The following is a 276814-nucleotide window of genomic DNA, read 5'->3' as shown; positions in this document are numbered from 1 at the left end:
ACACCTGGAGGGTCCAAGTTTTCCTATGCTTGAGCTACAAAGAATTAATTCGTTTTAACATCACTGTATCTGCCATAGTACAATGTGATGGCACCATGGGGGTTGTAGTTTGGTGAGGTAGAGAAGAGATAAAAAAAGAAGCACAATTAAAACCTGGCTGTTGTCGGAGGTTTTCATGGCTGGAATTACTGGGTTGCTGTGAATTTTCCGGGCTGTATGGCCATGTTCCAGAAGCATTCTCTCCTGACGTTTTGCCCACATCTGTGGCAGGCACCCTGAGAGGTTGTGAGGTCTGTTGGAAAATTGGCAAGTGGGGTTTATATATCTGTGGAATTAGGGAAATTCCAGACATGGAACAATCAGGACCAGCTAAAACTTCCCAACAAAGGATTCCCCCAGGCAGGAAGCAGCCAGGCTTTGAAGCTGCAAGCCTATTCAGTGCTAATCAAGATGGCCATTGGCAACATTCACACTTGCCTCAAACAGACAAGAGTTCTTTCTCCCACTCTGTACCTCTTCTCATCCCTGTTACTCTTCTTCAAATCTACTCCAACTTCTTAAAATGAAAGGAGTTCTTTCTCCCACCCTGGACATTACACAGATATATAAACCCCACCTGCCTAGTTTCCAACAGATCTCACAAGCTCTGAGGATGCCTGCCATAGATGTGGGGGAAAGGTCAGGAGAGAATGCTTCTGGAACATGACCATATAGCCCGGAAAACTCATAGTAACCCAGAAGGGTTTGTTATGTGCTTTCAAGTTACCTTTTAATGTATGTTGATCTCATTAATTGCACAGTATTTTCTTGGGCAAAGAATCTCCATAGAAGGTTTTGCAGTTCCTTCCTCTGAATTATTAACTATCACTTACAGCACTTGGGATTCATTGGTGGTTTCTCATCCAAGGGCTAACCAGAACTGATCCTGCTTAGCTTCCAAAGTCAGGATAGGGCATTCAACACTGGCCTGAAATACTAAACACAGAATATCAGACAGTATACCTGTAGTTAAGAGATCCATTGGCAGAATAATGTTGCTTCCCTTCTTCTGAATGAGCTGTTTCTCCCATATCTCCACAGGGATCTGGCAGGTTTGATATTTGCACTTTCTTTTATCTCACAGGCACCATCAACAAACACCCGCCTCCAAGGTGTTTCAGAGATTTATTTACCATACTGGTTTCATAAAGACAGCAGAGCTTTGCAAGGGAGAGCTCTGGACAACTTCCAGCCATGCTGGATCACATATTCATTTAATCAAAAAGTCAAAAGGGGCATTGAAGGTCATCAAGTCCATCCCTGCCCAGTGCAGCAAATCTAGCCAGAGCATCCCCGGCAGGTAGCCGTCAAGCCTCTTTTTGAATATGTCAAGAGAAATAAATGCCATCACCTCTGTAGGCAATTGGTTCCATTGAGCAACTTCTCTTACTGTCAAGAAGTTCCTTTTAATATTCAATTGAAAGATACTCTCCTATAACATCAAACCATTAGACCTGGACCTGGTCCTACCCTCTGGGGCAGCAGGGAACAAACTGCCATCTCCTCTCTCTGGCTGTCCTTTAGATACGGAAAGGGTATAATCATGTCACCTCTCAGTTTTCTTTCCATCAAACTGAACATATTCAACCCTTTGTTCTCTGTACCTCTTCTCATCCCTGTTACTCTTCTTTAAATCTACTCCAACTTCTTAAAATGAAGCACTGGTACTGAATACAGTATTCCTGACAAGGTCTGACTAATGCAGAATATAGTGAATTATCACTACTTTATTAATGGAGGTTAAAATATTAGTTGCCATCTTTGCTGCAGCATCACACTGCTGGGCTATGTTCAATTTATGATCAACAATAATCTCAAGGTCCTTTTCACATGTACTACTGTTGCTATACCAAATATCTCTTATGCTATAACTGTGCATTTGTTTTTTGTGTCCTAACCCGTCTCAAACCTCGAGGAGGGGTGGGTAAGAGTTATTATAATTACAGTAGAGTCTCACTTATCCAACATAAACGGGTCGGCAAAACGTTGGATAAGCAAATATGTTGGATAATAAGGAGAGATTAAGGAAAAGCCTATTAAACATCAAATTAGGTTATGATTTTACAAATTAAGCAGCAAAACATGTTATACAACAAATTTGACAGAAAAAGTAGTTCATTACACATTAATGCTATGTAGTAATTACTGTATTTACGAATTTAGCACCAAAATATCATGATATATTGAAAACATTGACTACAAAAATACGTTGGATAATCCAGAACGTTGGATAAGTGACACTGCACACATGCACATTAGGTCCAAGTGCCTGGGATTTATCTCTGAATATCAAGTTCTTCCCAAGGGCCTAGGAAATGAGACGTATTTTCGTAGAATGTGAGCGGTTCCAAGAAGTGCTGCCTTCTGCAGCATGTGGATTGATGTTCTGCCTATTATTATTATATTGGAGTTGGACGAGATAGCAAGGACCACCCAGTCCAACATCATCTGGTCATGCAGGAAACAGCAAAGCATTTCTGACAGATGGCTATCTGGCCTCTTGTTTAAGAATTTCCAGAAAAAGACTCCAGATTCCTAGGTAGCATATTTCATCAGGAAGTTCTTCCCAATGTTTAGGTGGAATCTCTTTTCCTGTAGTTTGAATCAATTGTTCCATTGTGTCCTAGTCTCTGGAGCAGCATCTCCTCAATGGAGCATCTTTGGGAATGCAGTTTAATTTATGATCAACAATAATCTCAAGGTCCTTTTCACATGTACTACTGTTGCTATACCAAATATCTCTTATGCTATAACTGTGCATTTGTTTTTTGTGTCCTAACCCGTCTCAAACCTCGAGGAGGGGTGGGTAAGAGTTATTATAATTACAGTAGAATCTCACTTATCCAACATAAACGGGCCGGCAGATCGTTGGATAAGCGAATATGTTGGATAATAAGGAGGGATTAAGGAAAAGCCTATTAAACATCAAGTTAGATTAGGATTTTACAAATAAAGCACCAAAACATCATGTTAGACAACAAATTTGACAGAAAAAATAGTTCAATACGCAGTAATGCTATGTAGTAATTACTGTATTTACGAATTTAGCACCAAAATATCACGATATATTGAAAACATTGACTACAAAAATGCGTTGGATAATCCAGAACGTTGGATAAGTGAATGTTGGATAAGTGAGACTCTACTGTATTTAAATATGGCTCTCATGTCCCCTTCTCCCAGGCCCCTTCTACACAGGCATATAAAATTCAAATTATCTGCTTTAATTTAATTTAATTGTCTGGCAGTGTAGGTGGAGCTTCGACTTCCTTTCTCCAAGCTAAGCATACCCAGCTCCCCAAGGTGCTACTCATTGGGCTTGTCCTCCAGACCTTGGATCATTTTGATCGTCCTTCTCACTCCAACTTCTCCATATCCTTCTTGAATTGTGCTGCCCAGAACTAGATGCAATATTCCAGGTGAGGTCTAACCAAAGCAGAACACAGCTGAACTGTTACTTCCAGATTGCTTTCATGTGGACCGTTTTCAAGCTAAGTGTCACCCATCCTACATCTCTGCATTTCATTTTTTTCTGCCTAAGCACCATAGGTTGAAATTCTTTTTTTTTTTTTTGACCCAGCTCTCTAGTCTGTTTTGGTCATTTTGAATTCTGATCCTGTCTTGTGGGGAATTGGCTACTCCTCCTAATTTGGTGTCATCTGTAAATCTGATAAGCGTGTCCTCTATTCCATTGTCCAAGTCATTGATAAAGATGTTGAATAGCACTGGGCCCAAGACAGAACTCCTTGGCACCCCACTAGTTGCTTCCTTCCAGGATCCGACATTTACAGGCTGAATCCAAGGCCAGTCTTCAGATAGGCCAAGACAAGCCCCCTGAATCTGGATCCCAGCTACCAATTTCAAATTTCCAATTGAGTTTTCAGAAACAGGGTTTAGGCATCCAATAAAAAGGACAGGCAAAGATACTGAAATATGAGCAAATATGAGTCCGCAAAATGGACAATTTTCAATATCTTGCTCTTTGCAATTTTGGGATTAGAGGAAATGTTCACAGAGGTTGGCAGAATGCTTATTTCCAAAGCAATGCCTCTACCCACTAGCTACACCTCATGTTATTTACCAATTTAATACAGTGTCTTCCACCCATCCCACCTTCTTTGCGCTTACCTATTTTGCTGCAGAAGAAGTACACTTCATTCTATGCCTGTGGGAGTTTTTGCTTTTCATTCTTGCAGAAGTCTTAAATTCTCTCTCTAAGGAGTTTCTGCTTCCCATTAACTGCTTTTTCTCTTGTTCTACTCTCGTTACTGCGAACAACATGTATTTATGTATTTCATAATACATGAATGGCTAAGGGTGCCTCCTTGATGATTCTCTGGTCAACTAATTCTGTCCAAAGGACTAAAGTGATTTCTCTTGAGTCCATGCACTTTCTGTTCAATGCCGAGTCCCCGGAGACGTCTGGAGCCGAGAGGTCTCTGAAGTGAATTTGATGTCACTGATCTAATGTAACCCCTGCCGTGAGAGAGACTCTTTGGGAGGTCAAGCAGATATACAGGTCAAGCAGGGGGGAAATCTGGAGTGCTACCAGAGTGTGCAGAATCTACACACCTCAATGCAACCGAACTGCCCTCTGTCACCCAGTCAGATCTTCACACCCACCTCCTTGTTCTCATCGTGCTTTTCTCCCTCTCCTAAGCCTCTCACGTAGTCCTTGGTTGCCAAAAGTTGGGGGTACGCTGCTGGGGGACTCGGCGTCCCAGCAGAAAAGGCAGTGGAGGGTGACAGTTGCTGACAGAACAGCATCTCATTTAGGTAAGAGAGAGGAGGGAGTAAGAATTTGGAACAGATTCAGTTCAACACGCTCCTTGCACTAGACAGCACTGTCCCCACTGTAGGCAACGTCTAACAGAAGTTGTTGTATTCCCATTTTGCAACGATGGGACTATCTCTGCCAATAAATGGTAGACGCTATGATGAGTAAACTAAGCAATATTTATTATGAGCTCAGATGCATGCAGCAAAAGCATATTTGATGTGGCTGGCAGTATAATTCCAGCTGCCAGTTTGTTCTCAGATTGTCCTAAAGCAGCTTCCCAGGAGCCCAGACATAAAAGTCGATTACAGCCTCCACCGAAAAGGGATTTCTTGTCGCTTCTGTCTTTTGTGCAGCACCACGGGCACGGCTTGAACAAAACATTTATTATTTGTTCATCTGGATTGCCACTCAGACCTTGACCCTGTAGCTCAGTAAGGACAAGTCACAACTGACATATCATAATGGCACAATCAAAAATAAGTCTTCCTGAGTACAATGTACTTTATAACCAGAGCTGTAGGTACAACATCGCAATCTGATTCCATCCTGCACCAACCCCCCCCCCCCCTGGTTCCTATGAAATTTCAGGTTTAGATATGGGAATATTTTTGATGCAAGAGGATTTTTTTAGAACCACCCTCTGGGAAATGTCCTTTTTAAGGACACAAATATGGAGCTGTGTCTATTTGATGCAACTAGGCCAACCTGTCAACATGATCTTAAATTTAACGAGACCTCCCCCTTGCCCCAATGTGATGCTGCAGCAAAGAAAGCAAAGAATATTTAAGCCTTTGTGAACAGAAGCATAGTTTTTCAAGTAAAAGAAAGCAGTAGTCCCAGTATATTCTGCCCTAGTCAGTCCTCATCTAGGGTACTGTGTTCAGTTCCAGAAGAATGTAAACCACCTGAAAAGGGTTCAAAGCAGAGGATGAGAAGAGATCTACTGAGAAGAAAATACATGAGGGAAGACCAAGGGAGCTGCGTGCATTCAACACGGTAAAGAGGAGACTGAGAGCTGGCAGGATTATACTCTTTAGATATCCAAAAGGCTGTCAGAAAGGATAGTACAGGTTTGTTCTCTGCTACTCTGGAGGGTAGAACCAGGTCTAATGGCTTGAAGTTACAGAAGAGTATATTTCAACTGAACATCAGAAGCACCCTGTTTGTATTCAGCAAAAGGGTGATGTAGAGCAACCAGCATGTAACTTGATTTATGCGATACAAGCACAAGGTAGGAACTCAGCTAATGAAATTTACTTATCCGAGTAAGTGTGCAGCCTCTGTGCATGCCTCTCAGCTGCCTTGAGATTGGAAAAAAAGAAAGCAGGGAACTGGAGGCAAAAACAGATCCAAACTTGTCCACTAACAAAGACTTATCCAAAGGTCATCTGCTCTTCCTACCAGTTCCCCATCTTCTGTCCCATTAATCATGTTTCTTACCTTCTCCACTACCCCCCCCCCCCCATCCTGTTTGATTCTCCTCCCAATATACAACCCACCCCCTGTATATTTAAGTCCTGTGCTCCACTTTCCCCACTTCATTCTTCCTAAATGGCTCTCCGGGATGTAGTAGGTGTGAGGAGCCAACCTTCACAGGCTTCCGGTTGGCCTTTGCCACCACCAATGGAGATGGTGGTACCCGCACCCTTCTTGCTGTCCCACGGCACCACCACACTGGCCTTCCGTTGCAGCCATGGGGTGGTCGTGGCCGCTGACACCCGCTCCTCTTGCGGCAGCCTTATATCTGACCCATCCTCCCGCAAGGTCATCACTCTCCACCGTCACCTCCTGGCAACCACATCCGGGACGTCGGCCGACTGTGCCACCTGGCTTCGTCTCCTGCGTTGTTCCTTACGCCTGAGACATCTGAACGAGGGACAACAGCCCAGCGTTGCCGGGGCAGCCAAGTTGCTGGCTTTCCTCTTGCGTGGATGCCACAGTAAAGACCTCTGTGTGGCAACCCTGCTGTGTGGTTGGGACCACAACGGGCCTGGGCTGTATTACGTCTACAGCGACGGCACATGTCTTTCCGGGGATGTTTTTTCCGTTGGCTCCGGGTCCCCCTATGCATACGGTGTGATGGATGGTGGCTACTCCTACGACTTGCCACACGATGAGGCCTTCCTATTAGCCCGCCAAGCCGTGGGTCATGCTGCCCACCGCGATTCCTATTCAGGGGGCAATGTGGATCTGTACCACGTCCGGTCAAGCGGTTGGGTCTGCATCTCACGGGAAGATCTGACTGATGTTTATCGAGGCTTAGGGCCGACTGTTGAAGAAATCCGGGATGACAAAGACCACCTGCAAGAGGAGACCAAGGTGGAGTAATATGGGACAAAAGCAAGAATTGTCCACATATACAGGAAGGGGCCAAAAGTCACCAAGGAGTTTCAGTACTGAATCACTCCTTTGTTTTTTAATTTGCAATACCATAGAATCAAATACAGTATGGGAAATAAATTTACATTACGTGTGCCAAATCAAACCTTGTAAGTGGCGTTCATTTTCTGCTTTGCACAAACATGCCCTTCCTAAGATGTTTTCCATGATATCTCTTAGTTTTTCAGGTTCCAGTGCTCTGATTTCGGTCTGAATATTGTTCTTCAACTGTAGGAGCTTTTGAGGCTTAACATAAACCTTTTCTTTGGAAATAGCCCCATAGGAAGAAATCAGGAGCTGTCAGATCTGGAGAATGTGTTGGCAACTGCAGGAAATTATTCTTCCCTAAAAGATTTGCCTGAATGTTTGGATTGTGGCCCTTGCTGTCACTCCATCCTGTCGGAAACACATGTCATGTTTACCTTGAACTGCTGCTATTTATCCACTGTATGTCAACATCCATTTATCCATGGTTTCCCAATGTAATCTCCATAAAAGTAAGGTCTACCCACTTCTTCCAATGTCACCCCACATTAAATTGCATACTTGAGGTGGTATAGTTCCCTTTGGCAAATTTCCTAGGATTTTCCGAACCCTAAATACTGCAGTTTTGTTTATAAATGAAGCCATTTATTAACAATGTGTTTTGTTTGACATCATCAGCTTGTGGGTAAATCTCCCCTTGGGAATTATTGAAATCTGACTGCATATTGTAATCTGTGGGCATAATTTGTGTTAGTCATTCGGTCGTGAATTTTGGCACAGTTAATCTTGTAGATCTTCTTTTGAAAATCTATTTAAAAAATAAAGAACAAACAATTAGACCCTTTCGTGATTTTGGCCCACTCTATGTTTTGAAAATATGTATGACAGCCAATCAAGAGAGTGCAAGGTATTGGTTTCAGACTCTAGTAGCAGTGTGTTGAGCATGGAAGTGGGAGGGAGACATAAAACTGAATGAGTCAAAACATACCATAATTCAACAGTATGGGGGAAAATAATGAACATGGTTTATAAGAAACCAGCTTGAGCCAACGTAAAGCAGCATGGGACAGATTATGAGCAGATGGCAATGCAGCACACAACGACAGCAAGGGTAGACCTTCCTTGTTGTTGTTGTTGTTGTTGTTGTTGCTGTTGTTGTTGGTATTGTTGTTGTTGTTTGCTTTCAAGTCCTCCCCAACCTATAGTGACCCTACCAAGGGGCTTTTTTGGCAGGATTTGTTCAGAAGAGGTCTGTCATCGCCTTCCCGAGGCTGTGAGAGTGTGACTTGCCCAATGTCGGCTCATGGCAGGGATTCGAACCCTGGTCTCCAGAGTCCTAAACTGCATCTACACAGTAGGATTAATATGGTTTGGTCCCACTCTAACTGGCATGGCTCAGTACTAGGGTAGCTGTAGTTTTATGAGGCACCATCACTCTTTGGCTGGATCGACACCTCCATTTCATCCAGTTTCTGAATCCAGATGATCTGCTTTGAACTAGATTGCATGAGTCTACATTGTCATCTTAAAGCAGATCATCTGGATTCAGAAACTGGATGATATGGCAGTGTAAATGGAGCCTTTGACAGAGAAGGCTAAGGACCTTGCAAAACCATAACTTCCAGGGATCTATAGCACTGAACCATTGTCGTTAAGGTGGTGTCAAACTGCATTAACTGTACCCATAGTTCAACGCCCAAACCATTAACACCTCAGTCACCCCTGAACCAGTATAAACCAGTATGGAAGAGGCACCACGAGTTTGGCATCTAAGGCTCCTTCTACACTGCCATATAATACAGATTATCAAAGCAGATAATCCATATTATCTGTTTTGAGCTGGATTATATGAGTCTACACTGCCAAATAATCCAATTCAAAGCAGATAATCTGAATTTTATATAGAAGTGCAGAAGGGGCCTCGGCTATATCGATGAGGATCAAGGAAGCAAAATAGAAATCCTTTGGACAAATACAGATCCCATTTATAGGATGGGATGGTCTCAGGGTGCATCTACACTGTAGATTTAATGCAGTTTGGCACTACTTTGAGTCGCCATCCACACTGCCATACAATCCAGTTACTGAATCCAGATGTATATGCTTTGAGCCAGGTTTTGGGCCCTTCCACACAGCCATATGACTCAGAATATCAAGGCAGATAATCCACAATGTCTGCTTTGAACTGGGTTATCTGGGTCCACACTGCCATATATTCCAGTTCAATGTGGATATTATACAGCTGCGTAGAAGGGGACTGAGACATGTACACACATCCGAGCATGGGAATGTCTCTCTCCTTCATGTCATGATGGCTAATAAGCCGATAAAGAGGCTGTCGTTTATCTCTCTTCCCCATCGCCGCCTGGCTATTATCTCGCAGCTCCATCTTCGCTCGCTTCTCTCCCTCCCTCCCGCCGCCATTGTTTGGACAAAGAGAAAGAGACAGAAGATAAAAGGGACAAAGTGTCCCTCCGAAATGGAGGAGCCGCCGCCTCAGTCGCCGCCATGAATATGGCGGCGACTGAGGCGGCGGCTCCTCCATTTCAGAGGGACGTGCCCGCCGCCATTGTCCGACACTGTTATCTTAATTGGCATCTCTTTCTCTCTCTTCGCTTGCGCCTTCGTTTTATTTTTCCTTCTTTAACCCAATTTGGGTTCCCAGAATGTCATTGAATGACGACTCCCATTGCTTTGGATTATTTAGGACCACGCAAACTGGGGGATAATGGGGACTGCAACCCAACAGTGTGGCTCTGAAGTTGACAAAAGGCCATTTTGAACGCCAGGCCCCTTCCACGCACTGCATAAAATCCCACATTATCTGCTTTGAACCAGATTGTATGGTAGTGTGGACTCAGATAGCACGGTGCAAAGCAAATATTGTGGATTATCTGCCTAGATATTCTGGGTTATATGGCTGTGTGGAAGGGCCCCCAGGCATCCTTTCCACAAGCCTTGTTTCTCAATCCAACCCAAACTATCTTGGCACAAGGCCCTGAGGTTGAGTGTGACTCCCCGCCGGGTCAAATTATTCTAAAATTTACTTGAAGCTGCAGCGGAAAGAGCCATGAAAAATGCAAACCTGCTGATCCACGGGAATTGGTCTTGCAAATGATTCAAGGTCTGGAGGAACCCAGAAACAGCTACCAGTGATCCTTCTTGCAACAATAAGGTAAAGGTAAAGGTTTCCCCTGATGTTAAGTCCAGTCATGTCTGACTCTGGGGGTTGGTGCTCATCTCCATTTCTAAGCCGAAGAGCCGGCGTTGTCCATAGACACCTCCAAGGTCACGTGGCCATTGGCGTGACTGCATAGAGCACCGTTACCTTCCTGCCGGAGAAATACCTATTGATCTACTCACATTGGCATGTTTTCAAACTGCTAGGTTGGCAGAAGCTGGAGCTAACAGCTGGCGCTGACTCCACTCCCGGGATTTGAACCTGCGACCTTTTGGTCTGCAAGTTCAGCAGCTCAGTGCTTTAACACACTTCGCCACTGGGGCTAAAAATTTACTAAAGTTTTCTAAAATTTACTTGAAGCTGCAGTGGAAAGAGCCACAAAAAGTGAGAACCTGCTGATCCGCGGGAATCAGTCTTGCAAATGATTCAAGGTCTGGAGAAACCCAGAAACAGCTACCAGTGATCCTTCTTGCAACAATATTTCCCTTTTTAATCATCAGTTTATTACATTCTAACCTTTTAGTAAACATGCACCTGGGTGAGTTACCCTCTTTATCTTCTTCTATGTATCTTTTTGACTCTTTTGGATTTTCTCTTCCCTCTTGCCTCTGGCATCTGGCCCCAATAACCACATGGCCTTCACAGTGGGGCTTCCTCCCTCCCTTTATTCCTTCCTTCGCCCCATATCTGATCCTTTTCACCCCTTTTCACCTTTGTAGATACCCAGGCCTCCAAAGTCGACAGATCCCCTCGGTATCCCCGGATTCCCTGTGCATCTGCACCCATGCCTTGCGGATACCAGGCCTCTGGAGTCATCGGGTCGCCTTCAGTATCCGCGGGCCCCTCATGTGTGTATATGTTTAATATGTTATATCTTATGTCTTAATATAAAACTTTGGAGAATGAAGTCACTCAGAATGACCTTGGTGACTTTTCATCAGTACTCCATGACCCAGGAGTTCCCTCCAGCAATCTTCCTGGACATCATCTCAACTATAAAGGACTCAATCACCCATCATCTCCGGGGCCAATCCATCTCTATTGGCCCCATAGTCCCAGCTGTGCAAAGGACAACAGGAGCCTGGGTTCGGACCGCCTTGTTGTATTCCAGAGCTGGAACCCCTCTGTCCTTAAAACACCACACCAGTTCAGTATTATTAGCAAGCAGTTTATTGAAGAAAAAATAAAAGCCAAGCCATAAAAATGATATCTTCAAAATCTCACCATTAGTCAAAAACTTTCAAGGTACAAGGATAAAACACAAGGTACAAGGTTGCAAAAATCCAACAGCATAAGGCGGCGTAAAATTCCAATAGTCAAAAAATGAACTTAGCAAAACTGGAACCATGGAACGAAAAACCACTTGAAATCAAAGAATAGGAACTTGGCAAGACAGGAATCATGAAACTAGAACTCCACTTGGAAACTTGGCACAACTAGCATGAATAACCAACCTTGACCACACTGAGGCAAAAGGCTTTTCCCTTTCTCTTAAAAACCCTTTCCTGACTCCTGCAGTGAGAAAAACACATTCCGTTTCACTTTCCCACCAGTCTACCTTCTGTCATTTCTTGAAGGTGAGCTGACTTTCGAAGAACCTGTGAACTCTCTCTTTGTTTACAAAAGGCTTGTCATCTCTCCTCAAGCTCATTAACTTCTACACCTGCATCTGACAAATCTTCCTCAGAAAACCGATTCCCAGGGAAAACCTGCGGAAGGCCTCTCTCAGGAATGTGGCTTTGAAACTCCTCTCTGTTCTGCAGAAACCTCAGGCTCGAAGCCAGGCCTGACAATAAACCCATCATCCCCATTGCGATCAGACACATGGTCCAGAACCCTCACTGACATCAGACACATCAGACACTATCGCAGGCTGGACTACAACATGTCTGTCCTTTGTGCAGCTACTTGGACATTACAAAAGACATGCATCACTTGGCATGGCTATCTCAACACCGGGAAGGTCATGTCCTGTTTTCCGAAGTGACATTTCCCCCTTTCCCATGACTGGATTAGATAATCCCATCATCTTGGACAATGATCTGCATGGACACAATGGACATGGGCACCATGGGAGCCTGACCCATGCTAATGTGTCACTCATCAACACAACATAACATAACATGCATGGGACCTGATGGCCCCTCATTGTTTTGGTGGGACAGCAGGGCCGGCCGGAGATATTTTTAAATGTTAAGCGGGGGTGCTAAAAAGCGCCCCCGCCACCGGCCCCGCCTCCCATGCCCTGGCCCCGCCCAGCGTGCCCTGGCCCCGCCTCCCACGCTGTGTGGGAGGCGGGGCCAGGGCGAATAGTGCGGGGGGCGGGGCCAGAGTTGGCCCCGCCCCCCCGCCCAGCGTGCCCTGGCCGCGACCAGGAAGTAAGGCCCGAATGGCCTAGCTGTGCTGTGCGCGTGCGCACAGCACAGCTAGGCCATTTTGCCCTTAGTCAACAAACTAAGGGCAAAAATGGCCTATCTGGCAGTGCGCATGCGCACAGCCAGATAAGCCATTTTTGCCCTTAGTTTGTTGACTAAGGGAAAAATGGCCTAGCTGTGCTGTGCGCACGCGCACAGCACAGCTAGGCCATTCGGGCCTTACTTCCTGGTCGCGGCCGCCGATCGCCCGGGCGGCCGGCGGCCGCGACCAGGAAGGGCCAAATGGGCTATCTGCGCTGTGCCCGTGCGCACAGCGCAGATAGCCCATTTGGGCCTTACTTCCTGGTCGCGGCCGCCGGCCGCCCGGGCGATCGGCGGCCGCGACCAGGAAGTAAGGCCATTTTGCCCTTAGTCAACAAACTAAGGGCAAAAATGGCCTATCTGGCAGTGCGCATGCGCACAGCCAGATAAGCCATTTTTGCCCTTAGTTTGTTGACTAAGGGCAAAATGGCCTAGGTGTGCTGTGCGCACGCGCACAGCACAGCTAGGCCATTCGGGCCTTACTTCCTGGTCGCGGCCGTCGATCGCCCGGGCGGCCGGCGGCCGCGACCAGGAAGGGCCAAATGGGCTATCTGCGCTGTGCCCGTGCGCACAGCGCAGATAGCCCATTTGGGCCTTACTTCCTGGTCGCGGCCGCCGGCCGCCCGGGCGATCGGCGGCCGCGACCAGGAAGTAAGGCCATTTTGCCCTTAGTCAACAAACTAAGGGCAAAAATGGCCTATCTGGCAGTGCGCATGCGCACAGCCAGATAAGCCATTTTTGCCCTTAGTTTGTTGACTAAGGGCAAAATGGCCTAGGTGTGCTGTGCGCACGCGCACAGCACAGCTAGGCCATTCGGGCCTTACTTCCTGGTCGCGGCCGGCGATCGCCCGGGCGGCCGGCGGCCGCGACCAGGAAGGGCCAAATGGGCTATCTGCGCTGTGCCCGTGCGCACAGCGCAGATAGCCCATTTGGGCCTTACTTCCTGGTCGCGGCCGCCGGCCGCCCGGGCGATCGCCGGCCGCGACCAGGAAGTAAGGCCATTTTGCCCTTAGTCAACAAACTAAGGGCAAAAATTGCCCTTAGTTTGTTGACTAAGGGCAAAATGGCCTAGGTGTGCTGTGCGCACGCGCACAGCACGGCCATTTGGGCCTTACTTCCTGGTCGCGGCCGGCGATCGCCCGGGCGATCGCCGGCCGCGACCAGGAAGTAAGGCCCAAATGGGCTATCTGCGCTGTGCCCGTGCGCACAGCGCAGATAGCCCATTCGGGCCTTACTTCCTGGTCGCGGCCGGCGATCGCCCGGGCGATCGCCGGCCACGACCAGGAAGTAAGGCCCGAATGCGCACAGCACAGATAGGCCATTTTTGCCCTTAGTTTGTTGACTAAGGGCAAAATGGCCTAGCTGCTTGTCGCGGTTTGGCGTGGGCGCGGGGATTGAAGCCCCGCGGGCCCGCGCCAACACCGGAGGCGTCGGTGGCGCTACGGGTCGCTGTCGACGCCTCGACAGCGCCCCTAGTGGCCAGCGCCCGAGGCGGCCGCGTCAGCGGCCTCGTAGTAACAACCGGCCCTGTGGGACAGTAATGATTCATTCAAAGTACGTTGTCCTCCTTTCTCTCCTGAACCAGCCTGCCCCCATCAGCTACTGGAGAGCAGAAATCTGCATCGGAAGCGGGGAATGTTCTTCTATTGGCCAGCAGGTACCACAATCCCACCTCTTCATGGAGTCTTCCCTAGCTGGCCATGATATCAATGGAGCACAGTCAATCACGAGCCAGGTCCAGCTAGGGTGGAAGCAGGAAATTCAAAGGATTTCTGTCTATATGTTTTGCAATCTATGGGATCTCAGTTTCCTTCTGCAGCTTATCGCTAGCGGGAATCCAAATCAGCTGACTTGAATAAATACCCCAGTGGTTTCTTCTTCAACTTGGTGAGATTTCTTGATTGGGGGACATTGGGTTAGCTTCTTCACCTCACCGGGTGCATGGATCCACAGGTGGCCCGCTGCTGGTACTGGCCACCTGCTTAACAGGACTCGGTATCCGCACTCTGGGGTTCTGCTATCCATGGTCTAGATCTCACTATCCACAACCCTTTAAATTTGCTCGATAACAGCCCTTACACACAGCCATATAACCCAGAATATCAAGGCAGATAATCCACAATATCTGCTTTGAAATGGATTATCTGAGTCCACACTGCCAGATGATCCAGTTCAATGTGGATTTCATACAGCTGTGTGGAAGAGGCCTATGGTACCAGATCCCATGTGATCTTAAGAAGCTACACAACTGTTTTCTAATATAAAAAGGAATGAGACATCCATCTATATGAAATGCATGGGTTTGCCATATGTCAAGAGGCAACTTCAAGCCGCAGAGGCTTTTCATTGAAGGTTTTATCACATACACAGTACAAAGAGATGGCAAGTTATGCAAAAACGTACAGAAATAAAGAAGACAAAAGAGCCATAGACAACGGAAAGGAGGGGACCTAACGACTAGAAAGTTTCTTTCTCAGGGATTATAGAACTTAAGTAGTAGCATGTTACTTCTCTTGATCTTACACACAATTCGTACACTTCTTTAGATAATATAATCCTACTTGTCATCAAAACCTACAGTTAGCATTGTCTTTTTTTCTGGAAAAAAGGCTGTCTGATAATAGTCTGGTTGCACAACTGCTTTCCATTCACTTTTCTTTTTCCCATTGAATCAGTGGCTTGGATCTTACGTTCATCTTCTTATGTATTTAATTCTTCCTCCATGAGTCAACAGTGTGTTGCTGCAGCTAAAAACGCCAATATGATTTTAGGCTGCATCAATAGCAATTTAGTGTTTATACCAGGCCTGGGCAAACTTGATCCCTCTGAGTGTTTTGGACTTCAGCTCCCACAACTCCTAACAGCCTACAATTTCAACAAAAAGGAGGAAAATATGAAAAAGAACAAAATCTGGTTACTAATATTAACCCCCCCCCCCCCCACCAGAATCAAGACAGTAAATAAATAACACCACTCTGAAACAGATTTATTCCAGACAGCCAACAATCAAGTGCCTGTTAACACCTCCCAAACAAAGGATGCTGCAGGCAGCAACAACCAGGCTTTGCAACTTCTTTTAAAGGTATTTCATTGTTTTAAAATGTTGTTAATTATGTTGTAAGGAGCCCCGGGAGCGAAGTGTGTTAAAGCACTGAGCTGCTGAACTTGCAGACCGAAAGGTCCCAGGTTCAAACCCCAGGAGCGGCGTGAGCGGCTGCTGTTAGCTCCAGCTTCTGCCAACCTAGCAGTTCGAAAACATGCCAATGTGAGTAGACCAATAGGTACCGCTCTGGCGGAAAGGTAATGGCGCTCCATGCAGTCATGTTGGCCACATGACCTTGGAGGTGTCTACGGACAACGCCGGCTCTTCGGCTTTGAAATGGAGATGAGTACCAACCCCCAGAATCAGACATGACTGGACTTAACGTCAGGGGAAACCTTTACCTTTACTAATTATGTTTTGTTAATGGTTGTTATATTGGTTTTTGTATTTTGTATGATATATATGTATTAAATGTTTTACTATGTGTAAACCGCTCTATGGGAGATAGAGCAGTATATAAAAAAAGTTGTTGCTGTTGTTTGCAGCTGCAAGGCCACTCAATGCTTATCAAAATGACTAATTGCAACATTCACACTTGCTTTCTCCCACCCTGGACACTCCATACACACACACACACACACACACACACACATTCCACTTGCCTCGTTCCCACAGATACCTGCCATACATGCAGGTGAAACGTAAGGAGAGAATGCTACTGGAATATGGCCATACAGCCTGGAAAACCTATGATAGTCTTGTCTCGATATTTGAAAGAATGTCATACTGAGGAGGGGGGCCAAACTTGTTTTCTAGGACACAATGGAGCCATTGATTCAAATTGCAGGAAAAGAGATTGCACCTAAACATTAGGAAGAACTAGTGGAATATGCTGCCGCCTCAGAGAGTGGTATGGAGCCCCTGGTGGCACAGTGCGTTAGAGCGCTGAGCTGCTGAACTTGCGGACCAAAAGGTCCCAGGTTCCAATCTCGGGAGCAGAATGAGCACCCACTGTTAGCCCCAGCTCCTGCCAACCTAGCAGTTTGAAAACATGCAAATGTGGGTAGCTCAATAGGTACCGCTCCGGCGGGAAGGTAACGGCGCTCCATGCAGTCATGCCGGCCACATGACCTGGAGATATCTATGGACAACGGCAGCTCTTCGGCTTAGAAATGGAGATGAGCACCAACCCCCAGAGTTGGTCACGACTGGACTTAACGTTAGGGGAAACCTTTACCTTTTACCTTTCAGAGAGTGGTGGAGTCTCCTTCTCTGAAGGCTTTTAAGCAACGGCTGGATGGCCTTCTGTCAGGAGTGTTTTGATTGTATAACCCTGCATGGTAAGGGGTTGGACTAGGTGGCCCTTGAGGTCTGTTCTGAGTCTACAAACAGCGTGGGGCTGCTACCTCCCAAGTCCCTGCTGCCTGAGGCCTTCATCCCAGCCTGCTCTTGCTTCCTTCCTTCCTTCCTTCCTCTTCCACCTTGCTTTGCTTTCTCCTCTCTTTGTCCTTCCCTTTGTCATCCCCTGTCCCTCTCTGCATGGCACCCTTTGCCAAGGGGGGTACCAGGGCCTGTCTATCATGGCTCCGGCACCATGGGTGTCAGTCCATTAGCAGGCTCCGCAGGGGAGGGGGACGCCAATTATCAGCACTTTAGCTGTTTCACGCTCGGGTGGAGCCCGCACCTTGAGGCGGAGAGAGAGGGAGGGAAGGAGGGAGAGAAAGAGCGCAAGGATGAAAAAGTGGCCGTGAAGGAGTGCAGATGGCAAGTGAGGTAAAGGACTGGAAGCAGGTGGCCGTGCAAGGAGAAGCTAAGTGGGTAGGAAGGAAGCGGATGACTACGAGGTTTTCGAAAAGGCTTTTGAAAAGGGCAAAGAGCAAGGAAGGAAGAGTCTGAAATGAGCGCAGAAAGAATGCAAAGGGAGAAGGAATATGCTGGACAGTGCAGAACAAGGCAAGCAGAAGAATGAATGGGGAATAGCACAATCAAAGTGGGAAAGCAGGTGAACATGAAGAAGTTCAGAGGACAAGAAGAAAGTGGATGACTTTCAGCAATGCTTCCTTTTCATCCTGGAAAGAAGTGACGAGTGGAGTGCCACAAGCAGGCTTCCGTCCTGGGCCTGGTTCTGTTCAACATCTTTATTAATGTCGCTAGAAGGCACAATCAACAAGTTTGCAGACAGGACCATATTGGGAGGGAGAGCCAATACTCCAGAAGACAGGAGCAGAATTCAAAACGATCTTAACAGATTAGAGAGATGATTGGTTAAAACGAACACAATGAAATTCAGCAGGGACAAATGCAAGAGGCTCCACTTAGGCAGAAAAAAATGAAATGTAAAGAGACAGAATGGGGGTGATGTCAATGGGATTTTGTCTTGATCAGGCATTGGCAAACTTCGTCCCTCCAGGTGTTTTGGACTTCAACTCCCACCATTCCTGGCCTCAGGCCCCTTCCTTTTGCCCCTCAGCCGCTTAAGCGGCTGAGGGGCAAAAGGAAAGGGCCTGAGGCCAGGAATGGTGGGAGTTGAAGTCCAAAACACCTGGAGGGACAAATTTTGCCCATGCCTTGTCTAGATCCAGGGACGTCATGCTCCTCCTCTATTCTGCCTTGGTCAGACCACACCTGGAATCCCACTGTGTCCAATTCCGGGCACTGCAATTGAAGAGAGATGTTGACAAGCTGGAATGTGTCCAGAGGAGGGTGACTAAAGTAATCAAGGCTCTGGAGAACAAGCCCTATGAGGAGCGGCTTAAAGAGCTGGACATGTTTAGCCTGCAGAAGAGAAGCCAGAGAGGAGAGATGATAGCCATGTATAAATATGTGAGGGGAAGTCATAGGGAGGAGGGAGCAAGCTTGTTTTCTGCTGCCCTGGAGAGTAGGACATGGAACAATGGCTTCAAACTACAGTAAAAGAAGGAGTTTCCACCTGAACATTAGGAAGGGTTTCGTAACTGTGAAAGCTGTTCAGCAGTGGAACTCTCTGCCCCGGAGTGTGGTAGAGGCTCCTTCTTTGGAGGCTTTTCAGCAGAGTCTGGATGGCCATCTGTCGGGGGTGCTTTGAATGAGATTTCCTGCTTCTTGGCAGGGGGTTGGACTAGATGGCCCATGAGGTCATCATGAGATATTATTATTATTATTATTATTATTATTATATTATTTGAAACACAACACAGCAGACACTCTGTTGGCTGTTGTATTGAATCACACGTTGCACACTTCCCAAGTGTCTAGGACTGTGTGATGTATCGGCGAATAATGTATGCAGATCCCAGTAAGGTGGCCTTCTGCAGCTGACAGATGGTAATTTTGTCAGCGCTGATTGTGTTTAAGTGCAGGCCAAGGCTTTTAGGCACTGCACCCAGTGTGCCGATCACCACTGGGACCACCTTGACTGGCTTGTGCCAGAGTCTTTGCAGTTCAATCTTTAAATCCTCATATCGTGTCTGTTTTTATAGTTGTTTCTCTTCAATCCTGTTGTCACCTGGGACTGCAACATTGACAATCCATACTTTGTTTTTTAACACGATCGTGAGGTCAGGAGTGTTCCAAAACCCTGTCTGTCTGAATTCAGAGGTCCCAGAGTAGCTTGACATATTATTATTATTATTATTATTATTATTATTATTATTATTATTATTATTATTATTGTATTATGTGGAGCCTTCGGTGGCCTAGGGGATAAAAGCCTTGTGACTTGAAGGTTAGGTTGCTGACCTGAAGGCTGCCAGGTTCGAATCCCACCCAGGGAGAGCGCTGATGAGCTCCCTCTATCAGCTCCAGCTCCATGAGGGAACATGAGAGAAGCCTCCCACAAGGATGGTAAAACATCAAAACATCTGGGCATCCCCTGGGCAATGTCCTTGCAGACTGCCAATTCTCTCTCACTCTAGAAGCAATTTTTACTGTATTATTAATATTATTATTATTATTACTATTATTATTATCAATGCAAAGCCTCGATTGGGTGAAAGAATAGTAGGAGGTGAGTGCAGAACAAGGCAGGCAGAAAGAATGAGAAATAGCAAAATGAAAGTGGAGAAGGGAGAATCAGCGAGGGAATGAGAAAGGATGAGAAGAGATCACTAGAGAAAAGTGCAAGAGGAAGGATGCCCAGAATAATGGAGATGATTGGTGTTATTTAGCCGGGAAGTCCAGAAGGAAGGCACGAAAAGGCAGGAGAGGGGGAGAGAGAGAGATAGAAAGAGAGAGATTGGTCCCTGAACAAAAGGACTGGCAGGGTGAGAAAGCAGAGGCCAAAGGGGTCGGAGGCCCAGGAGTGGCTGGCTGGATGAGAAGCATGTTGTGAACTTAACACAAAGAGGGGTGAGAAGAGGGGAGGCAATGTGGAGGAAGGTAATGAGAAGGGACAGTGGATGCGTGTAGGAAGCGTGAGATCAAGGGAAAGAGATGAAGAGATTAATATGAGAACAAGAGGATGATCAAAGGAACGGGGGAGAGAAGGAAAAAAAAGGGTGGTGGGTGGATGTAATGAGGAGGAGAAGGATGCAGGCCGGAGAAAGGGAGCATGCGGAGGAGTGAGCGCCAGCCAGGCCAAAGGGAAGAAGAAGACGAAGAAGAAGAAGAAGATGGGGAAGAGAGCCCACCCTGGAGATACTGGGGGATGATAGGAAGGAGGAGCATGTGTGTTCGCAATGCGTTGCTCCACGCGCCTCTCCAAAAGTAATTAATATTCGTGTGGTGCTGGGCACAGAGGGGGCAGACCCGCCCTCCTCATTTGCATATAAATTAAACGACTGACAAAGACACTGCAGCCTGCAAAAGCAATCACAGCTACGCTTCCCACCAGCCAGGCCCACGCTGCCTGCCACCCCCTCCAGGCCTGCCGCCCGAGACAAAAGCCATTGGTTTGCGTAGAATGGGGGCGATGCCTTCTCATAAATGCAGTGGCATGGAGCCACATCCATCACCCTGGCATCTGCACCCAAATTCTGCCAAGATGTGCCAGTCTGAGAACTCAATTAACCATTTCTCTCAACTTTTTCGGTGTCGCCCTAGTTCAGGTGTACCGAAACCTGCAGAATCTTTTCCAGCCCCAAACTCTATTAAGATAGGGTTGTTGTATGTCTTTCGGGCTGTGTGGCCATGTTCCAGAAGTATTCTCTCCTGACGTTTTGTCCACATCTATGGCAGGCATCCTCAGAGGTTGTGAGGCATGGATAAACTAGGCAAGGAAAGTAAATATATATCTGTGGAGAGTCCAGGGTGTGACAAGAGTCCTTTGTCAGTTGGAAGCCAGTGTTAATGTTGCAATTAATCACCCTAATTAGCATTGGAAAGGTTTGTCTCTTGCCTGGGGGGCATCCTTTGTTCAGAGTCATTAGCTGTCCTTGGGGCTCCTCTGCCCTCAGAGTGTTGCTTCCCATCTACTGTTCTGATTTCTGAGTTTTTTAATACTGGTAGCCAGATTTTGTTCATTTTCATGGTTTCCTCTTTTCTGTTGAAGTTGTCCACATGCTTGTGGATTTTAATGGCTTCTCTGTGTAGTCTGACATAATAGTTGTTGGAGTGGTCAAGCATTTCTGTGTTCTCAAATAATATACTGTGTCCAGGTTGGTTCATCAATGAAATCCACAAGCAGGTGGACATTTTCAACAGAAAGGAGGAAACCATGAAAATGAACAAAATCTGTCTACCAGTATTTTTTTTAAAAAAATCCTAAATTTAGGACAGTAAATAAAGAAGAACACTAAAAAAACAGACGACTTCCAGTCATGAATCAATCAGGGCTAGTGAACACCTCCCAACAAAGGATTCCCCAGCCAGTAAGCAGCCAGACCTTGAAGCTGCAAGGCTATTCAATGTTAATCAAGGTGGCTAACTGAAACATTCACACCTGCCTCAAACTGACAAAAGTTCTTTCTCCCACCCTGGACATCATTCCACCGATATAAACCCAACTTGACTAGTTTCCAACAGATCTCATTACTTCTGAGGATACCTGCCATAGATGCAGGTGAAATGTCTGGAATATGGCCTTACAGCCCGGAAAACTCACAGCAACCCAGTGATTCCAGCCATGAAAGCCTTTGACAAAACAATCTCACCTCTTGGTTTGCTTTTGTGCCACCTGCTGCCATAAAGTTAATTGAATGACTGTAGCACCAGGAATGGCAAAATGTGCCTACGCTTATTCCCACTTCTCTTTCAATAAAAAGGTGAATGGTTACTCTTGGAAGGGCTCAGAAATGGCCATTCACCTTTTAGATAGATCACAAGAAGGCAGGGGGCAAAATGTGGAAGGCATTGCTCCCCAAATATGAAGCTTTCCCCATATTAATCTTTTCCCCAATCCCTCGATTTGTAGCATTGCAGAGTGAGACGTTGAAAATGGTTCACACATAGGACCCTTATATTTTGCTCACCTCTCTTTGGTAACTTTGCCTTCCTCTTTCCTTTGGCTGACTAAACTAAAAGTTGGTGGTAAGTTTTAAGTAATTTTAATACATTTGGAGACCAATGAAAAAATTGACAGGGGTGGGAGTGATTCTTTATTATATCTGTATACCCTTGTAAATACTGCTAATATGAAGGAATGCCACTCAAAGGGCTGGTCACTAGAAAGATGCTAATTCCTGCACTATAGGCTGACATTTCCTGAGAGGTTTCGAGGAGAGAAAGAAGCAACTGTCTGCTGGTCTTTGGGATATTGGAAACCAATAATTGCCCTTTTCCCACATGAGACAGCTAAGAGCTGTGCATATGTACTCCCTAATGGTGATTTTCCTAAGCATAAATGCACCAGATCTTTTGCAGGACTTGACCTCTTACATATCAAATGTATATAGCAATGGTATCTTCCCACCTGCAGTTTTGCTCTCTTTGTCCTCTTTGAAAAGAGAACTAGATATCCTGACTATAGAATGCAGCGCTTATAAAATATTCTCCCCGAGAGCCATGGTAGCTCAGACCAAAGTTAAGTCTAGTCCAGGCTTCTGCTGTTGCCAGCGGTGCCCAGGAAGGCATTAAAAGGGCATGAAAGCCACGCTCTTCCCTTGCTGCTGTTCCTCAGCCTCTGATGTTCAGTGGTAGGCCGGCTCTCTCTGCAGAAATGTTTCATAGACTGCAGCCATTCCTTCCTCACATATCTAGCTCGAGTGGTGAGTGCCAGCAGCATTAAGAGCCCTAAAGGAAAACCTCAGAAACATGAATTCAAAGCCGCAGCCGTGTTCGTCTGGAATATCAGCATGCTACAGGATCTCGGAGCACCTTTGAGACTGACTGAGAGAACAGAGTTGGCAGCATAAGCTTTCGTGGAATAAGTCTACTGCCTCAGATGCATCTCAGCAACATGACTAAGGTATCAGCATGTTCAGGAAGCCCCATTAAAACCCCTTTTAAAGACAGGGCCTGTCTAAAAACCAGCTGAAAACACGCAGTGAAGATGGAGCAGGTTAACGATTCTAAAGACCAGTTTTAGCTTTCTCTTAACAATCATCTAACAGCGGTTGTTCAATCAAGCTTTTGAGGCGTTTCTATCCTGCTTAGTGCTGAATTTACACACAAAATACTTAAGGTGCAATTAGGGTGCACAAGTCATGCCAGACTAATCTGATCTCTTTTTTCGATAGAGTTACGAGTTGGGTCGATACAGGGAATGCTGTGGATGTAGCGTACCTGGATTTCAGTAAGGCCTTCGACAAAGTCCCCCACGACCTTCTGGCAAACAAACTAGTAAAATGTGGGCTAGACAAAACTACGGTTAGGTGGATCTGTAATTGGCTAAGCGAACGAACCCAAAGGGTGCTCACCAATGCGTCGTCTTCATCATGGAAAGAAGTGACAAGTGAAGTGCGGCAGGGCTCCGTCCTGGGCCCGGTTCTGTTCAACATCTTTATTAACGACTTAGACGAAGGGTTAGAAGGCACAATCATCAAGTTTGCAGACGACACAAAACTGGGAGGGATAGCTAACACTCCAGAAGACAGGAGCAGAATTCAAAACGATCTTGACAGACTAGAGAGATGGGCCAAAACTAACAAAATGAAGTTCAACAGGGACAAATGCAAGATACTTCACTTCGGCAGAAAAAATGGAAATCAAAGATACAGAATGGGGGACGCCTGGCTTGACAGCAGTGTGTGCGAAAAAGACCTTGGAGTCCTTGTGGACAACAAGTTAAACATGAGCCAACAATGTGATGCGGCTGCTAAAAAAGCCAATGGGATTCTGGCCTGCATCAATAGGGGAATAGTGTCTAGATCCAGGGAAGTTATGCTCCCCCTCTATTCTGCCTTGGTCAGACCACACCTGGAATACTGTGTCCAATTCTGGGCACCACAGTTGAAGGGAGATGTTGACAAGCTGGAAAGCGTCCAGAGGAGGGCGACTAAAATGATTAAGGGTCTGGAGAACAAGCCCTATGAGGAGCGGCTTAAAGAGCTGGGCATGTTTAGCCTGCAGAAGAGAAGGCTGAGAGGAGACATGATAGCCATGTACAAATATGTGAAGGGAAGTCATAGAGAAGAGGGAGCAAGATTGTTTTCTGCTGCCCTGCAGACTAGGACACGGAACAATGGCTTCAAACTACAGGAAAGGAGATTCCATTTGAACATCAGGAAGAACTTCCTCACTGTGAGAGCTGTTCGACAGTGGAACTCTCTCCCCGGGGCCGTGGTGGAGGCTCCTTCCTTGGAGGCTTTTAAGCAGAGGCTGGATGGCCATCTGTCGGGGGTGCTTTGAATGCGATTTCCTGCTTCTTAGCAGGGGGTTGGACTAGATGGCCCATGTGGTCTCTTCCAACTCTACTATTCTATGATTCTATGATTCTATGATTCTAGGGTGATGTGGGGGGCATATAACTTGCCAACACCAATGGACTGCAAGTCCCAACAGTCCTATTCCAGCTTTGACATTTGTGAGGAACTCTGGGATTCCATCAACATGAAACCTAGCCCTGGATTACCATATACAGTAGAGTCCCACTTATCCAACATAAAAGGGCCAGCAGAACGTTGGATAAGCGAAAATGTTGGATAAGAAGGAGGGATTAAGGAAAAGCCTATTAAACATCAAATTATGGTATGATTTTACAAATTAAGTACCAAAACATCATGTTTTATAACAAATCGACAGAAAAAGCAGTTCAATACACGGTAATGTTATGTAGTAATTACTGTACTTAACAATTTAGCACCAAAACATCGCAATGTATTGAAAACATAGAATCATAGAATCGTAGAGTTGGAAGAGACCTCACAGGCCATCCAGTCCAACCCCCTGCAAGAAGCAAGAAGACTACAAAAACATTGGCTACTAACAAATTGACTACAAATAAAGATAGAATTGCATAAAATGAACTTACAGTAACAACACTGTTACAACACTTACAGTAACAACACTGTCAGAAATTAAATCTATAAAAAGTTAAGTCCTTGCTGCCTAGAGAAACAGCTGTGGATCTGAGCAGGTGGCAGACTGGGTGGATAATCCAGAATGTTGGCTAAGCGAATGTTGGATAAGTGAGACTCTACTGTAGTTGTAAGGATGCTCTAAATAAGTGGTTCCTCAACTTTGGCATTTCAGTTGTAACGGTGGTGTAACTGGTTGAGGCTTCTGGGAATTGAAGTCCAAAGCACTTGGATGACCAAAGTTTGTGAACTACTGCTCTAAATCGATGCTTCTCCAGGTATTTTGGACTCCATCTCCCAGAATCCTTAACCATTGGCCAAACTGGCTGGAGTTTCTGGAAATGGACATCCCAAACATAGGGATGGCTAGTGTTTGAGAACCATTGCTCCAAATAATTTTTAAAGGACAGATGTGTCTTAGAATTGACACATCTCATGTCTTAAATCCCGCCTTGATCTCAGCCGCTTATTACAAGAGGGCTAAATTTAGAGTCGACGCCTGGGTTTCTTCCCCTCTCTTTCCTGTCCTCTTTCCTTGTGTGTCATGCCTTTTTGGTGTGTCTTGCCTTCTTGTTTGTAAGCCTGAGGACAGGAGCTGTCCTACTGCTGATACTTGTAAGCTTTTTACACGGAAACTTTGTTGGCTAAATAGTATGGCTGGCGATGGGGAGGCAGGGAGGGAGTGCTTTATATAAATAAATAAGTGGCTTAATCTCCTTTTAAAGCTACTTAAGCTGGCCCTGCCAGCAAGTTCCATAAATTAATTCTGCGTTCTGTGAAGAGATATTTTATTTTGTCTCTCTTGAGTCGACTGCCAATCACTGGCTGACCCTAAGGTTAAACATTAGGCGAGAGGAAGGGAAAAATCCGTTTCATTCAGCCATCTAGAATATTATAAATTGCTGTCATGTTTGCTGTCTCCCGCTTCCCCTGAAGTCTTTGTTTTCCCTTTTGCACAAAGCACCTTTTTTTTTTGGAAGAGAATCATAATTACTCCCATTTTACAGAGGATAATAGAAAGAAAAATGGCAAGAAACCCAAGAGTAATGAATTTGGGAGATAAGTGAACCCAGATATCCTAGTTAAGTTGTATCCAATGAATTTTATCTCATGGATCTTCACACATTTTTGCTGAAACAGATCAACTTATCCTTCAGACCGGTTTGAATGGAAACCTCCATCATTCACAGCCAGCATGATGGGAGTTGTAATTGAACATACCTGGGAGGCTCTGCTCCTTTTGTGAATATGGTGCAGCATTACAAAGAGAAGCACAAAATCCCACCTGACATCCATCCCCTTCCCTTGGGTGCTTTTAAAAGCCCAAACGTACCCACTCATTTGTTCTTTTCTGTTTTGCTTTGCTGGCCAGACGGAGGCATCCAGATGCATTGATTATGGGGCTTAGAGGGTGAATACCTATTTACAGCCCGTGCGCGTGTTTTCAATTTCTATCTCGCTTCAATAATATCACAAGCTGTTTCTGGGGGAAATGACACATCGCTTGTCTTCTCTGCTCCTTCGAAGTTGACCTGCAGGGCTTTATGCATTAAAAGAGATTTCTAAAGAAACCGCACTTTCTAATATTTTTGAAAGACTTGCTCTGCTCCCAATGATGCCTAGGACAGGGGGTAATCTCACCCATTTGGGGTCCTCTCCATGCCAATTTAGGCTGCAAACACGCTCCCCTCCTAAACAAGAACAACACTTCTAGGAAGAACAAAAACCTCTTCTAGACATAAAATGGTCAGGGGAAGGCAGTAATAATACAATTTGCATACCTTCCAATATTTCTGTTGGTTTCCATATACAAGTTGGAGTATCAAGGTCTGGTCTCGAAAGTCATAGTGCAACACCCAAACCACTACAACAGTCTAACTCTCTAATATTTCACAGATGAAAACCAGTATGGATGTGGCCAAGCACTGAGAGTAGTAAAGATGGCAAAAGTAAGGAATGAGGAAGTACACACAAGTCAGGAGAGGCTGAAGCAGTTTACTTTTGATTGAAACTACTGGGAAGGGCAAAATTCTGCATCCTCTTTCTGCATGGAATACATTTGTTGTTTATTCGTTCAGTCACTTCTGACTCTTTGTGACCTCATGGACCAGTCCATGCCAGAGCTCCCTGTCAGCCATGGCCACCTCCAGCTACTTCAAGGTCAAGCCAGTCACTTCGAGGACACCATCAATCCATCTTGCCCTTGGTCGGTCCCTCTTCCTTTTTCCTTCCTTTTTCCCCAGCATCATTCTCTTCTCCAAGCTTTCCTGTCTTCTCATAATGTGGCCAAAGTACTTCATCTTTGTCTCTCATCTCCTTCCCTTCAGTGAGCAGCCATTGGGCATTATTTCCTGGAGGATGGACTGGTTGGATCTTCTTGCCAAGGTCCAAGGCACTCTCAGGATTTTCCGCCAGCACCAAAGTTCAAAAGCATCTCTCTTCCTTCGCTCAGCCTTCCTTATGGTCCAGCTCTTGCATCCATAGATTACTGCAGGGAAATCCATTGCTTTAACTATACAGACCCTTGTTGCCAGTGTGATGTCTCTACTCTTGACTGTTTTGCTGAGACTGGTCATAGCTCTCCTCCCAAGAAGTAAACGTCTCCTGATTTCCTGGCTGCAGTCTGCGTCTGCAGCAATCTTTGCACCTAGAAATACAAAATCTGTCACTGCCGCCATGTTTTCTCCCTCTGTTTGCCAGTTATCAATCCGTCTGGTTCCTTAATTTTGGTTTTCTTGATGTTTAACTGTGCAACCCAGCTTTTGCACTTTCTTCTTTCCTCTTGGTGATAAGGATCCTCAGCTTGCTTTCAGCCATCAGAGTGGTATCATCTGCATACCTAAGGTTGTTAATGTTTCTTCCAGCAATTTTAACTCCAGCCTTGGATTCATCAAGCCCCGCACGTCGCGTGATATGTTCTGCATACAAGTTGAATAGGGAGGGTGAGAGTATGCAGCCCTGTCGTACTCCTTTCCCAATCTTGAACCAGTCTGTTCTTCTGTGGTCTGTTCTTACTGTTGCTACGTGGTCGTTATACAGATTTTTTGGGAGACAGAGAAGGTGACTTGAAATACATAATACTTTTATACTTTGAATTCAGCTTGAAATATGACTCATATGTTGAGGACAAAAGAGTAAAGTGGAGAAGGAAAACTGGGCCATTTCAAAAGCAGAGGAAAAAGTGGGACAGCAAAGGATTAAGCAGGACTGTCCCTGCCAACTGGGAAAGTATATACTAGGGGAAATTTGGGGACAAAAATTAATCTACTGGATGTTTCCCACCAGCCACATTTTGTCCATCTCTATGCTTGCAGAATACATGTGTTTCTCTGCTTCTGAATGGATCCAGAATTTTTTGCAATACCTGGTCAACAGCTACACCGATTCAGAAATAAATTTGCATGAGAAGAGGACACAACAGTGAGGATCAAGGACAGAATCAGGGAAAAGGAGAGATGAAAGCTGTAGGAAGTTGCACTGACTTCAATGCAAGGCTAGAATCTATTGTGTGTGAGCATTCACTTAATATTAAGGAAGGCATGAGCCCAACAAGAAGCGACTCCGCATCATTTGCAAACCTTTTCCCCCTAGCCACTGAGATCCCATCATTTGGGAATGAGCCATTTCTATTGACAAAAGGCAGGTGCTGTGGCTCCACAGCCTTCTGTACTAAAACTGGAGGCCTTGGCATGCCCAGGAATCCTTCAGATCTTTTTTCAGCGCGTGCCCTCCTGCCGGGTAGGAGTTAACAGCATTCAGGTAACTAGCGGCATTATCTTAGAGATCGCCATCTCTCCCGACATCAGAGACCGCACCAATATTAACAGCCTGTGAACCAGCCTTGAACAAAAGATGAAAAACAGGTAGCAGAAAGCCCCTGTGGTCTCCCTTTCCTTGATAGGATTGCCAATCAACTGGGTTGAGCCGCAGCGGGAGGAGGCTGGGCTGGGATTTTTCCGCTTTCAGGACAGTTGCCAGGGAAAACAAAGGAGCCAAGATGTCCCTTGATAATGCACCGCCTTTTTGCCCCCCAACCAAGATGGAGAGATGATATTATACTGAGCAAACCCAAACTGAAAGGTTTTGCTTCGAATCTCCTCTCTATTTTCTGCTCTCTCTTGTCGTCCCTCCTGAATTAAGGCTTGTCTCCTTGATAGGGGACAACAATCTGTATTTTCTGGTATATATGGAGAGTTGAAACATCCCCATTGTTAAAATCACACAGTGATTTGCTACCCTTGCCCTCCTTCAAAGCAGCCAGGCATCATAGAGCCATCATCTCTAAGGCTGAGAGATGCAAAGCTGTCCTTTCATGGTAAGGAATTGGCGTGTTATACGTCTCTTTCCATCTGGATAATGTCAAAAGGTTTCCCGCTCTCTAACTGTGCGCTCAACCTAGGTACCAGGATTTCAGAAAGCAATGTATGGATGCCTATCTTTTCAATATCTTAAGGGCTGTTGTTGGGGCGAGTGTGCTTATTAACAAAAGACCCTCACCATAAACCAGGGGTCCCCAAACTAAGGCCTGGGGGCCGGATGTGGCCCTCCAAGGCAATTGATCTGGCCCCCGCTCTCAGTTTTAGACTTAGGCTCACCCAAAGTCTGAAATGACTTGAAGGCACAACAACAACAATTCTACTTGATGATTTCTTTGGCCAGAAGCAGGCCCACACTTCCCACTGAAATCCTAATAAGTTTACAGTATGTTGGTTAAAATTATTTTTAAATATTGTATTGTTTTTTCATTTACCAATATTGTAAATGAAATATTGTAAATGAATGATACGGTAATAATATAATATATTGTGTATACATATAATATTGCTAATAAACATTATAATGTAGTACAATATAATATTTATTTATTTATTTATTACAGTATTTCTACCCCGCCCTTCTCACCCAATAGGGGACTCAGGGTGGCTAATAATAATAATAATAATAATAATAATAATAATAATAATAATAATAATAATACAATAAAATGATATTGTATAATATAATAATATTAATTATATATTATACATTAAATGTAATATTACTAATAATATTATGGTATAATGGTATAGTACAATATAGTAATATATAATGCTAATATTGTGCTATGCTAATAATATAATATATTGTATGTACATACAACTTGTAAGCCGTTCCCCCTCGGGGTGAGAGAGGGTGGGGTATAAATGCAGCAAATAAGTAAATAAATAATTGATTGTTGTTGGTGGGTTTTTTTGCACTACAAATAAGACATGTGCATAGGAATTTTGTTTGTTTTTCTTCCAAATGATAATTTGGCCCCTCAACCATCTGAGGCCCATGAATCGGCCCTCCACTTAAAAAGTTTGAGGACCCCTGCCATAAACGTATAGCAGAGCAACTTATTAGCAGCGGCGTGACCCAGCACCAGTAACCAAAAGTGATAAAAAGAACAAAAAACACACAGACCAATGGTATCTTTGCCTTGGGAGGCTTTCCTTTGTAGCAAAATAATATGGTTGCACTATTTACAAGAACAAGGTTTCCATAAGACAAATAAAGTTCTTTAAGCTTTCTTCTTTGCTTCCACGCTGGGTTTCTCTCTCATGCAGATAAATTGCTTCGCTCTCACAGAGCCTCCTCTCACACCGAACCGACACAATAGCTTTACACACAGCAGCCTTCCCACTGGAGATTTACACATGAGCTTTACACACAAGATCTTCAACCTGAGGCTTCTCTCGAAGCTTCTCACATCAGGCCTTCTCATACTGAGGCATAGCTCACACTCCTCAGGAGGAAACTAGCTTATTTAACCCTTTCAGTGTTTGACTCACATTTTTGTCATTAAAATACCTAGTTCATTTTTAATATTTCTGACAGTTCTCTCTTTCTTTTCCCCTTTCCATTCAAAACAGTCCTTTTGAGACCACTGAATGCCATAATTCTTGGGGCAGAATTCAGATTTTGCTACCCAAATTCAGACTGTTTGGACCAGTTTCCTCTTTTCTGTATGTCTTTTGGCTGTCTCTTTCCCATAGATGCATACTTCATATATTTCCTTTAAAAAGTTACTTTATAATTGCAGAATTACAGAACTAAAAGGTACCTCACGGGTACTCTAGTCCAACCCCTCCTTATAATCAACGCAGAAGTTAGGTTTGCCAGGCGAAATACAGAACTGGGATTTTAATAGTGGCTTGGAAAATGGCATTTTCCAACAGGTGTTGCAATAATACCTGCTAAAATTCTCTCTTCTGCACAGCCATTAAAGGCACAAAATGCCTCTCCTGTGTTTCACCTGGCAAACCGAGCAGAAATTCACAGCTAAAGTATCTTTCCAAATTCTGCTCCAAAATTTCTAGCAAAGAAAACCTTTGGAGCCAGCCTGTTTCATTGTCGAACAGCTCAGTGTACAAGATGCTTTTCCTAATGTTTATTTGGCGTCTCCTTTATGATAATTTCAATCCATTGGTTCCAGTCCTATTCTCTGGAGCAGCAGCAAACAAGCTTGCTCCATTTTCCACATGACAGTCCTTCAAAGATATTCAAAGGCGGCTAGCATCACATCGTCATTCTGTTTTCTCTTCTTCAGGCTAAACATGCCCAGCTCCTTCAATCATTTCTCATAGGATTTGGTTTCTAGACCCTTTACCATCTTGTTTGACCCTCCCTCGAATACTCCCCAGCATCTCAATTTCCTGCCTAAACTGTGCTGGATAAATATTAATGCACCAAGGAAGGGGATGAGAGAGGCTTGCTTGCCCCCCAGATGGGAAACTGTTGTGTTGTGGAAGCCTCAGTTCCCTGCGTATAATTTCAAGAAGACTGAATGTTTAAGGAGAGGAATTATTGGTGCTCATCTCTATTTCTAAGACGAATAGCCGGCGTTGTCCATAGACACCTTCTAGGTCATGTGGCCAGCATGACTGCATGGAGTGGCGTTACCTTCCCGCTGTAGTGGTACCTATTGATCTACTCACATTTGCATGTTTTCGAACTGTTAGGTTGGCAGAAGCTGGGGCTAACAGTGGGAGCTCACTCCACTCATTGGATTTGAACTGACGACTTTATGGTCAGCAAGCTCACCAGTTTAACCCGCTGCCCATCCGGGGTTGCTTATCTACATATTATGTACATATATACAAATATAGATATTCCAAAATCCCAAATGTCTCAAGCACTTGGGATAAGGAATATTTATAGCTCTAGATCACATCCATTATAGTCATTAAAGTTACACACAACTTTGGGTGTATCTACACTGTCAAATTAATGCAGTTTGACACCATTTTAACTGCCGTAGATCAATGCTATGGAGTCTTGAGGGTTGGCTGTTCTTTTAAAAGCTTTTTGCCTTTCTCTACCAAAGAATGCTGGTGCCTTGCAAAATGGCACCTCCCAGGATTCCATAGCATCGAGCCATGGCTGATAAAAGTGGTGTCAAACTACATCAATTCTACAGTGTAGATGCACCCTTTGTTTTTCTTCCAGAGATTTGCTGGTAATAGCTCCTATAAACTCACAAGCTCCTAAAGATAAAGGGAAAAGTTTTCCCGATACTAAGTCTAGTTGTGTCTGACTGTGGGAGTTGGTGCTCATCTCTATTTCTAAGCCGGCATTGTCCATAGTCACCTCCTAGATCATGTAGCCAGCATGACTGCATGGAGCGTCTTTACCTTCCTGCCAGAGCAGTACCTATTGATCTACTCACATTCACATGTTTCTGGTAGGTTGGCAGAAGCTGGGACTAACAGCGGTAGTTCACCCCGCTCCCTGGATTCGAACTGCTGACCTTTTGATCAGCAAGTTCATCAGCTCAGCAGTTTAATGAAAAACTCCTTGTTTTGTTTTTTTTTAGAAAATAAATTGTTTATTACGAAATTATAACATGGATGTCCCGACCTGACACCGATTATGCCTCAGCTCCCTAGAATAAAATTGTCCCGGATGTGTCAAGTCCCGCTGTGGCATCAGAAGAGGAGAGCGTTGTCCAGAGGGCAAAGTCCAGGTCCAAACGTCCACCGCGCTGCCGCCTCTGCGAAGATCCTGGGATCGGTTCCACTGTCAGGGCTTGGGGTGGTCTGCAAGTCGAATGAGAGGTAAATCCATGCTGGCAAGACTGAATTGTTAGGGTCCGGGGAGGCAGGGAGTTTGGTACCAAAGGATTTGGGGAAAGAATGAATGCATAGCGTATTTTATACAGGGAGAGGGGGAAAGGGAGGAAACCGAAACGTAATAAAGCACAGCACAGATACTGCAAGAAAGAAACAAGAACTCAAGCTATGAAAACAGACGTTACGAATGACCCGAGAGAGTGAAAGGGGAAAAAGCGCCGTTAAAAAAAAGATAAACAAAGGTCCAGAGATGCAGAGGTAGTATTACAGAAAAAAAATCAGGAATGGAAGGAAGTAAAACTGGGAGAGAGGTGAGGATACGCAGGAGACAAAGAGGCTGAAATAAAAGGGAAGAAAAGGAAGCAAAATGTAACTGAAACAATTTAAAGGCCAACCGGGAGAAATTAGTTTGACTGAAAAAATATATAGCAAAGCAACAATAGCCAGGTACACAGGAAGGTGTTTGGAGAGAATGAGTTGAGAAGCACGCTAAAAGGACACATTCTAACTGAGAACAAGTAAGTCAGTTAACTGAAAAGGAAGAAAAGAAGAACAAACAAACTGGAACTCTGGGGGAAGAATCTTTTTTTTGGATCACAACATCCAGAACCTCCTCGCCAGCAGTGACCATGCTGGTTTGGGGATTCTGGGAGTTGCAGTCCTCCGAGAAACTTTTCCCAAGCTCCGCAAGCAACACATAAAGGACCAACAGGAATCAGAAGGCTACACTCTTCCATGGATGTCCCCTCCCCGCGTCACGTCCCTCAGGTGGGAGGAGGCGGCCCTTCCGGGGCACCGTAGAGCTCGGCCAGTGTTCGGAAGAGCGGGCCCCATTCTTCCAGGTATTCGTATCCACCTGCGTCGCTGTCTCCGGCGCACGAGGAGCCGGGGGAACTGAGCGAGCCCGCGGAGGAGCCCTGCCCCTCGTAGCCGTACACCTGGATGGAGTCATATGGCGGGACGGAAGGGTCGGAATCCACCTCGCACAAGCGGGCCGCCAAAAAGCTGGCCACGTCGTGGGGCTGGGGGGGCACCCGGGTAGACAGGGAGGCCGTGAAGTGCGGACGGGGCAGGACGTCCCGCCGGAGGAGGCGCCGGTGCTGCGGCGGAGGGGGGGCGGCGTCCGGGTTCTGGAGGGCGGCCATGTCGAAGGCCTCCGTGTCCTCTTCGCCACCACCCTCGTCGTCGTAGGTGATGATGTTCTCTCGGACGTCCTCTTCCTCAAAGGGGAGCAGGGTGGTCTGCTTCTGCCTCCGGAGAGCGACAAAGAGCAACACCAGGGCTGGACAGGGGCAGGCAGGGAAGAAAGAATGGAGGAAATGGATGGAGAAAGAAAAAGCTTAACAGGATAGAACCACCTCCATGTACTCATCAGACACATCCTGTGTTATCTCTTGGATGTTTCTTGGAGAAGCCAGCACTGGTGAGACAGTCCCCAAAGATTGAACCCGTCTCACTCTAAGTCATGACAGCCTCTTCAATGACAAACCTGACCATCAAGCCTCTTTGCCTTCCCCTATTTGTAGACGTTCTGAGCTTATGACCTAGAATAGGGTGGACAACTCCATGAGCATATGGAAGAGCCAAGACTTGCTTTTGAGATTTTTGGCATCACAAGTGAATTTGCTGTTCCTCTGTGAAATGTCAGTGGCCTAGCAGAAGCAATTATTTCATATTTTAAAGTTAAAACGTTTGAATGTTTGCACACAGTTCAAAACCAAATAATTTTGATGTAGGTAAAGGTAAAGGTTTTCCTCTGACATTAAGTCTAGTCATGACTGACTCTGGGGTTGGTGCTCATCTCCACTTTTAAGCCAAAGAGCCGGCATTGTCTGTAGACACCTCCAAGGTCATGTGGCTGGCATGACTGCAAGGAGCGCTGTTACCTTCCCATCAGAGCAGTACCTATTGATCTACTCACATTTGCATGTTTTCGAACTGCTAGGTTGGCAGAAGCTGGGGCTAACAGCAGGAGCTCACACTGCTCTCCAGATTCGAACTGCCGACCTTTTGGTCAGCAAGTTCAGCAGCTCAATGGTTTAGCCTGCTGCACCACTGGAGGCTCCAATTTTGATGTAAAACACTGCTTTTGTTTGCTATTACAGCATCACATGTCAGTAATCCAACAGCAAATGCATTGGTGCAAAAACAGCCTCATTTAGAGGGGGGAACAAATGGGCAACCCCATACCAGATATTGCACATCCTGACCAAGAAAACTCAATACGGCAGGAATTCCCACAGCAGTGCAAGAGATCCACACTTTATGGCTGTCACCCTAAAAACTCTCAGTTTCTCATAATGTCTCTTGATAGTTCGAAGGTGTTGGTGGAGGTCCATCAAAGAGTGAGCCACCCTCCTCTTCTACGGTTGCTGATCCTTGTCCACTAGCAGACTTTCCCATCATTCTCCAAACCTTTCCTAACCTCTCATGCCTCAGATATACAGCCCCTTTGAGTCCTTTCTTACCAAGCAGGGTGCCCACGCAGGCCAGGATGGCAAGGAGGGCTCCGGTGCTGAGGCCGGCGGGCGATCCCTGGGCCTCGGGCCCACACGAGTGCATGGCTCCGTCTCGGCGACACCGGCAGATGCTCACGGTCAGCGTTGGGGAACCCGTGCGGGTGGGGGAACCGCCGTCCACTAGCTCCAGGGGCACCAGCAGGGATGTCCCCTGCGCAGGCAGACGGCCGGCCCGGAGGAGCAAAGAGGCAGAGTTATCTGGAAAGGAGATGATTTTTTAAAAACCGTTTCAGAAGCAACTTGAGAACATACTGCAAGTCACAACTGGTGTGAGAGAATTGGTTGTGTTGTCGAAGGCTTTCATGGCTGGGATCAAAGGGTTGTTGTATGTTTTCCGGGCTGTATGGCCATGTTCCAGAAATATTCTCTCCTGACGTTTCGCCCACATCTATGGCAGGCAGCCTCAGAGGTTGTGAGGTATGGAGAAACTAAGCAAGGAAGGTTTATATATATCTGTGGAAAGTGTGAAAAGAACTCTTTGTCAGTTGTGTAGTCTGACATGATAGAGAAATCAGCCATCCTGGACACAGTATATTATTTGAGAACACAGAAATGCTTGACCACTCCAACAACTATTATGTCAGACTACACAGAGAAGCCATTGAAATTCACAAGCATGTGGACAACTTCAACAGAAAAGAGGAAACCATGAAAATGAACAAAAACTGGCTACCAGTATTAAAAAACTCAAAAATCAGAACAGTAAATAAGAAGCAGCACTCTGAAAACAGAAGAGTTCCAAGGGCAGCTAATGACTCTGAACAAAGGATGCCCCCAGGCAGAAATAGCCAGGAGATGAACCTTTCCAATGCTAATTAAGGTGATTAACTGCAACATTCACACTGGCTTTCCAACTGACAAAGAGTTCTTCTCACACCCTGGACTTTCCACAGATATATATAAACCTTCCTTGCTTAGTTTCTCCATACCTCACAACCTCTGAGGATGCCTGCCATAGGTGTGGGTGAAACGTCAGGAGAGAATACTTCTGGAACATGGCCAGACAGCCCGGAAAACATACAACAACCCAGAGGATTGGTTGTCTACAGAGATGTTGCCCAGGGGACGCTTGGATGAGTTCCATCCTTGTGGGAGGCTTCTCTCCTGTCCCTGCAAGCTAGAGCTAACAGACAGGAGCTCGCCCATCCCTGAATTCGAACTGTCAACCTTCAGGTCAGCAACCTAACCTTCAAGTCAGCAGTTCAGCCGACACAAGGGTTTAACCCATTGCGCCACTGCCATGAAAAGGCTGACTTTGGGTTTTAACAAAATGCTCTTAGAGAGCAAGTATGAAAAAATGTATCATCACCATTCAAACATTTTTACCAGTTCACATGCATCCAAGAATGTATGTGCCACCATGTTCATTTTGACATTGATAGAAGTGAGAGGATTGCCACAGAGATGTTGGCTCTGTATATCTTATACAGTTCTTGGTACAGATTTCAGCATCTCTCAAATTCCTAGTCCATATGGAACTGTAGAGATCAAGCTCACGACCAAAGCTCTAGAAAAAGACATTCAAACCCCTCACCCTTGTTGTCTCTCACAGTGACATTGGGTTCCCTTATCCCATGCGGGGAGCGGATGATGATGCGGCTCGTGTTGCCATCTTCATCTCGATCCACCGCCCGGATCAGCTGCACCAACTGGCCGAGGAGAAGAAAACAAGCGATGAACAAGAGCACCTTTGGTCCACCTCCCTGCAGAGCACGGCCTTCCCAGAACTAAAGTCCCAGGGTGACTGACCTGGCCGGGGACACTATTGTCACAGATGAAGGGCTCGTAGCTGTGCTCCAGTTGGGGCGGATTGTCATTCACATCCAGGATCTGGATGGCTACTTGGACATGAGAGGCCTGCGTAGGGCTGTCTGAGAGCAAGAGCAGGAGTGGGGGAGTGACATGGAGCCCCCGCGGCCAACAAGGGCAAAGCCGGTGAGTGACGGTGCCACAATCCCGGAAGGGAAATGATATGCAAACAAAACACAGTCAGCGCAAGGTTGGAGGCGATGTGTGGAGGACACAGAGAAGCGGCGCATGATTAACCCAGATCCAGAGGGAGAATGAAATCCATCCACGTAGGAGAGCCGTACAGGTCACACACCACAGATCATGCATTTCCATGTGACAAACATACAAAATCCCATTGCATAGATTTACATAAGACGGTGAGAGAGATAAAAGAGGGAGAGGCAGAGGAATAGCACACAGGCAGGCAACGGTTGCAGTCAAGAGATGGCACAGAAACAAAAACAAAGGGGATAAAGAAGTTTTAGCCATTCAAAGATTCAAAGCACACGTGCATATATGTGTACACAGCCCCAAAGTTTCAAGACAATAGTATGACAAATGAACATGTCCAGCACACAGTGTAGTGACCAGCCACCCAACAGATAACCATCCGGCACAAGCAAAATGCAAAAGCCGTAACGAAACATGTTAATCGCCCCACCGCACATTCCCACCATGCATGTTCATAACAAGTATGGAATGGTGGTGGCGCATAAGGCAAACACGGGTTTAGGATGCAAAGGAGTCAGCCCAAAGCCATGAGACCGAAACAAGCCAAGCATGGAGGATTACACAGAGATGCATCAAGGAGAGGTGGGAGGGCAGGGAGAGAAAAAAGAGAGAAAGAATGAATACATATTTGCCTATAGGGGAAATTGTATGCTTTGTTGTTCAATACATATTTATGGGGAAGACCGACTTGTTTAGAATCATGAAAAGATAGAGTTGGAAGAACCACAAGGACCATCCAGTCCAACACGCTGGCAATACAGGAGTCCAGAGACTTCCAACAGATAGTGTCCAGATAGTAGTGCCCAACTACAACATATAGCCATCCAGGCTCTGTTTGAAAACCTTCAGAGATGGGGAATTCACCATACAAATACCCCACACTTCCCCCTTGCCACTTCCCAGCCGTTCCACAGAACCAAACCCACCTGTCCCTTACCAAGTTCAGTGGCCACCACCGTCATGTTATGCCAGGGCAACACCTCCCGGTCCAGGGGCACCGAGGTGAGAATCGTCCCATCCTGGGGATTGATGCTAAAATACCGTTCAGGGTCCGTGGGCAGCAGGATGGAGTATCTAGAAGATGGGGGGGAACCTGGGGTATCAGGTTGTCGTGGCAACCAGGTATAAACGGAGTAACTGTAACTTCACACACACCACACACCAAAAGGAGAAGCCCCCCGGCCCTCCAGCTACAGCATTCCCGCCCCGCTCCTGTGGTGCCCACTGCCATTACCGAATGACGCTGCTGGGGGAATCGAGGTCCACGGCCGCCACCTTGCCCACAAGGGTCCCCGGGGGGCTGTTCTCGTAAACGGCGAGGTGGTACTCGGAGCGGGAGAAGGATGGAGGTTCGTCAGCGTCCTCCACCGTGATCCGGACAGTGGCGATGTCCTTGAAGGGGCCTTTGCGAATGTACTGGGGATCGATGAGGGTGTTGGTGGCTTCCACGCGGAAAGTATAAGAGCGGCGGGATTCAAAATCCAGAGGCTATGGGTGGCCGCCCGGTTAAGAGGAAGGAGGGGAGAATGGAGGACATAATTAAGAAAAGAGCAATACCTGGATATGGCAGAGGCATGTGTCATTCTGAATCTTGGGAGGATGTCAAAATGATAGCAAATAATAAGACAATATCTGGAGGCATCTCATTGTCCATGGAAAAGAGAGTCTTGAGAGGTCATATTTAAAGTCTGGGACTGAAAGGGTTGTATGTCAAGCCTCCATATTCCCTGCGGTAGGGGCAAAGAACCCCCATGAAAGTGAAAAACTGTAGATTAAAAATTTACTATTTTACCTAGCAATTTCTATGTCCTCCACAAGGATTTTATGGTCAACTTCCACTGGACGTTGACCATGGAATTGCACCAGAAAACCTAGAGAATTCTCAGAGAAGTTTCCTTCTCGGAATGTCCAGGATCTCCAGCATAGCTGTACGGTCAACATCTGGAGGACATCGGTCATAGAATCCAACTGGAGGACCAAAGAGTCACACTGGAGGACTTCGAGATTCCAAGAGAGAACATTTTAAACCAAATCTGTGAATAACCAAATCTCAACAGTCAAACCTAAATTTGTGGAGATCTTACGGGACTTAGAACACACTGATTGCCCCCTCCCCTCCCCCAGTCTTTGGTTGCTGATAGGCTTCCAAACTTTATGACTGGTTGGAAGCCCTATATAATCTGAGAAGGTTCCGTATTCCAAATCCTAAGCATTTCTCTAGGGACCAATGCTGTGCACCCAAAGTTACCTCACTGCTTTTGCTTGGTTCATTTCCATCAGCCTCCGCTCCCAACATCTGTTGTCCTTGGGGAGATGGAGAGAACTGAGCAAGATGGTGACGTGAAGGCATTTCCCTTAGTAAGCTCCCGAGGGGGAAGCAACCACCTGCAGAGATCCCTAATTCTGTGGCATCTTTGGACTGGTGGAAATACCCACCTGGATTGGAGGGCTCAGAGGCTTTTATAAAGTCCACTTTCTGCTTCTGATGCCCTGCTCAGGCACTTGTCCTGACCCACCTTTTTGACTGTGATGATCCCATCCTGTCCCAGCGAATCCGTGTGGATGGCAAAGGCCTCAGCTCCATCTCCTCCATCCAAGATGCTATAAGCCAGCAAGGCATTCTCCCCTTCATCGGGGTCATGTGCCCGTAACCGTCCTACCACCGAGCCTGGAGGGGCCGTCTCCACCACGGAAAACTGGTAGGAGCCTAATGGGTTGGCAATGAGAGGCATAAAAAGCATGCATGCACATATAAAGGGATGACAGTATGGCAGTTTGACACTTGTGCTGCATTCACACCTGTACATGCTATGTTATGGTGACTTCTGATTTAAGAAGCATCTCCTGCCACCAGCTCTTGTCCTTAGTAATTGTTATTAGACTATGTGGTATGGAGACTAACAAATTTACTCATTTGGATGTTGATGTTTAGCCATGGGGCAACAGAAGCTGAACATCAACATCCAAAAGAGTACTTGTTACTCTGGATCCCATGATAACAAAGGGTGCATCTCTACACTGTAGAATTAATGCAGTTTGACACTACTTGAACTGCCATGGCTCAGTGCTATGGAATCCTGGCAGCTGGAAGCACTAGAACTCTTTGACAGAGAAAGCTGATGTTTCTGTTAATTTGTATCAGAGGCAAAAGACTTCCCAAGATTCCAGAGAGATGACTGCAACCAGCAAAATCTCCTTTCGGTCTGAATTAAAGCTCTTGTATAAGGTCTGGTGGATGAATGACATAAGCACTTTGCATTGTTTTAAAATTTGTATAGTGTATTTTATGACTGTTTTAACTGTTTTAACGTTTTTGTTCATTGTATAATGGTGTAATGGCATCAATTGCCACTTGTAAGCCACCCTGAGTCCCCTCAGGTGAGAAGTGCGGGGTATAAATAATTGCAATAAATAAATAAATAAATAAATATTGTTTTAAGCTATTTTACAATAGTTCCGGGTGGAGTTAGCCCTTTGTTCTTCCTGTCTTCAATAAACTCATTTTGGTTAACTTTCATCTTGCCTAAAGTGCCTCTGTATGTTAAGGGTCTTGATCTTATCAGAAGGTACCCCCCAACCCCCCGAATAAAGCCAGACACTATAGTTTCCCCAAAGGCTCAGGCGTGCCATCACACAAACTGCATCAGTTCTACAGTGTAGTCAAAATCAAAGTTCTTGGCTCTTTGCTTGCCCTTCATTCAGGATTTAGATAAATGTTCAGCATCCTTGATTTGAAATGCTTCGAATTTTGGAGCATTTCAAAATTTGGAATTATTGTAAAAAAAACTAAGGCTCTTCAAAATGAGGCCTGAAGTTGTAGTATTTGTGGTTCCCATTCTCTGTTTGCTTTTCAATAGCCAAATGATGTGGCTGGCTTCCATGTCTTAGGCCCCTTCGAGACTGCCTTATATCCCAGGATCTGATCTCAGATTATCTGCTTATATGAGTTTCCACTGCCAGATAATCTGTGATAAGAAGATAATTCTGGGATCAGATTCTGAGATATAGTGGCAGTGCGGAAGGGGCCTTAATCCAGTCCCATCACTGTTATTTTGCAAACCGTGAAACTGAAAATAAGAACAATATAAAAGCGCAAATGGGAAAATATGGGCATCCAAATAATTTATAGACTGCAACACCCATAATATCTCATGACTGGGGTTGATGTGTTGATATATATATATGTGTGTGTGTGTGTGTGTGTGTGTGTGTGTATGTATATATATACACAGTAGAGTCTCACTTATCCAACACTCGCTTATCCAATGTTCTGGATTATCCAACACATTTTTGTATTCAATGTTTTCAATACATAGTGATATTTTGGTTCTAAATTCGTAAATACAGTAATTACTACTTAGCATTACTGTGTATTGAACTACTTTTTCTGTCAAATTTGTTGTTAAACATGATGTTTTGGTGCTTAATTTGTAAAATCATAAGCTAATTTGATGTGTAATAGGCTTTTCCTTAATCCCTCCTTATTATTCAACATATTCGCTTATCCAACATTCTGCTGGCCCGTTTATGTTGGATAAGTGTGACTCTACTGTATATGTATATGTGTGTGTGTATATATGTATATATGTCTGTGTGTGTGTGTGTGAAAGGCCACAGTTACCAAATTCTGCAATGGAAGAGTTGGGTAACATTTTGCATGAATTCCGAACCAACATTTCTAAAACACTTACAGGGCAGCAATGCTTACATAACGTTTCGGAACGGACATTAATTCTTCTAAGATCTTTTCACTGTTGGCTTAAGATCTTAAAGTATTTGATTTGGACGCTTATTTGTGGGTATTTGTTTGCCCGCGGTAATATATTGGCTAAGAAGGGGGAACATCAATACTGTCAGGATACTTGCACACTGTCTATTTATGAGCTTTGTGATCGGGTATATAAAATTAAATTTAAAATGTTTCATAATGCCGAGCTCGACAGCGGAACGATAAATCGAGAAATTAGATTAGGAGGTAGAATCTGTGCTCTGCGCTCGCTTTGTCTCTCCCTCTTGCTTAGGGAAAGCATTTCTTTAAAAAAAACCAATTAAAGCGACTGCCATTTCCCTAAATGTAAATCCTATTGACTGCAATGAGGCTTACTTTTGAGTAGACTTTATAAGAAAGCCTCAGGCCCTTTCCTTTTCTCCCTCAGCCGCTTAAGCGGCTGAGGGAGAAAAGGAAGGGGCCTGAGGCTGTTAGGAATTATGGGAGTTGGAGTCCAAAACACCTCGCGGAACAAAGTTTGCCCATCGCTAGCTAATTTTTCATACTTACTTTGTGGAAAGCGGGGTGGGTTGTCATTGACGTCGCTCAATGTGACGGTCACCGTTGTGCTTCCCGAAAGACCCCCGGCATGGCCCCCCATGTCCTTGGCTTGCACCACCACCAGAAACTCCTGTTGCGTTTCCCGGTCCATGTTGGGCGTTGCAGTCCGGATGACACCTAATCATTGCAAAAAGAGCATCAGAAAGGGAGAAGCAGAATGGAAAAAGGTCTAGTAGACAAATAGGAGGGGACGTGCTATCGTCTTCTGAATGGCCGAGAAAGTGTGATTCGCCATGTCGTTTTATGCTGGACTACAACTCCTGTATTCTTTAACATTAGACATAATGACTAAAGTTGATGGAAGTTGTGATACAGTAACATCTGGAAAGCTACTGTTTGTTCTGTTTAGTCAGGATAATGAGGTTTGAATTGAGAGACAAGGCTTGTGGATATGATGCCTGACTTTCCAATGTCCTTTAGCCTTTCTCCAACCTTTGAGCCACAAGTGCTGCTGGGTTGCAATTGCCATTATCCCCAGTCCACATGGCGGAGAATTAAAAGGGATGGGAGTTGTCTTTCAATAACCTCTGGGCATCTAGACTGGTAAAAACTAAAGAAAACGGACCACCATGTATGTATGTACATATGTATGTATGTGTATGGAGCCTCTGGTGGCTCAGTGTGTTAAAGTGCTGAACTGCTGAACTTGCAGACTGAAAGGTCCTAGGTTCAAATCCGGGGAGCAGAGTGAGCGCCCGTTGTTAGTTCCAGCTTCTGCCAACCTAGCAGTTCGAAAACATGCAAATGTGAGTAGATCAATAGGTACCGCTCCGGCGGGAAGGTAACAGCGTTTCATGCAGTCATGACGTTGGAGGTGTCTACGGAGAGTGCCGACTCTTCCGCTTAGAAATGGAGATGAGCACCAACCCCCAGAGTCGGACACGACTGGACTTAACGTCAGGGGAAAACCTTTACCTTTACTATGTATGTGTATGGAGAGAGAGAGAGAGAGAGAGAGAGAGAGAGAGAGAGAGAGAGAGAGAGATAGATAGATAGATAGATAGATAGAGATATAGTTGAATGTGTTGTCAAAGGCTTCCATGACCAGAATCATGTGAGTTTTGTGAGTTTTCCGGGCTGTATAGCTATGTTCCAGAAGCATTCTGTCCTGACGTTTCACCTATATCTATGGCAGGCATCCTCAGAGGTTGTGAAATCTGTTGGAAGCTAAGCAAGTGGGGTTTATATATCTGTGGAATAATGTCCAGGGTGGAAGAAAAAGCTCTTGTCTGTTTGAGGCAAGTGTGAATGTTGCAATTGGCCACCTTGATTAGCATTGAATGGCCTTGCAGCTTCAAAGCCTCACTGCTTCCTGCCTGGAATGTCTGCTTCCTGCCTCTTTCTTGAGTGTTGTTCTTTATTTACTATCCCGATTAACTCAGAAAACAGGGGAATTCTGGGCAGGAAATAATTAGGGTCAGCTAACACCTCCCAACAAAGGATTCCCCCCAAGTAGGAAGCAGCCAGGCTTTGAACCTGCAAGGCTATTCAATGCTAATCAAGGTGGCCAGTCGCAACATTCACACTTGCCTCAAACAGACAAAAGTTATTTCTCCCACCCTGGATATTATTCCACAGATATATGAACCCCACGTGCCTGGTTTCCAACAGACCTCACAAAGAATGCCTGACATAGATGTGGGTGAATGCTACTAGAACGTGGCCATACAGCCCAGAAAACTCACAGCAGTTTATATGTAGTTGGCAGTCTGTATTCTCCATCCATGGATTCAATGGGCCTTTGTAGGCAACCATAAGGCTGATGTGGCCCTCGATGAAAATGAGCTTGACATCCCTGAGCTACACTGTGAAATGAATCCAGTTTGGCACCACTTTGTGTGATATGGCTCAATGCTATGGAATCCTGGGAGCTGATGTTTCACAATGTCTTTAGCCTTCTCAGACCACTTCTACACTGCCATATAATCTAGATTATCAAAGCAGATAATCCTCATTATCTGCTTTTAACTGGGCCCGGGCCATGGCGCAGGCTGTTGAGCAACCAGCTGCAATCAGCTGCAATGAATCACTCTGACCAGGAGGTCATGAGTTCGAGGCCCGCTCGGAGCCTGTGTTTGTCTTGTCTTTGTTCTATGTTAAAAGGCATTGAATATTTGCCTATATGTGTAATGTGATCCGCCCTGAGTCCCCTTCGGGGTGAGAAGGGCGGAATATAAATGCTGTAAATAAATAATACTAAATAAATTATGTGAGTCTACACTGCCATATATATCAGTTCAAAGCAGGCAATATGGCTTTTATATGGCAGTGTAAAAGGGGCATCCGCCAAATAATGCTGGTGCCTCACCAAACTACAACTCCCCTGCATCTATAGCATTGAGCTATGGCAGTTAAAGTGGTGTCAAACTGCATTAAGTTGCTACACCTCTGGTCCGAAACACAAATCACTATACAATGATGACTCAACTCTCTTGCAAACACACAGAGTTGTCTTGCACTGTTGTTTTGCAACTGATCACTTTAGCTGGACGAAAAGGCTGCATATGAAATTCTAGTTATTCCTCCAAGGAGACAAGTATTGACTATGCAGATAAATAGACTAACAAATGAATGCACCGTTCAGCTTGTTTCTATTTCACAACATCCCTCGCTTGGCAATCAGTCACCAGTTCTAATGCATCCTTTAGTTAAATAAAATGTTCACCCGCTTAGACCGAATCATTTTTTCTCAACTTGAAATATAAGTGATAGAGATGGTGGTGTAGAGAGGAATTGAATAAAAGTGAAGTTTATTTATTTATGGATGCATCTACACTGTAGAATCGATGCAGTTTAACACTACTTTAACTCCCACAGCTCAATGCTGTGGAATGCTGGGAGTTGGAGTTTGGTGAGGTGCCAGCTCCATTTGGCAGAGAAGCCTCAAGACTGGGTTGCTGTGAATTTTCTGGGCTGTATGGCCATGTTCTTGAAGCATTCTCTCCTGACGTTTTGCCCACATATATAGCAGGCATCCTCAGAGGTTGTGAGATCTGTTGGAAACTAGGCAAGTGGGGTTTATATGTCTGTGGAATAATGTCCAGGATGGAAGAAAGAAAACTTGTCTGTTGGAGGCAAGTGTGAATGTTGCAATTGGCTACTGTGATTAGCATTGAATGGCTTTACAGCTTCAAAGTCTGGCCATTTCCTGTCTGGGGGAATCCTTTGTTGGGTGGTGTTAGCTGGCTCTGATTGATTGATGACTGGAATTCCTTTGTTTTTGGAGTCATATTCTTTATTTGCTCTCCTGATTTTAGTTTTTTTAAAAAAATACTGGTAGCCAGGATTACCACCGAATGGCTGCAAGGCCATTCAATGCTAATCATTGAAACAATCAGGGCCAGCTAACACCTCTCAACAAAGAATTCCCCCAGGCAGGAAGCAACCAGGCTTTGAAGCTGCAAGGCCATTAAATGCTAATCAAGGTGGCCAGTTGCAACATTCACACTTGCCTCAAGCAGACAAGTGTTCTCTCTCCCACCCTGGACATCATTCAACAGATATATAAACCCCACTTGCCTAGTTTCCCACAGACCTCACAACCTCTGAGGATGCCTGCCATAGATGTGGGTGAAACGTCAGGAGAGAATGCTTCTGGAACATGGCCATACAGCTCGGAAACTGACAGAAATCCAGTGATTCCGGCCGTCAAAGCCTTCAACAACACAAGGCTCAAGACCTTGGAAAACTAGAACTCCCATAATTTCATAGACTTGAGCCATGGTAGTTAAAAGGGTGTCAAATTGCATTAACTAGATGCACCCAATATCTCAGGCTGGATCTACACTGCCCTATAATCCATATTATCAAAACAGATAATCCTCATTATCTCCTGTGAACTGGATTATATGACTCTACACTGCCATATAATCCAGTTCAAAGAAGATCATCTGGATTTTATATGGCAGTGTATCAAGGGCGTTTGCAAAAGCAATTCAAACGCTTGATATATCAAAGGTTCAGAGATGTTATTTTAGGTTTAGTCATTTTTGGGTTTAAATATAAGGAAAGTACAGGCTATTCTTATAATATCCTTACAATATTCTAACGAAATAACATCCATATAAAACTTCTAATGTCCTTGAACATAACATTAAAGCCAAATGTACTAGATCAGACAGACCGGTTCTACTGTTTTCCCAGCAAATCCCCATTACTGGATCCAGCCGCGCCTACGGTCCAAAGGCTCACAACACGGCCGTAAAAATGAATAAACGGGCAGAGGTGGAGGTTTGACTTAATAGGATTAGCCAATGATGGGTGAATCGGTCGGAGGGAAGCCGGGAAGGGCAAGTGATTCCAAGGATGGATGAGCTTCTCCAGCCACTTTTAAACTTCCTCCACTGTACTCTCGCCTGTACGCTCGGGTAGTGCTTATTAATTTAAGATTTTCTTAAAGGCTGTTAGCTTGCCCATTGAACATCCTCAAGTTCATCAGAGCTCGGTTGGCAATATAAGTCGCTCTCAAATGCAAGCAGGAAGGGCTCCTCTTCGGCTGGAGAAAAGGACACTGCAAATCCACTTCATTGTGGGTGGGGGAGACTTTTTGTTGTAAATCATCAGCTCATTTGCAGGTGTAATTCAATATACTGGTTTTGACCTATAAAGCCTTTTGTGTCTTAGCTCCAGGTTATTTGGATAATTGTCTCTCTATCTCTCTCTTTATGAGCCTATGGATGCATCTGCACTGGCTGGATCTGCACTGCCATATAATCCAGTTTCAAAATTCAGATTAACTTCATTGAATTTGATTATATGGCAGTGTAGACTCATATAGGCCAGTTTGATGCATTTAACCTGGATTGTATGGTAGTGTAGATCCAGCTACTGTAGCATTATATGGTAGTGTAGACTCATATAACCCAGGCTGATGCATTTAACCTGTATTATATTGCAGTGTAGATCCAGCCACTGTAGCATTAATGCAGATTGATACCACTTGAACTCAATTTTGTGAAATCCCGAGAGCTATAGTTTTACAGGGCTTTCAGCTTCCTCTGCCAAAGAGTGCTGGGGCCTCACCAAACTGCTATTCCCAGGATTCATTACCTTGAAGCGGGAAAGTTAAAGTGATATCAAACTGCATTCATTCTATAGTGTACACACATCCTAAAACACAGTGATCACCTGGAGAAGACCTTCTCTGTAGTCCCTTCTACATATAAAATCTACATATAAAATCCAGATTATCTGCTTTGAACTGGATTATACAGCCACCACCATCTCAAGCTTCTTTATGGGAACAAGGTCTTTCTGGGGTCTATTCACAGACTTTGGAAATCCCTCCTTAGAGAGGCCCATCCCTGCTCACCTTTTGTTGTCTGATTAAAACATTTCTTTGCTGGCATTTATAAACTGATGAATGTTGGTGATGTGATTGGGATTTTAAGGCGGGGATGAGGCATCTTAATTTTAATGGTTTTAACATCAACAATGGTTGTGTCTCTGTGTGTGTGTAAAAGGTAAAGGTTTCCCCTGACATTAAGTCTAGTTGTCTCCAACTCTGGGGGTTGGTGCTCATCTCCATTTCTAAGCCAAAGAGCTGGCATTGTCTGTAGGCACCTCCAAGGTCATGTAGCCAGCATGGCAGCATGGAGCACCATTGCCTTCCCACCAGAGCGGTACCTATTGATCTACTCACATTTGCATGTTTTCAAACTGCTAGGTTGGCAGAAGCTGGGGCTAATAGTGGGAATTCACTCTGCTCCTCAGAATCAAACCACCAGCCTTTCGGTCTGCAAGTTCAGCAGCTCAGTGGTTTAATCCGCTGCGCCACCGGTGGCCAAATATATATATATTTCTACGCATCGCAGGGAGTTGGACCGGGTGGTCCATAGTGTCTATTCTAACTATATGATTCTATATTTTAATGAACTGACATTGTTTTAAATAGCATTGTTTTATATTTATTGGGTCCCTATATTGAAAGACGGGTGAGATAAAAATAAATAAACAGAATAAAACAATTGCCATCACATCAGCTTTGACTTTTGGCAACCTTACAAAAGAGAGACATCGGAGAGGCCCAGCCATCCACAGTCCTGCTCCAGTCCTGCAAACTCAGGGCCGTGCCTTCCGTCATTGAGTCTCTCTGCCTGGAATTTGTTTCTCCTTCTTTCCCTGCTGTTTCTCATTTCACTGAGTGCCGTTGTCGTCTTTTCCAATTAATTGGGTTGCCTAATGATAAGGCCAACCTTTCCGTGGTGCTGGGATGGTGCGCTCCTGAGAGGCCAGAGGCGATGTCGCTGTTAGGTCCTTGCGTCAGACAGGCTTTTGTTGAGGAGCCAAAACTAGATGTGCCAAATGCTACTAGGCAGCTGTAGTTGTGTGTTTGTGTGTGTTCAGGGATTGACACTGGCAGAGGCTTTTTCTGAGACATCAGCAATGGCACTGTATCTAACTCTTGTTAGTACTGCGCAGCAGTCTGTGGTTGTGTTTCCAACATTTCCAACTGATGGCAATCCTATCACTGGATTTTCTGGGGCTGTGAGTGTGTGAAGGTAATGGCGCTCCATGCAGTCATGCCGGCCACATGACCTGGGGATGTCTATGGACAATGCCGGCTCTTCGGCTTAGAAATGGAGATGAGCACCAACCCCCAGAGTCGATCACAACTGGACTTAACGTCAGGGGAAACCTTTACCTCTTTTTTGGGTGTTTGACTTCCTCAAGGTGGGCTTTCATGGCCAAGCAAGGATTGCTAGTTTCCAAAGGGATCAAGATTTGCACTCTGGTCTTCAGAGTCATCGGGTGCATCTACAATGCAGAATTAATGCAGCTTGATACCACTTTAACAGCCATGGCTCAAGGCTATGGGATTCTGCGGGTTGGAGTTTGATAAGGCACTGCTCCTCTTTGGCAGTGAAGAGTCCTTGCAATACTACAACATCCAGGAATCTATAGCATTGAACCATGGCAGTTAAAGTGGTACAAATCTGCATTCATTCTATAGTGTAGATACATCCCTGTTCTGTATGGGATGTTGAGTCTCTAAAAACATCTATCTGCCTGCCAGACCACAATCCTGCCATCATTTCCCTTGATGGACAACAAGAAAGCATGTGATAATTGCCTTCCATCCCGGCCATTCCTTTTCTCCACAATGGGGTCCTATACCATTGCCCCCACCCCACCCATGTCACCTCCCCCATAGTATGTACCCGTTTGGGGGTCAACGGAGAAGAACGGCAATCCTTCAAGGACTGTGTAGACCAGCCTGGCGCTGTTCCCATAGAGCGGGTCATCTGCATCTTGGGCTGTCACCTGGATCACGGACGTACCTGAAAGATTGGAGCAGACTGAAACAAATCACCATCATCATTGCTATTTAACACATTAGCAGGGATGCCAAGCTATACAAATGAGGAGGAAGAGCTCATATAACAAATCAGAGGCAGAGGGTGTCTTCTAATTCACACCATGTTTAAAGGGGTATCTACGCTGTAGAATGAATTCAATTTGATGTCACTTTAACTGCTATAGCTCAGTGCTACGGAGTCCTGGGTGCTGTAGTTTTATAAGATACTAGCTGTGCCCGGCCACGCATTGCTGTGGCGTAGTCCTAAGTGGGGTTTCCTTTGTGGCATTTAAGGTGGCCTAGAGAGGATTTCCCAGGTATGAAGCAGCCAGGCTTTGAAGCTGCAATGCTATTCAATGGTATTTAAGTTGGGTAACAATAGAATCCCCTAGGTATGAAGCAGCCAGGCTTTGAAGCTGTAAGGTCACTCTTTGGAAAGTGATGAGTACTGTGGCCAAATTTGGTGTGATTTGGTCCAGTGGTTTTGTTGTTAACTTGGTCCTAATTATGCACATTACATTTATATATAAAGGAAAACCCCAAAGTCTTCTGTCCCTAGTCTCTGAATGTTTCTCTATTTTGAAGAGCAATTTTAGAACCTAGTTTCAGCTCAAAGTTTCTTCTACTCATCTTAAGAGATGCCAGGTGAGGCATCAGCGTTCTTTGACAGAGAAGGTGAAAGACCTTGTGAAACTACAACTCCCAGGATTCCATAGCATTGAGCCATGGCAGGTAAATAGTGTTGGACTGCATTAATTCCACAGTGTAGATCCGCCCAAGGAGAAGTATCTCGTGGGTCGGAAAAGGACTGTCTTTTTTCAGCCATAAACCACTAGACTCACCCACGTTGCTCATCTCAGGCACAGTGGCATGGTAGGGACCATGCAAGAAAACCGGAGGGTTGTCATTGATATCTTGGACTTTGATGATGAATTCGGAGGGCGGCTCCAAGGGCCGGTTGGAAGCCCGATCCACCGCCTGGGCCAGCAACGTGTACTGGGCTTTCTCCTCTCTGTCCAGCGTTTTGGTGACATGGATGTTGCCCGTCTTTTCATCGATGACAAAGACGGTGCCGGCCCCTTCGCCAGTCAGGACATACTTGATGCGGCCCTCGCCCCTGTCCACATCTGTGTGCAGCTGAACCAGAATAGAAAGGGAATACAGAGTAGGGTTGGTAAGGCAGAAGGAAAAGAGGAAGACTGCAGAGCAAATGAACAGAGTCAATCAAGAAATCTTCATTTGTAAGACATGTTACAATTCTACATTTGTAAGACCTGTTAATAGCATGGCCTGGAGGTCTTTCATAAAGGGTGTCCTATGCAGAAACTAAACCGATGGCAATTAATCATGCACAGAATGTAGCCAAATATATATGTGTAGGTTGAGTGTGTCATGGTTTGCAAAGGCACTGTGTTGTCTGTGTTAACTGGAAAATGAAGTGCATGAAGCCGATTGGCTGAGCCTGCAAAGACCTGGGGATTGATTTGACACTGTTTCTGTTCTGCTGCTGCAGAACCAGTTTGGACAAGTCTTTCAGTGCTGACTGAGTCCTGCTGGTGAAGAGAGCAGTGCACTCAGAGAAGCCTTGCTATTTTGAGGCCTGTTTGCTGCCAAGAAAAGAGGATGAAGAACCAAGACTGTATTCTTTTCTGAAGCAGATTTGTGGACTGAGAAAGGACTGTTTATGACTGTGGACTTCTATAAGTGATCAGAGGGACCATTGTAAATACTATTGTTTTTTTGATCTCCTGTAATCAGTAAAGTTCCTATATTTTTGTCCTGCAAACCTGAGTGGCATGTTATTGCTCTGAGGGTAACTCTGGATTGTGGGCACACGTAAGAGCTTCCATTTATCATCATCAATCTGTTATAGAGTATCCCTTATCCAAAATATTTGGGACCCGAAATGTTTTGGATTTTGGAATACAGGTCAAGATCTCTTACTACCAACCATTTCCTAAGCCAAAGTACTCCAAAATCCAGACTTGTCTCCACGAAAGGCTGAGGTAGTGATTCTTTTACTTTCTGATGGTTCGATGTACACAAACTTTGTTTCATGTCCAAGATTATTAAAAAATATTGTGTATTATAGGGTTGTTGTATGTTTTCCGGGCTGTATGGCCATGTTCCAGAAGTATTCTCTCCTGACGTTTCGCCCACATCTATGGCAGGCAACCTCTGAGGATGCCTGCCATAGATGTGGGCGAAACGTCAGGAGAGAATACTTCTGGAACATGGCCACACAGCCTGGAAAACATACAACAACCCTGTGATCCTGGCCATGAAAACCTTCGACAACACATTGTGTATTATGTTTATGCTATGTCTCTATCATGAATGAAATCCATGTTTAGACTCAAGTTCCATCTCCAAGGTATCTCATGATGCACATATATGCACGATTCATATGTTATTTGAATTATTATATTGTTTCTGTTTATGTGATTGTTTTAGTCAATTGTTATGTTTGTTTTTTTATAATAATTTGTATTAGAGATTTTCAAACTACTTGTACATCGAAAGAGTGGGAACAATATTTATAGAAAAGTTTAGAAAAAGAAGAGAAGAGCCAAAGAGAAATGAAAATAATAAAAAAGAAGAAAAAAAATCTTTTTAAAAAACTTCCGTTCAGCCCTTTTTCCTGTTCAAGTTTCTTTTATTCTGCTTCTTTTATTTCTCTCCCATTTACCTTAAAAGAAAATCTTTTTACCTATTCTTCAAGGATTGTGCTTTAAATTCATATACTCTTCAAATACAGACCAGTCAGTCTTCTTTACAACCTTGCCAGTGTTTTTTTTTTCCAAATAGTATGTTAGCTGGTACATATCTTTTATCTCCCATACTTTTTTTAACCAGTCTTCTCTGTCTGGTATCTTCTCCAACTTCCACATCTTTGCAAAGACCATCCTTGCTGCCGTTGACAAAAATATAATTAATTTTTCTTTATTAATATCCTGAAAAAAGTCTTTGTCCAGAATTGTTATGTTTTTCTTTCTTTCTTTCTTTTTATTCTTATAGAGTTTTATAGTGTTTCAGTGTTTTATTGTACAATGTTTTATGCTGATTTTATATTGGAAACCGCCCTGAGTCCCTTTTGGGAGAGAGGGCGGTATACAAATAAACTTTTACTTACTTACTTACTTACTTACTTATGTATAGATAGTCCAAAACACAAAATCCAAAACTGCTGATACCAAGCATTTCGGGATAAGAGATACTCAACCTGTGCTTGTATTTGCATATATAGTAGAGTCTCACTTATCCAAGCCTCGCTTATCCAAGTTTCTGGATAATCCAAGCCATTTTTGTAGTCAATTTTTTCAATATATCGTGATATTTTGGTGCCAAATTCATAAATACAGTAATTACAACATAACATTCCTGCGTATTGAACTGCTTTTTCTGTCAAATTTGTTGTAAAACATGATCTTAATTCTTAATTTGTAAAATCATAACCTAATTTGATGTTTAATAGGCTTTTCCTTAATCCCTCCTTATTGTCCAAGATATTTGCTTATCCAAGCTTCTGCCAGCCCGTTTAGCTTGGATAAGTGAGAGTCTACTGTATGTACATAATGAGGTATCTTGGAGATGAGATCCAAGTCTAAGCATTCCCCTATTTGTAAGTCATCCAGCATGATTCTATGGTCTGGCAAAAGTCTTTCGGATGGACTCCTGAGGTCTCTTGGGGATCTTCCTGTTCTGGAGACTGGCGATCCTGTCGATGTCCTGGCTGATCGCTATAATAGTGAGCTGACAAGGGCACTGGACACGATCGCTCCCGAACGTCCCCTCTCGCTGCGTAGAGTCACGTCGACTCCTTGGTTCACTGAAGAGCTGGCCGTGATGAAGCGTGCGAGGAGGGGACTAGAGTGCATCTGGAGGAAATCTCAGGATGTGTCCGACCAAGCACGGGCTAAAGCCGCTATTAAGGCTTACTCCGTGGCTCTGCGAGCAGCCAGGAAAGCTTTCACGACTGCCCGCATAGCGTCTGCGGCCAATAGGCCATCGGAGTTGTTCCGAGTTGTAGGGGAGCTCCTGCGCCCCCCCGAGACCCAGGAGCTTCCCGATGGCTTGGCAACTCGGTGCAGCGAGTTCGCGCACCATTTCGCAGGCAAAGTTGCTCAGATACGTCGTGAGCTGGACTCCAGCTTAACTGTGGTCTCAGCGGAGGTAACCGAGGCACCTGTCTGTTCGATCTTGTGGGATTCTTTCCGGCTTGTTCTTCCTGATGACGTGGAGGGGATTCTTGGGTCTGTGAGGGCGACCACTTGCGCTCTGGATCCTTGTCCCTCTTGGCTGGTTAAGCTGGCCAAAGATGGGTTGTTGGAGTGGTTTGTGGCTATAATAAATGCCTCCTTGGGTCAGGGGTCATTTCCATCCTGTTTTAAGCAAGCGGTGGTAAAACCCCTACTAAAAAAGACTTTGTTGGACCCATCGGTTTGTGACAATTACAGACCAATCTCCAACCTCCCATTTCTGGGCAAGGTCCTGGAGCGGGTGGTTGCCACGCAGCTCCAGGGGTTTCTCGATGACACCGATTTTCTGGACTGCTCGCAGTCTGGCTTCAGGCCTGGGCACAGTACCGAGACGGCTCTGGTCGCCTTGGTGGATGACCTCCGCAGGGAACTGGATAGGGGGAGTGTGACCCTGCTGGTTCTCCTGGATATCACAGCGGCTTTCGATACCATTGACCATGGTATCCTTCTGGGGCGGCTCTCTGGGATGGGGCTTGGTGGCACGGTTTTGCAGTGGCTCCAGTCCTTCCTGGAGGGCCGCTCCCAGATGGTGAAGCTGGGGGACACCTGCTCGGACCCCTGGCCATTGACCTGTGGGGTTCCGCAGGGGTCTATCCTATCCGCCATGCTATTTAACATCTACATGAAACCACTGGGAGAGGTCATCCGGAGTTTTGGAGGGCGTTGCCATCTCTACGCAGATGACACGCAAATCCACTACTCGTTTCCATCTGATTCCAAGGAAGCCCCTTGGATGCTGAACCAGTGCCTGGCCGCTGTGGCGGACTGGATGAGGAGGAACAAGCTGAGAATCAATCCCGACAAGACAGAGGCCCTCCTGGTCAGTCGCTCGTCGGATTGGGGTATTGGGTGGCAACCTGTGTTGGACGGGGTTGCACTCCCCCTAAAATCACAGGTCCGCAGTTTGGGGGTCCTCCTGGACTCAGCGCTGACGCTTGAAGCACAGGTGTCGGCGGTGGCCGGGAGGGCCTTTGCACAACTCAAACTTGTGCGCCAACTGCGACCATACCTCGTGAAGTCTGACTTGATCACGGTGGTCCATGCTTTAGTTACCTCTAGACTGCACTACTGTAATGCGCTCTACGTGGGTCTTCCCTTGAAGACGGCCCAGAAATTACAATTGGTCCAACGCTCGGCTGCCAGATTAATAACGGGGGCAAGTTACAGGGAGAGATCCACTCCCTTGTTTAAGGAGCTCCACTGGCTGCCATTCATCTTCCGGTCCCAATTCAAGGTGCAGACCATCATCTATAAAGCCCTAAACGGTTTGGGACCCACCTACCTCCGTGACCATATCTCCTACCATAAACCTGCCCGATCTCTGCGATCATCCGGGGAGGCCCTTTTATCACCACTGTCTATATCCCAGGCCCGCCTGGTGAGTACAAGGGAGAGGGCCTTTTCCGCTGTGGCCCCCCGACTATGGAATTCACTACCTACTGAGATCAGGCAAGCTCCCACTCTGTTAGCTTTTAGGAAAGATTTGAAAATATGGCTCTTCCGCTGTGCTTTCGGTGAGTAATTTCTGTTATATATTTCTGTGTTACTCCCCCCTCAGCATCTATCCTCTAGACTGCCCTACTTTCATGTGTCCTTGTCCACAGTAGAGTACCCCCCTGTCCCTCTCACTCCAAGTTTTATCCTTGTGTCCATGCGGCCTGCCCTTGTTTTACTGTTTTTTTGTTTTTTTTATTTCTTGATGTAATGTCTATTATCATCTATTGTATTGCTTTTAATTGTGTTATGATATGTTGTTTTTATATGTTATTATATTGTATTGCTCTGGGCGTGGCCCCATGTTAGCCGCCCCGAGTCCCCGTTGGGGAGATGGTGGCGGGGTATAAATAAAGTTTTATTATTATTATTATTATTATTATTATTATTATTATTATTATTATTTCTTAACATTCTTATCCCCAGAGAATGTGGAGAGCCGGCTGCTTTCCTTTGAGGCCCCTATGTGACCATATGGGGCACCCATCCAAGGATTCTTTGGCTCACCCTCCCAATGAGAACGGGTTCCGGTCCAGCGTATTCCTCGATGACAAAGAACTGGTTCCAGACCCAGCTGCGTCGGGACCGCAGGAGGGGCTTCTCCCAGCGCTGAGACATGTTTCCCCGGAAGGTGCTGGCCTTGGTTCCCTGGACGAGAGGCACCAGGCGCCCCACGCAGCCGCAGCCTCCCAACCAGGCCAGTAATAGTTGCAGAAAACTGGCCATGGCTCAGCCCCAACGGTCAGTCCTCCTCCTCCTCCTCCTGCTGCCGCTGCTGCGGGGGCTGCCACTCATCCGTGTCGCCCATAGGGATCGGCTACCCCATCGGGATGGGTCTGGAAAGGAGAAGAGAGACCGGAGATTAGTGGCAAGCCCATTGACTTTATCTACCTCATCAATTACCTGTTCCTCCAAGTCCCCTTTGCATGTCTTCCAGCATTCGGCACATGGAAACTGGGGCCTCTTCCACACAGCTGGATAAAATCCCACATTATTTGCTTTGAACTGGAATATATGCTAGCGTGGACTCAGATAACCCAGTTCAAAGCAGATATTGTGGATTTTCTGCCTCGATATTGTGGGTTATATGGCTAAGTGGAAGGGCCCTGGGACACATGTGGCCAAGCAACATCTGAGTTTGGTCAACACGGCCAAAGATATTAACGAGGAAGAAGACGTAATCTAGGAGAAGCTGCAGTGCTTTGCTTTTTCCTGATCAAGGTTATATACTTTTTGGGATCTGTTGTCAAAGACTTTCATGGCTGGAATCACATGGTTGTTGTGTGTTTTCCAGGCTGTATGGCCATGTTCCGGAAGCATTCTTTCCTGACATTTTGCCCACATCTATGGCAGGTACCTCACAACCTCTGAGGATGCCTGCCATAAATATGGGCAAAACGTCCGGAGAGAATGCTTCTGGAACATGGCCATACAGCCCGGAAAACACACAACAACTCCAAGATTGTACCCTTTTCTTTTCTCTTCTCCTCTCCTTTCCCTGAGGGTACATCAACACTGCAAAATTAATGCAGTTTGATACCACTTTAACTAGGAGCCCCGGGTGGCGCAATGGGTTAAACCCTAGTGCCGGCAGGACTGCTGACTTGAAGGCTGAGTTGCTGACCTGAAGGTTGCTAATTCGAATGTGGGGAGAGTGTGGATGAGCTCCCCCTGTCAGCTCCAGCTCCCCATACAGGGACATTACAGAAGCCTCCCACAAGGATGGTAAAAACAAAAAACAAAACATCTGGGCAACGTCTGAGTAGAAGAATATTTATATTTCTTCTTTCTTTTCCACATGGTGCATCTACACTAGGCATGGGCAAACTACTGGCTGTTAGGAATTGTGGGAGTTGAAGTCCAAAACACCTGGAGGGCCAAAGTTTGCCCATGCCTGATCTACACTGTAGAATGAATACTGTTTGACACCACTTCAAGTGCCATGGCTCAATGCTGTACAATCCTGGGAGTTGTAGTTTTACAAGGTCTTTTGCCTGTCTCTGCCCTAGAGTGTTGGTTCTTCACCACATTACAGCTCCCAAGATGCCATCGCATTGAACCATGACAATTAAAGTGGACTCAAACTGCATTATTTCTACTGTGTAGATGCACTGTGGGCTAACTGAGTACAAATTGTTTTGGTATTTATTTATTTTTGCATTGAACCCATGCGCCTTCCACACAGTTGTATAAAATCCACATCGAACTGGATTATATGGCAGTGTGGACTCAGATAACCCAGCTCAAAGCAGATATTGTGGATTATCTGCCTTGATATTCTGAGTTGTATGGCAGTGTCGAAGGGCCCTCAGTTGGCAGCAACTGAAAACCAGCTAAGAACAAAAGGGTAAAGTAGGAGGGAGAGAAGGGGACATTTCGGAAGTAGAGATGGCAAAGGAATAATTAAGATTGTCCCTCCCAAATGGCAAGGATATGCTTCTGTCTGTATGCAGTCAATGGCTGAATCTAGCAGGAAATGTTCCTGTTGAAAAGGCAATCCTCTGCCGGTGCTTCCGAAACAGATTTGTAAATGTTATTCATTGTAGTGGAAATTACACTATTGATTTGCTACATTAATCATGAGTGATGTATTATTAAGCACGAATGGTGTTTTAAAGAGCGAGCCAGGGGGTGCCGCATTGTTTTTAACTGGATGGTTTTTTAACAGCTCTTTATATGTTTGACTGTATTCCAACTTAATTACTTTAATAATTGTGTTGAGTTTAATTCCATTTTAATATCCAGCCTTTGTGTTGCTTTCTAAAGCATGTGCGGCTTCACGGCTCGGGATCCCGATCCTGGGCCAAAGGGGACGATGCATCGTCAGCAGCAAAATCAGAAGTCACTAAGTTATGCCAAACGTATGCGAAAACAATGACTTAAAATATAACAAATACTCCTTGTTACCCAACTCAAAGCTTGGCTGCTTCCTGCCAGAGGGAATCCTTTGTTGGGCTCGGGCTGTGGCACAGGCTGGAGAGCAGCTGCAATCAATCACTGCAATGAATCACTCTGACCAGGAGGTCATGAGTTCGAGGCCTGGCTCGGAGCCTATGTTTGTTTGTCTTTGTTCTATGTTAAAAGGCATTGAATGTTTGCCTATATGTGTAATGTGATCCTCCCTGAGTCCCCTTCGGGGTGAGAAGGGCGGAATATAAATGCTGTAAATAAAATCAGGGCCAGTTAATCACCTCTCAACAAAAGATTCCCCCAGGCAGGAACTAGCCAAGTTTTGAAGCTGCAAGGCTATTGTGTTGTTGAAGGCTTTCATGGCCGGGATCACAGGGTTGTTGTATGTTTTCCGGGCTGTATGGCCATGTTCCAGAACAGCCCGAAAAACGTACAACAACCCTGCAAGGCTATTCTATGCTAATCAAGGCGGCCAATTGCAACATTCATACTTGCCTCAAACAGACAAGAGTTCTTTCTTTCTGGACATTATTCCACAGATACATAAACCCCACTTTCCTAGATTCCAACAGAGCTTACAACCTTTGAGGCTGCCTGCCATAGATGTGGGCGAAATGTCAGGAGAGAGTGCTTCTGGAACATGGCTATACTGCCTGGAAAACTCACAGCGACCCAGTGGTTCCAAATAAAAGCCTTTGACAACACATCAATTCTGCCTGCCAGAAAAATGAAGTTTCTGGAGTATAACAACTACTTTCAAAGTAAGTACTGCATAATTAAACAGGAAATAACGCTTTCAAACCAGGAACAGAGTATTTTTCATATTTTGTTACATAGTGTTATTCCCAAACTCGGATCATACGGAATCATCTGCGTGTATCAAAAGCCACCTCCGATTGTCTGACTTCCCGCAATCTGCCTCTCATCTGGCAGGAGCCGAGTTCCAGAAGCAGCAGGCAGAGATACAACAGGAGCAGCCATCAGACGGCGTTGGTTCGCACCTGCATGCCCTTTGGGGCCTCGGTCTGGGCTGCCGAGGCCAGGAGTGAGTCCAAATGCTCTCTTTGAGCTCATACCCTGCGGCTGATGGAGACAGCACCAAATGCAATCTGACGAGAATGGGGTTCCAGTGCCATCTCCCTTAACATCACAGGGAAATCTGTCTGTCTGTGTATATGCACCAAGGCTCAATTTGTTGGGTTCTTACATCATTGCACAAGCAAAGTTCAGCTTATCTTGGAAAAAACAACACAGATGGTTTCGATGGGAAAGATTTAAACTACTGGAGGTACCCAACATCTGGGTAAATTGGTCCTATTGGAGGTTACACGATTTCTGCACTGCAGTTTGACACCAGTTTGACAGTCATGGCTATGGATCCACAGGCATTGTTTATGAGGTCTTTTGTTTTCTGTCCCAAAATTACAGTGTCTATGTCTATAACCCCAGACATCGCATACCATTGAGCCATGGTACTTCATGTGGTATCAAACTGCATTAATTCTACAGTGTAGATCAGACATGGGCAAACTTGGGCCCTCCAGGTGTTTTGGACTTCAACTCCCAAAATTCCTAACAGCCCCAGGCCCCTTCCTTTCCTCCCTCAGTCACTATAAGATATATCTATGGCAAGTTGCGTTGTTGAAGGCTTTCATGGCCGGAATTACTGGGTTGCTGTGAGTTTTCCGTGTCCCAGAGGCATTCTCTCCTGACGTTTCACCCATATCTATGGCAGTGGGGTTTATATATCTGTGGAATCAGGGAAATTCCAGACATGGAACAACCAGGACCAGCTAAAACCTCCCAACAAAGGATTCCCCCAGGCAGGAAGCAGGAAAGCTTTGAAACTGCAAGGCTATTCAGTGCTAATCAAGATGGCCATTGGCAACAGTCACACTTGCCTCAATCAGACAAGAGTTCTTTCTCCCACCCTTGAAATTCTATAGATAAATAACCCCCACTTGACTAGTTTCCAACAGACTTCACAACCTCTAAGGATGTGTGACATAGATGTGGGTGAAATGTCAGGAGAGAATGCTTCTGGAACATGGCCAGACAACCCAGAAAACTTACAGCAACCCTATGGGGAGTTGGTCTTAAGTTAGTCTCCTTCCTTACAGTAGTTGCAATTACAAGGGTGGTTAAGTTCAGGATCAGAGCCTCTTCATCTTGCTCAAGATGAGCTAAACTGGAGTGACTCCTCATTTTTTAAGGTGTCAATCCAGTGGTGTTTGTTCCAGCTCAGGAGATGGAAAAAGAGGCATTAATGGGGCGGAACATTTTTTGGATTGTTGCAGAGAGAGCTGCCTGGAATTTGATGGCTTGGTGTCATTTGAGGACCTGTGCTATCAATATGCTTGATACAACACCCTTGCGATGACTTGCTCGGCATGGGCATTTTTAAAAGAACTACATTGTCATTCGAGAGCCAGCGGGGTTTGAGTGTTTGGCTCCAACTCTGGAGACCAGGATTGGAATCGCCGTATTTCTCTTTGATGGATAACCCTTTCGAGTTGTATCTATGGAAGGTAGAAATAGAAAGGGTCACCAGAGTTAAAACTGGAAAGATCTCCTGTACTTTAAAAGTTGTGTAGAAGAAAGAACAAGAGTAGTGGAATGGTTCATGCCAGAGCTTTCCAAATTATGTGTCGCGACGTATTAGTGTGATGCCTACATTGTGTAAGTGTGTCGCACAAAACCTCTGCATCTATGTGAAATAGAGAATAAATCATATCTGTTGTCAAAGATTTTCATGGCCGGAATCACTGGGTTGCTGTGAGTTTTCCAGGCTGTCTGGCCATGTCCCAGAAGCATTCTCTCCTGATGTTTTGCCCACATCTATGGCAGGCATCATCAGAGGTTGCAAGGTCCATTGGAAACTAGGAAAGTGGGGTTTATATACCTGTGGAATAATGTCCAAAGTGGAAGAAAGAACGCTAGTCCGCTTGAGGCAAGTGTAAATGTTGCAATTGGCCAACTTGATTAGCATTTAATGGCTTTGCAGATTCAAAGTCTGGCTGGTTCCTGCCTGGGAGAATATTTTGTTGAGAGGTGTTAGCTGTCTCTGATTGATTCATGTCTGGATTTCCCATTTTCTGAGTGTTGTTCTTTATTTACTGCCCTGAATTTAGAGGGTTTTTTTAATACTGGTAGCCACATTTTTTTCATTTTCATGGTTTTCTAATTCCTGTTGAAATTGTCCACATGCTTGTGGATTTCAATGGCTTCTAAAATCTTAAATCTAAAACTCTAAAATCAGGACAGTAAATAAAGAACAACACTCAGAAAACAGAGGAATTCCAGACATGAAACAATCAGGGCCAGCTAACACCTTTCAACAAAGGATTCCACCAGGCAGGAACCAGCCAAGCTTTGAAGCTGCATGGCTATTCTATGCTAATTCAAGGCGGCCAATTGCAACATTCACACTTGCCTCAAACAGACAAGAGTTCTTTCTTTCTGGACATTATTCCACAGATATATAAATCCCACTTGCCTAGTTTGCAACAGAGCTTACAACCTCTGAGGATGCCTGCCATAGATGTGGGCAAGACGTCAGAAGAGAATGTTTCTGGAGCATGGCCAGATAACCCGGAAAACTCTCAGCAACCCAATAAACCATACATTTTAAAATATATAAATGAAAAGTTTTCCTGAGATATGTTTTGTCTCCATATATTTCGTTATAAGAATTGATGCCTTGTGTCTGTATCTCTTCTAACGGTGGTTTGGTTTAACACCCGGTTTGCTAGGAAATCTGAATGACTGTGTCGCGAAAAGCTGCACATGGAAAAAGGTGCGTCGCCGACATGACATGTTTGGAAAGCTCTGGTTTTAGCATTGGACTATGATTCTGGTGATGCAGAGCTCTTGCGAACCTATGGGATGACCTTGGGCAAGTCACACTCTCTCAGCCTCAGAGAAGCCGAACAAATTTTGCATAGACTTGCCTTAGTGTCCCTGAATCTGCAACAGCAGAGCAAGGCTATGGGTGGTAGGATGACTTCGTAGGCCTCTCATCCACAAGTGAATATTGACCAAGGGTTGCCATAAGTCAGAAATGACTTGCAGGCATGCAATGAAAACCACGGATCATCACATAGGTACAAATAGGGTTTGTGTCACTCTCTCGCCTTCCACCTGGAAACCTTTAGCACCACCTTCTCCCCAGTTTGCACCTTGGATGCAAGTGCTATGCAACTGCGAGCCCTCTTGGTGCATCTCTACATTCCTACAGCGCAGATGATGACCCCCAATGTTCCTTCATGATGAAGCCCGCTGCTCTCCCCGCTCCCTTTCCGCATCCTCCTGGCCGCACGCATCATCCCTTTTAAACCATCCATCCGTCTCCTTAAACACCCACTCGGTACCCATCCATCCGTCCAGAGAAATCTTCAATATGCCCGTCGTCCTCCCTGCCACCTGCCTATCACCAACCTGTCCGCAGACGGCGCTTAACCATTCATCTAAGCCATCTGCCCATCCGTCCGTCCATCCGTGCAGATTATTTATCTACCCGTTCAGCAGTTCCTCCCTCCCTCGCTCCCTCCTTCCTTGCATCCTGCATCCCTCCCTTTGCCGCTCTCACTTTCTCATCTCTCTGTCTCTGCCTCTCTGTTCTGCATTCCCCTCAGGTCTGGCTCTTCAGCCGGCCCTGGAGACAAGAGAAGAAAAGATGATGGATGGAGCACGGAATGGACAGGCGGGCAGAGATGGGCGCAGTCGCCAAAAAAAAGGAACGGCCCAAAAAAAACACAGGCACAGACACAGACCACATTTGCGGTGATGCTGCCTTTCCAAAGATATGTGGGCTTTGGTTTCTGCAATTGTTCTTTGGTACCCAAACTAAGAACAGAACGAACACCGGGCCAAGAAAGACACGAAGCAAATGCTCAAGCGGACTAGCGTTCTTTCTTCCACCTTGGACATTATTCCACAGGTATATAAGCCCCACTTTTCTAGCTTCCGATGGACCTCACAACCTCTGAAGATGCCTGCCATAGATGTGGGCAAAACATCAGGAGAGAATGCTTCTGGAACATGGCCAGATAGCCTGGAAAACTCACAGCAACCCAGTGATTCCAGACATGAAAATCTTTGACAACAAATATGATTTATTGTCTATTTCACATAGATGCAGAGGTTTTGTGTGACATATTCATCTGTTTTGAGTCTCGTTTGCAGAAAGAAAAGGCAGGGTATAAACATAATATACAGTAGAGTCTCACTTATCCAAGCTAAACGGGCCGGCAGAAGCTTGGATAAGCGAATATCTTGGATAATAAGGAGGGATTAAGGAAAAGCCTATTAAACATCAAATTAGGTTATGATTTTACAAATTAAGCACCAAAACATCATGTTATACAACAAATTTGACAGAAAAAGTAGTTCAATACGCAGTAATGTTATGTTGTAATTACTGTATTTACGAATTTAGCACCAAGATATCACGATATATTGAAAACATTGACTACAAAAATGGCTTGGATAATCCAGAAGTTTGGATAAGCGAGGCTTGGATAAGTGAGACTCTACCGTAATACTACTACTACTACTACTAATAATAATACTTTATTCTTGTATCCCGCCACCATCTCCCCGAAGGGACTCGGGGCGGCTTACAACAGGGACGTACCCAGCATAACAACATCACATCGTAAAAACAGTGATTTAAAACAGTAGTTAACACAATGCAACAATAAAATATGCACATAAATAAATACCTTAAATAATAATAATAATAATACACCCCATACTATACCATTAATTTTGTATTGACTTGATATTAATACTGAAATACAATTATTAAAAAAAAGACAAATAGACAACTCCCACAGATGTATTGCAAAAATAGCTTTGGGTTGCTGTGAGTTTTCCTGGCTGTATGGCCATGTTCCAGAAGCATTCTCTCCTGATGTTTTGCCCACATCTGTGGTAGACATCCTCGGAGGTTGTGAGGTCTGTTGGAAATTAGTCAAATTATATATCTGTGGAATATTCAGGGTGGGAGTAAGAACTCTTGTCTGCCTGAGGCAGGTGTGAATGTTTCAATTGGCCTCCTTGATTAGCATTGAATAGCCTTGTAGGTTCAAGGTCTGGCAGCTTACTGCCTGGGGGAATCCTTTGTTGCAGCCCATGCAGCTGTGGACAAGTCTACATAGGAATCACCCAACACAGCAGGAACATGAAAGACACTGCAGACTAATCCGACCAGAGAAGTCAGCCATAGTAGAGCACGTGATGAACCAACCTGGACGGAGCATATTATTTGAGAACACAGAAATGCTGGACCACTCTGACAACCACCACGTCAGACTACACAGAGAAGCCACTGATATCCACAAGTATGTGCACAATTTCAACAGAGAAGAGGAAACCATGAAAATGACCAAAATCTGGCTACCAGTATTTTAAAAAACTCTGAAATCAGGATAGTAAATAAAGAACAACACTCAGAAAACAGGAGAATTCCAGACATGAATCAGGGCCACTTCCCAACAAACACTTCCCAACAAAGGATTCCCTCAGACAGTAAACTGCTAGACCTTCAAACAGACAAGAGTTCTTTCTCTCACCCTGGACATCATTCCACAGATATCTAAACCCCACTTGCCTAGTTTCCAACAGACCTCTCAACCTTTGAGGATGCCTGCCACAGATGTAGGTGAAACGTCAGGAGAGAATACTTTTGGAATATGACCATACAGCCCAGAAAACTCACAGCAACTCAGTGATTCCGCCCATGAAAGCCTTCGACAACACAAAAAAAATCTTTGTGATTTTATTTCAATTTTTATTTAAAGCATTCTTTTTTGCCAGTTGCTTGCATTCTGGTTAACTGAGAGTCTATTGTATATGTCAGTAAAAGACAACCGCATACATTTCTGTGCTCAAGCCAGAACTCCTGTTGATATAGATCTGGAGGAACCCCCCCCCCCCCCGAGTCCCATCATCCTCTGTCTTCTAGGACCCTTGACCGCTCCACTCGCTTAAATAGCTTTCTGCTTGGAGTGCCCTCTTATCCTTCACTTGTAACTACAAAATATTCCGCCTCTGAGCGCTTTGTTTCAAGAAAAATCTAATGCCAGGGCTCTGAAATCTATCGGGGAAAACACTCACTCTGATCCGGAATCTGTTACCTGAAGGCAGGTCACTCACTCGGGGGAAAAAGCTTGGGAAAGTTACTTTTTTTTTGGACTGCAACATCCCCCCTTTCAATCCCAGACAGCATTTCCAAAAAGCAATTTTCCAGAATCCACCAGGGAACATATGCCTCAAAATTTCACACACAAAAGCCAGGACATGAGTGGGCAGGCAGTACTGGAAAGTAGCCATGACGGAATAGATATGTAAATGTATATTAATTACAAGGAAGGCTACACGAAATAGGATAGATTGCAGTGGGAAAGTCTTATTGGGAAAGGCAATTGAGTTGCTCGAGTGCAATTTTGTGCTTTGAGCTTAGTTTGGAGCAATGGAAGGGGGAAAGTGGGAGGCAGAGAGAGAAACTGGGACATATTAAAAGCAGGTGAGCAAGTAGAACGGCAGAGGAGCAACATCAGGAACATCACCATCAAATAGAAAATAATGCAGGCTGAATAGGGCATTGTGGGAAGCTATATCAAGTAAAGGACTTTTTCAACATTCTGGTCAAAGGCAAAAAGAAAACACTACACTTGGTTCTTTTCTTTTCTACAACTCTCTTTGGGAGTTGTATTTGCTGGGATTTATAGTTCACCTACAATCAAAAAGCATTTTGAACTCCACCAGCAATGGAATTGAACCAAACTTGGGACACAGAACTCCAATGACCAACAGAAAACACTGGAAGGGTTTGGTGGGCAACTGGGCATTGATCTTGAGTTTTGGAGTTGTAGTTCACCTACATCCAGAGAGCACTGTGGACTCAAATAATGATGGATCTGGACCAAACTTGGCACAAATACTCAATATGCCCAAATTTGAACACTGGAACATTGGGTAAAATAGACCTTGACATTTGGGAGTTGTAGTTGCTGGGATTTATAGTTCACCTACCATCAGAGAGTCTCTTGAACCCCACCAACGACAGAATTGGGCAAAACTTCCCACTTGACCAAAAGAAAATATTAGAGGGAATTGGGAGGAATTGACAGAGATTTAGGGGAGATGTAGTTCACCTCCATCTGGAGAGTACTGTGAACTCAAATGACTATGAGAGGATTTGCCATCTCTTTCCAAAAAGTAAGAGAAGGACAGGCAGAGAGATCTTCAGCATTTCTAAAACCATCAGAAATATGTATTTTTGAGGGTCTTTGGTGACCCCTCTGACACTCCCCTCATGACTCCCCCAGGGGTCCCGACCCCCAGGTTGAAAAATGCTGCTCTGAAGGCCTTGTAAAACTATAAAGTTAAAGGTTTCCCCTGATATTAATTAAGTCCAGTTGTGTCCGACACTGGGGGTTGGTGCTCATCTCCATTTCTAAGCCGAAGAGCCGGCGTTGTCTGTAGACACCTCCAAGGGCATGTGGCCGGCATGACTGCATGGAGCGCTGTTACCTTCCCACCGGAGCAGTACCTATTGATCTACTCACATTTGCATGTTTTCAAACTGCTAGGTTGGCAGAAGCTAGGGCTAACTGCGGGTACTCACTCAACTCCCTGGATTCGAACCTGCAACCTTTCAATCCGCAAGTTCAGCAGCTCAGGGCTTTTGTTACTAGTTTTATTTTTCATTGTTGGATTGTATGTTATTCTGTTATTGATGTTTTAAAAATGTTTTTAAGATGTTTTAAGATGTTTTTAAATTGTTAGATTTTAGCCTGTTCTTGTAACCCGCGCCGAGCCCTAGGGGAGTGGCAGCATATAAGTTTGAATAATAAATAAATAAATAAATAAATAAATAAATAAATAAATGTTGTGTATTTATTTATTTTATTTTATTACTTGTATTATTTTTAAATTGTTGTATGGTTCTGTTTTTATTATGTGTATTGTATTGTATTGTATTGTAGTGTAGTGTAGTGTAGTGTATTGTTTTTATCATGTTGGAAACTGCTCTGAGTCCCCTGAGGAGATAGGGCAGTATATAAATAAAGTATTATTATTATTATTATTATTATTATTATTATTATTATTATTGACACAACGACATAGTCTGACACAGCAAACAAGATAGATATGCTGGATTTCGTATCACAAAATCACAAGTCGAACACTTCCCAAGCGTTTAGGACTGTGTGATGTATTTTCGGATGATGCGTGCAGATCCCAGTCGGGTGGCCTTTTGCAGTTGGCAGATCGTAATTTTGTCAATGTCTATTGTTTCCAAATGCCGGCTGAGATCTTTTGGCACAGCACCCAATGTGCTGATCACCACCGGGACTATTATTATTATTATTATTATTATTATTATTATTATTATTATTAACACACTGCGCCATAGGGGGGCCTGGTGTAAAACTATAGCTCATAGGATTCCATAGCCTTGAGCCATCCATGGCAGTTTTCGTGGTGTCAAATAGAATCCATTCTACAGCTTGGGATGTCATTATGTGCAAGGCATCAAGTACAGATAGCATTGCGCCGTGGCCATTCAAGTGGTGTCAAATTGCATTCGTGCTGCAATGTAGATGCACCTCTAGTTCCCCATCCTCATGAAAAGCCTGGCGCCGGTCCAAATGCTCTCTTCTTCTTCCAACATTATTGCAAGCATTATCTTCCGCCTTGCTCTCCCTTGCCCTCTTTGTATTTATGTGGTTCTGCCAGGGTCTATATATTCATCGCTACTCTCTCTCCGTTTTTCTCTCCCGTTTTTTTTCCTTGTTAACGATTTCCCTCTGAGGCCGCCGTTCAACCCAATTAACCTGCAGGGCAGCCAGGCCCAACCGCGGCCTGACCCGCCGGCACCTTTGGAGCCGGATCCAGAAAAGGCAGTCAATGAAACCTTTGCCCCCCCCCCTATTTGCCTTCCCCATTTGCCCCCTTTTGCTCAATGGCACCCTCTATGGAAAGGGCCGGGAAGAGCGGATACCCCAAATCCCCCCTTTCATGTCTCGGGGACCGACCCAAACAGGGGAATGAGGCGTAATCGCCCTAATTCATTCCGAGCGACAACTGCTTCAGTCACTTGGCTTCTCCTTATTGATCGGAAATGAAGATAAACAGGGAGGAAATGAGCAAAAAAGGCGGAGGGATGGAGAGAGGGAAGAAAAGGAGGTTAAGAACCACTGGCTGCAGCAGGTGCACCCCCCTCCCTCCTTCCAGCCCTGGATTTAATCTGAGATTACCGTAGGACAGGAATATAGAGCTTTCTATATACGGCGGACTCTCAGTTAACTGGCACTCGGGTAAATGCAGATAGTAGACACCAGAGAAAGGGAAGTTCTGGTTACTTGAGCATTACTATGAAAAATAGGCCTAATATTATACACCATGTGTACCATACACCAGGCATGGACAAACCTGGGTCCTCCAGGTGTTTTGGACTTCAGCTCCCACAATCCCTAACAGCCCCAGGCCCCTTCCTTTCCCCCCTCAGCCTTTGAGAAATTACTTGGACTACAAGTCCCATCATTCCCATTGAAGGGTCCATAATTAATGGAACCTATTTGCATTTGCTGCAGGAGGCCGATGCATAGAGCAGCAAAGCCTCTTAGAAATGACTTACTTGGACTACAAGTCCCATCATTCCCATTGAAGGGTCCATAATTAATGGAACCTATTTGCATTTGCTGCAGGAGGCCGATGCATAGAGCAGCAAAGCCTCTGAGAAATGACTTACTTGGACTACAAGTCCCATCATTCCCATTGAAGGGTCCATAATTAATGGAACCTATTTGCATTTGCTGCAAGAGGCCGATGCATAGAGCAGCAAAGCCTCTTAGAAATGACTTACTTGGACTACAAGTCCCATCATTCCCATTGAAGGGTCCGTAATTAATGGAACCTATTTGCATTGTTGCAAGAGGCTGATGAATAGAGCAGCAAAGCCTCTGAGAAATGACTTACTTGGACTACAAGTCCCATCATTCCCATTGAAGGGTCTGTAATTAATGGAACCTATTTGCATTGCTGCAAGAGGCCGATGCATAGAGCAACAAAGACTCTGAGAAATGACTTACTTGGACTACAAGTCCCATCATTCCCATTGAAGGGTCCATAATTAATGGAACCTATTTGCATTTGCTGCAAGAGGCCGATGCATAGAGCGGCAAAGCCTCTTAGAAATGACTTACTTGGACTACAAGTCCCATCATTCCCATTGAAGGGTCCGTAATTAATGGAACCTATTTGCATTGCTGCAAGAGGCTGATGAATAGAGCAGCAAAGCCTCTGAGAAATGACTTACTTGGACTACAAGTCCCATCATTCCCATTGAAGGGTCTGTAATTAATGGAACCTATTTGCATTGCTGCAAGAGGCCGATGCATAGAGCAACAAAGACTCTGAGAAATGACTTACTTGGACTACAAGTCCCATCATTCCCATTGATGGGTCCTTAATTAATGGAACCTATTTGCATTTGCTGCAAGAGGCTGATGCATAGAGCAACAAAGCCTCTGAGAAATGACTTACTTGGACTATAAGTCCCATCATTCCCATTGAAGGGTCAGTAATTAATGGAACCTATTTGCATTGCTGCAAGAGGCCAATGCATAGAGCAGCAAAGCCTCTGAGAAATGACTTACTTGGACTACAAGTCCTATTACCCACAACTATGGTGTCACTAACGGGACCTGTTTACTGGGCTGTAAGAAGCCAATGCACAGAGCAAAAACTCTTGAAAAATTATTTACTTGAACTACAAGTTTCATCACCCTCATGGGAAGGGTCAGTAATTAATGGAATCCATTTGCATTGCTGCAAGAGGCCAATGCAAAGAGCAGGGCCCTTGGGAAATTATTTACTTGGACTACAAGTCTTATCATCCCCGGGGGAGTCAATGCTGCGGATGATGGGACTTAGACTGTTATTTCTGGGGGACTCAAAGCAGGCATTCCATGCAGTCATGCCGGCCACATGACCTTGGAGGTGTCTACGGACAACGCCGGCTCTTCGGCTTAGAAATGGAGATGAGCAACAACCCCTAGAGTCGGACACGACTGGACTTAACGTCAGGGGAAACCTTTACCTTTACAAAGCAGACAGAGAAGAAAGTCTATCAGTGTTTTCCCCAAACTTAATTTTGACTTCATCTCCCAGAGCTAGAGGAAGAAATGATGGGACGTGGGTTTGAAAAGCCAGAAAGACTTGCAAGACCGAAATTAAATTTAATGTATTTACGGGTTGCTTGAGAGTTCTGGTTAAATGAGAGTCTATTGTATTTTGATTCTGGGATGCGATTCCTAATAACTGAGTGAAATCCACTTTTTGGTCTTTCTGTCTCACCTATTTGAACCCATCGCTCCCCTTGTGCAAAAAAGAGCCCAGTTCCTCTGAGCATGTGCAAAGGGCATCCCCAAATTGGCTTCCAAAGGGAAAACATTCCAGATGGGAAATGTGACTTCCAAGGAAATCGTTTCGCCTTGCCTTGATGTCCCCCTTGGATTAAAAATAGCTTTGCCTTGCAGGGAACCCTCAACATCTTTCTTTTTAGATCTTTGCTTTCTTAACTTCTGTTTTTACAGCTGTATGCAGCTGGAATTGCTCCAAAAAAAAATCCTCCATGACCTTGGGAAGTATTTATTGGTGCCCATAGTAAAGATAAAGGTTTTCTCATGACATCAAGTCTAGTCGTGTCCAACTCTGGGGGTTGGTGCTCATCTCCATTTCTAAAGCCGAAGAGCCAGCGTTGTCCGTAGACACCTCCAAGGTCATGTGGCCGGCATGACTGCATGGAGCTCCGTTACCTTCCCGGTGAAGCGGTACCTATTGATCTACCCACATTTGCATTTGCATGTTTTCGAACTGCTAGGTTGCATGTTTTCGAACTGCTAGGTTGGCAGAAGCTGGGGCTAACAGCGGGAGCTCACCCTGCCATTGTTCGTGGGGACAATGGCGTTGTAGTCCAACATCCCTCCCCGTTCCCAAGACTAGGTGAAGGACTGACAGTTCCCATAGATTTAAAAGGATATCGGGAAAGACGAAGAAGAAGAAGAAGGAGAAGAGTAATAGCTTGCCGTATCTTCTGGGAATAAAGATAAGCAGAAATACATTTGAATTGCGAGAAGGTACATTTAAGATTGGAGAGATCTGAGGCTAGGACAGAGGAGAACAGAAGGGGGGGAGAAACCCACTTAATGCTTTTAAAAAGCAAATAAGGAAGAAAGAATCAGTCCAAAGAAGTGACAATATTTCAGGCTTTACAGCAGGCATGGTCCAACTTCGGCCCTCCGGGTGTTTTGGACTTCAACTCCCACAATTCCTGGCCTCAGGCCCTTTCCTTTTGCCCCTCAGCCGCTTAAGCGGCTGAGGGGCAAAAGGAAGGGGCCTGAGGCCAGGAATTGTGGGAGTTGAAGTCCAAAACACCCGGAGGGACGAAGTTGGACCATGCCTACTATAGAGATTTCAGAAGGAACGCTTCCTTTCCAAAGAATAGAATACCAGCCTGGGTGTTACTATAATAATATATCGTAGTCACTTGGCAAGTTGTCTTACAGCATGCTCCAAAGGTCCCAGGAATTGCTGGCTTCTAGCCTCAAATATCTCAGATCCCTGAACTGTATTGGCAAAATCCCATATAAAGCCTAAACCACCCTTTCCCCCCTATAGACAGTGCTTAAACTTTGCCTGATCTCGGATGCTAAGCAGGGTCGCCCTCGGTTAGTGTTTGGATGGGAGACCACCCACAAATCATACTGGCAAAATCCCATATAGAGCCTAAAGCACCCTTTCTCCCTACAGACAGTGCTTAAACTTCGCCTGATCTCGGAAGCTAAGCGGGGTCACCCCTGGTTAGTGTTTGGACGGGTGACCGCCCCCAAATCATATTGGCAAAATCCCATATAAAGCCAAAGCACCCTTTCCCCCCCTATAGACAGTGCTTAAACTTTGCCTGATCTCGGAAGCTAAGCAGGGTCGCACCCGGTTAGTGTTTGGATGGGTGACCGCCCCCAAATCATATTGGCAAAATCCCATATAAAGCCTAAAGCACCCATTTCCCCCTATAGACAGTGCTTAAACTTTGCCTGATCTCGGAAGCTAAGCAGGGTCGCACCCAGTTAGTGTTTGGATGGGAGACCGCCCACAATTCATATTGGCAAAATCCTATATAAAGCCTAAAGCACCTTTCCCCCCCTATAGACAGTGCTTAAACTTTGCCTGATCTCGGAAGCTAAGCAGGGTCGCCCCCGGTTAGTGTTTGGATGGGAGACCGCCCACAATTCATATTGGCAAAATCCCATATAAAGCACCCTTTCCCCCTATAGACAGTGCTTAAACTTCATCTGATCTCGGAAGCTAAGCAGGGTCGCCCCCGGTTAGTGCTTGGATGGGAGACCGCCCACACATCCCAGCTTGGGTTAGTGTTTGGATGGGAGTCCGCCTACGGATCTCTTTCAGAGGAAGAACTATCCAAACCACCCCTGAGTGAGTATTCCTTGCCCAAGGAAACTCATTGAAATTAATGGTGTCACCATAAATCAGCAAAGTGATGTGAAGACATATAGACATGCCCAAGCTGTCCTTAGATAGCCCCTTAACATGTGGTTTGTTTGGACTATAACTCCCAAAATCCAAGCTGGCTGGCAAGCTGTAACTTCCAGAGCATGGGAAATGGGACTATATTTCCCAGAATGAAAGCTAGTTTGGGAATTCTGGGAGTTGTAGTCCAAACAGAAATCCCAAAAGGACTGCCAAGGAATACCAAGTACTACAAACACCGTTCCAGAAGAAGGATGTGGCAAAAAAGCCTCTGAGGATTTCTTGCATAAGAAAACCCTACAAATGTGTTGTCAAAGGCTTTCATGGCCGGAATTACTGGGTTGCTGTCTGGTTTCCAGGCTGTCTGGCCATGTTCCAGAAGCATTCTCTCCTGACGTTTCGCCCACATCTTGGCAGGCATCCTCAGAGGTTGTGAGGTCTGTTGGAAACTAGGCAAGTGGGGTTTATATATCTGTCCAGGGTGGGAGAAAGAACTCTTGTCTGCCTGAGACAAGTGTGAATGTTGCAGTTGGACACGTTGATTAGCATTGAATGGCCTTGCAGCTTCACGGCCTGGCTGCTTCCAGCCTGGGGGGATCCTTTGTTGAATGTGTGAATGTTGTGACTACCAGTATTAAATCTGGCTGGCAGTAGTAAAAAAAAATCAGGACAGTAAATAAAGAATAACAGTCAGAAAACAGGGGAAATCCAGACATGAAACAATCAGGGCCAGCCAACACCCCCCAACACAGGATTCTCCTCGGCAGGAAGCAGCCAAGCTTTGAAGCTATAAAGCCTTTCAATTTTAATCAAAGTGATCAATGAAAACATTCACGTTTGCCTCCAACAGACAAGAGTTCTTCCTCCCACCCTGGACATTATTCCACAGATATATAAATCTTGCCTCGTTTCCAACAGACCTCACAACCTCTGAGGATGCCTGTCATAGATGTGGGCGAAAGCTCAGGAGAGAATGCTTCTGGAACATGGCCATATAGCCCGAGAAAACTCACACCAAACCCTACAAAATGCATGGGGTCACCATAAGTTGAGCGGCGACTGGAAGGCACAGATAAGCAGAATTTCATTTTCGACTGTTCTATTTCCCTTCAAGACAGACGACACCTACACGGGCGGTGTTTTTACACATCTCTGCCTTTGCTCTCCTCCTGTTCAGATCCCATATTAGCAGCATTTATTCATGCTCAGACACAGCACTCGAGGGGACTCAGAAGCATTGTCTCCTGTTAGAAAAGGAGCACGACGGGCGCCACTTATTCATTTGTTCCCAGACTAATCAACCCCGAATTAATTACCGTTCGGCGGGTCATCGAGACAGGTTTGAATTAACTCTGGCAAAAATACACACACACCCAAAGAGCGTGCAAGGAACTGGGAAAACAAACCTGTCCCGCTCTTTTAATATTTCAGGTTTGGCCCAACAGAAAGGTGGCTCGGCAAGAGAGACGTTCCATTCCACGTTCCCCAAAGCTGCATTTTAATACGAGATCCGAAAGACACCTAAAAGGATTAGCTTGCAAGTGGAGTCTGCTCCTCTGGAAGCTTTTAAGCAGAGGCTGGATGGCCATCTGTCGGGAGGGATTTGATTGCGTTTCTCTGCCTGGCAAATTGCGGTTAGAATTGGATGGAGATCCAAAAGCCGTCCAAAAACTACCCAAGAGGATTATCTTGCAGGTGGAATCTTCTTCTCTGGAGGCTTTTAAGCAGAATCTGGATGGCTATCTGTCAGGAGGGCTTTGATTGTGACTCTCCACCTGGCAGAATGGGGTTAGAATTGGATGGAGATCCAAAAGCTGTCCAAAAACTACCCAAGAGGATTATCTTGCAGGTGGAATCTCCTTCTCTGGAGGCTTTTAAGCAGAAGCTGGATGGCCATCTGTCGGGAAGGCTTAGATTGTTATTCCCTGCCTGGCAGGATGGGGTTAGAATTGGATGAAGATCCAAAAGCGGTCCAAAAACTACTTAAGAGGGTTATCTTGCAAGTGGAATCTCCTTCTCTGGAGGCTTTTAAGCAAAAGCTGGATGCCCATCTGTCGGGAGGGCTTTGATTGTGACTCCCTGCCTGGCAGAATGGGGTTAGAATTGGATGGAGATCCAAAAGCAGTCCAAAAACTACCTAAGAGGATTATCTTGCAAGTGGAATTTCCTTCTCTGGAGGCTTTTAAGTAAAAGATGGATGGCCATCTGTCGGGAGGGCTTTCATTGTGACTCTCCACCTGGCAGGATGGGGTTAGAATTGGATGGAGATCCAAAAGCAGTTCAAAAACTACCTAAGAAGGTTATCTTGCAAGTAGAGTCTTCTCTGGAGGTTTTTAAGCAAAAGCTGGATGTCTATCTGTCGGGAGGGCTTTGATTGTGACTCCCTGCCTGGCAGAACGGGGTTGGACCGGACGCTCCTCAGGGTCTCTTCCAATTCTATTAATTTACATCTCAAATGAACTCTCCGTCTCTAAGCCAAAATCCTGACCAGCCAAGCGGAAATCTGGACCATTCGTCTGACTCAGAAACGGTTACACAAATCCCATTCTCTAAATGCCGAGGCATGACCCAAGATGTGACGTCCAGAGCCAACCCCCAAATATTGTGCCGCCCGAGGCCAGACCCAAAACGGGTGAGTATAGAGTCCTTGAACGGAGGTTATCCTTTCAAGGGCACAGCGGGCCTTTTGGGTGCCGAGCAGAAACAGAATTGGTCCCGAAACCGACTGCCAGACTCAGATCTGCCTCCCGAGGCAAGGACTTAGATCTTCACATCTGGGTCAGGTTTGCTGGAGATATATAGCGTCGGAAGGGATATATTTATTATATTTATATAAACACTAGCTGTACCTGCCCACGTGTTGCTGTGGCTAAGTATGGTGGTATGGGAAATAAAGTATTGAGGAATTGGTGGTAGTTAAGGTAAAGGGTAAAGGTTTTCCCCTGACATTAAGTCCAGTTGTGTCTGACTCTGGGGGTTGGTGCTCATCTCCATTTCTAAGCCAAAGAGCCGGCGTTGTCCATAGACACCTCCAAGGTCATGTGGCCATTGGCATGACTGCATGAAGCGCCGTTACTTTCCCGCCGGATCGGTACCTATTGATCTACTCACATTGGCATGTTTTCGAACTGCTAGGTTGGCAGGAGCTGGGGCTAACAGCGGGCGCTCACTCTGCTCCCAGGATTTGAACCTGGGACCTTTTGGTCCGCAAGTTCACCAGCTCAGTGCTTTAACACACTGTGCCATCAGGGGCCCCTTTTACACTGCCATATAATCCAGTTCAAATCAGATAATCTGTATTTTATAGGCAGTGTGGAAGAGGCCTAAGTGAGGCCTAACTCTGCCTGTCCCCTGGGCTGAGTGGGTTGCTAAGAGACCAAGTGGGCAAAGCATAGCCTTCTAACTGGCAGCAATTGGATAAAAACAATTATTCCTCTCCCTCTAATTAGGATTTTATTTTTATTTTCTTTTTGTTGTATGAACGTAGAGGCATGGATGAGGGGTTGTGCTGCCAAGTTTAGTGTTTCTGGGATGTGTAGTTTTATTGTTTTGTCCTAGGCAGAAATTTCATTACCCTTTTATATATATAGATATATAGGAGTCAAGTGTCTTGATCAGGCATGGGAAAACTTAGTCCCTCCGGGTGTTTTGGACTTCAACTCCCACAATTCCTGGCCTCAGGCCCCTTCCTTTTGCCCCTCAGCCGCTTAAGCGGCTGAGGGGCAAAAGGAAAGGGCCTGAGGCCAGGAATTGTGGGAGTTGAAGTCCAAAACATCTGGAGAGCCGAAGTTTGCCCATGTCTAATCTACACCATAGAAAAATACAACCTGATACACTTTAACTGCTGTGATTCAATGCTATAGAATCCAGGGAGTTATAGTTTTACAAGGTCTTTAGCATCCTCCACCAAAGAGTGCTGAATGCCTCACTATAGGATCACACAGCTTCGAGCCATCATAGTTAAAGTGGTGTCAAACTGCATTCATTCCACAGTGTAGATGAGCCCCAAGTGATTACTGAGCTACAATTGTTTGCATTGGAGACTAGAGTGAAGTATTTATTATTCTTACTCACTGCACCATATAAATGAATACAGTGAACTTCTTACTCACTGCACCATATAAAAGAGTGTTTTGAATACAGTAAACTGCCTTGATCAAACTCTCTGTCCCTCCAGCGCAGTATTATCTCCTCTTACTATAGGTCTCAGGTGGAAAGAGGTCCTTTCCATTATTTGATTGTATTTTTAATTACGGAGAGCTTCCTCAAGCCAAACATCCTCACTGAAGTCAAGCGTATCCCTTTCATTGCTGTCTGCTTTCAAGTCATTTCTGATTATGGTGACCTTAATATAGCGGGCGCATGAGGCTGAGAGTATGTGACCCTCCGTGAGTTGATCAGAATTCGAACCCAGGTCTCGAGAGTCATCGTCCAGGGTTCAAATCACTACGTTACACTTATTTTGGCTGCTGGAGCTTTACACTTTGGAGATCAGATCCCTAATATCAGTAGTAGTCTGGGTTGCTGAGAGTTTTCCAGGCTGTATGTCCATGTTCCAGAAGCATTCTCTCCTGACGTTTTGCCCACATCTATGGTAAGCATCCTCAGAGGCGAAACATCAGTGGTGAGTTTTCCAGCCTGTATCACTATGTTCCAGAGCATTCTCTCCTGACGTTTCGCCCACATCTATGGCAAGCATCCTCAGAGGCGAAACATCAGCTGTGAGTTTTCCAGCCTATATCACCATGTTCCAGAAGCATTCTCTCCTGACGTTTCGCCCACATCTATGGCAAGCATCCTCAGAGGCAAAATTTCAGCTGAGATTTTTCCAGCCTGTATCACCATGTTCCAGAAGCATTCTCTCCTGATGTTTCACCCACATCTATGGCAAGCATCCTCAGAGGCAAAATGTCAGTTGTGATTTTTCCAGCCTGTATCACTATGTTCCAGAAGCATTCTCTCCTGACGTTTTGCCCACATCTATGGCAGGCATCCTCAGAGGCGAAACGACAGGAGAAAATGCTTCTGGAACATGGTCAAACAGCCCAGAAAATTCACGGCCATGAGAGCCTTCGACAACCCAGTAGTAGTTGCTAGTAAGTTTATGCAGCATCAAAGGAGAAAGCACTCTGCTCATGCCCAGAGTATAAGCTTCCTAAATATTACATTTCTCCAAGGCAACACTCCAAAATATCTTTGTTTCCATCTAGCAGCCTCTTTCTCAACTGGTGCGGAGAATACTTATTATTTTAGCTTCGCAAGTGTCACTCGTGAATGTTGTGACTATGACTCCGAAAGCAATTTTTTTTTAAAAAAAGCAGATTTTTCACTTAAGTAAAAACCAACCTACAAAATCGATATGCATTCTTGCTGATGTATCTTTACATCAGCAAGAATGTGTTAAGAAGGCGGTCGGCTTATTTATGTCGCCGTCCCGCGGAAAGCGTAGATCCTAATCTGCATTACGGGCTGTGATTATCCAACGATTACTTCCTTCTGGATTAATTAATCCACAAATTGAAAGATTGATCACGTCCGTCTAGATCCGCATCCATCTAGATCGGCTAAACGGTTTTGAGGTGGCGCATCCCTAAACACTGTGAACTCATTCCTATTGGGAAGTAGGTTGCCAACTGTCTTCACTCTCTGTGTTCCTCTGCTTCTGGCCCGAACAAGGCTCAGAAATGAAGCTATTCTTTTCCCCCTTGGGATGTAAATAATTGAATTTTCTGCCATAATGAAATGGAGGGGAATATTTCAGCTAGTCAAGGTCTCCTCGGTTTGCCGTTGAAAGCAGAGGAGCAAAGGCAGAAAGGCCAAGTTGGCATCCCTACCTTGACCATTCATCCACCAATTTACATTGCACTGATTGATTTAAGTAACCAATGTGTGTATTTGATTCTATATTAATATTGATGTGTTGGATATTTAATTGGATTGCTGTGAGTTTTCCAGGCTGTATGGCCATGTTCCAGAAGCATTCTCTCCTGACGTTTGGCCCACATCTATGGCAGGCATCCTCAGAGGTTGTGAGGTCTGTTGGAAACCAGGCAAGTGGGGTTTATATCCCTATGGAATGATGTCCAGGGTGGGAGAAAGAACTCTTGTCTGCCAGAGGCAAGTGTTAATGTTGCAATTGGCACCTTGATTATCACCGAATAGCCTTGCAGCTTCAAGGTCTGGATGCTTCCTGCCTGGGGGAATCCTTTATTGGGAGGTGTTAGCTGACCCTGATTGGGTTGCTGTGAGTCTTTCGGGGAGTATGGCCATGTTACAGAACATTCTGTCCTGACGTTTTGCCAACATCTGTGGCAGGTATATTCTGATCCATACAGCTTGAAAGATTCACAGCCCAAAAGACTCACAGCAACCTAGTGATTCCGGCCATGAAAGCCTTCGACAATAAACTGACCCTGATTGATTTCTTGTCTGGAATTCCCCTGTTTTCAGAGCTTTGTTCTTTATTTACTGTCCTGCTTTTAGAGTTTTTTTTTAATACTGGGAGCCAGATTTTGTTCATTTTCATGATTTCCTCCTTTCTGTTGAAATTGTCCACATGCTTGTGGATTTCATTGGCTTCTCTGTGTAGTCTGCCATGGTGGCTGTTAGAGTGTTCCAGCATTTCTGTGTTCTCAAATAATATGTCCAGGTTACTTAATCAACAAAGGATTCCCCTGGGCAGGAAGTAGCCAGATATTGAAGCTGCAAAGCCATTCAGTGCTAATCAAGGTGGCCAATTGCAACATTCAACCTTGCCTCAAGCAGACAAGAGTTCTTTCTCCCACTCTGGACATTATTCTACAGATATATAAGCCCCACTTGCCTGGTTTCCAACAGACCTCACAACCTCTGAGGATGCCTGCCATAGATGTGGGTGAAATGTCAGGAGAGAATGTTTCTGGAGCATGGCCAGACAGCCTGGAAAACTCACAGTAACCGGTGATTCTAGCCATGAAAGCCTTTGACAACACATCTTTTTAATTGTTGTGAGCCACTTTGTGTCTCGGTTACAGAGATAAATGTGGAAATCAAATACATATATGAAAATAATAATATAATAATAATATTGTCTCTATTATACAGGGAAAAATAAACCAACCCCTTTTGTTGACCCCAAAAAATGTTCGATTCCCTTTCAGAAATACTAGAAGGGAAAGAGGAGGAAAGACAGAGATTCCAAAGGAAAATGCTGCACATATGTATATTTAATATTTGAAAACTTTGCTATTTCAATGCACGTATTTGGTGGTAAACCAAGAGCTTGTTCCCACTAAAAGGAACCAGTGGATCCCACTGAGGTCTCTCTAGGTTGTCATCCTCCTCCTCCTAATCCACAGCTGTTTGCCTTTGTTTTAATTCATTCTTCCTTTTCCCCCATCTTCCTTCCCTCCAGGCCGCTCTGTCTCTTTCTTTCTTCCCTCCCTCCCTCCCTCCCTCCCTGCTGCCCAATTCTAAGCGGATTTTTTAGGATTAGTTATTCCCAGACCCTGGGAGAATAAACCCAACAAATCTTATTTCGCCTCGTTGGAAAATTGACTCCAAAGGGAGGGAGGGGATGAAGGGATGGGGAGAAGAGACAGCCTTTGACAAGGGGGGGGAAAGGCATTTTAAGGGGGGAATGGAGACAATCCCCATGTAAAGAGATGCCAGGAGGACACCAGAGGGGCACTGGGACGAGAACAGAGCCTAATATGATTTATTCGGGGATGAAATGCAGAGGACATTGGGCCTTGTGTTGCCACAAGCAGGGGTGGGTCTAGATGGCCTCGAGGCTCCCTCAATCAACTCCAAGTCTTGCCAATTGAAAAGCTGATCCACAGGCATCGAAATTAAAAGGATTCAGCAGGTGGAAAGGGAGGGTCCAAGTGCAGATGGAGATGATGGAGAGGCAAGGCCAGGATGTCTTTATTGAGGGGATCCAAAAAGTATTTGCAAAAAGTGGGGAGAGAATATCACAATACAGGGTTCGGTGTGTGTGTGTGTGTGTGTGTGTGTGTGTGTGTGTGTGTGTGTGTGTATATATATATATATATATATATATATATATATATATATATAGGCTAGAGTGATGGTCATTAACAGGGCGAGGAAGAGATCTTGAAGAAGGCTTTGGAGATAGTGATGGAGAAGGCTTAAAAGCCTCCTTCTCTGGAGGCTTTTAAGCAGAGGCTGGATGGCCATCTGTCAGGGCTGCTTTGAATGAGATTTTCCTGCTTCTTGCAGGGGGTTGGACTGGATGGCCCGTGAGGTCTCTTCCAACTCTACGATTCTATGATTCTAAGGGAGAGATAATGGGAGAGTGGAAAAAGATCTATAGGTTGCCCCCAGTTCAATGGGGTAACTAGAAAAAGAAGGGAAAGACTTATGGGAGGAGCCCAGCTATGGGTTGAGGGATAGGAATAAAGATCCATGGGGTGAGATGGAGATGGAGTGAAGGAGCAATAAGACAAGGGGAAAGATTTGTGGGGATCCAGCTTTGGGTTGAAGGGGCATTTAAAAGAGGAGGGGAAAGATCTGTGGGGTGACCCCAGCCCAAGCTCCAAGTCAGAGAAGAAGGGGAAGGACCCATAGGATGACTTGGGGCTGAGCTGAGAGGGGCAACCAAAGAGAGGGAGGTGAGATGTATAGGGTGACCCCAATACTGGGCTGAGAGGGAGACAAGATGTATGGCATGACTTGGATCTAGGTGAAAGGAAGGCGGAAAGTCCTGTGGGGTGACCCCAGCTTTTGGTTAAGAGAGGGCGTGCAGGGGGAAGGGGAGAAGATCTATGGGGTGACCCTAAGTCTGAGAAGGAGAGGAAAGATCCATGGGTTGCCTAAGGTCTGGGCTGAGGTGGGCAACAAGGGGGAGGGAGAAAAGATAAATGGGGAGAAGCCCAGCTCTGCATTAGGGGGGCATTGGGAGGGAATGTTGACCCCCTGATTTGGATTGAGAGGTGCCTTCAGAGGGGGAAGGAAAAGATTTGGGGAGGCATCTCTGGACTTGGGGAGACACTGAGAGGGAGAGAGATTATTTGGAGCGCAAAGATAGAATAGGAGCCCCAGTTTTGGATTGAGGGATAAGGAAAAGATTTGGACTTGGGGAGACATTGAGAGAGAGAAAGAAATCATTTTGGGGCACAAACATTGATTAGGGGCCCCAGCTTTGGATTGAAAGGTGCATCCAGAGGGAGAGAGACATTATTTGGAGGGGACAAAGATTGTTTAGGGAGCCCAGCTTTGGACTGAGAGGTGCATCCAGAGGGAGAAGGATAAGATCTGGGGAGGCATTTCTGGACCTGGGGAGAGATTGATTAGGGGCTGCAGCTTTGGAATGAGAAGTGCCTTCAGAGGGGGAAGGAAAAGATTTGGGAAGGCATTGCTGGACTTGGGGAGACACTGAGAAAGAGAGGGAGAGACATTATTATGGGGGGGGGGATTGATTAGGGGCTCCAGCCTTTGATTGAGAGGTGCATCCAGAGGGAGAGAGACCTTATTTTGGGAGGCAAAGATTGTTGAGGGAACCAGCTTTGGACTGAGAGGCACGTCCAGAGGGAGAAGGATAAGATTTGGGGAGGCATTTCTGGACTTGGGGAGACATTGAGAGGGAGAGAAATTATTTTGGGAGGCAAAGGTTGATCAGGGGCTCCAGCTTTGGACTGGGAGGTGCATCTAGAGGGAGAGAGACATTAGTTGGGGGGGGGGGGCAAAGACTGTTTATGGAACCCAGCTTTGGACTGAGAGGTTGCATCCAGAGGCAGGGAAACATTATTCTGGGGGGCAAAGTTTGATTAGGGGCCCCAGCTTTGGATTGAAAAGTGCTTTCAGAGTGGTAAGAAAAATGATTTGGGAAGGCATCTCTGGACTTGGGGAGACACTGAGAGAGAGAGAGATAGATAGATAGATTATTATGGCGGGGGGGGGGGGGGCAAAGATTGATTAGGGGCTCCAGCCTTCGATTGAGAGGTGCATCCAGAGGAAGAGAAAGACATTATTTTGAGGGGCAAAGATTGTTTAGGGAGCCCAGCTTTGGACTGAGAGGCGCATCCAGAGGGAGAAGGATAAGATTTGGGGAGGCATTGAGAGGGAGAGAGAGATTATTTTGGTCAAACCCCAGCTCTGGACTGGAGTGGGGCATCCTGATGGGTGGGTGGGTGGGGGGTAAATAAATAGGGGTGCGCCATGAGAAGTGGGGGAGACATTTGAGAAGGTTGTGGGTGAGACTGGAGCATCCTCCCCCCCCCCCCACCCCTGGTGCGGGAGGCTGTGGGTCAGGAGGGGGTCACGTGCTCTGCTGCCCCCTTCCCCTCCCTCTGTGCCCCCCTTTTCTCCTGCCCCCTCCCTCCCCTCCCCTCCCCTCCCTGCTCTGCAGTCTCCCGACTCTCGGGGTAGATTTACAACCCGGGGCTGGTGCGTGCGTGAAATCTGTAATGAGGCGCCTCGGAATCGGGGAATGAGACAGACAGGAAAGAAAGAGAGAGAGGGGGAAAGCATGAGAAGAGGGGGAAAGGGAGGGGGGAGCTCTGGGTTCCCCTCGGTCCCCAAACATGCCCCCCTTCCTTCTCTTCCAGACGGGAATCCCGCCAGCCACAACATTGGTCACCATCGATCCGGAATCCTCTCCGGAGGATGGAGAGAAGGAAGGAAGGGAGGAAGAAGGGAAGGAAAAAGCCCGGCGGAGGGACGAGTGTGACTGCGACCCCCCCGTTTTTCCCCCTCCTCCTCCATCTCCCCCACGATTCCCTCTCTGGTCACGTCCCCCAATCAAACTTTGATTCCCTTCCTTGTTCCTTCCACTAACATAACAATACAGAGAGAAGAGATGGCGGTATTGGAAGGACAGGAAGGAAGGAAGAAAGACCCCAGTTTGGGGCTGAAAGGAAGGAAGGAATGAGAAAGTGGGAGGGACGGCGGGCTTCAATGGACCCCCCGATTTAGGAAGGACACGACACCCCCCCTGGGCCCCAAAAGACTTCACTTTGGGTGAAGTCTTCCAACGCCTTCAAAACAACCTCGAGAAGAGACCAAATCCGATCCCTTCCAGATGTGTCTCCAAATCCAAGGGTTTGTTTTGAGTCCAGGGAATTCGGGGGAGGGGGGAGAGAAGGGGGAGAGGGACCCCTATCCGAGCTCCTATTTATATCGAGAGTAGATCAAGTGGGATTAAGTCGGATCAAGGAGGGATCCCGCTCTTTTCTCCCCCTCTCCCCAATTCCCTTCAAGGCTGGTGGAGGAGGGATGGAGGAGGGAAATTCAGGGGCAGACTTGGGGGTCTCTCCCTCCTCTCTCGGAGTGACTCTGCCCCTTAGATCTTGCCCCCCCCCCCCCGCCTTCGGGGGACTCCACCCTCCATCATCCCTCGTCCCTCCAAAAGTAGGAAGATCCTTCCTTACCTGGTGTTGTGTCTGGGACTCGGGGAAAAGGGGGAAGAAAGGAAGGAAGAAAGCAGGGGAAGGAAGGAGAGCGAGAGAGAGATTGGGAAAACGAGGAGGAGGGGAAAGAGGGAGGCAAAGGGCAGAGGAGGAGGAGGAGGAGGAGGAGGAAGGGAGCGCGGCAGGACCAGCGACGGAGGGATGCAGAGGTGCCTCCTTCTTCTGCAGAGATACTCGCCTGATCTCTCTCTCTCTCCCTCCCTCTCTTCCTCCTCCTCCTCTTCCTCCTCCTCCTCCCTCAGATACTACGTCTCCCCTTCATCTCCTCCCCATGACAGGAGAGAGGGGAGAGCAAGGGAAAGAGAGACCCCCCCCCCCAACTGAGAAGCAACAGCTCCCCAACCCTGACCCATATCCCCACCTTCTTCCTCTTTTCATCAATGCCATTCTTCCATTCCTGGGCCCATAACCTTTCTTGAAGCATGCTCCTAACTCTCAGCCCTGTCTTCTATTCTGGAGTCCTCTGAAGCCCCCCCCCCCAACCCTGACCCATACCTCTTTTCATCATCAAAGATACAGAATGGGGGACGATGCCTGGCTCCACAGCAGTAGTGTGAAAAGGATCTCGGAGTCCTCGTGGACAACAAGTTGAACATGAGCCAACAAGGTGACGCAGCAGCTCAAAAAGCCAATGGGATTTTGGCCTGCATCAATAAGAGTCTAGGGGTCCCCACACTAAGGCCCAGGGGCTGGATGCGGCCCTCCAAGGTCATTTACCTGGCCCCTGTCCTTAACTTGAGACTTAGAGTTGACCTAAGTCTACCTGGTCTTTGGAGGTCTCTTTGCCTATCTATGGTCTTATGAGATCATCTAGATGGTCTTTGGAGGTCTCTTTGCTTACCTATGGTCTTATGAGACCATCTAGATGGCTTTTGGAGGTCACTTTCCTTGCCTATGGTCTTATGAGACCATCTAGATGGCTTTTGGAGGTCACTTTCCTTGCCTATGGTCTTATGAAACTGTCTAGATGACCTTTGAGGGTCCCTTTCCTTACCTATGGTTTTATGAGATTGTCTAGATGGTCTTTGAAGGTCTCTTTTCTTAGCTATGGCCTTATGAGACCATCTAGATGGCTTTTGGAGGTCACTTTCCTTGCCTATGGTCCTATGAGACCGTCTAAATGGCCTTTGAGTGTCCCTTTCCTTACCTATGGTCTTATGAGACTTTCTAGATGGTCTTTGGAGGTCTCTTTGCTTACCTAGGGTCTTATGTTAGGGTTGGCCTAAGTCTGAAATGACTTGAAGGCACACAAGTACAATCCTAATTTTTTACTATTTCATCCTAGTCCGGTCCCCCAACAGTCTGAGGGACTGTGAATTGGCCCTCCACTTAAAAAGTTTGAGGACCCCTGGTCTAGTGCCTAGATCCAGGGAAGTCATGTTACCCTCCATTCTGCCTTAGTCAGACCACACCTGGAATCACACTGTGTCCAGTTCTGGGCATCGTAAATGAAGGGAGGTGTTGACAAGCTGGAATGTGTCCAGAGGAGGGCGACTCAAAGGATCAAGGGTCTGAGAACAAGCCCTATGAGGAGCAGCTTAAAGAGCTGAGCATGTTTAGCCTGCAGAAGAGAAGGCTGAGAGGAGACATGATGAGAGCCATGGATCAAGATGTGAGGGGAAGTCATAGGGAGGAGGGAGCAAGCTTGTTTTCTGCTGCATCTCCTGCCTGGGACTAGGATGCAGAACAACAGCTTCAAACTACAGGAAAGGAGATTCCACCTGAACATTAGGTAGAACTTCCTCACTGTGAGAGTTGTTCAGCAGTGGATCTCTCTCTCTGCTCCAGAGTGTGGTGGAGGATCCTTCTTTGGAGGCTTTTAAATATACTCTGGATGGCCATCTGTCAGGGGTGCTTTGAATGCAATTTTCCTGCTTCTTGGCAGGGGGTTGAACTGGATGGCCCACGAGGTCTCTTCCAGCTCTATGATTCTATGATCATAGCCCCTTTTAATCATCAATGACATTCTTTCATTCCTGGGTCCATTTCTGGAATGTCTATCCCCCCTTTTGGAACCCCTTCTTCCCTCCTGGAGTTCTCCCTCCAGGTCCTCTGGTATCCCTCCCCAATCCTGACCCAGAACCCATCTGGAAGTAGACTTCTAACTTCAATCCCAGCTTTTTGGGGACCCTGTTTTCCTTCCTGGAATCCGCCAAAGCCCCAACCCTGACCCATAGCCCCTTTCTCGTCATCAATGCAACACTTTCATTCCCGGGCCCATAACCTGTCTAGAAAGAGAACTTTGTCTCAATCCCACCTTTATTTTTGGACCATATCTTCTTTCGTGGAGCTCTCCTTCCAGATCTTCTGATGACCCTCAACCTTGACGCGCAATGTTCTCCCTTTCAGCAATGCCAATCTTTCACATCTAGGCCCACAATCTCTTGGAAGCAGATTACTACTTCTCTCTTCCTCTTTTTGGAGCTCCATCTTCTCTGGAGCTCTCCTTTCAGGTCTTCTGGTGCCCACCAACCATTAGCCACAACCCCTTTCCCTTCATTAATATGCTGTTCTTACTCCTGGGCCCATAACCTCGTTGGGAGCGGATTTCTACTTCTCTCTTCCCTCCATTTTGGAGCTCTATCTTCTTCCCTGGAACTCTCCTTTCAGGTTTTCTGGTGCCCACCAACCATTAGCCACAACCCCTTTACCTTCATTAATATCCCATTCTTACTCCTGGGCCCATAACCTGTTTGACAACGGGCCTCTCTCTCCCTTTCTTTGGTCTTTGAGCTTCATCTTCCTTCCTTTGGGGGCTCTCCTTCTAAGTCCTGAACTGAGACCCCCAAGTTGCCCCTTCACCAGGTCACCCTGTCCTGATTTGTAGCCCCCGCTTTTGAATGGAGCCCAAATCTTTCACATTTTCTGCAGGGGATCCCTGTCCCAGTCTTATAGGGACCCCGTTTTTGTCTGAGACCCCCAAACCAGGCACTCATCAGTCATCCCTGGATTATTTTCAGTGCTGCTGTGGACCCCCAGTTCTGCCCCAGACCTTTCCCCTTGACCAGGTTTTGGTCCAGTTCCGACCCATGACCTTGGGGTCCTTCCATTTTCACAGAAAAATCCCAGTCCTGCCCCACAACCCAATATTCCCCCAATTATGGCCCATAGACCACCCAATATCAATATGTGATCCACGTTGTTATTCTCACTAGGCTTGACTACCCCACCACTTTGGAGCAATTCAGCTTTCTTTCCAATAGATTTTCAATTGTATTCAAAGGGGGGAAACATCAAAACCAAGTCCCCAAAGGCCTCCTTCTTTCTGTTCAAAACCATTCCCCAATATCCCAGAATCGGGGTCCAATTTGGTATCGATGTTCCTCAGACCCAAAAGTCAATTCCACCGCCTTGGTGCCGAAGTTTGCAAATCCCAATCGTGAAATACGGCACCGACTCTGATGAGCTTGTAACGGTGTGTTGTTTTGTTGTTATTTTCGCTGCACTGTACTGTTTGGATTAATTTTTAATCCAACGGTTTTTCTTCTGGAGCTTAATTGCTTTTTAAAAAATAACTTGTATGTGTAGGTGGGTGCCGTATATCTCCATGTATACACATTTAGATAGATGGTGTTTTGCTATGTTTTTAATTTGTTCCAGGACTGGGAAACAAGTGGGATAGGAATGAATGAAATAAAGATGATGACAACAGTATTCTGCACCGCAGAATGAATGCAGTTTGACACCACTTTAACTGCCATGGCTCAATGCTATGGAATCCTGGGAGCTGTAGTTTGGTGAGGCCCGGGGTCTCTTTGGAAGAGAAAGCTGAAGACCTTGTAAAACTACAACTCCCACAATTCCATAGCATTGGGCCATGGCAGTCAAATTGGGATCATACTGCATTCATTCTACAGTACAGATCAGTCCAGGTGTTTTGGACTTCAACTCCCACAATTCCTAACAGCTTCAGGCCCTTTCCTGATATCACAGGTTACAGTGAGCACCACATCCCAGTGTTCCTTCCTCTCTCAATCGGTGTGGAATTTGCATGGCCCCTCCCACTGCCTCTCCCTTAACCCTTTCCTATCCTTTCCTATGGCACACAGCAACTTAACATACTAGAGAGAGAGGTTTGGGAAGAATTTACCACGATTTATAGGAGTTGTAGGGACTGGGATGTATAGTTCACCTGCAATCTAAGAGCACTCTGAACCCCATCAGCTATGGACCTGGAACTAACTTGGCACACAGACCCAACAAGGCTAACTTTGCATACTGGCAGAGTTTGAGGGTGATTGACCTTGACATCCAGGAGTTATAGTTCACCTGTATTCAGAGAACACTGAACCCATCTGATGAGGGATCTGGATCAAACTTTGCACACAAATTCAACATGGCCAAATAGGAATACTTGTGGACTTTGGACGTGATTGACCTTTAACTCTGGGAGTTATAGTTCACCTGTCTTCCGGACCAAACTTGGCACACAGACCCAACGCTCCCAGCTTTGCATACTGGTGTACTTTGTGGTGATTGACCTTGGCATCAGAGAGTTATAGTTCACCCGTATTCAGAAAGCACTGAACCCATCCGATGACAGATCTGGACCAAACTTGGCACACAGACCCAACATGGCCAACTTTGCATACTGGCGGGGTTTGGGGGTGATTGACATTGGCATCAGGGAGTTATAGTTCTCCTGAATTCAGAGAACACTGAACCCAGCAGATGACGGATCTGGACCGAACTTGGCACACAGATCCAAGATGGCCAACTGCAAATACTGATGGAGTCTGGGGAGGATTGACCCAAGATTTTTTGGGAATTATAGTTCACCCACACATCTTTATGCCTTTTCTAATGGGAGCATTCATAAAAAACAGCAGGAAAAACTGTTTCTCTCTCTCTAAGAAATAGCATAACATATGGCCAAACTTATATTACCTAACATACAAAAACAAACAATGCTCTTTTCAAATAACCCAGACACTGCCGGATACCCTGGCTAGTTAGGAATAAAATAGAAAGCGGGTGCTTCCATGGAAGGAGGCAATGATTGCAAATTATAATTCCCAGTGTTTCCTATTTTAGGATATTATAAACACTCTGAAAAGCAAAAACCCTACAACTGGAGAGTTCCTGCCCCCCAGATCCCTACCTCTCCACTCGTCATTGATTCTCAATGTTATCTCAGACCCAAAAAACCCACCTGCTGTGTGAAAAGACCCCCAGCCAGCCACCCCGAAAATGAATTGTTTGGCTGCAATTGCATTTTAATGAGCTCCTGAATATTTTAAGGGACCAGGAGAGGTGAGGGAGGCAGAAAATTGGCCTATTTTGAAAGGGGATCGAGCCAAGAAAGAGGCATCAAAAGAATGCAGAAAGGGAGGGACATGTTTGTCCTGGCTCTCCCTCTTCCTGGTCCTTCTACAGAGCCAGGACATTAGAAAAAAAGGGGGTGAAATGCTCAATTTGGGGGGCTTCTTGTCTTTTCCCATTCCCCCTCCGACCGATACGCTTGTTCCTTGAATTATTCAGGAGAAGGAAACTTTGTGAATTCATAATGAGGGCTCATTTTTAAAAATTGATAGCATGGTTGTGCGCTCCTGTGGACCAGCAACAGAAGGCGAAATGGGGGTCTCTTGTTTGGACCCTCACTTTGGGGGGAAGAAAGGTGTGTGGATGGGGGTGTTTGTTATCAAGAATAAGGCTGGAAATGCCTCAAGGATGAGAACAAAAAGAGTGGGGGACAAAGGAGGTGCAGCCAAAGAGGGTCTCCGGGATTTGGGGCATTGAATAATATATAGGAAGGGGCTAAAGGGCAGTGGGCATCAAGAGGGTTGATGGAAATGGCAAAAGGGTGGGAATGAGAGGAGGGGAAAGAGGAGAGCCCGGAAACTAGAGTGAGAAGAATGGAGGGGAAGGATTGGGGTGAATCTGATATTTTTGGGGAGTCAAATAACATCTAGGTTGTGGGTTAGAGTTAGGAAAGATCAATGGGGCCATTTGGGATCAAGAGGGATGAAAATGTACAAAAACGATGAGACTAAAAGGATGGGGAAAGAAAAGAATTCAGAAACGAGAGGAAGGAGAATGGAGGTGCAGTTGAAAGGCTCTGAGATTTTGGGGGCAGAATTATACATAGGGCAAATTCAGATTTATATATATACTAACTTGGGAACCCAGTGATGCCCGTGGGTCATGGGGGCTCTGTGTGCCAAGTGTAGTCCTGATCCATCATTGGTGGGAATTGCAGTGGTCTCAGGAAGTGAGTGAAGGTACTGCAAGTCCCATCATCCATGGTACATCCTCCCCCGAACCACACCAGGACATAAAGTGGGTCATGGGGACTCTGTGTGCCAAGTTTGGTCCTAATCCGTCATTGGTGTGGGTCACAGTGGTCTCAAGAAGTGAGTGAAGTACTGCAAGTCCCATCATCCATGGTCCATAATCCCCCAAACCACACCAGGACATAAAGTGGGTCATGGGGGGGGGGGTCTGTGTGCCAAGTTTGGTCCTGATTCGTCATTGGTGTGGGTCGCAGTGGTCTCAAGAAGTGAGTGAAGGTACTGCAAGTCCCATCATCCATGGTCCATCCTCCCCCAAACCACACCAGGATGTAAAATGGGTCATGGGGGCTTGTGTGCCAAGTTTGGTCCTGAACTGTCATTGGTGTGGATTGCAGTAGTCTGAAGAAGTGAGTGAAGATACTGCAAGTCCCATCATCCATTGTCCATCCTCCCCCAAACCGCACCAGGATGTAAACTGGGTCATGGGGGCTCTGTGTGCCAAGTGTGATCTTGATCCGTCATTGGTGGGAATTGCAGTCGTCTCAGGAAGTGAGTGAAGTACTGTAAGTCCCATCATCCATGATCCACAATCCCCCAAACCTCACCAGGATGTAAAGTGGGTCATGGGGGCTTTGTGTGCCAAGTTTGGTCCTGAACCGTCATTGGTGTGGGTCACAATGGTCTCAAGAAGTGAGTGAAGGTACTGCAAGTCCCATCATCCATGGCACCAGCATGTAAAGTGGGTCGTGGGGGTTCTATGTGTCAAGTTTGTTCCAAGTCCATCATTCATGGGGTCGGTGACCTGTGGAAGTGGTAGCCAATCCTAAAGCTGCCACATACACGCAAACACTGACTTTTATTATATCACTAGATATGTATTCATTGATATATGTGTTTATCTCTTGTCTATCTCTCTCTCTCTCTAATAAAAGGAAAACCAGGCTACAACATGGCTATGGGTCAGGCCTGCAAATGCCCCAGGATCGGGGATCCCCACCTTTGCAGGAAAAGGGGGGGGGCTCTCCATGAGTCACGCTCCATCAAAGGCCCCGGTGAGGCTGCTGGCATATTCATTATTGGTCTGCTTTTAACGATCGATTGAGGTTTAATTAACTGGCTGCGATTATTTGAGGGAATTTAAATAGCGTAATTAACCCGGCGGGAGAAGGAGGCTCTCTGCTGCGGAGAAGGGATGGAGGGGAGGCTTTGGGGGCCTGGGGTGGGTGGGAAATGGGGTGGGGGGAAATATATGGGGTTTGGAGACAAGGAATGGAAAGGAGGGCTGTCACGTCAAGCCATTTCTTGGCCAAGTCGGGGAACAACATCATCCCAATTTCTGATTGATATGATGTTATTTTGGGTGGATGGCAGATGTTGACTCAGGTATGGCCAAACTTCACCTTTCCAGGTGTTTTGGACTTCAACTCCCACCATTCCTGGCCTCAGGCCCTTTCCTTTTGCAAAAGGGGCAAAAGGAAGGGGCCTGAGGCCAGGAATGGTGGGAGTTGAAGTCCAAAACACCCAGAGAGCCAAAGTTTGCCCACAAGGGTCTGGAGAACAAGCCGTATGAGGAGTGGCTTAAAGAGCTGGGCATGTTTAGCTTGCAGAAGAGAAGGCTGAGAGGAGACATGATGAGGGCCATGTATAAATATGTGAGGGGAAGTCATAGGGAGGAGGGAGCAAGCTTTTTTTCGGCTGCCCTGGAGACTAGGATGCGGAACAATGGCTTCAAACTGCAGGAAAAGAAGAAGATTCCACCTTAATATTAGGAAGAACTTCCTAAGTGTGAGAGCTGTTCAGCAGTGGAACTCTCTGCCCCAGAGTGTGGTGGAGGCTCCTTCTTTGGAGGCTTTTAAACAGAGCCATCTGTTGGGGTGCTTTGAATGGCATTTTCCTGCTTTTTAGAAGGATGGGGTTGGACTGGATGGCCTATGAGGTCTCTTCCAACTCTAGGATTGGGTTGAATGAAAAGTAATGCCTCCACCTTCGTAACTCCTCAATAGATGACAATCCTGGTATGCAGCAGATCCTGGCTTGTTCAGTAGACTCTCCTCTACAGTTCCATTTGGCGGGAAGCCTTGGCATTTAACGGTTGTGTTATTAAAGTGCCAAGTATGGAACCCTGCACAGACGGTTGGTCAATGAAACTTAAGCAACGTGCAGTCACTGAATTCTTGACAGCAGAAGGTGTCACCCCAAAGGAAAATGCAAGCTGTTTATGGTGATTGTGTGGATGTGAGTTCTGTGCGTCGTTGGGTGAGTAAGTTTAAAGATGTTGAGGTGGGAACATCTGACTTGCGTGACAAACAAAGAGTTGGACATCCTGTGACAGCAACCAGCGAGTTTCACAAGCAAAATTTTGACAGATTGATTCAGGACGATCGTCGTGTCACTCAGAGAGAAATTTCAAGCATAATTGGCATTTCACAAGAACGTGTGGGTCACATTATTGTTTTGCTTGGCTATCGAAAGATCTGTGCACGATGGGTCCTGTGAGATGCTGGTTGCAGAAACAGAGTGTCAACTTCTTCAGTGATAGCTCCAGAAAACTCGTTCATCCTTGGCAGAAATGTATCCAATTGTCTGGTGATTATGTGGAAAAGTGAATAGTGGTAGTTAAAGGGCACATTCTAAGGATTATTTCTGCGTTTGATTTATTAAAATATTCCCATCCAAACCCAAGTAACGAAGGAGGAGGCATTACTTTTCATTCAAACCTCGGATGATTCTATAAGATGTGGCGTCCATAGGCTGGGCCGAGGTTCAAAAGAGATGGCTTTTATATTTTCCCCATAAAGGGCAACCGGGGAGTGACTAATAGGATGGCATGGATCTTAATGGGTAAGTTGAGGGTCTGTTAATGCTTAAGCAAGGAAAGCGGACCATAACATGAAAATACGCTGTCTGTAGGTTGAGCCAAGGTTAGAGTTCAAGGTTTGAAGGAGCCGGACTTCCTATTTTCCCAGGCTAAAGTGCAACAAAGGAGCAGGGTTAGGTCTTGGCGTGAATGACCAGCCATTTACCTAAAGGAAAAGTTGGGAGAGTGACCACTGGAGGAGTAAAGGTCAGTATGGCCCAGGAAGTCCTCTGGGTTGATATCGTACTCCTTTCAGAACCGCCTCGTGCACAAAATAATAATAATAATAAAAGCAGTGCAGCCAGAGAAAGAGGTGAAGGAGAAAGGGAAAAAAGCAGAGGAGAGATAAAAATAGACCCGGGAGGAGAAAGAGGACCCGGGGGATTCGCAGGGAAAGCAAAAAAAATCCTCCCACCATCCATTCTTTGGCTGTTTAAGAAAAAAAAGACACCAAAATTGTCATATATATATATTCATACATACAATGTCCATGCAAGATCTCTGCCCCATAGCAAGGCCATGACCCCTGTAGCCTTGGCCAGGGCAGCTTTCACATCCAATCCATTGCGCTTTGCACAAAACAGAAGTTGACTCTCAGGGATCCAAGAGAGACTGAGTCCCATTTGGAAAGGCTCGCTCACGTCTGCCTGCTGTCTCTTTAAATAGGAACCAGAAAGCCAAAAAACCCCGAGCAAACCGACCAGCGACGCCGGAGTGTTGTACAAGGTATATTTTAACAAGACAGCTATTGATTTGTAATGGTGTTTTTTATAGTTAGTTTTGTTTTATGAGAGTGTTTTCTACTGTTACAAGCCTCCGGGGAGGGAGGCAAAAGAGTATAGGGGCGGCAAATGTACTCATATATGAAATCATATTTCATATATAAGATCATATTGATGAAATATTAATTGGATACCCGTATCTATCTATATAGATCAGGCATGGGGGAAATTTGGGTCTCCAGGGGTTTTGGACTTCAACTCCCACAATTCCTGGCCTCAGGCCCTTTCCTTTTGCCCTTCAGCCGCTTAAGCTGAGGTGAGTTCCCGTCTGTCAGCTCTAGCCTGTGGGGACATGAGAGAAGCCTCCTAGCAAGATGGTAACATATCTGGGCATCCCCTGGGCAACGTCTTTGTAGACAGCCAATTCTATCACACCAGACGCGACTTGTAGTATGTTCTCAAGTCACTTTTGACACGATTAAAAAAAATCTTGAGGACTAGTTTCTCTTTAAGCTGGGTTTTATTTCGTCTCTATGTGTGCATCTACACGGTAGAACAAAAGCAGTTTGACACCACTTCAATGGATCGTTGCTATGCAATTGATGTGGTTTGGTAAGGCTCCAACACTTTGGAAGAGAAGGCAAAAGTCCTTGCAGAGCTACAACTCTCAGGATCCCATAGCATTCAGCCCTGGGATTTCAAGTGGGATCAAACTGCATTAAATCTACGGTGCGGCGATAATAAATCCTGGACTGCTGATGAGCCTCCCCCCTTACAATATAAATAAAAAGAGATGGCATTTAACTAATAACGGATAATGAAGCTAAACAGTAGCAGTAATTTTTACAGCCACTACCAGGATGCGGAATCAATATCGTTTCAATGGATTTAAAGACTAGGCTTGGAAACATCTGGGGCCTATTGGCAATAGTTCTGGCTTGGTGCCTTCTGAAAGGGTTTGAATATAGTATACATCATCCCCTGCTGAAGAGTAAAAACAAAGACCATTCTGGTTGGGGATGACAGGAGTTACAGTACAACTTGAGTGACTAAGTTGGGAAAGATTAAAAGATAGATACCATGTAGACTAGGCATGGGCAAACTTAGTCCCTCCGGGTGTTTTGGACTTCAACTCCCACCATTCCTGGCCTCAGGCCCCTTCCTTTTGCCCCTCAGCCGCTTAAGCGGCTGAGGGGCAAAAGGAAAGGGCCTGAGGCCAGGAATGGTGGGAGTTGAAGTCCAAAACACCTGTAGGAACTAAGTTTGCCCATGCCTGAATTAGACCGTCCTATTCAGATTCAGAATGCATTAGAACGGTAGCTGCCAAGGATAAATCAAAGAGGGCAAATAGCTCCATGCCTCGACTTCGGAGTTTATTGCAGGTCTTTGGCAAAGACCTTTTTTTTAAATTTAGCCAAGGCTTTGGTGCTTAAATGAAGTGGCAGCAGGGTGTTCGAAAAGCTGTGCTTTTTATCTTTTAATTGTGTTTTAAATGTTTTTTGAATTGTATGGACGGCGTGCTTTTAAAACTTTTCTAAAGTAAGATTTTTTGATGGATTTTGTTTTAAATTTTTTTTGTAACTTGCGCAGAATCTCTTGCGGGCAGAAAGGCAGCGGATGCACTGGATTAAATTAAGTGAAAGGCAGTGTACACATGGAATTGAATTAAGGAGAATTACAGTAGACTCTGTCAACCAGCATCGTGGGGATTGGGAGATGCTGCATAAATGTAGTTTCTGCATGTTTCATAGTAACGATTAAAATAGGCCAAATTAATCCTATATCATGCCATAAGCACTATATTGATTTGATATTCATATTGTGCATATGGCAAGGCTCAGGCTGCATTGTAGTCAGTGGTCTGTGGTTTGCTCTTCTCCACACTCACATGTTGTGGACTCCACTTTGTAGCCCCATTTCTGAAGATTGGTTTTGGATCTCGTGGTGCCAGAGCTCAGTCTGTTCAGCGCCTTCCAAGTCGCCCAGTCTTCTGTGTGCCCAGGAGTTTCTCATTTGGTATCAGCAGGATTTGAGCCTGCCACTTTTGGACTCTTGCTTGCTGCGGTGTTCTTGCAAATATCTCTGTAAATCTTAGGAAGCTGTTTCTTGATTTAAGGCATTAGCTTGCTGGCTGATATCCGAACAGAAGATGGGCCGTAGATGTCAATGCAACTGCCCTTTCATTACAGGATGCTACTTCCCGACGGATATCCGGTGGTGCAATACTGGCTAAACAGTATAATTTCTCCAGTGGTGTGGGGCATAGACATCCTGTGATAATGCAGCATGCCGCATTAAGGGCTACATCGACCATGCTGAGACATATTCCCCGCTGGGAATGCATATTCAGCAGCAAAGTGCATGTTCATATTGAAAAATAGTGTATTATACATGTATTTTAAAATTTATTTAAAGTATTATTTCTTCGGAGCCTCCAGTGGCGAAGTGTGTTAAAGCGCTGAGCTGCTGAACTTTCAGACCGAAAGGTCCCAGGTTCAAATCCGTGGAGCGGAGAGAGCGCCCGCTGTTAGTCCAGCTTCTGCCAACCTAGCAGTTTGAAAACATGGAAATGTGAGTAGATCAATAGGTACCGCTCCGGCGGGAACGTAACGGCGTTCCATGCAGTCATGCCAATGGCCACATGACCTTGGAGGTGTCTACGGACAACGCTGGCTCTTCGGTTTAGAAATGGAGATGAGCACCAACCCCCAGAGTCAGACACAACTGGACTTAATGTCAGGGGAAACCTTTACCTTTACTCTATTATTTCTTTATGTTGCTTGAGTTCCAGTTAACTACTGTAATTGGTTAAATGTGATAAAGTGTTGGGACTTCTCTATTTTATTTCCCATTTGTGAACAGGGAATGGGGAGAATGTGGGATCTGAGCATAGCTTGGAAACATTATTTTGGGCTACAGCTTCCTGGCCCTGATGGCGACATTGGTTGGGGGATTCTGAAATTTGAAGAAATTTCCAAATTGGGTTCTGCAGTGAGAATTATAATAGTTGGAAGGGAACACAAAGGCCATCCAGTCCAACCCCATTCTGCCTGGGACACAATTAAAGCATTCCAGACAAATATCCATCCAGTTGCTGCTTAAAACCTCCCATAAGGAGAATCCCCAGTAAAATATTCCACTGAAGAACAGCTTCAACAATTCTTTCTAACATTGAAGTCGAAGCTCTTTTCATGCAGCTTGAATCCATGATTCTAATTGTATCCTATTCTCAGAAAGTACAAAAAACAAGCTTGCCTTTTTCTTCTCAATGGGACATATTTTCAAATGTTTAAATGTGGTTATCATGTCTCTTTCTCTCAGCCGTTGTTCTTCAGTGATGCTGTTTAGGAGTTGGGTCAGGAAATCAAGGCCCGGCACTCTTATTCCAAGGAGCAACAGGAAGGGGAAAAAAACCCATGCGGAGCTCATATTATGCTCATGGGACGGTTTGCAAACTCTCCTTGGAGCAGTAAACACAAGAGAAAACCTTTGGCACCAGCCGCAAGGGAAAGCAACGAGCCTCCCCGAGTGAGGATTAGCTGCTTCTCCAGCTGTGCCCCTCCAAATCCAGTTAGGTGCCGTAATCCCGCTAGCTTGAGCCTGAGTTAGGAGGATCGAAAGCGGAAATCTGGTAGATCAAGCCACGAAATCTGCCAGGGATAGGAAGCGATGGGCAGAGATGGGCCGTGTGGGTGCGGGGAACGTGCAAGCAGTGTGTAAAAGCAGTTTGCTTTTAGGCCATTGCACACAAACAGCTGAGTTTCCTACCAGAGCAAGATGACTGTACGCACCTGGGTAGAGAGAAGCGCAGAAGAGAAAGATCACCGCGGGCAAAAAGGGGCTCCGTTTAGCACACTGCGCCTCGCCACAAGCCATACATTTAATGCTTCGGTGTGGAATGTTTTGCCGCAGACAAGTCGAGCAAAAAGGAGGTTAGGGGATGCTGTGGGGAGAATATCTGTCTATCTATATCTATGGTAAGGAACTCACGTGTGGGAGAGATCGCGACCAGGGGAGAGTGGGAACAATTCGCAGCAGCAGCAGGGAGCGAAAGGAATTAAAAGCACACAAGGATCATAAATAAGGATCCAGAGAAGCAAAGATGGGGAACTCTGTCAATCCAATGGCACTCGCAGCCTTGAATAAACCATATCCCTCAAGGTTCAGCCATGCATGCGCCAAGGAGTGTGCCTTGCATCTTCTGGAGGGAAGGGAAAGGAGGAACAAGACAAGAGGAACAAGCTCAAATGCAAGGACTGGGAAATAGAAAAGCAAACACTTTTCGTGATTCTTACGGGCCGGAAAAGGAGATGGATGCCGAGTTAGATTCAAGGTTCGAAAAAAGCAATTTAAACAACCAAAATTGTTATGTCTTGGGTCTTCATTCTTTAATGATAAGTGTTTTGGACTTCAACATCCACCATTCCTAACAGCCTCGGGCCCTTTCCTTTTCCCCCTCAGCCGCTTAAGCAGCTTTGGGGGAAAAGGAAGGGGCCTGAGGCTGTTAGGAATGGTGGACGTTGAAGTCCAAAACACCTGGAGAAGCAAAGCTTGCACGTGCTTAAGGATGACCATATAGGCCTTAAAGTGGGCCATAAACCCAGTCTCCATAAATCCAAGGATCATTCAACCAGTTAGGAGTTAGGATCATTCAACCAATAGTCCCCCCTTGCTACAAATCTCTCTAAGCAATTCTGAGAAAGTCCTTGTCGCCTTGTTTGAGAAGACTTAAGGCTGAAAAAGGATGATTCTACACCACTGCAGAAAAATGGATCACACATGCAAAGAAAGAAATTCCACGGTTAACCAGTGGGGAAACACTACAATGCACTTTGCACAGGAATTGAGGTTTTGGTCTTTTAGACCCTACACAATGCGTTTGCCAGGTTCTTGAAGTTACTGCAAGATGAATACTTTAAAGTATTTTTATAGGGATTTTCAAAGTGTGTAAAACTAAGCAGGTGCTGAAGCCCTTCATGGCACAGCGTGTTAAAGCGCTGAGCTGCTGAACATGCGGACCAAAATGTCGCAGGTTCGAATCTAGGGAGCGGAGTGAGAGCCCACTGTTAGCTCCAGCTTTTGCCAACCTAGCATGCAAACATGCAAATGTGAGTAGATGAATAGGTACCATTCCGGCCGGAAGGTAACGGCGGTCCATGCAGTCATGCCGGCCACATGACCTTGGAGGTGTCTAAGAACAACGCCGGCTCTTTGGCTTAGAAAAGGAGATGAGCACCAACCCCCAGAATCGGACACGGCTGGACTTAATGTCAGGGGAAAACCTTTACCTTTACCTAAGCAGGCACTGCCTCTCAGCAGGCACTGCCCATACATTCATGCCTATTTTCATCACCTCAAAGGTGCAAAAAGAAAGGGCCTGAGGCCAGGAATGGTGGGAGTTGAAGTCCAAAATACCTGGAGGGATGAATTTTGCCCACGCCCAATCTATATAGATAGATATGGGTGGAGAATTAATATTTCCTGATCCTGTCAAAGGCCCCTGATCTTGGAAGCTAGGCACTGCCTGCCCTGATGAGTCCAAGGGAGACCAAAAAATCCAAGTGCTTTAGGATGCAATTTGGAGGAAGGAACTGGCAAAACTATCTCTCAGGGTTCCTTAGCTTAAGAAAACCTTATGCAACATTCATGGGGTTGCCACAAGCCAAGTGCCCAAATGTGGATCTTTGAATTGGGACAGTGCCCCAAGTATGATTATGAAGGCACACACATACACACAAAGAAACACCTAAACTTACTCACTAAGAATATCAGTTTCTGCATCACATTCAGTTTTTGGGCTCACAATGAGACAACTAATTGGAGACCAAAGTGATGCTTCTATTGTGTTCAGGCTTGTACATGCGTAAGTGAACACCTGGAAATTCAGCAAAGCGAAACGGAGCAAGTGGTTCGCTGACAAATTAACTCTCTCTTTGGCATGTCACTTCCTGCAAAGTCCCAGAAAAACAGGGAGCCTTTTAACACTCGAGCAAGAAGCCATTTGGGGAATTTCCAAGTTAAATGGACAATTCAAGGATATGTCAGAAGATACATAGCCGTACCCATTGCTGAGCTGAGTTACTGAATCTCAAAGCTTGTTATACTTGGGCAGCCTGCCCCTTAGTGGCTGTACAGGGAATGGTATATAAATCCAAATAATGTGTGGCCCCGGGAGAACTTTAATACTGTTATAATAAGGTCCCTGGAAAATTCTTGGGACTCGTTCGTTCTTTGCAGACATGCTTTTTCCTCTGTTAACAGGTGACAGGAATAAATCGAACCTGAGTAAGATCAAGCTCTACTTCCAGCAGCTACATGAGAAGTAAAATCACAAGAGATCACCAGAGATTTCAAATCTCCAGGGAGGAAATGCAAAAACACTCCACTCGCAAATGGGCCCCTAGCACTCGTCTCCCTTGCCCTCCAAGAAAGACGCACAGCAGGTATAAAACTAACGCCATCTCTTTATTATGCTCTCTTTCCTGTATCATCAAGAATAATAATTAAAAAAAATCTTCCCAAAATAAAATACAAATTAACGGGAGAGGGAACTGGCCCCGGGGAGAGGAGGAGAGCGGAAGGGCCGGGGACACAAGGATCCCAACAGGAAGGAAGAAGGATCCTGCAGCTATTTCATCCCAGCACTCTGCTCCTCCTCCCCTCCCTCCTCTCCTTGTATGTAGCTGCTGGGAAAGGAAAGCCTGACCCATTCCTTTCCCCCATGAACCAGGGCAGAAGGGGGAGAGGGAGAAGGGAAAAGGGCCAATGTTGCCGCCGCCGCTGCCACCACCTTCCCCTTCCCCAGAAGGTCAAAGAAAAAAAAAAGCTGGAATAGTTCAGCGGCGCCCCCCTCTGTCCTGTACAGGCGTGCTGCGACTCCGACTTCGGCTGTGTCGGGTCTTGGCCTCCCGCCGCTCCCGCTCCCGTTCCCTGCCACCTCCTCCGCCGCCACCTCCTCCTCCGCTGCTGCGCTCTCCTCCTCCTCCTCCTCCTCCCCTGCTGCTGGTTCCACTGGCCATGGCGCTGGGGCGCTCCCGCTCCCGGCTGTGCTCCCGGCGCTTCTCCCGCTCTGCTTGGCGGCTGCGCTCCCGCTGGCGAGCCTCTTCGGCCTCCAGCTCCTTGCGCCGGCGCTCCCGTTCCCGCGCCCGGGCATCCCTCTCCGCTTGCCTCTGAACATACTGGGGTGGGCGACAAGCCAAGAGGAGAAAGGAATTAAGATTCGAAGGCTGTGAGACTTAGAGACTATAAGAACTGTTTCTTCCTTAAGAAAACTGTAATGGAAATCTCACTGTTCCCCACAGCCTGGCAAAAACTACCTATCACATTCCTGGTTGGATAGTTGTCTTACCCCCTTCATTCATTCTCCAAATGTCTCTCTAGCTTCCTGGTCTCTTAAATCCATATTTCTTGGAACACTGCCTTTCTATCTTCTTTTCTATCATTACTTATATCTCAACTTTTCTCTGGAGCTGAGATTCTGCTATATTCTTCTGGCAATATGTATTTGGAAGCCCCTTCTACACTGTCATATAAAATCCAGATTATCTGCTTTGAACTGGATTATATGGCAGTGTTGACTCATACAATTCAGTTCAAAGCAGATCATGTGGATTACCTGCTTTGATAATCTGGATTATATGGAAGTGTAGAAGGGGCCTGAGTTGCTTCCTGGGCTCATTCATCCCATCACCCTTTCCAATATTCTAATTACTCTCACTTGTATTTTTGTCAACAATACCCAGTGCTTCCCCACTTATAGCACCCTAAACTCTGTGAGATTTCTACCAACTAAATTGAGGAATTTTTTTTGCAGAGTATCCCACAGATAGGAGAAAGACTGAGCCAGGGTTGCATCCAGAATGGGGTGCTGATTTGAGTACTGACGGCCTGTTTTAATGCACATTTCTAAGTCAGGAAAAACTCTTCATGGTCATTAGCCTAAATAGTTTAACCCAAACTGTTATGGTCTTGCTTTCTTCTTCTTTAAATACAGTTGTCTTAATTAGCTGTGGAATACTGGCTCCATCTATCTAGCAGGAAAGAAACTGCATTTCTGATGCAGTCACCTTTCAATATTCACTGGAGTAAGGGGCATGGAGCCCCATGAAAGTGAAAAACTGTGCATGAAGAAACTGATCTTTTTTTAACCCAAAGGAACATCTCTAGAGGAATGTCTAGGTTTTCCAGCACAACACTATTGTCATTCTCCACTGGAAGCTGACCACAGACTCATACTGGAGGAAACTCAACCATAGAAGCCCTAAAGATTGCTAGAGAGAACAGTTTAAATGAAACTTTTGCAATCCTTTCCACTGACCCAAAAAGAAAAGTCCCTGTGAACTGAGAAGACAGATTGTTGAACTGATATTCTGGATGCGAGTCCCCTCACTCTTAATAGAGGAAACATCAGACATGACTATCTAAGTCAGACAAACTTTTTGCCTAATTGGGTTATGCCAACTGACACTGGCACCTCTCCAGAACTTTTGAGGAAATGGGTTCTCTTACCTGGGTGTCCGTGAGGGGTAACCAATAAATGCAAGGGGCTGCCTTGGTTTTGCGGAACAAATCGTCAAGTAGTTTAGCCGGGGGCTCCTCCTGGGCCTTTTCTATTGGAGAGCAAAAGAAGGAAAGGAGAACGTCAACAGCGTGGCAGCAGCTTCAAGCTGAATAGGGACATTGGATGCCAAAACCAGAATGTTGACTGTGAGCTTCACGCCTTTTCCTCGCTCAGCCCATATTCAGCATTGGAGAGTCAAGCCTGCCCCTGCTTCAAAGAGACTTGGCAGGTCAAAATGGCAGCTGCTGGACGGGCAAGCTGAGAAAAAGGAGAGCCTTTGTTTGTTGTTGAAAATATGGAACACCTATGTAACTTCAATGCTCCCATCAGTGTCAGCCAGATGGATTGGAAAAGGTTTTATGCAGGCCTTCTAATAAAAGAAAGGGAACCATCGAATCTTAGAGATGGAAAGGATCAAAAGGCCCATGCAGTCCAACCCCCTGCCATGCAGGAATCCATAAACCACTCATGAAAGATGTGCATCCAATCTCTATTTAAAGACTCCACAGAAGGAGAGTCCACCGCCCACTGAGGGAGTCTATTCCACTGCTGAGCAGCTCTGAAAAGAATTTCAAGGACAAACCTTCAGATTCCTGCTTCCCACAACTAGAAACAACTTCTCCCACTTGATATATTTCTGAAGACTTGAGATCTTCCTTCCCACTCAACACAAGGCTGAATATATATAAAGATATGTGCCTGATGTATGTCTAGAGAACTGTGTCTTTAGGGCAGGCATGGGCAAACATGGGCCCTCCAGGTGTTTTGGACTTCAACTCCCACAATTCCTAACAGCCGGTAGGCTGTTAGGAATTGTCGGAGTTGAAGTCCAAAACACCTGGAGGGTCCAAGTTTACCTATGCCTGCTCTAGGGACACAATTCTCCACAAAGGGAGGAATTCTTAAACCTGAATTCATCAAGTCTTTTGGACTTCAATGTCCAGGTGAGCTTGACTGTAGGAGGTGAAGTCCAAATCTAGTCTCCAAATTTCACAACCACTGTTCCAAATGAAGTCACTCAAATAGTACTTTGTTATTTCCCAAAATGATTTTATAAAAATGGAAATAACCTTCCACTTTTTGCTGGAAGTGCCTGGTTACATCAGGCCCAACTGAGTGGAAAATGGTCCCACGTAGTGCCTCTTTGGTCACGCCAGCAGAACCTACCTTTCTTTTCTGCTTTCTTCTCTTTGGACTTGGGCCGCTCCTTGCGGCGTCTCTCTCGGGAACGGGAGCGCGAACGGGGGCCCTCGCGCACTTTATCCCGGTCCCACTCCCGCTCGGCCCGTGTCCGCTCCCGGCGCTCCATCTCCCGCTCCCTCTCGGCCCATTGCTCCCGCACCGCCGCCTCTCGCTCCCTCGCCTCCGAGCGCCGGGACAATTCGCGCTCCCCTCTTGCCACTGGGCCCATGGCTCCTGGGAGTGGAAGGGACTCCTCTGCCTTGGCTTCAGCGGGGCGCTCGGCCAACAGGCCCCGATGGAAATCCAGCTGCCAAAGAGGAAGGAAAAGATTCGGTACATGCCCTGTAGCCTTCCTTAACATGCTGCATATCATCCTAAACTTCCCCTGTGAGAGGGTTTTCCTAATTCATTTCACTGGGTTTTAATGACTGGCTTAAATTGTTTTAGGTGTTTTGAATCTCTTGAGGGGTTCTTCAAGAACCAAACAGGAAAATGCAGATAAATGACTATATGCCTTCTGACCAAAAGTCATGTAACTCATTAAACTGTGGTTCCCGACCCCAAATTGGGTCCCCTTAGCTCAATGTTGGGCCCCCAAAATAAATTCTGAACACTACTTAGTCTTAGTGGCTCTTTTAGACAATTACAAAAATCTGTTGTGGACCCTGCAGAAGATGCTTCTGATCTAGCTTACCATTTTACTATCTCTTCTTTCTCTGATAGCTACATGCCTTGGAAAGACAACCAAACAGACAAAGCAATCTATGTTAGATGCCTGTATCTAGGAGCACCATAATTCATAGAAAGCTTCCTACTCTCTATCCATAATGGGAAACAGCCAAAAGTAGGCTTGTTGTTGTTGTTGTTAGGTGCCTCTACATTGATTGTGACCTTAGAGTGACTTTACTATGTGGTTTTCTTGGCAAGATGCATTTGAAGGGTTGCCACAACCTCTACATACCTGTTGGAAAAATGTGACTTGCCCAAAGTTACCAGTGGATTTTCATCCAAAGTGTGAGCCTTTACACATTTACTATGAGTACCATACATTATAATATCCAATGCAGAGTTCCACAGGAAAATGTTTCACAAAGATATGCATTTATCATTCATCCACCTTAAATTGACATATTTTTTTCAACTACTTTTACTCTCCTCTTTTTTTGATGGGGATCCTCTTTGTCAGGGAAATGTTCTATGCTTTTGTTTTTTCTGGCTCTCTACTACACAGAACAACTAGAAGAGAATTCTATTTGTAAATAGGAAATAAAACTCTCTCTCCTGCTTTATTATTATGTTCTGGACAGAAGGGCAAATCTCCAGGGATGGGCCAGTGACCCCCCCCCCATTTCCCCCACTCCCACTGTTCATACCTCATCTTGTTCAGCAAAGTCTGCTGATAAGAACTTGGGGTTCGACTGTGGCCACTTGACCCCATGAAGAGCATTACGAGTTGCTACAGCTTCCTCCACTGTGGAATACTGGGGAGAAAAAAGTGGCAAAGAGAAGGACAAGTCACTTTTTAGAATGTTGAGTTCCAGTTCTCATTATGTTCTAAAACAGCTATGAAATGTTCTCCTAACAAGGCTGTGAAGACTTTTAATTCATCCTCTGGGTCTTACGTGCAGCTACAGAATACATACAATTCTGGAAGGTTTTGATTTTCTTTGCTCTATGTTTTATGTTTGAAAAAACAACAATGAATTGAGTCATTAAAGTTGCTATCCTGTCTTCCTGAAGGAGGAATAAATAATATTCTCCTAGTGAGAAAAGATTCTTTCGTACATAAAGACAGCAAGTTTCCATAAGCATTTTAGCAATGTTCCCTCTTCCTAATGTGTCAGCAGACACATCGGAAACTGACAAAGACAGGGAGAAAAGTAAAACACCAAAACGGGGACTCACTGTGACGTAGCAATGAGATTTGATCTTGTCGATCCAGAAGGCTTCTTCCACCAGAGTGCCTGTCCGACCCAGCAACTCCTTCAGCTGCCCCAAAGTGAAGGGTCTCACCTGTGGAGAAAGACACTCCACGGTCAGAAAGGACAAGCGCACCCATTTGTTTGCCAAGCAGCTGTTGCACCTCTTCCTCAGGACTTACCAGGTTGCAGATGTGGACGATGTTGCCGACCTTGCCTCGGGGTGGGGAGGGGACCTGGGCAATGCGAACAGGGTCGTCAATGGTGATGGAGACGCCAGAGCGCTGCTGGCTTATGGAGCGTCGGGTCAGCGTGTCGCTCAACGTGACTATGGAGGAAGAAAGGAGAGTAATACCAAAGGGACTTTTTCATACAGAAACATGGAAAATCTCTGAAATCCCCAACACCATCACTTCAAGGTTCCCCACTGCACCTTTTTTCACTTCGTGCTCAACGGGGGGCAGCGGAACAACAGCCTCCACCGCAACAACAGGTGGAGCCTCAGGCGGCTCCTCCTCTTGGACCTTCTCCTCTTCTTCCTCTTCCTCTCCTTGGCCATTCTCCTGGCCTTCTGCTGGCACCACCTGCAGAGAACGCAATATGGGAGACAGAGGGGTTTTTGATATCCATAGCATAAAGGGGGCCTTCACCAAAGGAAATAGGCCCAAGAACGGCCAAAGACTTCAGAAATTCATTTCATCATGGGTAAAGCGGCTCTATCTCCCCCTTCTATAAAAAGCCTTCTTTTTGCAGCTAATTTCCTCCCATTCTGAATAGCTAAGCGCATCTTGAAGGTGGGCGAGCCTATCACTAAAGCGGTCAAACACGGAGGCTGCATGGAGGTTTCCCTCACAATTCTGACTCCACAGGCAGAGTACTGTGATGTTATGCATCTTTTTTTTTTTACTTGGAAGGGGAATGTTCTGGCATTTTTAAAACTTAAAGTCAATAGACGAAAGTGCTCCAGAGCAACCCACAGTTCTTTTAGGGATGGTTTGCTGATGAACCTATTAACAACCTCATCCATGACCCCCAGAGACACCAACCTGTGTAACGGTGCGGCAGATCTTGAGCGCCTTCTCATGGGGGGGTTCTTCCGAGTGGCGCTCAGATTCATCTTCAGAGATGCGGGAGTCGTCTGCGTGGAGGTCCACCACCGCTTCCTGCCCTCCTGCGGGCGGCTTGATCTCAGGGATCAGGCTCTGGAATACAACACAAAGGGCGAGGGTCAGGCTGTGATGACAAGCCAGACCTACGTAAATCTGCCACTCTCCCTGCTACTGTCCACTCCACTACCTTGAGAGACTCTGTAGTGATGCTGATTGAAGGCTTCTTCTGCGTCACAGCCGTGCTGGATCCCCAGCGCCGTTTCCGGCCTCCCGGCTGGCTTGCCTCCGTGTCACTGTTTGTTGCCACAGGGCTCTTGGCCACAGATGAAGCTGCAACCGACAGAGGAGACCCACTCAGTGCTGAGACCAGTCATACAGATACGCAATGTTCCTCAAAATGAGGATGACTCAAAGACAGAGAGAAGAACTGTACCCCTTACCCCTGCCCAGTTCAGAAATCAGCGGGTAGCAAGTCCCCTTCTTCCAAGTTCACCAGTGTTGCAGCAATTCATCTTGCAGAGATGGCGGGACCTAAAACTTGGCTTGTATCACTCCCCCTCCCCTCCCCCCCAAATGGGACAGGTGTTGTGCAAGTGCAATCAATCTAAGCCCTATTGCCCTTGCTGCCTGCAGCAGACTTCGGAAAAGCTGTTTTAATGGCCAAAATATAACTTTCCCAAGCTCTATGGATTCTGTTTGGTTGAAGTTCTGCCCAGCCCCTCAACTGAAGATTTTTCATATCCCTGAAAAAGGAGCAGCAGCATCACTCCATCTAAACAGCAAAGAGAATGGTACTTGGCCTCTAATAGAAAAAAAAATCCATTTACATTGAGGAGATAATTCCATGTGATAAAGTGGAATGGTGACTCTGGAAGAGAAGGGTTCAAATCCCTGCTCAGCCATCAAAACCAACTAAATGACTGTGGGACAGTCACACTCTCAGACTCAGAAGAGGGCAAAAACAACCAAATTTTGTAAAGAAAACTCCATGATAGGGTTGTTCTAGGATCCCTAGAAGTTGAAAATGACTGAATAACACCAAGAACACAATACATTCCACTCCCTTCCCAAACATGCTCACAAAGTAGAGATGTATTAAAATACATCACATTCTGAAAAGGGGTCGTTTACTTACATACAACAGATATCTTCCGTTTGAAGGCCTTGGGTTGAGTTGAGCCCTATAGAGAAAGGGAAGAAGGAATGGCAAGAAGAAAAAAGGAAGGAGAAAGGGAGGAAAGAGAGAAAGGAGGAGGGAAAGAAAAGAAAAAAGCCCCGCATGGAGGGGGTAGTTAAGTCAGCACCAAGGTTTGGAAACTGGCTGCCATACCTGAGGAAGGTTGGGGTCAAGGGAAGAGAGGGGAGGCCATACATAACGGCCCAGGGGCCCAGATGAGGAGAAGGTGGGAGATGGATGTGTGGGTCCCCACTGATACAGGAATAAAGTGGAGATGGCAGGATCCCAACTTACTATACAGGAAGATTCCTAGCATCTTTCTTAGCTTACGTCCTTAACGTGTTCCTTGCTCCCGACTTCCTTCTTCCCAGGAATTTAGACTTTTTAACAGAAAGTGCCTGAATTTCTTAAAACCAAATAAACTTGAAATGAGATTTCCTGGTGATGGTTTAGTTCTCATGAAGAAATATACCACTATGGGCCACAAGATGTGAAACATATAGTCAGGCCTCCATGTTTGAGGATTTGCATGTGTGTATTTGATTAAGGATTTTCTCTCTAGGAATCTTGAGGTGCTTGAGTACAAAACTACGGTCAATTTATGCTGGAAGTTGCCCACAGAATCACATTGGAGCTAGATTTTTAGCAAGAACACTTCTGTAGAAATCTCTAGATTTGCCCATTGACGTTGACCACAGAGTCATGCAGAAGGACCTAGAGATTTTTAGAGAGATGTTCTCTTAGGTTTTAAAAAGCAAAAGCTATTTTATTCAGTTTTACCACATTTAATGGAGACCATACAAGATCATCCCTTCCTATTTGGATCTGGATGGATATTTTTATTTAAAAAAAGGAAACTTTTAAATATGCAGTGTTCTAGCTTTATGAAAACTGTTCTCATCTATTGCTTTTAAGTCTTCTTTTTGCAAAAGATTGGTAGGATCGCTTAACATTACTATTTTAATTGTATTGTTTTATTGCCTTCTTTCTAATTGCCTGGTTTTGCATTTGATTTATTTTTATGAATGTAGCTTTGGGTTGCCCTTTAAATAAAAAAAACCCCAAGTAATAATTATTGCACTAGTAAACTGTATAGAAAAAACTCCCATCATACACCTTAATTTAAGAGCTAAAGATGCTAGTACATAAAGACAAATAATAGGACACCTTTGTGAATGTATTACAATTATTTATATCCCACTCAGGATTCCCCTTCCAAGGCAGTATACTATAGGATGGATTTTATTTTAGATTGTGTAAGGTCCCAGAAGACAACGTTGATTCTGACATGGAACAGGATAATTACTCTAGTTAAGATAAAGATGAAAATAAACACAAACTCACAAGTGAACTGCAGTTTTGACTTTTGAGAATTTAATTACTCACAGATTTGATTAAAAATGCTCTAAGAATCTTTGGATTCTCCAGTATGATTTTATGGTCAATTTCTTCCAGATGATGGAAGACACAGAACCAATTCTTTTTTCTTAAAAGACCTCAATGACTTTCTAGGTCATCTAATGTGATTTCAGCAGATGTTGGCCATGGAATAATGCTGTAACATCCCACATAATTCTTCTCCATTCTTGGTTTGGCAGCAGTACATTGCTCCAAAAACACTGACTGCATGGATCCTTCCCATTCTAGCACTTCCTCCTGGTGCAAAAAGGCACTCCATCATTAGCCTTGCTTTGCAAGGATAGCCAAATGTTATAGAAGCAATGTGAGGCCCTAGCATGTCACTTGAGACAACCGAGGGCTCGTTCTTGACTTCAATGATGAATTAATTAGGACTCGGGGGCACATAAGATTAAGAGGCACATTAAAATGCTCAACATGGGGCTCTCTAGATATGCCAGACTACAAATTCCATGATTCTCAGCCAGTGTGACCATTGACTATACCATCTGGAGAAGCTATCAACTGAGTCACATCTGCACATATCAGGATACAGAAAGATGGGCAACTACTGAAACTTGCAGGATTGCATTGCTTCCTCAGGAGATCTGCACATCCTTAGAAATATTTCTGATTTTTTGGCCTTTCAATGTTTCTGGAAGGGGGCAATTTCACTTTTTTGGCCACCTCTGGGCAACTTGAGGGTCAGGAGAAGTCTTCTCTTCAGGAAATTAACTACTTGAAAAAAGCCCTAAGACCTAAAATGATCCTTCCTTACACTCTCTAAATAAGTGGTTCCCAACCTTTGGTCCTCCAGTTGTTTTGGATGTCAACTCCCAGAAATCCCAGCCAGTTTACTGTTAGGAATTGTGGGAGCTGAAGTCCAAAACACTTGGAGGACCAAAGATTGTGAAACTCTGTTCTATATATCCCCTAAGAACATTTAAATATATGTATGTATGTATGTGAATACATTTTCCTCCCCTAGCTTTTGTTATCTATCACAAAAAACAGGAGGGGAGGAATCACTTCAGGTTTGAATGCTGAGCCTTCCCCATCCCTTTAAGTTAAGGAAAACTGTTTTGGGAAAACTGATGATGCCAATTAATTCAGCAACACTTTCTTTTTTTCATAGATGTCCACTTTATTCCTGAACAGCAGGTTACTTTGGAAATGAAGGGGCAGGAAGGGTAGTGTCCCAACCCCAGTATCAGTGTTCCCCTCAATCTGAGCGAGGCTGGGTGCTGGACCAAACCAGGTTTGTACAAAAACTAGGGTCCCCCCCCCCTCCAACAAATTCCATGCCCCGATCATTAAATGGAAATGTAGAGGTTAAACCCCTCCATTTCAGCCATGGCAAGAACCCCCCACCCCCCAGGAGAAATAGCAAATTATTTTTCCTTTAAAAATTATATTAAAACCAACAGAAAAAATAGATATAGATAACAACTTAGGACAAGTGCTCCAGGTACCCTCTCACACCTGGGGCAGGGTCTTCTGTTCAGCCAATCGCACCTCAGTGTGTGCGCTGTATCTAGGCAACGGCTGGTCCAATCGGAACGAGCCCTCCCTGGCCTGAAAGGTGCGTGCTTGGTTGGGTTGGGTGACAAGAGAGGAGGTGGTGGTTGGTTGGTTGGTGGTAGGTAGGTAGGAACCTAGCGCTTGGTTGGTGGTCGGAGTCAAGTGTCCCGGAAGAGAGAGGGCGAGACAGAAGGACCTCCCCCAAAATGGCGAGGGGGAGGCTCAAGGCAGCAGTTCTTGGCAGGTAGAGACCAAAGCACCAGCCCATGGCGAAGTCCCACAAATGGCGCGGGGACTTGGAGGTACAACCAGTGGAATTTGCCAGCAAGAACGGTGGAGAATTGAATTCACAAATGGGGATAGCGTCCAAATAACAGGTGGATGCAAGGCAAGCGAAAATGGAGTCCAGGTAAGACAGCAATGGAAGCCAACAGCTAGGAGACTTGGACATTTGGAGGACCCTGGGCAAACTGAGTCCTCTCAGGTGACACTTTGCGACTCCAGAGAACTTGGCAAATGTGAAAGTTCTCAATAAACCAGTACTTGTGGAAGAAAACTTTGCATTTACACAACAAAGTCTCTGAATACTGGCAATTTTGCACAACAGGATAGACGAGAGGGCAAGCCCCTCCTTCAAGAAGCCTCTGGTGCCCAGTCCCATAATCAGCAGAGGGACCATTGCAGAGATCAGGTTCTTAAGAGCTGGAGATCATCATATGGGACTGAGCATGATGAAGAAGTCCTATGAACGATGGGGTCTCTGGAATCTAGCTCAAACACCCAAGATAGTAAAAGAGGTTGTCCAAGCCTTCTCCTCACAGCAATGATTTAATGGCGGGAAACTTGCTTGTCTCAGGCAGCAGTTTAGAATGCATGAAGTCCTTAGAAACACTCTTATACAAAGGGAAGTTTTGTTGATAGGAGACACAAACATTGTGAATTCACAGCAGAGGCAAGGACAACATTCTGTGGACTGCAGGAGGCTGAGAACCACTAGGCCAAGTTCTCAGGTTCTTGGACCCTTAGGTATGTGAGATTTTTCAGCCAGGAAGAGTTTCAACAGCAGCACTCTTCTGCTCTGGAGACCAACTAGCAATGAGCCAAAAACAAATACAGTTCTGTACATCAAAAACCCCACTGAAGGCAGGGTTGTGGAGTTAGAAAGGCCCAAGGGCGCATGGGACCTTCTGCAGCAATCTCTGTTCCTTTGCCGAGATCTTTGGTTCTGGAGCCAGGAGCTTGGCATAGAGCAAAGAACAGTGGTAGCAACAGCCTGGGTTGGGCAGCCAAAAGAGACGGATCTCCAACATTCCTCATCCACCTTCGTGTGTACCTGCGTGCAGCCTGCTCAAGTACGTCCGCGCTCTCTCTCTCCGGTTCTCTCTCTCTCTCACTCTCTCTTTCGCACTCCCGGTGGATTGGTGCCTCTTTAAAACGGGGATCAGAACAAACGAGTCCAGAGGAGAATGTCAACGGGATTGTGGGGGGAAGCTAGCTTTAGGGTGAGGAGGAAGCAAGGTCTGTCCCCACCCTCCCCTCTTCTTAGCGGCAAGGAAAGCAGAGTCTCATAGGTGTGCGTGTGTGCATGTGTGTTCGCGTGCACCCATGTTTGACTCCCAAAACACCCTGCCCACCCTGGTCATGAGCCCTCCCCTTTCACAACAGAACAGATGGAAAAGGCCAGTTTGTATACTGGCTCAGGGTAAGAAAAAAAGTCAAATGGTGGACATTTCAGGACTGGGAGGAGACATTTGTCCATAAAATGACTTTCAGCAAATAAGTATCATACATGTCCCAAAATCTGGGCCTTTACAAGCTAATAGCAAGAGCCAGGGTTGAGGGAAGGAGGGGGCTGGGGTCACTGATATCTTGTACATTCATGCAGCCAGCATCATTTTACATTTACACCTGTCTCTGGCTGAAGGCAGAGGGAAGTGCTCAAATTCAGAATTCAGTGCCTATGAACTTTAAACAAGAAAAGTTGAACTCCAAAGTGAAAATAAATTATGCAACTTGAGAAAATTTGCATAGTTTTTATTATTTTACGTAATTTAGTCCACTCTCCTGCACATTATCAATTCTGCCATTGTTTAGGTAAGAGAAGTGGCCAGAAATATGTTGCAGGGCACTGAAATCCTGCCTCATCCCTCCACCGGGCCAGACGGTTTGCTCAGCCGTTGCTCTAGCAGTCATTCCTCAAATACTTCCATGCATCTGTTTTTTTTAATGGGGCCAGAAACTCGTTTTGTTTTCCAAATAAAAACAAAAGCTGAGGTTCTTCAGAAGCCAACTCTATTGGGTTCTCAGCCTCATACTTTCATAGAAGAATTGCAGCACACATACACACTCAGGCTTAACACTTCTTGGTGCTAAAGAGGACACAAAATGAGGACAGGGTTTAGGAAGGGTCTCAGGCAAGAGGGCAGTTCCTCCCCACTTTGATGCCTGTCAGAAAACTATGGAAGAGCCAAGCACCCAGTCTATGACTCGCAAACCCTTCCTGGAAAGATCTGTGACCAGCTGCTCCCAAGGGTGCCTTCCCCACCTGTGGCCCACTGCACCTTTTCGTTCCCCTCACCCACATTTCCTGCAACAGGCCACCCCTGGGCTCGCCTCACCCCTGAGCCAAGGAGACCCCCAACATGCTACCTCTTTCTTTTCCTCGTCGTCAGGGCCCGCGTCGGGGCCGGGGGGCTCTGTGGATGGGTGTTCATCGGGGCCAGGCTCGGGGCCCTCGCTTTCGGGGCGAGGTTCAGACGGCTCCATGGGGACCTCTTGCTTCTCCTCACTGTGTGGAGAGAGGGAGAGGCAGTCACTGATGGGCAGAGGGAGGAGGATTTCAGGGAATGTCCCCTCTTTGAGGACTTGCAGATGATAAGATGAGCTCCCTAAGTCTGAAGCAACTCAGTCCCTTTCCCCCACATCAGACTATTTATTGCCAACCCACAAAGTTATCCCCACAACATTAAGGTGTGGAACCTTCATCCTGTGAATGTTATTCCTTCCCTTCTGGCTTCCGTTCCTCCCCTTGGTGTTATTTTCACCTCCAAACAGAAACATTCCTTCCATCCCAGCCTCATTCAATCTCTTACTACTGTAATCCCTGCCTTCCACAAATTCCAGTCATCAGGATCCCCCAAATGCACATCAACCAGGCCTAAGCTGCTCTAAAAAGTGCAAAGCAAGTAAAAAAGTGGCTGTTGTTTCAGCCTGTTCCCATACATTGGCAAACTTAGTCCCTTTGGGTGTTTAGGACTTCAACTCCCACAATTCCTAACAGCCTCAGCTCCTTTCCTTTTCCTCCTCAGCCGCTGGCCTGAGGCTGTTAGGAATTATGGGAGTTGAAGTCCAAAACACCCAAAGGGACGAAGTTTGCCAATGCCTGTGCTAAAATGTCTGATATATTGGGAACTACAGGCACCCCTCAAAAAAATCCCCAAAGATCTGTATATTCACTACTTCAAAACATTGTCTTAGGCTGCACCCATCAATGCCACCCAGGGTTTCCTTACCCATGGAAAATGATTATTATTGAAATGATGATGATGATAATAATATTTATATCCTGATTGCCTCTCTTAAAATGAGGCCCATTTTAAGAGAGGAAAGCCACATATAAAACTAACCGGGTGACCGAAGGGCATGAAATGACAAAACATAGGGCAAGAAGCGAGAAAAGAAAAAGACGGAGGCAGCCCAGAAAAGACCAAAAAAAAAAAACAGACACGTGCCAAGGAGGGAGAGCGCAAATATGAGCACATGGAATAGTGAAGGAAGACAAAACAAAAGAGGAAAAGGAGCTGAGGAGGAAAGGGGGAAAATCAGTGAGATAGAAATATCTGCAGAATGTGTTGTCAAAGCCTTTCATGGCTGGAATCACTGGGTTGCTGTGAGTTTTCCGGGCTGTATGGCCATGCCCCAGAAGCATTTTCTCCTGACGTTTCGCCTGCATCTAAAGCAGGCATCCTCATAGGTTGTGAGGTTCGTTGGAAACTATGCAAGAAGAGGGGTTTATATATCTGTGGAATGTTCAGGGTGGCAGAACTCTTGTCTATTTGAGGCAGGTGTGAATGGTTCAATTGACCTGCTTGATTAGCATTGAGTAGCCTTTCAGTTTCAAGGCCTGGCTGTTTACTGCCCGGGGGAATCCTTTGTTGGGTGTTAGTTGGCCCTGATTGATTCATGTCTGGAATTCTTGTTTTCTGAGTGTTGCTCTTTATTTATGGTCCTGATTTTAGAGTTTTAAAATACTGGTAGCCAGATTTTGTTCATTTTCATGATTTCTTCATTTCTGTTGAAATTGTCTGCATACTTGTGGATTTCAATGGCTTCTCTGTGTAGTTTGACATGGTGGTTGTGAGAGTGATCCAGCATTTCTGTGTTCTCAAATAATATTCCGTGTGCAGGTTGGTCCATCAGGTGCTCTGCTATAGCTGACTTCTCTAGTTGAGTTAGCCTGCAGTGTTTTTTATGTTCCTTGATTCGTGTTTGGGCATCGCTGCGTTTGGTGGTCCCTATGTAGACTTGTCCACAGCTGCATGAGCTGCAACAAAGGATTCCCCAGGCAATAAACTGCCAGACCTTGAAGCTGAAAGGGTATTCAATGCAAATCAAGGTGGCCAATTGAAACACCCACACCTGCTTCAAACAGACAAGAGTTCTTTCTATGTAGACTTGTTCACAGCTGCATGATATAGTGTTCCCTCACTACTTCACGATTCACTTTTTGCGGATTTGCTGTTTCGCGGTTTTTCAATAAACTCTAAAAGACTATTATAAATAACAAAAAATACAATTTATAGTTTAAGGAAAGGAGGAAGGAGAATCCAAAGGGAGAGAAAGGGGAACCCAAGCAAGCAACAGGAGAAGAAGGAGCCGATTTATGAACACACGATTGGTTGATAAAGACTTAAAATAGTGTATAACTACTAAAATATGTATAAATATTAAAATAAATAGAGCGTCCCTACTTTGCAGATTTTCACTTATTGCGGGTGGTCCTGGAACGTAACCCCAGCGATAAGTGAGGGAACACAGTAGACTCAGCATATTCGTTGAGAACACAGAAATAATGGTCCACTCTAACAACCACCATGTTAGACTACACAGAGAAGTCAACAAAATCCACAAGCATGTGGACAATTTCAACAGAAAGGAGGAATCCATGAAAATGAACACAATGTGGCTACCAGTATTTTAAAAAATACTCTAAAATCAAAAACACTCTGAAGACAGGGCAATTCTAGACATGAATCAATCAGGGCCAGCTAACACATCCCAACAAAGGATTCCCTAGGCAGGAATCAGCCAGGCCTTGAAGCTGCAAGGCTAGTCAATGCTACTCAAGCTGGCCAATAGAAACATTCACACCTGCCTCAAACAGAGAAGAGTTCTTTCTCCCATCCTGGACATTCCAGATACAGTAGAGTCTCACTTATCCAAGCTAAACGGGCTGGCAGAACCTTGGATAAGCGAATACCTTGGATAATAAGGAGGGATTAAGGAAAAGCCTAGTAAACATCAAATTAGGTTATGATTTTACAAATTAAGCAACAAAACATTATGTTATACAACAAATTTGACAGAAGAAGTAGTTCAATATGCAGTAATGCTATGTAGTAATTACTGTATTTATGAATTTAGCACCAAAATATCATGATACAGTAGAGTGTCACTTATCCAACATAAACAGGCCAGCAGAATGTTGGATAAGTGAATATGTTGGATAATAAGGCGGGATTAAGGAAAAGCCTATTCAACATCAAATTAGGTTATGATTTTACAAATTAAGCACCAAAACATCATGTTATACAACAAATTTGACAGAAGTAGTTCAATATGCAGTAATGCTATGTAGTAATTACTGTATTTACGAATTTAGCACCAAAATATCATGATGTATTGAAAACATTGACTACAAAAATGCCTTGGATAATCCAGAACATTGGATAAGCGAGTGTTGGATAAGTGAGACTCTGCTGTATATTGAAAACTTTGGCTACAAAAATGGCTTGGATAATCCAGAAGCTAGGATAAGCAAGGCTTGGGTAAGTGAGACTCTACTGTATGTGGACAATTTCAACAGAAAGGAGGAATCCATGAAAATGAATACAATGTGGCTACCAGTACAGTAAAGTCTCACTTATCCAACACTTGCTTATCCAATGTTCTGGATTATCCAACACATTTTTGTAGTCAATGTTTTCAATATACTGTGATATTTTTGTGCTAAATTCGTAAATACAGTAATTAATACATAGCATTACTGCGTATTGAGCTACTTTTTCTGTCAAATTTGTTGTATAACATGATGTTTTGGTGCTTAATTTGTAAAATCATAACCTAATTTGATGTTTAATAGGCTTTTCCTTAATCCCTCCTTATTATCCAACATATTTGCTTATGCAACATTCTGTCGGCCCGTTTATGTTGGATAAGTGAGACTCTACTGTATTTTAAAAAAATAATCCAAAATCAAGAACGCTCTGAAGACAGGGCAATTCCAGACACGAATCAATCAGGGCCAGCTAACACCTCCCAACAAAGGATTCCCCCAGGCAGGAATCAGCCAGGCCTTGAAGCTGCAAGGGTGTCCAATGCTACTCAAGCTGGCCAATAGAAACATTCACACCTGCCTCAAAACAGAGAAGAGTTCTCCCACCCTGAACATTCCACAGATATACAGCCCGGAAAACTCACAACAACCCTGCCTCAAACAGAGAAGACTTCTTTCTCCCATCCTGGACATTCCAGATATATAAACCCCACTGGCCCAGTTTCCAATAGACCTCACCACCTCTGAGGATGCCTCCCATAGATGTGGGCGAAACGTCAGGAGATAATGCTTCTGGAACATGGCCATACAGCCCGGAAAACTCACAGCAACCTACTATCTGCAGAGTGATTTGGGGGGGGGGGGGGGGAGATGAGAGGAGATGCTGATGCTGAGGAGAGGAAAAATATGAAGGAGAAATGCAGGCAAAGGAGAAGCGAGTGAGGGAGGGAGAAAGGGGAAGTGACCCTGTCAGATGAATAGAGGAGGGGGAGAAAGAAAATGGATGGCAGAGGGGCCCAGAGGAGGAGGAGGAGGAGGGAGAAGGCAAGGAGAGAAAGGGAGAGAGAGGGGGAAGGGCGGCCAAGGAGGGAAGAGAATGAATGGGAATGAATGGATGGAATCACAAGGATGGCGGATGCCCGCAAGGGAGGCCCAAGGACCCCCACGGGGAAGGGGAATGGGGGGATGAACGGTGAGGGGAAGGCGGCCCCAGCCAGGCCAAGCCGGGCCCCCGGTCTCACCCTCCCTTGCTCTCGGAGAGCAGCATGGCCGCAAAGGCACGGGCTGCGGCTCCTTCCTCCTCCTCCTCCGCCTCTAGGCCAAGAAGCGCCGCAAGGGCACGGACGACGACGGCGAGGGCGATGAGGAAGGGCCCGGGGAGGGAAGCGGAAGGCACGGCGGGAGCGGCGGCGCAGGCGAGGCGGAGAGCGCACCGGAGACGCCGAGGGGCGGCGGAGCCATCTTGCCGCCGATGCCGCTTTCCCAGCAGCCCCCGCGAGAGATGGGGAGGGGGAGGGAGAGGGAGGGAGGAAGAAGAGGAGGCGCCTACCACCAAACTAGGCCTGGTCCAACTTGGGCCTTCCCTTCAAGGGTTTTGGACTTCAACCCCCATCATTCCTCACCGCCTCAGGCCCTTTCCTTTTCCCCCTCAGCCGCTTAAGCGGCTGAGGGGGAAAAGGAAGGGGCCTGAGGCGGTGAGGAATGGTGGGAGTTGAAGTCCAAAACGCCTGGAGGGCCCAAGTTGGACCAGGCCTGCACCAAACCATCTACAAACATTGCCGGATGTGTTTGCTTGGAGGTTTCTCTCATGTTCCCGCAAGCTAGAGCTGACAGAGCTCGCGGATTCAAACCAGCAACCCAACCTTCAGGTCAGCAGTTCAGCCACCACAGCTCCTTTCGCTTGGCCCTGGCCCACCAGGTTTCCAGGCAACTACCGACTCACCTTGATCTCCCCACATCTTTATTGCCTCTTGTCTCAGTCCCCTGTCACTACCCCAGGATATGCAAGCCCTGAGCCGTCTTGATCTGCCTCCATCTTTATCCTCACCCCCAGCCCCATTTTCCTGGCCACTTTGGCTCTCAGTTAAAGGTAAAGGTTTCCCCTGACGTTAAGTCCAGTCATGTCTGACTCTCGGGGTTGGTGCTCATCTCCATTTCTAAGTTGAAGAGCCGGTGTTATCTGTAGACACCTCCAAGGTCATGTGGCCACAGGTATGACTACATGGAGTGCCATTATCTTCCCGCTGGTGCGGTACCTATTGATCTACTCACATGTTTTCAAACTGCTAGGGTAGCAGAAGCTGGAGCTAATAGCGGGAGCTCACCCTGCTCCCCAGATTTGTACCACCGACCTTTCAGTCAGCAAGTTGACCTGAAGGCTGCCAGGTTCGAATCCCACCCAGGGAGAGCACGGATGAGCTCCCTCTATCAGCTCCAGCTCCATGCGGGGACATGAGAGAAGCCTCCCACAAGGATGGTAAAACATCAAAACATCCGGGCGGCCCCTGGGCAACGTCCTTGCAGACGGCCAATTCTCTCACTCCAGAAGCAACTCCAGTTGCTCCTGACACGAGAAAAAAAAGAATCAGCAAGTTCAGCAGCTCAGCAGTTTAACCCGTTGTACCACCGTGGCCCATATCCCCATACAGTGGGCACTCACTCCACTCCGGGGATTTGAACCTGCGACCTTTCGATCTGCAAGTTCAGCAGCTCAGTGCTTTAACACACTTCGCCACCGAGGTTCCCAGTTAGGGTTTAGTTACTCTCAGTTACTTTATCCCATTTTGCAGCTTGGGGAAAACATGGCTCCAAGAGACAGGTGCCAACCTGCAACCAAACCAACAAGACATTTAGGGGAGTGGGACCAATAATGCCCAGCCTTTGTTAAAGGGGCAATCTGGACCTGGCCCACCAGAAGGCTTCCTGAGCAGAGGTCGCTGGCCCACCTTTATCACACCCCAGCATCCCAATGTATACATTTCGCCCAGGTCCGTTCTCCTGACTACCTTGCCTCTCCATTATTTTGCCTCATTCTGCAACTTGGGGGGAAAAGTGGCTCTGAGAGACTGGTGCAAAAACAACAGGGATAACTTTCCCTGCAACCAGGCCAAGCCCAGGCTGCCATTTAGTAGATCTGGCCCATCACTGGCCAAGTTCTAAAAAAGGGGCAGCTTGGCTCTGATCCATCAAAAGGCTCTTCCCTGAAACCACTCCCTCCCTTCTCAAATTAGCCCCGTGGAAACGAACTGCCGGTATTTCCAAGTGGAACAAGGGTGGTTTGGGAGTGTTAAAGCAGGTCCCTGTAGGTACCTTGTGGCAAAGTCCTATCTTTTAGCACACAAAATACCAAGCATTGGGTAAGCACTGGTTTGGAGGGAGCCAGCATGGTATAATTTGAGAGACCAAGGCTTTAATCCCTGCTCAACCACGAAACCCACTGGGTGACCTTGGGCAAGTCGCATTCTCTCAATCTCAGAAAAAGGCAAAAACAAACCCTCTCTGAACACATTCTACCAGAAAATCCTGTGATAGGTTCACTTTAGGGTCACTCTAAATCTGAAATTACTTGAAGACACATAACTCAGTTTGGTCAAAGGAACTGTATCAGCATGGGGAGATGAGGGGCAAGCCTGCTTTTGCCCTTTGGAATCCCTTCTTGATAGCTGGTCTCCTCACGAAGGCACGCACAAGGTCCCGAAGGACTACGTTTGAGACAAAGCTGCTTATCCCCCTACTCCCAACCATAACTCAGTCAATTACCTTGTGGGGTATTAAAAGAACTGGCCAATAATCACAAGAGTAATAATATGATGCCTTCAGCAGAACGGAATTATTTTGGGATTCTGGATGTGACAGCAGAAATGGAGAAAGGCCTTCTCTAGTTACATTAAAGGGATCAGGTGCTGGTTAGGGAAAAAAACAACACCCTGACCTGATTTAAGGGATAACATGCAGTGACATCAGTCCTTAATTTCTAAATCAAGTAATACAGGAGCTTCTATTTATCTGTAAAATTACCCATCCGGGATCCCAGGAGTTCTTTCATAGTACTGTGCACATGCCTTAGAATTGTGCTGCTTAAAATGGGGAGCTGTAGACTGGCCCTTTTCCTGACAGTGGGATACATTGCTGTCTGGGAATGTGGTGGACTCTTCCTCTGGAAAATTTTAAAACATAGGTTGGATGGAGATTGGTCACAAGTGCTTGGATTATGCATTTCTGGCACGGTAGAATGGGGTTGGACTGGATGGCCCTTGGGGTCTCTTCAAACTCTATGGTTTTAGTTTGCAGAAGTCACCAGGGAAGAAACAGATCGGAAATAATATGGTGTCAACTCCTCGCATACGAAAGAGTTGGCACCTTCAGTTTGCTTCAGTTAGAACATTATCTTACATGGTGATCCGAGGCTCAATACTGGGCTGATTTTAAGGTTGCAAGTTGAGCTCTGCGGTGCTACTCAATTCCTAAGTATTGTTTGAGTCTGGAACTGACCTTCACTCACGCAGCAAGATTCTGGTTCACAAGTGATTCACAAGAAGGTATCGACAAGCTGGAACGTATCCAGAGGCCAACCAAAAGGACCAAAGGTTTCGAAGCCAAGTGCTATGAGGAGTGGCTTAGGGAGCAGTAATGTTTAGCTTGGAGAAAAGAAGGCTGAGAGAGGATGCAATAGCCATGTTTCGATATTTGAAATGATGTCACATTGAGGAGGGGCCGGGCTGGCAAGCATATGTTCTGTTGCTCCAAAGATTAAGACAATGAGCAATAGATTCAAATTGCAGGAAAAAATATTCCACCTGAACACTAGGAAGACCTTCTTTATGATAAGAGCTAGTAGACAGTGGAATACGCTGCCTTGGAGTCCAGTGGATTCTCATTCTCGGGGAGGGGTGGGAGATAAGAATCAGGCTGTATGACCTTCTGTTGCCGGGGGGGGGGGGGAGGTTCATTGTATTTTCCTGAATGGCAGATATTAGATTGGATGACCCTTGGGGTCTCTTTCAACTGATTCTGTGGTGTGTGACATCAAGACCTGTTAGTCCTTCATTTGCGCCCACCGCCCACATCACTTGGCTCTAGATACTTACCTTTCGCAGTGCTGCTGCTCAGGTGGATGCTGGGGCTCCCAGGCCGGGACCTCGCTGTCCAGACCAGAAGCCTCCATAGGAGAGGGAGGCTCTGGACTGCCCTGTGGAAGGAAAGGCCTAGTTTAGGAGGAAGAGGCCAACAGCCAGGGTCTCAAAATCTCCCTCAACCACTACTTAGAGCTTTAAAAATAGCCTGGAGGAATTACAACTCTCAGAATCCCCTACTGGCCATGCAGGCTGGGGGATTTAGGGAGTTATAGTCCAAGGCAAGCTCCTTTTCCACTCTGACTGCCACCTCCTCCAAAGATGAACCAGTGAAGGCACCCCAAAAGAAAAATCCCTTCCCAATTTCTGTCCCCTCTGCTCCATACTCGTTCAGGAACTGTGCTTTCCATCTCCACGTCTTGGTGCTCCTGCTTCTGTTGGATGTGGCTAAGATGCTTCGGAGGGTCTGAAGATGGGGAATGAGTGGCTGTTTTTCCCTCTTCCTGGTGGCTTGATGGCATGTCTGGCTGGCTCTGGGGGCTGCGGTGTGAGAGGGTCTCCCCCGGTGGAGAGGGCTCTTTGGTGTGAGGGTAGCTGGTACTGTCCCTTGATGCTTCAGGGCTGCGGGACTGGAATTGGAAAGAAAGAAAGAATCTGGTTTACCTGCTTGAGGAAGGCCATTCAGGGTGGAGGGGGAAGTGGGGATGCCAGCAAAATATATTAATTTTAGTTCATCAACAGAGGCTGGATCTACACTGACAAATTAATGCAGTTTGACACCACTTTAAGTACCATGGCTCAGTGCTATGGAATCATGGGAACTGTAGTTTTAAAGGATCTTTAGCCTTCTGACAAAACCTGCCAGTGTCTCATCAAACTAGAAACCCCAGGATTGCATAGCATTGAGACATGGAAGTTAAGGTGGTGTCAAGCTACATTGATTCTACAGTGTAGATTCACCCTGAGATAACTCCACAACACCCATTTAAGAAAGTGTATTTGTCAATCAGATAATTATATCTACAGAAGCATGTGTACAAGATAGGACTCCAAAGGGATGTGGGCATTTTGTTTGTTTTGAAAGATTAACTGATATGTTAAGAGCAGGCACAATCCTTAAAGAGATTCCCTCCCTGCCTGATTCTCTCCACAAGATGGAATGTGCCTTTTGAGTTGTTCTTGCCCTCTGCAGTTGACATAGTCTATTTATCATTTATCAAGACTGCTTCTCTTTAAAGGCAGCTCTGGCCACTTACGGTAAGTATGATCTAGCTTGAGGATCTACCAAACCCAATCAGCAGCTGCCTTAAATTGATTTCTGCTTCCACCACCTCCTCCAGGTCTTTCCCCAGCCATTTCCTTTTTAATACAACCTCTGGGATGCTTATTTTTTTATGCTGCTCAAGGGAAGTGTTTCCTTTCACATACCATAGGTTGAAAAGTTTGGCCAGAGGCAGGTGGGGGCCTCTGAGTCCTAGCAACATTCGTCATGAGCGCCCTAAAATTGATTTGCCCTAGGCTGGAAACGCCTGTATGCTTTGAAGGTGGAGCTTGCCTGGGGCAAGAAATTCCTTTCACCCCCTGCTGCTGCTGCAGCTTCAAACAAAGATGCTGGAGTTCAAGCAAAGGGGCAGCAATCTTGGCAGCTACTAGCCGTGGCTTCTTCTGAACTTTGCTTGAATACATTTGCTGTCCAGAACTCAGGGAAGGAACTGGGATGAACTGGTGCTACAATGGTGACAACAGGAAGAACAAGTGTTGGAAATACAGAGCAAGGAGTGGCAAACCGCCCCCAATGAGGATATGAAGTGATTCCCAGTCTGGGAGAAAAGATGAGATATAAATAAAGTGAGGGGTAGATGAGGATTCTCCCTGCCTGGAAAAACATCTGTTAAAAGTTAGGCTGCTTGGGGACTGAGACTGTTCCAGAAGAACTAATCTGCCTCAGGAATCCAATACAAGGATCTTGACAAGATTAAAAAATGTTCTTGCTTGTCGGCAGCAGCTGCCTAGAGGGACCCCGGAAGGAGCCAGGCAATCCAGAACTCCACTCACCTTTCTGCTGCTCCCGCTGCTGGAGCGTGATCGTGAACGGGACCTAGAGCGAGACCTGGAGCATGAACTGCTGTGTCGATCAGAGCCAGAACGAGATGGAGAGCCGGAAGCCCGCCGGTTCCTTGCAGGCGACTCTGAAGAGCCAGAGCGGGGCCTTCTGGCGCGGGACCGGGGTTGCGAGCTTCCCCGGGAGTGAGATCGGGACCTGGAGGAACTGGATGCTGAAGAAGAAGAGGAGCGGGATGAGCTGGAGCCCTCAGGCCGTTCCCGTTGGTGCTGGGGAAGGGGCAAGGGAGATGGCAAGTGGCCAGGCTTGTCCTCAGGGATGTCAGGACTGACTGTGCCCGGAGGTTCCTGAGCGGGGGGAGAAGGGCAGGAGAGCGGCGGCGGGACCTCATCTTCGGCAGGACTGGGCTCAGCCGAGGCTTCCTTTGTCAAGAGGGGCAAAGGGGGCTCGTCTCCACCATGGTCTTGTTGGGCCTGCTGTGCTTCGGTTAACTGTGGGGGCGAGGGGGATGCCTGGGTCAGGGCTGCAGCTGCTGCCGTTGCTGCTTCCTCCAGGCTCCTGAGTGTTTCTGCTTCTTCCTCCTGGTCTTCATCTCTCTCTGGCTCTTCCATCATCTGATGGGGCTCCAGAGGAGCAGGGCTGGCCTCATTCAGACCTGCCGCCTGCACCTCAGCTGTCCCATGGGGGCTAGTCACCCCTTGCTGCTCCTGACACCCCATGTCTTTATCCGCTCTCTCCTTTAAGGCTTCTGGTAACTGGGCTGTGGTCTCCGATTCCACAACCTTGACTGGCTCCTTTTCCTGAGGGCCTGGTACCTTAGGTACCCCTTTTTCCTCCTGTGGTTCTTCCAGGACTGCTGCCTGTTGCTCTTCCCTGTCTGCTGGCATTGTGGGCTCCATCTCCTCCTTAACAGGCCCCATTTTCTCCTTAGCAGGCCCCATTTCCTCCTTAGTAGGCCCCATTTCCTCCTTAGCAGGCCCCATTTCCTCCTTAGCAGGCCCCATTTCCTCCTTAGCAGGCCCCATTTCCTCCTCAGGAGGAGCCATCTCTTCCTCAGGAGGAGCCATCTCCTCCTCAGGAGGCCCCATCTTCTCCTCAGGAGGCCTCATCTCCTCCTCAGCAGGCCTCATCTCCTCCTCAGCAGGCCTCATCTCCTTCTTAGCAGGTCCCTTTGTGGGGGAGAGAAGAGGGATAGCTGCGCCACAGCCTTGAGTGTCTGGACTCTTGGCTGCAACCTCCTTTTGCGGGATTTCAGTGACAGGCAGTGAAGGTTCATCCAAGGGAGCTGGCCCTACCGGCTCAGCCGGCAGCAAGAGTTTTGGCAGCAAGGGGACAGCGTCCTCATCTTCTTCCTCTTCCTCCTCCTCCTCTTCCTCTTCTTCTTCTTCTTCCTCCTCCTCTTCATCTTTTATGGATGCCCGCTGGATGGCCCGTCGACTCCTAAGAGATGTTTCCCGTTCTTCACTGCTCGGTGGAGGGGGTTTAACAGCTCTTGCCTAAAGGAAAAAGAGGATCATAGTCTTCTCTGAAAGGCTGCCCACACACCCCTACAGTGTGTGGGGCAAAGCCCACATATCCAATCCTCCGCTTTAGAGTGCCCTGCCTTATTTTCAGCTCCTGCTGCGCCGCTGTTGTAATTTACCTGCCTAACCCGGGAAGGATGTTGCTCTGGTCTCCTGGGCTGTTCATCATCAGACTCTCCTCTCTCCCTCGACGTGATGCAGCTTTTGCCTACCAAAGGAATGGAACAGCCATCAGACAAGTGTGCTGAACATAATTTCCTGATAGAAACAGCACCAAGTTGCTTGCAAGGGAAACTTGGAAAGGCGGGGAACAATGGATGGACAAGTATCACTTTATAGTACACAAGCTGTCTATGAAAGAACCAGGTAAAGGAACAAGACCTGAGGCAAAGAATCCCGCCATAGACATTTTGGCATTACCCTTGCTCACTCACTTCACTATCTGACAGAAGAATGGAGACAGAAGATGGCTGAACTCCAAACAGCTGCAGACTCCTCCTCTCCAGTGTGTATCTTCTCCTTGGGCTAGATAGTGTGTGTGTGTGAGACAACATAATTCAGATGCAGATTTGTCTTTGATCTGTCTACAATCTAAGTTGTCCAGGGACAACAGGGAAGATGGCCAGAAGCACAGCTGGCTGAGGGATTTTGGAAGTTGCACCCAACAGGGTCACAGAAAGCTGGGGTACATTTTTCACCCAAGCTTTGATCTTTACAAAATAACAGAGATCAGCACATATGGGGACGGATACCAATAGTTAACAGGGTCACCTCTTAAGCCCTGTTCAGAGCAGCATAGCATCTGGAAGGTCTTCTGGGTGTTTTATGAAAATGCCTCCCCTTTCCCAGTCAACAAAGCATTTCAGCAGAAGAACTGAGGGAACATACGTGTTCTGAACTAAAAGGAAGAGGAGTATCAGGAAAGATGCAAATGTGCATTCCCATTTGGGGCCCCTTCTCTTTGTTGGCTTGAAATTCAAGTAGACAGCATCCATATGCTGGAAAAGAATTACACCTCTTTCTAAGAGAAGCAGCAAAGTGATTTTGAGCTCAAATGCTCAAAATGTTCACATGGCTATCTTCCTCAGTAATAAAGAAGAATTGATCTAGCTCTACTACTAGACAAAGGAAAATGGGGGCCTCAGGTTGCACATTTCAAGAATCAGGAGAGGATAGCAAGCTATTATATTTTATCACCAAGGATCAAACTTTCCAGCTCATGTGCCAAAATAATTTGCCTGACTCTAAATATTATATACCTAGGTGAAGGAAGGGTAACATTTGCAGTTATATCCCAGACAGAAAATGTCTCAGACTAAATTTGCTATGAACATTTAGCAAGGCTGAATTGAATTAAAACCAGTAACAACTGTGGGGTTGCACATCTGCATTCAAATCAAAGCTTAAAGAAATATTCTTATAGAGGAAATCTTCCAAAATCTCCATGCAATTATGTTCTAGTCACTAGGCCTGCTGGACTCTTGATAAATAATTACAGCAGAAATAATGAGGATTACCTCAAAGACATTCAGCTGTTTCCATCTTTTATCACGACCCATGCATCCTTCTAATTAGTGAATGAAAATGTCACAAAACCTAGTCTAAACTGTATGGTCTAATAATCCATCCTTCATTATGTCATGGTTGTGAAAAACTGACACCACAAAATAATTGGATTTGATCAACGTTTTTACACATATATCTCTCTGGAGAACTGGTGCAGAATTCAGCAGAAAGCTCTAGATAATTTTTAACTCATCATTTCTTTTCCCCCTCCCCATTTTTGTTGAGCTTTTTCTATTATTATTTTATTTTTAGAGTAAGCACTTGTTTTATCTGCCAGCCATCTACTTTCTCTTCTGAGTTAGACATTTATTTGTTTTCTTATGGAATTTATACCCTGCCTTTTGGCTCAAAACAACCTCAAGGCAACTTACTGCAGTCAATAAAAGTGATAGAATACAAACAGCCAAAAAAACCTGTAATAAAATCAGGCTAGTGAAAAGACCAGCACTAGCTGACAAAAGCAGCACACTCATTCTTCCATCTTTCTGCTTATCATTTCAATCTTTTTTCCAAATTCCATTAAATCTGAAATGAAAAGATTTTTTTAGAACTGATTCCCCCAAATCATTAACATTATCTGGATTCTCAGAGTCTTTCTTTGCCCCTGGTTGAATAGTAGAATCTTCATTTCTTCTTCTATTAAAAGGATGGAGCATTGGTACCATTTTCCCCATTGAAAATGACACAAACCTCAGTATAAAACAAATACATTGGCTACGGAATTGTCTTGTTCTTTGCCAGAGGTGAGCTATTCTTGCTAGCATTTGAGTTAATAGAAGCAAAGGCTAAGCAAAGAGAACGACAGTTTGAAAAAAAATGATCTTTGGACTACAACTCCCAGACAGCATCCTGGAATGTGACTTAATTTTTTGGTTCTGAAAGACAAACTTCCTTGAAGTCTTATGGAGAAGAGCAGGAGAAAGTGTGTGAGAAAGAAAAAGACAGCAGGAACACACACAATAAGAAAACTCACTCTCTTGGTCTGCAGCTTCCCGTGCCTCTCGCTCCAGACGCTGCCTCAGCAACTCCTGCTGTTTTTCCAGGTACTGTTTGATGAAGCTGTTTTGGCTCATCTCCTCCCCAATCTGACAGGACATTAGAGAGAAAAGTGGGTTTCAGGGGAGAAGACACCAGGGTTTTAATACCACAAAGAAACCTGTAAGTCTAGCTACTAAAATGGGGTTAGGACTCTCCAGGAGTCTAAATACACTTCCAGAAAGGAAGCCAGGAGAGGGGAACTTGAGGGTTCATGACTTCAAGCCCCAGATGGAGGACAGGAATGAATCCATGTACACACATTCCTCAAATAATTGTTGTGGAGTTTTGACTATGCTTCCCAAAGCCTCAACCACATCTCAAATGAAACTCTCACCTGGGAATTGGGTTGGAAGGTGGTGTGGGGGGTTGAATGCTTCTGGAGGTTTTCAAGCATCAGGGCCTGCAATTAAAAAAGAGACCAGATAAAAGGACCACTTGGAAAGGTCTTGCTCCCAATGCAGTGACCAATCTAAATCAATCAAGAAGTGCCTCTTCTCTGCTAAGAAACAAGCAAGATAATGGAGCAATACCAATTTCCCATTCCACGCATACTGGAGCCAAAATGGAAACTGGATTTCCAATTTGGCAGTTTGGATTTTGCACTGGTTATCCTGTTGATGACTGAATTTAAAGGAGCAATAATTGTTTGGTGAGTCAAACCGCTATTGGTGACCAGGTTGGTTAATGAAATTAAATGGCCAGGACAATGTCTTTCAACTTCCAAATCAATATTAGGTCTTACGGTGAAGCCAACAGTCAAATTAAACTTCTATTTCTCATCTCCAAGGGAGCATGAATAATTAAACCTGACCCTGCCTTTCCCATTATCCTTGTCCAAATCCTTCAATAGTCACCTCACCCAATAGAAGTAATCCCAACCATTTTGGCCCAGACTTTATGGCACCTTCTCTTTCATGTATACCCTGTTGGCTTTTGACTCAACCCTGACTTTCATATCTAAGTTGCCAATTACACTACGATTTTTGTTCCTGGATTATAAATATAATTTTCTAATTGGTTCTATCATAAAACCAAGGGAAAAAAATTATTAAACTTTTTTTTGTGGGACATTTTGCAGCACATTTTGCTATAGTTTTTCAATGAATATCTCTTTGAGTTTCAACCATCAACGTAGTTTGTGGCAGTCACAAAAACTACTTTTAAAGTAAGTACCGCACACTTAAACAGGAAATAACACTTTCAAACCAATAATAGAAAATATTTCAAACTTTGTTACATAGTGTTATTATATGCTTGTCTGTACGCATGCGATGGATGGCCTATCTATTTTTTAAACCTCTTTCTGTGGTTTTATCAACTAATCTTACATGTTTTAAAAAATTCAGCCCAACAGATGGATGTTGACTTTGTTGTTCCATCATTTCCCCAAGAAACCACATTTCCTAATGGGAACTTGGTGAATTTTTTCTCATCCACCTTTCATCTCATATTTTCAAAGGAAAGTCATTAAATGCCACAATATGATGTCCAGTAAACAACCTGCCCGCATCCAACAGAACAAACAACACATGTGTGAGATCAAACAGATATGCCCTCTTTCCACCCAGCACTCTGCCCAGTGCACTCTAGAAAAAGCTTCGGCAACTGCTAAGCTTTTATTGCACACTTTTATATTTGCAGAAGAGATTTAAAAAATTATTCTGAATATCTACTGTACAGCACACTTGGATAGGCGAAAATAGCAGTATTTGAATGAAAAGAGGCAAAGGCGATGCAATTAGTTTAAGGGGTTTGTTTGCCTACTGAACAAATCCAGGTATCGTACAACCAAGTTATTTATCAGCCACTGATCCACGGCTTTACAATCTACATGGTACCCAAATCAGATTGAATGCTAAGCTGTCATGGAACATTCTCTCCCAGGAACACGGCGTACTCTAATTCAAAGGCAGACAACCATATCCCTCCAGATGTTTTCCCCCTATAACTTCATCTGTTCTAGCCACCATCAATCATGAAAAATCATTGCGGCTATAACCCCAGAGCATCAGTAAGGCCTCAACTGGTCTCACGCAAAAGATCAATAATTAAAAAATTCCACTTGCCCAAAGCAGCTGTGCTCCCAAATTAACCAGTCACAAACAATGACAATTCATTAGGAGTGTGCACAGATACACAAAGTAAAGTTAGTTATCACCTCTTTCGTGATACTGCATTGCTAGGTATGTCTAAAAAAGAGAACATACCAGTATTTACAAATTTATTTAGAACGCAGAATGTGAATTCTCCCTCAGTGACACGAAACTGTGGTTGGAAGGCTAATCAATTGATAGCTAGCCACTTTTTCAAATATCCGAGGAAGCCTAGAAAGCAACTGTGTGGCTGATAACTTACTATTTTTATTCCACTAGGGCATTATAGGCTAGTAATGTGTCTTACTCATTGGTTCTGGATTAGGGCAAACCTAGTGGCCTAACAAAGCTCCTCTTCCTGTCCTCTTGGTTGGTGTACATATTCTACACTGTAGAATTAGTGCAGTTAGACTGCCATTGCTCAATGCTATAAAATCAGGGAAGATGCAATTTAACAAGATCCTTAGTCTTCTCTGCTAAAGAGAGCTGCTGCCTCACAAAATTACAGATCTTAGGGTTCCATTGAGACACAGCAGTTCAAGTGGCGTCGAACTGTATTAATTCTAAGGCATAGATGTATCCTCAGAGCCCCCATCTCCAAACGGGTGCAAGGCATCATTAGGGTCAAAGATTAATACACGATAAGAGCTTGGGAAAGTTACTTATTTGGACAACAACTCTAAAACTTTCCAAACAGTATACCCACAGTGAGAAATTCTAGGACATATTGTCTAAAAAGTAACTTTTCCGAGTTCTGTACTTCATGGGTAACTAGATGCTCACTGCTGATGCCAATGAATAAAATTCTGGCCAATAACAGAAAGGTTAAGATTCTCTTTCAGTTATGAAGCATTTTTTTGTAAAATAGAGCCAACAACACAGTCTCAGCCTAACTCACAAGGTTACTGGAAGGATAAAAAGTTCTGAAATAAATTATTTGCAATTTTTAAAGTGAAGTTAGTTTATTTAATAATAACAACCGTCTCTTTTGGGTTTTTAATGGTTATTGGCAGAAGCATCCCGCTTCCTGATGCTGATCTTCTTTGTTGCAAATGCTTCAAAAAATTGGACCATTATCTAATTTTTAAATGCAATGCCCAAACCTAGTCCAAAGAATGCCAAAATGTGAGCAAAATAATAGAAAGTACACAACAGATCATAGGAAGATGCAAATTTCTGGAAGAACTGTGGTGGCAGCCAGGGATGTATCACAGAACAGAATCGCTGTGCACCATATGTCTATCCAAGAACTTAATTGTTTAGTGACATATGTAGCAAAAATAAATCTTCACATTCTGTCTCTTAACTGATATTTCTGCTGGTCGTTGATTTCTACAAAACAAGATGCAGGGCTCAAGATGGACCATAATCACAAAGCTGTGGGGCTTGCTCTCATTGCTGAAACATCCTCTCTGTGTCTAGGTATGATTCCTAGTAAACAGTAGCTGTCCTCCATCATCACCATCTTGATTTATATCCTGCTTTTCTCTCTTGATTGAGACGCAAAGACTTGGCTCCCACCCAGATCTATGTTATTCATGTGGACTGAACCATAGGCATGCAAAGGAATAAGAAGCCACATTCCACTTCCCTGGTTCCAGGGATGATCCTCCAAAAACTCACCCAATGCTCACCTTCACCTCACGTAATTAATATTATCATGTCCTTTAGAGGAGCAGAAGTTACCCCCCCCCCCAACAGATATTTTGCCCTCATAATAACCATGTAAGAGAGTTCAAGTTCAGCTAGAGCAAGTTTAAGTGTAAATGGCACTGGAAGATGAATCTCCTGCAAGATTTGTTCAGGGGAAGTTTGCCACTGCCTTTTTCCAAAACTGAAACTTTCTCCTAAAACTTCCCACTGTCTTCTGCTTTGGTCAGACCTCACCTGGAATACTGTGTCCAATTCAAGAAATGTACTGACAAGCTTGAATACATCCATAGAAGGGTGACCAAATGATCAAAGGCATGGAAGCCAAGCCCTGTGAGGAGAAGATTAGGGAACTGGGTATGTTTAGCTTGGAGAAGAGGAGGTTGGGAATGGAGTCACAGTAGAGTCTCACTTATCCAAGCTAAATGGCCCGGCAGAACCTTGGATAAGCGAATATATTGGATAATAAGGAGGGATTAAGGAAAAGCCTATTAAACTTCAAATTAGGTTATGATTTTACAAAATAAGCACCAAAACATGTTATACAACAATTTGACAGAAAAAAGTAGTTCAATACACAGTGATGTTATATTGTAATTACTGTATTTACGAATTTAGCACCAAAATATCACAATATATTGAAAACATTGACTACAAAAATGCATTGGATAATCCAGAACCTTGGATAAGCGAGTCTTGGATAAGTGAGACTCTATTGTATAGCTGTTTATATTTTGAAAGGATGTCACAATGAGGAGGGGGCATGATTGTTTTCTGCTGTTCTAGAGACATAATGGAGCAATGGATTCAAATTGTAGGAAAAGAAATTCCATTTAAACATTATGAAGAACTTCCTCACAATAAGAGCTGTTTGACAGTGGAAGATTCTGCTGCCTGAGATTCCGACAGAGTCTCCTTCTCTGACAGTTTTTATACAGAGGCTGGATGGTCGCCTGTCGGGTGTGCTTTGAATGTATTTTACTGAATGGCAGAATGGAATTGGCCTAGATGGCTCTTGGGGTCTCTTCTCTGATTCTATGAAGGAGGATCACTTGCCCTTAGTCATGTAGTGGGTTTTCCTGGTGAGCAGGAATTTAAACCCCAGTCTCTAGGGAGTTACAGCACCCCAAGGAAGTTTAATAGTTAAAGATGACAGAAGTTGTAAATTAACAACAGGAGACTAGGTAGCTTTTCCTACTCATCACTCTAGCTTCCCAATAATCCAAATCTGCATGCCATCAGCAGAAAGCAACACACCTGGAATGTTCTTTGGAAAGATAATTACCAGGAATTAAGCCCAGCTGAATTCAGTGGAACTAATTACTTCTTTTCATTTTAAGGTTTTAGCAACATAAACATTAACTGTTCAAATTACATCAACAGGCAAAATGAAAAGCCAAATATTTCAGTGACAGCATGCACAGTAAAGCACTAACACCGAGATGACTGAGACCTACAGCAGTCTAAGACACAATATCCTGGGCACATCCCTGTCATCGAACAAACAAAGCGTCCTTAGGACAGAGGCGTACTGAAGGCTTCAGATCTCCTGCCGCTTGGAGAAATTAACATTGACTTACCTGACATAAACCTGTATAAGGATTACTGGGTCATGTGTCACATTTGGCACACCATGAATGCTAAGCTGTTTTACAATGTGCATAGTATTTTAACTCAAGTCTCAAGTTATGGAGGGAGAAGGAAGAAAAACACCATCAGAGTCTAGAGAAGTTACCTTTTTGAATTACATTTCCATTTCGGCTTGGGGAGTCTGAAAGCTGTACTACAAATTGTAATTTAGCCATGCTCTGAACATCACAGAATCATACAGTTGTAAGAGACTCCAAGGGCCATCCAGTCCAACCCCATTCTGCCATACATGAAAATACAATCAAAACACTCCTGACAGATGGCCATTAAGGGCCCATCCACACAATACTATATCCCAGAATATCAAGTCAGAAAATGCCACAACATGTGCTTTGAACTGGGTTATCTGAGTCCACATATATTCCAGTTCAAAGCATATAATGTGGGATTTTATTCAGCTGTGTGGAAGGAGACCCAGTCTCTGCTTAAAAACCTCCAGAGAAGCAGACTCAAAAGGCAGCAAATTCCATTGCCAATCAGTTCAGTCACAAAATGTTTCCTAATGCTCAGTTGGATTTTCTTTTCCTGCAGTTTGAATCCACTGCTCTATGTCCTAGTCTCTGGAGCATCAGAAAGCAAGCTTGCCCCCTCCTCAATCTGACATCCTTTCAAATATTTAAACATTACTACCATGGATTCTCTCAACTTTCTCTCTGGACTTAACATACCGGGCACTCTAAGACAGTCCTATACAATTATTTCTGCTCCCCAAAGCCAGAACATCATAAACTTTTGTCATCATAAGCTGCAATTTCCTTTCCAACTGCTCACCTCACTGCCATGAGGCATCCACACAGGGACATCCACATTCAGACCTAGATTTTTATGTTTTAAATTGTATATTGTATTTTTCACTACTTTTCACTGTATTGAGTCTCTTTTAGAAGAAATCACTGGATGGTAGATTTTCAAACATTCCTGACTTGTTCACAACCATTCTAAGTTGCAAAAACACCGCTGTTTAAAGCCTCTGCACTAGGCCAGGTGCCAATTATCTACTCTCTTCACTGTGTACAATCCTGAAGTATTTGTTGAAGGTAAGTCCCAAAGCTTAACCTGTCACAAAGCCAAAGTTACTTGCTCTACTTTGGCTTTGCAACTCTTTCTCTTAAGAATGGAGATAACTTTGGCTTTGCGATAGGTTAAGCTTTGGCACTTACCTTTGCAGGTTAAGAGATCTTCCTAAAACCTTTAGTAACAATACATGTGTATTAATTTGGAACAGCAGAGCTTTGGCACAGCACTACAGAGCTCGCCATGCTGATTTTGTGCAACCTAAATGCCTATAGAGCAGAGCTTTCCAAACATTTCATGTTGGTGACACACGTTTTAGACCTGCATCATTTCGACATACAGTAATTCAGTTTTACTAGCACACTGGATGTTAAACCACTTTATAAGAGATATGGATACATACACAGATTGTAATAATGAAATGTATGTCTAAACAATACATTGATATTTTAAAAAATATATTATTTAAAAGGCATTAACATATACCGTATTTCCAAGGTGAATATACAGTAGAGTCTCACTTATCCAACATAAATGGGCCAATAGAATGCTGGATAAGTGAAAATGTTGGATAATAAAGAGGGATTAATGAAAAGCCTATTAAACGTCAAATTATATTATGATTTTACAAATTAAGCACCAAAAACATGTTTTACAATAAATTGCCAGAAAAAGCAGTCCAAAAAAACAGTAATATTATGTAGTAGTTACTGTATTTATAAATTTAGCCCCAAAACATCGCAATATATTGAAAATATTGACTAAAAAAAATTGGCTACTAACAAATTGACTACAAATAAAGATAGAATTGCATTAAATGAACTTACAGTAGCAACATTGTCAAAGGTTAAATCCATAAAAAGTTCAATCCTTCCTGCCTAGAGAAACAGCTGTGGATCGGGGTGAGAGGCAAACTGCGTTGGATAATCCAGAACGTTGGATAAGTGAATGTTGGATAAGTGAGACTCTACTGTACCAGTGCACCATACTAATTGGTAGTGTGTAAAATGCATGCACATTGGTGTAATTTCACATAGACTCAGAAGTTTCTTGTGTTCACCTGACACAATGCAGCCACTGCAACAGTTTGGAAAGCTCTGCTGGTAGATTTTATACAGCCCCTTCCACACAGCTGCATAAAATCCACATTGAACTGGATTATATGGCAGTGTGAACTCAGGACCCTTCCACACAGCCATGTAACCCAGAATATCAAGGCAGAATAACCCACAATATCTGCATTGAACTGGAATATCTAAGTCCATACTGCCATTAATCAGAGTTCAAAGCAGATAATGCGGGATTTTATTAATTTGTGTGGAAGTAGCCTCAGATAATCCATTTCAAAGCAGATATTGTGGATTATCTGCCTTGATATTCTGGGTTATATGACTGTATAGAAGGGCCCTTAGGAAGTCTTGGCTAAGCAATAAACTCTTAAGGAAAGGTTAAACAAGGGGGGGGGGGAGTTGACAGGAAAGTGGAAAAGTCAGGCTAAGCTTTGTGACTTACTTTGGCTGGCTGAGAGATCTTCCAGAAACTTTTCACAGCAATGAATGTGTTTAAAATTAAGTGGCACAGCACTCCAGAGCTTGCCATGCTTGCTGTGTACATCCTAAATGTCTACAGAACAGGCATGGGCAAACTTGGGCCCTCCAGGTATTTTGGACTTCAATTCCTACAATTCCTAACAGCTTGCTGGCTGTTTGGAATTGTGAATGCTGAAGTCCAAAACACCTGGCGGGAGAGCCCAAGTTTGCCCATGCCTGCTATATGAAGTATCAGGGAATCCAGAAGACCCTTCCGCCCAGCCATATAACTCAGAATATCAAGGCAGTTAATCCACCATATCTGCTCTGAACGGGGCTATCTGAGAATATACTGTCATATAACCCAATGCAAAGCTGATAATGTCGGATTTTATACAGCTGTGTGGAAGGGGCCAGAGAGAGCAACAAACTCTTAAGGAAAAGTCAAACATGGGGTGAAAAGTTGAAAAGTGAGATTCCAAAGTGATAAGGAAGTAGATTAACTTGATCCCCAGTTTCACTAGATCAGACCTGGGCCAACTTGGGCCCTCCAGGTGTTTTGGACTCCAACTCCCACAATTCCTAACAGCCCTACCGGCTGTTAGGAATTGTGGGAGTTGGAGTCCAAAACACCTGGAGGGCCCAAGTTGGCCCTGGCCTGCACTAGATAGATAACTGGTCTGAGGCAGAGAGAGAGAGAGATCACGTGGTGCAACAACCTGAGCCCCAACTTCCACAACCTTATCTAAAAGCAAGGAACCCCCTCTTATATAAAAGAAGGGAACCCCAAAGTGATGCCAAAGTGCAGGCCCTCTCCGCACTGAAAGCTATGCAACCCCCCCCCCCCAACTTCCATGCGCAACTAGTGCAATCCCACACACTTCCCCTTCCAGCGGGTGGCAGGAGTGGGCGATTGCCCCGCGCATGCGCCCTCCCTCCCGACTGCACCCCAGGGCCTGGGCCCCCGTTGCTTGGAGGCACAAAACTGTCTCGCTCGCAGCTGCGCATGCGCGGAGCGGCCCGGGCCCCTGGGCCCCCCTCTCCGGCCGGACCCCTCGGCTTCCTTACCCCTCGGAGGCGCTTAATCAGCGCGCTCTTCTGCCCGCTTTTCGCCAGGCCGCGCTGCTCCAGGGCCGCCTTCAGGTCGGCGACCCTCAGCGCCTGGAGCGGCCTCCCGTCCAGAGTAACCTCCTCCCCGTCCGCCATCTTGTGTGGCGCCGCTGCCTGCCCTCCCTCCCCGGCCGTTCGGCAACTTCCGGAGGCGCGTTCGGCGCTCTCGGACGGGCGCCGACACCGCCTTCGATCGCGCTCGGCAACTTCCGCCATCCGTTCGGTAATTCCCGTCCAGAGGGAATTGCGGCGCTGCTACTCTTAAGTCGTCGCTTCTTTTCCGAAGAGCGGAAGTAGGTTCCGACAAGGACTCGGCATCTTCCGGAAGCGTCCGTCAACACTTGGCAACTCGCCGGCTAATCTTCGTCAGTTTCCGCCAAGCGGAAGGAACCCATCCTCGGCTCTTTCCGTTTATTCTCGGCTCTTTCCGGCTCTCCTTATATAACCTCCCAGCCAGCCAGCCCGCGGCTCAGTCTTGAAATGGAAGCGGCGAGGTCGGGAGGAGTGGGAGGGGTTTCCCGCTGAAACCAGGGTGCGGACCGAGGTGAGGACTCCGAGCCCATTTTTTTGTCCCCTCTCGCTTATTGTCAAGATTTTCTGTATATATTACAGATTAACTGCTGGAATATGTTGCATTTTGATATATTCTTCTTCCCTGCTTCCATCAATGGAAAGAGATGGGTAAGAATGGAATAATATGTGTTGTCGAAGGCTTTCATAACCGGAACCACTTGGTTGCTGTGAGTTTTCCGGACTGTGTGGCCATGTTTCAGAAGCATTCTCTCCTGACGTTTCGCCCACATCTATGGTAGGCATCCTCAGATGTTGTGAGGTGTGTTGGAAACTAGGCAAGTTGAGTTTATATATCTTTAGAATAATATCCAGGGTGGGAGAAAGAATTCTTGTCTGGGGCAAGTGTGAATGTTGTCATTGACCACCTTGATTAGCATTGAATGCTTTTGCAGCTTCAAAGCCTGGCTGCTTCCTGCCTGGGGAAATCTTTTGTTTTGATTTAGTTTTGTAGTTAGTTGTAGCAGCTGAAATGTGGCTGTGTAGTTCTTGCTTTATGTATTACAAACATTGTGCTCTTTTATATTATTAGTGCATGTTTAGTATGTTTTCTTTGATTCTGAATTAAAATTACCTTGAAAAAAATCTTCCATCACAAGGAATTTCATTTCCATGAAGGGATTTTGGTCAGGTGTTGCCCATATGCATGGAAAATGATGTATTCATTAATTTTTTGAGGAGCTAGTCCGTAACAGCAACTCATTAAGGGCCAAAATGCTTGCTCTTTTTATTTAGATACAGTAGAGTCTCGCTTATCCAACCTTTGCTTATCCAACCTTTGCTTATCCAATGTTCTGTATTATCCAACACAGAGTCTGTCTTTTAATAGTCAGTGTTTTTGTAATCAATGTTTTCAATGCATTGCGATGTTTTGATGCTAAATTTGTAAATACAGTAATTACTACATAACGTTACTTTGTATTGAACTGATCTTTCTGTCGATTTGTTGTAAAAATGATGTTTTGGTGCTTAATTTGTAAAATCATAACATAATTTGATGTTTAATAGGATTTTTCTTAATCCCTGGTTATTATCCAACATTTTTGCTTATCCAATGTTCTGCTGGCCCATTTATGTTTGATAAGCGAGACTGCTGTACTGTATATTTTATTATGAGTATCAATTCTGAAATTGCAGGTGTCTTATTGTATTTTAAAAAGATGCATTTGTATGAATTTTATATGTTGTATGCCACTTTGAATCCCACCCATTGGAGTAAAGCAGGATAGAAATGAATAAAAAATAATAAGAGGAGGAATGGGTGTTGACCTTGGAATGTTCCTTTGTAAAGCAAAACATTCAGTGTTGTTGATGGTCAGAATAACTGTGTTGTTGTGAGTTTTCCGGGCTGTATGGCCATGTTCCAGAAGCATTCTCTCCTGACGTTTCGCCCACATGTATGGCAGGCATTTTCTTGGTGGCTCTGTAGATAGTTCGTATGTTGGATTTCTTCATCAGCTTCTTTATGTGGTGAGTAGTCCTCTTGATGTATGGTAAGAAAAGCCAACAAAAGCTATGTTCATCAAAGGGCAAGATGGATCCTCTCACCTCTGCAGAAGTCTACCGTATGCTATGCAACTGTGGACAAGTCTGCATCGGTACCACCAAACGCAGCAGCATTGCCCAAACACGAATCAAGGAACATGAAAGGCACTGCAGACTAACTCAACCAGAGAAGTCAGTCATAGCAGAGCCCTTGATGAACCAACCTGGATGCAGAATATTATTTGAGAACACAGAAATGCTGGACCACTCTCTCAACCATCATGTCAGACTACATAGAGAAGCTATTGAAATCCACAAGCATGTGGACAATTTCTACAGAAAGAAGGAAACCATGTAAATTGAAAAAAAAATCTGGCTACCAGTATTAAAAAACTCTAAAATCAGTAGTAAATAAAGAACAACACTCAGAAAACAGGAATTCCAGACATGAATCAATCAACCATAGGACTGAGCATTGATCCTGTGAATGTAATATGTATATGATGCTCTAATATACATATTGTGTACTACTTATGTTTTGAACCATTATTGTGTTTTATATTGTGTTTGATTCATTACATGAATCAATCAGAGCCAGCTAATAGTTCCCAACAAAGGATCCTCCCCAAACACTAAACAGCCAGGCTTTGAGGCTGCAAGGCCATTCAATGCTTATCAATGGGCCAATTGCAACATTCACACTTGCCTCCAACAAGAGTTCTTTCTCCCACCCTGGACATTACACACACACACACACACACACACACACACACACACACACACATATATATATATATATATATATATACACCCCACTTGCTTACAGACCTCACAACCTCTGAGTATGCCTGCCATAGATGCAGGCGAAACATCAGAAAAGAATGCTTCTGCAACATGGCCGTACAGCCCTTTCAGCTCACAGCTACGTAAAAACATCCTGATCGCATTTAAAATAATTCATTGCCAGAACAATGTTGTAAAGGGAAACTAATTGCATTGTTTGTTGTTTTCCATTGTCTTCTGTTACCTTTTTCTTTAAAATGCCACAGTCGTAGGATTGATTAAGAGCATACCACAGAACCAGAGCAATCCTGTTTCCAAGGTCTGGAAAGAAGTTAAAATGAGAGGTGAAAGAAGGAAGGAAAAAGGAAGTCACCATGTTAGGAAATCCCACATTCTAGCCTGACAGAGAGGCTGGCTTCTGGGGTTAGTAGAAAATAAGGGACTTGGCAGAAAGTATAATTTCCCTCTTGCCATTGCAGATAATCCTCAAAAGCAGGCTGTGGATTGAAATGCTACCTTGTATTCCCTGCTCCCATTTCTGGCTCTAATCTGTTAAAGTAAAAAATGCTCCAGATTAGAGGGCAAAATGAATTTCAACCGGGAATATGTTGAAGTCGTTAAATATGAAATGCACTAATATTTTCTTTTAAAAAATATATTTTTATTAAAGTTTCAAATATTAGATACAGTGAAAGTGTGAGAACAATTTTTCAATAGGAAAGGTGGGTGAAAATATAGAATAAATCAAGAATAGAATTAACAACAAAAGAAACCCACACCAGCAGTTCATCAAAATCCAAAAAGAAAAAAGAAAACAAATGTAAAAAAGAATATTAAAAAATGTAAAAAAAATATTTTAAAAATTATATTAGACTTCCGTTCTTCCTCCTTATGCCCTTAATAGTATGGGTATAAATCCATAACCCTGTTAGGTTCAGTAGAAATTGTTTTAGTCTTTTCCTCCCTTCTTGATACTCCTGATGTATTTAAAAATGTTTATTCTTTATGTAATCTTCAAAGACTGACCAATCGGTCATTTTATACCTTTACCATTGCACTGTTTTATTACTTTTTTTCAATTTTTTTGTGTCAGGAGTGACTTGAGAAACTGCAAGTTGCTTCTGGAGTGAGAGAACTGGCCGTCTGCAAGGACGTTGCCCAGAGGACACCCGGATGTTTTGATGTTTTTACCATCCTTGTGGGAGGCTTCTCTCCATGTCCCCGCATGGAGCTGGAGCTGATAGAGGGAGCTCATCCGCACTCTCCCAGGGTGGGATTCGAACCTGGCAGCTTTCAGGTCAGCAGCCCAACCTTCAAGTCACAAGGATTTAACCCACTACTCCACTGGGGGCTCCATAAAAACTGACCTTTTTATTTTACTGTTTTAATGAAAAGGTCAGTTTATCCATATTCTTTATTTCCACTTGGCTTGAAAACAATACAGTAGAGTCTCACTTATCCAAGCTAAACGGGCCGGCAGAACCTTGGATAAGCAAATATCTTGGATAATAAGGAGGGATTAAGGAAAAGCCTATTAAACATCAAACTAAAGGTAAAGGTTTCCCCCTGACGGTAAGTCCAGTCATGTCTGACTCTCGGGGTTGGTGCTCATCTCCATTTCTAAGCCGAAGAGCCGGCGTTGTCCGTAGACACCTCCAAGGTCACGTGGCCATTGGCATGACTGCATGGAGTGCCGTTACTTTCCCGCCAGAGCGGTACCTATTGATCTACTCACATTGGCATGTTTTCGAACTGCTAGGTTGGCAGGAGCTGGAGCTAACAACGGCCGCTCACGCCGCTCTCGGGGTTTGAACCTGGGACCTTTCGGTCTCCAGCTCAATGCTGGGGCTCCCAAACATCAAATTAGGTTATAATTTTACAAATTAATCACAAAAACATGTTATACAACGAATTGGACAGAAAAAGTAGTTCAATACGCAGTAATGTTATGCTGTAATTACTGTATTTATGAATTTAGCACCAAAATATCATGATATATTGAAAACATTGACTACAAAAAATGCCTTGGATAATCCAGAAAGTTGGATAAGCGAGTCTTGGATAAGTGAGACTCTACTGCATATCTGAAGGGAATTTGAGACTTTTAGTAGTCTGCAAAGAAAAACATGAGACAACAGTGTGATACAGCAGCTCAAAAAGCCAATTCAATTCTAACTGCATTAACAGGTTCTAGATTAGGCATGGGCAAACTTTGGCCTTCTAGGTGTTTTGGACTTCAACTCCCACAATTCCTAACAGCTGGGAGTCATTTCTCTCTTGCATCTCTTTCTTTTGCTCTAGGATGTCTGCCGTCCCGCCTCCCCTCTCTTATGTGACCTCACAGGAGATGCGCTGCCTCTTGCACTGGCTTTCCGGCTGGTCCTCAGCGCAACGTGAGTGCTTCATCCGCGACATGGTGGACAAGGCTGTGCCCTGGAAAGTGCTCCCGCTCCTGGAAGGCCTGGCCGGGCTGAGCATGGACCCCGGGAAGCCCCCCTCCATCTTCGAGTGCCAGATGCGCCTCTGGGACCAGTGGTTTCGTGGCTGGACACAGGAGGAGCGCAACGAGTTCGTGAGGCAGATGGAGGAGGCCCTGCCGGAGGTGGCTTCGCGCATGTACCAGGAGATCGCTGCGACGGCAGGGAAGGATTAACGGGAGCCACATTCTGCAAATATTTTGCAGTGAGGACTCTTTTTTTATTATTCCTACAGAATCTCCCATTTCTCAAATCATAACACAACTGAATAAAGATTGAATTGGTAAAAAAGTCAAGGATTGTCTTGAGGGCAAGATTTCTCTTAACCTTGTTTTCTTCCTTCGTAAAACAAAAAAGGAAAAGTACAGACTTGCAGAACAACAAAAGACAAAATTGTGAATACCAAAAAGAGCAAAACAAAAAACACCACCATAAAAAAACCCAAAACATTTTTCGTATATGTAAAACTAAACTACAACAGCTAACACACCTTTACCTGCTACAATATATGAACTAAGCCAGGCATGGGCAATCTTGGGCCTTCCAGGTGTTTTGGACTGCAACTCCCACCATTCCTAACAGCCTCAGGCCCTTTCCTTTTCCCCGCTTAAGCGGCTGAGGGGCAAAAGGAAGGGGCCTGAGGCTGTTAGGAATGGTGGGAGTTGCAGTCCAAAACACCTGGAAGGCCCAAGATTGCCCATGCCTGGTGTAGCGGATGGTGAGATAAAATGGTAAAAGTGAGGGACTGGTTTGTCATTTGCAGCCAAATATCCTGATCTGTGAAATCTTACATCTATACCTTGACTCTCAAGCTGATCATTAAGATATCAATAGTGTATTGGATCATTTCCTTGTGCCCTTCTCAAACATTTCCCCAATATGTAGTAAAATGAGTCCTGCCTTTTTCCCAGTTTTGTAGTCTTGCTAAAGCTAGATATATTGGTTGAGCAATTGAGAGATATATATATATACTGTAAAGTATATATTTATATATATATATACATAAGGAGCCCCGGTGGCGAAGTGTGTTAAAGCACTGAGCTGTTGAACTTGCAGACCGAAAGGTCCGAGGTACAAATTCCGGGAGTGGAAATGAGCGCCTGCTGTTAGCTCCAGCTTCTGCCAACCTAGCAGTTTGAAAACATGCCAATGTGAGTAGATCTATAGGTACTGCTCTGGCGGGAAGGTAACGGCGCTCCATGCAGTCATGCCTGTGGCCACATAACCTTGGAGGTGTCTACGGACAACGCCGGCTCTTCGTCTTAGAAACGGAGATAAGCACCAACCCGCAGAGTTTGGCATGACACGACTTAACGTCAGGAAAAACCTTTACCTTTTTTACTATATACATACATAGATAGGACGAGAAAAGATTACGCACTAGAAAGGATAATGTCAAAAGCTTTCATGGCCGGCATCACTGGGTTGCTGTGAGTTTTCCAGGCCATATGGGGATGAGGAAGAGGGCCTTCTCGGTGGTGGCTCCATGGTTCTGGACCCCCCCCCCCCTGAGAGAAATCAGACTAGCCCCCACCTTGACTACATTCCGGAAAGAATTAAAAACCTGATTATTCCAATGTGCGTTTGATGAATAGGCATGAATTTGACATAAATTGATGGTGTCCCAACCTCCACCTATACCCATCTACTGCACTTTTTTGGCTCATTCTCAGAGTTGCAAGATACAACACACATATATAAAATTTATTGCCTTCGTCAATTTTTGAATACGCCCACTGCCCCTGGCTATTGGTATCGGTTACAAGTATGTTTTTATTGCATTTTACATGCTTTATGATTTTATACGTTTACATGTTTTCAATGTACAGTAGAGTCACTTATCCAACAAAAATGGGCCAGCAGAAAGTTGGATAAGCAAAAATGTTGGATAATAAGGAGGGATTAATAAAAAGTACATTAAACATCAAATTATGTTGTGATTTTACAAATTAAGCACCAAAACATAATGTTTTACAACTAATTGACAGAAAAAGCAGTTCAATATACAGTAATGTTATGTAGTAATTACTGTATTTACGAATTTAGCACCAAAACATTGCAATGTATTGAAAACATTGACCACAAAAACATTGACTACGAAAAGGGAGACTGCGTTGGATAATACAGAACGTTGGATAAGTGGAGGTTGGATAACTGTACTACTGTATCTATGTTACTTTATTGTGTATTACTGGGCTTGGTCCCCATATGAGCTGCCCCGAGTCCCTTCAGGGAGATGAGGCAGGATACAAAAATAAAGTAGTTATTATTATGTTCCAGAAACATTGACTCCTGACATTTCGCCCACATCTATGGCAGACATCCTCAGGTTGTGAGGTTGCCTGTCATAGATATGGCTGAAACGTCAGGAGAGAGTGCTTCTGGAATATGTCCAGACAGCCTGGAAAACTCACAGCACCCAAGGATGATAATGCTTGGTAAAGTGGAGAGCAGTAGGAATGGGGAAATGACCAGTCTGATTTCACATGGAATGAAAAAAAAAACTAGCCTCACCCAACCTGGCCCCTTCCAGATGTGGTTTACAGCTCTTAATATCCCCTAACTAGCTCATGTCCTGCACAGGGGATACTGGGAGTTGCAGTCTAACATACATGAAGAGCATCAGAAGGATATACAGTAGAGTCTCACTTATCCAAGCCTCTGGATAATCCAAGCCAATTTTGTAGTCAATGTTTTCAATATATCATGATATTTTGGTGCTAAATTCGTAAATACAATAATTACAACGTAACATTACTGAATATTAAACTACTTTTTCTGTCAAATTTGTTGTATAACATGAAGTTTTGGTGCTTAATTTGTAAAATCATAACCTAATATGATGTTTAATAGGCTTTTCCTTAATCCCTCCTTATTATCCAAGATATTCGCTTATCCAAGCTTCTGCCGGCCTGTTTAGCTTGGATAAGTGGGACTCTACTGTATGTAAGAATGGTCCAGCAAAGGGACATTCAAGTTGACTTTGATTTATGGCAGCCCCATGAATGAGAGACCTCCAAGTCATCCTCTCCTTCACAACTAAAGTCTTGCAAACTCAGGGCCATGGCTTCCTTGATTGAGTCTAACCATCTGGTAGCCATTAGCTACAGCATATTGCGTCTGATGCTTCTCTGGATCAACAGCATTAATATGCTTTAAATTCTGTACGTTACAAGTTTTTCTTTATTGCCAGACAGTCCCTTCCTCTGCAAGGCTGGGCTGCTGCAGACAGTGCTTCTGTTTACGTTGCCTTCTGCGCTCAGACGGGAGGAGAGACCTCTTGTTTGCTCAGCTCAAGGCCTTTGTCTCGGTATCGGTCGGAGCCACCATAAACCTTCCCAAGGGTGAGATAAGAGAGAGGGAACAAAGAGCACAGCAAGTCTGCCTCAAACAGGATGGTTGTTGACAAAGGACCTTGGGGGAGAACTTCTTGATTTCTTGGAGGAGACAGCAATGGGGTTGCGCAGTTTCCCTGGAGCCTGGGTCCATATCTCTTTGGTCTAACCTCCTACATAGAGATAAGTCTTTTCTTGTCACAAGGGTTGTGGACACGAAGATAAGGTTACCAGGATTAAAATGGGAGGTGGGTTCTTTATTTTAGTGCAGTTTAAACCAGGCATGGGCAGACTTGGGCTTCCCTGTGGGTAAAGCTGGGGTGGGCAAGGTGTGACTGCAGACCAGGAATCCCCAGGGGCAAAAGAAATCCCCCCCAAAATAAGTGCTGGAAGCTGCACTCCCAACAACATCCAGGAAAAGCTTCAGGTGTTTTGCAACTCTCTGTTGTAATGCCAGTTATGACCACTAGAGGCCCTCGCAAGTCTATGCCAGATTAGGAACCAGTTTCTGGTGCTCTTCTGCAGCAGTGTAAACACTACTTTAATTATCCATGCCTCCTTCCTAAGAAATGCTGGAATTTGTATTTTGTAGAGCAACATTTCTCAACCTGGGGGTCGAGAGCCCTGGGGAGTCACAAGGCGGTGTCAGTGGGGTCCCCAAAGACCCCTCTGACAAATTACAAAATCATCCCCAACCCCACCAGTATTCAAATTTGGGCTTATCAGGTATTTGGTCCAGATCCATAGTTGTTTGGTTTCACAGTGCTCTCCAGAGGTAGGTGAACTACATCTCCCCTGAATCACTGTCAATTCCGTCCAAATCTCTTCAGTGTTTTCTGTTGGCCATGCTGGTTCTGTGTGGGAAGTTCGGCCCAGTTCTATAATTGGTAGGGTTCAAGCGGCTCATTGATTGTAGGTGAACTATAAATCCCAGCAACTACAACTCCCAAATGTCAAGGTCTATTTTCCCCAAACTCCACCAGTGTTCAAATTTGGGTATATTGGAGTATTTGTGCCAAATTTCGTCCATATCCATCATTGGTTGAGTCCACACTGCTCTCTGGATGTAGGTGAACTACAACTCCAAAACTCAAGGTCAATACCCCCCAAACCCTTCCGGTATTTTTTGTTGGTAATAGGAGTTCTGTGTGCCAAGTTTGGTGCAATTCCATCGTTGGTGGAGTTCAGAATGCTCTTTGATTGTAGGTGAACTATAAATCCCAGCAAATACAACTCCCAAATGACAAAATCAACCCCCACAACCCCACCAGTATTCAAATTTAGGCGTATCAGGTATTTGTGTCAAATTTGGTCCAGTGAATGAAAATACATCCTGCATATCAGATAGTTACATTACAATTCATAACAATAGCAAAATTGCAGTTATGAAATAGCAAAGAAAATAATTTTATGGTTGAGGGTCACCACAACATGAACTATATTAAGGGGTCATGGCATTGGGAAGGTTGAGAACCCCTGTTGTAGAGGAACATGCCATGTCAGTTAAACAGCTGTAGTCCCTTCCTATGAATTCCCTGACACTAGATCTCTTCTATATACAGTAGAGTCTCACTTATCCAAGCTAAACGGGCCGGCAGAAGCTTGGATAAGCGAATAACTTGGATAATAAGGAGGGATTAAGGAAAAGCCTATTAAACATCAAATTAGGTTATGATTTTACAAATTAAGCACCAAAACTTCATGTTATACAACAAATTTGACAGAAAAAGTAGTTCAATACGCAGTAATGTTATGTTGTAATTCCTGTATTTACAAATTTAGCACCAAAATATCACAATATATTGAAAACATCGACTACAAAAGTGGCTTGGATTATCCAGAGGCTTGGATAAGCGAGGCTTGGATAAGTGAGGCTCTACTGTATATAAAAATGTTCTGATAGTTTTCCCCTTAACTTAAACAACAAAAGTACACAACCAAAACACACCAAATTTGGCCACAAAAGACATAGCCATCCGGACTGTGTTTTTACATTTAAAAAACCAAGAAAAATAAAGTCCTAATTAGAGGGAGAGGAATAACTGTTTTTTCCCCATTGCTGCCAGTTAGAAGGCTAAGCTCCGCCCACTTTGTCTCTTAGCAACCCACTCAGCCATTTAATGGCACCCAGGGCCTCTTCAATCAGGCCTCTTCCACACTGCCTATAAAATACAGATTATCTGATTTGAACTGTATTATATGGCAGTGTAGACTCAAGGCCCTTCCACACAGCTATATTACCCATTTATAATCTTATATTATCTGCTTTGAACTGGATTATCTTGACTCCACACTACCATATAATCCATTTCAGTGTGCATTTTATACAGCTGTGAAGAAGCTGTAAGCTATAATCCAGTTCTAAGCAGATAATATAAGATTATAAATATAGAGTCTAACTTATCCAACATAAATACTCTGGCAGAATGTTGGATAAGCGAATATGTTGGATAATAAGAAGGGATTAAGGAAAAGTCTAATGAACGTCAAATTATATTATGATTTTACAAATTAAGCACCAGAACATCTTGTTATACAACAAATTTGACAGAAAGGGTAGTTCAATGCGTGATGATGTTATGTAGTAATTACTGTATTTACGAATTTAACACCAAAACATCACAATGTATTGAAAACATTGACTAGAAAAACATTGACTACTAAAAGGCCAACTGCGTTGAATAATCCAGAACATTGGATAAGCGAATGTTGGATTAGTGAGACTCTACTGTAATATGAAATAATTACTGTGGTATAATAATACAGAACAACATAATCTAAAACCAGGACAGTAAATAAAGAGCAACACTCTGAAAGCAGGGAAATTGGGAAATCCAGAAAGGAAACAATCAGGGCCAGCTAACACTTCCCAACAAAGGCTTCTCCCAGGAAGGAAGCAAACAGGCTTTGAAGCTGCTAGACCATTAAATGCTAATCAGGGTGGCTAATTCCAGCATTCAAACCTGCCACACTGAGACTACTAATTGCTATTCAAACTGGCCAACCAAGGATTCTGCAAGGTAGAAAGTGGCCAGACTTGCAAGCAGCAAGGCTATTCAATGCTATTCAACCTGGCCAACCAAGATTTCCCCTAGATAGAAAACCCCCAAGCTCTGAAGCCAGGAGGCTACTCTGTCCCATACAACCAGGACTAGAAAGGATGCCCTATGTAGAAAGCGGCCAGGTTTTTAAGCTGCAAGACTATTCAGTGCAGTTCAAGCTGGCCAAACAAGGATTCCCCTACTAAGGAAGTAGCCAGGTTTCAAAGCGGCTCTTTGATTGAGGGTGCTACTCCAGCTACTCCCGAAAACAGCCAGGCTTTGAGGCTGCAAGGCCATTCACTGCTATTCCACCTGGCCAACAAATGATTCCCATAAGCCACAACAACGCGTGGCCGGGCAAAGCTAGTTGTCTAATAAAATGCAGGGCACCAGGTTGAGGAAGGCTGCTGTCAAGCAGGGCTGGGCAAAGTGTGCTGCTGGAAGGGCTCACAACCATGGATGCTGCTTTGGTAGACTTCAGGCCACTTCTGGGAGGGTTTTTTTCTTCTTTCTTTGCACAAAATGTTTGTTGTACATCCACCCCTTGGGAATTAGAGGGGCAAAAAACTGGGGCCCTGATCATCTTGGCCTTTTTAGATTCTTTCCAATACTGGATTGTCACTGAATAATAATAATAATAATAATAATAATAATAATAATAATAATAATAATAATAATAATTTGATACACAACAAGATTAGTGCACAGCAAACAAGATCACACTGCCGGCTTTTGTATTGGATCACACATTGGACACTTCCCAAGTGTCCAGGATTATGTGATGTATTGGCGAACAATGCGTGCAGCTCCAAATAGGGTGGCCTTTTGCAGCTGACAGATGGTAATTTTGTCAGCACCGATTATTTTTAAGTGCTGGCTGGTATTTAGGTACTGCATCCAGTGTGCCAATCTCCACTGGGACCACCTTGACTGGCTTGTGCCAGAGACTTTTCAGTTCGATCTTTAAATCCTCATATCGTGTCAGCTTTTCCAGTTGCTTCTTATCAATCCTGCTGTCAGCTGGAATTGCAACACTGACGATTCATACTTTGTTTTTTTCACAATCATGAGATCAGGAGTCTTGTGCTTCAAAACTCTTGTCAGTCTGAATTCAGAAGTCCCAGAGTAGTTTTACATGTTCATTTTCTGTAACTTTTTTCAGGCTTGTGATCCCACCAGTTTTTTGTCGCAGGCAGATGTTATTTGTGGCACAGGTTCCAGTGGATCATCTGAGCAACAGTGTTATGCCTCTGCTAGTAGTCCTGTGTCTGTGTGATCTTCTTGCAGCAGCTGAGGATGTGATCCATTGATTCATCTGCTTCCTTGCAGAGCCTACACTTGGAATCTGTAGTCGACCTTTCAATTCTGGCTTTGGTGGCATTTGTCCTAATTGCTTGTTCTTGGACTGCAAGAATCAGGTCCTCAGTCTCCTTTTTCAAAGTTTCATTTGTGAGCCACATCCATGTTTTCTCCTTGACAATTTTGTTCTCAAATTTGCCCAGGAAATGTCCATGGAGAGCCTTTTTTGCCAGTTGTTGTTGTTGTTGTTGTTGTTGTTGTTGTTGTTATTATTACCCTACTTTTTCTCTCCACAAAGGACTCAAAGCAGCTTCCTTTCTCCCTGCCTCTTCCTCTGTCTTTCTCATGCACACACACACACACACACACACACACACACACACACACAGATACACACAGGTTGCACAAGCCAGCGGTTGATGTTACAACCTCCGGAGAGCTGCAGCTTTGGGGATGGAGCCAATGCAACATTGCTAACCACCTGCTAGCTGCTTCACAAATCTTGAAGCTATATCATGCACAGCTATTTTGTTGTTATGTGCCAACAGTTGTTTCCAAGTTATGTCAACCCTGTCATGGGTTTTCTTAGTGAGATTTGTTCGGAGGGAGATTGCCACTCGTGAATGAAATGGGTATATCTGGGTATCATCTTCTTCAGTGACAACCCAGTATTGGGATGATGCTGACCTCCTCCTCCTCCTAGCCACTTCATGAATTCCGCGGCCACCTCAAGCACAGCTATTTTGTTGTTGTATGCCTTCATGTCATTTCCAACTCATGGTTGGCCCTATCATGGACTTTTCTGAGAGTTTTGTTCGGAGGGAGATGGCCTTTGTCTCTGAGGCTGGGAGAGAATGATTTGCCCCACGGCCACCCAATGCGGGAGTTAGGGATTCAAACCCTGGTCTGCAGAATCCAGGGCTCAAGCCCCCCTTTGAAGGAGACTCCTGTGTTTTGCAGAGTTCTCCAGAACCTATGGCTTGGTATCCCTGCCCTACCGGGTGCCTCTGTGTTGCTTTTCCCTGCCTCTCCACTGAGCCATGGATGCAAAGGAGCCAACCTCAAGGTAAACCAACCCCTGTTGCATTATCTTGTGAAGCAACCTGTTACTCAACCAGAAGGAGAACAAAGCTAGCCACAAGCCACAACATCTTCTCGCCTCTGCTCTTCCTTCTCCTCAACACAACCCATTATCTTTGAAGCCCTTCCCACCTTATGGCAGACTAGAGTTTGGGAACCGCTCTCCCTATCTCCGTTGTGTCCTGTTCTGAGGATAGGACTATCCTAAAGCCAATGGATCCCAGATATTATATAAATACTCTAAAGGTACCAGATCCCATCCTTTCTTGGACGCTAAGCAGAGTCAGCTCTAATTAATACCTGGGTGGGAGACGGCCAACCGACGCCAGGTTCTGCACGCTATATTTCAGAGGAAGGAACTGGCCAAAGCCATCTCTGAGTATTCCTTGCTTAAAGAAACCCGATGACTTTCATGAGGTTGCCGTAAATCGACGGGGGACTTGAACACACATACACTTACAGCTCTGCCCCACTTCTCTTTTTCCATACCATCAATGGGTCAGGTTTGCAAAATGACCTACATTTTTGGGAAGCTCCTGATAACGTGTGCAGGACAGACTTTTCCTCCTGCCGCAAATTGTAGTTCAATGCAAAGAAGTAGAGAGCTTCCATTTTTCCATGTGGTAGGACCCTTCTACACGGCCATATAATCCAGGTTATCAAAGCAGATAATCCACATCATCTGCTTTGAACTGGATTATATTAGTCAGCAGTGTTAAAGGGGCCATTGTGTCCATAATTTGATCTTTAAGTAGCCATTTCTTAAATATGATTCTGCCTCTAGGAAGAGAAATTTACTCCTGAAAAAGATATGGAGGAAAGGCATCTCCACTGAAGCTCTATCACCAATCTTTGTTTCCACAACAAGCCAATTTTTTCAAAATCCTATTTTCACAGGGATAGAAAGTGAGGTGAAATCTTCTGACCAGTGACACTGTCAGCAAAACAAAGACCACAGAGGCTTTAACCCTTCCCTATGTATCCTAAGCATAAATTCAACTTAAGAACAAACCTACAGAAACTATCTCGTTCGTAACCTGGAGATTGCCTGTATTTGGTTTTTCTTTTCATTATAAACCATTTTGATTCTCATATTGGGAGAAAAGCAGGGTGTAAACCAATCAAATATATAGGATATTTGGGTACCTCCTGTCCCCCATCCTGGGAGTGGTATTGCTAATACAAATGGTAATAAATTATTAACATTAGTTGCCCCGCCATCGTCAATATTTTGCAGTCACAACAGCTTCCCAACAGCAGGCCTTATGTGCATGAGAAAACCAATCCATTTTGTTTTGAAAAATAGGATTTCTATTTCTTCCAACTGTTCTGATTAATCAACTCCCATCCCAGTTTTCCCCTATGTCCTCAGCATTCTTCAGCTGCTACAAATTGAGTTCAAAGTACAAAACTAGCTTGTGCTCAGTTAAGTTATCAGGGCAGAAAGGAGAAGAGGCGCCAAAATGTTGTCCCTCTCAGTAAACTCCAGCAAAAGCAAACTGCTGGAGCATCTCCTCGCTTGTAAGTTTCTCCTGATTAATAACATCTGCCATTTTGAACACATCTGATGCTGTAAGACAATTACCTTCAAAGGGTCCTGGCTCAGGAGGGAAACCAGGCAGAAAAACTCAGTCTCGTGAGAGATGCAAAAAGCAAAGTTTATTTTCACCACAGCTGTGAGAAGGCAACAGCTGTACATACCCCAGAGGGCTGTACTATGCAAATGGCCATCACAAAAGCATGTTGCAGCAAACAAAGAATTTATACCTTTGGTTTATCTAAAATTAACCAATGGCTGAGGGTCTTCCTCACCTTCCACACCCACGGCATAAGTGATACCTGTGACCTCGCTTGTTGATTTCAAGCTAACTTTTGGTCTTGGAACTTTCTGGAGAAAGGTACCAGCTCACAGGAAGGGAGGGGCATATGCAGAGGCAAAGCTACATAGGCAAAAGTTTACTATTTTCTGGCTTATGGTCCCTTCAGTACTACAATGTTACTTGAATGTACAGGTCTCAGTATTCATCTGTGAAACGTTACACGGCCATGGCCATTGTGTGATGTAGGGGAAGAGTAGGTGTTAAACTGTAACCCTGTAATCTTTTGAAATAGTGACTCACTATTCCTGGATATGTCTATGCTAGACAATTTCCTCTTTTCTTTTGACGAAGAACAATATGAGTTCAGGGAGTCTGAAGGACTGAGAGACTTGTAATTTGCCCTATGTGCCCATGTTGGAAAACGATGTTACATTGCAGTTGGCACAGAGACACAGAAGCAAAGCTGAGTTGCCCAAATGGTATGTAGACGTGATGCACAAGTACAGCATTCTCATGCCGGTTTGTGTCATCTCTCTTGGGTTGCTTACCTGTAACCATGTTTCTTTGAGTGGTCACCTGTGAAATCCGCACGTATGGGTCTGCGGCGCCTGCACCGGAGACCCATATGTGCGCATTTCACAGAGACCACGAAGAAGAAGAGAGGAATTGTTTTTATTTATCTACTTAGACCTCCTCCACAGGATGCTTTCATCTATCATGTCCCCAGATCAATAGTCTTTGGATACATCTACAGTGTAGAGCAAGCATGGGCCAACTTGGGCCCTTCAGGTGTTTTGGACTTCAACTCCCACCATTCCTAACAGCCTCAGGCCCTTTCCTTTTGCCCCTCAGCCGCTTAAGGGGCCTGAGGCTGTTAGGAATGGTGGGAGTTGAAGTCCAAAACACCTGAAGGGCCCAAGTTGGTCCATGCCTGGTGTAGAGTGAATGAAGTTGGATACACTTTAACTGCCATAGCTCAATGCTATGGGATCCTGGGAGTTGTTGATAAGGTACTAGCCCTCTTTGTCAGAGAAAACTAAAGACCTTGTAAAACTACAACTCCCATGAGTCCATAGCACTGCCCCAGGGCAGATAAAATGGTATCAAACTGCAATCAAGGTAATTAACTCTAATTAACTCCCTCTCAAACACACTTGCCATTTTCGTCCATCTCTCCCTCCAAACCCAACACAAAAGCCATAGCGGTCCGGTGGTTTTGGCATTAATATGGGCCAGTAAACATGCAAAAAAACCAAAGCCTGGAAAGGTTAACCTTTGGGGATGACCATTTTAAGGACTCTAAAACCAGCATGGCCACTGGCCATAGTCTGGAGGGAGTCTGTGAGTTGTCATCCAAAAAGTGCTATTGTTGGTCTCTGATTCCTATTAGCTGCAAATAACATGGTCAATGATCAGGAAACATGGAAAACGTTGCCTTCTAAAATCTCACAGGGCACAGGTTCTTCTAATCTTTAAGGACTTCATCAGACAAAGCTGGGAGAAAGAGAGGAAAGTGCAGGAAATTGTCTTCTTTGTGTGTGGAATAGTCTTCTTTGCATGGCATTTAGTCTTTAAAGAAGACAGAGAATTTACGTACCCCATTCTCCTTACTCTCAATCGCTGAAGTACCAAAACCTACTAGGCACTAGAACAGTGGTTCTCAACATGTGGGTCCCCAGATGTTTTGGCCTTCAACTCTCAGAAAACCTAACAGCTGGTAAACTGGTTGGGATTTCTGGGAGTTGTAGGCCAAAACACCTGGGGACCCACAGGTTGAGAACCACTTCACTAGAACTAACTGTAGATGGCCAAAAAGAAAGGAAAACAAAGTTTAAAATCTAGCAAAAGCACAATTTTGAAAGCAAAAAAATGTGATATTCCTAAGGATTAAATTAATTTTAAAATATTACCATGCCAGGCTCATGAAGCAGGATTTTGGGGGAGAAATAATGCTTGGTAGGAGAACACCTACATAACTCCCTTTACTTCGCATCACTGAAGTTATTCAACACAGGCAAATTTGACTGATCCCATCCCACGTGTTTCTCTCGCTTTATCCTGTTTCCATGTACATTAGGAGCTCAGAAGACTGTTTCTAACCGGCTCCAGTTCACCCCATTTCCCTACACTTCAGAGACAATTTCAGATGAAGCAGCACAAGCAAGAAGTGGAAGTCTCTTTGAGTCATATAAAGTTGCTTTGCCAATGAAGTATTTTAGATAGAAGTGTGTGGAAACAGGGTGGGGGGATCTTGCATGTGATGAAGTCCTAAGAATTTATATCGAAAGTGGATTGCAAGGGCCAGGTGAACGTTTGGAGAGATTCACTACAAATCAACACAGTTTTTTCAATGGATGACCACCACAGGCTACATGTCACCAAAAGAGATCCTTTTATTTACATGCTCAAAGTCCCACGCCTTCTTGACCCCAAGCCCCACAGCTGCTGCCACCGACTCCCTCTCCAGCTTGCCTTGTGCTGCTCCCTCCCTGCCCTTCTCCCCACCACCTAGACCCCACGTCCAACTTCAGCTGCAGCCCCCAAGGCCTTTGATCAGCCCGGCGGCCTCGGGCACCTGTCGGAAAATGTCACGGAGGGTCTCCGTCTCCTGCATCAGCTGCTCCACCCGGCTGCGCAGCCTCTCGTTCTCACCCAGGAGCTCCACCATGCGCTGCTGCGTCTCCATCACCCGGCGCTTGGCCTTGTCACGGCTCTTCCGCACAGCGATGTTGTTGCGTTCCCGACGCAGGCGGTACTCCAGGCTGTCTTTATTCACCGACTTCTTCCCTTTCGGGGTGCCACAGGGTGGAGAGGGGCTGCAAGGTGGACCCTGTGACATGGAGAAGAGGAGGAGAAGGCCATGCACAGAGAGCAGCATTAGCTGAAGCAAAGAACGACAAGCAGTTCCCCAAACTATAAATCCCAGGTGCGAAGAGGCGATGTGTGAATTTGTGCAAATATGACAGGGAGGAATCCTTTTTGATCCCACCACTTGCTAATAGTTGTGAACAGTCTTTCAAATGTGGAGGGAAGATATGTTTGGATTATATATATATCAGGAGGATTTGGAAGGTAAGGAAGGATAACAAAACTGATGAACTTATATGGGTAAATATGGTAACTTATATAGGAAAGTATGGCAACTGCCACCAACATGAGGTAATGGCTTTCCCTCAGGCTCAGAGTGAAGCAAGGAGACTGATCTTTGTGAACAATAACAAAATTCAAGTTTATTTGTACATAAGCGTATGGTTCCAATACATAAATGTTTCAGGATCTTAAGTTACAATGCCATCTTGTTTGAATGGATATTTCTTAAATAACTTCTCTTCAAAGAACAGTAAATAAAACTCCCGGTCAACTTATATCCCCAGCCTTTCCCCTGAGTGACCATAAGCTGCCGTCTGCTTGTGACCAAGCTTCTATTTCCTAACTACCTAAAACTGTCCAAGAGCAGCGTCTCTTTTGCTGATTCCCCACAGCTCCTAACTTCCTTAGAAGTCTAACAGCAACTGTTTTTTTCAAAAGGCACAGGCTTTAACTGCCAACTAAGCCACGCCCCCTTCTCCTCCAGAGAGAGGTTACGTTGCCATGGCAACCCGCTGAACACAGCTGGCTTCCATGTGAGACCTGTCTTCATCAATACATAACTCCCCTTTTTTCCTTTTAATAAACAAATAAAATCATATCAATAATTCCCATTAACTCATAACATCCTTACACCAGGATTCCCTAAAAAGGAGCCATAACCATTCTATTGGTATTGAACTGTTCTGACTGCATGATGTGGACACTCTCACAGAGAGGAAGGGTGCAGAATGGATGCAGTTTGACAGCACTTCAACTGCCATTGATCAGTGCTAGGGAATCCTAGGATTGTGGTATGGTGGGGTACCAACACTCTTTGGCCAAGAAGGTTGCCAAATTATAGCTCTCAGTATTCCGTAGCATTGAGCCATAGCTATTTAAATTGTGTCAAACTACAGTAATTCCACAATGTAGATGCACCCAAAGGTACCATGCCTTATCTTCACTTAAAGTAAAGGTAAAGGTTTCCCCTGATGTTAAGTCCAGTCATGGATGAAGTTGGTGCTCATATCCATTTCTAGGCCGAAGAGCTGGCGTTGTCCATAGACATCATGCATGACTGCATGGAGCGCCGTTACCTTCCCGCCAGAGCAGTATCTATTGATCTACTCACATTTGCATGTTTTCGAACTGCTAGGTTGGCAGGAGCTGGGGCTAACAGTGGGCGTTCACTCCACTCCCGGGATTTGAACCTGGGACCTTTTGGTCTGCAAGTTCAACAGCTCAGCACTTTAACACACTATTCCACCAGGGGCCCTTCACGGCTAATGTAAAACCTGTCCTATAATTAGTCCTATAAGAAGAAACCAAATTTAATGCACCTACATAAACAACTTTAACTCATATTTAAGAAGTAATGGGGCTCTGTTTGTGAATTAATGTCCTTCTGCATGAAGTGTACAGTGAGCCAGTTGGACTAAAGCATCTTACTTTGTATCAGAGCTTGGGAAAGTTCCCCAACCACCTTTCTCAAGTTCTGCATTCTGTAATGAATTATCATGTGGTACCTAAGGTCTCTTCTTTTGAGCTCAGCAGTTTGGATCTCTTCTACTCCTGTTTTCTTTGTATAGATTATTATGATGTCAAAGCAAAGCCCAACCCTGCAATATCTCTTGTGTAATCGATTGATCTGTTTTTGTGTCTGTTGGAGGGAAGGATTTGCCTCAGTCCTGGAGAAATTGATTGATAGTAAGGTCTTCCTCCTCTTGTGGGAAGCTAAAGTGCATTAAAATACCTCTTGAGAAGTTCTTTGTTAGCCTCTTCCAGCCAGAAAGGGAGTTTCTAAGCCTTGCATAATGTGGAAGGTTACTGGTATACATGACACCAAAATGTGGAAGGTTATTGCTATACATGACACCAGCAGCAAGAATGATCTATCCTCAAAGATGAAAAGACTCAACAATTCTGAAACAAAATGATTTTTGCTTATGAAAATAAGTGAATTTGCAGAAATTGATAAACTTACTATGTTGATCAAGGGAAGATCTCTAACTAACTTTAAGAAAGACTGGGGCCCATTCATTGTATTCCTCCTGCAAAGATAGAGTAAAACCTCTCTCACTGGTTTTTGGGACTAGAAGGGTGTTATTATGTGGGAATTTAAAAAATAAACAGTGTTTTTCTAATACATTACAACTTGTACCCTTGGTTCACTTCTGACATGATAAATATTGTTTGTGTGTGTGTGTGTATTTGTGTGTTTGTGTGTATGCAATTGGTCTAGAATTAAGAGAATATAATTATCAGACATGATGTAAAGCCCTTAGATAATATAGATTGTATGTAGTTAATGTTTTATGATGTATAGCATATAGAGGTAGTAATAGGTTATCTTTAATTCTAGAAAAAGTATTTTAACTTTGTTTGTGTTTGTTTGTACATTGGTATATAGGTTTTGTATTAATTTGTCTAAAAATAATTTTAAAACATTCCATGAGTTTTACGTCATTCTCACCAATCCCAGACTTTTCCAGTGCAAACGTGTTGTCAATTGTAGCACAATCCCATTTTTCCATCTTTTTTTCTTGCAATACCTATAATGCTATAAATATTCAGAAATATAACTGCCTTAGCACCCATGCAATATTCCAATAAGCAGAGAAGGGTGTAATTAATACTGGTTAAATGTTGCTTTAGTTGGTCCTCGCAAAAACTAAGACTTTTCTCCTCTGTTTTGAGTTAGGCTTCTCACTCACTGTGTCCTACTGAAACCTTGAAATATCAGTTTTTTTGGATTGCAACTTCCAGATTTACTGAGCCAATATGGACAAAATAACATCTCCAAATTCTGGAAGTTTCTGGTCATATACGTGTAGGGTGGATGAGGACAGTTAAAGGACCATTGTGGTCCTAGTTTAAGATGGGATTGCTCACATTTAAGAAACACAAAATGATGCTGTAAGAATTGAATAAGTTGGGTCGAAATTAGAGGAGGCCAATTCTGAGAGGAGGGAATGAATTTGGAGATGTGGTAAATGTTATAAGGAGGAGCTGTCTCTCTTCTTTCAACCCCTTCCTAAAGCCTGACCTTTTCCACAAAACATTGGCCCAAACCCTGAGCTATCCCCTTACTTCAAACATGAGCATGCCAAATATAAAGCCAGTTTTCTTTAACTGGGACTCTCCATGGGCAACATAGACTGTCAATAGCAACATAAGCAGCCCACTTCTGGTTTTGAAAAAAATAATAATAATGTTGAATAATGCTGACCACAGACGGTATAAAAAAAGGATTGTGACTATTGGAGCTTCCAGGAGAGGGAACGAATTTTCAACTTTTCCCAGGCAGCAAAAAGCAGGTCTAGTTTGGTTGGATGAAGGGCTGAAAAGAGCCTTCAAGGGCCATATGTGGTCCTGAAGCCATATTTTAGTATATTGTAATTAAGATGGAGTACTTGCAACAGAATAAACCACATCTTCTTCCCATCTGCCCCGGTGTCCATTTCCTTCCCTTTCCCCTTTGTCTCTCCTGTGTTAGATTATAGTTGGCAAGTCCCTTAGGGCAGGGACCTCATTATATCCTGTGGAACATTGTGTGTATCTAGACCAGGCATGGGCAAACTTGGGCCCTCCAGGCGTTTTGGACTTCAACTCCCACCATTCCTAACAGCCTCAGGCCCCTTCCTTTTCCCCCTCAGCTGCTTAAGCGGCTGAGGGGGAAAAGGAAGGGGCCTGAGACTGTTAGGAATGGTGGGAGTTGAAGTCCAAAACACCCAGAGGGCCCAAGTATGCCCATGCCTGATATAGAGTCCCCAAGGGAAATTAACTCCTGAAAGAGTTATCATGAGGAAAAGATGTCTCCACTGAAGCTTTCTCACTAATCCTTGTTTCCACAATAAGACAAATTTTTCAAAATTATCACAGGGGTAGAAAGTGAGGTGAAATCTTCTGAACAAGGCACAGACAGCCAAACAAACACTATGGGGCGTTAACCCTTCCTTCCCTATGCGATCCAAAGCATTCATGTGTGTATATAGCTGGAGTTACACTTTAAAAAGTACCTATACCAACTTGAATACAAGAGAACCTATCTTGTTCATAACTTGGGGTTTGCCTATATATGCAAGCTGGGGGGGGGGGGGGCAGTATGGACTGAACCATAAATATGGATCAGGACTTCATGGTGTGTCATACATTCTAGATTAGCACAGCCTCCAAGGGCAATGGTGGCTGAGGAACATTTGATCTTCTTACCTTGAGCACTCTCAGAGTTTGTCCGGCACGCCCGCCTGGCTGTCCAAGGGCCACTTGGGCACAGTGGGCACCTGGGAAGTGCATGGCATTGTATGGGTGGCGTCCACCCACCCGTCCAGCTTCGCTTCCTCGCGGCTCCTCCTTGACAGCGACAGAACGTGGGTCTAAGGGTCCCAGGCCCTTACGCTCCCCTCCATAAGAGAGGAAAGGGTACGGCTCCATGGGGAAGTAGTTGGGAAATGGGGTGCCTTTGGGGCCTCTGTGCTGAGCCCCTTGCAGCAATTCTGAGAGCAGCTGTTCATCTCCGATGTATGAAGCCAATTCAGACTCACAAATTGGGCCCAGGTCGGAACCAGAGGGCCTAGCAGGAGGTACTTCCAGGGCTTGGTAATGCCGCTCGTTCTCAAAATATCCTCCTTGGGACATGGCACTGATCTGCAATTCCCAGTTCCTTGATGTTTTTCTTTCTCTCCTTGGACAACCACTGGCACTCACGTACTTGTTTAGTGCCGGTGTGTATTTTAACTCTCCTCTCCCAGGTTCTGTTTTTTAATCCTCTGTTTCTTCTTTTGTAGCACTTCAGGTTCACCTGATTTCGTTCTTACACTTCGTTTTGATCCTGATTTGTTCTCCTTTGTTTTTCTTGGTTGCTCGTTCTCTCAGATGAACGATTTCACTCGTCTTTTCTTTTTAAAAATTTCTGTCCCTTTCCCCCTTTTCTGCACCCTTTCTATCTTTCCTGCTTTCTCCTCTGTCTCCGTTTGAGCCTTGTTCCCTCTTTCTCTTCATCTTCTTCCTTCCCTCCTTTGCCTCCCTCCCCCTTCCTTCCTCTTTCTGAGGTGTACCTTGGCTCCTGCTTTTGGCATTTTTAGCCTAGTTCACCCAGGAAATGTCTTCATTCCTATTTCCACCCAGGATCCCAGTATGAAAAACTTATCGCTCAGCATAAACCATATCTTCTGTCCAACCGTAATTCAACATGTCTAAAACAGGGGGTGAGAACATGCAGCTCTTAAGATCTTTTTGGTCTACAGCTTCAGGCCACCATAGCCAAAGGTGAGAAATTATGGGCATGAAAATCATATAATTTTGGGGTTGGAAGACACCACTAGAGTCATCTAGTCCAGACCTCTGCCCTGCAGGAATATATAACTAAAGTTTTCCTGAAAGATGCCCATTCAACCTCTGTTTAAAGATCTTCAAAGATGAGACTCCACCACTCTCCAACACAAGTACCTTTTACAGTATAGTTTTGGGTGAATTTTTTTCTTGTAATTGGAAACCATTGGTTTGTGTTCTGGTCTCTTGAAGAGCAGGATTCAAACTTTCTCAATCTTCTATTGACTATTGTATCACTTCCAGTTTTTCAACCTAAAAGTGTCCTGCTCCCAAAGTTATTCCTTGGAAAACTTGGTTTCCACATCTTTGATCATGTTGGTCACCCTCCTCTAGATCCTATTCCCTGCAACTGCTAGAGAGGATGCTTAAAAGCACCTATAAAATCTTTTCTTCTCAAGAGCTGGGTCTAAAATATTTTGCCTGCGGAAGACCAGACAACCATCCTCATCCACGCTGGTGTATCAAGCTCAACTCTAGTTATTTTGCTCTCAGGGACAAAAACCTACAAATATTTGTCCTTCTCCATGGCGGTAAACATTACAATAAACTTTGAGGCCTTGAAAGGGCATTTTCTGAAGGGAAATATTTATTGGAACTGTACCTCCCAGAATCCCTTGGACATTTAGGAAATTTTAGCCCAGAAAAGCAATTTTTCTGAGCTGTGCCATCCCAGCTTTACTTCCTTAATCCTTGGGCCACGCAGGAACCAGAGTGAGGCTGATGGAATTAAAAAATGCAACCGAGTTCCTTGTATTGTCTTTTGGCACCAGCAGAGGATGCTCTGAAGCCAAACATATTACTGATGTATAGATTATAAGCAAGCAAGAATCAGAAATATTTGGAGAAGAGAAAAGAAGGGAACGCTTTGCTGTGTTTTTTTTTTTTTGTTCTGATAGTGGAAAGGCAGTTGAAGGGCTTAAAATCTTCTCAGTAAAGGCCAAGACTATCTCCTTACACTTGATTTGTGAATTAAGTCATAGACATCCGCTTAGAGAGTGGTGAATCCACATTGTTTTTTAGTCTGGACTTTAAAGGAGCTATCCAGAGTGCTGAACCTATTTGGGGCATTGAGCTCAACACCTTACGTAGGTCAGCCAACACCAACATCCACTCATATCTTGTCAATTGACTAAAACGGAGAATGAAGGCCAATAGACAACCTGTGTCAGGATGATCTGCCATTCTGATTTTCACTGTGTTTATTACTGCACTTTTTCCAGAAATCTCAAATACAGTGTTCCCTCACTACTTCACGGTTCACTTTTCACAGTTTTTCAATAAACTCTAAAAAACTATTATAAATCATAAATCTCCAACGGGAGAGAAGGAGCCCAAGCGGCAATGGGAGGAGAAGGAGGCTATTTATCAACACACAATTGATAAAGACTTAAAATAGTGTATAACTGCTAAAATAATGTATAAATATTAAAATAAATATAGTGTTCCTACCTTCACTTATTGCGGGTGGTCCTGGAACCTAACCCCCACGATAAGTGAGGGAACACTGTATAGTACTTCTCTCCTCAGTCTCACAAAAAGCCTGGCAGGTAAGTTTAGGGTAATCAATGGTCACTGGCCCAAGGGAACATGAGGTTAAGATGGGATTTGAACCTTTTTCTTTTCAACTCCACACACAATCTTACCCCTCTTTTCAGATGAAGGCCCAATTCTATTTCAGAAAAGATCTCCATAATTCCAGTGGTGGGTCAAGCAAAAGGACAGGAGAAGCATATTTTAGATTAATGCTTTTCCAGCAAATTACTTTCAGCTGAGAAAGAAGCCTGAATAGATGATGGGAATCAACCAAACGTCAATATCCCATGAAAGGAATGTTCCCACTGGGGAACTACTGAGGGTCATTCTCAACCCCAGGCCTTGCGGTTTCCTACACTTACTCTAGCCAGTTCCACAAAGACTGGTCTCTCCATTTTTAGGGCTTTCAATCCTGTAGGTGTGGATATGGATCTTGCCGGTCTAAATTCTTCCTTTGATGGCCAAGAGCCCTTACAAACCAGACAGCACAACTGCTAGAAGTCCTCCCACAATGACTTCCTAATGTACCATTTGTGGGCCTTAGTTTTGTGCTGGCTATTAAAAACACCATGCCCCTTGTCATCAAATAGGACCTTTGCTCCATCTTCTCCTCCTTCTAATACTTTTATGAGAATCTAAGTTTTGGAGTGGTTTTTGGCAAGACTGTAATTTTAATTATATAGCTTACAAAAGTATGCATCCCACTTTCTTGTGAGAAAAGAATGGTTTCATTATAGTTGTCATCTCAGGAAGACATCTGGTTATTCCAAGTAGTGAAATCTCAAATATGTGAGGATTTCAAACTAAATGAAAAAGCGATTCAAAGGTAAATGAGATTGAATGTAAAGTGATGCATTTAAAGTCAAAGAATCTACTGATGGATTCTTAACTAACCAGACAATTTGAAAATAACATGCTTCAAGCAGCAACAAGACTTGAAACATGTTACTTTTTCTCCTAATAAGAGCATAACAATGACACCTTTGTTTGCATCTCAATACAAATGTGTTCCGGATTTTAGTATAAATATAAAACTGTTCCACAAAATGTTATTTTAAAGTAATTTGGGGCACTTGAAGCTATTTTAATCATTTGGATATCTTACAGGTTTTTTAAAAAGTTAGTAACATATCATTCCCCAAACAGGAACTAATTTTAACACATTAATGAATGTTTAACAAGCCATATCCATTAACCATATTCAAGCTTTACACACAATTTTTTCGCATTATAGAATCTGGGTTTATGTAAAATTAAAATAATAATAATGAGTGTGGCCTTTAAGCCGGAAAACTTCAATCTTTACTGGAATGCCTGACGCCCTTAGTATACAACACATTCTCTAAACTATTTGTTGAAGTATTTCTACCCTTATGTCCTAGATTTCCTTAGAAACTTATATGACTGTTATTTCATTTTTTTCTCTCGCAATTGCAATATGGTGTGCAATTGGAGGTGTGTGCACTTTGTGGTACTATAGCTTATCCTGATGGGGGTGGCTTCTACCTGCAGAACCAGTCTGACAAACTTTCCCCCTTCACTTCTGCCATGCTTTTTACCCTGAAGTGTTTTTGAATTCTGTGCCTAAAGCTTTGGAAACGTCTGATGCATTGTTATATCTAACCTGTAAGTGAAAAAGATACATTCCATGTACTCTATGATCAGGAAAGAAACTGAAAATAAGACAACCTGTGCCATAATGGCTGTAGTGTGTATATCAGTCTGAAGACTGGCTGCACTTAGAATGTTTTTGGCTGTTCCTGTTTCCATCATACCTCACCAGTAGCCAAAGTAGCTACTACTGAAGGAAACAACAGATGTTTATGAAATCTAGAGGAACACCTATTCCCTTCCTGCTATCGTTTTCTTACATTCTTAAAGGTCAAAGGCAAACTGGTCCATTCACAATATGTTAATTTTCATATCCCACCTACTGCTATCAGAATACTGGGATTAATACATAACACCAGCATTTTCTCAGTGGACACAATGGCTGTTGTTCCTGTGTAAGTTAATATCAAGAAAAAAACATAACAAACTCTTGCTGCTATTTTCTAGACATTTGTTGACAGGGAGGATTTGTGATTTTGAAAAACTGCACGCGGTAATGTATGACAGTTTCCATAAAAGCAGTAGTGCAATTTTTGACAAAGTGGTTGTTGTCTTAGCAAGCCTGGACTTCTGTGTGTCCTGAATAATGTTTCAGCATCCTCAATCCTGCATTTAAGGCAACAGACGGGGCAAGTTGAGTTTAATTTATTACATCAAAAAAAGAGAAAAAGAGAGAAGTGAAAAATACAAGGACACAAAAACTGAGAGAGACTGACTTTCCCTCTCAATGAGGTTCAAAATGAATGAAAATATTCCCAGCAATATAAGGCAACAACAAGGGAGCCCCTTCCAGCAGGGTGTGGGGGGACCTGACTGTGGGACTGCGGGCTGTGAAGAAAGCTCCCGGTTTTTTTTTCCAGCTCCAGCAAAGGGCACTGAAGGTGGGGAATGGCGGGTGTAGGTTCACCAGACCCAGCAAGGCTTTGCCATTGGAAGGAAAGGGGTGACAGTGAGGCATTCACAGCCATTCCAGTCCCAGGATGTGGTGCTGCAAAGAGCAAAGTGGGAGCAAGGTGCTCCAATTCATTTCAAACCCAACAGAGGAGGTACTGTGCAGTCCGTGGCTGGCTGCTGCTCCTCCCCTCCCTGGGAGTAAAGTGGCTCAGTGCTGAGGGGTTCCGTTCCACACATTGGCTCAAGTTGCTCTTTGGTCTCTTTACTGAGGCTGTTTTCTGGTTGCTCTGTACCCATCTCTGGGTACACAACAAGACAAAGCTTCTGTCCTGCCCGAGTGACTACATCTGTAAGAAGAAGGGTTAAAGAGATGGGTTTTAACAGGAAGACACCAAAATCTATGGTCTCAGCACAACTACACACTTTCATCCATCTGCCCTTCCCTTGGTCTGCCCATTACTCACCAATAAATGTGTGGATGGCAGGTGGTTTGTGCTCCCAGTGAACCCCCAGGAAATAGACAGGAACTCCTGTCAGCATGATGGCCAGACCAATTCCACAAACCACGGGTTCTGACCATAAGCTGAACACCAACAGGAAGGCCCAGAAGAGCAGGTAAATTATGGGGAAGAATAGGCTCACCTGGGAAGGAGAGAGATGGGTTTGGTCCAGGTGAGAACAGTAGGAAAAAGGGATGCAGGGAAAGGGATGATGGGAGGTCTTCTTGTCTAGCAAGGAGTTATTACAGTATTAGTTGGTACAGGTGTGAGGAGCCATCACAGTGGGTATAGTTCATGCTTTACATGCAGAAGGCTTGGTCCCCAGTTTCTCTACCCATAAGGATCAGGTGACAAGTGATGGGAAAGACCTTACAGAGTAGATGCTCGTGGGAATAAACCATTCTATGGATAAACCTCCCTATTGAAGGGAGGTTATGAAGGATGCAAGTGGATACAAATCAAATCTTTATTAAAATTGAAAATTAGATTTCATATTAAGTATGCTTACTACAAAATAGGACCCACTCACTGTCCATAGTTGAAGTGTTTGGAATGCAGCCTAAATTATTTTGTTTTCAAAATTTAAGTCATATTAACTGTTTTTTGGTTAAACGGGTATTTCTATATATAGGTCAATTCAGTCTCTTAAAATGTATCTATGACTTTGTCAAAAAGATTGTACTGAAGTTACAAGTTACACTTACAAGTTCAAGTTAAAGGAGCAAAACATGGCCAAAACAAGATATTTTTAGGTCAGCCACTATATCACTAAATCACTTTATCACTATAACTCCAGAAAACATCAGTTTTCTGGAGAAACACAGTACTATACTAAAAACTGGAGTTTAGGGTTATATTCCTGAATGGTATAATTCTCTACTTAGTTATGTTTAACTTATTATCATAAATACTATGAATGCTTATTCAAAATCTTTCCAACTTGTTTTAAATCAGTAATAATTTAACCCGCCATAAATGGCCCCAGGGGAAAGCAAAACTGGTGTAAGAAGAGGATGGGCTGATAAACAGATGGCAAGGGTCATGTGGCAGAGGCCCTTTACCTTGATGGGACGAGGTCGGTGAGGTTCCCGCCAGCGTAGCACAACTTGGCCAGCCACAGTCACCCCATAGAAGAGGTAGTTGATGAAGCCCACATAATTGATCAGAGTATATATGTCACTTGTAACCAGCATCAGCAATGTTGAAAGACACTGCCAAAGACAAGCAAAGAGTGAAAATAAGGAAACATTTAAATGTAAAGGAATTACTTTAAGCATCCTAGTTTGCCAAAATGACATCATCTGCCCAATAATTATTCTGAAAATGCCTTTCCCAGAATCATAGAATCATAGAGTTGGAAGAGACCTCATGGGCCATCCAGTCCAACCCCCTGCAAGATGCAGGAAAATCTCATTCAAAGCACCCCTGACAGATGGCCATCCAGCCTCTGCTTAAAAGCCTCCAAAGAAGGAGCCTCCACCACAGTCCGGGGCAGAGAGTTCCACTGCTGAACAGCTCTCACAGTCAGGAAGTTCTTCCTGATGTTCAGGTGGAATCTCTTTTCCTGTAGTTTGAAGCCATTGTTCCGCGTCCTAGTCTCCAGGGCAGCAGAAAACAAGCTTGCTCCCTCCTCCCTCACATATTTGTATATGGCTATCATGTCTCCTCACAGCCTTCTCTTCTGCAGGCTAAACATACCCAGCTCTTTAAGCCGCTCCTCATAGGGTTTGTTCTCCAGTCCCTTGATCATTTTAGTCACCCTCCTCTGGACACTTTCCAGCTTGTCAACATCTCCCTTAAACTGTGGTGCCCAGAATTGGACACAGCATTCCAGGTGTGGCCTGACCAAGGCAGAATAGAGGGGTAGCATGACTTCCCTGGATCTAGATGCTATACCCCTATTTCTGCAGGCCAGAATCCCATTGGCTTTTTTCACCGCCGCATCACATTGTAGGCTCATGTTTAACTTGTTGTCCATGAGGACTCCAAGATCTTTTTCACACGTACTGCTGTCGAGCCAGGCATCGTCCCCCATTCTGTATCTTTGCATTTCATTTTTTCTGCCAAAGTGAAGTATCTTGCATTTGTCCCTATTGAACTTCATTTTGTTAGTTTCGGCCCATCTCTCTAATCTGTTAAGATCGTTTTGGATTCTGCTCCTGTCTTCTGGAGTGTTAGCTATCCCTCCCAGTTTGGTGTCATCTGCAAACTTGATGATCGTGCCTTCTAACCATTTGTCTAAGTCATTAATAAAGATGTTGAACAGAACCGGACCCAGGACGGAACCCTGCGGCACTCCACTCGTGACTTCTTTCCAAGATGAAGAAGATGCATTCGTGAGCACCTTTTGTGTTCGTTCGCTTAGCCAATTACAGATCCACCTAACCGTAGTTTTGCCTAGCCCACATTTGACTAACTTGTTTGCCAGAAGGTTGTCGGGGACCTTGTCGAAGGCCTTACTGAAATCCAGGTACGCTACATCCACGGCATTCCCTGCATCTACCCAGCTTGTAACTTTATCAAAAAAGAGATCAGATTAGTCTGGCATGACTTGTTTTTGGTAAATCCATGTTGACTATTAGCAATGACCTCATTTGTTTCTAAGTGTTTGAAGACCACTTCCTTAATTATCTTTTCCAGAATCTTGCCAGGTATCAACGTGAGGCTAACCGGACGGTAATTGTTTGGGTTGTTCTTTTTTCCCTTCTTGAAGATAGGGACCACATTTACCCTCCTCCAATCTGCTGGGACTTCTCCCGTTCTCCAAGAACTCTCAAAAATGATTGCTAGTGGTTCCAAAATAACTTCCGCTAGTTCCTTCAATACTCTTGGGTGTAATTGATCCGGCCCTGGAGACTTGAATTCATTTAGAGCAGCCAGGTATTCCTGGACGACTTCTTTCCCTATTTGGGGTTGGATTTCCCCCAATCCTTCATCCACTCCATGTTGCTGAGGTTGAGGCTGGCTTTCTTTTTGTGAGAAGACTGAGGCAAAGAAGGCATTAAATAGTTCTGCCTGTTCCCTATCCCATCAGAATTTCCCGATCTTCTCCTCACAGAGGCCCTATCGCCTCCTTGTTCTTCCTTTTCCTACCGACGTAAGCAAAGAAGCCCTTTTTATTGTTTTTAATGTCTCTGGCAAGCCTGAGCTTGTTTTGTCCACAGAGTCCACAGTTGCAGCCACTTTAGGCCTTTCCTGCCATATATCCACCCCCTCAGCCCACATATACCCCCTGAGCACCCTAATCCCACACTCTCCCAGTTTCTCTGCTTGCAACTCACAGTGAAGAGTAAGGCAGGGATGGGAGTGCAGCGTCGCACATGAATCATAGCCAGTACGCTGGGGAGGTGGCCTTCCCGTGCTCCAGCAAAAAAGAGCCTGGGAATGATGGAAAGATGTTATCAGAAATACAAACAGGGACATGTAAAATTGTTGATCTATTTTAATCCACACTAGGGAAGATATGAAAACACACTCTGAAGAAGACTGTGACTCAAGAAAGACTAGAAAATAGGTAGATGCCACAGTATTTCTCAATTCCTAATGTAGGTGGTATATCACAGCACGTTCAGAATGGCAGCACTATAAATACATGGGGGGCAGTGTAGCTGTGGGTGGTGGGCACTGTAAAAGAACCTGAAAGCTGGAGACTTCAAGATATGGAACTTATAAAGGAGCAAGATTCTGGCCACTGCACCTAAAAAAAATCACACAACTAGAAATTGTGCAAAAGAGTGCAACCAAAAGTATCCATGGTGGGGGGTAAGGGAACATTACAAAGCTTTAGGAAACATGATAGAACAGTGAAAAACTATGCATGGTGTACAGAAGGTATAAAGGGGGCTCCTCACTCTAATCAAACTAAAGCCAAAAAAGAATGAGAAATTAACATAAATTATAGGAACTTCCTGCTACAAGAGGTAGTGATGGCTGCCATTTTAGATGGTTTCAAAAGGCAACAGGATAGATTCCTAAAGGATGGAGTCATCGATGGCTACTAGTCAGGATGGCTATTTGTCACCTCTGGTATTAACACCTCTAGAATCAGTTTTTGGGAGTTGCATGAAATGGGAGCTTCAATTGTACTTCTGTCCTTCTAATGGGCTTCCCATAGCAATAGATTGGCCACTGTGTAAACAGAATGCACTAGACACAGACCTTTGGTTTAATCCAGGATAGCTCTTGTTATGTCTGTTTGAAAGTAATCTTAACTTACCTAGAGGATGTGAAGAGTGATCCATTAACTCCTCCAAAGGTGGAAAGGGCAACAGAGATGGGCATGATCCAAGCCATGACACCTAATAATTTCTCCCCAAAGGTCTATGAGGAAATGAACAAAGAATAGGTTATTAGCTGTGATCTCATTTGGAACCCTGGGAAGAAAGGGAATTTGCACAATGGGATAGATATGGGGCCTCACCACTGCAACAGCATTAGAGGCCAGCAACTCTTGGGGTGACATGGCAGTGACATAAGCCACATTGGCGAAGACGTAGACAAAGGTGACCAGGGGAATGGAGATGAAGATGGCACGAGGCAAGTTCCTGTGTAGAGAAAGAGTTGAGGTGGAAGAGGAGAAACAAGTATGAAGGGGGGCCCTCTAACCCCTCTTTTCTATTAGAATGTCCCTTACTCACTTATAAGGGTCAACAAGCTCTTCTGTGACATAGTTGAGGAAGTTCCAGCCCCCGTAGGCAAAAGAGCCCTGTAAAAAGGCGAGTGCCACCAGTCCCACATCTGGCGTCTGGAAGAACTCAAAGGCATGTTTTGGCTCCAGCCAGAAGTATTCACCTGTGGAGAGAAAAAAGATTCATTAGGCTGGTAGATGTGGATTGTTCTCTTTCTCTCTCTTAATTCTTGCACTTTTCAGTGCCAACTAGGGCAGGAAACTATGGAAACCAATCAACTCTCTAAATCAGCTTATTAGAGAATTGAGGTTTTTAAACCGTGGAGCTTATTCCCCCTGAGTGAACAAGTAGAGCATGTTAGGGAGATCCTGGCTCCTACTTTGCCTGATTAGTCTGGATCTCACCTTTACAGATCTGCACGACTCCCATGACAATGATGAGCCCCAGCGCCAGCAGTTTTCCTGCTGTGAAGACATCCTGGACACGTGTGGCCCAACGTACACTAGCACAGTTCACCCAGGTCAGCAGTACTGTAGTAAAGGAGAAGTTGGTGAAGAGATGGATTGTAGGTATTCTTTTCCTGACCCAAATTTCCCAATCAAGGTCAGATTCATGCCTTTATGGCCAGCTTTTGATAATGCCAGCAGCAATGTGATTTGAAACAATCCTGGCATTTAGCTAGGACTCCTTGCTGGTCAAAGGCAACTACTGTTTTCTTTGCTTTAAGCCAAGCTGTGATTATAGCCTAGCAAAATCTGTACTATGTCACTACCTCTCACTATAACATAGCAGCACAATTATACTCTACTTTTAATTATTTGCAGCAACACCATTTTTCTGAGTAGAGGTGATCACAGACATTCACTCCACCATTCTCTCTCTCTAATTGTCTAATAAAGCCTAGGATCAGTGACCCATGCTGGGGTTTGCAACCTGGAGTTAAATTTGTGCACTGCAATACATGAAAAGGAAAGAAACAAGGTTCCAATTAATGTTCTTGGATGGCCTGAGAGAATGAAAAACAAACAAGAAGAGGGAGGCTGTGACCTATTTGGCTTCCAGCCTGACTGCACCAAAACATCCCATCTGCACAAACAGACAAACTGGCCCCTACTAACCCAGCAGCACACAGACAGCACTTCCACCAGGCAGACAGACAGACAGGCAGGCAGGCAGGCAGACAGACGGATGGACCTGTCTCCACCTTTTGAGCACCTGGCTCCTAGCAAAAAGGAATTAGACATTCCATCTACTCCATTTCCAAAGCTACCCCATTTTCACCCTTCCCACAAGAATACATGCACACATTTTGATATTATCTGAAGATGAAAGGCTTTCAAGTATACAAATAGTTTTCCCAGCATTCATGAGCTTTGCCTGCTCACTTGTGTACATACAGGAACAATAACACTGCCAAGACCTATCAATACATCCAAATTTTCTCTTTGATGAATGCAAACAAGCAAAACCTTTGTAAAATATGCACAACTATCTTAGCAAAAGTGTTTGAGCGTAGAAGATGTGATGTGGGGGGGAAATTTTGCTTACTGGCGACTCACACTTTTTCAATCATAAAATGTCAGCTGTATATGCATTTCACAACAGAAGATAAACTGTATCATAATTTGGCACTAAACAGTGAAAAACAAAATATCCCTGAGGTGTTGCCCATTTTTGAGATGCAAACAGTCTAAATTCAATAAACAAATGACATTTAGCTTACATAACTCTTTCTTGCTGTGTCTACTCCCAGCTATCAAAACAGATAAGCAACCTCCCACCCTAGACATTACTCTAGTTGAGGAAGAGACTCAGCAATTTTTGAGGAGTGTAAAAAGCAGGCTACACTAGAAATCCTTAAGGAGGCTGAAAAGGTCATGAGATGTCACATATGACAACCATATCCTAACAGTATAAGTAAACACCTGCATGGACCTCTATGTTAGGGGAAAAAAATTATATTGTTTTTGTTTTTTTCTGATCTATCCAGGTTGTTGGGAGGTCTAAGTGTATAATCCTCCAAACTTATTTTCTGGTGCTCAAGAAAATATGATTTCTGGTGCTCAAGCAAGGGATTCAAATTAAAAAAGAGGGACACTGATTGAATATAAGAAAGTATTCCTGAGGAGAACAGGTGTTTGGGAGTGACACAGACTACTTCCAAAAGTGGCAGATTTTCCTTCATTGGTGTTTTTTTTTAAAAAAAAAAAAAAAACAACTGGCTGGCCAGAAACTGGCTGGTCACTTGCTAAAAACATTTAGATTCAGGAGGTTGGAATTGATAACCTTTGGGGTACCCTCCAGTGCTATTATTCTATTATCTCTCTAGTCTCTTGTTCTTGCTTTCATCTTTTTTCTTGCAGGGCAGAGTAAGAGAGGGGAGAGGCAACAGGTTCCCAAACCTAAACACAGTAAAAGGAAATGGAAACTTCCCTGCTGATTCAGCATCCCTTTTGCACAAGTTCAAGTCAAAACAGGAAACTTAGAGTTTAGTAGAAAATAACTTGGAAATAGTGGTTGGGGGAAGAGAGAGATGAAAGGATTTGCATCTGTAGGCAACTTCACACAACGTTTTTCCAATAAAAAGAGAATCTGTATATGGGAAAAGACACAGGTTGGGACATGCTAATCTTTGTTCATCATGATGAAAAAGATTAGTTAATGGGAGCATTATTTTTATTAAGAAATAACTAGTTTGCATATACTGATGCTGAATGCACATTCTAAATATTTTATCTCACTTGTACATCAAAGCAAATATTACATGGAGTAAAACTGTTTGTGGACCATATGGATTCTTTAGGCATTGAGGTTAGGAGATCAATTATATACAATTAGAGGACATTGGGCACAAAGTAGGGAATTAGGCTATTTGTACAATCTCTCTTTCAATATTAGTTAAGATATGATGACTGAGGCTTGTTTCAGCAAATCCCTACAAAGTACTGTATATGTTTACTTCTAAGATCAGGAGCTAGATTTGCCTGTGAGATCACAAGAATAGATTAGGCCTAGCTAGAGTTTCAAAATGGGTTCCTAGGAGGAGCCAGAAATAGATCTAACATTAATGTTTCGATCTGAGTATGGTATTCCATAAAGATTTATGTTGGAGTACTGTGTGAGGGAGATGGGTATCTATCTCCTATTGGAAAATTTTTAAGAGATGGGAGCTTTACAATGTGACAAAAATATATTATGTTTCAGCCCAAAGACTGAACTCCTGGAAGTTCCCTTGTTTCTCAGTATCCCTGGCACCCAGCAGGACTGGAACAAGGCCAGTGAGTTTCAGTTTCCTGGTGTTTTTTTTTCTTTCGAACGCAGTCTTGGAGATGACACTATTGCAGGAGGGCGTGTTTCAGAGTTGTTGCTAAATTTTTAGCACAGGCTGTCCTGGGGGCTGATCCAGACCAGCCACCCTGCTACCCTGTTCCTACCCTCAAAATAGATTCAGCACTTGGTTCAGAGAGGTCAGTGACCATTAATGCCACCTTCATAGCATTCGTGCCTCCTTTTTTTAGAACTCCCATGATTTTATCCAAGCAATTCTTTGGCCACCAAGCTGAGACTGGTACAGGAAAACAACATTCTGACCACTTCTAGGTTGCTTGCGTCACCATACAGATACGAAGCAGAAACTACGACATACAGATAAGACAGATTAAGATTTGCTTAACAGGACTCTGGTGACACTACACAATTTTAGCCTGTAGCACAAAGGGATACCACCCAAAGCTTGCCTCCAACTGTCAGCCGCAGACTCCCCTTGAGCTAATTTGCCTTTTAAAGTTATTCTGACATTCTGATGATAAATAAAAAATATCTTTGTATCCCTTGATCAAAACTCACAGTCCAGTGAGCTTTCTTTTATCACGTTCTTCAAATTCTCCCAGCTGTTTACTGATCTAGGCTGTTTTATCATTTTCTATCTCTACAGTCTTTGAGATTTAGACAGAAGCAGTTCCTCATTTCTGAGGTCTGGGGGGATGTGGATTTTCTCTTCTCAGCCGTTCTGTTATATGCACATATACTCCTCCATTTTTGCTGACTCAGCGCTAAATAACTGGCTTTGACCTGATTAATAAGCTCTTGCTGAGCTGTAGCAGCTGGCTTGCATAAGTGCCTCAGCCAAAACCTCTCCCCGGCCATCACTCATCTTTCTTCCCCTCCCCCCCTGCTGTGGGTCTGGAAAGAAAGGAAGAAAACCAGTTTCTGCCTGATCTTGCTGGTGTTTGATGTCCTAAAGTAACCTCTGCAAGAATAAAAACTCCCCAAAATCCTTTGAGTTACTGGGTATAAAATTGCCCACTCCTCAGTGACTAAGCTTGGAGTAAATGCATAACCACAAAAGTGGGCAGGTCTGTGCAGGAATGAACGGGAGGACAGAGGGTTCAAAAGTATGGTGCAGTATTTCCTAAAATGAGATCATTCCTGCAATTAAGGCCCCTTCCACACAACTGTATAAAATCCACATTGAGCTGGATTATATGGCAGTGTGGACTCGGATAATCCAGTTCAAAGCAGATATTGTGGATTATCTGTTTTGATATTCTGAGTTACATGTGTGTGTGGAAGGACCCTTAGAAAACAGGATCAGAATTCAAAATGATCTTAACAGATAGAGAGGTGGGCCAAAACAAAGAAAATTAATATCAACAGAGATAAATCTAAGGTCTATGCAGGAAAAATGAAATGTGCAGATATAGGGTGGGTGAATCCTGGTTAGAAAGCAGAACATTTGAAAAGGATCTAGGGAGCTAAAAATGAGTCAACTGTGTGATGTTGTGGTTAAAAAAGACAATGTGCTTCTAGGCGGCATCACTAGCAGAGTGTCCTGATTACGGTCAGTGGTAGTGACCACCCTATTTTGCTTTGCAACAGACCTCGCTTGAAATATTGTGGCCACTGCTGGACACTGCAGTTCAGGAAGAATAGTGACAAGCTAAAATGTGTCCAGTGAAGTGCAGACAAGGTGATAAAAGATCTGGAAACCAAACCTTATGAGGAACAATTTTAGGGAACTTGGAGAAGAAATGTCTTAAGAGCCCTTCCACACAGCCATATAACCCAGAATATCAAGGCAGATGATCCACAATATTTGGATGCCATATAATCCAGTTCCAGAGGCCATCTTGTTGGGGGCGCCATCGAGGCAACTCCTGTCTCCTGCGGCCTGCCTCTGCAAGGTATTGAACTGCTTTTTCTGTTGATTTGTTGTAAAACATGGTGTTTTAGTGCTTAATTTGTAAAATCTTAATGTAATTTGATGTTTAATAGGCTTTTCCTTAATCCCTCCTTATTATCAAACATTTTTGCTTATCCAAAGCTTTTATTTTTTAGTGATTGGTTTGGGGGAGGGGGGGCGCCAAAATTCTGTTTGCCTACACTTGAAAAATACCTAGGGCCGGCTCTGTCCAGTTCAGTGTGGATTTTATACAGCTGTGTGGAAGGGACCTGAGAGGTGATATGGTTGCCATTTTTAAAGATCCTAAAAGACATCATATAGATAGAAAATGGAGCAAGCTTGTTTTCTGCTCCTCCAGAGATTAGATCCCAAACCATTTGAGTCAAATTACAAGAAGGGTAATTCCACCTAAACAGTTCAAAGAACCTATATTTCCTAAGAGTTGTTTGACACAAATTGCTGGTGGGGGAAAGATTATCTTTTTCTGGAAGTCTTTAAACAGATTGCATTTAAGGTCCCTTCTACACTGTCCTTATATCCTAAGATCTGATCCCAGGTTATCTGCTTTGAAGAATATGCATTGCTAAGAAGTTGGGTTCCATACTTACAAAGACAGATGCCAGCTAGCAATCGTAGTCCAGTTTCTGGGGGAAAGCAAGTGGGAAAAAGTGGCTGAAGTACATAGTTTGAGAAGGTGAGGGCAATAACTGCCTGATTGGTGGGGTAGATCACCAGCACAGCAATCCATAACCGCAAAAACCTTGAAAAATAAACAGATGCTCAAGAATACAACCAATCCTTCTCATTTCAAATCATCACTCTCACCCCATTTTCATTTTGATTCACTGGGTCCATTACAAGCCCATCCAACACAGATATATCTTTTGTCTCTTACCCAGCCAGTCCTCCAAAGATGTCTTTTACATAGGAATAGTCTCCTCCAGACTTTGGAATGGTGACTCCCAGTTCTGCATAGCATAGTGCTCCTATAGCTGTGATCAGACCAGTGACAATCCACACAATCAACGCCAAACCCACTGAGCCAGCATTCTCCAACACTCCCTTTGGCGACACAAAGATTCCTGATCCAATTATGTTACCTGAAGAAAAAAACAACAGAGGGATCCAAAAATAAAAGATCATGAATATTTATGATAAGAGGGGAAACTGCAGGAAATGTGATATCTGTTGAGTTTTGCAAATCTAAAAGACATTGATCCAAGGAAGGTAATGTATTCCACGTGTTTAATGAGAAAGGTTAACTTAGACTGATATTTAAATGTCAGCTCTTTCCATATCAACAAGAGAAGTCAACAGCTTTTTTTCCAAATCAAATCCTATACCTTAATTTAGTTAACCACATCAGAAACTTCATGTTTGTGTAGCATTTATAAGACTTTAAAACAAAAGCTGTTCACATCAGTTTGCTTTACAACCAATCATTTTGTTTTCTTTATTGTCAATATGTTGTTGGCTGCCTGAAACCAGAGATACTCAGTATGATGTTAGAAAATTGTAGTAGGCCACAATCCTATGTATATTTATACTGGATTAGAATTTTACTGAAACTACTGAAAATATTAAACTGTTTACATAAACTTTTAAAATAACTTACCAAGCAATGTTATTTACTTAGAAATGAGTACCATTGTGATCAAAAGAGTTTACTCTCTAGTAATGCTAAGCATACTTACTTTAGAAAAATGTTATCGAATGCCTTGGGCATTAGAAATAAGCACATAGTATTGTGGTTGTGATGCTATGATCACACCCCTAGCAGTAAGATAGGTCATGCTGGCAAGTTAATCTGTATAGAAGTCTGCTGCATGTAAAGTTACCATTTTAATTATATTATGGAATATTGAATAAATCTTGCATACGCTTCAAAGCTGTCAGATCATAACTTATTGATTCAGCTCAGTTTTTTTCTGGAGATGATGTCAGTCATTTAAGTAGTCCAAGACTTTGAGTTCCATTTTAAGTCACATATGTTGACTGGAACCTCCTACCAGTAGGAAGCACTTAATTCTAAGTAAATATATACAGGATTGGGATTTAATCATCTGTTTTGAGACTGTAGGTGTCCAGACAGGAGACCAAACATAAATAAAATTCACAGTTTAGCATGTTTCGCAACATAGCTGTTTTTGAATTTGAGCCTTCTACCTGATTGCTTTCAGACCCACATAAAGCTAAGGCACGATTCAACACAAATTCAAGACAGTCATCTGATGAGTTACTATTGTTATTGTTTCTACTGCTCAATTTGTAAACTGTTCTGAGTTTACATCTGTTTTTAAAAGGCTGAATAGATAATTTTAATTTATATTTAACACTTGTATTTTAATCCTTTTTAAACAATAAATTTACCTACCACTTCAAGCTATCATAGGAAGTGGTATAGAAACAGAGATGTTGATCTCTAAAGGATCTGATACAGCTTTACTATACTTTTATTAGCATCCAGATCAGATGAACCTATAGTAAAGTAATTATACTAAGTACATGGTTAGCCCTTGCAAAGACAAAGTCCTGTCCTGGGTTCAATGGCTATAAAAATTCTGAGTAGTATTTTTGAGATGGGAAATACATAGTAGCAATATATAACAACAACAAACTTTTAAAAACAGTTAAGTCAAATTGTCTCACCTATGATATAAACATATTCATCTAGGTAAATCACCTCTTTCAATTTTTGTACACCTAGGTATTATTTATGTATTTGTCCATGCCACTACACTGTTGGCTCAAATCTTCACAGTATACACTGCCCAGCATTTCATCTTTGTGGATACATTCTGTTTCTCTCATCCTTTGGCAGAAAATGTTCTCACCATTTTTCATTAAGAAAATGAAAACTCTGCAGCTGGGAATCAGTGCCAAAGGATTGAAGCTGAAAACAGCACCAGGGCAATGTCAGGTTGCATTATGCATACATCTACACTGTACAATTAATGCAGTTTGACACCACTTTAACTGCCCTTGCTCAATGCTATGGAATCATGGATGTTATAGTTCAATGAAGCACGGGCACTCTTTGGCAGAGCAAGCTAAAGACCTTGTCAAATTGGTAAAACTAAGGCCCTTTCTACATGTCCATATAATCCAGATTATCAAAGCAGATAATCTACTGTATCTTCTTTGAAGTGGATTATACAAGTCTACACTGCCATATAATCCAGTTCAAAGCTGATAATTTGTATTTTATATGGCAGTGTAGAAGGGGCCTGAGAGAGTGACATATATCTGTCAAAAGAAGAGGTCAGGAACAAATAATGAGCTGGTTGAAAGTAAGAAAAGAAATACAAGAAAACCCCAAGATGAACTTTGCTTTGGGAAAATAGAGGCTCAGGTTAGGCTTTAGTCATCTTCACCCACCCACTCTCCCCATTTAATAATTATCCAAGAAACTGAATTCAAAAAGCAGAGCTTGAAATGTAAATTTTCAGTTAACTTGCTTGTTATCATGGCATGATGGAGAGATACACTTTTAGTGTACTGTAGCTCAGGAAAGGAGAGGAGAGCTCTAAAGCTAGGCATACTGGAGTGCTAGTAAGACTTCAATGGATAGGGAAGCCCCTGTTTTTCAAATGTCCCTCATAGTGCTTTCTCCTCCATTCCACAAAGTGTTTGTTTCAGTGGTCTCCTGGCACCTGCTGAAGCACAGCCATCTGGAGTGGGGTTGATGGAGCTGGAATAAAAACACTCCAAGGGCAGGCACTCCAAGGCACTGAAGTGAAAAACAAACTCCTGTGAGAACTACTAGGATGTGCTCTGATCCTGCACAGCTGTGATGGTAGCCTTCAAGCCAGAGTCCACTGGGCCATAGCACCCCAGGCTTCCAATGATAATTCTCTCTTTCCTCCCTATGAGACAGGGTTAATTGGAGGACATAATTGCATGTCCAGTTTAGAAACCCATCTACATTTTGGCAGAGGACAGTTGTGTACTCAGAGAAGACATGCCTGCCATGGATCTATTAGCCCATGGGGCAAAGCAGCTTTGCTGGCTGGCATCACTGTTTGTTTGTGTAATTATTCTGGGCCAAGAAAGGTGTTTATTCAAGTTTCACACATTGATGGCTCAGGGTCCAACATTCCTAGGGTGGGACACATGAACCTGCAATTGAGAGGTTTCTAATGTGTAGAATAATTTAGGGTGGAGTAATACAGTGCCATAAAATGGGAAGTGGCCAAGAAAATGGTTTTTATTCCAACAGAGAACTAAAACAAGCAAGGGTTAGGAGGCGTTTCGAGGTTGGCCTTGGAGCTACTTTAGAGAGGAAAAGACTAGCTGTAACCAGAGTGGTAATGCAAACTGACAACTGTAAGGTGTTTAGAGACAGGAGAAAAGGTAAAACACAAAAAGCAGCAGCAGTGATTAAAACTGAAAATCAGGATAAAAACATGCAACTGAAAATACTTTTCATATTCCATTCTATTCTCATTAAGTGAGAAAAAGCAGAATACAGAAGAGTACGAAGTGTCTCCTCCTAATGCCTGCTTTCTTGTTGATCAGCAAAGATGAGCATATAATTTTATCTTATTCAAAGAAAACAGTCATATCCCACCAGAATCCCCACTCACCCACAATGATGCCGCATGCGCTCAACAGTCCAATCTCTTTCTTGAGTGCAACACCACCGCCATCTGATTTTTCTGAGTTAGTTGAATTCTTCTCAGCACCACCTCGTCGTCGTGCTCCATCCTCCATGATGTTCTGGCTTCCAAGACAGACCCTGAAGTCTTGTGATAGATTCCCCCACAAGATTTAAGGCTTTGGGTTTGGTTCTCCCAGAATTTGAGCCACACTAGTTCTATGCCTGGTGATCCAAGTATGTTCTCAAATTCTTTGGAAAAGGGCCTATGCAAAGTCCAAAGTATACCTCCCAGGAGCAATGTGTTTAGAATGGTTCTTGTAGTCCAATTTGGGACTTATGGGTGCAGTTCTTTTTTGTATAGACTTTGATACTGGGCTTCTATTTTGAGAATCAAAGTGTTCCAATTACCTTTCAGAACTAGTCCTTCTCTCGGATATCCAAACTACTTGTATCTCTTTCTTAATTCTAGTTCAACCTACCTTGGTTCTCACACCAATTCTGCTAAGATTGAGCTGGATCTCTCTATTGCCCTTTGGTATATATGTGCTAGTAGTTAACCATTTTTGGTCCAAGCTGATCTTCCTGTCTATGAGGTTGAGGCTCCAATCACAGCCTCTGATGGCGAGGAATTCCTTTCTTTCTCTCGTTTTGACCGTTTCCTTCTGCAAAGTTTCCCCTGAAGTCTAGGAGGAGAGTCACAATAGCGTAAGGAAAGCGACTGGTTTGATCTTGTTTGTTCAGCTCCCACGCGTCTATCACAGAGTCATTCTAATCAGCAGCACTATCTTAGATCTTCCTTCTGGCTAGTTTTGTAAAGAGATCCCTGGAGTGTTCTTTGCCAGGCTATTCTCTCATCGCAGCTGGCTTTCTCTCCTTTGGATTGTTGTTGATAAGCTCGTTTCCTTGTTCCGGCTGAGATTTTTTCACACCAAACGTCTTGGCTTCTCATTCCCTTCCTCAGCTCAGTTCCTTCTCTCTCCCCGCTCCCCTCTTCTTGTGTTTTTCTCTCTCTGGGTTGCTCATGTGCCTGAACCTGAACCGGCTTCTGCCGGACTAAGGGTGTGGTGGGGGTCAGTCCTTGATTCCAGGAGACATAGAGCCAGACTCCTCCTTCCTCCCTTACCTTCCTGCTCACATCAATAGCTGATTCAGTCAAAAGATCCAATTTTCATCGCTCCCTCTTCTTCCCATGCAAACGGAGACTCACTCATCTCTGCTTAGCTTTCTGCCTTCCTCATGTTAGATAACAGCCATCGTGTTCTGTCCATTCACTGTTTCAGGGCGAGGAATATACATTAGTTGGAACGAATTTAAAGCAGTGACACCAGCTCTGTACCAGACCTGTATATATCAGTTTATATGAGCCTTCATTACAAGAAACTAAGGGTGCATCTACCCTGTAAAAATAATAGTTTGACCTCACTTTAGCTGCCATGAGTCAATGCTATGGAATCATGGGAGTTGTGGTTTTGCAAGATCTGTTGAAGCCTCTCTGCCCAAAAGTGCTGGTACCTCCCTAAACTACAAGTCCCATGGTTCCATAGAATCCAGCCATGGCAGAAAGTGGTGTCAAACTGCATCCATTCTACAGTGTACATACACCCTAAGGGATTTGTAGCCTATTTCCAGACTGCCACTCATTTTTGTGAAATCTTGAGGCAGGTAATTTCTTGAGTCAATTGGTGCATACTTTCTGAAAAGAAAAAAAAAACACCAAAATTTCTCTTGTATTGCATAATCTTAGTAAAGGATGTCTAAATCTGATCATCATTTTATATATCTTATCATTTCACTCTTTATTTGTCCAAATAGTTTGAAGTGTCAGCACAAACTCCATGTTGTAATGATAGAGGACAAATTTTAAAAACTTTAAATTCAGGTGTCTTTCTGACTTTGAAGCCCTGGTGGCGAAGTGTGTTAAAGCACTGAGCTGCTGAACTTGCAGACTGAAAGATCCCAGGTTCAAATCCCAGGAGCGGAGTGAGTGCCCACTGTTAACTCCAGCTTCTGCCAACCTAGCAGTTCGAAAACATGCCAATGTGAGTAGATCAATAGGTACTGCTCCAGCAGAAAGGTAACGGCACTCCATGCAGTCATGCCAGCCACATGACCTTGGAGGTGTCCACGGACAATGCCGGCTCTTCGGCTTAGAAATTGAGATGTGCACCAACCCCCAGAGTCAGACATGACTGGACTTAACATCAGGGGAAACCTTTACCTTACTTCTGATCTTAAATTCAGGGTTATTATAAGTTGATGCCTGCTTAATGATAGAAGGGGAAGAAAGAGAAAAACAAGATAATAATATTGTTCTTCATTAACATTATTATATATTTTCTCCTTCTAATTACAGTAGGTTCTTGGTATCCCCTGGGGTTTGGTTCCCAGGACCTCATGGGGATACCCAAATTTGTGGATGCTCAAGTCCCATTATATACAATGTTGTAGCAAATGGTTTCCCTTCCATAAAATGCCAAAATAAACACTTGTTTCTGGGAAATTTTTCAGGGAAAAATTTCAAGTTGTGAGTGGTTGAATCCATGAATATGGAGGGGCACTGTACTCCTAAAACTGCATGCAAACAAAGTCAGATTTGGATTCTATCTGATTTCCCCTCAATATTTATTCAACTGGGACCCAAGGGGACTTACAATATAGTTTGAAGCAAAACACAATTAAAATGTATAATTACAAAGTTTTTTAAAAAATTAAATAAGTAATCTTCTAAAAACACTACACTTTGAATTTCTGTTAAATTTCTTCCTTCCCACGATGGCACTTTCTTATGGTATTTCAGATTGCAAAAAGCCTCACATGAGAGCCAGATTTCTCCCTGAAGTACTGTAAACTGTCTCAGTATGTAAAAGATAACTTGCTGCCCTTCAGCCTGGGCCTTTATGATAAGGGGGCATGCTGAAAAAGTATACATACACCAAGCTGTCCTTGGGAAATAATAGCAATCTTTCTACCATTGACATATTTTCTGCTAATCCACATACTGTGATTCACTGTGGAGTGCTTCAGTTTAGCCAAATTTTGATCAATATACACAGTCAATTTCATTAATTACTTTCATTTTTTATTTCTTCAGATATCGGGGCATTTCATGTACATAAATATGTGAGAAAAATTGATGGCTATTTTGCTTTGTGTGTGTCTGTGGGAGCATCTACACTGAAGAATCAATGCAGTTTGACTTTCTCATCACTCAATGCTGTAAAATCCTGGAAGCTGTAGTTTTACAAGATCTTTAGCTAAAGAGGGCCAGTGCCTCAGCAAACTACAACTCCCAGGATTTCATAGCATGGAGCCATGGCAGTTAAATTGGAGTCAGGCTTTAATTATATAGTCTAAATGCACCCACTGTGTGTGTGTTTTAGGAGATTCCAAAATTTAAATCAAGGGTGCATCTACATTGTAAAATTAATACAGTTTATCATCACTTTAACTTCCATGGCTCAATGCTGTTGAATCATGGGAGTTGTAGATCTACAACATATTTAGCCTTCTCTGCCACAGAGTGTTGTTGCTTTAGCAAAATAGAAATGTCAGGATTCCATAGTATTGAGCCATGGCAGTTAAAGAGATGTCAAATCGCATTCATTCCGTAGTGTAGATGCACCCTGTGTGTGTGTTTTAAGTCTCAGGAGATTGGAGAGTTTAATCAAAAAGGAAGAAATGAGACAGCTGGCAAAAGGAGAAAAGCAACTGAAATAAAATGAGGACTGAAATGACAAAACTTTTTGGCACACACACCCTTTGTGCCTTGCTATTCTGCTTCCTTCTTCCCCCGCACCATGTTCCATCCCTTCTGTTCATTGTCCCCAATTCCCCTTGTTTGTCACATTCTCTCTGCTGATCCTGCACCTTCTCTTGCAATGTGGGGATGAAGTCCAATCTTTGGGGAGCACCTTGACTCTTTTATCATCATATCAGCCAGAACAGAAAAGAACAAAGGTCAGGACTGGGAAGGAGAGATGATAACAGCAAAAAGAATAAGAAAGCAGCCTCTGGGGGCAGGGGAATGGCTCATTAGCAAGAACTGTGCCGCAAACAATTTCGAAAGGAATAGCTCTGTTGCAAGAAAACCACAACAACAAGAGGTCCCGTGGCACCTGGAAAACTGGCACATTATCCTGGAATTTGAGGTTGCAGACTACAAATAGCTTCAGAAACGTCAAACTGCATTTATGGGAGGAGGCTTTGTTTAGCTTTCAAGTGAACCCTATATTTTGAATACGTTTGAATAGGAAGCATACCTTACTGCAATGTGGGTAAATGAAACCATGGATATTAAATCCATGGATGAGGGGGTTATACTATATAGGATTTTTGCATCACACCACTTCCAAATAGTGATGTAGTAGTACATTTTCAAGTGCAAACATTTACTATGACAGCCAAAGAGAATACAGTATGAGTCCAAATCCATGGGACTTGGTATCCCAAGTTTCATTTATCCACTTCAACAATCTATGTCCTTTCTAGGCACTTGGTAGGTTCTCCAGCATGACTCTGTACTATTTCTGGGCCTAGAGACCTTTACTTCAATTATGTTTGCTATTATCTGTGATTTTGCATATCGACACAAAGTCTGGAGACACATCCTCCGCATATTTGGTGGGTCATGCTGTTTTTAAATTTAGGTAGCTGTTTTAATCCATACCAACCAAACTTTTCATCATTCTCAGGAGCACATATTTTGTAAAGCTGCTGGATCTTAACTGCCCACCTTTAATCACTCCAACATGTTATACTTCTCATGACAAATAGGTTTTGGAAACAATCCATTAACACTCAACTACTGTTCTGGTTGAAGGCAATGTTTTGGGGAGCCTAAAAGGACTGAGGCCCCTTCTACACTGCCATATAAAATCCAGATTATCTGCTTTGACAATCTGGATTATATGGCAGTGCAGAAGGGGCCTGAGAGATGATCTAGTCATCCCTGCTAATCAAAATATCCCAGCACAACAACTTTGGCCACTTCTACGGTGCCATATAGTCTAGATTATCAAAGCAGATAATCTACATTACATGCTTTGAACTGGATTATATGAGTCTACACTGCCGCATAATCCAGTTCAAGGCAGATAATTTGGATTTTATATGGCAGTCTAGAAAGGAATCTTTGTGGGCTGTTGCTACTAAATTGTAACATTGTCCTCAATCATTTTTTCCAACTGTCTCCACAGTGAGGCCCTTTCCACACAGCTGAAAAAAATCCCGCATTATCTGCTTTGAACTGGAATATATGGCAGTGTGAACTCAGATAACCCAGTTCAAAGCAGATATTGTAGGATTTTCTGCCTTGATATTCTGGGTTATATGGCTGTGTGGAATGGCCCTGAGTGATGTTTCTCCTACCTCCTGCTGGTAGCAAGCAAAAATAGGTATTTACTTTAGTTTTTATCCTGACTTTCTCCCAATACAGGGACTCATGGGTCCATGTTGTGTGCCTTCAAATAATTGGTGAACTATGGTGATTCTAAAGTTAAACTATCATGGGGTTTATTTGGCAGATTTTTCCCAGAGGGAGTTTGCTTTGCCTTCCTCTGAGGCTGAGAGAGTGTGACTTACTCAAGATCCCCCAGTGAGTTTCCATGGCTGAGCAGGGTTTCAAATCCTGGTCAGTTCCATGCTCAGACCACGACATTACACTGAGTTTCAGTGCCCATCCAGACAGGTCCTATATCCCAGGATCTGATCCCAGGTTTTCTGCTTTAAACTGGATTATATGAATCTCCACTGCCAGATAATCTAGGATAAACAGAAAACCTAGGATCAGATCCTGGGATATAGGCCTGCCTGGAAGGGTCCTGAGACTCTGCATAATGTTGTGGTTTGAGCATGGAACCAACCAGGATTCTAATCCCTGCTTAGCCTGTCTGGAAGGACATTCAGGACCCTTCTACACTGCCATATAATCCATATTATCAAAGCAGATAATGCACATTATCTGCTTTGAACTGGAATGTGTGTGTCTACACTGCCATACAATCCAGTTCAAAGCAGCTAATCTAGATTTTATATGGCAGTGTAGAAGGGGAGTCATATTACAGCTACCAGCAGCCCCTGGTAGTGCAGTGGATTAAACCCTTGTACTGGCAGGACTGATGACTTGAAGGTTGGGTTGCTGACCTGAAGGCTGCCAGTTCAAATCCATCCCCGGGGAGAGCGTGGATGAGCTCCCTCGATCAGCTCCAGCTCCATGTGGGGGACATGAGAGAAGCCTCCCAAAAGGATAGTAAAAACATCAAAAATGTCCAGGCATCCCCTGGGCAACGTCCTTGCAGACGGCCAATTCTCTCACACTAGAAGTGACTTACAGTTTGCTCATGACATGAAAAAAAAATACAGCTACCCGATTATCTAATTTGTGCTTTTTCACACAAGTAATACCTAACTGATTCACATCCACCAGAGGAGTGGCAGGATATGTATATAATAAATTGACCTAAAGGCTTGGTGTTGCCCAAGCCTGTATTTTTTATGGCCGTTTCTTTCCTTCTTTCCTTGCTTTTCCTCAAAGATCTTGTCCCTCTTCTTGCTTTTTCTCATTCTTTCCTTCTCTCCCCCACTCTCTCTCTCTGTTTTCCATTGTCTTCCAAATTCTACTTTACTGCCTCATGTTTTCATAAATAGGCCATCACTATTGTATTATTATCTGCTCTTCTGATACGTTGTTTTGCTTTGTGTTTCTTTCTTGCTCTGCACCCGTGTAAAAAAAAGAGATGCGACTGTTGCATAAACAAATATTTAAAAATTGCAACACATCCCCATGTTACGTATTGGATTTAAATGTGGTTCCCAGTTCTAGGAAAGGGAAAGGCAGGAGATATATACTAAGATAAACTACACACTTTCTCACACATACACACACCTACCTCATTATGAAATGTGAAGAAATCCATTTACAATCAGGCCTGGGCGAACTTGGGCCCTCCAGGGGTTTTGGACTCCAACTCCCACCATTCCTAACTAGCTCAGGCCCTTTCCTTTTCCCCCTCAGCCGCTTAAGCGGCTGAGGGGGAAAAGGAAAGGGCCTGAGCCAGTTAGGAATGGTGGGAGTTGGGAGTCCAAAACCCCTGGAGGGCCCAAGTTAGCCCAGGCCTGATCTACACAGTAGAATGGATGCAGTTTGGCACCATTTTTGCTGCCATGGCTGCTTTAGCCTGCTCCAGAATCCTGGGATTTGTAGTTTTACAAGCTCTTTAGCCTGCTCAGCCCAAAATACAGTACATTGAGCCATAACAGAGAAAATGTATTGGCCTGTAATCCCCTCAATGCCCCTCCCGCCATTTTGTCCTCTTTTCCCCCTGAGGGCCTTCCTCCTCCTCCTAAGCCACGCCCCCTTGAGCCTCGCGACGGTTTATTTTTAAAAAGCTTGTTTTCCCGCCTCTTTTAACGGTCGTTTCAGAACGAAAGTGGGCCGAATAACAAAAAAAAAAAAGAAAAAAAAAAAAAGGGGGGGGCGGGGCGGAAAAGTGAGGAGAGAACAAAAAAAAAAATCCTGTCAAAATTCCCTCTCCTGAAAGAGAAACAGAGGCATTATAATGCACTAGGTATAACTCACATTTGCTGTGGGAAATAAACTGATTATTGTGAAGACGCTACTCAAGCATCACTAAAAACTCTTAACTCTGGGTTGCTGTGAGTTTTCCAGCCTCTATGGCCATGTTCCAGAAGCATTCTCTCCTGACTTTTCGCCCACATCTGTGGCAGGCATCCTCAGAGAAAACAACTGTACAGTAGAGTCTCGCTTATCCAACATAAAGAGGCCGGCAGAACGTTGGATAAGCCAAAATGTTGGCTAAGGAAAAGCCTATTAAACATCAAATTATGTTATGATTTTACAAATTAGGTACCAAAACATCATGTTTTACAACAAATCAACAGGAAAAGCAGTTCAATACACAATAGCATTATGTAGTACAGCAGTCTCGCTTATCCAACCTCCACTTATCCAATGTTCTGTACAGTAGAGTCTCACTTATCCAACATAAACAGGCCGGCAGAACGTTGGATAAGTGAATATGTTGGAAAATAAGGAGAGATTAAGGAAAAACCTATTAAACATCAAATTAGGTTATGATTTTACAAATTAAGCACCAAAACATCATGTTATATAACAAATTTGACAAAAAAAGTAGTTCAATATGCAGTAATTCTATGTAGTAATTACTGTATTTACAAATTTAGCACCAAAATATCATGATGTTTTGAAAACATTGACTACAAAAATGCGTTGGATAATCCAGAATGTTGGATAAGTGAGTGTTGGGTAAGTGAGATTCTACTGTATTATCCAACCAGTCTGTGTTTTAGTAGTCAATGTTTTTGTAGTAAATGTTTTCAAAACATTGAGATATTTTGGTGCTAAATTCATAAACATAGTAAAGTAGAGTCTCATTTATCCAACATAAACAGGCTGGCAGAACGTTGGATAAGCGAATATGTTGGATAATAAGGAGGGATTAAGGAAAAGCCCATTAAACATCAAATTAGGTTATGATTTTACAAATTAAGCACCAAAACATCATGCTACACAACAAATTTGACAGAAAAAGTAGTTCAATATGCAGTAATGCTATGTAGCAATTACTGTATCTACGAATTTAGCACCAAAATATCACAATTTATTGAAAACATTGACTACAAAAATGCGTTGGATAATCCAGAACATTGGATAAGTGAGACTCTACTGTAATTACTACATTACATTATCGTGTATTGAACTGCTTTTTCTGTCAATTTGTTGAAAAACATGTTTTGGTGCTTAATTTGTAAAATGATAATGTCATTTGATGTTTAATAGGCTTTTCCTTAGTCCCTCCTTCTTACCCAACATTTTCATTTATCCAACATTCAGCCGGCCCGATTATGTTGGATAAGTGAGACTCTACTGTAATTACGGTGTTTAAGAATTTAGCACCATACCATCGTAATGTGTTGAAAGCATCGACTATAAAAACATTAAAGGAAGACTGTGTTGGATAATACAGAACATTGGATGAGTGAAGGTTGGATAAGCGAGACTCTACTGTATTTTGAATGAGTCATATAGAGCAGTCGTGTTCACATGTAAGCTCTCCGATATTTCAGTTTGAAGGTTCTCCTTGGCATCTATCAGGCTAGGCCTGAAATTGAATCTGCAAACTTCTGCCTACCAAATATGAGCTTTGATCCCCTCAGAAGTTTGAAAAAGTCTGCAAAATTTATCATTTCTTTTCCTTCAGTTTACAGCTATGCCAACAGACTGGCAGTGGACTACAACCCTCTTAATCTGTCCTCAAAGGGTACACTTTATAGCTATGTAGACAGACTCACACATTGGGAATTGCCTATCTTTGGACTCTTGGTCTAATAATCACTATGCTATAAAACTAATATACATCTTGCTCCTTCTTGCACAATTGCTGCAAAAAAAAAAAGAAGCATTGAGATGAAAACGGACGCAAACCGTGATTTAACAAGAGATGAATGCAAGCGCTGGCTTGTAAAAACCGCAAGGACTATGAAGATCTACATCTCACACTATTGTTAAAGGGCTGAAGTGTTTCTGCAATATACTGGATCGGAGGCCATGACTGCAGTGTATCTACTGTCACACATATTATGTAGCAATATTTTTTCCTGCTACACCAGGCATGGGCAAACTTTGGCCTTCCTTCAGGTGTTTTGGACTGCAACTCCTACAATTCCTAACAGCAAGTAGGCTGTTATGAATTATAGGAGTTTAAGTCCAAAACACCTGAAGGAAGGCCAAAGTTTGCCTGTGCATGTGCTATAATGTTGCACTTTTAATTCCTCTGAAACCAAACTGTTGACATAGAATGCATTTAAGTGCATGGTTTAACTATACTATTGAAATGAATAGATCATTATGCCAACAGATTATGAATGCCTTGTTCAGCTATAGAAATCTTCTGCATGACATTCAGCAAGTCACACTCTCTCAACCTCCTCTGAACAAATCTGGCCAAGAAAACCTTAGGATTAGGTTGCAATAAGATGGCGTAGGTTTGAAGGATATAATAAAAACCATTTTCCAAAGTGTTGTCGAAGGCTTTCATGTCCGGAATTCAAGATTCAAGTGATTAATAAACTGAAAATGAATGCCAAATGGCAATACCCCCATCTAAGTTTAACACACTGTCCCGTGATGCTTTATTGGATAAATACTCCAGTTTTAAATATCCCCTAATTGCTGTATACAGGTTTCGCATCCCTTATCCAGAAATATAAAATCTGAAATATTCCAAAAGCTGAAACTATCCACATTGGTGGTTGAGATAGTGATGTCTTTGCTTTCTAATAGTTCAAGTGTGCACAATCTTTGTTAAAAACTAATGTATAAGATCAGCTTCAAGCTATGTGTCTAAAGTGTATATATGATATATACATTAATTTAATGTTTATACTTGGGTTCCATGTTCAGGATATCTCATTATGTACAGGTATTCCAAAATAATTTTTAAAATCCAAAATCCAAAACCGTTCTGATTTCAAGCATTTTGGATAAGAGATACTCAGCCTAAACTCACCTACAAATAAATATATTCTTAAACAACTTGCTTATTTATTTATTTATTTATTTATTTTAATCATACTTTTTTTCTACTTTATGTATACCACTATCTCTTAACTATATCTTTCAGTCTGTCAGCCTCTATACTTTCCCCCCACAAAGCCTGATGTATTATCCTGATCCATTTTCCCAACAGAACTTGAATGGGGCATTTGGCTTACCTTTCCCTCTTGCAAAATGGATTGGTTTCATTGCAATCACTGCTTTAGTCAGGAAACATCTGACTTTTGTGTCACCAGCTGCGGACACATCTTTTGCAAAAAATGTGCTGGTTCAGGTAAGAATAACAATGTGATATTTGATGTGGTATGTGCCTTTAAATATAATATTCAGTCGCACACAATTACATGCCTCAGTATGAGTACTGGTCCCCACAGAGAGCGAGAGAACAAATATAGGAAATATAAACCTTCATACTAATCTCCTGGATCCTACATATGAAAATATGTTGACAAAGTGTTAGTTACCCCTTAGTAACATTCTGAAGTCATGTGATTGCACGAAACATTCTAGGAATTTTTAGCCTCTAACAGATCAGAATGCTAGAGGGCAACACTAATAGAGCACTGGGAAATACAGTGTTCTTTTTATAAGACAATTGATATGACAGTTTCAGAGCACTTAATAGTATCTATGATAATTTTCCAGTAGGTTGTATTAACATTGCCCTTTAATCTTGGCAGATAAGTGCCCGTCTTGTGGAACAAGCTGCAAATATTTGTTTCTCAACGATAATGTAAGTTGTGGTTTCTCTAAGGCAGAACCTTCCTCTCTTTCTTTGTTCTCTAAAACACATAAATTCTATTTATACCATAGCCATCTGGGCTAATGTTGTAAGCTTTGTATTTATACAATGCAAGGAAACAAGCACTGAGGAGAATTTTGAATTATATTGCTTTGCTTAGATATAGTCCAGCATGAGAAACATCCTCGTTGTAGTTTTTTATTCATTTGAGAATGTGATGGTCTCAATAACGTTCCTTAAATACACTATTTGAACTTCAAGCAACAGCTGTGACAATGTGGAGGTATGGAGTGCAGGAGTGGATGCTTCAGATTATTATCTTGTTTGGAATTGAAAGAGTAGTCATCTGGGAATGTGGGAGCAAATCATTATAGACAAGTCTTTCTCATAAACAGTTGCATCTATAATCATTCCTAAGATAAGATTGTATCTACATAGTAGATATGATGGTTGGATTGAGCAAGGCTTCCTCTCATACCTTAAGCAGCACACCACCTGTAAAATTATGTAAGTTATTGTATTAGTAATTGTTATAACATAATTTCATTCTGCAAAATTTCAGGCTCTATTTATTTTCACAGTAGTTGGATCATTATGTGTGGTATTATGGATATCCCAGTTCAAATTCCTGCTTCACCCTCAAGCTGATACTTATTACTCCTCTTTCTTGTCCTCAGATGAAAACAGAAGAAAAGAAGTTTTTCAAAAACCCAGTGGAAACTGCTCTCAAATATATTACTCAAATCTCTCAAGTAAGAATAACAGATCAGGTATCCTGGACACATTTTGTTCATAGGTCTTAGATCCTAAAATGAGTGGCAATAATTGGCTAAGTGAGAGGGAAAGCAAAGAAGAAAAACTCAGCATAAAAGAATATGGAATTAATCAGTTGGATTTTTAAAAGATAAGATACCTCAAAGAAATGAGAGATGTGTGAACTGATAAAAGTATTATGACATGCTTAAGGGGTTCTTGCACAATATGCCTTCCATCCAAAGAAGAAAGAAATCAGTAATTCATTCTCTGGCCAAACAAACTAGTAATATGCCCTGAAATTATGTTATGTTTTGCCCCACTTTTAATGCCTAGGGGATTCAAGGCATGGCTGTTGAGCCAAGTTTAGGTAGAGGATTACTTAATAACCAACCTGAAGAAAAACTCCATTTCCCAACATTACTAATTAATTACGGAAACAAAGACACAGTTAAACATAGGCACAAGCTAGTTAATCATAGAAAAGAAATTCAGCTGAATCAGCAGTACCTCAATATTGAAATCCACCAGGCTTGCCTTATATGTATGCCATATCTTATAAACTTCACTAGCAGTAATCGCCATCCCAACGTTCTCCCTAAGCTAGATGGCTTGATTGTGATGAATAGTTAAAAACTTCAGTCCTCTAGTGAATTAATATCTTGTGATTCTGTTAAGGGCATTTGCTACCAGTTTTATTGTTATACAGCCGTCTTGCTAAAAATGGCAAAATCTGAAATCATTCCTAAAATACCTTTGCAAAAGAAGAGAATGGACAAAACATTAATACATATCCAAATATATATTTAGATACTAAGAGAGTTAAAATAAATACAGAATGATAAGAGCATTTGTGATATTTACATGAAATTAACTTTTTCCTTTAATGGTGTAAGATGACTGTGAGAATTTTTTCATTTGTTTGCTACAGGACATTTTACAATATAAAAACAATTAAAAATTAACCAACACAACAATAAAACACTTTCAAACCATAGTCAAACAGATAATTTTTAAAGACATAAAATGTCTTCATCTAACATCAAATGGTTATTGGTTATTGTTGAGTTTATGCTTTTATGATTTTTACATGTTTTTATGTATTTATTCATTGTAATTGAATGCATCTTATATTGTTGTATTTTATTATTGCATTACTGGGCATGGTCCCTATGTAAGCTGCCCCAAGTCCCTTCGAGGAGATGGGGTGGGATACGAATAAAGGTATTATTATTATTATTATTATTATTATTATTATTATTATTATAGAACAAATATAATTGAATCTTTTGCAGGATGTGGGCAGGGACAGTTGGCAAAGCTATATTTTCAATAGAATCATAGAATAATAAGAGTTGGAAGAGACCACATGAGCCATCTAGTCCAACCACCTGCCATGCAGGAAAAGCACAATTAAAGTACCCCTAACACATGGCCATCCAGCCTCTGTTTACAAGCTTCCAAGGAAGGAGCTTCCCACACTCTGAGGCAGAGTTCCATGGCTAAACAGCCCTTACAGTCAGGAAGTTTTTCCTAATGTTCAGGTGGAATCTCCTCTCCTATAATTTAAACCCATTGCTCTGAGTCCTAGTTTAAACATGGCTGTCATGTTTCCTCTCAACCTTTTTTCTGCAGGCTACACATACCCAGCTCTTTAAGACGTTCCTCAAAAGGCATGGTCTCCCGACCTTTGTCCATTTTAGATCTTTCCAGGTTGCTTCATTTGCAGTGTTCTTGGGTAGTTCTTCATCACTGTTATATTTTTCAAACAGGTATCAATGCATTAAGTGTATTTATTCCACAATGTATAGCACTATATTCCATTTTAACTCCATGGGATAACCTATAGAATCCTGGTAGTTGCAGTTTAAGGGGAAACATTTGAATTCTCAACCAGAGAGTTCTTGGGCCTCACTAAACTATAAACCCCAGAATTCCGCAAGATGTTGTCATGGCAGTTAAAATGGAATATAGCGCTATAAAGTATATTGTGATATGGAAGCACACGCCCTCAGATTGTTGTATACTAGGAGCTGATATTATTTGGTAGTACTGCATTTACTTACCTCTTATAATGTTTAGCTGAATTCTAGGCTATCAAATAGCCCAGTTCCATACAAACATTGCCTAGGCTGCAAAGAGAGCCTTTGTTTCATGCAAAAGTATGGCCTCTAAATCCTTCCTATCTCAAATCACTGACTAGATAAAATGACAAAAAAAGCCTGTAGAATGGAGAACACACACAGGTCACAACTGGCCCATTGGTCAGAGGTTCCTTATCACTACTGTATCCCACCTTTTTAATGGAGCAGGTTGAAGAAGATTAATTCGTAGATCTATAAGTGCACCAGGATATTTTGGTAAAATTTCATTTCTAGAGATTCTTTCTTCCTAATCCAGAAATTGCTTTTTTATTTTCCCAAATTAAAAAAAACATTTAGGGCTTTTTCACAAAAAAGTAAAATCTGAAAATACATGCATAAGCTTATTCATATTATCCTATTATATTACAGTTGTTTACTTGAGATCTGAGCCATTTGCTCAATGCAATATGTTTTGCAAGGATCAGACCATCATGTAAATGATTATATCTAAGGCTGAGGCAATATTAAACATGTGAAGTTGCCTTACACAGTCAGACCATCTCCTCATGTAACCTAGAATTACCTATTTGTGGGGAGCAACCACTTGTTATACTATAGTTATCATTCAAAACCATTAGTCACAGTGACTGAGATGATGTGAATCCAACATCTGGATGCCTGAATGCTCTTAATACTTCCTCTGTTTTGACAGACAGGATTGGGCCTATGACCACATATAATCAAGACATATGCTTTACTCTTAAGATATGGCTTACAGAACTGGAAGTTCTCACATGTTATTTCTCATAGCAGTCAGAACCCCCAGATTTGACCTCAAAAGAACACCTGCCTGAATATCTCTTTTTCTCATTCTCATTTTTTTTAAGGTGTGGATGTTCCAGAAAGGTCAGATGGAACTGCTGATTTCTTTCCATAAACATAAAGCTTCAAAATCCCATGGGGCTCTGCAACAAGCTCTCCAGAAACTAACTATCCAGGAAAAGTGAGACATGAAGGTTGTGTTCACATGAACAAATGCTAATAGTGTTAGTCATGTCTGTAGAGGACCAGCAGTAGACAGGTTTAAAATCCCACTTATTTGTGAAGCTTACAGATTATCCTGGGTCCACATTTTTCTCTCAGGATGGCTTACTTTATGAAGCTGATGAGAAGATCAAATGGGGGGAAGGAGAACCTTGTAACCTGTACTAAGATTATTCCAAGACGCGTAGGTTATAAATGGAATTAATAATATTAAAAAAGGTATCCTTACATTTTGTACTATGCATGTGCAGAAGAATACACTCTTTACACACAAACGTATAAAAAGAGATGACATAGAGAGCCAGCATATTGAAATTGTTTGACTGTTAGTTCAGTTCTCCATCCCTGGCATTGAAGAATGTATCAAGCATTGTCAAATGTTCAGTCAGACTATCATGTATCTTTCCCTTCCTCATTCCTCACCCCACGTCACCTTATTTAGGGAGCTGGAGGCAATACAGAAGGAGAACAAAGAATTAAGAAAGAAATACCTCAATTTGAAGGTAAGAGCTATTTGCTGAAACCATACACATTTTTAGTTTTTTGGTTCCTGATACCCTCTGCTGGTTGAGTTAGTCTTGCTTCTTATATTGGGAACAAGAAAGTGAACCAAGTTATCTCATAGTGCATATCTGGGTTTTAGTCAAACCTACTCTCACTTTTCTCTCAATAGGCTTTTTCAAGACAACATGAAGGTAGCAGGTCAGTGTGTCCATTCTACCCTTTGGGAGCAAATATCAGTAGCTTCAGCACATAAATTTTAGCCAGTAGAGATTTTTATCCCAAGCAAAAGAGCTGGAATTGAGGATATGGAGCAGCAAGTATCTGGATGAAGATGATTTACTTTCTACCTTAACTAAATAAAATAATTTTAATTTCTGCAGAAACAGCACCCCACGACCAGTTGCCATCACTCCCCCATCACAAAGAGGTAAGTAAATTTAATGAGTGCCCTGCTAACATGCAGTGACATCCCTGAGCAACTGTGCAAGTGGCAGTTTATTGAAATCCAGAAGTAATGACAATACAATACAACATCCTTATCCACAGATTCAGTATCCATGGTTTCACTTATCCAAGCTCCAAAAAGATCCCTCTCATGATGGATCTGTGGGGCACTCTAGGTTCTCCAGTGTGATTCTATGATATACTTCTGGACCCAGTACAGTAAAAATACAGGGTTCACTATTATCCAAGGTCTCAGGTATCCATGGGGGATTTTGGAATGTATCCCTCATAGATACAGGTCATACTGTAATTACAAATAGTGTAACAGTTGCCTGTTATAGTGGGTTACTTTTTAAGGCAACCAGTGTGTTACAAAATTGCATTCTACAAGCCAGAGTGAGGACAATTGTACTTTAGTTGTATGATTAATTATACAAACAGCCCTTGAAAAGAAACTGAAAATGTTACTTATTATAATAACTAACATTTCAGTTTGTATTAAAGGGCTTTTTAAGGCATTTTAGAATCATTTTAACAGGAATTTTAAAAGCTTTTTACCATTTTTCCATTGAAGTTTTTTTTAACAAGAAACACAAATTACTTTTAAACAATGCAAAAAGAAAGATGCTTTCATTACAAAGAGTAATGATATCCCAGGAGGGTATTGTAAATGTACTGAAATATTTTTCAAATATAATGAATAATAAAAATGCTGAGGAAAGAACAGACTTCTTTCAAAAACTTTACAAGCTCTGAATTCTTCTTGTAGATAAACATATCCGTATATATGTTCTTGCCTTTACATAGAAAACAAATGTATGCTTGTTTGACAGAAAAGATGTTTGCATGTACTTACACAAATGTGTTCAAGAAATTCTCATTGTTCTCTGTTCCCTCAATACAAAAGTGTGTACACATCTTGGTCTTTGAACAAAGCCATGCTTACTTTTTTGTCTTTGAGGAAGAGAATAGCTCCTCTGGTTGTGTAAACTGCTGGTGTATGATACCATGTCAACACAAACATCTAGCACAGTATATTGCTGATCCACATTTAACACATGAACCTATTTTTTGCAGTTACACCGCGGCCTACTTTTCAGCGCTCCAGTGCAGTTGTCAGGTAATTACCTGAAGAAATGAATGTTCTCTAGTTTTGGGTGCAATTAATAGCTTTTACCAAAGAATCTAGGAGCATATTCTAAATTCTAGCAGAATTTCCTTTTTCCCAATGCAGGAAAAACAAAACGCTAACTTGTACACATGATAACGCAGTACATTTTTTGCTATGACCACTGTTCTCTCCTCTGCCTGTTACTTAGGAAAACAGGAAATCTATACTTTAAATTCTAAACTTCTTGGCAAAGGTTCTATGCAAATACCATCTGCTTGTCTATTTACCTTTTTCACCGACAACTCCTTGACTTTTTCTGCCTTTTTTATAGCCGCTCCTCTTCCATGGAGTCCATTTCTTCTAGAGGCAGCCACCCATCCTACTGGCAAGTGAGTCTGCATAGATCTTTTCTTTCTTCATCGAAGTGAAGGAAACAATGGATATGCTGTTTCCTTCCTTATGGACTCATGAGGTCATGGGAAGTTATACATGAAAGTTAGGAGTCATTTGTAATATACACTAAGTGAAAATATATTCTTGCCCTATTTGAATACTTTTTTTAGTAAAAAAAAAGTATTATTGGGGATGAAGTCTTATGTTGTGATTGCTAATTGCTTCATAGAAAACAAAAAGAACAAAATGTATGCTTGTATGTACGAGGGGGGAAGCATGTGAGCTTCTGCATCACTGTTCCTTCCATACCGACATCCATGGAAAACCCCAAAATCAAGGCTGCCAATATAACCTCTGGTTTGAGTCTTGTGTAACTCTAGGAAGTGATAAGAAAAATGTTGCCAAATATTTTAACTGTTGTCCTATTTTACCATATAAGTGGTTATAATTTTTTTTGAAATATTCAAAATAAAAAACAATACATTGCTAAGATTTATCATTTTTATGCAGCACCCCATAGGAGCTTCAAGGATGACTCCAGCTGACTCTGCTAATGGTAGGAAATACAATGTTTGATGCAAAAGGTAGAGTGAACTCTTGACATGTCATAGAATTGTTATGACAAATACCAGAAGGTGGCAACACAGTGCCAAAAATAACCGAGAACAAGCTTTCGCCCCCTTCTTCGATTTCAAATACAGCTCCAGTAGGGCATGGCATCAGCTTCAGCCAAATGGGACAGCATGGCCTACAAGCACAATTGAATTTATTCAGTCCCTAAGTAGGTAAAGTGTTCCACCTCTCCAAAGGGCAAAATAATAACTAAGAACCCACAGATTCGTATTAAATTAGGACTCCTGCAACAAAGTTCCATATGCTTAACCTCATTCTACCCTTGTTTGTCACCTTTGCTTATACTCTATATAACATTAATTCCAATCATATTTAAAAGTTCTTTTTTTTTCAGCTACTCCCTCTCCAGCTTCAACTCAAAGTTTATTTTACAGGTAAGTTGCAACTGTGTGTGTGTGTGTGTGGAGAGGGGAGACAAAGCAGATTTCTTTTCAGGATACTACCATGGTCTGATCATTAAAAAGCCAATAATTTAATATTGTTTGCTATTATGATTGATAATTCCTCTATCGTTCCTTTCAGAGCCTCTCCTTCCCATACCCCTAGTTCAAGCATCTTCAACCAACAGCCCCCAGTGAGGCGGCAAAATCAGAGTGCTACCAATACTGGGCAGCGACAGGAAACTCCTTACTTAAGTCTCAGCATCTTCCCTGGTAAGGACAGATGCTATAATTTCTTCTCTGTATTCTTTCTTTTAACTGTACCCAACACTCTCTTCAGGAGAGGTTGCAGTGGAATGTTCGAGCTCAATAATGTAGCATAAGATAGAAAAACAACAGATACCACCTTGCTCCAGATTCAATGCATCTGGAGAGAAGCTCCTTTTTTAAACAAACAAGCACTTTTGGAGGCTTTCCTTGCCAGGACAGTTGACTAGTCCCGGCAACTGGCAATTCCGCCCAGTTCTTCCATCAGGGGGAGGAGGGCTTGATTGGAGGTGGCTCCATTGAGGTGATATGGGGGAGGAGAAAGCATGGTCGCCACCAACCCAGGGAGAAGCGCAACAGAGTTTTTGCGACCCTGGAGAGGATTAAGTGTGGTAGTCTTCAGGACAGACCCCCCAACCTTAAGGTCCTGCTTTTGAACGCCAGATCTGTCAATGGTAAAACAGCTGTCATCCAGGATTTGATCCTGGATGAGGGAGCAGATCTGGCATGCATCACCGAGACATGGCTGGATGAGCTGGGAGGTGTGAATCTTACTCAGCTGTGTCCTCCTGGTTTCGGGGTGCATCAACAGGCCAGAGTTGGGGGGCGGGGAGGAGGAGTTGCGGTGATCTTTCGGCAGTCCATCGCCCTGATCAGATGCGCCGTTCCACAATCCCCGAGGTTCGACTGCGTCTTCCTGAAGGTGGGAGCCCGAGACAGCTTGGGGATTCTGTTGGTGTACCGTCCACCCCGCGACCCAGCAGTCTCTCTGTCCGAGCTAGCAGATGTGGTCTCCAATGCGGCCCTTGTCTCCCAACAACTGATAGTTTTGGGAGACTTTAACATTCATGCCGAGTCCACATTGACAGGTGCAGCTCAGGATTTCATGGTTGCCATGACAACCATGGGGCTGTCTCAAGTTATATCAGGGCCCACACATCAGGCAGGACACACCTTGGACCTTGTTTTTGTTGTGGACGGTGGGACAGTCAGAGTGGAAGAGCAAAATATTCTTCCATTGTCATGGTCTGACCATCATCTGATCTGTTTAAGTATCGCCGTGCCTTCTAACCTCCGCAGGGGTGGTGGACCCATTAAGATGGTCCGCCCCAGGAGACTGATGGATCTGGATGGACTTCTGAGGTCTCTTGGGGATCTTCCTGTCCTGGAGACTGGCGATCCTGTCGATGTCCTGGTTGATCGCTATAATAGTGAGCTATCAAGGGCATTGGACACGATCGCTCCCGAACGTCCCCTCTCACTGCGTAGAGTCGCGTCGACTCCTTGGTTTACCGAGGAGTTGGCTGTGATGAAGCGTAGGAGGAGGGGACTAGAGTGCATCTGGAGGAAATCTCGGGACGTGTCCGACCAAGCACGGGCTAAAGCCGCTATTAAGGCGTACTCCGTGGCTCTGCGAGCAGCCAGGAAAGTTTTCACGACTGCCCGCATAGCGTCTGCAGCCAACAGGCCATCGGAGTTGTTCCGAGTTGTGGGGGAGCTCCTGCGGCCTCCTGAGGCCCAGGGGCTTCCCAATGACTTGGCAACTGGGTGCAGCGATTTCGCGCACCACTTTGCAGGCAAAGTTGCTCAGATACGCCTTGAGCTAGACTCCAGCTCAATTGTGGTCTCAGCGGAGGTAACCGAGGTACCTGTCTGCTCGATCTTATGGGATTCTTTCCGGCTTGTTCTTCCTGATGACGTGGAGGGGATTCTTGGGTCTGTGAGGGCGACCACCTGCGCTCTGGATCCTTGTCCCTCTTGGCTGGTCAAGCTGGCCAAAGATGGGTTGTTGGATTGGTTTGTGACCATAATAAATGCTTCTTTGGTTCAGGGGTCGGTTCCATCCTACTTTAAGCAGGCGGTAGTAAAACCACTACTAAAAAAGCCTTCGCTTGATCCATCTATTTGTAACAACTACAGACCAATCTCCAACCTCCCGTTTTTGGGCAAGGTTCTGGAGCGGGTGGTTGCCACACAGCTCCAGGAATTTCTCGATGACACTGATTTTCTGGACCGCTCGCAGTCTGGCTTCAGGCCTGGGCACAGTACCGAGACGGCTCTGGTCGCCTTGGTGGATGACCTCCGCAGGGAGCTGGACAGGGGGAGTGTGACCCTGCTGGTTCTCTTGGACATCTCAGCGGCTTTCGATACCATCGACCATGGTATCCTTCTGGGGAGGCTCGCCGGGATGGGGCTCGGTGGCATGGTTCTGCAGTGGCTCCGGTCCTTCCTGGAGGGTCGTTCCCAGATGGTGAAGCTGGGGGATACCTGCTCGGACCCCTGGCCATTGACCTGTGGGGTCCCGCAAGGGTCTATTTTATCCCCCATGCTATTTAACATCTACATGAAACCGTTGGGAGAGGTCATCCGGAGTTTTGGAGGGTGTTGCCATCTCTACGCAGATGACACGCAAATCCACTACTCATTTCCATCTAACTCCAAGGAAGCCCCTCGGATTCTGAACCAGTGCCTGGCCGCTGTGGCGGACTGGATGAGGAGGAACAAGCTGAGGATCAATCCTGACAAGACAGAGGCCCTCCTGGTCAGTCGCCCATCTGATCGGGGTATTGGGTGGCAACCTGTGCTGGACGGGGTTGCACTCCCCCTGAAATCACAGGCCCGCAGTTTGGGGGTCCTCCTGGATTCAGCGTTGACGCTTGAGGCTCAGGTGTCGGCGGTGGCCGGGAGGGCTTTCGCACAACTCAAACTTGTGCGCCAACTGCGACCATACCTCGTGAAGTCTGACTTGACCACGGTGGTGCATGCCTTAGTTACCTCTAGACTGGACTACTGTAATGCGCTCTACGTGGGGCTTCCCTTGAAGACGGCCCGGAAACTACAATTGGTCCAGCGCTCGGCAGCCAGATTAATAACAGGGGCGAGCTACAGGGAACGATCTACCCCCCTGTTTAAAGAGCTCCACTGGCTGCCGTTCACTTTCCGGTCCCAATTCAAGGTGCAGACCATCATCTATAAAGCCCTAAACGGTTTGGGACCCACCTACCTTAGGGACCGTATCTCCTACCATAAACCTGCTCGTTCCCTTCGTTCATCCGGGGAGGCCTTCCTTTCGCCACTGCCTCTGTCCCAGGCCCGTCTTGTGGGAACGAGGGAGAGGGCTTTTTCTGCTGTGGCCCCCCGACTGTGGAATTCATTGCCCACTGAGATTAGGCAAGCCCCCACCTTGTTAGCCTTTAAGAAAGATCTAAAAACATGGCTTTTCCGATGTGCCTTTGGGGAGTAAATGTAATATATTACTCTGGCTATTCCCCTTGGTTTTTATCCTTTAGACTGCTTCACCATTTTATTTCCCTGTTTCCCCTTATTCCTATGTCTCTCTCTCCTGAGTTTTTAATTAAGTGATCATGTGGCCTGCCCTGGTTTTCATTGTTTTCTCCGATTTGGGTTGTAATATATATACGATGATTTTGCACTGTTATATTGTGTTATGATTTGCTGTTTATTTTGTTATATTGTATGGTGTCTGGGCATGGCCCCATGTAAGCCGCCCCGAGTCCCCATAGGGGAGATGGTGGCGGGGTATAAATAAAGTTTTATTATTATTATTATTATTATATATTCTCAAAAGTTCAATTCCATGTTGTATTTGGCTCACAGATCAGAGAGATGGAGCATCTGTGCCAGAACGTCACAATACTGAAAGGATGCACCCAATACAGGTGAGTGGCAGTCTCTACAGATTATATATCACCTGTTAAGGGGTTTTTTTTTTGAGTAATTATTTTTCTTTTCCTTTCCTTTCCTTCCCAGCTGAGGTTCACCCCTCACACAACACCTTCATTTAACAGCAGGTAAGTGGGAGAGCACTTATCTTTTCACAATCCTGACATTAGTAGCTAAAAGGACAAGATAATATCTAAGAAAATTCTGAAAAACCATAGACACTCCATATTAACCAGGGACAAAAGGGAGACTTCACCTACTGTTAATGACTCCAACATAAGGCTATAGAAAATGGTTATTATACAAAAAAGATTTTCGTGAAAGCTAGGTTACAGTCATCAACAAGACTGCATACCGTGCAGAAAAAAGGTATGAAAATATTAAAGAAGATGGAAGTTTTCCCAAAATGCAAAATGATGTATATTACTTTGTTAATCTTTGAAAGTTGTTTTACAAGTTCTTTCAAGGTCCCTAATATAATGTGTCAAAGTTTTCGGAATGCAGTATCAAGCAGCCACCTCCCCACCCCCACCTTAGTTTGAAATTGGAGTAGCCAGTAGCTGGTGAGAGGACTTTTTCAACTATCACTCCTCACCAGCTTTTCACTTTGTATAGCATCCAGCTTCCCCCCAAATCTAACTTTTTCTCAAGAGCATATACCAGATTTTTTTATTGAATATAACTGTGTGATAAGTAGGGTTTAGTAACTGAACAGTGATGCTCATTGTACTGTCTTCCCAGGTACCCATCTGTCAGCCAAATCCATCAACAATAATGAGAAGAACCAAAGCCACTGTTCTTAATCAGTATAACTATGGGCAAGTTTTTGACAATCTGCATTCTCTATGTTTTGGACATGTATTGAAAAGTGATTTACTAATCACGTTCATTCTCTTTAGCATGACATAAAACATGGTATTTCTGGTAATATATCAGGTATGGTAACAAGTGTTTGTAAGATTCCTACTGGAGGAAATATAATTAGAAGGCTAGATGGTAGACTTTATCTCAACAGTAGTGGTCTACTGTACTTGAAGCACTCAGTGGCTCCCAAAATAATTTTGCCTGGAGTGTGATCATATGTTAAGAACAGCGCAGATATCTTTTGAGATTGCTAGAGGATAAAATGCATCTAGTAAATGTTTGGAACATTTGAGACTCTATTTGATCCTGCTTGCATATAATATATAATTATTTTGTATATAACAAAGGTTGCTTTTTAAACACAGGGCATAACAGTCCAGTCTGGGGTGGAAAACATTAATTTAAAAGATGGAAAAGAAAAGTATGGTTTATTAAAATCCAAACTCATCACTGAGAAACTACAAAATAATACTTTATGGCTATTAAGTAACCAGTCCACATGTCACTATATCTCATGTAGCTCCTTCAATATATTTTTTACAAGTTGTGATCTTTAAACTGATTCACACAGAATTGTACAGGCCATCTTTTCTCTGTGTGCAGTCTTCCATTCTCTCTGTAAAAAACTCTTGGAAAAATGGTTGAATAAATGATTTAAATTGGAAATTATTAGTATCCTTTTGTACAGGTTCCTACCTAATACCTCTATAATTGCCAAGTCTACCTTGATCATCATGTGTAACAAAAAATCATTCTTAAGAGCTAACAGAAGCTTATCCCTATTTCACAGATTTTCTGAAGGATGTCCCAGTTAAGGTCTGGTTTTGCTAAATGCATCAAATGTGCCAAGGAATTAGTCATGCTTTCTCCTTTTCTTACAGCTTTTCTATAAGAGAGACATGTGTGTGCATGTCTTCAAGTTGCCTGTCAACTTATAGCCACCCTATGGATTTCATAGGTTTTTCTTAGGAATATTCAGGAATACTCTGAAATACAGACTACAGCTTCTGTTATTCGCTGGTGATCTTCCCCCAAAATACTAAGCAAGCCTGACCTTGCTTAGCTTCCATGATCAGGCAGGATTCCGTATTAAGTGGTTTAAGTGGAACAAAAAGGTGATTTTTCAAGCTCATTGTGCCAACTAGTCAGAATGGATAGATGTCCCCTGAAGAATGAAATGGAGTAAGAAAAACTTTGGTGGGAAATCAAGGCACTGAAGGAGGGAAGGAAAGAATAGAAGAGTAACATGACATTTCATGAAAAGCAACATGGAAATCATGTAGCAACTTAAAAGACATAAAAGAATGACAGGCAAGAAAGATACAAAAATGAATAAAATGCTTAGGACATGCACATAACAAAGATTAGAGCACACAAGATCCACAGACATAATTTTAAACACCAGAACACCTATCAACGGTCAAACATTCATATTTGTCATTCTGTGAAAGTCAAATTTTAAACAAGCAATGCAGATATCCATAATTAAAAGAAGAAAAACCAAGACAGGATGAATTACAACTCAAAAATCTGGATATTTCTCCACTGTTTCTTTGAAATGCACTTTTGGTTTGCAAAAACAAAACATAAGGAATTCTCACTTTGAGAAACAAATCATATTCCCTAAAACAGAATGAAATAAACTAGGTTTAGGACAGCCAGATGTTATATACAACCCATATGGTATCTGAAAAAGGTATTGCTGATGTGAAAATACTGTACATGAAATCACAAAGATGTCTGGAAAGACTTGAATCTATGACTATGCAATTCTATTAATGATGAGAACGACCCATTTCCAATCTAGAAGCAGGTATAAAAGAGGTATATGGAAAATAAAAGAGAAACCAAGACACACATGTCATCCCAGATTTATGTTTTAGGTCTTATAATGAAGGAAGATACCAGCTCTAAAAATCAAAAACAGCAGATGAAAATATTAACATGATTCTAGAAGTAGAAACCAATCTGAACTATCAGCATAACGAACAGGTAATAACATAAAAGCTATGTAAAAGAAACCTCCAAGTCTAGCAAACTACTGAAGGTGTTCTTGCTATGGTTCTTGGAATCTAATAGGGTACTGCCAGCTCCATTTCCAGCATCGTTTTAACTCTAGGATTTAAGACATGATCACTGAATGACAGGGACCAGTGTTTTAACTTAAAAATTAAAAGCATAAGGAAAATATAAACAGATATTAGAACATGAAAGGGCAACCACTGAGTAGTAATGGGAATGGCAGGATACTGATGAAGTAGGAACTCTCAACTTCTTTTCATTTTTATTTGTCGATCCATCCCTGAGACCCATCACTAAAGCCCAGAATTTCCAGTATCCACATGAAGATTAGGCAACCCAATCTTCATCATCATCATCATCAGCATTTTCATCCTCATCTTCTTCTTCTTCTTCATAGTCTTCATAGTCATATTTTGTCATATGGGCTGCCACCTCCTCATCTACTTCTTCTTCCTCACTCAAGCATACTTCTACTTCACATGGGGCAGGTGAGTGTGAATTGAACCATTGTATCACCTGTTCAGCATCCATACCTGACTCGTGACAGAGTGCTGGTAAATCATGCTCTTGCAATTGTAGATGGTTTGTCCAATAGCGCTCCAGTGGACTTGTGTCTGGATGGTTGCTTTGAAGTGGATGAGGAGGCAGTGAGGAGACAGACTCTGGACTCTGCCCTGCATTGTCCCGAAACCACTTCAGCTGACCATGTTTTAGTGCATAACGAGTGTCTCCAAACCACTGGATGATCTCAGCACGTGGTAGTCCAGTGATCTTCTCCAGTTGATGATAATCCTCTCTCCGGGCCCACTGGTGACGAAGGAAGAAAGACTTTAACACATCCAACTGTTCCTTTGTCTTTCGCCTAGTTCTGCGAAGAGTGTCTGAGAAGCAACCTGAAGGATGCTGCTGGTCTCCCGTACTGTACTGATAATTTTGAGGGTTAGATGAGTCAATACCACTAGTTGTAGTTGTAGACAAAGATGGGGTAGCTTTGATAGAAGAACCTGCTGAAAAAATCCCTGGGTGATGCCCACCATTTACTGCAGACACAACAGGGTCAGCTGGATGCATGGAGGCTGCAGGAAGTCCCCATGTGACACTGTGAGAGTTCTCGTACTTATGGCCCAGACTGGCAGATGTGGTAGGTAGATAAGCACCAGAAGGTGCCTCTTTGGTATTGTGAAGATGTGTAGAGGCCCCTAAAGGTTCGTAGTTCTCCTGAGCCCTGCTGTGGTTGGACAAAGCATTTTTCTTCAGTTTCCAAATATCCTGAGTGATTCTCTCAACCTCCTCTTTTCCTTGGGCTGGGCTGCAGTTGTTTAAAGAATCTATAGAAGTTTGCTGGTTCTCTGGATATTTGTTTGAGCAGTACACAGAGGGAGGTAACAGTTGGTGACACTCCTGACTTTTAAAAGATTGGTGCCAGGGGTCAACGTCGTTCCCAGCAAGCAGGCAACTAAAGTGAAGCTGATCCTGATGGTAAATCAGCCGTGCCCGAGTCTCTTCAATCTCCTCAGCACTCCAGCTAATGCCACAGCGAAGGCGCTGTGCCATGAACCAGGCCTTGACTTTCTCCATGTGCAGACCATGACGCAGGCAGAGCAAGGCCAGATCAGAAAGGCTGGGATAGGGGAAGTAGCTAAATGTTTGCAGCAAATGCTGGTTGTTGTCGAGATCACTTGTTTGTGCCGCCTGGGTCCACACCAACTGGAGATCCTCAGATATGGGGGGCAAGCAGATCAAGCCTGGGGGTGAGCCAAGGCAGCCTGGGGCATCCTTGTTGGGGGGCATGACTGTTCTGGTCTAGATGTCTTCTATCTCTAGAGTTCAGTCCCTTGGAACAGCTGAAAAAGAGAAAGAAACAGAAGTAGAAAGAAACAAAGATATGAATTAGTGGAAGAACAGATAAGAAGGGCTACCAATGAAAAAGGAAACAGGAGGAGAAAATGGAGAGCAAATAAATGTACTATTTGAGAGAAGACAAATACGTAGCATCTCTCGCAGACCTACTTCTCAGCAAGGTAGCAAATCTTTTTCTAACTACATACATCATTTCAGAAGGCACATGTGAAACTACATGACTGAATATATATAAATCCTGGGTGCAGAATTTTAAAAATAACCTAACACATTAAGGCAACTTGTAGTCAACTTTTCTTGTTTTCCTATGCAAAGATTTGAGAGAGCATATCGAGAAGCACTGTTGTGTGACATTACAAAGATGCATGGTCATGTGTTTGATGCCACGATCTGTTTCAGTACTGTGAACCAATACAGCTTCCCTTCAAGAGAGTGCTTTTTTCATCTGCTTCAAATGTATATATCCCAAACTCATAAAAGATAATTATCAACTAGAGAATAGGTTGAATACCCTCTCTGTTCATATTTGAAAATTTGGTGCTGATATCATAGAGTTGGAAGAGCCCTCATGGGCCATCCAGTCCAACCCCCTGCCAAGAAGCCAGAAAATTGCATTCAAAACACCCCTGACAGATGGCCATCCAGCCTCTGCTTTAAAGCCTCCAAAGAGGAGCCTCCACCGCACTCCGAGGCAGAAGTTACACTGCTGAACAGCTCACTCTCACAGTGGAGTTCTTCCTAATATTCAGGTGGAATCTCCTTTCCTGTAGTTTGAAGCCATTGCTCCACATCCTAGTCTCCAGGGCAGCAGAAAACAAGCTTACTCCCTCCTCCCTTTGACTTCTCCTCACATATTTATACATGGCTATCCTATCTCCTCTCAGCCTTCTCTTCTGCAGGCTAAACATGCCCAGTTGGTTAAGCCGCTCCTCATAAGGCTTGTTCTCTCATTTTAGTTGCCCTCCTCTAGACACATTCTAGTTTGTCAACATCTCCCTTCAACTGTGGTGCCCAGAACTGGACACAGTATTCTAGATGTGGTCTGACCAAGGCAGAATAGAGGGGTAGCATGACTTCCCTGGATCTAGACACTATACTTCTAATGATGCAGGCCAAAATCCCATTGGCTTTTTTTAGCTGCTGCATCATATTGTCAGCTCATGTTTAACTTGTTGTCCACGAGGACTCCAAGATCCTGTTCACTCATACTGCTGTCGAGCCAGACGTCTCCCATTCTGTACCTTTGCATTTCATTTTCTTGCCTAAGTGGAGTATCTTGCATTTGTCCCGGTAAGATACTCCACTTAGGCAGAAAAAATGAAATGCAAAGATACAGAATGACCTGCTTAAGCACATGTGAGCTGGAAATATTGCTTGAAAAATGTGTATTAGTTTAGAGATGATGTCTCGTCTTGGAAAAATTAACTTTTGGACAATAGCAACTTCAATCCCACTCCTGCTGCTCCCTATGTGTTCTCTTACATCTGTTTAAGCTTTTCCAACTGAAAACATTTCAGAAGACTGTGACATTTTGATTTTCCATAATTTGCACAGGCCAGGAACTTAAAATTGGACAGAAAATAAATCCAAACAAAATTTAGCACTAAGCAGCATTAATTGGTCAAACTGAAAATCCAGTTTCATTTTAACTGTCCTGGAAACAATATAGCCTTGGATTAAATATAACAATAAGGGACCACTTAATGCCAGTTTAAAAAAACGAAGAAAATTGGATGCCCGAAGCCAGCATTTACTGGAAACCACTCCATCATAGTTTGGGACAATATGAAACCAAACCTCCCAAATTTTGCAAATGTTTTTGTATAAGGTACCGCAGATTTAATATTGCAAAAAGCAGAGATTTAGTAGGACACGTGATGGGTAGGCAGGTTGTGTTAACAGATCTCTGGGACGACAACAAACCAAACCCTCCAAGGAAGGCCCTTCCTCCTCTTCCAACCCCTAAGGTTTCCTTAATACCACCGCCCTCTCTCCAAACCCCACACCAAACATTTCATATCCCTCCACGCGTTGCAATCCCGCGAGCCACCTCCCAAAACTGGATTCTCTTGCCCGGACTCACTTTTCTCCCCGAAACTCCTCCTCCCCCACTTCAGGACTTTTCTTCCTTCTTTCTCTCTCCCCTGCTCCCTGCAGTGCACGCTGGGAAAGGAGGGGAGAAGGCGGAGTTCCGTAATCCTGGGAAGCTGCCCCTTTAAGAGGCGCCAGACCCTGAATTTGTCCTCCTGAATCTATATCTTCTTCTGTGCTCTCCTTCCCTATCGCCCCCTCCCAACCAGAACAGCTTCTCTCATTTAACTGCCCAGAACTCTCTTCTGAATGTCCTGGATCAGCTAACCCTAAAATCCATACATATAAGAAAAGAGACTAGAAATGAAAGAAGAGAAATGAAGAGGAATTCTGAACAAGAGCATGGATCTACTTTAAATCCAGCTTCTGCCTCCTGCAGAATTCTGGGGTTTGTAGTTTGGTGAGGCCCAGGACCTGTCTGGCCCCTCCCTGTGGATTTAAAGTGGATCCAAACTCTAGTGTGATGAGGTCCCTCGATGACTGACTCTCTGGAAGTAAGCAATCAAATGTGGCATTTGGTTCTAACAATACACTTGCCTCCTGCTCTCCATTCCTTCCTCCAGTCATGTTTGGAGAATGATTTGAAAGATCTCACAGGGTCAAGGCAAAAGAAGAGGTTTAATAAATAAGGATCCACTCAGAAATAAACTTTCAGGGACGCTGTCAAAAACAAACCAACTCCTAGTGGGTTCCAAGGCAAAACAAAGAGTTAGCTCTACACTTCAACTGTTTCTTTTCTGCCCATAGATGTGGTTGATGTTGTTGATAGCAACATCGGTTATTTGTAGGGTGTCATCAAATTTACATGGGAGTAAAACAGGCATGGATAAACTTGGTCCAGCCAGGTGTTTTGGAGTTCAACTCCCACCATTCCTAACAGCCTCAAGCCCCTCCCTTTTCCCCCTCAGCAAGACCAAGTTTGCCCACACCTGTAGTAAAACAACCCAAAACAATGGGTCCAGTCCAAGGATATTTGTAGGAGGTCCAAGTTGGGAGAAAGAAGCAAATGGGGTGGAACAATGTCCAGGGTGGGAGAAAAAACTCTTGTCTGCCTAAGGCAAGTGTGAATGTTGCAATTTGCCACCTTGATTGGCATTGAATGACCTTGCAGATTCAAAGCCTTGCTGCTTCCTGCCTGAGGAAATCCTTTATTGAGAGGTGTTAACTGGCCCTGATTGTTTCTTGTTTAGAATTCCCCAGTTCTCTGAATGTTGTTCTTTATTTTACTGTCCTGGTTTTAGAGTTTTTTTAAAAATACTGGAAGCCAGCTACTGTTAATTTTCATGGTTTCCTCCTTTCTGTTGAAATTACCCACACCTGTAGTAAAACAACCCAAAACAATGGGTCCAGTCCAAGGATATTTGTAGGAGGTCCAAGTTGGGAGAAAGAAGCAAGAAGCACTGCTTGTGGATTTCAATGGCTTCTCTGTGTAGCCTGACATGGCATGGTAATCAAAGTGATCTTTTGCAACATTCATACTTGCCTCATAGAATCATAGAATCATAGAATCATAGAGTTGGAAGAGACCTTATGGGCCATCCAGTCCAACCCCCTGCCAAGAAGCAGGAAAATCACATTCAAAGCACCCCCGACAGATGGCCATCCAGCCTCTGCTTAAAAGCCTCCAAAGAAGGAGCCTCCAACAAACAAGAGTTCTTTCTCCCACCCTGGACATTATTCCACAGATATATAAACCCCACTTGCCTAGTTTCTAAGAGACCTAACAACCTCTGAGGATGCATGAGGCTTAAAGAACTGGGCATGTTTAGCCTGCAGAAGAGAAGGCTGAGGGGAGACATGATAGCCACGTACAAATATATGAGGGGAAGTCATAGGAGGAGGGAGCAAGCTTGTTTTCTGCTGCCCTGCAGACTAGGACGCGGAACAATGGCTTCAAACTACAGGAAAGGAGATTCCACCTGATCATCAGGAAGAACTTCCTCACTGTGAGAACTGTTCGGCAGTGGAACTCTCTCGCCCGGGCTGTGGTGGAGGCTCCTTTGGAGGCTTTTAAGCAGAGGCTGGATGGCCATCTGTCGGGGGTGCTTTGAATGAGATTTTCCTGCTTCTTGCAGGGGGTTGGACTGGATGGCCCGTGAGGTCTCTTCCAACTCTACTATTCTATGATTCTATGATTCTATGCCATAGATGCCGGTGAAACGTCAGGAGAGAATGCTTCTGGAGCATGGCCAGACAGCCCAGAAAAGTCACAGCAACCCAGTGATCCCAGCCATGAAAGCCTTCGACAACACAAAGATATAAGCCCTTCGGGGCAAGGAATTGTCTTGGCACTTTGAAGCAGCATGTGCTTGAACGAGGAAACAAACAATCCCACACTTTCTCCCATGCCATTCAACCCGCCTCCTGTCCCCATGCTTCCAAGCTTACCCCTAATTCCCTAGAGCTTCCCTTTTAGTAAAAGATGAAGAGAAACGTCAGGAGAGAATACTTCTGGAACATGGCCATACAGCCCGGAAAACTCACAACAACCCTGAAGAGAAACTGGAAAGCGCAGGAAGGATCACCATCACAGCATCCTTATCTCCCCACCTTATATTGTCTCAGCAAAGACAGGACGGTTTTGGGAAGAGAAAGCAAATGGCTATTCTTTGGAGCCACTTACCTTCTCTTCCCCCAAATGAGAGAAAGAGGGAAGAGCAAAAGCGGAGAGGCAGACAAAAGGAAGGAAAGAAGAGGCAGACAAAAGGAACAGGAAGCAAAAGAGGAGAGAATGGCAGCAAAAAGAGGGAGGCCAGGAAGAAAGGGGAGGCCAGGGGGCTTTAAGAGCCTCATCGGGGCGAAGGAGGAGCGCGGAGGGCGCCAGCAAAGCAAAGCAAAGCTCACCCGCCCGGGAGGGACCGGCGGTGCCATCCAGGGCCTGGCAGGTCCCGCAAGAGGCGGGGCGGCGGTCTGTCCGTGCTCGGCTCTCCAAAGGCAGCGAGAAAGGAAGAAAGGCGCAATCCAGCTGCTTAGGTGAACCAACTATTTTTTTTTATAATAACAAAGCAACACAACAAAGAGGAGCCCGAGATCAGCCTCAAACCACACCCCCTTTACCTTCAACCCCAACCCCCTCCCCGAGATGCAGAGGGCTGGCTTGCCAGACTTCACTCTGCACACTCTCAGAGGCATGCTTTCCCTTCATTGTTGCTTCACCCGTTCTGGAACATTTAGGGCGGAAAGGGAAAGCTTGTGACCAGGTGAAAGGGAACTGGGATTTTGTCCTTGACACCTCAGTTAATAAAGCCTGCTCAGGTTTTCATGGGCCTTCTACTTCTCTTCCTCATCCTCTGTCTAACTGGAAGGTTTCTAGCAGCATCCCCTTGGAAAGGCTGGAGAAATAGAGCTTAGCAAAGCTGGGAAAAGGGACTTTTAGTTGGATTGCAAGAATCATAGGATCCTAGAGTTGGAAGAGACCTCATGGGCCATCTAGTCCAACCTCTTTCTTCCAAGAAGCAGGAAAATCGCGTTCAAAGCACCCCCGACAGATGACCATCCAGCCTCTGTTTAAAAACCTCAAAAGAAGGAGCCTCCACCACACTCCGGGCCAGAGAGTTCCCCTGCTGAACATCTCACTATCACAGTTAGTGAACATCTCACTATCACATTCTTTCTAATGTTCAGGTGGAATTTTCTTTATTTCCTGTAGTTTGAAGCCATTGTTCCGCGTCCTAGTCTCCAGGGCTGCAGAAAACAAGCTTGCTCCCTCCTTCCTATGACTTCTTCTCACATATTTATACATGGCTCTCATCATGTCTCCTCTCAGCCTTCTCTTCTGAAGGCTAAACATGCTCAGCTCTTTAGGCCGCTCCTCATAGAGCTTGTTCTCCAGACTCTTGATCATTTTAGTTGCTCTCCTCTGGACACATTCCAGCTTGTCAACATCTCCTTTCAATTGCGGTGCCCAGAATGGGATACAGTGTGGTTCCATGTGTGGTCTGACCCAGGCAGAATAGAATAGAGGGGGAGCATGACTTCCCTGGATCTAGGCACTAGACTCCTATTTATGGCCTGTCTGTAGTAAACAATGCAATAGAGCCTTGAGCTGGGAAAGATCAGGATTCTACTCCAGCCGACCCTACATCCTTGTTCCTTTGGGGGTGGTCAACAACAAGATATGCCTTGGTATTTCTTAGCTCTTGATTACTTAATATCTTTTTGACTGATTATTCCTGAGAAGGCAGAAGTCTTGGTGATCCAGTTTTGCCAAAGCATTTCAGAAGAAAGCTTAGTCGCCCACGCCACCACCACTACCAAGTCTGTGGTCTGTGATGGTCTTCCTCTTTTTTTACAGCTCTTCCTTTTGCCAGAACTATCCTCTTTTCCACTGAGTCATATCATCCCATATGCATCCTAAGTATGACAGCCTCCATTTAATCATTTTGGTTTGATTTATTCTCATACCCTTTGTTTGTCTCTGTGGTGGTCCATGGTACATCTAGAAGTCTCCTGCAGCACTTTTAGTAGCCCATGCAGTCTCCAGTGGCCCCCAGACCTGCTAAAGTTGCTCACCCCTGACAAAAGTAAGTGCATCTGCAGATATGTATGTGGTTAATAAAATGCAAGGGTGGTGTTGATTGAAGAAATTAAAGAGATGAATGAATGGATTGGCATCTTCAGAAAGACTTCACAAAACAGCCTGAGGAATAGAGCTCTCAAAATCTATTTCACACCAGTTCAGTCCACCTGCTACTTCTGGTGGCCTATCAAGGTTTCAAACATGCTTTCTGCTTGCTTACCTGAGATTAAAGATACAGCTGTTATCAGACACCTCAGCAAGCCCACATTCTGTGGTTAACCATGTGTCAAAAGCTGATCTCAAAAGCTTTGCCTACTGTGTATTTTCAAGTGGACATGTCATACTTCAAGAATGATATTTTCTCTCATTGATCCTGGCCTGCCAGGAGTTTTCAAAAAGATGAGATATTTTTGATTTCAGCTAATATGAGCAGTGCTCAGGAATATCAAGACTTGAAGTTCCAAACATCTGAAGGATGGCAGTTTGAGAACCAATGCTTTGTTAGTGGAATCTGTGGATGTATAACCTTTGGATACACAAGACCAACTGTATCTTGGAATTTAACAGTTGACTTACACAACATACAGACAAAACTATTTATTGTTAAAAAGGGAGATAGGCAGTCCGACAATCTGTACATGGGTCCATAGAAAGCAATGGGCTTGGAAAGTTCAGAAACTTCAGGACTGGGGAAAGATCTGAATAGAGAATCTTCCTATATGGCTACAGGGATCTTTGCTAGGTACAGTATCCCAATGCTGCCAAAGCCAATGAAATGAATTCTCTGTTCCCTATGGCACATCTATGGGGAGCAGATGAAAGCCACCAGGAGAACTTGCCTATAAGATTAGATCAGGAAGCAGAACATAAACAGTCAAGATATTCTATATAAGAGAGGGGAGAAGAGCCTCAAGCAGTTACTTTATTAGATTATAATGCTGGCTAAGGGATTATGGTAGTTCAAGACTGATGCTCAGGAATATCAGGACTTGAAGTTCCAAACATCGGAAGGATAGCAGTTTGAGAACCAATACTTTGTTAGTTGAATCTGTGGATGCACAGCCCTCGGATACACAGGACCAAGGGCATCTTGGAATTTCACAACTGAAATACAAAACCTACAGACAAAACTATTTATTTATTATTAAAAAAGGAGATAGGCAGTCCGACAATCTGTACATGGGTCCATAGGAAGCAATAGGCTTGGAAAGTTCTGAAAGTTCAGGACTGGGGAAAGATCTGAAGAGAGATTCTTCCTATGTGACTACAGGGATCCTTCAGCACTTGGGTGGCTTTAGCACTTTGGGTAGCAAAAATGTATTGGACTAGTCTTGCTCACAACACTAGGAATAGGAAGAAAGGGAAGGTGGGAGAGAGAGGTAAATAGGTAGGTAGGTTGTTGAAGGCACTGCATATGTGGATCTGTATGTGTACATGTACATATAAAGATAAAAATGGTGAGTTAATCCCGGCAGTTGGAACAAATTGCTTGGGCTCCACCATAGCCCCGGCAGTCAGGCCCTACACACTGGCAGCAGGCATTGTGGAACCAGCGGTAGCGCCAGGCTCCCACCGACTGGCAAGCTGTCCGGCATCGGCTCATGGATAGGCACTCGTTGAAGAAAATGGACTGGCAAGGTGGTGCGGTGGCATTGAGGCCTTCAGCATCTGGGAGAACCAAGCCTGCAAAAAGAAAGGGAAAGTTCATGGTTGTGTATCGCTCGTATTCTTCCTTCACTTTTTGAATCGCCTGGAATCTTATTCCAACATCAATGCTCTCTCCTCTGCACAGGTTATACTTACCTGTGTGTGGCCCCAGCAAGAGATGGTCTGTCTCTACATGGTTCTGTCTCAGCTCCTCCTCAACTGGCAGAGTCAAGATGCTCCAGCCCATGGGAGACTCATTGTCGGAGATGGCTGTGAGTGCCCGGAAGAGAGAGGGCACGGGTGACATCAGGTTGTGCATGGAGCTTCGCTGGGCTGGGCGAGGGGCTGAGAGAGGGCGTTCATCACAGAGCCCTCAGGAGGAAAAAGTCAAGTCAGAATCCTTCCTCGGTAAGGCTGCTAGCACTCAAAGCCTGGTCTACTTCCCATGATCCTGAGTGAGGTGGTGAAATCTCTACGCAAGAGACAATCTCAATTTTTTTTTTTTTGCAAATCATCTAATTTGAAAATGTATGCTCAGGCCACAATACCCCTCAGGTCACAACACCAGAAACTACCCCTTTGAACACAAAAGGTACTGGCCTTTTGTGGTATCATGAGGGGTTGCCCCCAGGGTCCAGGTTATGACCTGAAATCTCATAGTCTGAGATCATTCTGATCTGACAATCCTCGCTTTTATTCTGGAACACTTTGCTTGTTTGGAATGTGAGTATGGGATGTGAGCTCTGATGTCCCCAAGCAGCAGCACAGCTTTCTGTTTTGGATAACAACTCTCAGAATCCCTCAGTAGACAAGGAGGAGGAGCATGCCACTGTCCTTGGATATTCCTTACCCACACAATCACAGCAAGTCTCCCAGAGGTTGCCCAAACAAAAGGCACATTCCCGACAGCATGGGCAGCCAGCACGGTTTGCTTCACACTGGCACACTTCCTGCCAAAAAAGAAATCCTGCATGAATTCTACAGTGTGGATGCACTCTATGAAAGCCACCAAATCAAGGGTGCTCCAAAATCCTTTTGTGTACTGATCCAGACTAACACAACTATGCCTTTGAATTCTATGTTCTAACTGTTTCACGATAACAACAACAACAACAATAACAACAACAAAGGGCACCTAATTTCTAAAAGGGTGAAAACAAGGATGAACAAGAAACTGCATAGTTCCCAAGCAGAAGGCTATCTACTGTCTCTTTCCATTAGGGTCTTTACAGTGACCTATGGATGAAAGATTTGGTCCCATCTTTGGATATAGTTGGATCATAGAGTTTCACCCAGTGCAAAGATGCAAGGGTTAGTTGTCCCACTGGATCTCTGCAAGAAGAAACTAAGGTTCCTTCTACACTGCCAAATAATCCAGATTATCAAAGACAATAATCCACATTATCTGCTTTGGACTGGACTATATTAGTCTACACTGCCACATAATCCAGTTCAAAGCAGATAATTTGGATCTTATAGGGCAGTGTAGAAGGGGCCTGAGTTTATCAGTACGACCAAACTCAAAACTCAGAGCAATGGTTAATTCAATTCAGCAACAGAAAATATTAACTCCACAAAAGTAGGTGGCTGGATCTACATTATATATCCCAGGATCTGATCCCAGATTATTTGCTTATCTGGCAGTGTAGACTCATATAATCCAGTTCAAAGCAGAAAATCTGGGATTCTGGGATATAGGGCAGTGTGGAAGGGGCTGAAATTATCTTCCAAAAACATACAATATCAGTCCTGCTCAGTCCAAAATGGTGCTAATTATTCTCCATTTTATGTGAATTACCTACTTTAACTTGGAGGTTTAAGAAGCATGCCTCAAAAATGCTTTTTGTATTATTTTTGTTAGTAGTAATACTAGTACTATTTAGTATCTTGCTTTTATCTCTGGGATCTTACCTGCAGCAGACATTTGCTGACATCACTGGCACAGAGGGCTTTATTGCAAGTGTCGGCAGGGGAGGCCACGGCCCACGTCACTGCCACCAAAAGCAAGCTCATGCCATGAGGCATTGCTGTGGTGTTTGGGGACAGGGTAGATACACCTAAGAGAGAAACAAAATCAAAGGAAAGTTTCCATTCTGATCAATTACAATTGAGGCTTCATAGTCCCTCAAAAGCTTAACTTGACTGCTACCTTTTACTACTTTTAAATGTGTTTTATGGCACTAAAATAGCAGAGGGCAACTTTGGGGGCGGGCATGTTGCCATCAACTCTAGCCAGCATAGGATAATAGGAGTTTTAGTCCAATAATTTGTGGAGATCCACTTGTTTGTTATATAAGCTATGGCGAGTGTCAAGATCTTTTTTTAAATGTTTATTTCATGTCAAAAGCATTGCATAAATAGATAAGTTTAAAAGTGATAAAAAATAAAGCGATCACAAGCTGCTAAATAGTTTTAGACCAAAAACGGGCAACAGCAACGGCATTGTCTGTAGCTTTAAACAGTTCTTCATCTGGGCATGAGACAGGGCATAGTGGCTGGGCTATGGTGCAGGCTGGTTAGCAGCCAGCTGCAACAAATCACTCTGACCAAGAGGTCATGAGTTCGAGGCCAGCTTGTGCCTGCATCTGTCTCTGTTCTATGCTAAGGCATTGAATGTTTGCCTTATATGTGCAATGTGATCCGCCCTGTGTCCCCTTCGGGGTGGGATGGGTGGAATATAAATACTGTAAATAAATAAATACTGGGTAAGCATAGAGATGCTAAGTTGTTGGTTCTGCTCCACAGTTGCACAAGGTGGAGGATTCCTCTAGGTCAGTGATGGCCAACCTATGACACATGTGTCAACACTGACACGCCTAGCCATTTTTGCTGACACGCTACTACATGCAGATTGATTGGGTGACTATGTATTTTGTGGCCAAATTTGGTGTGATTTGGTCCAGTAGTTTTGTTGTTTACTTCATGGGAATTATGCACATTACATTTATGTATATATATATATACACACACACACATACGTGTGTGTGTATATATATATACATAAATGTAATGTGCATAATTCCCATGAAGTAAACAACAAAACTACTGGACCAAATCACACCAAATTTGGCCACAAAATACATAGTCACCCAATCAATCTGCATGTAGTAGCGTGTCAGCAAAAATGGCTAGGCGTGTCAGTGTTGACACATGTGTCATAGGTTGGCCATCACTGACCTAGAGGAATCCTCCACCTTGTGCAATACGTGTGTGTGTGTGTGTATAAAATTATATCATTCTATTATTAGTCTATTATTATTGTAGTATATTATCATATTATTACTATTATATTATTATTATATTATTTATTATTCATGACTACATTGAAACCAGAATAGAGAGAAATCAGCGTGGAAGCTGCAAGAGGTACCATAGATTGTTGTACATGGAAATAATGGTAGTCAATAGTTTTTGGTTTATTAAATACAGTTATATATTACAATTATATATTTTTGTTATTTAAACTATAAATATTGCAAAATTATGGTTTTTCTCTCTCTCAAAGTGACACACCACCCAAGTCATGCTAAGTTTTATTTGGTGAATTTTGACACACCAAGTGCAAAAGGTTGCCCATCATTGCTCTAGGTAGTGTCACTTTGCCAGGTTGTCTTTGGATCTGCCAACTTGCTTCTGAGTCTCTTCAGGGACTTCCAAGTTGCCAATTCTTGGTCAACTGAAGGAAGGCCCTCCTGGGGGGCCATCCAGTTGGGATTGCCTGATTTTGCTGCCCACAGGGATATTCTTGCTGTTGGTGGAGCAACATGAAGAAGAGTGGTGGTTCTCATGAAGCTTTTCCTTGATTTAAGTCTACTGGGAGGAGGCTAATAGCCATACAGTGGGTGGCTTTCACAGTGTTCAGCCTTATTTCTCTCGCAATTGGCAGCAACTTCCCATCGCACATGGGAGGGGGGCAATGCCAGCTAGCTTATAGATATGTAAGGGAAGCCTAAGGCCCCATCTACACTGACCATTTAATGCAATTTCAAATCAGTATTGAAGAAAGTGGTTTTGCTGAGCAGATAATTACAGAGGTGTGAACTCCCCTAGCGTTAGTAACAATGAATCAATCACAAAATAGAGGTGGAGGTGTAAGTAACTATTCTGGGTGAATATACCTGGAATTAAAGGCACTAAATGCACCTATCCTGAAAGATTTCACATGTTTAGATCCTCACATAAACTTCCACTTTCCCTAACTTCTTGTCCTAAAGCAAATGCCCTAACAAAGGTCTTCAGGATGTTGAAATACTCTGTTGTTATTATATTATATGTTCTGTCCTTGGGGGTGTTGCAAATTGTTCCACCGCATAGCGGCCTTTCTGGTGGAATAAAACAAGTAGTAACTAAGGACTCATTCCTGGGGGCGAGAAAAGGGCTTCGGTATAGAAACAACCCCCTCCTGCCCATCAAAGTTTGGATCAGAAATGTCGGATCAGAGATACAATTCCCCCCAAAATCGAACTAATCCAAATCCCCTGCTGTAATAAAGGATGGGAGGAGGGAAGCTAGATGTCTGATGGCTACATAAAAATTTTGCTCCCCCCCCTCCTCGGGCCCGATCTCAATTGGAAGGAATGTTAAACCTGAAAAAGTTTACCTGAGGGAAGTTTTGGGAATGAGGGCAGTGGGAGGTCTGTCTCTTCGGAGCGAGCACAGGCACCCCCGCTCTTTCTTCTTTCTTTCTTTCTCCGTCGGAGGGAAAAGAAGGAGGGATCTGAACAGAAAGAGAGGAGGGGAGAAAGGAATTTGGATGGAGGGAGAGAAGGAGAGATGGAGGGAGGAGGAGGAGGAGGAGGAGGAGAGGGGGTTGGAGGTGGGGAAAGAGAGAGGCAGAGGACGGGGAGGAAGGGGCAGCCTGGGCTTTGGGGTCCCTCCCGTGTTGCCAAATTCCATTTGCTCCCCTCAAGAGACAGAAGTCGCACCAACAGAAAGAATTGCTTTGAGCATTGTTATCGTAATATAGACACTTAATTTCTCTCTTTTTCCCCTTTCCTTTCTTTTCTTTTTCTCCTTGCCATTCTTGCCCTTTATATCCTCTATTTCCTTCCTTTCCTTTCCTTTCATCCTTGCCTTTCATAGCCTCTTCTGTCCTTCCTTTCTTGTTCCTCTCTCCTTGCCTTATCTTTCCATCCTTCCCTGTTATTTATTTATTTTTCCTTCTGCCAACCTAGCAGTTTGAAAACATGCAAATGTGAGTAGATCAATAGGTACCGCTCCATGCAGTCATGCCAGCCACATGACCTTGGAGGTGTCTATGGACAAAGCCGGATCTTCAGCTTAGAAATGGAGGTGAGCACCAACCCCCAGAGTCAGACATGACTGGACTTAATGTCAGGGGAAATCTTTACCTTTTTTTTATACCCCATCTTTCTCAACCCCTGAAGGGGACTCACTTTACACATAGGCAACTATTTGATGCCTTAAAAACCATGTACAATTAAAATAAACATTTACATTGAATATGAAACTCATTAAAACATTTAAAACATGACATTCACTATTCAAACCACGCCATCCGCAGTCGTAATCCGGGCCATTCCAGCAGTCATTGCACATAATTCCATATCTATCTATTGCACTACAATTATTATCCGAAGGCTTGATTCCAAAGCTACATTTTCACTCTCTTTCTGATGGTCAGGAGGGAGGGGGCTGATCTGATATCACTGGGGAGTTCAATAGCCGAGGGGACACCACTGAGAAGGCCCTGTCTCTCGTCCCCACCAATCGCGGAACCAAAAGCAGGGCCTCTCCAGATGATCTGAATCTCTGAGATGGTTCATAGGGAGAGATATGTTCGGACAGTTAAGGTGGGCCAAAACTGTTTAGGGCTTTATAGGCTTAAGTCAGCACTTTGAATTGTGCTCGGTAGCAGATTGGCAGCCAGTGGAGTTGACGTAACAGGGGAGTTGTGTACTCCCTGTACACTGCTCTGGTGAGCAATCTGGCTGCAACCTGTTAGACCATTTGAAGCTTCTGAACAGTCTTCAAAGGCAACCCCACATAGAGCACATTGCAGTAGTCTATTCAGGATGTAACCAGAGTGTGGACTACCTTGGCCAAGTCTGACCTCCCAAGGTACGGGTGCAGCTGGTACACAAGTTTTAAGTGTGTGAATGCTCCCCTGGCCACTGCCGAAACCTAGGGTTCCATGCTCAGCGATGAGTCCAGGAGAATTCCCAAGCTGTAAATCTGTGTCTTCAGGGAGAGTGTGACCCTGTCCAGCACAGGCTGTAACCCTATCCCCTATTTTGTCTTGTGACTGGCCAGGAATACACCTATCTTGTCTGGATTCAGTTTCAATTTGTTCACTTTAATCCAGACTGTCATAGTGGCCAGACACTGGTTCAGGACCTGAACAGCCTCCTTAGTAGCAGGTTGAAAGGAGTGATAGAGTTGAACGTCATCTGCATACAGATTACATTAAACTCCAAAACTCTGGATGATCTCTCCCAGCGGCTTCATGTAGATGTTAAGCAACATGGGGGACAGTACTGAACCCTGCAGGACCACACAGAACAATGGCTTTGGGGCCGAGCAGGTGTCCCCTAACAACACATTCTGGGAAGGATTGGAGCCACTGTCGAACAGTACCTCCAAGACCCATTCCTGCCAGGTGTCCCAGAAGGATACCGTGGTATACCGTGGTTTTATAGCCTTTTCTACCTTGATCCATCCTCCCTTCTTTCCTGTCTTGCCATAATTGCCTTTCAGTCTCATCTACCACTATCCATCCATAGATATCCTTCCATCCTTCTTTCTTCCCTCCCGCCTTTCCTTTCCTGCCATCTTTGCCTTTTATAGCCTCTTCTACTTTTTTATTATTATTTATTATTATTTACAGTATTTATATTCCGCCCTTCTCACCCCGAAGGGGACTCAGGGCGGATCACATTATACACACAGGGCTAACATTCAATGCCCATAAACACATCAAACAGAGACTGAGACAGACAGACGCAGAGGCAATTTAACTTCTCCTGAGGGGATGTTTGATTCTGGCCACAGGGGGGAGCAGCTGCTTCATCATCCACTCTGACGGCACTTCCTCATTCCAGGTCATAAATTAGTTAAACTTGCCTCCCCACTTTTTTTTATAAGTGGTACCTTATTTCCTACTTGATAGATGCAACTATCTTTCGGGTTGCTAGGTCAGCAACGAGCAGGGGCTGTTTTTTATTTTTAATTGACAGGTGCTCACCCCGCCACGGGCTGGCCTCGAACTCATGACCTCATGGTCAGAGTGATTTATTGCAGCTGCTCAACAGCCTGCGCCACAGCCTGGCCCCCTCTTCCCTCTGCTCTTACCCTTTTCCATCTTTCGTTTTATGCAACTCCTTTCCAGTCTGTCTCCACATATGCACTCTTCAGCCTCCCTCTCATCTTTTTGCGTATCTTCCCACCCTTATTATTGCTAAATCATGTTCCATCATCCCTTCCTCCTTGTCTCCAGCACATCCAAACAACCACACATACCTTTCAGTCATCCTCAGTTTGCCCAGGATCTCAGTTCTGCCTTTCGCACAAGTTCCTTTCACCAGGCCTTCCTTATCTCTCCAGGAACAGGCCTCAAAGCTTCAGCGATTTCAGAGGCAATTAACAACTCAGCAGACCCGTATATTACTGTATAAATGTCAGGATGCTTGTGTTAAACCATCCTTTTTCAAGGTTTAAGGCCTGTGATAACAATTGTTTCTTTTCTGCCCGAGGCTGGAATAGCGCACCCCGTCAGCACATCTGATGAAGTGCATTATAACCCACAAGTCTTGCTAAAATGATCTTTAAAAGTACCACAAGCCTCTCTTTCTTTCACTGCTTTTCACATAATTCTAGTTAGGAACTGTTTGCATGGATTTTGCTTTGAAAATGTCTTGAATTTGAGTGAATGGTAAAGTATGTTATACTTGTTTTGCACAAGTTGCCATTGGAATACAGATCTAGACACGGTTCATTATTTTTGAATGTATATTTTTCTGATTTTATATTACCATACATTGTTTGTGCCAAATAATTAATAAAATAATGTTTAAAAATGGTGTTTTGTTAACGGAGGCAAAGAGAGCATGTATAATGTGCTGTTGAAGGCTTTCATGGCTAGAAACATTGGGTTGCTGTGAGTTTTCCGGGCTGTATGGCCATGTTCCAGAAGCATTCTCTCCTGATGTTTCACCCACATCTATGGCAGGCATCCTCAGACGTTGTGATGTTTGATGAAAACTAGGCAAGTGGGATATCTATCTATCTTATATGCTTTGAATGAGATTTTCCTGCTTCTTGGTTGGGGGTTGGACGGGATGGCCCGTGAGGTCTCTTCCAACTCTGCGAATCTATCTATCTATCTATCTGTGGAATAATGTCCAGGGTGGGAGAAAGAACTGTTGTCTGTTCGAGGCAAGTGTGAATGTTGCAACTGGCCACCTTGATTAGCATTGAATGGCCTGGCAGCTTCAGAGCCTGGCATCTTCCTGCCTGGGGACATACATATATGTGTATGTATACGTCAGGTGAACTAGCTGTTGAAATCATTTCAGTCTGGTATTTTTTTCTCCACTGTTTTATTTCTTTGGTTTTTCAGACAAATCATCCTTCCTGCTGTATTGATTAGTTACAATCATAAATGTAAACTTTCTTTCATGGATGGCATTACATGGTTACATAGAAGCGCAAATGCAGATTAGACCATATCCAGTATCTGTCTAAACCCAATGTCTAAGGGTGTAACAACATCACATAATTCCATCACTTTAGGTGCATCTACACCAGGCACGGGCAAACTTGGGCCGTCCAGATGTTTTGGACTTCAATTCCCACCATTCCTAACAGCCTCAGGACTTTTCCTTTTCCCCCTCAGCCGCTTAAGCTGAGTTTAGAAATGTCTTCCGAAATAATCTGATCATCCCTTTAAAAAAACAATGTCTTAAACCTGTTAATTCCCAGATCCACTGTAACACATTTTGGGATATGAAATCTGAGACATCTGATGCACATTGACATTGTTGCGCATTAACCTGGTACAAGCATTCGCTGGTTTCACATCAAGGGACAGATTGCTAAACCACGCATCCATTTTCACACACAAAATCCCCTTTCTTCTTATTTTTTCTTTTCTTTCTCTATTTGGAAAAATAGTTAGTTCGTAAGTAGTTACGAAGCAGCCCACACTATCCGGATGGAAAACATGCGCAAGGAATAATACGAATAACATTAGAAAAAAGCAGCTAGTTCAGAACATGTAAGATGAAATATCAATACAAACATATCACATTCATACATTCCACGTTTCCCATGTATTCATGCAAGAGGACGATGGTAATATGTGTAAATGAGTTCTCGGAAATGATAACCTGTGTTTTTAAGTACGATTGAGGATGCGGTGGCACAAGAAAGTCCGCTCCTCAATGGCAGTGGAAAACATTGTTTTTCCTTTTCACCAAAGTCTTAGTTCCTTCCTTCCTTATCCATTTAGCTTACTCCATTTCACATTAAGGCACAAATGAGATACCACAGGGACTTGGGACCCTTCCAAACAGGCCCTATATCCCAGGATCTGATTCCAGGTTTTCTACTTTAAACTGGATTATATGAGTCCGCACACTGCCAGATAACCTGGGATAAACAGAAAACCTGGGAGCAGATCCTGGCATATAGGGCCTTTCTGGAAGGGCCTTTGGATCCAGGATAGCTATAGAACACTTATCCCTGCCAAATATTTTGTGAGCACAAGAGGGTCTTTTTAGTGGCTGCTCCCAATGGAACTCCCTCCCACAGGAGACTTAGATGCCCATTTCCTGTTGCCATTTCACTGGCAAACAATGGGATGCATCTACACTGTAGAAGTAATTTAGTTTGATTCCACTTTAACTTCTGTGGCTCAATGCCATGGAATCCTGAGATTTGTAGATGTACCAGGCAAAACTATTTGTAAAGCTACAACTCTCTTGATTCCAAAGCATTGAGCCATGGCACTTAACAAGTGGTGTCAGCTGCATCAGTTCCATAACTAATGCATCAATGTGTTGTCGAAGGCTTTCATGGCCAGAATCACAGGCTTGTGTGTTTTCCGGGCTGTATGACCACGTTCCAGAAGTATTCTCTCCTGACATTTCGCCCACATCTATGGCAGGCATTTTCAGAGGTTGTGAGGTATATCTCACAACCTCTGAGGATGCCTGCCATAGAAGTATTCTCTCCTGACATTTCGCCCACATCTATGGCAGGCATTTTCAGAGGTTGTGAGGTATATCTCACAACCTCTGAGGATGCCTGCCATAGATGTGGGCGAAATGTCAGGAGAGAATACTTCTGGAACATGGCCATATAGCCTGGAAAACACACAATAACCCAATGCATCAATGAATTGATGGAATGCATCAGTTCCAAACTAAATGTATCCTTTGTTTGAAACAAGTGTTTCAAGTGTCCTGTGTGTTTAACAAACATAAGGCTAGATGCCTGTTTTATTTGTCAGACCATCAATCTTCACTATTTTGTTTCCTGGTAATTTGATGTATTGATCAGCAATGATGCCATCATACTTTATCAGAGTGGATCTTGCTTGTCTGGTCAGTTCCTGGGAAGAGATCTTAAGGCTAAAATGACAAGGGGTGTGTCTACACTGTAGAAATAATGCAGTTTGACACCACTCTAACTGGCATGCCTCAATGCTATGGAAGCACAGAAGTTATAGCTTAGTGAGGTGCTCATGTCATTTTGCAGAGAAGGCTAAAGACCTTGTAAAATGACAGTTCCCATGATTTGATAGCATTGAGCCATGGCAATCAAAAGGGGTCAAGCCACATTTATTCTGCATTGTAGATGTGCCTAAGGTGACCAATAGAAGCCAAGGGTTCAAGCTGTGGATAGGAGAGCTATCACACCATCTTAATTCTTGAGTTTTTGGAAACTTCCCCCTTCCCTTGTCCCTTCCCCCTTCCCCCGGCTTCCTCCTCCATCTTAGTGTTTTTGTGGATGGACATCACTCCTTCCTTCTTAGAGGAAGTGTATCCATCCCGTCTCACAGCAATCCTGAGTGGGACTGGGAGGCTCCTCTTCCTCATCCACACAAGGTGGGGGACGGAAGGAATAGTTTCGACCTTCGTTGTTGTCCCAAAACTCCTTCCCACCCACCAGGTAGCACAGGGCAAACTCCAGAAAGACCCCTGGAGGGAGCGGGACGGGCAGCAGCAAACGGAAGGCAAAGCGGTCGGCATGGTCTCGGCCCCGTCCCGCAGGGGCGGCGTAGGAGGCCCGGGCATCATGCTTGGTGGCCCAGTAGTCCCATGTGTAACGGACGGAGACCCGTTTCTCATAGGCCAAGTTGAGCACCCGGATGGTGCCGGATACACAGGATCCCTCGGCACGGGCTCCTTCCAGCAACACACATTGGGCCAGGAGGCGTTGGGAGAAATCCGGCATGCTTAGGGGATCCAGGAAGGTGGGTTCTAGCAGGCACTGAAGGCTCAAAGGATCCTGGGAAGAGAAATGACAGGGAGAGGATCAGAACTTGAAAACAGGCCCTAAGCGAGAAATGGCAAAGTTCCTTTAATTTTACTAGCCCAAAAAGGGCCCAGAAATATTGGACTCAAATACATATGATGGCAAAAGATGTTAAGGTTGGAGTCAGGAATGTTCAGGAATGCTGGATGACCACCTAGAAACATGGAAGATTACTACAATGCAGTATATGATAACTGTAGCAAGAATCATATATGCACAGAAATGAAAGGAACTATGGCAGTTATCCCAATGTAAGAAGAATGGCCAATGAAGATCTGAGATTTCGCTGAGACAGACAAACCGACGCTGCTGATCAAGGAAAAATCCATGACCAATTTCCAGAAAGACTGGGACTTGCTTATTACTTTTTCACAGTGACGATGGGGGCAAATGTCATCTGTTGCATTTATGAATTAGAGAAATGTTATTAAAAGTAAAACAGTGGTTATAATAATATCTAAAGGGAGTAGGATAATAAGGGGTAAAATCAATACACAATGAATAACATTTCAAAACTCTGGATTATACAGTCTTACTTATCCAAGCCTCGCTTATCCAAACTTCTGGATTATCCAAGCCATTTTTGTAGTCAATGTTTTCAATATATCATGATATTTTGGTGCTAAATTCGTAAATACCGTAATTACAACATAACATTACTGCGTATTGAACTACTTTTTCTGTTAAATTTGTTGTATAGCATGATGTTTTGGCACTTAATTTGTAAAATCATAACCTAATTTGATGTTTAATAGGCTTTTTCTTAATCCCTCCTTATTATACAAGATATTCGCTTATCCAAGCTTCTGCCGGCCCATTTAGCTTGGATAAGTGAGACTCTACTGTATATGAAATTTTTATACATTTTATATCTCATTTGACATTTTTGACATTTGGATGATCCAGGTTTACTGGATATCTTATGAGTTAATTTTGTTTCTGATACATGCTAACATTTCAGATGTAGGTATAGATTAGTAAATATTTAAGGCATTTGGCATTAAACAGCAGAAATATCAGACCCTTTGATAAGAATGATCTTGCCTATCTTCTCAATTAAAGTAAAGTTGGTGGATACCGGTTGCAATCCTTACAGTTGCATTCATGCAAAATGGATTCAATCCTGAAATGTCCTGAAATCTCTGGGATGTCAACTTGAGTCTAAAAAAACAGGTTTGGTGAAATGTTACTCAACATTGGGCATTCTAGAGCAAAAAAGAATACTGCAGAAATCCTAGAAGTTTGGGAAATTATCTTAAGGTCTTCATTTTGGTTTCACAGAACCTAGGTTACAACAGCATCCCCACGTGGTCAATAGAGGCACATAAAAATTATTCTGTCAAACAGTGCAATTAAAGCGTTTTGATGCCACTTTAAATGCCATGGCTATTGTAGGATTTGCAGCTTGGGGAAGCACTAGAACTTCCCTGTTAGGAGGGAAGAACAGTCAATCTAGGAGAGACTGAAGCGATTGCCTTAACCATATAGGAAAGGCAAGATTCTAACTTCTCCGCTCCTGTTTCTTCTTCTGGGATAACCAAGCACAAACTACTTTTGCTCTTTGCAGCAGATAAAATAAGCTGAGGACGAAGACTGAAGTGAAAGGAAGAGAGAGAAGCTAGGGCATTTTAAGAGCAGCTAAAAAGTGGGACAACAGAATACTAATTGGGACAGTTGGAGATGACAGTTTTTGTCTTGTACAAATGAATGAATATGGAACTAAGGCTTCTAGACTATTGGAACAGGAATTTATATAATCATCTGTGTATATGTATAATCATAGAATCATAGCATTGGAAGAGACCCAAGGGTCATCCATTCCAGCCCCCTGCAGTGCAAGAACACACAATCAAAGCCCTCCTGACAGATGGCCGTTCAGCCTCTGCTTAAAAACCTCCAAAGAAGGAAACACCACACACACATATATAGTAATATGTCCCAGAATATCCAAGACAGTAGGGCCCATGAAGGAGCCTGGAAATTGTGGGAAAAGGTCTTCCTCCTCTCTTTTTCAATTTACACCACCTCCCAATGCAATCCCGAATTCATCCCTCCCTCCCCCAGATAACACCATTACCTTTACTGGTGGGCAAAAAGGCAGGCAAGGGGCGAAATGGCTGAGTGAATCCCGCCTCAGCTGGGTGTGGACACGCTCCGGCACTTGTGGAAGATCGTTGGGCCAGAACTGCCGGACGCTGGTCAACTCGAGGCCCAGGGAGTCGGCGAAGCGGACCCTCTTGCGTGTCCCTGGGCTGCGGCTTCGTGAGGGCCCCCTGCTCCTGCCCCGGGCTGGGGCCGAGCGGGTCCGGCGCCTTCCCCTCCTCTTGGGGCCCCCAAAGAGGTGCCGGCGCCTGCGTGGCCGGCTCCGGGGCCTGCCCTCCGACTCCGATTCAGAGCCTTCGGTGCCCGAGTCCTCGGCCAGGCTTGGGCGGGCGGTGCGGTAGTAGGCACGCTCATAGAGGCCTGCGATGTAGCTGAGGTTGCGGGGGATATTGCCAGGGGTGAGAGGTGATGGTGGGGCACAGGCCATGGAGAAGCTGGTGTCCTTAGTAGCTCTTGGCTATTTTGACACAGTCCAAGCAGGGCAAGATTCACCTTCTGACCCTGCAGCCGAAAGAATCAAGTGAAGAGTTATTTTTCTGTCTGCCAGTCAGAGCTGCTCCTTCTGCCTGGGATGAAGAGTCCTATGGTTCCATTTGGGGAGGAAAAGGATGCTCCACCTTGGCAATCCCCTTCTGCTTCTCAGTCTTTGGATGTCTGGTAGTCTCTCTCGTCACACCATTGCTGCCGATGGTTCTGTCTGCACCACCCTTCAAATGGTCTGCAGGATTTTGAGTTCGTCTGTGGATCACTTTTGTTCTTGCTGTCCCTTCACCAGCTTAGTGAACGTGTTGGTTTCCATCAGCCGATCCAGCCAAGCTGAGCTTTTGCTCTACGTCTCCGTTGTCTTTTTTTCCTTTTGGCGATTCCCCTCCCTTCTGTCTTATTTTTTCATTCTGTCGCTGTGCCTTTTGGAAACACGGTGTCTTTTATTACTATTCCATCCGTGCTGTTGTCTGGCTGTATTGATCCAACGGGGTGGCCTCCGTTTATCTTTTCCGCTCTCCTGCCTTCTAGTACTTGGTCAGTGAGGTCTCCTATCTGCTTGTCTCATTTCCTTTCACTCTACTCGACTGACTTATAATAATAGAAATGCAGACATTCTCTATACAGGAGGACTATCTCCATGGAGTCTTCCTCCTCTTCTCATTTGGCGATTGCAATACTTCCACGTCAATGCATCCTAGATATTTCCTCTCTTGTCTCTCTCAGGAAAGAGGCTGTTTACCCCTTGCACTCCTTTTTGGATAGCTCCCCAGCTCACTGGCTTGCTAGCTTCATATTCAATGTGGTCCAGGCAAAGGTGACTCAGATATTACCATAATTATTAGAGTAGCTGCTCCTTCAAATCTCCTGGCCCTTCCAGATGCTGCTCCAAGGAAGAGCTCTCCTAGGGATTAGCAACCAAGGCCAGATGGCGAGACCTAAGCAAATGGGAAAGTCTTTGTGTCCAGAAACCTGGAGCTTTTATTAACACTGAGCAAAAGGACACCTCACCCCCTTCCAGGTGCCAAGGACACGATGTACCCAAAAAGGAAGACATGTTTAAAGAGATTTCCAAAGGGGAGGGATGAATTATTCAGGAGAGAAAATGGAACTAATGGATTATGAGAGAGCCAGAAAGCCAAATGCCTCACACTGGTCAGGGAAAGGGGCAGCGGGTGAGATCTGAAACAGATTGGAAATGGCAACCCCAAACTGGGATATTAGGATATAAGAAGGGGGAAAATAATGAATATTAAAAACCGGCAAGACAGACAACCAATAGGACTTGGAAGGAAAGTGGAAACCCATCAGTGGGAGAAGAGATGGAGTTTTTCACCACGGCGGAGATGTTTTCTTGGCTTCGTGCCGTGTTAACCAGGTGCCCAAGAGCGTCTCTGTGTATATGAATTATCGAGAAAACTGCAGGCATCCGGTCATGAATAATGGATCAGGCCTGGTGCACTCTCCATCCCCTTAAGATCCCCTCCCCGCCTGCCTCATCGCTTGGGCCAGAACAAAAGGGTTAAATGGGCTTATGGCTTTATTCTCGCTCCATCTCTGTAAACAGAAAGGGAGGAGGAAAGGCAACCACATCACATCACTCCCCTATATTCAATTACGCTCCTGAAAGATCTCAAGGCTGCCATTGCCATAGCTTCTCACTCGGCTTCTATTACGTTTGTGTCTGCTTGTGTCTGCTGTGGCAACCTGTGCTCAGTGTGGTTACACTCCCTTGAAGACACAGGTCCGCAGTCTGGGGGTCCTCCTAGATTCAGCACTGACGCTTGAGGCTCAGGTGATGGCAGTGGCTGGGAGGGCCTTTGCACAATTAAAGCTTGTGCACCAGCTGTGACCGTACCTCAAGAAGTCTGACTTGACCAAGGTGGCCCATGCTTTAGTTACCTCCAGACTGGACTACTGTAATGTACTCTACATGGGGCTGCCTTTGAAGACGGCTCGGAAACTACAACTGGTTCAAAGATCAGCAGCCAGGCTTTGAACAGGAGCCAGTTACAGCTCCACTGGCTGCCGATAAGTTTCTGGTCCCAATTCAAGGTGCAGGTTAACACCTAGAAAGCCCTAAATGGTTCGGGACCAGCCTATCTTCGTGACCGCGTCTTCCCCTATGAACCTGTGTGATCTCTAAGATCTCCTGGGGAGGCTCTTCTCTTGCTTCCTCCCCATCACAAGCAAGGCTGGTGAGGACGCAGGAGGGGGCCTTCTCTGTGGTGGCTCCCCGACTCTGGAATTCCCTTCATGGGGAGATTAGGCTAGCACCCACCTGCTCTATCTTCCGTAAAGATCTAAAAAATGGATGTTCCGATGTGCATTTGATCAGACAATCCCCTAACAACCTGGCTCCTATTAAGATTTGAAATCTGTCCTGGCACTTTACTGTTGTTTTCCGCCCTAAGTTTATTTTCCCCATCTTATTTTGCCCTACTTATCTGACCCATGCACTTTATTCATCAGCCCTAATTTAAACTGAGATGTGCCAGTCTGCCCATCCATGCCTAGGAATGGACCTTATCACAGACTGACTGACTGATCTAAATGGTAGAATTAATGCAGTTTGACACCACTTTAACTGGCATGGCTCAATGTGATGGAATTGAGTCGAAGTTTTACAACATCTTTGGCCTTCTCTGCTAAAGAGTGCTGGTGCCTCCCCAGACTACAGCCTCCCCAAACTGCATTAATTTTGCAATATAGATGCACCCCGAATTCAATCTGCCTTCCTTAATTTGAAGCGACATCTGAAAAATACCTCCTACTCACATTTATTCCATCTTTCTGATCCAAACATAACCCCCACCCATCTACCCACATACAGAGCTCTGTTCTGAAACTGGGCTCAGTTCCAGGCCTCACCAAGACTCCATTCAGTCCTGAACATGGAGGCACATTATCACTGTAAGGTAAGCTTTATTTGTGGTCAGTGATGCAGCAGATGGTCTACAGCGGAGAAGCATTCCAGCACTTTCACCAATGTTCTGCTATCGCTCACAGGCAAAGGCAGAGCTGAGCCCCTAAAGAACAAATCCAATGGTGGGTGCATCTACACTTGAGAATAAATGCAGTTTGACTTCACTTTTGCTGCCATGGTCAGTGCTAACCTGGAAGATACTGTTGAAGCATCAGCACTCTTTGTAGAGAAGGCAGAAGACCTTGGAAAATGACAACTCCCACGGCCCCATAGCACTGAGCCAGTGTGGCAAAAGTGGTGTCAAACTGCATTAATTCTAGTGTGGATGCATCCAGAGTTTTCTTTCTATCAGTTTCCTCTCCAGGAAAGGTGGCTGTAAGAGAAACAGTCATAAACTTCGGAGGTTTGGGTTATATAACCATGAATCACTCAATTAAATTCATTTTATGCTTCTAATGTTGCAGTTTGGACAAAGGGTTGCCTTAATAGCCCTGGCAAAGTCAATATCACTCAATAACGTATTATCAAGGGCTATTAAATATTTGGAGGAGAGCATGGCTTCCTCCTGCCTTCTTAGCTGACTTCAGTTGAATCTACACTATAGACGTAATGCAGTTCGACACCACTTTAACTACTACAACTCAATGCTTTGGAATCCTGGGAGCTGTAGTATGGCAAGGTCTTCAGACTTCTCTGACAAAGAGGACTGGGGCCTCACCAAACTACGGCTCCCAGGATTCCATAACATCGAGCCATGGCAGTGAAAGTGGGGTCAAACTGCCTTAATTTCTGTTTATGTGGGATTTGTGTATTGGTAGTGTTTAAATGAAATTTGTGTCTTGTCTGTATTGCATACTGATTGCATCATCCAGAGTGTACTATAGTTTGGAAAGAGTTAATTACTAAGAAGCTGTGATGACCTTGATGTGTGGCTGGAACCAGGGAGGAGTGTCCAGACACAAGTATGTGTGCATTACTGATTGCATCCGTTCTGAGTTGAGTGCTGTCTGCCTAGAGTGAAAGTCAAGTCCTGTGTTTGTCTGCAAGTCTGTTTGTCTTGATTATTACTGCTTACAGTAAAACTTTGTATATAGTTTTACTAAAGTCTTGGTGTCACTTCGTTCTGTGTTCCACTGATTCCATCCAACTGCTGCTGCGCTGCAAATTACTCTGACAAATTCTACAGTGTAGATGCATCCTTTGACTTTCAATCGGATCCCTTCTACACTGCCATATAAAATCCAGATCATCTGCTTTGAACCAGATTATATTGCAATGTAGACTCACATAATTCAATTCAAAGCAGATAATGTTGGTTATCTGATTTGACAATCTGGACTATATGGCAGTGTAGAAGGGGCCTCAGATAAAGGCACTGCCATATAATCCAAGTCAGATAAATATACTGCCATATAATTCAGTTTCTGAATCCACAATATCTCCTTTGAACTATCTTATATGGCAGTGTGGACTCATATAATGCAGTTCAAAGCAGATAATCTGGATTCGGAAACTGGATTATATGGCAATGTAAATCCATCCTGAGCATTCTAGTTTGGTCCAAAAGGTTCCATTTGGCAGGGAAGTCCCAGTTAATGCTCTACCATCCCACTGTTTCAGCCACTTTTATAATCCTGTTTCTTTCTCTGAATGGATCTACACTGTCATACAACCCGGTTTCTGAATCCAGATTACCTCATGGGGCCTTTCACTCTCCGCTTTTGCCTTGGAGAGGCACCTTAAGCCTCTATTCTTAGTCTCCATATTAGTGAAACTCCTGAACTGGCAGACATTGCCACAAAACATTATGCGAGATGAAACTCCCAAAGCGACTCCTCTCCTGGGGAACGTTATTAACAAAGGATTTATAAACAGTGTCTGGAGCCGGAGTTATGGAATGCCTTCCTCATCTGCCAATTCTATCACAAGCCTTTTAGCCTCAGCCTCAGCCTAGGCAAAACTAGGCTAGGTGGATCTGTAATTAGTTAAGTGAACAAACCGAAAGGTGATTCTCCCCAATGCTTCCTCTTCATCCTGGAAAGAAGTGATGAATGGAGTGCCATAAGCAGGGTTCTGTCCTGGGCCCGGTTCTGTTTAGGATCTTGATTCATGACTTAGATCAGTGATGGCCAACCTATGACACGCGTCTCAGCACTGACACGCCTAGTCATTTTTGCTGACACGCTGCCGCATGCAGATTGATTGGGTGACTATGTCTTTTGTGGCCAAATTTGGTGTGATTTGGTCCAGTGGTTTTGTTGTTTACTCCACGGGAATTATGCACATTACATTTATATATATATTATATCATTCTATTATTATTCTATTATTATTTTATCATATTATTACTATTATATTATTATTCTATTATTCATTATTCATGACTACATTGAAACTAGAATAGAGAGAAAGCAGGGTGGAAACTGCAAGAGGTACCATAGATTGTTGTACATGGAAATACAGTAGAGTCTCACTTATCCAACATAAACGGGCCGGCAGAATGTTGGATAAGCAAATATGTTGGATAATAAGGAAGCATTAAGGAAAAGCCTATTAAACATCAAATTAGGTTATGATTTTACAAATTAAGCGCCAAAACATCATGTTAGACAACAAATTTGACAGAAAAAGTAGTTCAATACATAGTAATGTTATGTTGTAATTACTGTATTTACGAATTTAGCACCAAAATATCACGATATATTGAAAACATTGACTACAAAAATGGCTTGGATTATCCAGAGGCTTGGATAAGCGAGGCTTGGATAAGTGAGACTCTACTGTAGTAAATAGTTTTTGATTTGTTAAATACAGTTATACATTACAATTATACATTTTTGTTATTTAAACTATACATATTGCAAAATTATGGGTTTTTTTTTCTCAAAGTGACACACCACCCAAGTCATGTTAGGTTTCTGGTGAATTTTGACACACCAAGTGCAAAAGGTTGCCCATCATTGACTTAGATGAAGGGTTAGAAGGCATGATCATCAAGTTTGCAGACGACACCAAATTGGGAGAGCCAATACTGCAGAAGACAGGAGCAGAATTCAAAACGATCCCAACAGACTCGAGAGAAATTGGCCGAAACTAACAAAAGTTCAACAAGGACAAATGCAAAAAGCTTCCCTTAGGCAGAAAAAATGAAATGTAAAGAGACAGAATGGGGGATGCCTGATATGACAGCAGGATATATGAAAAAGATCTTGGAGTCCCCATGGACAGGAAAGTATTTCGACAGTGTAGAGCAGGCATGGGCAAACTTGGGCCTTCCATCCATGTGTTTTGGACTGCAACTCCCAGCATTCCTAACAGCCTCAGGCCCCTTCCTTTTGCCCCTCAGCCGCTTAAGCGGCTGAGGGGCAAAAGGAAAGGGCCTGAGGCTGTTAGGAATGCTGGGAGTTGCAGTCCAAAACACCCGGAGGGCCAAAGTTCACCCATGCCTGCCCTATTCTCTCTGCATTATTGTTATTATTCAAATATTTTTGGATAAATACATTCTAAAAACTCCAATTTATCTCACTTTATTTTGTTCTTTGCCACAAAAGCATATCAAGTTTCAGAAATACAGACCTGCCATTTAGACTAAGAGGCCATATTGTTAATTATTTATCCTCATTAATTGTTAATTAAGTATTAATTATTAATTGATATTTGTCCTTTTCACAACACGGTCAACTCTCCTAACTGCAGTGGGAAACCTGATCATGTAGAGAGCGCTGCTTAGATTTGGTCTGGCCAATCGTGGAAGACTATAGTAAAAAGGCAGCCAATAAGAAAAAAGAGAAGCTAGCGCCATTAAACGAGCATCCAATAGCGTTAGAGTTACTAGCTTCACTGGCCAATAGAAAATTGCAGGTTGAAATGGCCTTGGAGGGAAAAGGCTGGGCTAAAAGGAATTCCATCTATTAGAGTGTCTAGTGAGAAATGCTAACTTGGCCAATAGAAAAGCCACTTGCTACATGATTGACATCATGCTGTCCAATCATAATGAGCTGGAAGAGACCTCGTGGGCCATCCAGTCCAACCCCCAACCAAGAAGCAGGAAAATTGCATTCAAAGCAGCCCTGACAGATGGCCACTCAGTTTCTGTTCAAAAGCCTCCAAAGATGTCCGAGAGCCTGGCCAATGTCCTCCACAAACACCATTCTGCCCACCACCCAAGTTAAGGCTTTCATACAGGGACAATTTCATTTTAGATTTTATGTGTTTCTTCCACCACGGACATCCCAGTGTTCCTTACTCTCTCAATTGGTATGGAATTTGCATGATCCTGCCCACTGCCTCTCCCATAACCCTTTCCTATTATTTTCACAGCAAAAAGAGGAATTGATCAGCAACTGAACATACTAGAGAGATTTGTGAAAAATGCACCATGATTTATAGGAGTTTAAGGTACTGGGATGTATAGTTCACCTGCAATCCAAGAGCACTCTGAACTCCGCCAATGATGGACCTGGAATTCATTTGGCACACAGAACCCCCTGTGACCAACAAAAATACTAGAGGTCTTTGGAGGGATTTATAGGAGTTGTAGTTCACCTACTATTATATTAACATGCAATAATTATAATTATGCTATACTAATAATATAATATATTGTATATGCATAGAATATTAACAATATTATAATGTAATTACAGATAAAGGTTTCCCCTGATGTTAAGTTCAGTCGTGACCGACTCTGGGGGTTGGTGCTCATCTCCATTTCTAAGCCAAAGAGCCAGCGTTGTCCATAGACACCTCCAAGGTCATGTGGCCGGCATGACTGCATGGAGTGCCGTTACCTTCCCACCGGAGCAGTACCTATTGATCTACTCACATTTGCATGTTTTCGAACTGCTATGCTGGCAGCGGGCGCTCATTCCACTCCCGGGATTTGAACCTGGCACCTTCCATTCCGCAAGTTTAGCAGCTCAGCACTCTAACACACTGTGCCACCAGGGGCCCCTATTATAATGTAATACAATATAATAATAATAATACACTATTATAATGGTATATTTATATTATATGTAATATTACTAATAATATTACAATATAGTGTTATAGTACAATATAGTAATATATAACGCTTACATTGTGCTATACGAATAATATAATATATTGTATGTACATATGGCTTGTAAGCCGCCCTGAGTCCCCTTCGGGGTGAGAACGGCGGGATATAAATGTCGCTAATAAAAAAATTAATACATCCAGCGTGCACTATGAACACAAACAATGATGGATCTGGACCAAACTTGGCATGCATACCAAATATGCCCAAATTTGAATACTGGTGTGTTTTGAGGGAACTGGCCTGGTCATTTTGGAGCTGTAGGTACTGGGATTTATAGTTCACCTGCAACCAATGAGCACTCTGAACTCCACCAAAGATGGAATTGGACCAAACTTGGCACACAGAGCCCCCATGTCCAGCAAGAAATACTGGAAGTCTTTGGGGGTAATTCACCTTGATTTGAGGGAGTTGTAGTTCACCTATATCCTGAGAGCAATGTGAACCCAAACACTGATGGATCTGGACCAAACTTGGCACACATACCTGATATGCTGAAATTTGATTACTGGAGGGATTTGGGGGGAACTGACCTTCTTTTCTGGGAGTTGTAGTTCACCCACAACCAGAGAAACTGTGTCCTTCACCGATGATGGACCTGGACCAAACTTGGCACACAGAACCCCCATGACTAACTCAACTACTGGAGGGGTTTGAGGGAACTGACTCACCATAGTGGGAGTTATAGTTCACCCTACAGCCAGAGAGCACCCTGAACCCCACCCATGATGCATCCTGAGCAAACATGCCCAACATAACAAACTTTAAGCACTGATGGAGTTTCTAGGGGTTCACTTGGCATGATGTGAGTTGTAATTCACCCACAATCTTAATCAAAATGTTTGACTTTTTCAAATAACCAAGGCAACGCCAGGTCCCCAAGCTAATAAATTAAAATATAATACAGATAAACAGTATTAAAAAACAAATCACAATAAAAGACCAACAAAACATATTTCACAACATCAAAAAAACTATCTATTACATTTATTTAATAATAAAAACGATCTATTAAAGTCTATTAAATTGTCAATTAACTTTCAAAAAGAAAAGAAAAACTATCTGCTTGCCCACATGAATGGGTGGTGGAAGCTCCTTCCTTGGACACTTTCAAACAGAGGCTGGATGGTCATCTGTTGGGGGTACTTTGATTGTGCTTTTCCTACATGGCAGTGGGTTGGACTAGATGGCCCACGTGGTCTCCTCCAATTCTAATACTTTATGATTGTATGCATGCTGAGTGCACCCACCAATCCTTTCCTAGCCATTCCATTAATTGATAGCCGTTGCTTCTAATCAGAGAAAAGGAGGCGGGTAAGAACTTGAGCTCTGCCCAACCAGGCAGCAGGACGGTGATAAGGCACTTTCCAGAACCAACCAGCGCTACCTATGTGGAACCGGTGTGCCACCCAATCGCAGCCCGATTCATTATGATTGACAAAAAAGCCCGGCCAATGATTTCTACCCAATCCGACTAGAGGGCGGCGACGAGGCTTTTTCGAACCAACCATGCCTAACGTTTTCCCCACCTAGGAGCGACGTCCAATGGTAACCCGCGTCGCTGTGACTGACAAGGAAAGTCCACCAATAGGCTTCGACGCCGAGGGCGCGAGGCTGCGGGCGGACCAATGGCGGCTGGGCGGCAGCGTGGGGAGCCGTCCAATGGGAGCGCCGGGCGCGGAGCGTCCAATCGGAGCGCGGCGGTGCGGCAGGCGGCAGTGGCGGGGTCTATGGCGTCGGTGCGGGGCACGAGCGGCGGCGGGCGCGGAGCCCTGGCGGCGGCGGCGGCCTTGGCCGGGGAAGGGGAGCCCGGCGGAGGCCTCGGCGGCCTGCCTTCTTCGTCCTCCTCCTCCTCGCAGTACGGAAACGGCCTCGGGGGCGGAGGAGGCGGAGGAGGAGGCCCCGGCGGGGAGGTAGGCAGGGGCCGCCGCGAGGTGGACGACGAGGAGGACGACGAGGACGAGGAGCTGCTGCTCGAGGCCGGAGGAGGAGGAGGCGCCGGGGGAGCGGCGGGCGGAGGAGGAGCGGTAGGAGGAGGCGGCGGCGGCAGGGGGACCGGGCCCCGCGGAGCTCTCTCCGCCTCCGCCTCGCTGCCTTCCCGAGCCGGGCAGGCCGGGGCCCACCTCCCACACGCCGCCGAGGAGCTGGAGGAGGAGGCCGGCCTCGGGGAGAGCGACGCCGGGGACTCCGCCATCGAAGACCCGGTGAGGCCCCGCAAGCAGGGAGCCAAGGCCTTGTTCTAGCCAAACTTTGGCCCTCAGGGTGTTTTGGATTTCAACTCCCACCATTCCTCACAGCCTCAGGCCCCTTCCTTTTCCCCCTCAGCCGCTTAAGCGGCTGAGGGGGAAAAGGAAGGGGCCTGAGGCTGTCAAGAATGGTGGGAGTTGCAGTCCAAAACACCTGGAGGGAGGGCCCAAGTTGGCCCATGCCTGGTTGAAGCCTTTCTCTCCAAATGAATGGAATGAAGGCTCGTTTATTTAAGCCTGCCTCCTTAGATGCATGGAGTGAAGGGCCTGTTTGTCAGCTTAGGTTTACCTCCCCAGGTGTATGGAATGAATAGTCAGTAGTTCTCCACGTTCCTATTCATTTATTTAGTTATTTCCAATATTTATATCCCGCCCTTCTCACCCGAAGGGACTCAGGGCGGCTTACAACACTGGCACAATTAGATGCCTATACAAAATCAATCAGCAATACATAAATTCAGTTGAAAACAATTAAATACAATATAAAATTACAGTATATAAATTAAAAAAAAATAAATATGGTCAGATCCGTTCATCCGAAAACCTCATGCCTTATTCATAGGTCAGTCTGTGCCATCTTTATCATTTATTCATTAAAAGCCTGGGCACATAGCCATGTTTTAGGGCTCTTCTAAAGCCCAAAAGAGTTGGAACTTGTCTGATCTCTCTGGGGAGGGTGTTCCACAGCCGGGGAGCCACCGCCGAGAAGGCCCTGTCCCTCATTCCCACCAGCCGCATTTGCAAGGCAGGCGGGACCGAGAGCAGGGCCTCTCCAGATGACCTTAAGGATCTTGTGTTGCGACCCTTTAATACAGTTCCTCGCATTGTTGTGACCCCTCCAACCATAACATTTTTGTTGCTACTTCATAACTCTAATTTTGCTACTCTTATAAATCATAATGTCAATATCTGATATGCCAGATGTATTTTCATTCACTGGACCGAATTTGGCACAAATACCCGATATGCCCATATTTGAATACTGGTAGAGTTGAAAGAGGGATTGATTTTTGTCATTTGGGAGTTGTAGTTGCTGGGATTTATAATTAATCAACAATCAAAGAGCATTCTGAATTCCACTAACAATGAAATAGAACTCTCATGACCAACAGAAAATACTGGGAGGGTTGGTGGGTTTTGAGTTGTAGTTCACCTACATCCAGTCTTCTCTCCCTAAGGGGTTCCTAACACCATCAGAAATACAGTATATTTATTTATTTACAATAGTCTCTCACTTATCCAACATAAACAGGCTGGCAGAACGTTGGTTAAGCAAATATGTTGGATAATAAGGAAAGATTAAGGAGAAGCCTATTAAACATCAAATTAGGTTATGATTTTACAAATTAAGCACCAAAACATCATGTTAGACAACAAATTTGACAGAAAGAGTCGTTCAATATGCAGTAATGCTACGTAGTAATTACTGTATTTACGAATTTAGTACCAAAATATCACGATGTATTGAAAACATTGACTACAAAAATGTGTTGGATAATCCAGAACGTTGGATAAGGAAATGTTGGATAAGTAAGACTCTAATGTATTAGCGACATTTATATTTGGCCCTTCTCTCCCTGAAGGGGACTCAGGGCGGTTTACAAGTATATATACATACAATGTATTATATTATATGACTATATTGCCATATTATTAGTAATATTGCATGTAATATAAATATACAATTATAATAGTGAATTATAATTATTATTACATTGTATTACATCATATTATTATTATTACATGTATATACAATATATTATATTAGTATAGTATAATATTATATATTATTATATCATTAAGTTGATACAGGAGACATGGTGGAAAGATGTCTTCCTGGCCCCCTCTTCTTCATTCTGGTCCAGAATAGCAGTTAGACCTGGCGCGGGGGGGGGGGGGGGGGGAGGGGAGTGCTCCCATCTGATGGTAAAGGAGACATGGTTTTCTGATGGTCTTTGGTGACCCTCTGACACTCCCCTTGCAACCCCCCCCCCCCCCCCCGGGTCCCGACTCCCAGGTTGAGAAACACTGTTATAAATAATAATAAATATTTATTTGTACCCCAACACCATTTCCCCAGGGGGACTCGGGGCGACTCGCAGAAGTATTACATTGCTGCATCTGAATCACAATACACAGTGTACAAATTCACAAATATAAAGTGTACAACATAGGTATAAAGTAGATAATGTACATAAAATCTCATGAAAAATTGTCAGAATTATAAAATTCCTAAAAATACAATAAAACTTGCAAATAAGTTAACTATTAGCAATATAGTGCGGAGTGGCACAATCGGGTTATTGGGCTGGCCAGAATTATACAGGCTCAAAGGCCTGTCAGAAGAGCCATGTTTTTAAATCCATCCGAAAGGCCTGAAGGGTGGGAGCAAGTCTAATTTCTTTAGGTAGTGAATTCCAGAGCTGTGGAGCCACTACTGAGAAGGCGCTCTCATCCCCACCAACTGTATTTGAGATGGGGGTGGGACCAAGCGAAGGGCCTCTCGGGCAGATCTCTAGGCTTGCGCCGGTTCATAGGAGATGCGGTCTCGAAGACAGGTTGGACCCAAAGCATCTGCCTCCCCGCAAAGATACAGGGAGTGAAGGGTCTATTTCTAAGCTTAAGTCTACCTCCTTAGGGTCTAGAAACAAACCTATAGACTATCCATGGAGTTTTCTAAAGGTGTGTTCCTAAATACTTTACTCCATGCATCTTATGAAGTAAGCTTTTCGTCTACAAAAGCTCATCCTATTATCCATCTGATGGAGTACACTTAAGTCAAATAGGCCCTTCACTTTATGCATCCAAGTCAATAAACATTGCTCCCTTCTACACAGCTGTTTAAAATCCTCATCTTCTTTTAATTTTTATTTTATTTATTTATATCCCGCCCATCTCACTCTGAAGGGGATTTAGGGCAGTTTACAACAAGGGCACAATTCAATGCTCTGAACATATAACAACATAAACAACATATACTTTAAAATCACATCATTAAAACTTGTCAATTAAAACAATTTCTTAAAATCACACAATCTAAAAACATAAGCAGTGTAGATTAATATACTGTAATCCAGTTCAAATCAGATAATGTGGATGTTTTGCTTTGATAGCCTGGATTATCGGGCAGTGTAGAAGGAGCCTCAGTCTATGGAAGTGTATGCCGCCAAGTTTGTTCCCACATGCCCCTTTTACACTGCTCCTTTATCCCAGGATCTGATATCCGATTATATGTTTATCCCAGGTTATCTGGCAATAGGGACTCATATAATTCAGTTTCAAGAAGATTCTCAACCTGGGGTCCTCAGATGTTTTTGGCCTTCAACTCCCATAAATCCTAACAGTTGGTAAACTGGCTGGGATTTCTGGGAGTTGTAGGCCAAAAAACATCTGGGGACCCCAGGTTGAGAACCACTGAAGTAAATGAATATTTCTTGGCGGAAGCCTTGTATTTTAACAACATGACTAGGAATTCAGCACAAATAGCTATGAATGTCTTGCAGGGAATGGGGGAGGAATGGAACCCTTCTTTTCTCTGCCAGCCCACTTGACTGTTTTGCTCCTTGTCCTGGAAAGAAAGCCCTCTTGTTTGCAAACCAACAGGAAACTGCAGCTGAAGAGAAAAGAATCCTTGGCAGGTGATCTCTTAAGGAAAAATTTGAATAAGTATTTCTTAATGCTGCTAACCTTTGCTTGCAAATTAAAGGGTTGGGAGCATAAAGTAAATACTTAGGAGAAAAATAGTTTGGCCATATTGAGTTAAGCCAAACATCTCCCAGCCTTTGGAAGATGACATAACTGCCTGTCAATGACTGGAAATTTATCTAGTGAAGGAACTGGATTTGAGGGTTTGCTCTTTGGGACAGGCTTTTGGGATTACACAAGCTTGAATAATGTAAGTTGATTTTGGATTGTTCTGTAGAAGAGAGTAATGACTAGAAAAAAAAGGAATTGTGTGGCAGGCGTCTTGTGGCTGGAGAAGCACTAGATGTTGATGGAAGTAACAAGGAAAACAGCAGCAATAACTGAAGGTTTGAAGGGGAGAAAGCTCTCAGGGCTACTGGAATACTTTCTAACAACTTCCTCTGCATTTCCCTGTCCACTCGTTTTTATTCCAGGAGTTGGAAGCAATTAAAGCTCGAGTACGTGAGATGGAGGAGGAAGCCGAGAAGTTGAAAGAGTTGCAGAATGAGGTCGAGAAACAAATGAATATGAGCCCCCCACCTGGGAATGGTAAGCATCCATGCTTTCCTTCTTTGTTTTACTCTCTCACTCTAGGTTTTGTGTATATACAGTAGGTCTTCACAGCAGGTAAAGAGAAGCGTGTTGACATATGTGGAATTGGTTGAATGCTTCTGTGGAGGGGATCTTTGTAAATAAAATAATAATACATTTTATTTTATTTGTTCAAAAACAAATGAACATAAATTACATAGATACACACACACACATATATATATACACATAGAGGCAATCTCCACAAGATACGTTCTGTAGGTTTGTTTGTAAAATGAATTTGTTTGAAAGTCAGAACAGATACATTTTTAAATGTAATTCTGGCCAAAAATATGTATTTTTTTGTATTGGCTAGCATAGGTAAGGGCTAACATCCCTGTGGTGTTTGCTTTGCTGTCTTTGCCCCTGTTCAGAAGATTTCACCTTACTTTCTGTCCCTGTGATAATTTTGGGGGAAAAAAGGTTTATTGGGGAAACTAGGATTGGTGATAAAGCTTCAGTGGAGACACCTTTGCCCCATGATAATAACTCTTTCAAGAGTTAATTTCAGTTTGAGGGGTAGATTTTTCTCACTTCCTTTTCTCTCACCCCCATTCTTATCTGTAAGTCATTTGTAAGTTGGATGTTTGTAACTCGAGGATTGTCTCCATATGAAAACTTATACCAAACACAGCTACGGAATTGGCATATAGTGGAAATAGAATGTAAATCTAAACTCATGTTTGAAAGTTGAGTAAAGAAGAGGGGTTCACCTTTCGTCAGTGGATGTATGCGGGTGAGTGCTCTTGACCTAACAAAATCTTGAAAATGGCCAGGAGACACTTAGGAAAAATAAATGTTGGAAATTTCAAAAGCACAAAATATTTGATAGGTCTCCCTCACTTCATGAGGTTTGCTGGCATTCCTTGATAGTAGGTTGGCCAATACCAGCAATTGATTGTTAGGTGGCTTCCGGGAAGTATTTTGATTTCAGTGTAAAAGTGAAACTTAAAGGAGATAATGGTGTGGTTTCTGCTACTGGAGACTGGTTATAAAAGCCTTTGTAAGGGTCAGTATTACTGAGGTTCAGAAAGACTTGGATAACACATTGGGACCTTTTGTCTCCTTTGGAAAATGCTATTTTGGGGGCCCCAGGAGTGTTGGAAAGACTCCTTCCTCTTTGGAGTCTTCCAGCTAATGTTCCCCTTTCTTTCCAGCGGGCCCAGTCATCATGTCTTTAGAAGAAAAGATGGAAGCGGATGCCCGGTCTATATATGTAGGCAATGTAAGTGTCTCCCACATCCCAGTTTTTAACAAGTGGGCAAAAGAATCCTCTTAACAACTTTGTCTTGTGCCCCCTCCCATTTTCAGGTTGATTATGGGGCAACAGCAGAAGAGCTGGAGGCCCACTTCCATGGGTGTGGCTCTGTCAACCGTGTGACCATCCTCTGTGACAAGTATACTGGGCATCCCAAGGGGTGAGTGTGAATTGAGGTTGCTGCCAGGCATTGTATTTTTTGCAGAGGTAATTACCCAGCTTGTGATTCACCCTATCTCTTGGAGTGACAAACATAAGTGCAAGCCAAAACTTGATAAAAACAAACAGCAAACCCATAAGTTTCTTAATCACTGTTTCTTCTCTCTCTCCTCCCCCCCTCCCCCGTAGGTTTGCCTATATTGAGTTTTCTGACAAGGAGTCGGTGCGGACATCCTTAGCGTTAGATGAGTCCCTCTTCAGGGGAAGACAGATCAAGGTGCGAACGCTGTTTCTCAGATCCTTTTTTTCTAGCAGACCATTGATCCAGTATTCCACCACTTCTCATAGCTGGGGTTTGGGTAGTTAATGATAAAAGAACTGGATAATAGCTGGTGGGTGGATCCCTACAGATCATCATCCCTTCTTGCTCATGTATCTTCCAGTTCTTGCTCTTGGTCTTCTGAAGTTTAGATTTAGATTTTCAGTTCCTTGGTGGACAGAACCATCTCTTGTGTGCTTGCCATTTATATACATAGCTAGTTATGTAGAAAAATGCAGGCCAGAGTCAGAATAGAAAGAGTAGGGATGACAACACAGATGTAAGAATTTGTGTGGTTAGGCCCTCAGCAGCAGATACTGGAAGATATCCCACATGGTTGAGTGTAGCATAAGATGCTCCAGGCTGCTACAACTCCTCTGACTCAAGTTGTCTGGTGATATGAGAGCAGTGTTTAAATATTTGTAAGGATGTTACATTGAGGGGAGGGCCAGCTGCTTTTCTGCTACTCCAGATATTAGGCCACAATGGAATCATGGATTCAAATTGCAGAAAAGGGATTCCACCTAAACATTAGGAAGAACTTCCAGACACTAAGAGCTGTTAGGAAATGGAATAGACTGTCTTGGAGTCCAGTGGAATCTGCATCTCTAGAGGTTTTTAAACATTCCTAGATGGCCCTTGTGATCTCTGTCTTTCTACTCTTATGATTCTAACTTCTTCTGGTAGAGCGTGGGGGATTTTGAGAAGCCATAACATATTTTTCTGCAATCCTATAGTGATCTCAGAAGATAAATGAATCTATTTAGCTAGGCTCCATGATTCTCAATAGTCAGATTCGCCTCTGATCCCTTCTGCGGTCTACGATGAAATAAGAGTGGTATCTTAGTCCATCGTGTTTCCTGGGTGCAATTTTGCCCCTTTTGTAGCGAAGACTTGTCCATGGTGGTTGCCTAATGGTTTCTCAGATCTTTACACAAGCTGTGTTCCTCTGAGCTCATCTGCAATGATATCTCATCCAATGTCTGAAGGTGATTCCCAAACGGACCAACCGCCCTGGAATCAGCACTACAGACCGGGGGTTCCCCCGGACCCGGTACCGAGGGAGGGGATCCGGATACAGCAGCTCCCGGGCCCGTTTCTACAGCGGCTTCAGCAGCAGGCCGCCCAGAGGGCGAGCTTACAGGTCTGGCGTCATGGTGTTGGTGGGGAAAGGGCAATCTTTTCTACTTGGAAGTGTAGGATTCATATGGGTTGCCGGGCTGAGGGCAGGTGTTTTGGGAGAGATTGGTAGATTCCAAGAACACAATAGAGTCTCGCTTATTCAACCTCCACTTATCCAACATTCTGTATTATCCAACACAGTCTGCCTTTTAGTAGTCAGTGTTTTTGTAGTCAATGTTTTCAATTCATTGTAATGTTTTGGTGCTAAATTCGTAAATACAGTAATTATTATATAACACTACTGTATATTGAACTGCTTTTTCTGTCAATTAATTGTAAAACATGTTTTGGTGCTTAATTTGTAAAATCATAAAGTAATTTGATGATCAATAGGCTTTTGCTTAATCCCTCCGTATTATCCAACATTTTCACTTATCCAACGTTCTGCTGGCCCGATTATGTTGGATAAGCGGGACTCTACTGTAAATTATCAGTATTGCTGAACAGAATTCCAGAGAATTGGTCCCTCACAAATAAAGCCATGGAAAATACTGCAATCAGTTTACTATATTGCCAGTACTTGCTGAAATATCTGTGTATTAAACATCAGCAATTTTTGAAATGCAAAATGATATTTTCATTTCAAAAGGCTGCCAGATTCCTGTATAGAACTTTTACCAAAAAAAAAATGTCCTGGCTTTCACTTTCCAGCGATGGAGGGATTTTGAAATCCTGGGACTCCGGCCTGAGATTTTTCACAGCAAAAGGACTTTCCCCAACTCTGGAATCATCTTTAGCTCTGGGGTTATATAGCTGTTCTTTCTCTCTCCTTTCATTAACCCATCTCCTTCTTCTCTTCACAGGGGCCGGGCCAGAACGACCTCATGGTATTCCCCTTACTAAAAAAAAAAACAAAAAAATGGTGGTTTTAGGAAAGAGGAAAAAAAAAAAGAAAAAAAATGAAGATTGTTACCATGATGGAAAAAAAAAGAATACTGTTGGTGGGAGGAGAATGTATCTAATGTTGTGCAGAGAAAGAGGGCTGGCGTATTTGGAGGGTTGTGGGAGGCAGACACAAAACTCGGAGGGCCATTCTGTTGTTGAGTCTCCACCTGCAAATATTGCTGATTGATGCCCTGCTGCCCACTCTGCCCACCATCCCTTTCCCTCTGTGGAGATTGTTTGGGCCAAATGAGCCATTCTTCCTCTTACCTTTTTTATTGTGGCCCTGTGCGTTTGGGGAGGGAGGGGGGCAGTGGGTGGGAGGGTTGCCAACCCCCCTCCCTCTCTTTTCTTGTTTCATTTTTTTCCTGTGCGTTTGTGGTTCTTTTGGCTTTTTTGTCTGCACCCGTGGCCATTTTTATATGTATGTGTGTATCTGTCTGTATGTATGTCTGTGTGCTTGGTTTCTTCCGTCTCCCGTTGGCTTCCCTTCCCAGGGCTAAAGAGGGGAGGGAGATTGTATTCTTGGCCACCGCAGCACTGCTGCCGCCCAAGTCAAGACATTAACGCCATCTGCTTTTTCTTGTCTTTTTTCATTTTGGCAGACTCCAGTCTTTCGGCCTCCTGTTCTGGGTGCATATTAAGACAGGAGATCCTCCCTGGGTTTTTCTCCTTGCCTTCCACCCCAATGCCCCCTGCTCAGTCTGACTTCTTCAGCCTGAACCTTAATTCTAGGAACAGGTTGGGATGTTTTCCCTTCACTCCTCTTCAGGGTTATACACCGACAATTCCTTTGGCTCCCCCCTGCTGTCTCTAACCCTTGCCAACCCCTCGCCCTCCCTTCCCAGTCCCCAAGGGGTATGTTATAAGCCTTGTTTGAGTGTCTTTATCTTTACAGGTTCCTTTATTTTTTAGCCCGAAGAAATATCACCGAAACCCGAAGCTGTAGCAGCCTGGGGAAAGGGAGAGGACTCCCTTGGGGATGGGTGGGCTCTGGTTGGGGGGTGCAGGGAGAAATTGAAGATGCTTTTTCCATGTGGGAGAATGCCTTTTAAAAAAAAAGAAGGGGAAAAAAGCAGGGGGAGGAAAGGTTTAGGTCGGGCCCAGGGATGGGGAGGGTAGAGAAAAAAAATAGAATAAAATGTTATGAGGGTGGAAAAAAAATAAAGATGTTTTTTGGAAAAAGGTGAGCTTACGTGTTTTTTGCTCCCAGGAGTTTGGTTCTATTCATGAGTAGATTTTTCGAGGGAAGACATTCTTTAGTTTTGTACGCATTCCCCATTTGATTGTTGCAATCCAGAAACTACCAAGTATATTCTGTTTGGTCAGATCTCCCCTGTAATCCTGTGTCCAGTTATGGGCACATTTCAAGAAGAATATTGAAAAGCAGAAATTGTCAAAGGTCTGGAAGCAGAGGCTAGCCCAGGCATGGGCCAGCTTGGGCCCTCCGGGTGTTTTGGACTTCAACTCCCACCATTCCTGACAGCCTCAGGCCCCTTCCTTTTCCCCCTCAGCCGCTTAAGCGGCTGAGGGGAAAAGGAAAGGACCTGAGGCTGTCAGGAATGGTGGGAGTTGAAGTCCAAAACATCTGGAGGGCCCAAGTTGGCCCACGTCTGGGCTAGATGGTTGACTGTTAAGAGTGCTAGGATAGTATGTCCCTGCAAGGCTTAAGGGGGTTGGGCTGGGTGGCCCTTGGGGTCTCTTCCAGTTTTGATTTTATTTGTGAGGGTTGCTGCCCTTGGCAAAAGAAGTCTCACCGGCTTGCAAGAGAATCATCTGGTAGTGAACAATCTTCTCCCAAAAGAAAGTACCTACTTATAGCTGTCCGTCAGACTACTGCTTTATGCATATCCAAGAACCAGGATTTTGAAGAAATCCTTCTTCTGGACAGTATAATTTTCAGAATTTTGGCCAGCATGGTCTATAGCAGTGGTTCTCAACTGAGGTCCCCAGGTGTTTTGGCCTACAACTTCCAGAAATCCCTTCCAGTTTACCACGGAATTGAAGGCCAAAACATCTGGGGACCCACAGATTGAGAACCACAGGCCTACAGAATCCTGGGTTAATCCTATCAATCCCAGTCAGAGTAGATCTACTAAATGACCTATTATGTGTCATCTCATTCCGTGGGTTTCATTTGAATTGAAGACCTTGTAGTCTAGAAAGTCACTTTCTGCATTCAGTTGCATAGTAGAGCTCAGTTATTATCAAGTTCTTCCACCAAAATAACTTTTCTTGTTATCAGTGCTGCTGTATCTGAGGCCAGGCATTGGGACTTTCACAGCATATCTGTTGCTTTGTCCAATTGTCACCTTGGCAAAATTAGTTCAGAGGTGGGCTACTGTTGCTTTCCATACGAAGACCTGCTTAATGTAACCCAATGGATATTGAACCCGTCCCCCATTGTCCTAGTCCAGTGCTCACATCACTACATGCTGGCCCTCTGTTCACACATTTGAGACCAAAAATTTTAGAGATTTAAGGAAACAAACCCAGTCTGCATGTGTTGAAGCAAACAGATTTGCTTCCACTTTGGGATCTGAAAGGGGAAACTCACAGTCTGATTCTGCTGGACAGAGCACAAAATGAGTTGGAGTCAGAGTGCGATTAGAAAAAGAAGGGTTGACTATGGAACTGAAAGAGGAACTTTTCTGCTTTGGACGATGCCTCATGATGGGTCCAGGAAGTTGCATTTTGCCAGCCTTGTCTTAAAAAACCCCAGAATAAAACAAGCACAATAAACCATGACAGCAGCCCCCATTTCAATTAAATGATTGCCTCTTAGCCATATAGGCTCTTTGAAAGGTTACTCAGCGGTGCTTTTGTAACAACAGTGGGAAACAAAGATACAACATGTGAGGGAAGACTGATAAAAACACCAAGACTGAAATGTTCTGGAACGTACCAAAGAGTTCTCAAGAATTTTCTTTAATCTGTATTTAGCTTATTAACAGTCAGTAGTTTATATTTCCCTTTAGGATTAAAAAGCAGCCAAAACACCGTTCTTTCCAAATCTCGTAGGTGGGGTTGCATTCTGAAACATCTTGGGAGAAGTCTTGTCATAGCGTGGCCACCTTGATTTTCGCAAGCATCTTCCCACCAGTGATGCCAAATCTGCCTTCACTTTTGGCTTAAATGAGTCGAGTTACCAGTCATACTTGATGGGAGGTTACGTGTGGGTTAACACTGCATATTCACACCTGTGTGGCAGCAAGTGAAGAATGATCTATGTCCTTAAAAGACTGCTGCCCACAGGAACTGTGCCTTTGACAATAAGAGGGAAGGAATTAAAATAATTGGGGAAATATATATAGCCATCGAGAATTTCTGGAGATTATAGCTCTGGCAGAACAAAGGAATCAACTGGCATCTTATCTGAGCTGTAGGCATATGAGCAGCAAACTGATCAAAATATATTTTCTGAAGCCCACAGGGAAGAACTCAGGCTCCAGGCATTATTTAGGGGGAAACTGATTTAAAAGACTTCAAATGCCCATGGTTCCACTGGCTAAAAAGAAAAGACATTAAGAGCCCTTTCTAGACACATTTATCAAAATGATGAGTAAGTCGGCATGGCGTGCATAGATTGAAAGCTTTGACCTTTTCCTTATTAGAATACCTAAGGATTTTTGAATGTGCCGCTTGACCTGTTTTTAAAATCTGTAAAATGGGTGCTATGCTACAAAGTGATTCAAAGGGGTGGTCATCTAGTGTCCGTTGTATGGATGAGGGCGGGCTGTATCTCCCCAAAGGGTGGCGTGGGCCATTTACATAGGAACTGGGGTGGTTGTGTGTTTTCTGGGTTGTCTGGCCATGTTCCAGAAGTATTTTCTGACGTTTCGCCCACATACGTGGCAGGTATCCTCAGAGATTGTGAGGTATATTGGAAAAGCTAAGCAAGGAAGGTTTATATATCCGTGGAAGGTCCAGAGTGGGAGAAAGAACTCTGGCTGTTGGAGGCCAGTGTGAATGTCAAAATTAATCACCTTGATTGGCCTTAATGGCCTTACAAGTTTCATGTCCTGGCTTCTTCTTGCCTGGGGGAATCCTTTGTTCACAGTCATTAGCTGGCCCTGATTGATTCATGTCTGGAATTCCTCTGTTTTCAGAGTGTTGTTCCTTATTTACTGTTCTGATTTTAGAGTTTTTAAATACTAATATTTTTAATACTAAAAATTCTTAAGAACTCTAAAATCAGAACAGTAAATAAGGACCTCCCACAGATATATAAACCTTCCTTGCTTAGTTTTTCCAATATACCTCACAATCTCTGAGGATGCCTGCCATAGATGTGGGCAAAACGTCAGGAGAAAATACTTCTGGAACATGGCCATAAAGCCCGGAAAACACACAACAACCCTATGATTCTGGCCATAAAAGCCCTCAACAATACATAGGAACTGACTGGAAAAGAATCTGATAAAACTGTAAGGGACCCCAAAAAACTGAGGGATGGGCCTAGCAGCCACGAACGTCTAGAATTGACAGGTATTGAATCAAAAACACAAACACTTTCTCACCTGCCATGGTTCCTATACCTTGGCATGTTTCTGCCAGGCAGACGTCCAGCACATAAAGCTTCCCTCTCTGACCTTTACTTCTCAGTTTGTAATAAAGCTATCAGGAAGTGACTAGAGAACTAGGAGATACAGGAATTATAAATAGTTTATCTAAGACTGCTTTCTTCAACCCGGTTCTCTCCATGCATCTGAAGGGCACCCAGCTGGGGAAAGCAGACTTTAGACTTTATTGCACAAGTGTGCCGTTTTGAGGCCATTCTAACCTTCCATCCTTAAAAACGGGACTGAGATGTATGGTCCCAGTCCAGATCTAGTCCAAATTAAGGGAAGTTTGGGTCTGTTGTGCAATGGTCACTGCTCTGGTTTTCTGCTTCTGGGGTGACATGGACTCCTTGAGACCTTAAAGCAGAAGTTGGGCGTCTCCTCATGTTACACCACAAGCAGAAAATGGAAACGCAGGAGCGGCACAGACATTCGCCAAGGCTTTGTCCTTTCTCCTTGTTCAGGAGGCAGCCCTAAACCAGCTTGGCAGAGGCGTGCACGGTGGCCCGAGGCAGGCATGGTGGGCTGCATCAGCTGGTGGGGTTTGGTGTGGAGAGGAGGGGCACGTCGTCCCTCCGGGTGGCCCCTTCGGCATCCCGTCCTTCACTCCCCGCCGTCCGTCGGAGCAGGGATGGCCGCCGGTAGAGTTCTCCGTCCCGGAGGCCTTCCGGAAGAGCCTTGCGCTTGCTCTCGGGGAGCAGCATCAGGCAGAGGAGGGCCAGGATGTTGAGGGAGGCCAGCACAATGTGTTCGAGGAAGGAGCCGTGCTGTTCTCGCAAGCGGAGCACCGGCGCACTCAGGCCGCCCAGCGAAGCCAAGGCCAGGATGACGCCCAAGCCTTTGCCCCTGCAGAAGAGAGTGGGGTTTATTCATTCTGTGGAATCATCTCAACCTCCAAATATTAAGAGCATTCCTGACCGCTGTTGGGAGTTACAGCTCCAAAACATCTGGATGGTGACATGAATTCTGTCTTATTATAAAGCAATCAATGAGTTGAGCATCCCTTATCCCAGGCATAGGCAAATTTGGGCCCTCCAGGTGTTTTGGACTTCAACTCCCACCATTCCTAACAGCCTCAGGCCCTTTCCTTTTCTACCCCAGCCGTTTTAGTGTGACAATTAACAATATGAAGAATGAACACGGAATGGGGCAAACAGCACTTGAGTTTCAGCCAAATAAGCTGTGCAAGAAAGGGTACATTAGAAGGTAAGACATACCGTATATATTCGAAGATAAGCCGAGTTTTTCAGCCCTTATTTATGAGTTGAAAAAGCCTCCCCCGGCTTATAATCGGGTCAAGGTCAAGGCCAGCACGAAGCCTGCAGGCTATTGCTTGCAATATGTAATCTATTTCTCTCTTCTTCTCCCTTATCAGTGTGTTTACTTTTGCAAAGCCTCCCTCGCTCTTAATCAAGGGAATGTTTTGAAAAGAGAGACACCCTTGCAAGTCAGGAGGAAGAAAAATATATATTCATTAATCTTATGAAAGCATTTTCCCCTGAAATATTTGTTAAACTCTCCTACAGAGTTTGACTGTTTTAACTGTTTTAATCATTTTAGTTTATTGTATATCAGTGTAACGGCATCAATTGCCACTTGTAAGCTGCCCTGAGTCCCCTCGGGTGAGAATGGCGGGGTATAAATAATTGAAATAAATAAATATAAATAAATACAGATATATAGGCATTAACCCCTTGCAAGCTTTTGCCATCTCTATGTACCTTTATATGTGTGTGTATCTATCTATCTATCTATCTATCTATCTATCTATCTATCTATCTATCTACATTAACTTTATATATGAATTTCCCCTCATATGTTTGCAAGTCTTTGCAAATCCTTTATACATATAGATCCATGTACCTGTGTATCTGTAGCCATACATATACATTATTTTTATATATGAATTTACCCTCATATGTTTGCAAGTCTCTGCAAATATCTATATAAAGAGAGATGTCTAGATAGATAAGAATATATTATTCCCTACCTATATATAGGGCTTGCAAATATTACAGGGGGGAAATGAACACACAAAAATATATACACATGTCTAGACAGATATGAATGAATATATATATATATATATATATATATATATATATATATATATATATATGGCTTGCAACTATTGTAGGGGAAGAGGGGATTTGCAAATGTTTCAGGGGAAAATGCATATGTGAAATTAGAATCTATAATTATAGTTTTATATCTAGCTCTGCATTGTTTATATAGGCATTGAATGTTTGCCTGTTACTATGTTGGCAGCTGGCCTGAGTCCCCATGGGGAGACAGAGTGGGATCCAAATGAAGTTTATTATTATTATTATTAGGTTACTGTTGATACCATATTGTTTTTGTTGCCCCTACTTTTCCACTTATAGAGCTAGTTTATTGTTTTTCTTTGAAATACGATAAATATTCAAAAACATTTAACCTACTGATCCCTCGATTAATGAAATTTTATTGGTATCTATTTTTATTTTGAAATTTACCTGTAGCTGCTGCATTTCCCACCCTCAGCTTATGCTCAAGTCAATAAGTTATCCCAGTTTTTTTGTGGTAAAATTAGGTGCCTCGGCTTATATTCACGTCAGCTTATACTCGAGTATATACGGTAAATAACCTTGACAGCAAGGTAGTCAAACTACAATCCTTCTCCTCTATAATTTCTATTCCTGCGCCCCGCAAGAGCTCCCCAAATCCCTTGTATCTGACCTGATAACGGTGGGGATGACCTCGGAGGCGAAGAAGATGCTGAGAGAGCCAGCCGCATGGGAAGAGAAAAGGCCCAGGATGGAGAAGGTTCTCCGCGCAGCATTGTTCAGATCTGCAACACAGAGGGAGACAGGTATTTTAAACTACATGTGGATAGAAATGGGCTGAACCAGAATTTTGGGAATTGGTAGTCCCCAAAAGTAAGTTCTCCATGTTCCAGAGATGGGAGGCATATGGTCCTTAATGTATTCACTTGACTCTACAGCTCTTAGACTCTGGGATGATGCAGAAAAGGCCAACCAAAACAAACTAGAACGCCTTCCCCAAAAGGTGAACACATGGTTAGGGTTTGGTTGGTTTTTTTAAGGAGAGAAAGGCCAATAAAAGAAGATCCTCATAATCAAAGATCTAATAAATCTGAGTGTTGAGAAAACGGGCACAGAGAAATCACCGGTTCTTATTACTAGGACTTGAGAATCATCCCACGGAAGTATTTGAGCTCAGGACGGGGAAAAGAAAGTCCTCCTCACAGCCCATAATTGGCTTAACAGAATTTGCTGCCACCTTTTTAAGACGGCTTTCAAAGGGGGATTAAGACAAATGCAAGGCGAAGGACAGAACTTTCACTGGTGATGAGCTCTCTCCTGTCGACTTATGGCAGCCCCACAAATCTCATAAGATTTCCTTAGACTATAATACTCAAGAGGTGGTTTTCGCAGTACAACAACTACAGTGAACATCCATATTGTTGGGTAGATTTGGCTTTGAGCAGAAGAAATGTGGAAAAACTATTAGCTTCAAGACCTACTATGAGCTTCTTAGAAACACCTGGAAGATATAATGATGGAGTTGAATTTTCCACAAACTATAACTATTTTCTAAGGTCTACAGAGATACTCGCAGGAACACCTGAGCAAGCAAAAGTCCAAAAGTGGCAGGCTAAAACCCAGCACCTTAATCAGTGGCTGATACCGGATGAGAAACTCCCTCCTGGACACACAGAAATGGGGCTACAAGGTGGAGTCCACAACATACAAGTGTGGAGAAGAGCAAACTACAAACCACCGACTACAATGCAGCCTGAGCCCTGCCACATGCACAAAGGAGGATCTTCCTACAGCTACACCAGAGGCACTCCAAGTGGCCAGCTTCTGCTCAAAGGAAATTTAGTATAATGCCAAGTTTTTAACTTTGTGATTTTTCTATACATTATAACTGTATTGTCAATTCGCTTCAGACACTATAAATAATAATAGTGTAAAGCATACTTCAAGGAATGCAAATGGGGTGCACATTGGAATTGCAGGTGAGATACATAGATAGGTTTGTTTCTGTTGGTGATACAGAAAAAAGGTATAATCAACAGAATTTGTTGCCAAATTCTGTTGGCGGTCTATAGGCTATAGGTGGCTGCCCATCTACTGTATTTCCTTGCTTCTAAGATGCTCATTAATTTCAATATCACCAAAAATGACTGACTGACTGACTGACTGACTGTCCGTCCATTCATCCATCCATCCATCTATCTCACCTACGATTCCAAGGTGCACCCAGTTTTTAGAGATATTTATATGGGTGTCTTAGAATGGAAGAAATACAGTACTGTGGCCGCTAGAGAATTCTCCTAGCACCATTCAGAATGTGTTGTTTCTTCTTTCAAATATCAGAACAACATTTTGTGTTGCTCTGATATTGAAAACCAAACCAAACCACCACATTTCTTTTTGCACAATAAGGAATCGAAATTGGGAAAGAATCAAAGAAATATCTTCTAGTCATGACCGCTTTCGATTGTTAGCATTGTCAAGGGTGGTTTGAGTGGGGCTGGACTTGCCAGAGGTAGTAACCGCATTAATTCTATGGTGCAGATGCAACTCAAATCTCCGTCCAGCCTGCTGGGATGTGGGCCCAATGCCCAATGCCCAGTCCTGCTTACACTCTCCGAGGCCCAGCAGGATCAGGGAGGCAATGCCGGTCAGCGTGGTGGTCAGGAGGAGGATCCCTCGGCGCCCGTACCGGTCCACGCTCAGGCACAGGAAGAGGCAGGCCAGGCCCGCACTGCCGGTCGACAGCAGGTAGGAGAGGTAGAACTTGGCGTGTGGGTCCTCCAGGGAATCCCAAGCGAGCTGGTAACAGTGGCAGATGGCGTGGGCAATGAATCTGCAGCCGGAAGGATGGAGAGGAGGAAGGGGCAGAGACCAAAAAGCAATGTATGGCACAGTTCAGTATTTAGTTTTCACCTGTTTATTTACAAAACCTAGAAGAGGTAAATTGTAGGGGTGATAAGGAAATATTTATTTATTTATTTATTTATTTACAGCATTTATATTCCGCCCTTCTCACCCCGCAGGGGACTCAGGGCGGATCACATTACAAACATTCAATGCCTTTTTAACATAGAACAAAGACAAACAAACATAGGCTCCGAGGGGCCTTGAACTCATGACCTCCTGGTCAGAGTGATTCATTGCAGTTAATTGTAGCTGGCTTGCTCTCCCGCTAATGTATATATTCAGTTGCTAATGTATATATTCAGTTTTATCATATTTATTTACTGTATTGTTATAAGAGTTTTGTTTAACTTACTATGTAGAGTGTAATCAAGTCATATCAATCCTTGTCATTTGGTTTGGTATTGTGATATGGCCTAAGGGCTAATCAATCATACTTATTATTTTACTGACACACAGTATGACACAGTAAATGTATATGTTGGATTTCGTATCACAAAATCACAAGTTGAATACTTCCCAAGCATTTAAGACTGCGTGATGTATTTTCAAATTATGCGCATAGATCCAAGTAATGCGGTCTTTTTGCAGTTGACAGATCGTGATTTTGTCAATGTGTATTGTTTCCAAATGCCAGCTGGGATCTTTTGGCATGGCACCCAGTGTGCCGATTACCATTGGGACCACCTGCACTGGTTTATGCCACAGCCTTTGAAGTTCGATTTTGAGGTCCTGATAACGGCTGAGTTTTTCCTGTTGTTTTTCGTTGATTCGACTGTCACCTGGTATGGCGACATCAATAATCCAAACTTTTTTCTTCTCCTCAACTGTGAGGGCTGGTGTATTGTGTTCCAAAACTTATGTGTTGTTGTTGTTGTTGTTGTTGTTGTTGTTGTTGTTGTTGTTGTTATGTGGCACAGCTGATTAGTAGCCAGCTGCAATAAATCACGACTGACCAAGAGGTCATGAGTTCGAAGCCAGCCCGGGTCGTTGTAAGCTCCTGACCATTAATAGTCTAGCTCGCTGTTGAACTATGCAGCCTGAAAGACAGTTGCACCTGTTGAGTAGGAAATTTAGGTACTGCTTTATGCAGGGAGACTAATTTAACTAATTTACGACACCATAAAACCTTCCAGCAGCATGTGAAAGAATGAGGAAGTACTCCATCAAAAACTTGGTGTCACAAGTGGACAGTGAAGCGGCAGCTCCCCCCTGTGGCCGAAATCGAGCATACTCTCAGGAAGCCGAAAGCTGGAAAATGTTAAATTGCCTCTGTGTCTGTCTATATGTTGTATGTCTAATGAATGTTTGCCATGTATATGTACATTGTGATCCACCCTGACTCCCCTTCGGGGTGAGAAGGGCAGAATATAAATACTGTAAATAATAATAATAATAATAATAATAATAATAATAATAATAATAATAATAATATGTTGTATGTCTAATGGCATTGAATGTTTGCCATGTATATGTACATTGTGATCCGCCCTGAGTCCCCTTTGGGGTGAGAAGGGAGGACTATCAATACTGTAAATAATAATAATAATAATAATAATAATAATAATAATAATAATAATAATAAGTTGTGGTTCACTGCTCAGGAATTTGGCAAAAATATTAATTGACAACAACTCCCAGAATCCCCTGACCTGACTTTTCTCAGCCCTAAGCCCCCTCCCTGCCACTTTGAAGGATTTTCTCCTTTTGTATCATCTCGTGTTCCGCCCTGCCCTGAAATGTCTGCTTTCGAGGGACATCATGTCAGGAGCCACTTACGTGGTAAAACCAAGGATGAGGATGTTTTTCCAGATGTTTCTGCAGGAGAGGACAGCGCGGAGGGAGATCTGGGCCGCAGCGGGGAGATGGCAGGCGTTGTCCAGTTCTTCCAAAGAGAAGATGCAGAATTGAGGAGACAGAAGGAAAAGGCATGAAGAAGAGAAGGGATGGCCTTCCAGAATTGACATGAAAAGCCACAGGCGACAAAGATGATAAACCCATAGACCTTCAGAATACCTCCAACAACCATGCCAACATTATTTAATATATCAGGCATGGACAAACTTCAGCCCTCCAGGTGTTTTGGACTCCAACTCCCACCATTCCTAACAGCCTCGGGCCCTTTCCTTTTGCCCCTCAGCCGCTTAAGCGGCTGAGGGGCAAAAGGAAAGGGCCCGAGGCTGTTAGGAATGGTGGGAGTTGGAGTCCAAAAGCTGAGCCAAAACTACAAAAATGAATCTCAACAGGGAAAACATATGGTGCTATACTTAGGCAGAATAAATGAATTGCACAGGTATAGAATGGATGACACCTAGGAATCTGGGCATGAGTCAAGAATGTGATGCAGCAGCTAAAAAGGCCAATGCGATTCTAGACCGCATCAACAACAGTCGTGTCCAAATCAAGGAAAGTCCTCATCCCACTCTATTTTGGTCAGACCTACCTTGGAATAAATAACTCTGTGTCCAGTTCTGGGTATAACAATTCAAGAAGCTGAAACGTGTCCAGAGAAGGGCAACCAAAAGGTCTGGAAGCCAAGCCTTTCCAACTCTATGATTGTAGGTCAACTTATTTTGGAAAGTCCTAATCCCACTCTATTCTACATTGGTTAGATATACAGTAGAGTCTCGCTTATCCAACGTAAACGGGCCGGCAGATCGTTGGATAAGCGAATATGTTGAATAATAAGGAGAGATTAAGGAAAAGCCTATTAAACATTAAATTAGGTTATGATTTTACAAATTAAACACCAAAACTTCATGTTTAACAACAAATTTGACAGAAAAAGTAGTTCAATGCTACTTAATGCCATGTAGTAATTACTGTATTTACGAATTTAGCACCAAAATATCATGATGTATTGAAAACATTGACTACAAAAATGCGTTGGATAATCCAGAATGTTGGATAAGCGAGTGTTGGATAAGTGAGACTCTACTGTACCTTGAAATAAATACCTCTGTGTCCAGTTCTGGGCATAACAGGGGCCGGGCTGTGGCGCAGCTGGCTAGTAACCAGCTGCAATTAATCACTACTGACCGAGAGGTCATGAGTTCGAAGCCCGGGTCGGGTTAAGCCCCCGACCATTAATAGCCCCGGCTTGCTGTTGATCTATGTAGCCCCGAAAGACAGTTGCATCTGTCAATTAGGGAAATTTAGGGACGCTTTATGCGGGAGGCTAATTTAACTAATTTACAACACCATAAAACTGCCAGCAAAACACGAGGAAAGGAATGAGGAAGTACAGCCACTACTGGACGGGGGAGCAACAGCTCCCCCTGTGGCCGGAATCGTGAAGCTGGAAAAATGTTTAAAATGCCTCCGAGTCTGTCTACTGTATCTTGTTTGTCTGTTGGCATTTAATGTTTGCCATATATGTGTTCATTGTAATCCGCCCTGAGTTCCCTTCGGGGTGAGAAGGGCATAATATAAATACTGTAAATAAATAAATAAAATAAATAACAATTCAAGAAGCTGAAACGTGTCCAGAGAAGGGCAACCAAAAGGTCTGGAAGCCAAGCTTTTCCAACTGTATGATTCTATGATTGTAGGTCAACTTATTTTGACTTAAAGGTGCTTTGGTATTTCCCAAAACCTACCTGTTAATGCCTCTTGAGCTTCCGATTCCTGGGCACCCCCTCCTTGGGCCAGATCGATCAAAATCTCCTTGGCCTGAGCTGTGCGGCGAGTGGCCAGGAGCCAACGGGGAGATTCGGGGTAAAATCCAGGACATCTAGGACAGGATGGTGAAGGGGAGGGAATCAGGGAGACAGACAGACCTTAACAATCTGCCAACAAGGCAAGCAGACAACTTCTAGACTGGAGATGGGCAACAACTCCCTTCAACCTTGAACAATGGTGAGATATTATTTTTATTTATAGGCCACCTTTCTTCTGAATTGGGACCTGAGGCAGCTCACAGATAAAATTAGTGGGAGGGGATTGGACTTGGGGAGATGTTTGCAATGCAACATAACTTACCCATACAGCAGGCAAAGCCCAAGCCCAGAAGACATCACGCCTTGAAGGACCCGCCAACTTCCGCAAGCCAATGCCAACCCTAAAAGTAGAAAGTGGCCTCCCACCATGAGAAGGTCTCCTGCCATGGCCACCGGCAGCCTCTGTGGAGGACAGCACAGCTCCAAGCCTTTAAAAAAAACAGGGAGAGGAAACAAAATTGAGCCTTTAACTAGCCTTTAATTTTATAATTCTTTCCTGTTCCAAACTGTCCTTATATGGGTTGTTGTATGTCTTTCGGGCTGTGTGGCCATGTTCCAGAAGTATTCTCTCCTGACGTTTCACCCACATCTATGGCAGGCATCCTCAGAGGTTGTGAGGTATGGATAAACTAAGTAAGGAAAGGAAAGAATATATATCTGTGTAGAGTCTGGGGTGTGGTAAGAGTCCTTTGTCACTGGGAGCCAGCATTAATGTTTCAGTTAATCACCCTAATTAGCATTGGAAAGGTTTTTGTCTCTTGCCTGGGGGCATCCTTTGTTCAGTCATAGTTGTCCTCTGCCCGCAGAGTGTTGGTTCCCATCTACTGTTTTGATTTTAGAGTTCTGTAATACTGGTCGCCAGATTTTGTTTATTTTTATGGTTTCTTCCTTTCTGTTGAAGTTGTCCACATGCTTGTGGATTTCAATGGCTTCTCTGTGTAGTCTGACATGATAGTTGTTGGAGTGGTCAAGCATTTCTGTGTTCTCTAATAATATACTGTGTCCAGGCTGGTTCATCAAGTGCTCTGATATGGCTGATTTCCTTATTCTTTCCTTTCCTTACTTAGTTTATCCATACCTCACAACCTCTGAGGATGCCTGCCATAGATGTGGGCGAAACGTCAGGAGAGAATACTTCTGGAACATGGCCACACAGCCCGAAAGACATACAACAACCCTGTTGTATGCCTTCGACAACACATTGTCCTTATATGCTTCCTATCTCAATCATCAGTGTGGCTCGCCTCTTCTGCAAGAAGCACTGAGATCCTCATAACAATCTCAGGTTTTCTTGCTGGAAAGGCTGGCCACAAAGGTGATAGAAACAGAGAGTCTGAGCCTGGAATAACACACAATTCGAACTGCATTATATGGCCAGCCTTTGTGTAAACAAACAGGTGATGAGAAGAATATTTCAAATCTGTAAGGAATATTTACAGTCTATCCCAGGCATGGGCAACTCTGGCTTTCCATGTGTTTTGGACTTCAACTCCCACAATTCCTAACAGCCTCCGGCCCCTTCCTTTTAGAATTAAGGGGCTGAGAAGGAAAAGGAAAGGGCCTGCCCTTGCACTTTGCTACTCTGCTGCTGAATATACATGCTCAGTGTGGAATACATCTCACGACATAAAAACAGTGGATGTAGCCCTTAATGAGACATGCCGCATTATAACAAGATGTCTACGCCCCAGTCCACTGGAGAAATTATACTGTTTTAGCCAGTATTGCACCACCTGATATCTGCATGGAAGTAGTAGCATGTAATGAAAAGATCAAGGCAGTGACATCTCTGGTCCATTCTCTGTTTGGATATCAGCCAGCATGCCAACGCCTTAAATTAAGTTACAACTCCCCAAGATGTACAAAGATTCTCGTAGGAACACCTCAGCAAGCATGAGTCCAAAAGTGGCAGGCTAAAACCTGGAACTTCAATCAGTGGCTGATACCGGATGAGAATCTCCCTCCTGGGCACATAGAATACTGGACGAATTGAAAGGTGTTGAACAGACTACGCTCTGGCAGCACAAGATGCAGAGCCAATCTTAAGAAATTGGGCTACAAAGTGGAGTCCACGACATACGAATGCAGAGAAGAGCAAACCATAGACCACCGACTACAATGCAATCTAGGCCCTGCCACATACACAATAGAGAACCTTCTCACAGCAACACCAGAGCCACTCCAAGTAGCCAGCTTCTGCTCAAAGGAAATTTAGTATAATGCCAAGTTTTTAAGTTTGTTTGTGGTTTTTCTATACATTATAACTGTATTCTCAATTCGCTTCTGACACTATAGATAAATAAAATAAATCAGTGGTTCCCAAACTTATTTGGCCTACCACCCCCTTTACAGAAAAAATATTACTCAGCATCCCCTAGAAATTAATTTTTAATTTTTTAAATAGCAATTAAACAGAAAGATATATGTATTAATGTATATGGCAAATGCACATGTGGCCATCACCGCCCCCCTGGATCACTGAAGCGCCCACCAGGGGGCGGTAGCGTCCACTTTAGGAATCACTGTAATAAATAAATACAGTAGAGTCTCACTTATCCAAGCCTCGCTTATCCAAGCCTCTGGATTATCCAAGCCATTTCTGTAGTCAATGTTTTCAATATACTGTGATATTTTGGTGCTAAATTGGTACTTGAACACACCCATTTGTATTTTAGAATGTTTTTATGAATGTTGATGTAAGTTAATAATTTTTAATCTGATTTATATTGTATTGTATAATTTTTATATGTGTGTTTATTGTAAGCCGCCCTGAGTCCCCTCTCAGATGAGAAGGGCGGGATATAAATGTTGCAATAAATAAATAAATAAATTCGTAAATATAGTAATTACAACATAACATTACTGCGTATTGAACTACTTTTTCTGTCAAATTTGTTGTGCAACATGATGTTTTGGTGCTTAATTTGTAAAATCATAACCTAATTTGATGTTTAATAGGCTTTTCCTTAATCCCTCCTTATTATCCAAGATATTCGCTTTTCCAAGGTTCTCCTGGCCCGTTTAGCTTGGATAAGTGAGACTCTACTGTATATATACATACAATGTATTACATTGCACAACTATATTGCAATATTATTAGTAATATTGCATGTAATATAAATATACAATTATAATAGTGAATTATAATTATTATTACACTGTATTACATCATAATATTATTATTATTATTTATTACATGTATATACAATATATTATAATATTAGTAATTTGATGTTTAATAGGCTTTTCCTTAGTTCCTCCTTATTATCCAAGATATTCGCTTATCCAAGCTTCTGCCGGCCAGTTTAGCTTGGATAAGTGAGACTCTACTGTAGTAGTATACATTAAATATTTATTAATAGTTATCTATCATTCACAGAGATTCTGCACATACTAAATCTTCCCATATGAATGTATATACCTGTGATATCAACCTTCTTGAAGTTGAAAGAGGTACAAAGTGGGTTGTCCCAAATGCCAAGTGAAATAAGGTTTTAGCACAGATGGACATCATTCCACCGAACCCCAGCTGAATAGTCTTTCTTTCCAAGCAATGCTACTGCAGTATATAAAAAATCTTCGTTGTGTGGTGAAGGTGCAAAGGGAATACTCACGGCTAAGGTAGAGGGCAAGCTGCATGCCTCCCAGCATCGCTCCCCAAAGGCAACGGCCCAGCATGAACACCGAAGGAGAGGCCGCAAACGCCGCCAAGATGCCCGCGGGGCAGCCGAGTGCCAAGGCTAACAGGAGAGTGCTGCGCCGGCCCACGCTGAGGACAAGAGACACACAAAGTTACCCCACTGACTCTTCTCTTGTTCCTTGCTTTCTGTTCTGAGCTGCCTACCTGTGATGTCTCATGGGCCATGTAGTCCCGTTCCTAGTACTATTGTGGCAGACGAAGAGGAGAACTTGGGTTTCCCACCGATTCAGCCAGAATTGGAGCCCCTGCACCTGCAGGATGTTTGCCCTCAAGAAGTCAGCCAAACAAGCCTTGGGCAGAATTCTCCCCCGTTCTCTTGTAAGGATAATTATAATAGATAGAGGCGCTAGGGAGGCGAATCGCCGAAGCGCCAGAATCGCTGCCAGACAATTAGCTGATTAAGCCTGTTTCCCTTGGGAAATCTTAAGGAGTCATGCATCTGGACACAGTCTGGGTTTCACTTCTTGTTCCCCAGGGAAAGTGTTCCTTGGTGGGAAAACAAGATCCTATATAGGTGTTTACCCGCAAGGAGATCCTTGCGGAGTCAATTCGTCAGCTTCAGGAGTGAGATTGTGTGTGGACTACGCTACTCCAGTTCCTTGTTTCCAGGACCTTGCCACGGACCTTGTTCTAGTTCCAAGCCTGCCTTGTTCCCCGGACCTCGCCACGGACCTTGTTCTTGCTTTTTGCTTCTTGTTGCCTCGTATCAAGTCTTGTTTGCCAAGAATCTAGTTTGTTTTCCAGCCTTGTTGTCAAGCTCCATTGGACTAAAGGACCCTGTCATTTCCCCACACTTGCTCGGCAAGTGTGTGTTTCGGTTATTGGATTATAACTTTGGACTCTAATATCTCATATTGGACATTGATTTCCTGGACTATATTTGACCTTTCCTGAAAGGTCTACTTCTGAACTATATTCTTCACTTGTTTTTATTGACTTTATATATTCCTTTAATAAAGATATTAGATAGATTCTGGTCTCTGTGCATGGTTATTGGTGCTCTGCAGCCTGGGTCCTGACACTACCTGCACTTTTTTCCGGTACAAGAAGCAAACCTTAAGCTTAAGCGGCTGAGGGGCAAAAGGAAGGGGCCTGAGGCTGTTAGGAATGCTGGGAGTTGAAGTCCAAAACACCTGGAGGACCCAAGTTGGCCCATGCCTGCTATATAACTACACTGCCATGTTCTGAAAAACTTTAAGCTGACAATCTTGACTTTTTCTCCTACTTTTGTTGCTGCCCCTAATCCCAGCAATATCCCCAAAACAGCCTTACCTGTCTGCCAGGTGACCCAAAAGAAGGGACCCCGCTGCAAAGCCCAGGAGGAAACAGAGCTGCTCCAAGGGGACGACCCAGGCGCGAGAGCAATCCAAGGACCACTAAAGAAACACACAGGACCGGAAGCATGAGTTATATTCATCCTCCCCCCATTGCAGTCTTGACTTTGATTATATTCATTCATTTAATTTAAATATATCACCTCAAGGTCCGCCAATACAATTCCATGGCTCCATTCCAGCAGAAGTCAATTACAGAGTTGTGCTGGAAGACCTAGCAATTCCTAGAGAAGTGTTTTCTAAGGTTGAAAAAATACAAGTTTTTTCATTCGTGGTTTTTCTCTTTTTCATGGGGGTCCTGTGCCCGTAACCCCAGCAAATGGGGAAGGCTAACTATATAGAGAAAAACAGATAGCAAGCTATTTCCTGGCAGCAAAAATAAGATGACAAAGTAACCATCTATTGTTATCTTGGGTCTCCCTAAATCTGTTCCCTGAGTTGACTGCCTCATTTTGCTAAATGGTATATATGTATACACACACACACAAACAAGGGTATGTCAAAAAGTTTTGCCTTCTGTGTCATAAAAATGTTATGAATGAATATATAACAGTAGAAGTCAGGTATAATAATAATTATATAATAATATATAATACTAATATTTTGCTATATTAATAATATATTACTGTATATACATACCCTGTTTCCCCTAAAATAAGACATCCCCAGAAAATAAGACCTAGTAGAGGTTTTGCTGAATTGCTAAATATAACGCCTCCCCCGAAAGTAAGACCTAGCAAAGTTTTTGTTTGTAAGCATGCCCGCCAAACAGAACACCAGAGCATGCAGGTTTGGTAAATGTATGTATCATAGAGTGTTGTACATGGAAATATTGGTAGTAACAAGAAATTCTTGATAGGATTCAGTTTGTCTGGTTATGCTGGTTTGTGATGACAACTATTGTACAGTATATAATAAATGTTCATTTTTTGTTCAATAATAAATGTGAATTCTTCTTCATGGAAAAATAAGACATCCCCCGAAAATAAGACCTAGTGCATCTTTGGGAGCAAAAATTAATATAAGACACTGTCTTATTTTCGGGGAAACACGGTATAATATTAATATAATGTAATACTGTACAATATAATAATAATAAATAATAATAATACACTATTATAATTGTGTATTATTTACCACATGTAATATTACTAATAATATTAGCCTCCCACAAGGATGGTAAAACATCAAAAAACATCCGGGCGTCCCCTGGGCAACGTCCTTGCAGACGGCCAATTCTCTCACTCCAGAAGCAACTCCGGTTGCTCCTGACACAAAAAAAACAAAACAAAACTAATAATATTGCAATATAGTGATATACAATAGAGTCTCACCTATCCAAGCTAAACGGGCCGGCAGAAACTTGGATAAGCGAATAACTTGGATAATGAGGGATTAAGGAAAAGCCTATTAAACATCAAATTAGGTTGTGATATTACAAATTAAGCACCAAAACTTCATGTTATACAACAAATTTGACAGAAAAAGTAGTTCAATACGCAGTAATGTTATGTTGTAATTACTGTATTTACGAATTTAGCACCAAAATATCACGATACATTGAAAACATTGACTACAAAAATGCGTTGGATAAGCGAGGCTTGGATAAGTGAGACTCTACTGTAATAATATATAATACTAATATTATGCTTTACTAATAATATATTATTGTATATACATATAATATTGATTATTATTATTATTACTAATAATATTACAATGTATTTATATAGTACAATATAGTAATTTATTGCCAGTATTGTGCTATGCTAATAATATAATATTGTATGTAAATTTAATTTGTAAGCTGCTCTGAGTCCTCTTCGGGGTGAGGAGGACGGGATATAAATGTATTAAATAAATAAATAAATAAATAATATTATAATGTAATACTGTACAATATAAATAATACTAAATAATAATAAAACACTATTATAATTGTATATTATTTACTACATGTAATATTACTAATAATATTGCAGTATAGTGAAAGTGTTCCCCTCACTACTTCGCGGTTCACTTTTCGCGGATTCGCTGTTTCGCGGTTTTTCAATAAACTCTAAAAGACTATTATAAATTATAAAAAATTACAATTTACAGGCTAAGGAAGGGAGGAAGGAGAAGCCGAAGAGAGAAAAGGAGCCCAAGTGGCAACAGGAGGAGAAGAAGGCGATTTATCAACACACGGTTGGTTGATAAAGACTTAGAATAGTGTATAACTACTAAAAGAATGTATAAATATTAAAATAAATATAGTGTCCATACTTTGCGGATTTTCACTTATTGCGGGTGGTCCTGGAACCTAACCCCAGTGATAAGTGACAGAACACTGTGCAGTACAATATAGTAATATATAATGCTTACATTGTGCTATGCTAATTAATATAATGTATGTACATATAAATTGTAAGCCACCCTGAGTCCCCTTCGGGGTGAGAAGGGCGGGATATAAATGTCACAAATAAATATATAAATAAATAACATCAGAAGTCGCTACAGATCATACCCTAAACTATCCTCTACACAAAACTACCCTTCAATATAGTCACCATCAATTTGTACATCTTTGTGCCACTGTTTAACCCAGGCATCAAAACCATTTTGGAAAAATTCAGGGTCTTGCTTCGTATCCTATGATTTTAAAGCTGTTTTAACATCATCCAAGTCGTTGAATCCGAAACCACGTAGGCTGTAGGGTGGGTGAGGCACTACTGACAGTGGTTCTCCATGTCCCAAGAAATTCAGGTCTACCAGATCAGCACAGAAGATTATGACAATAGTGTTTTGGGACACACAGGGTGTTACTCTTGTTGATTTTCTGCAACAAGGTGCCACAATCAACAGCGAAACCTACGTAAGGACACTTACGAATCTTAAGGAGGCAATAAGACCACTAAACGATGTTTGTTGATCAAGCTTCATCACGATAATGCACGCCCACACACGTCATTTCTCACAATCCAGGCGACTGCAAAAATGGGCTGGTCAGTAGTGACTCACCCACCCTACAGCCCTGATTTGGCCCCTTCTGAAATTTACCTGTTTGGACCTCTGAAAGACAACTTACATGGTTCAATGACTTGAATGGCAATAAAACAACTTTAAAATCATGGGTCACAAAGCAAGACCATGATTTCTTCCAAAATGGTTTTGATGCCTGGGTTAAACGATGGTGCAAATTTATTTATTTATTTACGGTATTTACATTCCGTCCTTCTCACCCCGAAGGGGACTCAGGGCAGATCACATTGTACACATATAAGGCAAACATTCGATGCCATATAACATAAAACAGAGACAGAGACAGACGCAGAGGCAATTTAAACCTTCTCCAGCTTCCTAAGGGTATGCTTGATTCCGGCCACAGGTGGAGCAGCTGTTTCATCATCCACTGTGATGGCAACTTCCTCATTCCAACAGCGGCTGGATGATTTTTATGGTGTCGTAAATTTGCCTCCCCACATATAAGTGATACCTAAATTTCCTACTTGATAGATGCAACTATCTTTTGGATTGCTTAGGTCAGCAACGAGCAGGGGCTATATTTTCTTTTTAATTGTTGGGTGCTCACCCTGACACAGGCTGGCCTCAAACTCATGATCTCTTGGTCAGAGTGATTTATTGCAGCTGGCTGCTAACCAGCCTGCGCCACAGACAATGTTGAGTATTAGTTTGTGTAGAGGATAGTTCAGGCTATGATCTGTAGCAACTTCTGCTGTTAAATATGCATTCATAACGTTTTTATGACACAGGAGGCAAAACTTTTTGATCCACCTGCATTTTTTTTAATTATGCAATGCTTTCAGGCAGTTAGACTCTTTATACATATATACAGACACAGAGATATGCAAAAAACAATAATAAATAGGTGAGCTGCGTGTATTACAAAACCCATTATATACATATTATGTAAAACTAGAGAAGCGCCTTCAAGGAGGCCTAGACTTCCTCTTGCCTAATCATAAGAGTGATTCTGCACTCGGCTAGGAGCCTCCTCTGCCCTTATAAGTAGTACTGCATCCAATCCAGAGCTGCAACCAGCACCAAAAACTGGTTTGGTGACTGTTTAAGATTAAACACACTCTGTAGGAGTGGAAGAATGTAACAGCGGGGTGAAGGAGTGCCCAATTACTTCTCAAACTTTACCTTTCCTGTAAGGAGCTCAAAAAGACAACATACAGTCCTTTGTACTTTATCAATTTAATCCCAACAGGTAAACCTGCCAAAGAGATAGCGTTGGATCCAAAGTAACTCAGGCCCCTTCCACACAGCTGTATAAAGTCCCACATTATCTGCTTTGAACTGGGATATATGGCAGTGTGGACTCAGATAAACCAAAGCAGATAATGTGGGTTATTCTGCCTTGACATTCTGGGTTAGATGGCCGTGTGGACACGGAGCAATGCATACAAAATGCAGGAAAACAGATTCCACCTAAACTTTAGGAAGAACTTCCTGACAATAAGTTGGACACTTTCTGAGACGTCTTCAAATGGAGGGAGAAGGTGAATAATAATAATAATAATAATAATAATAATAATAATGATGATGATGATGATGATAATAATAATAATAATAATAATAATAATAAAATATTTATTTATATCCCACTTTTCTCCCTCACTCCTGCCAACCTAGCAGTTCGAAAACATGCCACATGACCTTGGAGGTGTCTACGGACAACGCCGGCTCTTCGGCTTAGAAATGGAGATGAGCGCCAACCCCCAGTCAGTCACGACTGGACTTAACATCAGAGAAAAACCTTTACCTTTACCTTTCTCCCTCACGGGACCCAAAGCGGCTTACAACGTATTAAAATCACATAGACAACAATCAGAGTACATCAATAATATAAGGGGCTGAGCTGTGGCGCAGGCTGGTTAGCAGACAGCTGCAATAAATCACTCTGACCAAGAGGTCATGAGTTCGAGGCCAGCACCCAACAATTAAAAATGAAATATAGCCCCTGCTCTTTGCTGACCTAAGCAACCCGAAAGATAGTTGCAACTATCAAGTAGGAAATTTAGGTACCACTTATATGTGGGGAGGCTAATTTACGACACCATAAAAATCATCCAGTTGCCGTTGGAATGAGGAAGTTGCTGTCGCAGTGGATGATGAAGCAGCTGCTCCCCCTGTGGCTGGAATCAAAAGCACACCCTCAGGAAGCTGGAAGCTGGAGAAGGTTTAAATTGCCTCTGCGTCTGTCTCTGTTCTAAGTTATATGGCATTGAATGTTTGCCCTATATGTGTACAGTGTGATCCGCCCTGAGTCCCCTTCGGGGTGAGAAAGAAGGGCAGAATATAAATATTGTAAATAAATAAATAGAATATGCTGCTGTCTCGAAATGTAATGGAATCTCCTTCTCCGGAGGTTTTTAAGCAGAGGCTGGATGGCCTTCTGTCGGGAGGGCTTTGATTGTGTTTTGCTGTATGGTAAGGGCTGGGATGGTATGTCCCCTGGGGTCTCTCCCATCTCTGTTTCTCACCTCGGTGACTGGGTTGCTGGTGAGCGCTGGGAGCCCTCCGTACTCCCAGTTTGGGCAATGGGTGTCTTGGCAGGTCACGTTTTCGGGCAGGCGGGTGCCGTTGGGGTCCCTGCAGCGCCTGGGGGGCGTCAGGGTGAAGAGGGCGTCCGAGCCGTCCCCCAGTCCCAGGAGGAGGCAGGGCAGGCAGCTCAGGGCCAGCAGCAGACGCTGGCGCCGTCCCCCGGCCCCCAGACGCCCCAGCAGCCATTCGAAGGACGGGGGTCCCGGTTCGGAGGCAGGGGCCGCAAAGTCCCTCCGCGGGCCCCCGGGGTCCGGAGTCGGGGGGCTGGAATCCATGGCCAGCGTCTGCAGAGAGAAAAAGGGGGTCACGAATGTGGGTTAAAGCAAACATGGGCAAACTTTGGCCCTCCAGGTGTTTTGGACTTCAACCTCCATAAGAGTGGGTAGTGACTGGGTTGCTGTGAGTTTTCTGGATTGTCTAGCCATGCTCCAGTAGCATTATTTCCTGACAATGAACACAGTGTCTTGACTAAAAATGTGAAGGGCTGGGGTGAAAAGCTGGAAAAAACAAAACTATTTACCTCCTTTTTTCAAAGCATATTTTCCTGGATTAAAATAGAAACTGATTAAAGAATATTCCCCTTAAGAATTAAAATAGTTAAGTTGAGATATTCCTATATTTTCTTCCCTTGCGTCATTTCTAAAAAAATATGCAGGAAGTAGTTTCTCACATCACTGCAGTTATTGATCTTTTTATACACTTATTACTTTCACAGGAAAAATACATGTAACGTATCAAACATAGTAGTGCCAAATACAGTCATATGTAATGCTTTTTATGTTCCTAAATTATATTAAAAAGAGCCAGTGTAGTTTGTGGTTTGAGCATTGAACTACAACTCTGGAGACAAAGTTATATATGTTGTCAAAGGCTTTCATGGCCAGAATCACTGGGTTGCTATGAGCTTTCTGGGCTGTATTGCCATGTTCCAGAAGCATTCTCTCCTGACATTTCGCCTGCATCTATGGCAGGCATCCTCAGAGATTGTGAGGTCTGTTGGAAACTAGACAAATGGGGTTTATATATCTGTGGAATAATGTCCAGGGTGGGAGAAACTACTCTTGTCTGTTGGAGGCAAGTGTGAATGTTGCAATTTATCACCTTGATTACCATTGAATGGTCTTGCAGTTTCAAAGTCTGGGGGATTCCTTTGTTGAAAGGTGTTAGCTGGCCCTGATTGTTTCATGTCCTCTCACCTCTGCAGGAGTCTACAGTATACCATGCAGCTGTGGACAAGCCTACATAGGGACCACCAAAAGCAGCATCGACCAAACACAAATTAAGGAACATGAAAGGCACTGCAGACTAAATCAGCCAGAGAAGTCAGCCATAGCAGAGCACCCAATGAACCAACCTGGACACAGCGTATTATTTGAGAACACAGAAATGCTGGACCACTCCCACAACCACCATGGCAAGACTACACAGAGAAGCTGTTGAAATCCATAAGCATGTTGACAATTTCAACAGAAAGGAGGAAACCATGAAAATAAACAAAATCTGGCTGCCAGTATTAAAAAAACAACTCTAAAATCAGGACAGTAAATAAAGAACAACACTCTGAAAACAGAGGAATTCCAGACAGGGCCAGCTAACAGGCTTTGAAGTTGCAAGGCCATTCAATGCTAACCAAGGTGGCCTATTACAACATTGACAGAGAATAGTTTTTATACCTCACAACCTCTGAGGATGCCTGCCATAGATGTGGGCGAAACGTCAGGAGAGAATACTTCTGGAACATGGCCATACAGCCTGGAAAACATACAACAACCTTGTGATCCTGGCCATGAAAGCCTTCGACAACACAATAGCTCTTTCTCCACCCTGGACATAATTTGTCAGGAGGTGTTCCCCCAGTCAGAAAGTAGCCAGTCTTTGAAGCTGCAAAGCTATTCAATGCTAATCAAGCTGGCCAATTGCAACATTCACAGACCAGAGTTCTTTCTCCCATCCTTGACATCATTCCACAGATAAATAAACCTCACTTGCTTAGTTTCCAACAGACCTCACAACCTCTGAGGATGCCTGACACAGGTGTGGGCGAAACGTCAGGAGTAATAGAGTTGTTGTATGTCTTTCGGGCTGTGTGGCCATGTTCCAGAAGTATTCTCTCCTGATGTTTTGCCCACATCTATGGCAGGCATCCTCAGAGGTTGTGGGCGAAACGTCAGGAGAGAATACTTCTGGAACATGGCCACACAGCCTGAAAGACATACAACAACCCTGTGATCCTGGTCATGAAAGCCTTCGATAACACTCAGGAGGAATACTTCTGGAACATGGCCAGACAGCCCGGAAAACTCACAGCAACCCAGTGGCTCCGGCTATAGAAGCCTTGGTCAACACAGAGGGTGGTGAGCACAAAAGGGAGAGAGGGCTGGAGAGAAGGAAAGGGGGATGGAGAAAGAAAAGGTGGAGGCGGAAAAACAGATCAAGGGCAAATCCCTCCCTCCTCCGTATCTATGGGGGGAAAGGGGTCCGAATGGGGAAGGCCAGGTGTAGGGAGAGAGAGAGGAAATGGGCGAGGGGAGGGACGGAGGGAAACAAGGAAGGAAGGAGGAAAAGGAGAGGAAAAGGGGGTGTGGGTGGAGGAAAAGAGGCCCCAAGGGAGGAAGAGGAGGAGGAAGACAAGGATTACCTCTCTTCATAGGATGAGCAGGGAAATAAAGCATCAAGGAGAGGAAAAAAAGGAGAGGAAAGGGTTGAACGTAAAGCGGGGAGAACAAAAGGGAGGAAGGGAGGGAGGCAGGGAGGCGGGCGGGCTCACCAGGCGCTGGGCGGGGAAGGTGGGCTCCCCACGCGAGGCATCCCCCGGCCCATGGAGGGTCTCCTGGCGCTGGGCCCCCTTCCTTCCCCTCGAAGGCTCCTCTCCTACGGATAAGACAGGCCCCCTCGGCCGCTCTCCTGGCTCCGGGCTTCCTCGGAAGGCTGCGCACTCGCAGACGCCGCTTCCCGGGCCAGCCCTCCTCCTCCTCCTCCTCCTCCTCCCTCCCTCCGCTGCCTCTGGAGGCTGGGCCAAGGGGAAGGAGCCTGGGCTGAGTCCACACCGCACAAGGATGGAGCCGCTTTGGCACCGCTTGCACGGCCTTGGCTTAAGCTTCAAGGCGATGCCAGCTTGTACTGTGGATGCACCAGCGTCTGTCTCAGGCTATGGGCAAACTTCAGCCCTCCAGGTGTTTTGGACACCAACTCCCACCATTCCGAACAGCTGGACAGGAAGGTGAACATGAGCCAACAAGGTGATGCGGCAGCAAAAAAGGCCAATGGGATTTTGGCCTGCATAAACAGAAATCTAGTGTCTAGATCAGGGGTCCCCAAACTAAGGCCCGGGGGCCGGATGCGGCCCTCCAAGGTCATTTACCTGGCCCCCGCCCTCAGTTTTATAATATAATATATTGTATATACATATAATATTGATAATAATATTATAATGTAATACAATATAACACTAATAATATTACCATATAATAATATTTATTATATATTCTATATTACATATAATATTACTAATAATATTACAGTATAGTGGTATAGTTCAATATAGTAATATATAATGCTAATA

The 276814-nt window shown here is 43.9% G+C and overlaps 12 protein-coding genes across 21 annotated transcripts; 4 read left to right on the top strand and 8 right to left on the bottom strand.

Annotated features, from left to right (window-relative positions):
* The first annotated feature begins 6370 nt into the window (after positions 1-6370).
* Positions 6371-7492, top strand: psmb11 (proteasome subunit beta 11). Its single transcript, XM_016998547.2, has one exon. It carries the CDS (start codon positions 6371-6373, stop codon positions 7145-7147), a length of 777 nt encoding a protein of 258 aa, XP_016854036.1. The 3' UTR covers positions 7148-7492.
* Positions 7493-33052: 25560 nt separating this feature from the next.
* On the bottom strand, positions 33053-85320 carry cdh24 (cadherin 24). Of its 2 annotated transcripts, none has more exons than XM_062957530.1 (12): positions 85092-85320; positions 56755-57083; positions 51337-51631; positions 50358-50477; positions 43147-43314; positions 40385-40575; positions 39103-39356; positions 38806-38942; positions 37596-37717; positions 37381-37495; positions 35796-36044; positions 33053-34609 (listed from the first exon to the last, which is right to left on the bottom strand). In XM_062957530.1, exons 2-12 carry the CDS (start codon positions 56971-56973, stop codon positions 34092-34094), a joined length of 2388 nt encoding a protein of 795 aa, XP_062813600.1. In that variant the 5' UTR covers positions 56974-57083; positions 85092-85320; the 3' UTR covers positions 33053-34091. The 2 variants fall into 2 exon arrangements, with proteins under 2 accessions (XP_062813600.1, XP_003229066.1); XM_003229018.4 differs by lacking the exon at positions 85092-85320 and adding an exon at positions 63595-64434.
* Positions 85321-101388: 16068 nt separating this feature from the next.
* acin1 (apoptotic chromatin condensation inducer 1) lies at positions 101389-138447 on the bottom strand. Of its 2 annotated transcripts, XM_062957525.1 has the most exons (18): positions 138129-138447; positions 129459-129524; positions 129060-129171; positions 126640-126728; positions 124991-126493; positions 123322-123564; positions 122951-123051; positions 114458-114596; positions 108848-108893; positions 107900-108042; positions 107650-107805; positions 107037-107187; positions 106786-106931; positions 106590-106697; positions 106058-106165; positions 104670-104991; positions 103451-103551; positions 101389-102120 (listed from the first exon to the last, which is right to left on the bottom strand). In XM_062957525.1, exons 1-18 carry the CDS (start codon positions 138384-138386, stop codon positions 101779-101781), a joined length of 4134 nt encoding a protein of 1377 aa, XP_062813595.1. In that variant the 5' UTR covers positions 138387-138447; the 3' UTR covers positions 101389-101778. The 2 variants fall into 2 exon arrangements, with proteins under 2 accessions (XP_062813595.1, XP_062813596.1); XM_062957526.1 differs by lacking the exons at positions 122951-123051; positions 123322-123564; positions 124991-126493; ... (2 more) ...; positions 129459-129524; positions 138129-138447 and adding an exon at positions 119105-119447.
* A 78-nt stretch (positions 138448-138525) lies between these two features.
* c6h14orf119 (chromosome 6 C14orf119 homolog) lies at positions 138526-143781 on the top strand. Of its 4 annotated transcripts, none has more exons than XM_016998325.2 (2): positions 138526-138714; positions 143310-143781. In XM_016998325.2, exon 2 carries the CDS (start codon positions 143311-143313, stop codon positions 143659-143661), a length of 351 nt encoding a protein of 116 aa, XP_016853814.1. In that variant the 5' UTR covers positions 138526-138714; position 143310; the 3' UTR covers positions 143662-143781. The 4 variants fall into 4 exon arrangements, with proteins under 4 accessions (XP_016853814.1, XP_062813598.1, XP_062813597.1 ...); XM_062957528.1 differs by lacking the exon at positions 138526-138714 and adding an exon at positions 138717-138851; XM_062957527.1 differs by lacking the exon at positions 138526-138714 and adding an exon at positions 138846-138978.
* An 11618-nt stretch (positions 143782-155399) lies between these two features.
* On the bottom strand, positions 155400-166097 carry cebpe (CCAAT enhancer binding protein epsilon). The gene is made up of 2 exons (XM_003229016.4): positions 161342-166097; positions 155400-156890 (listed from the first exon to the last, which is right to left on the bottom strand). The coding sequence occupies exons 1-2, from the start codon at positions 161765-161767 to the stop codon at positions 156588-156590; spliced, it is 729 nt and encodes a 242-aa protein (XP_003229064.2). The 5' UTR covers positions 161768-166097; the 3' UTR covers positions 155400-156587.
* A 136-nt stretch (positions 166098-166233) lies between these two features.
* slc7a8 (solute carrier family 7 member 8) lies at positions 166234-182705 on the bottom strand. Of its 3 annotated transcripts, XM_003229013.4 has the most exons (11): positions 181395-182700; positions 177704-177908; positions 177417-177568; positions 172031-172156; positions 171636-171789; positions 171419-171542; positions 171215-171318; positions 170280-170376; positions 168060-168209; positions 166963-167140; positions 166234-166845 (listed from the first exon to the last, which is right to left on the bottom strand). In XM_003229013.4, exons 1-11 carry the CDS (start codon positions 181519-181521, stop codon positions 166628-166630), a joined length of 1635 nt encoding a protein of 544 aa, XP_003229061.2. In that variant the 5' UTR covers positions 181522-182700; the 3' UTR covers positions 166234-166627. The 3 variants fall into 3 exon arrangements, with proteins under 3 accessions (XP_003229061.2, XP_008121142.1, XP_008121143.2); XM_008122935.3 differs by lacking the exon at positions 166963-167140 and having other exon boundaries at positions 181395-182705; XM_008122936.3 differs by lacking the exons at positions 177417-177568; positions 177704-177908; positions 181395-182700 and adding an exon at positions 175473-177397.
* A 6148-nt stretch (positions 182706-188853) lies between these two features.
* Positions 188854-205571, top strand: rnf212b (ring finger protein 212B). 2 transcript variants are annotated; one of them, XM_062957554.1, is made up of 16 exons: positions 188855-188973; positions 192136-192276; positions 192683-192735; positions 193422-193496; positions 196469-196584; positions 197068-197128; positions 197299-197327; positions 197510-197556; positions 198651-198693; positions 199016-199073; positions 199588-199633; positions 200045-200084; positions 200233-200363; positions 203976-204037; positions 204129-204169; positions 204783-205571. In XM_062957554.1, exons 2-16 carry the CDS (start codon positions 192177-192179, stop codon positions 204814-204816), a joined length of 936 nt encoding a protein of 311 aa, XP_062813624.1. In that variant the 5' UTR covers positions 188855-188973; positions 192136-192176; the 3' UTR covers positions 204817-205571. The 2 variants fall into 2 exon arrangements, with proteins under 2 accessions (XP_062813625.1, XP_062813624.1); XM_062957555.1 differs by lacking the exons at positions 197068-197128; positions 197299-197327 and having other exon boundaries at positions 188854-188973.
* Positions 205572-206760: 1189 nt separating this feature from the next.
* homez (homeobox and leucine zipper encoding) lies at positions 206761-213919 on the bottom strand. 2 transcript variants are annotated; one of them, XM_008122934.3, is made up of 2 exons: positions 213723-213919; positions 206761-208771 (listed from the first exon to the last, which is right to left on the bottom strand). In XM_008122934.3, the coding sequence occupies exon 2, from the start codon at positions 208716-208718 to the stop codon at positions 207255-207257; it is 1464 nt and encodes a 487-aa protein (XP_008121141.2). In that variant the 5' UTR covers positions 208719-208771; positions 213723-213919; the 3' UTR covers positions 206761-207254. The 2 variants fall into 2 exon arrangements, with proteins under 2 accessions (XP_008121141.2, XP_003229063.2); XM_003229015.4 differs by lacking the exon at positions 213723-213919 and adding an exon at positions 210871-212333.
* A 2060-nt stretch (positions 213920-215979) lies between these two features.
* Positions 215980-221985, bottom strand: LOC100553807 (twisted gastrulation protein homolog 1). The gene is made up of 5 exons (XM_062957556.1): positions 221645-221985; positions 218956-219101; positions 217895-217994; positions 217201-217416; positions 215980-217080 (listed from the first exon to the last, which is right to left on the bottom strand). Exons 2-5 carry the CDS (start codon positions 219067-219069, stop codon positions 216860-216862), a joined length of 651 nt encoding a protein of 216 aa, XP_062813626.1. The 5' UTR covers positions 219070-219101; positions 221645-221985; the 3' UTR covers positions 215980-216859.
* Positions 221986-226501: 4516 nt separating this feature from the next.
* ppp1r3e (protein phosphatase 1 regulatory subunit 3E) lies at positions 226502-234687 on the bottom strand. Its single transcript, XM_003228618.4, has 2 exons — positions 230621-234687; positions 226502-228516 (listed from the first exon to the last, which is right to left on the bottom strand). The coding sequence occupies exons 1-2, from the start codon at positions 231071-231073 to the stop codon at positions 228037-228039; spliced, it is 933 nt and encodes a 310-aa protein (XP_003228666.1). The 5' UTR covers positions 231074-234687; the 3' UTR covers positions 226502-228036.
* A 6112-nt stretch (positions 234688-240799) lies between these two features.
* Positions 240800-250623, top strand: pabpn1 (poly(A) binding protein nuclear 1). The gene is made up of 7 exons (XM_062957553.1): positions 240800-241321; positions 245482-245596; positions 246796-246863; positions 246950-247056; positions 247245-247332; positions 248364-248518; positions 249360-250623. Exons 1-7 carry the CDS (start codon positions 240848-240850, stop codon positions 249397-249399), a joined length of 1047 nt encoding a protein of 348 aa, XP_062813623.1. The 5' UTR covers positions 240800-240847; the 3' UTR covers positions 249400-250623.
* Positions 250624-252350: 1727 nt separating this feature from the next.
* On the bottom strand, positions 252351-276223 carry slc22a17 (solute carrier family 22 member 17). The gene is made up of 10 exons (XM_062957551.1): positions 276020-276223; positions 273192-273536; positions 267641-267744; positions 266283-266437; positions 262931-263096; positions 262549-262682; positions 260729-260834; positions 258655-258878; positions 256719-256830; positions 252351-254846 (listed from the first exon to the last, which is right to left on the bottom strand). Exons 2-10 carry the CDS (start codon positions 273525-273527, stop codon positions 254531-254533), a joined length of 1653 nt encoding a protein of 550 aa, XP_062813621.1. The 5' UTR covers positions 273528-273536; positions 276020-276223; the 3' UTR covers positions 252351-254530.
* Positions 276224-276814: the final 591 nt, after the last annotated feature.

Source organism: Anolis carolinensis, chromosome 6 (assembly GCF_035594765.1).
Source record: "Anolis carolinensis isolate JA03-04 chromosome 6, rAnoCar3.1.pri, whole genome shotgun sequence".
In the NCBI taxonomy this organism is placed as follows: Eukaryota; Metazoa; Chordata; class Lepidosauria; order Squamata; family Dactyloidae; genus Anolis; species Anolis carolinensis.
Note: the sequence above shows the minus strand (reverse complement) of the source record. Positions and strands in the feature narration are given on the sequence as shown.

Bases quoted from the DNA above. Each gene is read 5' to 3' on its own strand.
- acin1 (XM_062957525.1), bottom strand. From the start codon at position 138,386: ATGGCGGAAGTTGCCGAGCGCGATCGAAGGCGGTGTCGGCGCCCGTCC. The intron at 114,597-122,950 runs GTAAGTATCTAG...CTCTCCACACAG, and splicing joins GAGCAGCAGCACTGCGAAAG to TGAGGAGAAGCAAGAGGTCC. The intron at 102,121-103,450 runs GTAAGAGAACCC...CGCCCACCCCAG, and splicing joins TACCCCTCACGGACACCCAG to TATGTTCAGAGGCAAGCGGA.
- psmb11 (XM_016998547.2), top strand. From the start codon at position 6,371: ATGGCTCTCCGGGATGTAGTAGGTGTGAGGAGCCAACCTTCACAGGCT.
- rnf212b (XM_062957554.1), top strand. From the start codon at position 192,177: ATGGATTGGTTTCATTGCAATCACTGCTTTAGTCAGGAAACATCTGAC. The intron at 199,634-200,044 runs GTAGGAAATACA...TTTTTTTTTCAG, and splicing joins TCCAGCTGACTCTGCTAATG to CTACTCCCTCTCCAGCTTCA. The intron at 204,038-204,128 runs GTGAGTGGCAGT...TTTCCTTCCCAG, and splicing joins AAAGGATGCACCCAATACAG to CTGAGGTTCACCCCTCACAC.
- slc22a17 (XM_062957551.1), bottom strand. From the start codon at position 273,527: ATGGATTCCAGCCCCCCGACTCCGGACCCCGGGGGCCCGCGGAGGGAC. The intron at 267,745-273,191 runs GTGAGAAACAGA...GTGTTTCTTTAG, and splicing joins CCAGCAACCCAGTCACCGAG to TGGTCCTTGGATTGCTCTCG. The intron at 258,879-260,728 runs GTAAGTGGCTCC...TTCCGGCTGCAG, and splicing joins CTCATCCTTGGTTTTACCAC to ATTCATTGCCCACGCCATCT.
- LOC100553807 (XM_062957556.1), bottom strand. From the start codon at position 219,069: ATGCCTCATGGCATGAGCTTGCTTTTGGTGGCAGTGACGTGGGCCGTG. The intron at 217,995-218,955 runs GTAAGATCCCAG...CTTTTTTGGCAG, and splicing joins TCAGCAAATGTCTGCTGCAG to GAAGTGTGCCAGTGTGAAGC. The intron at 217,081-217,200 runs GTAAGTATAACC...TTCTTTTTGCAG, and splicing joins CTTGCTGGGGCCACACACAG to GCTTGGTTCTCCCAGATGCT.
- slc7a8 (XM_003229013.4), bottom strand. From the start codon at position 181,521: ATGGAGGATGGAGCACGACGACGAGGTGGTGCTGAGAAGAATTCAACT. The intron at 177,909-181,394 runs GTGAGTGGGGAT...TTTTTTCTTCAG, and splicing joins CGCATGCGGCATCATTGTGG to GTAACATAATTGGATCAGGA. The intron at 172,157-177,416 runs GTAAGTATGGAA...CCTTTACTACAG, and splicing joins GCTAGCTGGCATCTGTCTTT to TACTGCTGACCTGGGTGAAC.
- pabpn1 (XM_062957553.1), top strand. From the start codon at position 240,848: ATGGCGTCGGTGCGGGGCACGAGCGGCGGCGGGCGCGGAGCCCTGGCG. The intron at 245,597-246,795 runs GTAAGCATCCAT...CTTTCTTTCCAG, and splicing joins GAGCCCCCCACCTGGGAATG to CGGGCCCAGTCATCATGTCT. The intron at 247,333-248,363 runs GTGCGAACGCTG...CAATGTCTGAAG, and splicing joins TCAGGGGAAGACAGATCAAG to GTGATTCCCAAACGGACCAA.
- homez (XM_008122934.3), bottom strand. From the start codon at position 208,718: ATGCCCCCCAACAAGGATGCCCCAGGCTGCCTTGGCTCACCCCCAGGC.
- cdh24 (XM_062957530.1), bottom strand. From the start codon at position 56,973: ATGGCCAGTTTTCTGCAACTATTACTGGCCTGGTTGGGAGGCTGCGGC. The intron at 50,478-51,336 runs GTGAGTCTAGTG...CCAATCTTTCAG, and splicing joins GCCTGAGATGAGCAACGTGG to GTACGTCCGTGATCCAGGTG. The intron at 40,576-43,146 runs GTAAGTATGAAA...CCAACCCATTAG, and splicing joins CCCACCCCGCTTTCCACAAA to GCTCCTACCAGTTTTCCGTG.
- ppp1r3e (XM_003228618.4), bottom strand. From the start codon at position 231,073: ATGGCCTGTGCCCCACCATCACCTCTCACCCCTGGCAATATCCCCCGC. The intron at 228,517-230,620 runs GTAATGGTGTTA...TTCTCTTCCCAG, and splicing joins CTTTTTGCCCACCAGTAAAG to GATCCTTTGAGCCTTCAGTG.
- cebpe (XM_003229016.4), bottom strand. From the start codon at position 161,767: ATGTCCCAAGGAGGATATTTTGAGAACGAGCGGCATTACCAAGCCCTG. The intron at 156,891-161,341 runs GTAAGAAGATCA...TCCATGTCACAG, and splicing joins AAACTCTGAGAGTGCTCAAG to GGTCCACCTTGCAGCCCCTC.
- c6h14orf119 (XM_062957527.1), top strand. From the start codon at position 138,848: ATGGGTAAGAATGGAATAATATGTGTTGTCGAAGGCTTTCATAACCGG. The intron at 138,979-143,309 runs GTAGGCATCCTC...CTTTTGCTCTAG, and splicing joins ACGTTTCGCCCACATCTATG to GATGTCTGCCGTCCCGCCTC.